This window comes from Psittacula echo, assembly GCF_963264785.1.
Source record: "Psittacula echo genome assembly, chromosome: 24".
Taxonomy (NCBI): Eukaryota; Metazoa; Chordata; class Aves; order Psittaciformes; family Psittacidae; genus Psittacula; species Psittacula echo.
This window is the reverse complement of record NC_137759.1, coordinates 1,369,057-1,598,685: the sequence shown is the minus strand read 5'-3', so window position 1 is coordinate 1,598,685 and position 229,629 is coordinate 1,369,057. Positions and strand designations below refer to the sequence as shown.

At 51.6% G+C, this 229,629-nt stretch overlaps 13 protein-coding genes across 37 annotated transcripts; 9 read left to right on the top strand and 4 right to left on the bottom strand.

Moving 5' to 3' along the window:
* Positions 1-4,902: 4,902 nt before the first annotated feature.
* Positions 4,903-8,338, top strand: MEF2B (myocyte enhancer factor 2B; the record flags this gene model as incomplete). Its single annotated transcript, XM_080633918.1, has 8 exons — positions 4,903-5,248; positions 5,444-5,647; positions 5,724-5,852; positions 5,928-6,090; positions 7,004-7,149; positions 7,310-7,406; positions 7,494-7,587; positions 8,032-8,338. Exons 1-8 carry the CDS (start codon positions 5,195-5,197, stop codon positions 8,336-8,338), a joined length of 1,194 nt encoding a protein of 397 aa, XP_080490044.1. The 5' UTR covers positions 4,903-5,194.
* A 36,843-nt stretch (positions 8,339-45,181) lies between these two features.
* Positions 45,182-48,511, top strand: TMEM161A (transmembrane protein 161A). The gene is made up of 12 exons (XM_080634172.1): positions 45,182-45,199; positions 45,384-45,487; positions 45,568-45,648; positions 45,882-45,979; positions 46,078-46,234; positions 46,546-46,697; positions 46,770-46,830; positions 46,954-47,097; positions 47,296-47,409; positions 47,614-47,788; positions 47,860-47,956; positions 48,172-48,511. The coding sequence occupies exons 1-12, from the start codon at positions 45,197-45,199 to the stop codon at positions 48,417-48,419; spliced, it is 1,434 nt and encodes a 477-aa protein (XP_080490298.1). The 5' UTR covers positions 45,182-45,196; the 3' UTR covers positions 48,420-48,511.
* Positions 48,512-51,046: 2,535 nt separating this feature from the next.
* Positions 51,047-71,077, bottom strand: SLC25A42 (solute carrier family 25 member 42). 4 transcript variants are annotated; one of them, XM_080633859.1, is made up of 10 exons: positions 70,940-70,988; positions 69,137-69,239; positions 62,285-62,407; positions 61,092-61,203; positions 58,754-58,779; positions 57,796-57,962; positions 57,050-57,166; positions 56,403-56,554; positions 55,570-55,891; positions 51,047-51,320 (listed from the first exon to the last, which is right to left on the bottom strand). In XM_080633859.1, the coding sequence occupies exons 3-10, from the start codon at positions 62,366-62,368 to the stop codon at positions 51,314-51,316; spliced, it is 987 nt and encodes a 328-aa protein (XP_080489985.1). In that variant the 5' UTR covers positions 62,369-62,407; positions 69,137-69,239; positions 70,940-70,988; the 3' UTR covers positions 51,047-51,313. The 4 variants fall into 4 exon arrangements, with proteins under 4 accessions (XP_080489985.1, XP_080489984.1, XP_080489986.1 ...); XM_080633858.1 differs by lacking the exon at positions 69,137-69,239 and having other exon boundaries at positions 70,940-71,077; XM_080633860.1 differs by lacking the exon at positions 69,137-69,239 and having other exon boundaries at positions 51,047-55,891; positions 70,940-71,077.
* Positions 71,078-72,262: 1,185 nt separating this feature from the next.
* ARMC6 (armadillo repeat containing 6) lies at positions 72,263-78,078 on the bottom strand. Of its 2 annotated transcripts, none has more exons than XM_080634110.1 (8): positions 78,026-78,078; positions 76,980-77,132; positions 76,446-76,528; positions 75,378-75,948; positions 74,759-74,904; positions 74,269-74,400; positions 73,635-73,772; positions 72,263-73,088 (listed from the first exon to the last, which is right to left on the bottom strand). In XM_080634110.1, exons 2-8 carry the CDS (start codon positions 77,098-77,100, stop codon positions 72,876-72,878), a joined length of 1,404 nt encoding a protein of 467 aa, XP_080490236.1. In that variant the 5' UTR covers positions 77,101-77,132; positions 78,026-78,078; the 3' UTR covers positions 72,263-72,875. The 2 variants fall into 2 exon arrangements, with proteins under 2 accessions (XP_080490236.1, XP_080490237.1); XM_080634111.1 differs by lacking the exon at positions 78,026-78,078 and adding an exon at positions 77,653-77,708.
* A 419-nt stretch (positions 78,079-78,497) lies between these two features.
* On the top strand, positions 78,498-94,390 carry SUGP2 (SURP and G-patch domain containing 2; the record flags this gene model as incomplete). 2 transcript variants are annotated; one of them, XM_080634100.1, is made up of 9 exons in its annotated part: positions 78,498-78,702; positions 79,796-81,463; positions 82,287-82,404; positions 83,078-83,586; positions 83,768-83,879; positions 85,488-86,008; positions 86,877-86,941; positions 87,615-87,751; positions 94,122-94,390. In XM_080634100.1, exons 1-9 carry the CDS (start codon positions 78,588-78,590, stop codon positions 94,171-94,173), a joined length of 3,297 nt encoding a protein of 1,098 aa, XP_080490226.1. In that variant the 5' UTR covers positions 78,498-78,587. The 2 variants fall into 2 exon arrangements, with proteins under 2 accessions (XP_080490226.1, XP_080490225.1); XM_080634099.1 differs by lacking the exon at positions 94,122-94,390 and adding an exon at positions 91,006-91,126.
* A 3,792-nt stretch (positions 94,391-98,182) lies between these two features.
* On the top strand, positions 98,183-107,901 carry LOC308229827 (semaphorin-4E-like; the record flags this gene model as incomplete). Its single annotated transcript, XM_080634135.1, has 16 exons — positions 98,183-98,285; positions 98,667-98,812; positions 99,147-99,206; positions 99,379-99,477; positions 99,645-99,744; positions 99,920-100,030; positions 100,374-100,525; positions 100,846-101,021; positions 102,397-102,553; positions 102,842-103,064; positions 103,514-103,629; positions 104,075-104,241; positions 104,433-104,485; positions 104,913-105,235; positions 106,932-107,051; positions 107,836-107,901. 16 exons carry the CDS (start codon positions 98,183-98,185, stop codon positions 107,899-107,901), a joined length of 2,172 nt encoding a protein of 723 aa, XP_080490261.1.
* Positions 107,902-108,290: 389 nt separating this feature from the next.
* Positions 108,291-131,671, top strand: HOMER3 (homer scaffold protein 3). 2 transcript variants are annotated; one of them, XM_080634316.1, is made up of 10 exons: positions 108,291-108,773; positions 120,851-120,911; positions 121,470-121,626; positions 122,494-122,625; positions 123,053-123,160; positions 126,327-126,448; positions 127,344-127,500; positions 128,774-128,884; positions 129,056-129,136; positions 129,983-131,671. In XM_080634316.1, exons 2-10 carry the CDS (start codon positions 120,868-120,870, stop codon positions 130,169-130,171), a joined length of 1,101 nt encoding a protein of 366 aa, XP_080490442.1. In that variant the 5' UTR covers positions 108,291-108,773; positions 120,851-120,867; the 3' UTR covers positions 130,172-131,671. The 2 variants fall into 2 exon arrangements, with proteins under 2 accessions (XP_080490442.1, XP_080490443.1); XM_080634317.1 differs by lacking the exon at positions 120,851-120,911 and having other exon boundaries at positions 108,292-108,773; positions 129,983-131,669.
* A 6,068-nt stretch (positions 131,672-137,739) lies between these two features.
* On the bottom strand, positions 137,740-143,312 carry DDX49 (DEAD-box helicase 49). Of its 7 annotated transcripts, none has more exons than XM_080634291.1 (13): positions 143,147-143,312; positions 142,942-143,065; positions 142,779-142,864; positions 141,906-142,027; positions 141,623-141,810; positions 141,364-141,504; positions 140,735-140,810; positions 140,576-140,652; positions 140,025-140,122; positions 139,614-139,688; positions 138,941-139,029; positions 138,497-138,568; positions 137,740-138,218 (listed from the first exon to the last, which is right to left on the bottom strand). In XM_080634291.1, exons 1-13 carry the CDS (start codon positions 143,259-143,261, stop codon positions 138,030-138,032), a joined length of 1,452 nt encoding a protein of 483 aa, XP_080490417.1. In that variant the 5' UTR covers positions 143,262-143,312; the 3' UTR covers positions 137,740-138,029. The 7 variants fall into 7 exon arrangements, 6 of the variants coding, with proteins under 6 accessions (XP_080490417.1, XP_080490416.1, XP_080490413.1 ...); XM_080634286.1 differs by adding an exon at positions 138,367-138,390 and having other exon boundaries at positions 138,080-138,218; positions 142,942-143,312; XM_080634290.1 differs by having other exon boundaries at positions 142,942-143,312.
* Positions 143,313-143,460: 148 nt separating this feature from the next.
* Positions 143,461-148,678, top strand: COPE (COPI coat complex subunit epsilon). 2 transcript variants are annotated; one of them, XM_080634170.1, is made up of 10 exons: positions 143,461-143,594; positions 143,812-143,874; positions 144,220-144,320; positions 144,509-144,661; positions 145,059-145,112; positions 145,508-145,589; positions 146,640-146,795; positions 147,063-147,131; positions 147,604-147,678; positions 148,168-148,674. In XM_080634170.1, exons 1-10 carry the CDS (start codon positions 143,478-143,480, stop codon positions 148,213-148,215), a joined length of 918 nt encoding a protein of 305 aa, XP_080490296.1. In that variant the 5' UTR covers positions 143,461-143,477; the 3' UTR covers positions 148,216-148,674. The 2 variants fall into 2 exon arrangements, with proteins under 2 accessions (XP_080490296.1, XP_080490297.1); XM_080634171.1 differs by lacking the exon at positions 147,604-147,678 and having other exon boundaries at positions 148,168-148,678.
* A 1,926-nt stretch (positions 148,679-150,604) lies between these two features.
* On the top strand, positions 150,605-162,061 carry CERS1 (ceramide synthase 1; the record flags this gene model as incomplete). Its single annotated transcript, XM_080634222.1, has 7 exons — positions 150,605-150,826; positions 158,508-158,667; positions 159,281-159,461; positions 159,757-159,918; positions 160,759-160,906; positions 161,449-161,597; positions 162,019-162,061. 7 exons carry the CDS (start codon positions 150,605-150,607, stop codon positions 162,059-162,061), a joined length of 1,065 nt encoding a protein of 354 aa, XP_080490348.1.
* Positions 162,062-163,373: 1,312 nt separating this feature from the next.
* Positions 163,374-165,897, top strand: GDF1 (growth differentiation factor 1). Its single transcript, XM_080634143.1, has 2 exons — positions 163,374-164,137; positions 165,033-165,897. Exons 1-2 carry the CDS (start codon positions 163,870-163,872, stop codon positions 165,854-165,856), a joined length of 1,092 nt encoding a protein of 363 aa, XP_080490269.1. The 5' UTR covers positions 163,374-163,869; the 3' UTR covers positions 165,857-165,897.
* Positions 165,898-167,795: 1,898 nt separating this feature from the next.
* UPF1 (UPF1 RNA helicase and ATPase) lies at positions 167,796-192,677 on the bottom strand. Of its 4 annotated transcripts, none has more exons than XM_080634303.1 (24): positions 191,930-192,677; positions 185,753-185,895; positions 185,225-185,314; positions 184,549-184,716; positions 183,482-183,662; positions 182,728-182,889; positions 181,979-182,063; positions 181,705-181,803; positions 181,396-181,513; positions 180,404-180,563; positions 180,188-180,306; positions 179,750-179,914; positions 179,418-179,532; positions 179,081-179,224; positions 177,306-177,519; positions 176,976-177,093; positions 175,196-175,352; positions 174,055-174,197; positions 173,178-173,352; positions 172,400-172,481; positions 171,663-171,824; positions 170,821-171,038; positions 170,288-170,410; positions 167,796-170,177 (listed from the first exon to the last, which is right to left on the bottom strand). In XM_080634303.1, the coding sequence occupies exons 1-23, from the start codon at positions 192,152-192,154 to the stop codon at positions 170,291-170,293; spliced, it is 3,363 nt and encodes a 1,120-aa protein (XP_080490429.1). In that variant the 5' UTR covers positions 192,155-192,677; the 3' UTR covers positions 167,796-170,177; positions 170,288-170,290. The 4 variants fall into 4 exon arrangements, with proteins under 4 accessions (XP_080490429.1, XP_080490431.1, XP_080490428.1 ...); XM_080634305.1 differs by having other exon boundaries at positions 181,396-181,504; XM_080634302.1 differs by having other exon boundaries at positions 183,482-183,672; positions 184,550-184,716.
* On the top strand, positions 192,011-228,797 carry COMP (cartilage oligomeric matrix protein). 9 transcript variants are annotated; one of them, XM_080634309.1, is made up of 25 exons: positions 192,018-192,113; positions 194,865-194,943; positions 197,184-197,300; positions 200,227-200,327; positions 207,693-207,899; positions 210,776-210,897; positions 212,622-212,860; positions 214,949-215,034; positions 217,101-217,152; positions 219,949-220,121; positions 221,361-221,498; positions 222,254-222,331; positions 222,477-222,635; positions 223,195-223,299; positions 223,439-223,546; positions 223,718-223,877; positions 225,059-225,177; positions 225,584-225,636; positions 225,998-226,191; positions 226,615-226,793; positions 226,993-227,041; positions 227,269-227,465; positions 227,592-227,764; positions 227,935-228,074; positions 228,248-228,797. In XM_080634309.1, the coding sequence occupies exons 7-25, from the start codon at positions 212,785-212,787 to the stop codon at positions 228,292-228,294; spliced, it is 2,286 nt and encodes a 761-aa protein (XP_080490435.1). In that variant the 5' UTR covers positions 192,018-192,113; positions 194,865-194,943; positions 197,184-197,300; positions 200,227-200,327; positions 207,693-207,899; positions 210,776-210,897; positions 212,622-212,784; the 3' UTR covers positions 228,295-228,797. The 9 variants fall into 9 exon arrangements, with proteins under 9 accessions (XP_080490433.1, XP_080490435.1, XP_080490437.1 ...); XM_080634311.1 differs by lacking the exons at positions 200,227-200,327; positions 207,693-207,899; XM_080634310.1 differs by lacking the exons at positions 192,018-192,113; positions 194,865-194,943; positions 197,184-197,300 and adding an exon at positions 206,301-206,446 and having other exon boundaries at positions 200,234-200,327; positions 212,626-212,860.
* Positions 228,798-229,629: the final 832 nt, after the last annotated feature.

Genomic DNA, 229,629 nt, shown 5'->3' with positions numbered 1-229,629 from the left:
GCTTGTTCCCTCTGTCCATGCACATCCCTTTGGACAGTGGGTACCAGCTGGGAAGGGAATGTCAGTGACTCAACCAGGGAGTGGGATCCTGGCCCTTTTCGATGCCTGGCTGCCAGCTGGACACATCACACATGGGTGATGTGTTGGGGAGCCCCATGGCAGCTTGGGGAGCAGGATTTGGGATGTAGATGCAGGTCGCAGGTTTGGTTTAGGATGTCAAACACCTGAGCATGGGTCGCTGATGGTATCGGGGTTCTGACACCAGGGGAGAGCATCCTAGCAGCGAGGAGGCCAGAGAGTCTGGTGTGCCATGCTGTCATGGGGATGCCCAGAAGGATAAAGGGGGGAATTAGTATATTTAAGACCCTTGGATTTCCCTTCTCTTCACAAGAATGACAGCAGGATTGTCAGGAGCAAACCAGGTTTGTAAGCCATGCAGCCCTAATACCAGCCATCAGCAACCTCTGGCTGCCCCCATCAAACCCTCCAGCGCCAAACAGGCATCATTTCCCGTACCAATGCCGAGCTGCAGCACGGGGCAGCCCAGCCCTGTGGGAACAGTGAGTTCCTCCCCTGGCTGCTGCGAGCAGCATTCCCAGCACCAGGCACAAAGGTGGTCTGAGCCTTGGACGGGGACTGTGTGTCCGTCCCTCTTTCCAAGGGCAAGAGCTGCCTCAGGTTTCGGGGTCATTTCTCTCCTTCCTCCTTCCACACAGCCATTTTGGAACCGAAAAGCCTCCACCCATCACCACGCTTCACCCGAGGGCAGTGGCCTATGGCTGCGCCGGGCATGGGGGCACTTTCGGTCTGTGTCACCCCGGGTGGGATGGATCCAGGGCTGGAGGGGGCCAGGTACCTGCAAACCCAACTGAAGCCTGGATTTGGCTTTGGAATTACTCAGGGCACTGCCATGGCCAGGCCACGTGCTGCGATGGGGGGAGATAAGAGAGTTATAGCTGGGGATGATGCTTGTGAGATGGGGGAAGGTGGTTACCCTTATCCTCAGCACCCTGAGGTGCCCTTGGGGCCTACAGCACCCTGTCCCCACTGAGCTCTCCTTTCCCCTGCTTCCCAGCAGGCTCCTCCTGCCTTGCCCGCTCCCCAGCTCTGGTTCGTACTGGTTTGCTGTTTAAACAACCTATAAAAAGCAGAAGGGCCTGTCTGCCCCCGGCAGAAACCCTGCTCAACTTTGACTTTTCCCTGCGCCGGGCTCGGGATGCTGCTTGCACCACGAGGCCCCAGCTCTGCCGTTCCCTGGGGACCGGTGAGAGCCGGAGCCATGTCCGCGGTTTGAAGCAGGACAGCACCAGGCAGGATGGATGCGGCTCACAATGGAGTGAGCTCCATGTGTCCATCCACAATGGATGGTCCTTAAAGCCCTGTTTCAAGCCTGTTGCCCTCCTGGTCCCAGCGATGCAGCATCTGGGCTGTCCTCCCCTGGGATTTCACTGTTCCTGGCTCAGATTTTCCCCTCCCAGCCAAGCTCACTTCTTCTCCCTGTAGAAGTTGGGATGGAAACTCTTTCTCCCACTTTAATGATTGTTTTTCTCAAAAAAACCCCACTTTCTGGAAGCTGCCAAATGCCAGCAGCAAGTACTTGCTGGCCTCTCTTTCCTGTCCCCATTCGTACCCACCCACCTCCAGCTTTCAGATTTGCAACAAAAATCCCCCTAATTTGATGAAAGCAGACCTTTTTTCCCCAGTTTGGGCACTTTGTCCCATGGAGATGGAGATGGGACTACGAAACTCTGGGAAGCCCAGAGCCCCTGGCCTGATGGTTATCAGGGGAGCACTCGGACCCCGGAGCAGCAGAAACACTTCACTAATAACCCACCCACTTTGACTTCAGGATAGACCTGGTGAAATTAACATTCCTGGGATCATGCAGGGATGGAAAGGGATGGAAAGGTGTTAAAGGCAGCACCAGGATCCCCCAGTACCGCTCTGAGCATCCTGCATCGTGCTGGAGCTGCAGCATACGGAAAAACACATTGCTCTCAAGCGGTTCACTTCGTCTCAGCCCATTAATGAGGAGCTGGGATTGGGAGTTCCCCCACTCCAGCAGGATGCAAATGACCCCTAAAGATGTGCAGCATCCGGGGGGTTCATTATAAACCCCGCTGCCGGGGGACACTGCGCTGTGGGTGCTGGCAAAGGGACGGTGGGGACGAGGGGCTGTGCTGGGTGTGGAAGTGAGCCTGGTGCGTGCGAGCGAGCAGAGCCCAGGCTAAAGATAAGCACACGTGGGAGGAAGAGGAGGCCGGCGGGAAGCCAGGCAGCACTGGAGCCTCTGCCCGGGCAGGGAAACGCATCTCCTCTCTGAAAGGCTTTGAGGGCTTGAGAGCTTTGCTGGTGCTGGGGTTTGTTTGCATTGCTTGGAATGATGATGCTGAAGGGTCCTTCATCCCTGCAGCTGGGCTGCGTTGTGGGTCCCCATCACTGCAAGGAGCTGTTTGTGGGAGGTGGGACCTGCTGGAGGTGAACGCAATGAGAGCCTGGGGGGTTTCTCCAGTGCAAGCGCCCCAATCCTGCTCCCTCCCACTCAGGGGGACAGCCATGAGGCCTCGCTGGATGCCAGCTCCTTATGGGAGCCAGGCTGCTCCATGAGGACAGGGCTGGAGGATGCCACCACGCTGGACCACAGGATGGAGGTGGCACCGCTGTACTCGTCACCACCAGCTGTGATAATCGCCTGCAGCCATAATGCTGCTGATCGCCTTATCGCCCGGCACAGCAATTAAAATCCAGAGTGAAATTTCCCCCTCCTCTCCCAGCCCTTAATACTTATCCATGGGGAGCCAAGCGCTGGTGCCCTGCCGCACTGCGGCGGCCAAAGCACCACAACCGACAAGGCCATAACCCCTAGAGCATCCCAACCCTGCCTGCATTCACTCCCAGCCCTGCACCTGCCTGGCAGGACCCCAGCACATGGCATGGTGCCGGTGGCAGCACTGGCCTGGCCACGCGTGTCCCCACGGGTCCCAGGAGCAGCGGTGCCGTAAGAAGCTGTGCAGGAAGCGGCTGATGAAACCATCCCACGTGTTGCACGGGCCTCAGATGGTTTCCCTGCTGTGAACGTGCTGCTGCTTCCTCCTGCCTCGCACCCCTGCCTGCTATTCTGGGCTGGGGAGCCTGCAGCATCACCCCGTGGGTGCTGGTACCCACCCAGAATCTTCACAGTATCACCCCAAGGGTCCTGGTACCCCTCTGCCCCAAGCACCCTGCCTGGGCAGATGTGGCTCCTCCAGAGCTCAGAGCCATGCTGGTACCTGGGGTGGCTGCTGTCCACTGTCCCCTGCCCTAGAGCAGCTCAGATGGGTGGACATGGCCAGGCTGGGGCCATGGAGGGACTTGCAAGGCCTGCCCCATTGCAGGGACCATCTACCTCTGCACTCCAGATACAGCTGGAAACCAGGGTGCTGGAGCAGGGCATTGGGGTGCTGCAGCATCCAAGGAGCTGAGGGTGCTGGGTCCAGCCAAAGAGGGGGTGTTTCATGGCACCACTGTAGCTGGGGGACTCACCCTTCTCTCCCCAGCACCCTGAAGCCTTTAAAGATGCCCCTTGGTTGAGGCTGTGCAGTGATGCAGGCGAGCATCCCTTGACCTGTCACAGGCCAAACTCAGCTGCAAGCTGGAGCTCCCCAGGGAGCAGCTCCTCTTTCTGCACCCCAAACTCCAGATCGTGGCAGAGGGGTCGGCAGACGAGAGCTGACCCCTGCTGGCATCCCCAGCCACACACCTGGGAGTGCCCTGACCCAGTGCTGCAGGTGCTGGTTCTGGGATGTTCGGAGCAGCCCTGGCCCTGCCCCAGCAGCAATCGTTGGGAAAACCTCTGCCTTTCCACTAGGGAATCGTTGGCTCTTTCCGGCGGGAGCGGGGTGGTCCCGACACCCCCTGTACCTTGGTGCTGTGCGTGGGCCCCGGGACACAGGGTGGCAGCGGGACCGTGGGAACGGCAGCACAATTTCCTTCCATAAATTAAAATTAGTTGTGATCAGCTAAATATAGAGGCTGAGCGAGATGGTAAATGGCAACGAGGGGGAAGCGGGACAAGCTGGGGCATGGCGGGAGCAAAGGGCTGGCTGGTCCCCAACCTGCATCCCTGGGGTGCATCCCTCTGATGGGGGAGCTGCTGGACAAGCTTAGGGGCCCTAGAGGTGCCTGAGGTCCCCAGGGAGCCACAGCACAGAGCTCCCAGCCCCACCAGCTTCCAGCTTGACTCTTGCCCCATGGCCACAGCTTAGGGGCAGTGGGGACCAAGCTGGACCAGGTCTGCACTTAATTGGGTGGGTCCCATTGGGAGCATCTTGATGCCACCCATAGCTCTATACCGAAGGCTGAGGTGGGCACCGGGGCATCCCTGAGGGGTTTTGGGGTGACTGGTGCTGGGGGACAACAAGAGGAGCAAGAACTGGGGTGCTGCAGCAGCAAGGGAGATGTTGGGGGGGGTGTCACAGCACAGTGCTGGGCTGCAATGGGTGCTGGCAGCCTGCAACCAGGGTGGGATGCAGGGTCCCCCAACCCCTCATCCTTCCCACTGCTGGCTCACGTGGCCTGAAGAGGTGGGTGGTTTCGCTTTGCTGTCTCCTCGTACAGCCACTTCCTGACCTGCGAATGGCGGAGGTCAAATTTAGTCTGAAAACCCCAAATTTGAGCCTAAAAACAGCCCTTTTGTTTTATAGACCCTCCCCACAGCCAGCCCGGCCTCCCTTATAACCGCCCTCCCCATCCCACGGCCCTGCCGTGAGCAACATCAGTGCATGGGGTGAGCGCGGAGCAGTCCCCACGGCTTCGGATGGGGGACTGGGGATGCAAAGGCTGATCCCATGCTCCCGGCAAGGGACTTGGCATCACAGCACCACAGCATTCCGGCTGGCATGGGCAGGTCCCTGGGGCCGGTGTGTGGGGAGATGGAGCAGGGGCAGTGGGACCGGCTGGGGAGAGCTACGGGGCTTTTCTTCCTTTTTCCTCACAGAATTTCCCACTTTTTTTTTTTTTTTTAATTTTTTAACATTTTCAGTTGTTGCTGCACAAGAAAAAAGCCAAAATTTCCTCTGAAAACTCATTTTTTTTCCAGCAAAACCCATTTTTGGTGGCTGGAGGGGTGAGGACACACGAGTGGCGGCCCCTGGCTGCTCAGGCTCAAGGGGCTTCTTGCTCTTTTCCAGCCCTCCCTGGCGTGCAGGAGGTGAAGATGGGCCGGAAAAAGATCCAGATCAGTCGGATATTGGATCAGCGGAACCGGCAGGTAGGACCTGCATGGGGACGAGTGGGGACGAGGGGGACGGGGAGCCACGGGGCCATGGAGGGGAGCAACGCCGCTCTGCTCCCATCAGGGATGGGTCCTCCAGAGGTGGAAGGGATTTGGGGAGCCAAGAGGAGGGTTTGGGGCTGCATCCAGCGGTCCTGAGGGCAGCATCCGGTCCCCTTCCCTGCTCCGCAGGTGACCTTCACCAAGCGGAAGTTCGGGCTGATGAAGAAGGCTTATGAGCTGAGCGTCCTGTGCGACTGCGAGATCGCCCTCATCATCTTCAACAGCACCAACCGCCTCTTCCAGTACGCCAGCACCGACATGGACAAGGTGCTGCTCAAGTACACGGAGTACAGCGAGCCCCACGAGAGCCGCACCAACAACGATATCCTCGAGGTAGCAGCAGGGGGCAGCCGGGAGAGCCGGGGGGGGGGGGATCCCAGGGCCCTGCTCACAGCCCCGCTCCCCGCAGACACTGAAGCGCAAAGGGCTGGGGCTGGAGAGCCACGAGCTGGAGGTGGACGAGGGGCCGGATCCCGAGGAGAAGGCACGAAGGCTGAGCGAGGGCATGGACCTGTCGGTGGCACGACCCAGGTTTTATGTGAGTCGCTGCTGTCCTCAGGGTCCCCGAGGTCCCCGTCCCCTCCCTGCCCCTGAGCTCTGCTTCGCCCTGCAGAGCCCAGCACCGCTGCCTGAGGCAGCCTATGGCAGCTCCCCACCGGCCACCACCACGGCCCTGAGCAGCACCAGCGCGTCCCCGCAGGGCCAGGGCCGCCCGCCTGCCTACAAACCAGCACCGCCGAAGCCACCAGGACGCTCCCCAGGGCCGTTGCCCCCAGGTAGGCTCAGATCCATCACCAGGGATGCTACAGGGAGAAAGACTTTGCCATGGGCACGCCGTCCCCACCATGGGCACTGTCCCCACCATGAGCACCCCTACCATGGGCACCCCGTCCCCACCATGGGCACCACATCCCCAACATGGGCACCACATCCCCAACATGGGCACCACATCCCCAACATGGGCACCCTGTCATTGCCGGCCCCACAGGGATTTTCCCATCCAGGCACCGCATGCAAAGCTCCTCTTACAACATCTCCCAGGGACTTACCAGGAGCGGGGCTGCGGTGGGTGTGTGGGCAGGGAGCCCTGCCTCCCTCCAGATGCTTCCTGCACCCTGCCAGCACCCTGCACCCTCCCGTGTGGTAGAGCTCAGAGTCAGCATGAGGGGCTCATCCTGCCCAGGGTATAGCACTGGACCACGTGGTGACAAGGACATGGGTGCCTCCAGAGCCATGCAGCAGAAAAGCAGCCAGAAAACGATGCTGGAGCTTGCCCAGCAGAACCCCCCGGGTGGGTGGAGGTGGTGTGAGGGCATCTGGGTGATGTTCTCAGCATGAAGCATCCCCATCTCCGTGGGGGCAGCGTGGTGGCCCTAGGCTGACATCCCCATGCTGGAGGTACCATTGTGGAGGCTGCTCTGTGGGGAGCTGGGTGCTCCCTGCAGCAGGGTCCAGCTGGGGATGTCTGCAGGCTGCTGTAGCCGCTGGGCTGGACCCAGCCACCGTTTCCACTCGCAGCGTGTGGCTACGGTGGTGCCGCTGCTCAGGAAGTGGATTTACCTGAGCGCAGCACCATGCAGGCACGCAAGGCACTGAGGGCACCAGGGCCACAGCCATGTGGATCCCCCCCCGGCACCCCTCATCCCTCGGGGTCACCCCCTGCATCGTCCTATCCCTCTGTCCATCCAGGTATCAGCTACCCCCTCTTCCCTTCTGGCAGCCTGAACCGGGCCCTGGCCACCAAGACGCCCCCCCCGCTGTACCTGGGGGCCGAGGGCCGGTGCGGGGAAGCCCACAGCAGCTTGGTGAGCAGCCGGAGCGGTGGCACCACCACGGTGAGTGCCATGGGGGGGACACCAGCTCTGTGGTACCTGCTGCCGCGTGGGCACAGTGTGGCCCCATCACTAGGAAGGAGGTTGAGGGGCGATGCTGCATTATAGGTTCCCCAAGGGGTTGGCAGCACGAAGCCTGATGAGGGCACCCGCTTTCCCACAGCGACCACTGTACCCTGCTCTGCAGACCCTGAGCCCTGTGCTCACCCCCGGCAGCTCCAGCATCACCAGTTTCCCCTTCCTCACCCCAGCCCAAGCCGGTAAGTCCTGACCCCTCAGCCCCAGGACAGCACAGCCCCCCCCCCTCCAGTATAACCCCCCCCGCTCACTCTTGGCCTCCTGCTCAGCAGAGTTTGGGGCTGGTGAAGCCCCACCACCCCCCGGCTTCCTGCAGCCTGGCCCCACAGCATGGCAGCACTCACGGGACATGGCAGCACTGGGGTAAGGATGGGAAGAGCCACAGGGTGGGAGACACGGGTTGGGGATGAATTTGTTCATGGGGAGCTGCTGCACCCGTGGGTACTACCTCCCAGCCATGGGTGATGCCAGCACCCAAGGCACAGCCCCTTCTCCCACCATGCTGGAGTCTGTCCAGCTTCACCTCTAAACTGGGGCAGATGGGGTCACCCCAGGAACCACCCCACCCACCGCTGCTGGCAGAGCCTATTTCCAAGTGGATTTTCCCAGGGGATGGGGTTCCCATGTCCCTCCCAGTCACACACTGGGCTCCCAGCAGTGCCTGGCTGGGCAGAGCCAGGTGAGGTGAGTTTAGGGGTGCTCAGCCCCTCGAGGGAGAACAGGGGGATGAGCTCGGCCTCTCCCCACCCCACGCACCTCGGCAGGGGCTGCAGGAGTCCCGGCCTCACTCCTGCTCCCCTTCCCCAGGGTCAGCAGCCGGATTGTCCCTGCTGAAGAGCCGGCCCCCGACGCCTCCCCGCAGCACCAAGCCATCAGCATCAAGTCGGAGCGGGTCTCCCCGGGGCTGGGCTGCCCCTCGGGCACCCCGCAGCCGCCCCCCGCCAGCCTGGCCTCCCTGAGCGAAGCCTCCCGGGGCCCCGGAGACCACCAGCCACGGGACGACTACGCCAAGGGGTACCCGTACCCCCTGGCCCTTCCGCGGCCGCTGCCCGAGGAGCAGCGGGTCCCCGTCCCCATGCGACGAGCGCAGGCCATGGACGCTTGGCAGAGATAGCGAGGCCGACGGGGTGCAGGGGGGTGGGATGACACTGGGGGGAGCCCCGCACTTCATCCCCATCCTCAGACCCCCAGGAAGCCCTTTGCAGTACTGCCTGGGGGTCAGCGGTGCCCCAGGGCTTCCCGTGGGGTTTCATTCACCACCTTGGGGCTGCAGCTCCCAGCAAATCCCTTCCCCACCCCGGTGCCCCCCACATTCCGCTGAGCCCCCCCTTCCTGCAGCTCTGACCCCCGCAGCCCCCTGCGAGGCCGGGACCCCAGGGGTGAGGAGCGCAGCTTCCATCCCCTGTTCGGTGCCGGACGCGGTGCGTCCCTCTCTGTCCGCCTGTGCCTGCGCCAGCGACTGGGAATGCCTGAGAAGTGCCACGGGGTGGCAGCAGGACTGAGAGCACCGGCAGCGGGTCCAGCCCTGCACCCCCCGGCCCAATCCTGCACCGGCTGATGGGAGCTGCTGGGGTCCCGCAGTGAGGCGGGATGGAGGCAGCCGGGGTGGTGGGTGCCGAACCCCAGCCCAGGGCCTCTCTTCTATTTATTATCTTCTCACCAATAAAGAACTGGGGGTGTCGGGGTGTCTGGTGTGAGCTTCTTGGGGCCAGGCAGCAGGCTAAGGCGGTGGCAGGTCATTAACGCCCCAAGGCAAGAGGTGCCCCATGCTCTGACCCACTTCAGCTGAGCGGTGCTGTCTCCTGTGTTCCACCACCACTTCTCCAGGGCCACCAACTAACAAGGCAGGTGACAGCCAGGTCACCCCCGGCTCTGGCCAGGTCCCTGGGGCCCAGCCATGCTGCTCCCATCCCTCAGCTCCCTGGGACACCCCAAAAAGCTGCTCTTAGGGTCTCAGTGCTGGCAGCGGGTGTGAGGAGGAGGAAAACCCCTTATGTGCCCTTAAGGTGGACATCAGTGAGGGGTTATGTGGAGAGGAGGGACCGGCCCCCCTGAGCTGTGTCTCATAGCTCAGGCCTGGGCTGAGGCACGGGTTTCGGGGTCCTCTGTGTAGGGGGAGCACCCCCTTGGGGCTGAGGTGCACTGGCCATGGTCATGGCCACGGCCACACTGCTGAGAGGAGGAGGAGGAGGGGACCAGGGTTTGGCAGTGCCCATCGTCCCCTGGTTTTGGGGGGAGGTGGGTCCACCCTCGAGCTGCGTAGGCACCCACAGGCTGGGATTGAGTGGTGATGGGGGGGTCCCTCTGCACCAGCCACTCGCCAGCGCTGAACTGGGCCCCTTCCTGCGGGGGGATTACTGGTGGCCAAGCCCTGAGATTAAAACACGGGCGGGAGATTAATCCTGGGAAGAGTTTGCCCCGTTTAATAGAGCGACATAAATACCAGCCAGGATTAGGGGCTGTGCGGAGCCCCGGCAGCCCAGGGCTGGATCCATCCTCGGCTCAGATCCCCCCCACAGCTGGCGGGTCCCCTCCTGGGCCACTCTTGGGGCTGGGAAGTGGCTTCTGCATGGAAAGAGGAGGTGAGACACCCGGTGAAAGTGTGGGGGCTGGGGTAAGAGACACTGATTGAATAGCAATGACTGCATGATTTATGGTTTGCATTATTGCATGGCTCATTTGAATATATGCTAATAAGGCTTTTCTCCTCGTTTTGTTTGTAAGATTTAGATTTGCTATGGCAACCCGCTGGCATGGAAGGAGCGCCAGGAAATGTCAGGGCGAGGTGAGCCCCGGACAGGGGTTGGGGCTGCCGGGGACATTCACTTCATCCCACCGCAGGGACAAGGGAACGGCCGGAGGGACCCGGAGGGCACCGGCGGGAGACGCGGGAGCCGACCGGAGACATTCACCCCCCAGCTGCCTGCAGGTCCGGTAGCACCCCATTGTGACAGATCCTCAACTGGGGTGGGGGGTCCCCTGCAGAGCCCCCCTCTCTTCTTTGCTCTTGCAGGGAAGTCCCTCTACCCCCGCCTCATCCCCTGTCTACCTGCGGAGCGTCCCCCCAGCGCAGCAGAGGTGGGGTGCCCCATTGCACTGCACCCAAAGCTGGCACCCAGCTTTGTTGTGGGGTGGGGACAGTGCTCGGGGTGACACTGGGAAGAGAGAGAGTGCTCGCTCTGTGTTGCCCACCCATGCATCTACGGGGTCCTGATCCAAGGTGGAGGGGTCCAGGCCATCTCCCCACCTCTGTGTCGCTGTGTCCCCTTCCCAGCTGGCCGGGGCTGCCCGGTAAAGCCCAATTACCTGCAGGCCTAGCATGGTGGGGAACTGTGCTGCTCCGGGAGGGTGCTGGACTCCAGCTCTCGGGGCTGCAGAGCCGGTGGGGCTTTGTCTCCTGGTCGGTGCTGGTACCACTCCCGGTGTCTGTGCTGTCGGGGGCTCTGCACCGCGATTTGGGGGCTGTGAACCTTGCAGTCAGGGTGCTCCCTTGCTGGGGAACAGGCGGATGGGTTGGTCTGGGGAGGGACCGTCCCCCTCCCCAGAGCCGTGGGGGAGCAGCGCCCTGTCATCAGCAGCCCGGAGAGGGTGAGAGCTGATGGTTCGTGATGCTACCGAGGGGACATCCCGGGTGGTGATGAGGTCCCACTGCTGTCCCCCTCCAGGCGGCCCCGGGACTGTCCCGGGATGCGGGAGCTGGGGTAGGTTCGTCCCCTCGGAGCCCCACGAAGCAGCCCCGGGAAGGGTGGGCAGGGCTGAGGCGGTTTCGGGCTGTGGCGGTGGCCCCGGGGCTGGGAGCTCCCACCTGCGGTCGATCTCCGCTCCCCGGATACCCGGAGCCGTTTCACACCTTGTAATGGGGCGGGAACGAGCCCCGGGATGGAGGCGAGCGAGCACAGCCCCGGCCCCGAGAGGACGGAGGTGCCCGACTCTTCCTCGCCTCCCAGCCGCAGTAAACTGGGGCCGAGCCGGGCACCGAGGGCTGTGCCTCCCGGTGTATCCTCCCCCAAACACCCACTTTGTTGTTTTGAAAAGCCCTGAAATATTCATAGAGCTGCGCCGATCGCCTCTTAATGAATTTTTGATCAAAACGGTATCAGGGAACCAAAATACCTCCGCCCCCCCAACCCCCGCCGTCGAGGGAGGGGGACCGACCTTGCCGATACCGGGAGTCTGAAGGAGCCGAGTCCCACCCCAGGGCCTTTTGCCGGGGGAGGCCCCGGCGGCGGGATCGGCAGCAGGATTTGGGGTGTCCAAAGTGCAGGCCCGGCCTCCTGCAGCACCCGGGGTCGGCAGGACCGGCCGGGCCACCGTGAAGCCCCGGTTGGACGGGACGGGCGATGGGCGGCCGAGGCAGAGCGTCCCGGCACCCCCCGGCCCCGCCGGGAGAAATATTCGTTGAGGGGGAAATGCATAAGCAAAGCTTGTTACGGGGGAGCACGGAGCCGGCGGCCTCCCCGGCAGCGGCGGGCCGGGTGCGGCCCATACCGGGCAGGCAGGGCTGGCGGGGGGAGCACCGGGGTGGTACCGGGCACAGGCTCTTTCGTTCCCGGTCCCGTTCCGCGGATCGGTATCTGCGGGGGTCCCCGTCCCCCCCGGGCCGGATTTGGGGAGCAAACCCCGCTCGAAGCCGCTTTTGCAGCCAGCGATTTTTAACGCGCTCCAAAAATCTCGTTGTAGCGGAGGAGGGAGGGTGATGGGGGCTCCGCTCCTTCGGGCCTTGGCGGTGTAAACACCCGAGGGGGAGGAATGTGGGATTTTGTGTTACATTTAAAAATTAACCGATTTCTGCTTAATTTCCATGGACTAATCCCGCACCGGCCGCGGAGCGGGTGACCGCCTGCCGCGGCCTCTGCCCCAGACCCGGGGGGTGGGAAAGGCAAGAGGAACCCCCTCAACCCCTTCGCCTCGGCTCCAGGTCTAGCCACGCTCCCCCTTCAAACCCTGTGGAGTACCCCGAGCCCTGACGGCCCCCGGGTGAAGTCCGGATCCGGCCCTGCCTCCCGCTGTCCGCGCGGGGCCGCATATGCCGGGTCACCGGGATTATTATTGTTATAATATATATTATATTCCTTTTTATATAATGAAAGCCCCGTTATTTTTAGGTTCTGCTGCCAGATCCGCCCCCGCCCCGCGCCCTCCCCCCTCCAGCCCGGTGCATTCCCCACAGCGCAGGGCTAACCTATCCTGCTCCCGACGCGAGGACGTCATTCCTTACGTAGGAAAATATGGAGAAAGCAAAGGAAAAAAAAAAAAAAAAGAAGAAGGAAAAAAAAAAAAACCCCAACCCCACATCGCATTTTCCCTCCTCTCTCCCATCTCCATTGCCAAAAGGGACAAAATGGATGTTTGGGCGGAATCCGCCTTTCCCCCTCCCAATGCCCGGCGGCCTCGAGTAGAGGCTGCCAGGGCCCGGTTGGGGGGCTCCCGGCGTTCAAGCCCCATACAGACGTTATCTGTTTAACCCCACGTAAAGGCAACGTGATCGCGGGGGGCTCCGCTTCCCCCAGCCCTGGCAGTCCTCTCCGGGAGCCGCAGCCCGGCTCCGCCGCGCTCCGCATCGCCTGGATGTCCCCGGGCTCCGCGTCCTGCCCGCTGCCGGTGCCGCGTTCCCCCAGCCCCCGCCCCGGAGGCTGCCGGTGTCCCGGTGGCTCCCGGCTCCCGCTGTCGCTAAGTCATTAATGGATGCAGATGTGCGGAGGGAGGTAAATAATCCCCCCCACTCCCCTCTTTTTGTCGCTGGTTTTCCCTTCCCCTGCCCCGCACTGAACTCCCCGGGCCGGGGCAGTGGGGACGAGCGGGCAGCAGCAGGCGGCTGCCCGTGCTGCCCGCAGGAGGGGCAGGGCTATGCGGGCACCGGCAGCAGCCCCACTTCCCCTCCCGCTTCTCCCAACTTGGAGGAAGTCTGCGAGGGGGGACCCCGCGCCTCCCCCCGGTATATTATTTTGGGGAGGTGTGTGCGCTTTTTACACACACACACACCCCCCCGCCTCCATCCTCCCCGGATTAGGGACTGCGGGTCCCGGCAGCCCGGTGCGAGTGTGGGATGGGGGGCGAGATGGCGGGGGGGGACGAGGCGTGGAAAGCTGCCCTCCCTCCGGCTCCCGCAGCGCAGGGAACAATGGCCACGGGCTCCGTGGGGACAATGCCCGGCGGAGCCGAGCTGCTTGGGTTGCAGGACACGTCCACCACCGCCTCGGCCACCCCGGGCCCCTGCCCCCCGCTCCCCCAGGGCAGGCACCTCCGCTCCCCCGAGGCTGTGGGAAAACGCGTGGCCAGGGCTGGGTTCGAGAACGGGGATGAGAGAGGTGAGGACGGGCACCAAACTTAGGGAAAGGTGTCCCCCACGCACCCCGGCGTCCGTCTCTGCCTCCTCCCGGCTTTGGGGCCCCCCCACCCCGTCAAGCCCGTCTGTTCCCTCTTGCCCGTCCCGGCTCTTGCCGCAAACTCCAATAGGGTGCTCCCGACCGGGGATCAACAGGTCGGTACCGCCCGGTCCCCAAGTGCGCGCTCCTCCTTCCCCCCCACCCCCCGGCCCCTCTTTTCCCAACCTTCCATCACTCTCTCCCCCCTTGTCCCCCCCCCCCCTCATTATTCCCGTTATCCCGGGGCAGCCTCCGTGCCCAAACGCCGGCATGTGCGAGGCAAACAGAGCGCGATTGTTCCGAGCCTGGGAACGCGCGGAGGGGGCGCGGGGGCCGCCGCCCGCCGCCCCCCGCCCGGCCCCCGCTCAGCCGCGATTGTGATGGAAATAGGCCTTTCCCCGCATGCTGTTGAACTTGATGTTGACTCCTTTTCTTTGGGGTTTCACATCTCCTCGGCCACTTGTTTTGTGGGAAAATTTTCTCCCGAGCTCCGGTGTGAAATTAATTAATCGGGGCCTCTAGATGGCAATGGGACACAAAAGGGGACAGCCCGGGGAAACTCCGGCAAACTCACAAAAGACACCCCCGGGGTTTAGAGCCCTGGGCCGGTCGGACCGACTGCCCTGCCCTGCCCGGTGCCCGAGGTAAGGGGCTGCCGGAGCCAAGTTTCGGGGTGTGCAGCTATTAGTATTATTATTATCAATAATGTTTTTAGGGGAGGGTTGGGGGGGGAGGAAGGGGGAATCCGGGGGTCTGGGGGTGCTGTGTCGTGCTGTGTGTTGTGTGGGCACCCCTTCCCATGCCCTCCCAGCCCTGCGCTGGTGCGAGGCTCTGGCCCAGGAGCCAAGAAATAAAAAGAAAAAGTAAATAACATTAAAATTAAAATTCCCCACCAAAGGGACGGGGCCGGACTCGGCATTTCGGGAGAATCTGGGGGGGTTTAAATATGTTTATTCTCTTGGTTTATTATTTGTTATTAAAAACTAACTGGGGTTGTTGCTGCGCTGAAGCGCTTGGTTCTGCCCGGGCGGGCACGGCGTGATTTCACGCCACGTCCTTTCCCGAGCAGGGCAATCTCTGCCGTGCGCGGGGGGAAACCGTTTCCCCCTGGTTTGAACGGGGAAAGCAGCGATTTGATTCCTAAACACACTCCTCGCCCTTCGTTTCGGCGGGTGCCGCGTCTGTCCGTGTTCTCCGACGGGTTTAACAGCGACCGAGGGGTGTGTATGCAAATTTAAACCCAGTTTTCCTTTGGAGGCACTTTGCAGGGCAGAATCTTTGGATCAGTCTTTGCAAGATTCCCCTTTGGAAAGATTTCTCTTTGGGGGAATATTTCTGCACGGGAACAGGCCAAAAATAAGGGCGTCAAATCCCCTCGTGCTCTTTGTTGCCACAACACCTTTGGGTGACAGCGGCTGCAGAAGGGAAATCGTTTAAATCTGTTATCTGTTAAATCTCTTGTTTTCGCCTACATCGATATTTCCAGCAGGGCAGGAATTCGGATGGATTTAGGCGGGGGTCTGGGGACTTCTTTTCCTCGGGGTAGCCCCCGTCTTCTCCAGTGTTGGTTGAATTGAGCTGTGAAGAGATGTGCAGGGTAACGAGTTGTTGTATTTTAAATGCAAATAATTCCCAGTGACAACGTTGGATCAAACGGGAGGGGGGGAGGAAAGAGGCTAAAAAAAAAAAAGGAAAAAAATGGGGCGGGAAAATTAGAAGAAAAAAAAATGGGAAATAATCTCTAAGGGAGAAAAAAAAAATAGCTAAAATATCCGCTTTCGAAGGGCTCCGGAGCGGGCGAGCGGCTTCGCTGCCCCGGGTGCCCTGTGCGAGGCTCCGATGCCCACGGTGAAGGGGAGCTGGGCCGTCCCCCACTCGGTAAAGCCAGCCAGCCAGATCGAGACAGACAGACAGACACTGCCGGTGGGGCTGCCTCTCCGCGGGGGTCTCCTCTATTTCCTCGGCAGCAGAGGCCGCGTCCCGGCTCGGGCCCGGCTAGGCTTCGGGTGGGTGCTGACCCTCCACAGTGGCTGAAAGGGATCGGCTTTGAGTTGCCCTGTGCCCTGCCCGTCGGCGGGACCGGCCCGGGTTGTCCGGTCAAGGGATCCACCCCCCTGCGGCCACCTGGACGGGAAAGTTGCTCCAAGTTGGATCGATGGCGGCTGCGGCTCCTCCTTGACGAATCTTGTTTCTCTTGCCTCCCCAGGTGGGCTCGGCCGAGCGGCGCCGCGGGGACCGGTACACCGGGCGAGGCGGAGGTAACGGCGGCTTCCCCCATCTTCTATTCCAAAGGCAGCCCCGGGATGCAGCCGGTTCTACCGGAGGGATGCGGAGCAGGTGCGCGACCTGCAGTTAGTGGCGTTACCGGTAACGGTGGGAAGTTACCGGGCTGGTTGGGAGCGGCACACCGCGGCATTCCTCTGGGCTATGGGAGAAAGGGGCCGGCATCGGCCGGGATACCCGGGCTGCGGTTCTCCGGTGGGAACCGGGGCTCCCGAGCCGAGCCCATCCGCGCTGCCTCCCGCCGAGGAGACCGGCGGTTCCTGCGGCGAGCGCCGTGCTCGCACCGGAGCCCAACATGGCTGCTGTAGTGAAGGTATTTGATTCACACGAGGGTGTAGGCGAAGGGGAGAAGGGGGGACGAGAGGTACCGGGACCTGAGGCAGCGCCCGCGGCCACCGGGGCGAGAGCTACCGCTGGGCGCCGACCCGGTAAGTGCCGGGGAGAAACGAGGCCGGGTGGGCCCCGTGGATCCCCCGCAGCGGACACGCGTGGGGAGGCCGCCTTTCCCGCGTCTGTGCTGCCAGGCCTCGGCCGCGGCCCCTCTGGGGCAGCGAGCAGCGGGAAGCGGGCACTGGCAACCGGCGGGGGTGAACCGGGTCGCTGCAGCCCGCCCGGGCCCTGTGCGGCTGTCACCGGTGCCCGGGAGCTGCGGGCAGCGGGGCCGGAGCGGATGCTGCGCCCCTGCCCCGCCGGTGCCCGAAGCGGCCCTTCCCCGAGCCGTGCCCTGGTCTCAGGGCGCTGCCGGGGCGGCGGCGAAGCTCCTTCGGTCTCGTTCGTTCCCTCCGCGGAGCTCTGGGGCCGCGGCCGTTGTTGCGGTTTTACCCTTCGGAGAAGGAACACGGCCGGGCCCGCCCAAGGAAAGAGCAGTTCGGTAACGGGACCCACCGGGGCTGCGGAGCGGGGCTGGGACCGGCGGGCCCCCGGACGGCAGCGGGGCAGAGCCTGCCGGGGCCGACGCCTCCCGGGGCCGGGCACGAGAGTCATTTGGGAGCCCGGCCACGGAGGTAACGGCACCGTTTCGGGCCACGCTTGATGCGGACTCCGGGAAGGGAGCGCGGTTGGCAGCTACCGAGTGTGTGCGGAGGGAACAATCCGTTAATTTGGCAACTGGCGGCTGCCTCGGTGTTCCCTCTCGGAACGGTTGACGGTGCCGCGGTGCACAGGAGCGACGGGACCGGCAGGGATGATAACGATAATAATGACTAGCGATAATAATAATTAATTAGTGGCAGCTTGGAAAGACAAGGACGGAAGAGGCACGACCCCGCGAGCGGCGGCGCTTCAGCACCACGGAGAGCGGCGGGGCCGGTGCCCGGTGCCCGGTTCCCGGTGCCCGATGCCGGTGGGAACGCGCTCGCCCTGCTCCTTGAGGCCACCGTTTGCGGCTGGGACTCCGGCCAAGGGCTCCCCAGACACGGGGACCCCTGGTAAGAGACAGAAAGCTCCCGGAGAGCCCCCGGTGCTTGTGGATTGGCATCTCTGCAAGCGCCGCCGTGCATCGCTCCCAGCACCTTCAAGGGCGGATATTTATATATGCATATGGTGCATATCACGTATTTTATATCTGTTTAGATGCTTACATATAAAAGGGCTGGTGTGAGCAGCGGGGGTTGGGGTGGACCCGTGCCTTGTTTCCGGAACCGAAGCTCTGTGAGCGGGAGCCGGGCCCCGCCGCCCACCCGGACCCGCTGCCCTCGGTCCTCTCTGGAAGCGGAGCCCGTCCGGAGCTGCCCACAGCCGGGGCACCGGCACGACGCTGTGCCCGGGGCCGGGGCCGCTGCTATGCTCGGGCCACCGTTTGGTTTCGTTTTCCACCGTTTCACCAGAGCGAGGTGCGACGAAGTGGCCCCGGGAGGGCTGCGGGGCCCGGCAGGCCGGGGCAAGGCTGGGGGTCTCGAGGGTGCGGAGGAAGCTGAGGAGAGCCCAGGGTGTCCTGCGCAGGGGTGCGTGTGCGCGGGTTCTTGTGAAGGGCCGTGAGGGCATCAGAACGAATGTGCCCATCAGTGTGAGCGCTCCTGCGGGTGCATCGGGGCTTGTGTTTGCACCTTCGTGTACCGGGGGTGTGCACCGGTAGCCGGGCTTCCCTGGGTGGGAGAGTGCACATTGGGTAACGGCTGTGCCTGCCGGTCTGCTCCCGGGGTGAGGCGGCTACGGATGCCGGGGAAAGTCCGGTGCCCCCAGCTCGTAGCCGATGCGGCCTCGCCGTTGCCGGGAGAGAGGAGCGGGTCTCCTGCACCGGACAGAGCCAGCCGGGCCCGGCACCGGGCGGCCGCACGGGGGGGACGTGGAGCCGGACCTCGGCACCGCGTCCCGAGCTCTTCCCCGCCGCCCTTCCGAGCGGCGGGCCCTCTTTGTCCCGGGCTCGAGGGTTCCCTCTCTGGCCGTGGGGCAGAGCCGAGGCCCGGTTGGTCGGGGGACTCTGGTACCGCCCGGGATGGGGAGGGGGGGTCGACCCCCGTTTTACACCCAAGCAGCCGCAAAAAGCTTAGCAAGTGGGGCCTGTGAGTGCAGATTCGACGGGAGGGTCCGGCAGCCCTCCCTCCGGCTGCTTCCCCACCTAGGACCACTTGGGTTTAACCCCTGCCTTTGCTGGGGGGGGGGGGGGCTGCGCCACAGCCTTACCCCAGCGGGGTTACCCCCGGGGCACCGCCGCCTTCCCGATGGGGCGGGCCGGCCGCTGCGGGAGGCTGGGTCGGGAGGGGGGGCGGCTCGGGGCGAGCAGACGGGCGGCCCCCGGGGACAGCGGCGGCCGTGGCGAATGGCGCTGCCCCCCCGGGGGGTGACCCCTGCCCCAGCCCCACGCCCGGCCTGTCCCAGCCCCGCCGCTCGGGCTTTGTCCCCGCCGGCCGCCCCGTCCCTCCTCCCGCCCTCCCCCGCCCTCCAGCCATCCCTCCGCCGACGGCTCTGCCTCAACTTTAGTGGCAGGTCCCGGAGGCGCCGGGGAGCGGGAGAGGGACCCGCACCGGCACTGGCACCGGGCGGGATCATCCAGCATCCATCCCGGCCCGAGCTTCCTCCCTACCCTGCCACAGCCCGGAAAGGATGCGGCGACCCGGAGCCGACGGCGACCGCTGGCAGCACCGGCCCCGGAGGGAAGAGCAGGTACCGCCTTCCCGGGTCCTTTCCCCGGCACCCCTTCTCCGGTAGCCTCCCCGGTTCCCCTTCCTGGGGTCCCTTGTCCTCTCCCCGTCTCCCGCTTGGGACCGGGGGCAGCCTCTCCGCCGAGTTTCCCTCCGAGCTGTAGCACGGCCGGAGCCCCCAGGCTTGGGCAGTTCCCCGGGAGCATCCCCCGCCGGTGCCCGGAGCCTCCCGGCCGGGGTGAAAGATCCCTATGGACAAGGACAGGTGAGGGGGGCCGCACGGGCGAGGGAAGTTGTCCCCCTCCCGAGGATATTCAGAGCCCGGGCCCCCAGGATGTGCGGGTCCTTCCAGAGTGTGCAGGGCCGGGCTGCAGGGTGCAGGAGAAATGGGAGGGAGAATTGGGGGGTGCAGTGGAAACCCCCGGGGGGGCCCTTTTGGCTGCGCCTGTCCCTTCCCCAGCCACTCTCATGACTCAGCAGTTCCGTGCCAGTAATTTACAGTAATTATAAAGTGGGAGTGGGCTCTGGGCTGGGTTTGGGGATGAATTTGGAGCTGGGAAGGAAGCAGGTCCCTGGCCCGCAGGTGATGGGGATGGGTGCTGTGGGAGTATCCTGCCCTGTGATGGTCCCCATGCCATGGGTGCTGCGTGGAGACTGCTTTGGGGTGCGGGTGCCCTTTAGTGAGCAGACATCAAGTTGGGGAGCTTTGGTGGGCATCGGGGAGCGCCGGGGTTGTGTGTTGCATCCCAAGGTGCCGCAGCAGATTCCTGCTCTCCCACCCAAACCACTGGGGTTTCTTCATCATTGAGGGGACGTGGATGCGGCCACCTTGGGGGGCTCCAGCATCGGAGCCAAACCACTCCCGGGTGCGTGGCATGGCCGAAGCCCATTTTGTAAAGACCTGGGTTGGTTTTTCTCTTTGGTTATCTAGCTGTATGAGTGTATGTGATATCATAAAGCTAGAGAACCGAATGTAAAAACCCACTCGCTGTTCTCCGGGAGAAGAGCCCTGCCCTCCCGGCAGGATTGGGGCTCGGCAGCTGCCTTTTGGCCTTCCCAAAGCACTGGCCCTGGTGCCTTGGTGAGGGGGAGAGCCGCTGGAAGCCGAACGTGGCTGTGGAGTAGAAATTTCAGCAGGGTTTTGTCTGTGATCATTTTTATTGAGGCCCAGAGCCACTGCCTGTGCTGGGGGCATTATTTGATTCCAACTTGGGGTTCCTCAGGCTACCTACAAACCCCGAACCTTGGTTTTATGGATTTTTAGGGGTGTTTTTTCCGCTGTGGTTTTAATTTCCACGTTGACAATTAAGCTCCTTGCGCCGGGTGTGTTGGAGAGAAATGAAACGGGGCCAGCTCGGAAATAACCCCTGGAGAAACCCTGTCTATAACCCAGTGGAAGGAAAGTTGCTTAAATATATTACCACATGCAAATTGTAATTTAGCACAAACCCGTATCCAGGGCCGATTTATCTACTGGGGAAGAGAAATAAATCATCATCACTCACTGGTTATTCTGCATCTGCAGAGAGATTGCAGCTTTGTTCTTTGGAGAGGGGGATTTGGGAGCATTGCTTTGAGGATACTCCAGTCTTGGCCTCCCCCTGGTCCCGCTGATGCTAGATTCAGCCGCAATGGCTGAGGCTGTAAGAGGTGACCCAATGGGCTGAGTGGTCCCCAGTTATTCCTGGGACGCACAGGGAAGATTCTCAGGTGCATGATTTGGGGTGCAGCTTGGAGCAGGCAGCAAGGAGGTCCCTCCATGACTGCACAGGCTGGCTCTGAGCTCTCAGGCATTTGGCAATGGTCAGTGGGGAGGCTTCGGAGATGGACCCAAGCATCCATGTGCTTAAACCATCACAGGTCCTGACCATGCCAGGCCACCCGCCGCTCTCCTGATGGAGGCAGGCACTGTGCAAGGTGCAGGGCACATCCTCTCCCCTATCACTTCTTGGCTCTTTGGTGCATTGATTCCCTGGCTGGTTTGGTGCCGAGAAATGAGAAGGGGAAGAGCATCAGCTCCAAATATTAAAAGCTGCTGATCCCTTGCTCCATCTGCACGTCCCAGCTTCTATGTGGGGTTGTGCTGCTTTTTTCACCGGATGTTGCTGGAGTCTGCAGCAGAGGAGGAATATGGGGTGTGAGGCAGGGGTGCCCCTCCTTCCTCTTGACCAGTCTTGCTTTGTTCAGGCATGAGAGAGGCAGGTTTCTTGTCCTGGATCTCTATGATTCCTGGCACTGATCCTCCACAGACACCTTGGGCTCACTCAGTTTGGGCCTTTTTCTGGTCAGGGGGGATGTGGGCCCTTGTATATATTGTGGGATAAAGCAGGAACAGCTCCAGTACATCTCAAAATATGGTGTGAGATAAAGAGGAGATCGTTCCTCGTACATCCTGTGCCCTGTGGAGCTTCTCAGCCTGCAGCCTGGGGATCAGAGCACGAGTGCTTCAGCTGTGGTGGTGCTGAGCTGGTGAGAGCCTTTGCTGCAGGGTCTGGAGGCAGCAGCTTGTCCTGTTGGTGGGGACACAGGTCCCGGGGGAACTTACGCTACTCTGAGCTCTGCTTGCAGGACTGGATGGATGGAGTGTTGTACCGGGAGGAAGGAAAACCTTCCCCAGCTCCTTGGTTATTTTCCCTGAGCATCTCCAAGGCACGTCAGGTTTCTCTCGGAGCAGGCTTTCCATGCCAGATCCACTTACGTCCCTTCAACCATCTCAGGCTCTCCACAGTCTGGACCAGCCATGAATCCCATAGATTTACATGCGGGTTTAGGCAGGGTTTGGGCTGCCTGCACCAACCTGCCCATGTTTCTGTAGCGTTGGAGGAAGCTGCTGGCTGGTAGGAGCAGTGCTGCAGCAGCAGCGAGGCCGTGTGGGGACAGCCGGGAGGATGCAAAGCGTCGCTGTGCAGCAGTGGGAGGGATGCAGAGCACACAGCGCAGGGAGCTGATGCCGTCCATCAGTCCTGCCCTCACCACTCATGGTCCCAGGCTGAAGTGTACCCCAAAACACATCACCACAGAGCCCAATATCCTGGCTGGGAGCAGCAGGAGGACCAGCGCAGGCTCTGCTGTGCTTGGGAAACCTTCTCCTCCCTCCTGACTACTTGTAAACCATTTAGCAAGGAATTTCTTAAAATAGGTTCCACTTTAAGGACTTATCTGCTGAATACCATTAATTTTCTGGGGTTCGTTAAAAGCAAACTTGGTATCATAGCAACTGAATCTATTCCAGGGAAGCAGCCAATTGCGCGCACGGTGTGTGCAACCGAAGGCGAGAGAAAGGAACCTTTCAGGTTTATTCTTGGGCTTGTGCCTTTGCAAGTGAAGTTTTAATTTCCAATGTTTTATTCCTTGCAGAATATTTTATCATTTCTCCCAGCAAATTTGCAGGGAAAGGAAAATCACCACACTGGCAAATATTTGCCCAATTGCCTTTGTGATGTGACGTCCGCAGGCAGAGGTGGTGGCAGAAGGATGTGGTGGGTGCTTGGGCTGGATCTGAGCTGACAATTTGGCCTTGTGTTTGGGACAGCCAGGTTCATCCCTCTGGGATTGTCCCAGTCTGGGATTGATGCTGCCATCCCCTATGTTACCCTTGGGAGCGATGCCGAGCGTGGGCATCTCTGGATCCGGGACCGTTCAGTGGGATTGGAGGCTGCTGGTAAAGAGGATGCTAATCCCTGTCTCATTTCCACAGCCTTGCTAAAGAAATAGTCATTATTTTCCTTTTAATCCCATCTCTCTCCACTTTTCCATTAGGGCCTAAGCTGCAATCTTGTTCCCGGGGGATGTTATGCTGAGGATAATCCCAGGCGCTGCTGGGGTGCTTGGTCCAGCTACTTTGGGGCTGCTGGGCGGGTTTGGGGCTGCTGCCAGTGAGTAAGGGCTGAGCCCAGCCAGCCCCCGGGGGCTCCAGTGCAGGTTCCTGGCACCAGGAGAGGAGCCAGGCTGAGCATTCCGGTGCCAGCACAGCAAAGCGAGTCAGAGGCAATGGGGTGCTCCCCAAACCCCTGATCCTGCTGTGGAGATGGGCATAGAGAGCTCCTGGCTGGCTTTGCTGCTGGGATGCGGGGATGGTGCTGCCATTGTGTTGGCCGTGTTGACTCCCGTGGTCAGGATCTGATCCTGGGCTTGGCAGGGGGGCAGAAGGAGCCCTTTGTGCCGTGGCTGGTGCAAGGGATGGAGGGAGCTGGGAGGATGCTGGGGTTTGGGGTGCCGAGAGGAGCTGGGAGGCTCCTTTCTCCCACCGTGAGCTGATGATTTCCCAACTTGATAGCAGGGAGGGGAAGAAAAAATGTCATTTATGATAAAAAGTATCACTTAAATAGACAGAAAGGGTAAAAAGCACAGACAAAAACATATCCCCGAGCAGGAGAAAATGAAAACCAGTGATGTGCTTCAGTTTAGGCCATTTAAAAATAACCATTGAACAGGCAACAGTAAATAACTATTCCTGCCCATCAGGTCCGTGTCACTGCGGCGGCAAAGCTCCCGTTTATTTGCCAGAGCTGGTGAAGGGTGGTCTGAATGGCTCCTCAGCTGCTCATTTCTATGGTTGTGAGGCTGGAGTCTCCAACCTGGACAAATTGGGTGCAAGTGGTGGTATCCCCCAGCCCCACACCATGCGCTGGAGCTTTGCTTTCTCTCTCTTTATTTATGCAAATATATATATTTTAAATAGAGAAATTATTATTTACAGTTTAATATGTTCATGTTTCTATGGAAACTCCATCCCTGCGCTGGGTGAGGAGACCAAATCAGCTGGGGAAATGGCAATGTTTGAAAGCGAGCGGATTGGGGTGGCTGTGCTGACCGCGGTAGGGCAGGATGCGGGGAGTCGTCATATGTTGGTGATGCTCAGGGTACCAAGGGCACGTCTTTGGTGGCTGCGCTTTGTCACCCCTGCCAAAGCCAAACCATTTGCCTAGGCTTCTTGGCAAATGGCTTTTCAGGATGCTCCAACCAAGCAGCATTCACCAAAGCCTTCCCCCTTCCCTATGCCAGGAAAGCCCCTCGAGGACTGATGGTGCTTCAGTGGGTGAGGAATGGCCAAGTGCCCTCGCTGCAGGCACACCTAGGCATCACCCACCCGGGGAACGTGCTACAGCCCCGAATGTAGGTCATGCACGTATGTGCATCATCATGTACATATGTTGACTTCAAAGAGCTGGGGCTCATCCTCACCGATAACAAACCCGCGTGTGGCTGTTCAACAGATTTGCATTCATAACTGGTGAACACTGGGGCACGTGTGTTATGTACTGGGGGGCTAAGGCGTACCCCCCGGCCTGGTGCTGGTGCTGGCACTCATGTGGAAAGAGCACGGTGGCGGCGGAGACCTTCTCCCCCTAATAGCTGGTGACAGGGACTTGCTAGTGGCGATGTCCCTGTGCCGGGCACAGAGCAAGGACGGAAGGTGTGCGGCGTCCCCGCTTTTGTCAGAAAGGATCTATCAGAGCAGCGGGGAAAGGTCAGCGGGAAAAGCAGGAGCAGGCCCCGAGGATGCTGTCCTGTCTGTCCTGCTGCAAACAGCAGCCAGTGATGACCCCCGCTCCAAGGATAGCTTAAAAGAGTAATAAGTGTGGGTTTGGCCGCCTTTGCCTCCCAGTTTTCCAGCCCTTGGGGGTGGTGTTTTCATGCTCCCTCCGCTGCCACCAGAAATGTGGTTATTTATTTTTAATGAAAAGCATGATCCTGGCGCTATTCCGGGGCTGGGCCTTGGCAAACAAGGGAAGATGGTGAGCATGGGGCTGGCGGGGGGAGGCGGAATGTGCCTGTGCCGCTGCCACCGGCTTCGAGGAGCAGCATCTTCCCCGCGGTGGGACCCTCGGCTCCGCTATCCCTGTGGTTCCCTCAGAGGCTGGGCCCAGACTTTCTCTGCCCTAATTCCCTGGGAAGCCAGGCGAGGGCTGATCCTTGTGCGGCTGTTTATTGCTTTCTATAGATGCTGGATTTCTGCAGAGCTTGGAGAGGAATTTTTTTGGCAACTCACAGGCTCAATGTCAGGGGAAAACAAGGTGCAATGTGCCCAAACTGCCCCATCCCTAGGCAATCCCATCACTTTGTATGTCACGGAGGGATTTAACGTGGAGTATTTGCTCCTGGAGCATCAAATGCTGGTTGTGAAACCTGGGCATGGCCAAGGCCATGTTTGGAGTGCTCAGGGTGGTGCTGGGGTGTTTGGGGTCCCCATTGATCCCCATGGCTGGGTTGTGGAGGGGGATACGGCTGCTGGCCATGTGTCCCCTCTGGGTTTGCAAATCAGAGGTGAGCGCTGGTACCTTTTGGCTCATTTCTTATATCAAAATCAAAGCACCCGGATAAAAAGGGAGAGACAGGAGGGGTCTGGGCTGGGGGCATTAACACCGCCTCGGCTTCCTGGGGCGTGCAAAACCTCCTCGGCTCCCCACATTTCTCCCCCCCATCTTCCAGAGCAAACTTGAGGGATGCAAACCCCGCAGCAGCAGCGGGGACGGGCACACGTGTGCTCCCGCACAGCGCCGGGCTTGCACACGCGTGTGCACGCGCAGGCGGGCCGGAGCTGGGGCCGGCTGCTCCGGGAGACGGGGTGCGAGTGGCATTTCAATGCGCTGCGGGCGGGAACAATGAGGTGTGTTTTTAAGGGGCTGTTGAAAGGGGGGTTTTTGCTGAAGGCCTGAAAGGGCGGCAGGGGGGGAGGAGGGAGCCGGGCAGCCCCTCCATTAGCTCAGTGCAGCAGCGAGAACAGCTGTGAAAAGAGCCCAGGCCTTTTTCCCACGCCCAGAGGAGCGGAGCGAGGGAAGGAGCCCTCCCAGCGAGGTCAGATCCCATCACTAATATATACACAGGCTGTGCCCTCATTCACGTCACCCCGGCGCAGGTTTGTTTAAGGCACACACACACTGACACTAATTTCTCCTCGCCCTCACTCCCCCGCCCGGCCCCATTCTGGTCCCCGCTGCATTAAACCCTCCCCGTGCCCCGACGGCGGCTGGTGGCACCGGGGGTTGGTTGGGGGGGGGTTTATCCCCCCCATTCCCAACACCTGACCGCAAGGTCAGGACGAGCCGCGGCGGCGGCGATGGGCTCAGGCCGGCAGCTGCTGCGCCGGGGCCGGCACACAGGAATGCACCGCGGTGGCCGGGTCCTGCAGATGGGACCTGGCGGGGGTTGGACACCCGGGACTCAGCTGGTGCAGGAGGATGGGGGATGCTGAGCTTGGTGGGGGGGTGGAATAACCCCCCCCATGCCGGCGCTGTGCATCCATGGGAGCGTGGCTGATTGATGCCAGCGGAAGTCTGGCCTTGCGGCTGCCTGTCAGGAGGATGGAGCTGTGGGTCTGTGCTGGCGCCACGGTCAAGTGTGGGTTCAACACCCCCCACTCCAGTCTGCACTTTCCAGAGTGATCCCCGTGCCCTGGTGCTGCCGCTGGGGTCATGCTGATCCCGGCACATGCCCCAGCAGCCACTGGTGCAGGGAATGGGTGATGCCCTCCTGCCTGTCCCAGTGTTGCCCCAACTCTCCTATGTAACAAACCTGGGTCCAGGCAGCTCTGCCCCTGCCCTCGCTGCCACCGTCCCTGTCCCCTGCATCCCCAGTGCTGGGAGGACATTGCATCAGGCTGCTGTGGGGTGCAGGATGCTTACAAGGGGATACACAGGAGGTGGTGGGGATGCTCCTCTCCTTCTTCCCATGCCAGGATGCCATGCAGCAGTTCCCTGTCCCCCCTCAACCCAACCAGGCATCTGCCAGAGACGGGCAGCAAATAAATCAGGTCTTGTTTGTTCTCGTGCCTGGGCTTGGTGTGTGGGTTCAGTTTAAAACATTCTGCCTTAAATTACAACCTAATAAATCAATACCCACTTTAGTGATGCAGTGTGCGCAAGGGATTCAAGTTGCCTTCATGGATCTTGGCTTCACGAAGGCCGAGGGAGTGAGTTCCAGCAGGATCCTGTCCTGGGACATGTGTGCACGGCCAGGACACTTGTGGGCATGGTTGGAACATGCATGCGCATGGCTGGGACATGTGTGTCACAGCTGTGCATGGCCCAGTCATGCATGTGTGTGGTTGTGCATGGCCAGGACACGTGTGTACATGGCAGTGCATGGCTGGGACATGCATGTGCATGACCAGAACACACGCGTGCATGGCAGGCATGGCAGGGATAGATGTTAGGGCAGGGGTGTGCTGTCAGCTGCCTCATGCAGTCTTGGGCAGCCACAGAGCTAATTCCAGCCCCCTCAGATCCTCCGACATGGGATGTGTTTGGATTCCCCCCCAAAAGGTGACAATAAGGTTCCCCCATCCAGGCTCTGCCTGGCTGCCCTCTCCCTGCTTGCTCTGCCCCTGCTAACGTCTTTCCCTGAGCATCCTCCTCCCCTTCACCCCTCCGCTCACACCTTTCACTTGTCTAATCCCCTTGTATTTGTCTGGGCTGCCTTCCAGGGCCACCCACCTCTTTATAGGGCCACTGCTAAGTAAACGCTGCCTTTGCTCTGCTAAATGGGGGCTCCTCCTCAGCACAGTTGGGGTTGGTGGGACCGGACCTTTCATGTGCCGCTCGCCTTTCTCCTCCCGCCGCAGCACCCTGCATCCTCATCCTCCCCCTTCCACAGGGATTCCGGGCTCTCGGGGCACCGCAGCCCTTGGTGCCATCGCTGCCTGCTCCTCCCAAAGCCACACTCAGTGATGCCCAAGGACCCTCGTCCTCATTCTTCCCCTTTGCTTGTGTCGAGGCCGGTTTTATCCCTCCCCCTCCTCGTCTCCCTTGCCAAGCCCTGACACTTGATGGCAGCCCATTCAAAATGCATGGGCTCCCCTTTCCAAGCGCCCCGGTCCTTTTGAACTAAAAGGATTTTCTCAGAGGCTAAGTTCAAATGTGTGCCCGTTATTTATTTATCAGCCCGCGATGTATTATTCATTTATTTAAAAATGTATGGCAGCTGGGAGCCCCGTGTTCCATCACCCCATGGGCAGCCAGGGCCAGGTGGAGACAGCCCCTTGCTCCAGCCATAACCTGGCGCGGTGGCTGCCACCAGCCCAACGGCCTCATGCCTGATTTACCATGAACCCCAACCCCAGGGTGGGCTCAGGGCTGGAGCTGGTGCTTCAATGAGATGCCAAGGACCTGCTGTGTGCCGGTGCTGCCCGTCGCTGGGGTTAGGTGCAGGGGGTTGGCATTGCTCTTCTCCCCAGCACTGCTGGCTGGGGTTGGGGACAGGGACGTGTCCCACTCACAGCCCCTCCGCCGGCCCTGGCTGCCGGTCCCCAGTGCAAGGATGAAGTGGCCAACGTGGTGCTGCTGTGTAGAAGGGGCTGGCATAAAGGTTACAAAGAAAAAGGGCAGAAAAAGGAGAAAAGTGGCTGTGCTTTGCTTTGCCCAGCACACGGGGAGCAGGGGACACGGCCAGCCCTGCTGGCATCTCCTTGTCCCAGCTTGATGCAGGGCTGAAGGACCGAGCCCCCTCACTGGAGGAGCACAAAGAGTTAAGGATGCTTCCCTTCCCCACTAAACCCCTCTTGTCCCCCCCCCCCAGGAGCCCCCACCACCCTGTTTCTCTGCTGGGACACTCCCTAATTGAGACAGCTTCAGCCCTTGCCTCCCTCCTCTCCCCCTGGGGCTGAGCTGCCTCTTCCCAGGGGGAGCACATTGTCTGCTCCAGCCGGTTGATGTAATCCCTAAGCCCGAACAATACTTCCCCACCCCGCTCCCGTTGAAAGGGTATTAGTTCCCAATGAGATAATTACTCCACAGGCCACCCTAATCATCCCATCCGCTCTCCCCATGAGTGCTGAGCTGCCTGGCTCAGCCCCACAGCACCCAAGATGCAAGTTCGGGGTCCCCTGGGGTGATGCTGATGGAGATACTCATCCTATGTGGGCACCCAGCCTCCAAACACCTGCAGCAAAATCAGCTGGGGAAGGAGACGTGCTGCTGAGATGCCACCTCCAGCCTCATGGCTGTTGTCACCTCCAAATGCCACCCATGTGTGGGGTGGGAGTGCCGGGATGCTGAGCCTGGGCTGGCAGTGACACTGCCACCGCGCTGATGAAGCACGGGTGGGATGAACCTGCCCCAGCCTAGGGAATAAAGGGAACAGATTCCTGACTTGGTTTAATGGGAAAGAATCCCAGTTTCAGCCTTGCTTTGCACAAGGTTTGCTGCTGCCAGAGGGACCTTGTGCCATGTGGCACAGGTGTGGTGTTAGCATGTAGCTGTGGGCACATGTGTGTACCCACACACACAATGCTGGCTGCTTGGCTGGGCTGAAATCCAGTGGTTTTCCCAGCTGGATGGTGCCAGGGCTGGTTTTCCCTTCCCAGAGCTGCTAGGATGTGGCTGTTGTCTGCAGAGCTCCAGTGTCCCTTGATTATCCAGTGTGCTGGAATTGGGGATGTCACAGGAAAAGGCACCTGTTCAGGACTGACAAAATTAAAGCCTAGCTCTTATTAATCCTGCTCTTTGTGGCTCTGGCTACGCTGAAGTCAGGGATTATCCCACTTGCCTTCCCGCACGCCGGTACAGCAGGATCGAGGCAGCAGGAGAATTAATCTCCTGTAGGTTTTGCTGATCCCATCCCCAGGAATGGTGGGGGGCCCGGAGCCAGGACACGGACCCTCTGCCACCACGGATTTGTGTTGGGTTTGGGGAGGCGGCGTTCAGCAGGATGCTCGCTGGGATGGATGCTCACTGCGATGCTCACCAGGATGCTTGCCAGGACCAGGGATGGGGTTGGAGCGACAGGTCCGGCAGTGCCACGGTCACCAGGCTGCATTACCCTGGGTTCCCAGCAAGGACATTTTTCCCCTTGGGAATAGGGCCGGCAGCACAGCGGCCGTGCAAGGCCAATGCTGCGCGAGGGCCACGGCCCCGCTCCAGCCACCGCTCCTCCCCGTCCCTTTCTTGGCCGATCTCTTCTGACAGACAAGCACCAGCTCTTTCTGCGCCACAAAGTCCTTGTCCAGCCAAGCACACAAAGCGGATCCATTATCCGATGGGGGACAGAAAGGAGGGGCTGGGGGGGGGTGGCCGCCGCACAATGCGCACAAGTGGCGCGCGGGGCCGCCCCTATTGTGTCTGGGCAGGAAGGGCCGGGACCCCCAGCGCGGCCCCCTCAATGGCAGCATTGTGTCTGAGCCCCCCATCCCCTCGGTGTGTCCCCTTGCTGGGTGCCCCCCCCAGCTCCCGCCGCTGTGGGCAGTGCTGTCAACCCACCCTGTGTCCAGTCCTCTCTTGCCCTCGGACACCCTTGGGAGTGCTGATGGGGTTGGAGGGGCTGAGTTTTTGGGAGCAAAGTGAATGGGAGCAAAAGGCCTCCCCCCAGGCAGGGCTGTGAACATGGGTGCTGGGGCCAGCAAGGGCTGAAGTCCTCACCTCCCCACCCCATGGTTTTGGGTGATAGAAAGGCTGATGTGGGACAGACCAAGGCATCCCGCACCCGCAGCAGGGGATGGGGATGGGGGTGATGGCCAAGGGCTCATCTGGAGGGGCTTTGCTCCATCACCCAACACAGAGCGGTTTCCCTCCCTACTGGCTCCCAGGAGGGTTCGGTTCCTTTCTCAGTGCCATCCTGCCTGCAAAACTGGATGTGGGATGCAGTCCAGGGTGGAACCCAAGAGGTGATGGAGCTGCTCAAACCTCTCTCTAGACCCTAATGGAGAGATCAAACAGAAACCTGTCCCTAAGCAGGGACCCGTGACGGTAAACAGAGCCCAGCAGTGGCCACTGGGAGTGCAGGGTTTGTACATAGATGCGGGTGTGGAAACCTTGAGGTCCTCTGTGCCAGGAGAAACCTTGAAAGCATCATCTTGGCCACACAGGCTGGAGAGGGTGGCTCAGCGATGGGCAGAGCAGGATGGGTTTGGAGTGACCGCTGTGTCTTTGGAGGTGACAATTGCCCATTTGATTCTCTTCCAGAGGAGAAATCCCTGTGTTGCTTTGACCTCCATGGTCCAGCGGCATCTCTCACCGGGAACAGGGATGGGGAGCAGCCAGGCCAGCATGGGCCAAGCCCTGCAGTACCCTCACCCCGGACAGCAAAGGATGGAGCCCTCTGGGGTGCCACTGGCTGGGCTTTTCTGCCTGTGGGAGCCACCAAGCCAGGCTGATGCTGCTCCCAGCTCCGGTTTGCAGCAGCAAAGATGTACGTGACTGTTGGAGATGGGTTGGTTTCACACATCCCTTCGCAGCCAGCACAGTGCCTGTGGAACCAGGCAAGGGAAGTGAGCTCCGCTGCCCCGAGGATGCTCGGCACCGCTTTCCCTCTCCTCCATGGGGTAAGTTTGGGCTTTTCTTGCTTTCCTCCCCTGGGTTTTCCCTGCAAAACCTGCTCCCAGGTCCTCTCCAGCCCGGGATTTGGGGAGGCTATGGAGCAGGGCACCCACGATGGCTCTGCGTGCAGCTGGCTGCCAGGCTGTGAGGTGCCACCTCGCACTGTTATGGGGGAAAAAAACCCCAAGTTTTCATCCCCATGATTGACTTTCCCCCCCTATTTTCCCTTTTAAATCTTTCCTCTGTGACTCAAAACCATCCTTTTCTATTTCTAAGGGGGAATGTTTGCCCCTCACCTCTCACTTTGCTCCCAACCTCCCCCCCCCCCCCAGATCCTCCTGCTCTGCCCATCCAAACCCCAGTTTTCCCGCTGGCAGACACTGGAGTTAGGTGCACAAGCACCTTCCAGCTCCTTGTGGGAGCCTGTTTTGGGGTGGTGGCTTCATCCCGGCCCTGCAGCCACAGCAGCAGCGTCACATCCCTGGGTGTCAGTGAAGGGAGGAAACCCACGTCCCCTGCGGCTCCTCGCTCCTCCAAGTTCCCCCCCTGGGATGCTGAAGCTGCATTAGGAAAAATCACTTCCACCTCTCCCCGAGTGAGCCTGGGCTGGGTGATGCCCAGCAGCAGCCCTCACGCTTACGGGTGGTTTTCCATCAGGGCTTTGGTTCACCCCCAGATGCATGAGGGGGAGATGAGGAACATAATCCCCATTTCCCACCCAAACACCTGTGCAGGAGCGGTTTGGGATATCTGCTTGTTGAGGCTGGATTTTCCTGCTGGTTTGGCTGCTGGCTGGCACCCCATAGGGAACATGGGGTGCATTCCCATGGGATCACCTTCTAGATACGGGTCTGGGACGCTCCTACCTCTGGGATAGGCACAGGGCCGTATCAGTGCTGCTTTTTAGAGCATCACCACTGCACCTCACTCCCCATCTGCAGCTCTCTCCTGCAAATACCTCCGGCGACACTGATCCCAACATTAACCCTCAATCTCCCTCCACATGGAGACCGGCACCATCCCATCTGGAGACCCCAGGATGCAGGGATGGAGTGGGGACCCCCAACCAAGGCGAGACCCACTAATACCCCCAAATCATGACACCGCATAGCTTTGAACTGCCTTTCCCCATCCATTTTTGCTTCATTCCTTCTTCTAAATGGCCTCTCCTTCCTCCAAGCGAAACGAATGATGGTCAATGGCGCTCATTGGTGCTGGCACCCGGCACATCCCGATGGGTGCCCTGAGCAGATGCTCGGCGCCGCGGGTGAAGCCGCCGTCCTCCTCCTCCTCCTCACTCTAAGATGGCCGGCGGCCCCAAAATGGTGCTGAGCATGAGACGCCATCTGCAAGGCTGGTCCCACGCCCGCCGTGGCCTTTTTATGCAAAGGGGAATTAATTAGATTTGAATATGGTAATGAAGCCATCGAGGTCCCTTCTTTTCTTCAGGCTTTCTTCTCACCCCTGTCTCTGCTGCCCCTTAACCCTTCCCCCTCCGCTTGTTGCACCCAAAGCACCGCTCCTGCATCCTAATGAAACTCCTGGCTCGGCAATGCCATCGCCACCCCCTTCCCCACGCCGGGTTCCATCCATCCTGGGGATGCCAACGGCCGCGGCTTTGCCCCCCAAAAGCCAGGTGCTCACAAAGGGATGAGGGCAACCACCTAAAAGGAGAAGTGGGGTTTTGGTGGGTGATGGCCGCAGCAAGACATCGGTCCCCAAGTAATTCCTCCAAAGCTGGGCTGGGTTTGAAGCTTCCCTGATCCTCATATTCCCAATATTGTCTTTTCTTTCTGCTATGGGCCACAGGGGACTTGTGTCCCCCAGGTGCTGCCCTCGGCTGCATGTGGATGGGTGAAGCTGCTTTGGGGGTATTTTGTCAGGAGAAGGAAAAGAATCAAGAATCGAAGGAATTTTCCATGTTCCCAGAAAAGGAATTTTTTTAAACTGGGAATTAAAGCTTTTGCCGTTCCCACGTTTCTTACATGCATCCATCCAGTCACCCCAACCCAAAAGTGCTGGGTCTCGATGCACTGAGCAGAGAGCAGAAAACTCCTGGAAAGAGGGATCTGTGCAGGGAAAAAAAATATATCCCTGGAATAGTTTTTATGCATCTATCTATATTTATAAGGAAACTCGGTCTCTTTTTCGCCACTTAGCTCATAAAGCAAAAGAAGGAAATTGGGAATAGCTGCAGGAGCTCATCAGAAAAGCCCCCAGGCACTTCGTGAGCAAGTTGCTGAGAATTGGAATTGGCTTCTTTAAAACATGGAGTGTTTGCAACGGGGTCATTCCTGGTAAAACTCTAATTGTACCAGCAAGCTGCTGCCATCTGAAATCAGGAAAAGGCCAAGATTAGATATATACAGACATATATGGGGTGTGTGTATATATATATGTACACATATGTATGTATATACACTGGGGACCAGTTCCCAGGCTCTGTCTCATCCCGAAGCTGGCTCAGGCTCTCTCCTGAGATGCTGGTGGCATCTCCTGGGCTCTATTTCCCAGCCCAACCTATGCTGGCAGGCAGGGACCCAGCTCCATGGGGATGCCAGGGCTCTCGTCCCCACTTCCATGGTCCTGCCGACCCCTTCTGGGATGGCAGAGGGGAGAGGAAATACCCTGGAGAGAGGGAAAAGGAGCAGGGGAAGAGAGAGGGTGAGGAAGAGGAGGGAAATCTATAGAGCAGGGGAGGAAAGAAACGAGTGAGAGGGAGAAATATAACAGAAATGATGAAAACCATGGAAGGGAAAGGGGCAGAGTGGAAGCAGGGGCAGATAACAGAGGGGCTGAGGGGCTGAGACACAAATCAGGGAGTGATGATAAAGCAGGAGATGGGCAGATAAGAGAGAGAGGAGCCCTGGCAGCGGAGCAGGAGGCAAAGTGTGGTGGCTGCAGAGCTGGTACCCGGGGGAGGATGCTCAAGGCTCTGTCTGGCTCACACCAGAGGCCAGACCACGGAGGTGGCAACGGAGGCAGTGGTGCCCCTGCCAAACTGGCAAGACCTAAAGGTCTGCAACCACATGAGCATCCCCAGATGTCTCATTAGGCAGAGGACCCAGCCTGGCGGGGCAGGCAGCAGCCCCCATAGCAGGCAATGGGGCTGTAAATCTCCCTGTTTCAGTTTGGGCGCTGCCAAAAGCCTCCAGCAGGATTTCTCTGCCCTTCCCGCTTTTCCTGCCTTCCTGCACCGCCACGTGGATCCTCCGCGGCAAGGGAAAACAAGCGAAGATGCTTCTTTTGTCTCTGCTGCCCGGCCGGCCCCGGCTCTCCAGCCCTAATCCACCTCCCTCCCGTCCGCAGCTTTCTTCCCATCTCCGCTGTGGAAGGAAAGGGACAAATCTTTTCCTTGTTTTAATTGGGAAATAAAGAACTCAGTGCTGGGAGGAAGGAGGGATGGAGACACCCCAAGAGTCCCACATAACCCCCATGGGTTTCACCTCCCCGAGCCCTTCCACGGCGCCCACCTCAGCTCACTGCTACTCGTTATTCCTGATCCCCCACAAGCCGTTCCTGCCCCTTCTGTGCAAAGTGAAATGATGAAACTAGAAGTGATGGATGCGCTGGTGAGAGCTTTGCACTGGGGGGGAGAGCGGGGAAAAGAGGGGGAAGGATGGAGAGAGCTTAAAAATTACAGTGGGAATTAGCAGGAGTCTAAGCTGTTGTTTGCGCTGCCCATTAGCAGCTGCCTATTTATCTGTCACCAGATCCTTGTGGCATCTATCCATCCATCTGGATCCTTGTCAGTCTGTCTGCCTATCTAATTATCCATTAGCATGGCAAAGCCTCCCTGACAGCGGGCCCTTCCAGGCAGACGTGAGCCCCCCATCAGCTGCCCTTCACCCTCACACCGATGCTTTTATGAGCATTCCTGACACAGGAGCAAAACCCCGCTCCCACACCTCACAAAGCAATGTGTTATGGACGGGCAGGGAATGCTCTGCGAGGCTGTGGGATGCAGATGCATCCAACGGCAATGCAGGAAAGCCAGGTTGGAGCAGGGAAATGCCGGGGCTTGCATGGAAGGGGTTGTCTGCAGGGTGTTCATTGTGTTGGGGTGCGTGTCCATGCCACGGGGTATGTGCATGCCACACGCTTCGGCTGCTCACAGATGCTCCATCTCACCCATGGGAAGCAATCCCGGAGGCCTCTCCGAGCGCGGGCACTGCCATGGGCAGCGCCGGTGCCGGCGGCTCTTTGTGCCCGCGCCGCTGCAATGGGGTTTCTTTGTTCGCGGAGCTGGGCAGGTTCCCCCTCCCCATGGCCATGGCCACCGAGGAGCAAATCAGCAGCGTTTGCATATTCAGAGCAGGTGGGGGCCCATATGCCCAAGATGCACCAGACAAAATTAGCCACCATAATCATAATCAAGTGTGCCGTTGTGCTGGGGGAAGGGCAGCCTGGCAGACAAGCCTGATAATTATGAAGCTCAGCATGTGCACAGCAGTTTTCCAACAATTATGCCTAGCTCAGCATGCCGGGAACGGTGCTTGTTACAGCCACCCTCCATTGCCCACCGGCAGCTCGCTCCCGGGGGGCTCTGCCAGCTTCGGCCCTTCTGAAGGGAAGGGAGCATGAGGCTGGCAGGGAGCCTTGTTCAGATCCCATCTCATTGCCCTTCCCCATGCATCCAGCCCTTCACAAGCAGGTTTGTGGCTTGGTGGCAGCCGTTGCTTGGGCATCTGCCTGTGTCCCAGCCACCTTCCCATGCCCTCCTCTTGCAGCTAATCCCTCATTTCCCGCTTGGACTAAACCTACGGCGCCCAAAGCATCTCAAGAAACCATGTCCCCCAAGCCCCATCTGCACCCTGCTTCTCTTGCGCGACCCCTTTGCATAAAGAAGTCCCGTGCTCCAGCTTCACCAAACATCTGCTTCCAGTTACCTCCCAGGATTTTCCCTTCCCCATCCTCCTCCGCTCACCCTGCTCTTTGCCGGGTGCGTCATCGGCTCTGCAGGCTGGGGATGAGGGTGGTGGCAGGAGGTGACGCTTCACATTCATCTCCAGCCACCAGAGCTCCAGGGCTGGTGTCATGCAGCATTTCCCTGCACAAGCCCTGGGGAAGCAGAATGGGATTGGGAAGAAGCCACATGCCCATGAGGCCGACGGGAGATGCTCCGCAGCACAGCGAGGACCAGCCTTGGTGCTGTGGCCTCGGGAAGTGGCAGCTCCGGGCTGCACAGTCACAGGATGCTCCATGGCACCCTCCAAACTGCACCCAGTGGAAGAGGAGGAAAATTGATTCCTTTCCTCTTTTAAATAGGCTGGAAGCTGCTCTGGCTCCAGCCAGGTTGGGAATGGTGCTGGGAGATGCCTGTGTTTCCCCAGGCTGCCCCACCGCAATGGGGACAAGGGAGATGAAGGCTGTAGCTGTTCCCCTGATGGATTGGTGATAAAGGAGCACGGCTCTGCTTTTCCCAGAATCCTTCCTACTCCTTCCTATTCAGTGTCTGGGGTCAGGATGGGCCAATCCCCTCCAAGCCCCATGGAAAACTCTGCTTGAAGCACAGCAGTACCCACAGCTCTGGGGTTAGGCAGCCCAAAGGGGATTTTCCATGCAGGGAGGTTTGTAGACATTCCTGGCAATCCCAGTTCCTTTCTGCCTGTTACCTCCCGGCTTGATTAACAGAAGGGAGAACCAAACCAGCACCAAAACACCCGTCGGCACTGCAGGATTGCTCCGCATTGCACCAGGATCAGCCGGATCGGCTCCAAACCAGAGGATTTATGAGAAGATGGTGGCAAAGCTCAGAAAGGAGCAGCTCGGTTCATTTATCCTGAGGCATCTCCCAAAGCCAAGTGAAACAGCCCCAAAATCCAGTTTCTGCAGGACAGGGCAGCACGTGCCTTTGGGGGTGGCACATGGAGCAGCTCCACATCGTTCAAGGGGAATTAGGGTGCCAAAAGATCCAGTTTGGATCCCTGCGTGTCCCCCCGAATGTGGGGGTTTTGCTGGATTCTTTCCAGCCTGGTCTTTTCCCCAGGAAGCAGGGAATGATGTGACCCTTGGCGATTCCCCATCACTCAGCATGGGGTCAATGCCGAGAGGGTCTCACTCTTATCCATGTGGGAATAGCATCCGATTAAACTGACCAATTCTCGTGCAGCTGGAGCATCTGGGAATCACCAAACCACCCTCCTTTTCCTTCCCCAGATGTGAAGGTTTTTCTCGTCAATCCCTTCCTGCATGAACACTTTTGCTTAAATCCTCTGCTTCGGAGCCTGGAATGCTGAGGGATGTTCCCAGGGACTCCAATGGATCGGACCCTGAATGCCTCCCAACCCTGGGGGTGCTGCTCCCATCCACAGGATGGATCTTAAAATACTCTTTGCTGGAGCTTTGGAAAGGAGCTTTCCTTGCTTTAATGGAGGAGGAGTTGGACAGAGAGCAGAATCACAGAATCATCAGCGGTGTGCTTCCGTTGCAACAGAGTGGTTCGGGAGCAGAGTAGCTTTGCTTGGGAAAACTTGGGAAAATCAAGAACCCCCCAGCCCCTGTTTGCTTTCGGACAGGCTTTGTGTTTGAAGGAAAAGCACTCAAGGCAAGCTCCAAAACCAAACCCGAAACGAAGTCGGGCCGCGTTGCTCACACCCCCCCGACCCCCCCGAGACGCAGGACCCGCTGCCCCTCACCCCGCGGGGCTCCAGAGCGGCACCTCCGCAGCCCATCAATCCCGGCTCCCGGCTGCTGCAGCGGGGCCGGGCCGGGGGGAAGGTGCCCGCCCGCCCCATAAATATCCCCGGGGGCGCCGGGGCTGCGCGGGGCCGGCGGGCGCAGACAAAGCCCCATTGAGCTGCCGGCGGAGGCGCGACGGAGCAGCTGCCGCGGGGCGCGGGACGGGTCAAGGGCAGAGGTGGCCCCCGCCGGGGTTGTTCCTCCCCCCCCGGCCCCTTTACTCATGGCCATAAGATCAATAAAGTTAACCAGGTACGTCCCTGCCCCTGGAGCGGGGGAGCAGCGGGTGCTGATGGGGGTGATGCGGGAGGGGAAACTGAGGCACGGCTCAGGAACCCAGCATCGCATCTGCTCCGAAGGGGCAGCGCTGGTGCCTTTATCCCTTGGGAACCCTTTTGTGCGTCTGTTTAATAACACACAGAAAGAGAAGCGGACTTGACAGCCTCAGCTCTGTGCTGGAGCGACCCCAGGACCATGCCGACGCAGCCAGGATTCCCGTGCTCACCCCAAATCATCCAGCACCCCTGCCCCATGCCAAGGGTTTCTCCATATGAATGCAGGACTAGAGCTTTTGGCGGCACATGGGAGCTGCAGCAAGGGCAGCCCCCAACAGCCCCATCCACCCCCAGGACTGGGGAGTTCAATCCTGCTGCCACCTAACTTAGGGGTTTAGAATATTTTACTCCCTATTAAGCAATCCCTTAGCAACGCTTGTTTCCATGGCAAAGAGCAGAAAACCTCCATGCTGATGCTGAGCCTTGCTTTCAACCAGAATTCAGCTCATTTGAGTTGGGTGCTGCCCCATAAGCCAATGCCCAGCACCCATGGGGGCTGCCCACCCTGGGGTGCACAATGAGTGCTTGTTCCAGGCTCCAGGCCAGGCTGGGGACACAAAGCAAGGGCAGCTTTCCTGGGAGCAGCAGGTGTGGAGTATGAAGAGCTGCTTCTGAAAGAAGGGGAACATGGAGTGTACCCCCCCCCCAAAAACCAGTCTCCATCCCCTACAACCCCAGCTCTGGAGCTCCTGGATGTAAAGGCAGAGCCCAGCCGCAGGGCAGCCCAGGCTTCCCATATTACACCAAGGAGCCTTTCCTTGCTTCCCTGCATCTCCAAGCCCTAAGGAACGCCAGCAAAGGAGATACGGGTTACTGAGATAGCACTGGGTGCTGGTGGGTGCTTCAGCACCAAACTGGATAGAGGGCGAGATGCTTTAGAGCCCGAATTACTGGGGACTGGCACCATACAGCCTCATGTTCCCAAAGGGACACATGAGTCCCTTAAAAATTGGGATTCCTGCAGGAAATCCAGATGGAAAGGATGTTTGTTTCAGTTTCCCCAAAAATTCCCAGTGATGTTCTGTGCTTCGCTAGGCATTTTCAAACAAATGGGCTTAGTTCTGCCATCTCCATCCTCAGTGGGAGGGTGCCATCCACTTCGGAGTGGCGGCAGGTTCCTGGGACAGATCTTCCACAGGGAAATTCCCTCCAGGAATCACTCAGGGTCCCTGTTTTCCACCCTGAAGTCCCAGATCTGCCTTTCTGGGGATGGGAGACCCTGGCAGACCTGGCACTGCTGGGTTTGCCCCCTCCATCTCCCTGGGAGGAGAAAAGAAACTGCTACAGTGGGAGTGAACCCTTGCCTTGAAGGAGCCTTAAAACCTCCCCATTTTGACAGCCCAGAATAGCCCATTTCTGCTTGTTTTCAAGTGTTCACCAGCCCTGATTTATTTACCCTGCTCGTTGGAATCCATCTCATGCCTTGAATCCCAAATCCTAAAGCAGAATGGAAGAAGATTTGCATCTCTTATTTAGATGCTCTTGCCCTTGTTTAATGGTGTGGGGGGGAATTGTTTCTCCTCACTGAAAGGGTGTCCCCTACACCAGTGATCCTAGGGAGGGCTGAAAACCATCGTGGCATTCTTGTAGCTGGGATTTCCAAGCATCCGGACTATGTGGCTGCTCCACATGGAGCACATCCCAGCCCTGGATATCCCTGTTTGAGGGGGAGGATGGCTGCGGGTGAGCAGAGCCGGAGGGGATCGGTGGGATGGGTTACTCAGCAGTGTGGGAGCGTTCGGCTGCAGTGTTGCTGGTGGCATTCCCATACTCCTCCCCACTCCCTGCCAATGCCGGAGCCCATCCCTGTGGATGGAGAATCCCCCAGAATATCCCTCCTGGTTTTGTTTTGTGCCCAGGGGAGCGCTGAAAACCAAACTGCAGCTCTTTAAGGTCCCTTCCAACCCAACCCGTCCTGAGATCCTGTGGGTTTTGGTGCAGAAGGACTCGGGTCAGGCATTCACAGGCATCTCCTGCTCGGGATCAACATCTCTGGCACCGAGCACCTGGAATGATGGGCCCCAAACCTTCCTGAAGCTGGAGATGATGGGATGAAGGGCAGCGAGGGTGGATGGGGCTGTGGGGGGAGGATGGTGCCCCCCATCCTCCTCCTCTCCCCAGCTCTCCCAAACCAGGCTCCGCTTTTCTCCTGTGCACACACACGTTTGCCTCCGCCACGCTGCTGGAGAAGGGGTGAAATGAATCCCTATGGAAATGTATGGGAAGGGATTCCCTGCCTGGACACTCGAGCTGTTGGGAGCCTGGTGGGAGAAGGGAGCGCGGGACCCCAGGCACCCGGATTCCTCCCTTACAGCCACATCTCATGGGGGTTATTCCCCCCAGCGGGGCCGAGCCCACACCTTGCACATGGTCACTTGTGGTCTTCCCCCATGTTGGAGCAGGGAGAAGACACCAGTGGCTCCTGCTGTGCCCCAGTGAAGGTGGGGATGAGCATCTGAACAGGATGCTTTTTGCCTCATACGCCACAGGCCTTGGTCAGATCATGGGGGAAAAGAGAGCAGAGCATTTTGATGAACAAGAAATCCTGGTTTTCCTGGCCCAAAGCACACCATAGTTTATTACATGTACACTGAGCGCAGCAGCAGGATGAAGCCCTTCCCATTCCTTTGGGATGGGGCAGAGATGTGGTATTGTCAGTGCAGGGAAAGGGTGTGGGAGATCCAGGGAAAGGGTTTGACGTGGGATTGTGGTGGGAAAGGTTGGGTTTACAGGGAGCCTGTCCATGCAGGGGACCCCTCTGGCAGCGTCCCCGAGGAAGAGCCCAGCCAGGACCTGGCAAAACCAGGCCATAGCAGGAGCTGGACCTGAACCGGGAGCTGACAGAGCCGCTGCAGGGAATCGGTGCTGAGTGAGCAGCAGAAGCAGGCACTTCAATGGGATTTATGCCATGCAGCACTTGTCAGTGCAGCTTTAGCACCCCATAAAGCAATGGCAAAGGCTGAACGTGAAGGGAGAACACAAGGATGCCCTGACTGGGCAAGTAATGAGAGAATTCGGGCTCAGGACCTGCAAAGCTCCATAAAGGAAAAGCTCAGGGGTGTGGGGGGGATGCAGCCATGGGGAGGTGTGGAAAATGCAGGAGGAGGCAGGGATGAGGGAAGGGGTGATGCTGTGATGTGCTGTGGTAGCGCCATGCAGGCACAGCTGACAACACCTATGTCCATCCACAGGCACCCCACAGATGGGGCATTGGGACCCCCCAAAAGCAACCAGCAACAGCAAGGACGTGAGTGAAGAGCAGCGACCCACGAGGGTCAGCGGGAGGCCTGGCACAAAGCGTGGCTCTTGGTGAGGGCGGTTTCAGGCATCCTGTGGGAATGGAGTGGGATGTGGGGACCCCGTGGGACCAGGAGCTGGCACGAGGGTGACGCCTGGGTCACAGCAGGCTGGGACTGGGCTCACACCAGTTTCTCCCATTAACAGGTGCTGTGAGTGGATGCTGTGGGGTCCGGGTGACCCAGAGAGGCTGCAGAAAGGCCAAGGCTCTGTTGGAAGCATGGGCAGGATCCATGCGGGTGCCCTTCCCATGCCCAGGGTGAGGGTTGGCTCCCTCCTTTCCCATATAACCAGCCCCAAGGCTGGAGCCGGATGTGCCCAGGGGGCCCCCTGCCCCACTGCCAGACGGGGGGCATGGACCGCAGGATGACACCCCAGGAAGGATACAGAGCTGCTGCCACCAAGCCCAAGGCATGGGGAGGACGAGGTCTGCAGCCCAAGGAAAGGAGGAAAAGCTCCTGTGCATTAAAGGTGTTGCAAGCCCCTGGCCTGGTCTCCCTCGTGCTGCTGGTGTTTGAGCAGAGCCTCGGACCCCCCAAATCCCTGCGAGACCCCAGTGTCTGGGGCTGTTCCCTTCTGCTTGTGTCTCACCAGCCCTCTCCTGCCCTGCGGCAGAAGGCGAGGGGTGCCCTGGGGGTCCCAGCCCTGGAGGGGACCATGTCCTGCCCCTGTTGGGCTGGGGGGAGGCAGGAGCTGGGGTTTGGCCAGTGTGGGAACAGGCACCTCTCACCTTACCCTCGCTCCTGCCTCTCCTCATTCCCACCCCACACCTGAGGACTGGGTCCAGCCCCGCTGTGCTGGTCCATGAGGCTCCCGGGGGGGCCCTGACGGGTGGGAAAAACATGGACCCGGGAGGCACAAAGGTGTTCCTGGGGAAGCAGACACCAGTTAAACAGTGTGGGTGCCGTGGGGCTGGGCCCATGGGTGCATGGGAAGGACCTCACCAAAGCCCTGCTCCGAACCCCCCGCACGTGCTCGCCTGCCCGCCACGGTCCCAGACACCCAAATATTGAGCCCTACATTAAATTCCCGGCGGGAAAAGGCTGGGAAGGAGCCGGAGCACGTTTTGGAGGGAGCGTGGCAGTTTGTTATGCTAACCGAGGGGGGCTCCGCTCAGGGGATGTGTCGGAGAGGTCTGAAGAGCAAGGAGTTCACAGGCCCTCTCCTTTTGTCATGCTAAAAGTGCAACACAGAAAATATATACAGGCAGCTGCTCAATGGAGCATGAAATACAAGTGATTTCTCCGGGAGCCCTGGGTAATGCGATGCAGCCCGGACAATGCCCGGCGCCTTTGTGCAGAATGGGAAACTCATGGGGGGGGAATGGGCACCGGCCGGCTCCTGGCATGCGGCTGCCTCCAGCAGCGCCCGGGAGGTGGCAAGTCCCCAAAAGCATCCTTGGCCGTGGTCCTCATGAGATGCCCTGGCTGCGGGAATGGCGGGATCGAGGTTGTTCCAGCTTGGTGGGTGCCACGTGGCTGCCAAGCCCCGGCCCTGGTGCATGTGGGGGCTGTGCTGGGCCCGGCACCCCCTCACCGGGTGTGGGACCGGGCGTCCCTGTTCATAGCACAGCTTTCCAGCAGCACCGACACCGCTGTGGCGGCAGCTCCCTTTGCTGATGCTAATTCGGGCATCGCGGCAGGAGCGGTGTAAAATCAGTCCTCAAAGGGGCTTTTGTGTCCTGGGGGAGGGCGGCCGGGCCGGGGGTGCTCCGAGCATCCATCTTCCACCTTTCCCTCCTTGTTTTGTGTCTGAAAGCCGACGCTGTGGGGGCTGCGAGGATCCTGGGGCCCTGAATTCGTTCCAGAGAGGCAGAGCCACCGGCTCATGCAGACTGCAGACCCACAGCAAGGACCAGGGGGGGTCTGAGGGTCCTGGGGGGCGACAGGACACAGGCAGTGGAGGTGATGGAGAGGGCTGCTTCCCTGATCCCGGCTTGGCAAGGAGCTGAGGACACCGGTCAGCCAGGACTGGGCAGCGCTCAGGGAACCGCAAGGGTTTTTCAGCATCACAGCCCGAGTTCAACCCCCCTTTGGCTCCTGGCTGGGGTTGGCATGAGAGACACACTGGGGGCTGCTTGCCCAGGCCGCGCTGAGGGTGCCTGGCAGCGGAAGGGACGTGGTACCCCAAGTCTGGGTACCCCAGCTCGGGGGGATGCTCGGGGCACGGGCGGAAGCGACATCTAGTGGGAAGCGCATCCCGTCACCCTGGAGATGGATATCCATGGCAACCTCTCGGGGCCACCAGCACCCTGCCTGGACCAGGGGCCCCCACCAGCACTCGCAGAGCCCCCCATCAGTGTGAGCTGCTCACAGGGCTGCCACAGCCCTAAATAGCCCCGAGCACAGCCAAAATGCCTGCAGCCCCCCGCAGTGATGTGGGTGACAGGATGAGCTGCACCCAGTGGGCTCTGCCCTGACCTGGTCCATCTCCAGCTCCTCCAGTGCTTGCAGGGAGATGCACTGATGGGGGGATACAAGTAGGAGAGAAGGTGGCTAATCTCACAAAGAAGATGTGGGCAAACGGACGTAGCAAGAGAGATAGCTACAGCCTGCCCCATGGCATCATGCAAGGGGATGGGCCTGGGTCAGCCGGTCCTGGGCCCAGGGTAGAGGAGGATGGGGAGGCCACAGGGATCGAGCTGCTGACACCCAAACCCCTGTGCTCTCCTTTGCCTCCAAAATGCAATGCCTGGGGGCTGCTGCAGGGATGGGTGCCATAGACCCTCAGCCCGAAGGGGCCCTTCAGATGCAAACCAACCCCACGTGTGTCCACATACACACAGAGGGGTTGTATTAAGGTTGGGGTAGTGGGGGGCTACAGGGGTGGCTTAAGATAGAGGCAATGCAGCCAGCTCCAAGAAGGACCTGTCACTGGCCAAGGCCGAGCCTAGCAGTGGTGGTGGTAGCACCTCTGGGATAATGCAGTTCAAATGAGGGAAGAAAACCTGCAATGGAAAACAAAAGTGAGAACGTGTGAGAGAAGCAGCCCTGTGGATGGGAGCAGAGGAGGAGTCTGAAGAGTCTTCACCTGAGGAGGAAGGAGCAGCACAGACAACCTGTGGTGAACTGATCACAAACCTTGTTCCCTGTCCCTCTGCATAGCTGCCAATAGAGACTTTGGGAGCGAAGTTGAGCCAGGGAAGTAGGGAAGGATGAGGGGAAGGTGTCTTAAGATTTGCTTTTGTTTCTCATTATCCTTCTCTGTAAATTAAACTGATTTCCCCGAGTCGAGTCTGTTTTACCCATGATGGTAACTGCTGAGTGATCTCCCTGCCCTTAGCTAGACCCAGGAGCCGAGCCTTGTGTTTTCTCTCCCCTGCCCGGCTAAGGAGGGGAGTCACACAGCGGGTTTGGAGGCGCTCAGGGCGTTTAGACCATACGATATATGTGATATCATGTGTATGATGCATAGCTATGATTTATGACAACACTCGACGGGGAGGCCCCGCTGGGGCAGCGCAGCCGGGACTCGAACCCGCAGTCTCGGAGCCGCGCGGGGACCACAGCTCCCAGGAGGCAGCGCCGGCGGAACCGGGCGCCGCGGAGTGCCCGCCCCCCTCCAGTGCTGCCTTCCCATTGGTCCATCAGCTGTCAATCAGAGAGAGGGCGGCCGCGGATTGGCAGGCGGGCGGCGGCGGCGGGCAGGCTTCCTGCGGCCGCCTTTGCACTGACCCCAGCATGGTGAGAGCGGGGCCGGGGGTGCGGAGCCGGGGGTGCGGAGGGTGCGTGTCCGGGGCCACAGCCGCTGTGTGCCGGGACTGTCCCATGGCAGGCACCGGGGCTGGGGGAAGCGGACTCGGGGGGGGGCTCCCCTGGCTCCGGGAGCCCCAGTGCCGGGTCAAGCCGTGCGGGTGTCCCCGGGCAGGCGGTGATGGGGGTGCAGGTGGTGGTGACCCTGCTGGCCGCCAGCCTCATGCAGAAGATGGCCCCGCACTGGTCCTTCGCTCGCTGGCTGCTCTGCAACGGCAGGTACGTGGCGTGCCCGTCCCATCCATCCCTCCCCGCTGGTCACCGTGGGGACACCCGCTGACACCGCTGCTCCCTTCCAGCCTGCACCGGTACAAGCACCCCTCGGATGAGGAGCTCTGCGCCCTGGCAGGGAAGCAGCGCCCCAAGGCCAAGCGGGACAGGTCAGTGCCGCGCCGGGCACAGGGACTCACAACAGCTCCTGTGGGTTGTGGTGACCATGGAAGTCACCCGGGTGCTGCAGGGGACCCCTGGCAGCGACAGCCTCATCTGGGCTTGGGGCTGGGGCTGGTGACAAGGAGCCCCAAGCTGGGGACGTGCCACCACGCAGCACCTTTCGGCACCGAGGGACGCAAGGGATAAGCCAGCTCCTTGATGGCCTGGGTTTCCCTTGCAGGAGGATGAACGGCATGATGGATGACAAACCCCTCTCCGTGCCCCGGGACATCGACCTCCGCCTGGACACCAGCCCCATCACTGCCGTGGATGCTCTTGGTAACTCTCCGTGCCCCCACTGCTCCCTCTGCATTGGCCTGGGCACGGGACCCCCTGTGTGTCCCCGCAGCGCGGTGACGTGTCCCTCTGTCACACAGTGCTGCGTTATTTCCTCGACTACCAGTGGTTTGTGGACTTTGCTGTGTACTCCACCGCCGTGTACGCCTTCACTGAGGGCTACTACTGCCTGGTGGACCCCCAGAAGGAGATGAACATCGGGGTGCTCTGGTCCCTGCTGACGGTTGTCTTCTCCGTGTATCCTTGTTGTGACTTTTGGGGTGTGATTGTCAGCACCCGCCAGCTCCAGGCTGCTGGTGGCAGGAGAGGGAACTCGCCAGCCTCAGCTTTTCCCCATTAAAAGCCCGCTGAGATGGAAAGCTTCAATTTATGGATTTACAAAGCGCTCAGTGATGAGCTGCAAAGGTGCCCAAAGAGAACCTGCCCGCAGAGAAGGTGGCACTGGCCTAACGATGCAGATGCTCTACGATGTGCTAATGAGCAGAGGGGTCCTGCTGGCGTTGGTCCTGAAGCTCCTGGTTTCCTTGACATCCTCCCCTCACGCGCAGCAAGGTCTTCTTCATGGTGATGCGCCATTACTTCCGCTCAGAGGAGGGGGGCGAGCGCTCCGTCTGCCTCACCTTCGCCTTCTTCTTCCTCCTCCTCGCCATGGTGGCCCTGGTCATCCGTGAGGACTACCTGGAGTTCGGCCTGGAGCCCGGTGGGTGAGGGGGGCCGGGGAGGGCAGGGGGGGCGCTGGGGGCACCCCACTCATGGGGGTCACTCCCTGCAGCGCTGGCTGGAGTCAGCACCAACCTGGAGAGCATCCTGAAGCAGCGGGGCTGGGAGTGGACGTGAGTTGCTGGGAAATGGGGATTCCAGGAGGTTATTTGGAGGTTCTGGGGTGGGAGCCCCTGCAGGGGTCACTGGGGATGGGGCCAACCCGTCCCCTCCTGCATTACCCCCTCCCTCTGCAGGCTGCCCATCGCCAAGCTGGCCTTCAAGGTGGGGCTGGTGGCCCTGTGCTCCTTCCTGGGCGCCTGCCTGACCTTCCCAGGGCTGCGCCTGGCCCAGACGCACCTCGACGCGCTCCGGATGGCGGCCGACAAGCCCCTGACCCAGTGGGTGAAAGCTGCGGGTGGGGAAGGAGCCGGGGGGGGTCAGCGCTGGGACCCCCCCAGCCCTGTGGCTGCAGAGCACGGAGGTTTGGTGGTGGGAGAGGGTGGAGGAGCCACGGCTGAGGACCGGTCCCTGTCTGCAAAGGGATGGAGGGAGCGGGGGGAGTGGCTGCGTGGGGGTCAGGGATGGCTTCACTGCAGGGTCCTGCTCCACGGGAGTTTCCTGGCGCCCGTCCTCGTGGTGGTGATGTGGATCAAGCCCATCTCACGGGACTTCCTGCTCCATGCGCCCATGGGCAAGCAGACAGTGCAGATGTAAGTGTGGCACCAGCAGCAGGGCCAGCCGTGCCCCAGCACCCTTGTGTTGAGGGGAAACTGAGGCTCGGGTGCCCAGGCCACCTCGTCCAACACCAATAACCCCCCATCCTCCCACTGCCACCTCTGCCATCAGACACCCTCTGGGGCGCAGGGAGGTTCTGGACCCCGCATCTCCCTGACAGCCCCTTGCTCTCGGCCCAGCATGTCGGACTCTGCCTACAACACCGCGCGCCTCTGGACCATCGTTGGCCTCTGCCTGCTGCGCTTGGCCGTCACCCGGCATCACCTCCAGGCGTACCTGGGCCTGGCCGAGCGCTGGGTGGAGCAGATGAGGAAGGAAGCCGGGCGCATCCCTGTCCTGGAGATCCAGCGCAAGGTCTGGATGTGGGAGTTGGGATGGGAGCGGGGTCCTGCCGCTGGCCTCCTGCTGATCCCCACTGCCCACAGATCACAAGGATTTACTGCTATGTCTCCGTGGTCAGCCTGCAGTACCTGGGACCCATCATCCTCACCTTCCACTGCACGCTGCTCCTCAAGACGCTGGGTAAGGAGATGGTGGGATGTGGGAACATGGGGGGGCTTAGGAGGGGCAGGATGAGACCTAGAAGTCATCCTCAAGCCATCAGCATCCCTAGGTTCTCAGATCATGGTTTGCAGCTGGCATGAACATAATGCATGCAGTGAGCGTGCTGGGGCTCAGCCACCAGCACATCTGTAGCACGAGGATGGGGCCGCAGCGCTGTCCCCTCTGTCACACAGGGCACCACTCGTGGGGGCTGTACCCGGAGCCCCCTCCCGTGCCTGCAGCAGTGGGGGTGGCCCCGCGGCGCCCCGGTGCTGAGGACGTGCGTGCCGCGGTGGAGCAGGTCACGGCCGTCCTGGGCGGCATCTTCACCCCCCTCTTCTTCCGCGGGCTCTTCGCCTTCCTCACGTGGTGGGTGGCCGCCTGCCAGGTCGTCACCAGCCTCTTCGGCCTCTACTTCCACCAGTACCTGGCAGCCTCCTGACTGGGGGAGCCCCGGGGGCACTGGCGGTGCCCGGCTGCTGGTCCCTTCGCTCCTGCCTCGGCTGGTTTCCCACGGCACACGTGGACACTCACGTTGGGGATGTTTCTGCTGCCAGCTCTTGGTGTGATGGGGTTTGTGCCTCGGGGCCAGCGTGAGCATCGCCTGCTCCTGCCGCCGATCACCACCGTGCCTGCTCTGGCCCCGCTGCCGCTCCGGGTCCCTCCAGCCCTTCTCCCCCTTCCTGGCCCCGGGTGGTGATGGAGGAGCCGAGCCCTGGAGCTGGGTTTGCTGCTGCCTGCTCTGACCTGCCATGGGGACAGTTCTGCTGCTGTGTTCTCCTTGACGCAGCGGTTCCTGCCAGCCCTGGGCATTACGCGTTGGGCAGAGGGCTCCATGGGCATCGCCTGTGCGTGGTGGAGCAGCAGCTTGTGCCGGGATGGACTTCGGTGTTTGCTCTGCTGCCCGTCTGCCTCCATCGGCTGGGAGTGAGCGTATTTGCAGGGTCACTGCTCTGGCCAGCAGGGCTGGAGCTCCTTGGGTCACCCCTCTGCTTCGTGTGAAAGCCTCAGGCTGGGTTAGAAATAAAGAAGTAACCCAGAGGCTTCTTTGCCAGTCTAAAATCTGCTGCTTTGTTGGCGCTTTGCAGCCCTGAGCCCCTCGAGCAGGGCAGGGGTCCCACGGTGCGAGGGCCGTTGGGTGGGTGAGCAGGAACACCCCAAATGTGTTATTGCAGCAAGGGGAAGAGGTCGAGGTCTTGACCAAACCGTGCAGCCAACCTCATCACACTCATCACAGCCCAGCTCCGTGCCTGCTCCGGCTTCCCCACTGCTCCGTGGGTGCAGGTCCAGCTGCATGAAAAAGGATTAACAGGTCTGGGCTGCTCAGAGAAAGGGAGAGGGGCTCTGATCCTATTTGATAGCCTTGTAATGGCCTTAATTCCCTTTTGCTAAGGGCTGGGATGAGAAGGCAGCCCTCTGCCCGGTGTTAACAGGACTAATCCCACCACCTCCTCTGCCTGGTTTCCAAGTTCCAAGCTGTAGACCCAGTAAAAGCCCTTTTTCGGCAAAAAAAAAAGATGGGGAAAATCCCCTTTTGCCACCAGCTGGAGCCCAGAGCAGCACCATTGAGGAGCACCACTGAGCAGCACCAGTGAGCCGCACGGCACCGGGAGGAATGTGGCTCCAGCAGCACTGTCAGCGAGCCACGGGTGGAAAGGGGCGAGGAAGAAGCGATGGCCCCAGGGCTGGGATGAAGGGGACTGGCTCCAGCCCGCGGTGTCCCATTAAAGCCAGCCCCGCTGCCTTGATGGCTCATTTATCTCCTCCTCCTTCAGCGTGTGGCAGGGCTGAGCGGGCAGAGCAGCAGGGCGGTTGCTAGGGCCTGGGGTTGTGCTGCGCGCAGACACGCAGACAGTTCCTCCCCAGAGCCCTGCCCAGACGTGACCCTCTCAGGCAGGGACAATGACTGATAGACTGGGCAAGAGCAGGAGGCAGAGCCACAGGCACTGCAATTGGGCCACATCAACCGCAGAGAAAGCCCCCCCCACATCTTCCCCTTCCCGGGATTATTTTCACTCCCAGCATCTTTGCTTTATTTAGAACCTGGGACAGGTTGGGCCCTGCAAACGGCCACGCTCCGGCTCCAGCAGAGCCACGACCACGGGGCTGTGCTGCTACAGAGGCTTTGCACCAGGACTGGGATGAGCCCCAGGGTTTCCTGTGGTGACCCGCACCCAGCCCCGCAGCGCCCTGGGGCATCTCCACCTCTGGCTCCTGCAGGTGATGAGAACCCCAGGGCTGGGAAAGCTCCCGGAACTCTTCCTTTGTGCCCAGGCAGGGAGGGAAGCAGTGAGACCTCCCCCTCAAAGGAGATGCCCCTGCGACCCTCACTGCCTGCATCCTGCAGAGCTCTTCCCGCTTGGAGCAGCAAGAAACATCCGGCTTTAAACTGACTTTAACCTGCCCGAGGGGAGACTGAGCTGAGCTCTTAGGCAGAAGCTCTTCCCTGTGAGGGTGCTGAGGCGCTGGCCCAGGGTGCCCAGAGAAGCTGTGGCTGCCCCATCCCTGGCAGTGTTCAAGGCCAGGTTGGACACAGGGGCTTGGAGCAAGCTGCTCCAGTGGAAGGGGTCCCTGCCCGTGGCAGGGATTGGAGCTGAAGGAGCTTTAAGGTCCCTTCAACCCAACCCAGGCTGGGATGTTGCAGTGCTCTGCCTTGGGAGCAGCCTGGGGCTGTGGGGACCTTCCAGCCCCGCAGCATCACATCCACACTGGACACGAAACGCAGCCGAGGGCACGGGAACCCCCAAGAGCCGAGCAGTAGCCAGGGGGGGGTCCCCAACTTGGGGGAAGGCACCGGGCCATGGCTGAGCCGACAGTGCCACCTGCTGCCACTGCACACCCGACCCATGCTGCAGGGAGAGCGCTGGAGCCACCTCCGGAGCTCCTGTCCGTGCCTCAAGCTCCACTTCCCAAAGCAGCGACGAGCTCCATGTGCTCCATGCGACACCCACAAGATGCACCCCTCTGTTCGCCCCAGACACCCCTCGCTTTAGTCCCTCAAATCCACTGGGATGTGCCAGCCCCACCTCTGGTACCAGCAGCACACAACAGGAGAGAGCCCCAGGAGCCTGCCGTCAATGATATATTTTTTATTAAATATACATCCTCTCTTGGCACAAATCTTCAAATATATAAACATCGTATAACAAAGTGTCTTCACTGCAATAAAATAGAACTCCAGATCCAAGAAAAAGCAGTCAAAAATCGACCCACACGCTCACACACACGCAGGGATGGCGACGAAAGGCAATCGAACAGTGTTTGTGCTGATATATGCATAGACCACACAGTGAGCAGCGCTGGGAAACCTGCCTCACATGGGGAGAACGGGAGGAATCAGCCCCTACAAGAAGAAATCAAGGCTGTTTTGTAGGAAGGCCACCTCCTCCTCCGGCCCAGGCCAGGTAAGGAGGGTCCATAACGTAGGTCCTGGCTCTCTGCAGGGCTCAAGGACCCAGCCAGGCACTGAGGAACCGATGTGGGAAGTATCCCATCACATTCCCCCCTCCTCCTGCCCACCCAAGGCTGACACCAGACTTGCCACAGTGCTCAAGCTTCGTTTCATGCCTCATCTGCTCCAGTGCTGAAGTCACTAAAGGGTGAACACTGCAGTCCTTCTAGGCAGAAGGTGGCAAGAAGTTCCCAAAGTACCACTGTCTTAACAGAGAGGCTATGAAACTGCTTTTGGAGAGCTCCCCAGAGTACCAAAGCTCCACCACACAACCCATGGCTCCCAGTGACTTGATGCCCCAGGAGGCTGCAATTCCTCTCTCCATCCTTCCACCACGCTCCTGCCAACCAGCAGCCAGCTCATGGGCAGCTTCCTGGGGCGCTGGCAGAGGTCTGCACAGGGTGAACAGGCTCACAAGGAGCCAGCTCAGATCCCACCTCTCACATACCCAAGTTCCCCAAGTGACCCTTGGAGCCTCCCAGAAGGACGAGCTCTCCCCAGGCCTCGTACCCAGCAAGCAGCCACTTCCACAGAGCACGTGAGCATCACCGGAGGTACCGAGAGAGGGAACATGAAGGAGCAGCAGCATTTCACAGCTCGTGAAGGGAAGGTGCTAAGGGAAAGTGAAGGCGCTGGGGCTGGACAAGGCGTTCAAGATCCTTTCAAACAAAACTTTCTGCCCTGTCACTTGGTGCCTTTAACTTCTTGTTCTGGGCCTTTTGGGCATCATTATCAAAGCTGCAATTTGTCATTTTGGATGCATTTCATTGGACCTGATTTTCTCGAAGTGCTAGTGCGGGACTCAAGGTGCAGAAGCAGGGAGGGAAGGAGAGCAGAGGGGGGACAATAAACGCACAAGTTAATGTTTGGCAGTAACACATTAAGGAACAAGGAGAAACATGACTTGGAAATAAAAAGCAAGGTACTCGAGAAGAATAAAATGAAACATTAGGGAATTTGTGGTAATAAAGAAGTTCTAAAGAGAACAACTAGAGAATATTCCTGTTAGCCTTCTCTCAGAGCTAAAGGCAATGGATCTTCTTGGCCAGCACACACCCCCCCTCCCTTTCCAAATCAGCATGCCCAAAACTCCTCGGGCACTCATTGAGCAGCAGAGAGATCTGGAACATGTCCCAATTCATGCAGGGATTAGGAGAGGGGAAGGGAACACTCTGTTTCTCCTTTCCTACATTCAAATCAAAGAGGGAACATAAAAGTAAAAACAAACCCAACGCTATTTGAAAGAACCCAATGCAATAACACACAGTTAACTCTGAACACTCCTCCCCAAGAAACAAAAGCACCAAACCCACCACAGACTGAATTCAGAGATGTGCCTCTGAACCACCACTCAGCCTGCAGAACTTGGGCAAACATGTTTGGCTAAGACTCCCCTGAATTAAAATCAGGGGCTTGTTCAGGAACAACTGAGCCCAACGCTTCCAGCCTGGCTGTGCTTCAGGTCTTGTTTCTCAGCTGAGAGTCCCCAGGCTCTCGATGAGCTGCCTGCACCACAGTGGGCGATGCTGGGCTCGGCAGAAGCTGCCTCCTCCACAAGCCCCTGTTCATTTCATGTACTCCTGACACAGCAGAAGGTACCTCGTGCAGATCTGCCCTCCTGTTCAGTCCCAAACAAGAGGCAAGTCATCCAGTGTAAATCCTTTCTCTGTCAGGACCCAGGAGGAATTAAGCCACCTCTGTTGCCACAGAGGTTCAGCAATGCTCATCATCTCCTACAACAAGCACTGTTGCACTTGCCTCTGAGATGCCCTACCATACTGTGGAGCAAAGGAGCTCACTCCAGCTTGGATGCCACAGTTCACCTTCCTCTTGTCTTCATATAGTACCCATCGGCTGGGCAGGAAGGACTGTGCTTTGAACCAGCAGCCTCCAAGCTGAGAGAGAGCTCGGCACGGATTGTGCACACACTCAGACACATACACACGCAGCGTCAACCGCTGGCACACCTGGTTGCTGGTCTGTACCTCCCTTTCGTGGTAGGATACAACTGCCTCAGGATTTCCTCACTGGGCCAGACAAGATAAACACAAGAGCAGAAGTAATTGGCTTCTCCATTGGAGAAAAGAAATCAGAGCTCTTGCATAGGCCTAAACAAAATTTCACCCAAAGAGAGCAGCTGATCATCTTCCCCTGGCAATGGGAGCAGAACTGTACAGAGCTCATGGCTATCGTCTCTGAAGACTCCAAAACCAGCAACACCTGACATTAATCACAACATAAATCAGCGACTGCAGTTTGACAATGGAAATCATCATTTGTGGGCTTGGAGGCAGAAATCACTGAGGTTAATACCCCACTTATCCATGAGCATTAAAGCATGATCGATCCCATGTGTTCTGGGAACACCACACATGCTAATACTCCAGTACACTGGTTCTCTGCCACGTCCACAAACTGAAAGTGTAGGTGCTCGATTCCTGGGGAAATATTTGGCATTAGAAGCAAGTTATGCTCCAAAGAACAAGTGCAAATGCAAAAGGAAAGAGAAAGCTACTTCTACCAATTGTGCAATTACCTCCAGTCCCATTAATAAAGACACAAGGCTCAAACTACAACAGCTAAAATACACCAGAAAAGGACAGCTTTTAAATGACACCTTAGTTTTCTTTAATACTTTATGGGCTATATCAGCTGGAAAGGGATTTTTAATCTTAGCTTATGTCATCTGATTCTCAGAGAAGTCTGAAGTTTGCTGTGACCTTTGTCACGCTCCGGATTTCAGCTAGGAATGGAACATAAACCAAAACCACCCCCAAAAATCTCTATTTCCCTGAAAACTCATCTCAAATAGAAACACTGGAAGGTTCTTTACCATTCATTTTCAGATTGCAGCTGGAAATGATTGGCACTAGGTTATCATTTCTGAAGGGTCAATACTGGCTTGGGTATCCCCGTTCTCCCAAGGACCCAGTTGGTCCAGAAGAACTCTAGGAATAAAACAAGTGGGCTTAGGTGGGGACTAATGAACAGAGGGGACACAACCTACACAGCAGGCACAGTAAGACAACAAAGTTGTTCAGAAGCAGGACCAGCAGCTCGAGCCATCTGCCAGGCCACGTTCACCGGACGTGAAGAGCCTCTCAGGATTGCTGGGTCTGCATCTCCCTGATGTTTGTTCTTGCATAAAGCAGCAACAATAATACTAGAGGATAAAACTGCTGAAAATCTCAAGTCTGTGATACTTCCTTTTCTAGTGCATCAACATTATGGTTTGCCAAATCCCTCAGAAAACGCTGCCTTTAAGACCATAACCACAACAGAAAGGTTTGGGGAGCCCAAAAGCACTACTGCAGGTCAATTCAATCCAGTCTGTGAATCCAGGCATAGCCCCTCCTCAACACTGACAACAAACATGAGGCTTTGATCTCCAAAACTGCTCAGAATTTTCCTCTCCTGCTGGCCTCCGTCTTTGGTAATCTCAGAGGGATGCTGGAGCAAGGGATATTTTATGCAACTCAACCCAGAAATGAGAACGTTTGAAAAAGGGTAGTGTTTCCAGCCAGAGCCCACATTCAACTTCTTATGTTTTGGAAGTGACCTGGACCTGTTAAATCCTGCTGTGTCCTGTTTTATGGAGACTCATGTTTACAGGTCAGAGGAATCTGGAATTCCCTACAGACGAACTGGAATATTGCACTTGGCAGACTGCCACCAGCTAACACATGTTCAATAACTAAGAACTGCCTACCGGGAATAGCAGTCACTTCCCAGATTCAGGGCTTCATTCCACCAGCACCGAGTCCTCTCTTTCATCATCCACCGCTTCATCTGGCCACAGAGACCCAGGTGAGGAGCCAGCAGCAGCACGGTTTTGTTTGAGAGGCTCCACTCCTGGTATCCCAGAGTAAACCAGAAGGGTGAGGCAGCTACTGCAGAGGACTCGGTTCTGCAGAATTCTAGGAAGAAGTTTGCTTAGGAAAGCATTAGTTTCAGGTTGAGGTTTCCAAGTAACTCAGAGGCTCATTAAAAAGAAGAAAATCCAACAACAGAAAATAACAAACAAGTAAAGGTGAGTTCTCAGCTGCAGGAGAGCAGGTACGAGGTCAGGGAAGGCTAGCATTGCTCTTTCTACACGTGTTGTACTTTTCCCCAGCAAGGGCTGTGGGGATTAAGCTACTACCTTTCAACATTAGAGCTGTGCTGTAATTTACGGAGAAGGATCTGCATCAGGTCAAAGGTTGTGAAGCTTATTCCCACTGCAATTGGACCTTTGACCCAGTTCATGCTGAGTCCTTTGTACAAGCCACGGATTAGTCCCTCTTCTCTTATAATCTCCTGCATGGTGAGAAGGATGGAACTGTATGTGTGTCCCATGACCCCCGCCGTCTGCATCCGCCGGCGAACCACGTCCAGGGGGTAAGATGCTGACTGGCCAATCAAACCTGCACAGGCACCAAACAAGAGGCGCTCCGGGGGGGATGGCTGCAACTTCCCACTGTGATCTGGGAAAGAGAAGGAAGCAGTGTTTAGAGAGCTTCTTAGAAGAAAACACATGGTTAGGGTCAAGTGGGTGGAGAGCCAAAGAGAGGACTAAGTGCCAGAGCTCCTGCGACTGGTTGTTAGATGACTTGGTATGGAACCAAGTCCTCCTGCACCCAGGACTTGCACTTTCTTGCTCCTCTGCAAGACAGATACTGCTCTTCTGCAAGACAGAGACTGCTTTTCTGCAGCTTGCCTTCTTCATAGTCTGGAATTGGAAAGATAGAGGCACAAGGCTCCATGAGCGCAGTTGTTCTGGGCAACCTGATCTAGTTGAAGATGTCCCTGCTCATTGCAGGGAGGCTGGACTAGATGACCTCTGAAGGTCCCTTCCAACCCAAACTATTCTATGATTCTAGAACTCTGCAATAGGCTTCAAGGCCAGGAAAAGGCCTTGTACCACAGAATTCAAACATCTCAAATTGGCCAAAAGCCTACAGCATTTCATTTGAAAGCAGAGCAAGTCGCCTTTACCTGCGTGTAGTTTCTTCAGCGTCTCGTAGGTGAAGAAGCTAAGCCCAGCATATGGAATCACTCCAATGATGGTTGGTGTAAATCCCCTGTACAATGTCTTCAATCCTTCCTCTCGGGATATTCGGATGAAGACGTGAACAATATTGCTGTACCTAGCACGTGGACACAGGAAAAGCAAATCTGCGCTGGTTAGTGACTGCACACACCAGGAATATTTCCAACAGGACTTTCTGAAGGATCAACAATTAATTAATTCTGGGCTCTGAGCTCATCCAGCAGCTCAGAAGGGATTTCAGAAGCTTGTCTGCAAATGGAGAAGCCTGTCACCAGCTCTCCCATTGCCCTATCACAACATGCTGTCCTGTCTTTTGGAGCTCTTCCGGAGGTATTGTGCCAGTTGGCCTCCTAAAGAACCCCCCCCACAGGTTTTACTTGTGAGGTCTTTTAGTATCGATCTCCTCCCAGTCCCTGGACTAACCAGGGCTCTGGTCATTTAATCAGTGCTCAGACCCCAGCAGTAAGAGGTTTATTACACCAAAGGCTCTGAGCAAGAAGTGACCCAGAAAATGGGAATAAAGTCATCTGACCTTAAAAGAAAGTGCTGCAATTGTTTGTGGTGCTTGTACTTGCTTTCGTTAGGCACTTACATCTCCTTCGGCGTGACAGCCATTCGAGCACGGACCATATCCAAAGGGTAGGTTAACATGGCAGCCGTTGTGCCTGCCAGAGAGCCAGCAATGAATCGAGGAAAGGGTGTCAGCGCTCTAAAGTAAGGTGAGAGAAGAGACCAAACAGATCACCTGGAGATGGAAATACTACATGGCTTTTGAGCAGGGCTCTACTCTACCTGCTACCGAATCCCTTCCCTGCCTGTTCACTGAAGAGAGTTGGGTGGGTTGGGGATGAAGCAGCTGGTTTGCCACAGACAGCAAGACAGAGGCTTAGAGAACATCTTTGTTGAGGACAAAAAGCCTGACTTGAGGTGTCTCAGACATTACATGCCCAAAAGCAAGAGATTCAGGCCACGCACATGGCTCAGCAGCGCAAGGCTGAATTCTTGTTGCTTCTCCTGCAAAGAAAAGCTCTTTTTGTTTTGCCTGCCCACTCCCAGCACAGGGAAGTGCTAACTCAATGTCTAGGCCACTTCTTGCTCATGCCTCTAGAAGATGGGGTCTTCTTCTCACAAAGATCTCCCCTGTGCAAGACTAGAAGCCCAACCCTTTGCTCAGGCCCCTCACACACACTCTGTTCTGCAAAGCCAACATGAGGGGGGCCAGCATAACTCTGTCCAGAGCTTTCAACTGAGCAACGTGCTCCCTCCCTCCCTCCAGTCTATGGTCCCACAGACTGCTCCATCCTCCTCAGCAAGGATCAAAGCCACACTGCATCTTACTTTCCCTGGAAGCCGTAGTAACTCCCCAGGAGCTGCTTGTACTCTTCGTGTGCACAGAACTGAATGGCAGCGTAAGGGATCACACGGACCATAGTGGCTGAGTTCCCCCTCCAGAGACTCCAGAGGCCTTCATTGAGGTAGGTGCGATAAATCAGCCTGTAGGCTTCCTGCAGGCAATGGATCAAAGGTCAGACAAGGGAGATCATGATAAGGAGGAGTCCAAACAATAGTGGAAGAAAAGGTGACCCTATAGCTTAACCTCTGCAAATCCTCCTTCCCACCCCAACCATGGTAAGCTGATATCAGCTGTTTGTGTTTGCAACTAAAACATCTTCTCTGGGGAGACTGCATCAGATACATCAAAGCAAAAAAGAACCAGTCATGAAGACAAGAGGTTCAGGTTCAAGACGTCTTCATTTTCTCTCCATAGGCAAGGCACAGAGCTGGAGTGCTGCTTGTGCAAACCTTTTCTCAACCCAAATTAATCTTCTCAGTAAAAGACAGAACCATTTGGATTACACATATGAGCACAGCACACATGGGACAGCTGGAACGTGCACGCCATGAAACATTCAGCAAGCCATGACAGCGATCAGCTCCTACATTCAAAGTCCCTCTACACTTGGCAACAACTCCAGTGGGGGCTGGGGGAAAGCGAGCAGCCACGAGAGGAGAAGGGCTGACAAAACAAAGGCACAGGTAGAACCTGGAGCATGAAGGAGGAACCAAGGCCCCTCTGTGCAAGGCACTGGACAAAACACAAACGTAAGAGATCCCTGGCCTCAGGACTATTACAAATACTGTTTCTAGTTTTTCCCTCTGTGCTCTTTCATTGTGAGTGCTGCTAATAAGACCCAAGCAAGAAAGGGAAACAAATACAAACAAAAGCTGCTGTTAGGGCTATTACTACCATTACTCAAACACTTCAGGTCAACAGGAGACAGACACATCACCTCACCTTGGCAGAAAATCTTTTTGAAGACACTAAAAAGAAAAAATGAGCATTAGGTCTTGCAATACATTTAGATGGATCAAATAAACCATACAGGAGTTTTATCTAAGGGATAAAAATAGAAGCAAAAGAATTAATGCAAGAGGAAATAGAGATTCTTTGTAATAAACAATGACTTTCCACTGGTAAGCACTCCCCAATTCTTTAGCACATCCATACATTTTTCCACCTACTGTTATGACAATGCTCAGTTTGTGCCACACTTCAAGCACTAAAAATAAATGAATACATCAAAAAATTAACACATAAAAATCAGAGCAGCATTGACCATTTCTTTTAGCTGAGCATTCCCATGCCCTGGTTCCAGACTAATGCCAGAATCCAGCAAAGAACTGGTCTGTTTAGGGAGGCTCCATGCAGAAATGGTTTCATCCCAGCAAAACTCAACACTGGGGTTCTTTTCTTGCCTCCATTCAAACTGACAGCATCTCTTTAGCCATGTAACACACCAGGCATTTGGAAGCAGGATTTCTTTGGCATCCAGCAGCTGTTTTGTAACACTCCTCCTGCAGGAAGGAAGCCCAGGCTAAAATGCGAGCAGCAGCACTAATGAAACATGGTTCCAATTAAGTGTCTATTGCAGTTGCTTTCAAACTCGTTTGAGACTTGTAACCTCTCAAGTGTATCAAGCATCACATGCAAATATGTTTTCACCACACTGCTCCCTTCTGCAATTCAATGTTTTTAATAACAACACCACCTCAATAACCAATCACAACTGGCCCCACAATGGAACAGAGTTGTTTTCCCTCTCCCACAGGGGAATTCTTCAGCCTCTAGTTCAAGGGACAACCTTCCTCCACTCACACGGCCCAAGATGCTTTCCCTCTTCACAGGCAGGGAAGAGGCCCCAGAATAAAATCCCTTAGGAAAGCAAGAAACAAAGAAACCCATTAGATACTAAGGAATTGGTCAGACAGGGCACATTTTAATCTTCTCCTTTGCAGCGAGGTTAACGGGCCAAACCAAACAGGTCTTTCTATAAATGCAGGCCCTGTGCAAATTAAAGGTGATTTATATGGACAGCTGTTGACTCACCCCAGTTCTGCAGTTTCCATCTCACCTCTGATCCATTTCCAACCTCAGATGAACTACAGTGTTTGTTCTGATGAGGAAGCACAGCACGTACTTGTTGCTGCCCAAGCATCTGGTCACAGATGCAATCCCAGCCTGCAGCCAGCCCAGGCTTTAGCTCCCTACAGCATCAACTCCCTGATCTCTATCCCTGCTATTCCAAACCTCAGCCCCTGCTACATGGAGGATGAAAACCATGTCAAATGAAAGTCAGTTCAAAATTAAATGTCATCCAGGGATTAGATTAAAACCTACCCAATTCATTTAATCTGGGATGTCAACCAGATTTAAAATTCTTGGCTTCACCAAGTGTCTACTGTATTAACAGTGTGCACTCTTCCCTTTGGGACAATTAGTGTGGCTGACAGATCCTGCACTGCACCAGGGAACTGAACAGAGCCCATGATGGGGCTGAATCCCAAATCCCACTAAACATGTGAGAATTTTCTATTCCAATTAGATGCATTTTATTTGCAGTGATGCACTTTGTGGGTTCCAGAAAGGGCTTTGTAACACAAAGCCAGGTATGCCAGCTTGAATGCCTGTGCAGTGTTTTTCCTCATTAACTTCACCTCTAACCAAAAGCAACTCAGCTGCAATCCAATGCACCTCTTACTATAAAAGCCTGCATACATTTGAGCAGGCAGAGCCTGGCATTCAGCCTTCAGCAAGGAACTCAAACAGCTCAATTACCTCCCTCCAGTGTCACTACATCTCCTTCTACCGCTCCTGCCCCCTCCCCACCTTATTTCTCCAAGCTGAACAGAGACACCCAGAGCCTTAGCAATCACCCCTCAAGCACTGACTTTACACTGTCTGTAAACTCTGTGCTCCAAAAGTCTCCCTGATGTAGGAGAACATGAGGCCAGCCAACATCCACGAGCCACTGGCACCATCACTAAGCAGCAGCGCGTGCATCTGTTACACTGAAAGAGCAAAACTCCTGCTGACTACCATGAGACTTGGATCCAGTAGGACGGGCCAGACACAGAGCTGACTGACACCTGCAATAATCCTACCAAGAACCAAGCAGTAGCTTTTTAGACTCAATTCACTGCGGCAATGTCACTATTCTGTCTGCATCCTGCCAGGTCTCTGCAGCCTGAAAGAGGGCGAAGCACCAGAGAATAGGCTGAGCGGGTCAGAGGAGCTCATTTGGATTCTGCCAAGAAGAAAGGAAGAGTGTTCTGCAAAAGCCATCAGGACTCACCTTGAAACATGATTTTTGTCCTGTCCAGTGGAGCTACTGCAGTTTTAGCAACAGCACCAGCCAACGCACCAGACATCAGGGAGTTGAGCACTTTCTTTTTCTCCCGGGTTTCCTGGAACAAAGCATTGCTCAGTGTGACACAGTCAAGCCTAAGCAAAAGCTGTACAATTTTACTTTAGCTGCAGCATTTACCCCCTCTCAAGGACTTGGGTCCAAACTCTCTTCAAAATTTCAAGCACGGTAAAGTCCTGGTCAGCTCATGAAGCACAAAGGCTGGACCTGTCTGCTGAGATGGAACATTCCAAGGGCTGTCACCTCTTACTTGTACTGTTGTCCTACAGCTGAAGCCAGGACATCCCTGTTGAGATCTCCAAAAGCTAAGCTGCTATCTCCTCATGATTTAGGCATGGAAAGAAGGAAAGCATCTTTCCAATCCTTCCACTAACACACAAGCCCACTTTGTTCTCAAGATCCTCAGAATAAACCAAGACAGGTTTCCTACTATGATAAATGGAATGGCAGCGGTTTGTTATTGACATTCCTGCCACAGTTCATACTTATAAAGCTGCTATCTTCTCCTAACACATGGGCAGCAAGCAAGTAAATGACTTGAAATCTAACACCGTGAAGGTTACAGACTGTAAGACAAGTTGAGACAAGGCTTAAGAATGTGAACTTGTGATACATTGTGTGCTTGGGTGGAGGAGTCCACAGTTTTCTTTCTTCAGAATGTTTCACAACTAGAAAGTTAATGTTTATTACCAAAAGAAGACGTGGTTCAGTTCAGTTTTCCCTTCCAAACTCTGCCTGTCTGGTGCTAAACACAAGGGTAGCCATGCAAAGGCATGTGTGAACTTCAGCCTGAGTTCTAGTCTAAATCAGAGCAAGGTTCAGCATCACCTTCTCTCCCAGTGTTTCTAGCAAGAGGCTTATGCCAGGCTTATGCCTCCCTTCCCAGCTCTGCCACTAAAGACGTAACAAAACATAACCTTGACCCATGAACACAGCCCTGCCTGCCAGCTCTTCCCAGAGGGCTGGAATTGCTTGGCTATGCTCAGAGAGAGCAAAAGTCACACTTTCGGTGGCTTGCATATACACTGCTACTCTTTCAGGACTCAAATCCCATTGAGATCCTCCCTTCAGACCACAGCCACGCAGCTCTTCTCTCATACCCAACAACCTCCTGCCCTTACCTCTGGGGGCAGATGGGTTGATGGAACCGGCTCCACATCCTGCCGCTGGAAATCCACTCGACCTTCTCTCACACCATTACCCATACCAGTTGCACTTACAAGTGGGCAGAAGAGCTACGGCTCCTACATTGAAAACAAGAACAGAGTTAGCGTCAAAATAGGAAATAAAATGCTTGTACAGGAAGGAGGAGCCATCTACTTCCAGAGCCATTTTCAGTAGGAGAAACCCTCTCCCAAGCTCCCAGATGAAGAGCATTTTCAGGATTTTAGTGCCATCTCCTTCCTTTAAGGCGCAAGTTTACGTGTGTGTGTGAACTTTCATGCTATGTAAGAACTCTTTTCAGCCACAGGCAACTCAGGTGCAAGTTACTTCAAAATATCCCTCGTTTCTGGAGAGAAGAATCAGATCCTGCTCTGTCCTTCTCCACTGCTTACAGTGAGGCTTTTGGCTGCTGCTCAGGCTCGCTGCTGAGCATCTAGATACTGGAGAAGTCAGGCAGAAACTTAAAACCCAGCCTTGGCAAATGGAAAGAACAGTGAGAGCAGCAGGTCCCGAGAGCCTGCCAGGAGCAACCGGAGCTTATTCTAGGGAAGAGGTCAATCCAATGCCTCACACGTGCCAGAAGGGCTATTTTGATGACGCCAGTGATTTGACGGAGAGCAGCACATCAGTGGTTCAGAAGTCCCTTTCCTCACAGCTGCACTGCACACATGCTTGTAGCTGGTGAATCAGGGCAGTCTGCACAGATGTTGCCTTTCACGAGGCAAGTGGGAACAGGTATCACAGCAAGAACCGTCAGCCTAACCTCGGCTGCAGAGGATACATGCAGAGATAATGCTTTAGAGACAGGCTGCCACTTCAGTGTCTGACTCCCCAACAGCTCTGCTTTCTGTGATGCAATTTGTCATCCTTAAATGACAGAAACGAAGAGCTGAAGTTCGACTAACTGGAGCTGGCACAGAAAGGTGCCCTCTCTGCATCCTCAACCTGCTCACAACTGGGGTGTGTAACTCCAACGAGCAGTTTTCCAAGCTACAAGCCTGCTCCCACAGCGGCGCTTCCCTTTGCTCAGTGTCCTTTCAAGGAACGCAGTGTTAGGAAATCTAAATTCCCAAACTGGTCCCCAGTTCTGCCACAGCCTTCTCGTGTCGTCCTGTTATCTCACCCTCCTCGGATGCCTGGGAAACCACAGGCACAACGGCTTGCTTACCTGGAAAGACTGTCTTCAGACTGGTTTTTCCCCTTTAACAATCTCTAGCTATTATATGCTTGTCAGCACCTTTCATTCTTGCTGACCTACTTCTTTCCCCCCACATCACCCTCAGAAATCAGTGCCAGACTTCACTCCCAAACCCCCGCAGCTGCAGCAGAGATACCGAGGCGGAACCTGAGCAGCTGTGGCTGTATTCGTGCATGACCAATTTGGGATGGGGAAGCTATGCGTGACCCATGCACGCTCAATCCAAAGCAGGACAAACACACCTGGGCATCTGTAATGCCAGGCCTCACTTGCTGGAGCTTTGGGAAGATGCTTGTCAATGTGTTTACCACTCCTGAGGGTGGTTTTGAAAAGAGGAGATATCAAGATGTTGCTCAGAGAGTAATAACTCAGTTTTAACCATGGAATGGATCAGGTTGAAGGGACCTTAAAGCTCCTCCAGCTCCAACCCCTGCCATGGGCAGGGACCCCTTCCACTGGAGCAGCTTGCTCCAAGCCCCTGTGTCCAACCTGGCCTTGAACACTGCCAGGGATGGGGCAGCCACAGCTTCTCTGGGCACCCTGGGCCAGCGCCTCAGCACCCTCACAGGGAAGAGCTTCTGCCTAAGAGCTCATCTCAGTCTCCCCTCTGGCAGGTTCAAGCCATTCCCCTTGGCCTGTCCCCACATGACATGTAGGGCTAATGAAATGAAACCCAGACCTAATGATAAGCAACATCTGATAGACCAAAGCATGACCTAAACAGCATCAATGTTTGCACTTGAAAAGTCTGGCAGCTTGGTCACATCAGACCACGTGTACAACAAATCCCGTACGGATCAAGAGCAAAGATGATTCATAGCGCCAGGAGCAGAGCACTTCATTAAATGATCCTGAAGAACACGAGAGTATTTCTAATTACTATCTGCACTTACTGCCTTCCCTTCTTATCTCATGTACCTGGAAAGTGTATTGTAAAACAAAGCCTTTCAGCAAAAGCATGAAAGAAATCACAGGTAGAGTTATTATTCCTCGCTGTCTCCAATCAGGAAATGTAGGTCACAATATCAGATTTCTCTCTACCAAAAATAACCCCACAGAAATAGAAGTCACGCTGAAGAGCTCAGGAATGCCATATGTAACTTTGGCTTGAAACCCGATTTGGAAAGATGATTGAGAAAGAGATGACTAAAAGGACATTTTTTAAACCAAACTCAAGTTCTTAAGCCTGGACTTATTTTAGAGCATGCACATGCATAACGATGATGTCCATTCACTCCACAATATTCCCTTTGATCCTCTGCAGACATGTTCTTTATTTTTAGTGCCCAGTGCCCTGATCTTACAACCACCTGTCTATATGCTCAGTTTTACACATGCAGACTGCCTGCATGCTCTACATACATACAGGCTCTACACTTGCCGAGGCTGACATGGAAAACCAGCAGCTCTTATTTCCATTCACATTTGCTCCCTGCAAAGCAATGCGGCTGGACTCTGATGTCAGGGAGTTATGAACTGAATTCTGGCTGCTGGGACCAAACCTGCCCTTTGGAAGCACAAAGAAAGCTTTGCTCTGAAGTTCCAATGTGAATTTGGCCATTAGAAGCCAAACATTATTTTGCATATATAGAACCTGACTCGCTCATTAAGGAATCCACTGAAACCCAACGCGGCGCAGTGGGACAGCCTTTAAATCCCTGTGTTTTGTGGAGCTCTGTACACAGTCATTACTGATGTTGACAAAGCCACAGGCAGCGAGAACGAAAATAGCTGTGGATTAGATTGATTTCTTTGTACACACTTCTGTGTTATTCATATCGTAGTTAACGCGAGTCCTTGTCACACATCTGGACCCAGGTTCCTCAGCACCACGTGCTGGAGAGCAAAGCGTTCCCCGAAGAGAATATATAATCAGAAAGCAAAGCTGCCGGCAAAGGCGAGTTCAAGAGTTAAAGAGGTTTAATGAGTAACATACACTGTGCTGTTACAACAAAAATCCCCAGAGCTTATTGAAAATACAAAGCACTTACTCCAGCATCCAGTTTCCAAGCCCATCAGAAAACACTGCCTTTAATGTAGCCACGCCAATTCAGTCATGGATTAAAGACTATTTACCAAGCTGTGAAGCAGGGAAGCTCAAGCCCTTTGTTTCTGGCAGTTTTATCTTAGACAAACTGATGACTATAGCTGCAATGGTCTGGTTTGTGATGGTCCTTTGAGCCCTGGGACTCTTTCTAGGTATCCGGCCTGGGTTCTAGCAATTGCAGAAACATCTGTGCACCAAAACAAGCTGCATTCCTCTCATGCCAGCAGATGCACAGAATACGCTCTGCACATTAAAAACTAGAGCTTTGTTAGTCTCTCCCTTCCATTCTCCCAGCTATCTCGAGCAGCACTTAATGCATATCTGAGCAAGTTCAATCAAGCTGTCAAATTGCCTCTCTGACAAGTCAGACATTCTGCTTTTCTTGGTGGGGATTTTGATTAAAAGGACAGGTGAGACAGAATCAAGTTATTCAGATGATAAAAGCAACCTACTACGAAGAACAGCTTCCAGGCAGGTGCCACTTCATTGCCCAAAGCAAGGTGGGGGTTTGGAGCAAAACCAGCTCTAGCTGTCCGAGCCACTCGTGAATCCAATCATGGTGCTGTTGTTTCAGCTACCTCATTTGAATGTATTGTAAATGGCAAAGTCTTAAGAGAATCAGTTCCTCCACAGAAGAGGCGAGGAGTTTCAGAGCCCAGCACCATGACAAAGAGAGAAGCACAAGTTCTGCAGCCAGGCTGTGCTCAGTTAGAAGCACACTGCTGAAGGAAAGGCTTGAGGGTTATTGCACATCTCCAGATTTCAAAATTAAACCACATTTAAAAGTTGGACTTGGCATCCCTGTGGCACAGCCTGCCTGAAAGCCTCCTTTGTGTTCTACCAGCTATGCACATGCTCCCCCACGGCAGATCAACACCACTGACTTCCAGGAGCAGCAGGAAGGAGAAGTGGGGTTTGCTCAACACACAGCTGATGGAGGCAGAAATCACACTGCCCATCTCTCCAGGCTTCACCAGCATCCTAACCACTCCCATTCGATCAAAGCCTGGCCAGACCCCAAACTACCCGGTAGCAGAAAAATACATTTACCACAAAAGCAGGCCCAGTCATTAGTTTTCATGTTCCTCCATAGTAAGAAAACAAATGTCTCCACCAAAAGGGCTGTCAAGCACTGGAATAGGCTGCCCAGGGAAGTGGTGGAGTCCCCATCCCTGCAGGGATTTAGAACACATGTAGATGGGGCACTCGGGGCCATGGTTTAGTGATGGACTTGGCAGTGCTAGGTTAACAATTGGACTCAAGGAGCCCAAGTGTATTTCTAACAGAGGCCCACAAGCCTTCCTTTCACACGGGTCTGGGGGAAGTCACGGTTCTCTGGGGCACAATTTCAACTTCATTCCGGTCCAGTCACTTGTTTCACTCCATTCAGCTCTGCCAGCTCCCCTCATTATAGCTACCCAGGCCCGAATTCCTCTCTTTCTCTGATGTTGCTAACATCACTAATGAAAGCGTATCATTCAATTAGGAAAAGAGAAAACCCAAAGAGTTCCTGCAGCAGTTTTCACCCATTTTCCCAGGCACGCTGAGGTGAAGCAGTACCCAGGGAAGTTGCTCCATTAAGTTTCCTTCAATTGTTATTGTTAACTGAGCAATTGAGCCTGACAGAGAAAGAGATGTGGCAAAAGCTGAGATTACTGCAGCCTTAAATTCACCCTTGGAGCAAAAGCATCACAGAAAAATCACAGGAAAAAGGGCTGAAACACTTATAACAGGGGGATGAACTGTAACTAGATGGCTTCTTGAGGTCCATCTTTGCACGCCAGTTTGATTAAACCATCCAAAATCAAAACCAGATATGCCCTGCAGACTCAACTCTCGTCAATCACATTCATCTTTCAATTGCATACAAATCTGATCCCAAATCATTAGCTGTGAATAGCCCATTGCAATTCTTACTTCAAAGGTCTTTAAAGAATCATTGACCGAAAGACTCACTACACGACAATATCTGGAAGAGTTTAACTTTTTTACATGCTTTCTTAGCTCCAAAGTACAAAATAAATGCTCCTCCCGTCTCACTCTGCCAGATAGAACTCAAGTCTGCCAATAAAACCGAGGATAAAGACACATTCTTTGCATGGATTTAGATTATCTGACTGAAGGCCATTCCTGAGCACTCAGAAATGGTTAAATCTCAAGCTCTGCAAGCAAAGCCAGCTGCATTATTCAGAGGAGTCCAGGGGAGTTTTGCACTAAGCCTGGAAGGAAGGCGAGAGCCACGCAACAGAGAAAGTCTTGGCACGCAAAAACAGAGCTTCATTCTTCAGTTGCTAAAAGCAGCCTGTTGCTGGGAACACCTCAGCTGTGTTTTCCACAGCCAAAACCCAAAGACTGGTTCTTATCTGCGAGACAGCTAACAGCTTTATCTGAGGGACGAGGGAGTGCTTAAACAGGGGCCCAGATCACAGGGGCCCTCTGCTGAACCTGCTCCACTTGTCAGACAGCAATCGCCTTGCTTTAGGAACAGACCCAAATAAGCCACTGCACCCACAGAATCCCCAGCATCCTCCCAGCCTGGATTCTCCCCTCAACAATTATTTTTCAGTGGTAATGTCACAAAGAAGCAGCAGCAGAACGCTAGCTAGGACCCCTCGGTCAGCAGGCCTCCTGCAGGCACATGCACACCTGAGCTGCCATCAATGGAGCCTAGAGGTAGTCACCTGAGTGTCACCACAGGCACACATGAGGTCCCAAAGGGACAGATCCCAGCACTGCTGAAGCTTCAGAAGTCAAACTGAGATGCTCTGGAACACAGGCAAGCCCCAGTCAACACAGGAGCAACCCTTGCCAGGAACTATTTCAACACAATAACAATCTCTGTGCTAAACCTCAGCCGTTTAAATTGCCTATAAAGAGGAAAATAAAGAACTCCAATCTTCCATCATTAAGCAGAACAACCCACAAGTGTGCCAAGAGGGTGTCATTTACTACGGACAATGCTTTCCACATTGACTATACTAGTCTCACTAGACCATGCGTTACACACCCCTCCGCCTGTTGTACCCACTCTAAGTTGTACAAAGCTTAAAGCAAAGTTAAGCAACAACTCTGCTTAGACAAAGCACTGCAGATTTTAATTAACTTGGTTACCTTAGTGTAACTTGGGCCTGGCAGCACTAACACATGACACAGACACACTATCATTCACTGCACAAGGGCAAGGAGAAGCAGATTTAAAGCACAACTAGAGAGCAAAGAGCTCCTCAAGCACTCATTTATTTTGTGGCCTAGAGTAAGCTGTTTGTGTTTTTGTTCACCTTTGCATACCACACAAAATGTGAGGTCCCTTTGTAGGCCTGCTACCAGGAATACTCACATACCACCTGGAAGACAGAGCAGCACTGCAGCGTGATGGATTGGTATCACTTAGCATCAGAAGGTACGAACCTGAGTATCTCTTTTCCTACAGTTAGCAGCAACCTAACTAGAAGAAAACTACTCCTGGTTCCTGAGCTTCTTTTCTAACAGCAAACCCATCTCACCCATACCCAGCCCATCTGCTTCAGCAGGTAACCACAGACTCGAGGCTGTGCTGGTGCTCACCTTAATGTTTTATGTAACCTCCTGAAGCCAAGCTGAACACGCCACATATGCCGGAAACATGCACTCACAGCAGGGACTGCCCAAATCGCTGCATTAGCTACAGCTGCGGGACAAGCAAAAAGAGATTATTGCAGCTTCTGACTCATACTGCCCTGCTATCAAGAGCTACAATTCCTCTGCCTGAAGCAATCATCTGGGCCGGAGAGTTCCTGCTGAAATCCAACACCAAGGACAGCCCCAGTCACCCCTGTCCCAGCAGCTCCCCTCCAGACCAAATGTGTAGTGGTGCTAAACAATGACTTTTGTCTTGCTGGGGGAAAGGATAGCAAGTGTTGAGTCTCCACAGCTCTAGAAGGATGCTCAGGGTTACCTGGAATCCAGCCCTGGTGTTTCAGGCTCCCAACCACAGGATTATTTTTAAACACATTCACCCACAGGTGGTTGATGTGATTATACCAACCCTCTGGTACCCTTATTACACAGCCTCACTTCTGTCAGCTGTTTCCCAACACCCACAGACATCTCTGCTGTTCCTTTACACACACCCTTCTCCCAAACCAGTCATTTTAAACCCAGAATGTTTCCCAAACACTCTAAATCCATCAAACCACAGACCCCCACCAGAGGAGCACCCAAACCCCAGGAAAAGCTTTGCAGTTCAGGCGACCGTGAAGCATTAAGAACCCACCACAAAAAGAGCCAGGAGACAGCAGGCTCCAAACCCTCTCCACGCAGTCTGCTGAATTAACAGCCAACAGGAAAGCCGCGTCAAGGAGCTCAAACACAACTTCAACTCCGCCAAACCTCCGGGAGCGGAGGCTTAAGGTCAACAAAGCAACTGCAGCAAGCGCTACACCTGCGGTACAGTGAGTTACACCCTTAGCGTGCAGCACAGAAGGTAGAACAGAGTTTATTAACCCTGCACATTCCCTTCCAGCGTTTTCCACGTGTCTTTTCCCCCTGCAATCTTAGCCCAATCCTGGCCACCTCTTGCATTCCCACGTTGGGAGGCAAAGCAGGAAAGTCACGGCCCTTCCACAACTTTGTGCTTACGCTGAAGTAGGACAGAGGCAGACGACACCCAGAGATCTGCATTTCATGGCTCCCACACCCTCTGCTATCTACCGGTCCGCAGAGAAACACAACCGTGCCGCCTCCTCGGGTCCACATCAGCTTCCAAAGCACACCAAACACTGCACCTAAGAGCGCATCCGAGCCCAGCTCTCGTCAAAACACTTGGAAGGGAAGAGGAGCTTGATGCGCTCGACAAACACCGGCCCCACACCTGAGAAGCTGGGCTGGGAGCAGGGAGAAGGCCAAGCTCAGGCAAGAGGAGTCGCCGGCCAGGCTGGCGCGGTGGCCAATGGCGCAGGCAGGGTGGCCAGCGGGAGGCCGGCCCCGAGGGCAGGCAATGGGGCGAGAGGGCTGCAGGCAGCCGGGCAGCGCGACCCGGGCCGCCGGCGCGGTGCCACAGCTCAGCGCGGAGCGCGGCCAAGGCCGGCGCGGCTCTCTCGCAGCGCGGGCTGGCTCCCGGCGTGGCTCCCCCCAACACCCGGGCGGACGGCGGAGGCGGCGAAGCCCGCTCGGAGCAGCCCGAGCCCCGCCGGCTCTGGCCGGACCGCTGGGACAGCGCGGAGGGAGGCGGGGGGCGAAGGCGCGGTGACCCCGCGGAAGGCCGCGGCAATGTCACCCGGCCCCGTACACCGCGACACGGCCCGGGGCTGCCCGGTGATAGGCACCCAGGGCCGTGTCAGCGCCCGCCGCGGAGCGGAGGAGCCCGGGGCCGGCCCAACCCGCACTCACCGGATCGGCTCCGCTCCGAGCCGCCTCAGTCACCGTCTGCCCGCCGCCGTCAGGCCTCCCCCTCCTCAGCAGCGCCCGCGGGAGGCGGGGCCCGCCCTGCGGAGCAGCCAATCGCCGCTGCAGGGGCAGCACCGTGCTCGGGGAGTGGCTGCGCAGCCGCAGACAGGCAGTGGCGGCAGCCAACCAGTGCCGGGGAAGGGCGGGCCGCGCGGCAGGGGGCGGAGCGGGGCGGGAGGCAGGGCGAGCCCAGCGGCGGGGCGCGGAGGAGCCCTCCCTGTCCCGCACCGTCGGGCCCGGCCCCGGGGCAGCAGAGGGGAGCGTGTGATGCCGGGCCTGCAGCTGCGTCCCCTCGCCCCGCAGCCGCGCTTCCCGCTCTCCGGCAGGGGTTCAGACCCAGCAGGTGCAGGTGGGCTCAGCACCAACGCGTGTTCACGGTGAGGGAGTAGTCCAAGCGTTCCTGCCGCCGTGGGGAACGTCGCGTTCGGTTCTCTGCGTGAAGCCGTGGTGCTCCCGCTCACCCGAGGCGAAGCCCGAGACCTCAGCTGCATCGGTGCGACCGAGCGAGCACTCTTCCCCCCACCCTCGCAGGGCACCTCAGGGTCTCTTCATCAGCTGTTCCTGCATGCTCTGCCCTGAAGGAGCAGGGCCCCTTCACTGGAGGACCTCTGCCAGGAGGTGAGGGCAGGGCACAGATCCCCCCGCGAGGCTTTCATGTGGCTGGAGCAAGGAGCCCCAGGCAGCCTCCCCCCAACCAAACACGGGCAGACCTCGAAGCCTTTGAAGACCACCACGACCTTTGCAATCTGCTGGCAGATAGGACTGCCGGAGGCTTGACTTCCAAACACAGCACCTTTCTTTTCCCACCTCAAGAAACCTCCAAAGAAGATCCAATCACCCTTGTACAGTTTTACGGTTTATATAGTCAACATTTCTACAGAGAATCTCACATTAGAAAACATCTGCTTAGGTACAGCAGGAGCAGTGCAGGAGGAAGGTTCAGCGCCAGAGCAGGACTGGTAACACCACAGCCAGAAATAGGGGCATACATGCCTTTAGCTGAGCTTTCAGAGCCTCTCTGGATGTTTCAGCCCCTTTTTTGCCCCCCAAGCCTGCAGCAGAAGTATTTCTAATTCACTACTATTTCAACACTCCTGGATTCAGGGAAGTGCTGCCCTGCCAAGAGGGAGCCAAAGCCCAGGTTCCCCAGCACTGGCTTCGTGCTGCTTGGTACCACGTTGCCCCTGTTTTGAAACCAGTGCCCCCACCACCATCCCCAGTGTGTTCATTTCACTGACAGAAACCACAAACTTTCCTCCTGGTTGCAAATGGTACCATCACAAAGTAGGTTGCTTTGGGCCACACTATCCAAAATCCTTTGCTTTTGTTTGAAACGGTACGTTGGCTGAAAAATCCAAACCAAAGCAGCAATGCAGTATGGTCAGCAGTAAAATAATAGTACAACAGGACAGAACACATTCACAAATGATGGGAGTCCTCCTCATCCATGTCATTATCCCAGATGGAGCTGCCAGCCTCAACCAGCAGAGAGCAGAGGAAAAACCAGCACTGGCTACCACAGTACACACCAAACTCCTATTGGTCAAGAGCTGCTTTTGCTCTCTCTGTACAGATCAGAGCATGTGGGAATGGCCTCATTCTGGCCACAAAGAACATACATAAGGGGGAGCAGGTCATCTTCAGGCATGAGGTGATTCAGGGAATGGTTACTACACAGAGTTGCTTTGCAGCCTGTGAATGTGTGAAGCCATTTCAGCTGTAGCTCCCAATAAAAAGATCACTGCAGCCTCACAAGCCAGGCATTTGCGCAGATATTCCAGTTGTGTAACTGCAAATTAATCCATGCCATTTTGTTTCCCCCCCATAGGCTTCATGTACGTAGACGTCTTGAAGCATCTCTGCTCAGCGGAGCGAGGATTCACTGAGCCAGGCCTCCCTTCTGACCGGTCCACAGCTCACGGAGCTCCACTTTGCAGCCCAGATCCCTTAGCGCTGCTTTGGCCACATCATCGCAGTCCCTGTGTGTTGCACGAGCTTCTGTTATGAGGTTCTCAGCTCCCATCTCTAAGATGGGCTGAGAAAAGTCCCGGCTCCGGGAGACCAGGTTGCGGATCAGCATGCAAGCCTGTTTCTGAGGAGAGGAAAAACACTAATATTAGCAATAGTTTTTGTAGGAAATATCATCCTTTCCTTTTGTAAGGAAATATATATATATATAGCTGGGTGCAGGCACACATAAAGCCAGAGTCTAACTTCATAGAACAGAATCATGGAATGCCTTGGGTTGGAAAAGACCTTAAAGCTCATGCAGTTCCAACCCCCTGCCACAGGCAGGGACACCTTCCACTAGGCCAGGTTGCTCAAAGCTTTGTCCAGCCTGGCCTTTAAAGAACCTATCCTCATCCTCCTCCTTCCAGGAGGAAGAGTGATGCCTGCAAGAGAAGGGTGGCATTCCACAATTGCTTGAACCTGAATTCAGGTGGATTTGAAACCCAAACTCCATTTTGCTCTTATCACATCAGGATGACAGATGTGGGAAGGCCAGCATTTAGCTGCTGCTTCTCATCACACTCAGAACCTTCTGGTATTTGTCAAGTAAAGAATAAAACCCCAAGGAAGCTGTGAACAGAGCCAGCACCAGTCCTGAACCAATACCCAAGTGCTCTGAGGCACGTACCTGTACAGCCACCTCTCGGGGGTGTGCTTTCATGGCCTGAAGGGCCGCCAGTGCCCCGCCACCCTCCATGATGATGGAACAGTTCTCGGGCTTGCGCAGAGCCAACATGCACAAGGCTGCACAACCCTGCTCACAGATCTGCAACACAGAGGGAAGAGATACTGCCTGGAAATGGTGCTTTAAGGGAAAGAAAGTGTTTGGAGCTTGTTTCCTTGTCTGGCAATTCTTTTAAAATGTATTTTGCCACTGAAACATGCTGCTCCTCTGGCACGTAAACCAAGTTTGACATTTGGCATAAAACACTGTATCCAGTATCCATCTGATTCAAGAACAAGAAAAACCCCCTCATGTGAAGTGGACATACCTTTACATTTACCCAAATACCTGCCAAAGCATGCCCTTACCCACTCAACAACAACTGGATGTTAAAGTTTTCACACGTTGCTTAGTTACAGTCATTTAACAACTGCACATACAAAGCAGGTGCTCTCAGTACAAGCTGTTTATCACAAGTCAGAGCAACGCTGTGGCTTGCTCTCCTCCACAGGACAGGTTACCCTGTTCCATTACACAGCCCAAACTCCACCTCCATTCCCAACCCTGGTGGGACTTCATCAACCACATCCCTGTGTACCTGAGGGTTGGCGAGGTGATGGCTTATTGCGAGGACAATGAGGTCTGTCGCCCCAGCGCTCACGATGGCATCTTTAACATCGTCGTTCCCTGCGACCGCTCGGATGGCGCTGAGCACCTGCTTCACCACGTCCTGTTTCCAGCCACACAAATGGGTTAGAAAGCTGCAGAGAGAGTTCTGGAGCCTTCTGACAGCCAACCAGAGCATCCCCAGCAACTGGATTCACACAGTTGTAATTCTCAGCTACAAAGAGCAACACTAGTCTGAGTCACACTTTCTTGCTAGTCAGTAATAATAGAACTGGATGATCTTTAAGGTCCCCTTCCAACCCAAACCATTCCACGATCCTGTAAGGCTGTAAATTAGGATCAATCGCTGGGTTTCAACCCTAACCACACCTAAAATAATGCATAGTCTAGCCAGGACTCTAAACTGAAAAGCATGCCCTGCTGCATTACTTCCATTCCCAAGTACGCCTTATATCACTCACTGGATGGTCGATGCAGTCAGCCAGGAGAGACACCATAAAATTTAAGCCTCCAAGATCTACAATTTCTTGACAGAATTCATTCCTGACAGAGAGGCGAGAGAGGGTGGCACACAGCTCACTGAGAACACCGGAGTTATCTGTGAAGGCTGCAGGGGAGAGACCATGAACAGAGTAACTGTGAGTGAGAAGGGGAGCTGCAGGATCAAGGTGTTTCACTTTGCTTATTACAGTTAAAAAAAGAAGCAGGAAAAAATGTATTTCACCTTCTATATTGAACCAGCACAGATGACATCCTGGTCACTCTGCATCTAGACTATGACAGTATCTTTTCTTGGCCAGAATGCAGCACCTTAGCAGGGATAATGTGCCTGTAAACCCACACTGGGCTGTAAAATACCTCGTAGATAGACTGACAAATAGCTCCATTAACTGCCACCTTAGTGCCTCTGGAACACTCATTTTTCTCTCTCAGAGCACATTTCATCAAAAGAATTAAACATCGTTCGAGTGGCAAATATCTGAATCATCTCTGGGGAGCTCCAAGTTACACCAAACCACTGCTCTGAGATAAGAAAACCCAGATGATTCAAAGCGAGGATCAACATGAAGTGAATTTTACCTTTTGCAGCTTCAATGAGGACTCTTAACCCATCATTTTCCAACACAATCATTTTAGCATGATCATGAGCATGGCCAAAGGGCACGCGGATGTCATCATCAAACGTCATGATCCTGAGGGCCGAGGCGGCCGTGCGGACGACATCAGCGCTGTGTCTGTGCTGGACTATGGCTCCGGTCAGGAGAGGCAGAATCCCACCTTTCACAAAGTCCTGACGGTTCTGCTCATGCTTCAGACAGGCGTGGCGAATGCATCGGATCCCAGCCAGCACCATGTCCGCATCCTCCCTGTATTCCTGCACAGTTTGGAGCAGCAGATCCTGGCCAGCGGAGTCAAGCAGGTCTGGCTGCCCATCCAAGAGGGCAGACAAAGTATAAAAGGCTTTCAGCATTAGATTCCTGTCTCCTGAAGCCACCTGGCAGGCAGAGACCACCACAGGATAGGCACCATTCTGCCCAGCCAGGCAGCGGAATGCCAGCTGCTCTTTGCACTGGGCAGTGAAGACCACGAGCTGCTCAGCCACCTCAGCAAGGTCAGAGTCAGCAACAGCTTTCCCAAGGGCATCTAAAGTCTAAGAGAACAAGAGTTAATTTTAGACCTGGACTGGGAAGGAATGAGAAGAGTTCTTTAGAGTCAGTCACATTTGTTCATTTATAATCATTGTCTACTTTTATGTTTAAAATTACTTTGACATGTTTGAGAAATGGCTGTCTGAAAGAGCAGCATGTTGTCCCCACACACAGAACCCTTGGAGGAACAGCAGCATCTCTGCACTTCTGCCGTCACAGCAGACAGTCTGACCAGTAGTGGGTGAACTATCAGCGGTGTGCACCACTATTTTTATATTCTTGCTGGTGAGGATCTCTTCCAACCCAAACCATTCCATGATTCTATGAACTTTTGTATTATTCGTAGCCTGCACAACAGATGGGATGAACTGCTTATCGAAGAGCTCACAGAGAAATGAGACAGAGGCAGAAGCACAAGGTTTGTCTCATTATGCTTAATCTATTACTTAAACTCATATAACCCTGATCCTTAGAAACCAACATGAATACGGGTTCTTACCAGCAAAATCTCATGCTTTTGTTTCTGCCCATTTTCAGAGGCTGGCGGCCGCACAGCTTTCACAATATTGCTTAGGTCAACACCTGAAAGGAAAAACAAAACCCAGATTCATTTTAGTGACAGCCCCTTGGGTAAAATTTGTCAAGGTAGCCACAGTGAACAAGGATTAACTGACTGTAAAGTGTGGATCAATGCAGGAAGATGCTGCAATGATGCTAACGCCCTGTCTGACTATAATGGTCAAATAACATCCTGGCACAAAGCATCAACTCTAATGGCTAAATGTTAACTGGGAAAGAAAAAAACCAACCATTGACCAAACCGCAGGTTCACTCAGAGCAGTTTTTCAGTCATAGCTGGCCCCATGAAACTAGGTTAGTATTAATTGTGTCAATGTTCCACTTCACAAAGGCTCTTTTCAATACCAGAGGATGGATCAATGGATCTTTGCATGCAGGCTCTCTTAAAGTTTAAGATATGGAAAACCTCAGTCTGTAATAACCCGAACTGCAAAAGCATACAAATTTACACTACCTTGGGACTCAAACTGCTGCACAGCTTCTCTCACAGCCTCTTCTGGGTCCATCTCAAACTCTGTGATGTTTTCTTGCACTGCATCATCAAATGTTTCCTGTGTGATCTGTTTTGATCCCATTTTACTCAAACAGGATGAATCACCTCCTTGTCCTGTCAGTAAGATAGCCCACAACTAGTTTTGGTACAAAACCTTCTAATGTTAATCAGAAACAAAGGACGTGACTTGCTCTTTTTCAAAAGAAAAGCATAGAACTAAAACCCAAAAATCTATGGCTAAAGAGATGACTCGGTTTTTTTAATGGGCAGAAACATACAGCAAAGAGGTAAGAAGGCATTTCAGAGGCCCTGGATTTGGATGGGGAAGCTGCTGCTGCCCTGCTGCAGGTGGGTGTTACCGTAACATGGCTCCCTGCACCTCTCCTGCTGCAGGGCACACACACAGCCCCGAGACACTTCATCCTCGAGGGCTCCCACAGCCTGGAGCCCCTCGGCCCTTCTCTCCCCGCTTCCACAGCAGGGCCCGGTTCATCCCCATCCCCTCCGCAGACCCGGCCTGGCCGAGTATACCCTGTCCCTCAGTGTTTCAGCGAGGCCTGCCCTGGAGCAGACACAAGAACAGGGCGCAGGTACTAGAGGGCCGCCAAAGGCCTCGGTTCTCCTCATGACCCACCTCGGTTCCCCGCCGCCCGCAGCGCCGCTCCCTCACGGGCTCCTCCCGCCGGCTGAGAGGACCAACCCCACCCGGCCACCGTATGCAGGCGGCAGGCGCGCCCAGCGCGCATGCGCCAGTGCTAAACCTCACACCCCTCCCTCACCCAGGACAAAACTACCGCGCGAAAAAGCTCCCGCGCTGCGCCAGTACGCATGCGCCCTCCCCACCGCGCCGCAGACACAGGTGGCCACCACCTACGCATGCGCAGTATGCGGTAGCCCACTGAAGCGGCCGGGCAGCGGGGCCCTACCGGAGCAGCGGGAGGCTGCGGGCGCTCTCCGCCAGCTCGCCCGCTCCTCCCCGCGCAGTCCGGCCCGCGCCGCGCCCTCACCGTTAGTACCGACCCGCTCTGAGGCAGCGCTGCCGCGGAACCGCCTGCCTTGACGGGATGAGGCGGCCGCGCACTGCGCAGGCGCGGCGGCGAGAAGGGGCGGGAGAGCGGGGTCCCGCGGGGGCTGCTGGGAGATTCCCGTGAGGCGGCGGCGGGCCGAGCGCGGGGGGCGCCGCCTCGGTGAGGGCAGGGCAGGGTCCCGGCGGGGCGGGACGTGGGGCGGGGCAGGACGGAGCGGGGCGGGACGGGACGGTGCCCCTTCTCCTGCCGGTGTCCGCACCAGTGGCAGCGTGGAGTGGTGGGCAGGAGCCTGCAAGGGTCGCCCAGTGAGGAGCGGGAAGGCGACTCCTCCTCACGCTGCGATTTACCTCAAGCTGCGCCGCCCCGCGCGGGCAACGGGGGCCGGGAGGTGCCTGCTCCCTCCCACCGCGCTGACGAGAATCCACCAGGTTGAGCCCACTGAGGGGGGGGTCCGGGGTAACGGGGAGGCAGAGGCAGGACCTTCCCCATCGGCCGTGCCCCGGCCAGGGGCGGCATTGTGCTGTTTTGCTACAGGATAAAAATGGCCTCTCGGCGGATCACACGGGAGACGTTTGATGCTGTAGTGCAGGACAAAGTTAAAAGGTATCGCATGGACCGAGGTGATGCTATAGAAGATACAATCCATCGTTTTAAAGGTAATGAAACGCGGGCGTGACGGGCCCTGGATCACACTGGGTTACTTCTCTTGCCTTCCATTTATGTGTATTTGCCTTTAATATGGACTTGTGCTGGTGGTTTTCCACATCCATTTTCATTTAAGAGGCTAATAGCTTGCTATGACTGACACTATTTCGATGTGGAATGCAAATTCCAGGCAATAAAACCGAATTTCAGACAAAGGAATTCTGTTCAGGCTCCATCGGAGGGTCGGTCCAATTTCAGGAGGTCTCCAGGGACATCTCTGCAGGGTGGAATTCTGTTGATGTCTGACAAGTTAAATAAATGTAGGAGCGCATTGGAAGCCTTTGGATCATTTATTTAATGTTAGTTTTGGAGGAGAAGCTAAAAGCAGGACATTAATCTCCTGAACATGCACAAAACATCATCTGCAGATTCTTTCATTTTCTAAATTTGAAACCTGAAATGTCTAAAAAAATTAACTTCTTACAGTCATAGGAAATAAAGAGTTTTAATCTCTTAAAGCTGTATAAGCTCTAAAGAAATAATTTATTTTAAATAATTTGAGCAGGTATTATTTCTGAATTTAACTCCTGGGAATAGGGAAGCTTGGATACTTTAGAGGAGATTCTGGTGTATCTGACTTTAATGGTATCTTGGATAATTGTCTGTGGGTTTGTAGTAGATCTGATCTGGTGAAGCTCCATAATCGAGTGTGGAAACAGAAAGTGCAGGCTTTGATGGTCTTAAATCTGTAAAATCAGTAGAAACCTTATGAGCACAACGTGAGCATCTTCCAAGGCTGAGGAAGTTATGAGTAAGTGGAAAATGGGGTATAAACCATGTAACTAAACCACATAACCAAACTGTAAAGTAGAGCTGGTGTTTGAATGAACACAGAAGTTTTAATAACTGTTTTGACTGTGTGTTTAGGTGGTGTTTAATGTGTGGCTTTTTGCTTATTTCAGTTATTCCATGTACATAAAGAAGCAAATGGGAATATCCTGATGTTAGATATGTTACTGCTCTTCAGGAGCTTTGATCCGTTGACTCTTCTAAGTTTGGCAGTACCTGCAGGGCATTGGTGTCTCTGTGCTTTTGTCGTTACAGCTCGTTCGAGGCCAGTCCCAAGACCAAGATACGACAACAGCTTTCATGATGATGGAAGATATGCTCACGACAACGCTCAGCACCATCCACATGATGACTGGAGTGAAGACCCCAGGGATGACTACCCAGGACCTTCCTATAGGACTGCCAATCCTCTTGTAAGGAAAGACAGCTACTACCATGAACAGTTCGGCCACCCGGCATCCCGTGACCGGGAATTTGGCCACCCGGCATCCCGTGACCGGGAATTTGGCCACCCGGCTTCACACAATCGGGAATACCGGCATCCAGCTGCACACAAACGGGAGTTTGGGCGCCAAGCATCTCGTGACCAGGAGTACAGGCGCCCGGCTTCCCATGACCAGGAGTATGGGCACCCAGCTTCCCATGACCGGGAGTATGTGGGCCTGGCTTCTCATGACCAGGACTACTGCCCTCCTGACTCTTGGGAATCCAGTGGACCACATGAAACTGATTTTAGTTCTTCGGATATTTTAGGTGATTTTAGATCACCAGGACTCATGGAAGATGAATATGGCAACATGGAAAATCAGGAGTATGATGTAGACTTTGGAATTCAATCTGACGGCGAGTTCCGACCTCCGATTTGCAGGGGCAACAGTGGCAGGGGAAGAGTTCTGCGAGGAAAGCGTATCGCAAGGGGTGTTGTTAAAACTAAAGTATTCAAAGGAGAGATCAAAGCTCCCCACAAGAAGTGGAACACTAAAAAGCTGCAGCCAGGCCTTGATCAGACACTAGCTGAGCAACCTGAGCCAGAAGCTGCTGAGCGACCCAGCCAGAGGCTAGGGCCCATCCAGCACCCCAGTCAAAAGTTGCCTCCACAACCTAAGAGGCCAGCTATAACAACCCAGAGACCTATTCTCAGGCTCCCAAAGCCTGCACATGTTTTCAGAAACCTCAATTTTGACCTTGTGGACAAATCAGACATTTTTTCAACATTTGGAATAGAAATTATCAAGTGGGCTGGGTTTCACGCGATAAAAACTGATGCAGAGTTTTCCCGGCTCTTCGGAGCTCTCTTTGAGCTGGAGACAGAAACCTGTGCAAAAATGCTTGCCTCCTTTAAGTGCTCCTTGAAGCCAGAACACAGAGATTATTGTTTCTTTACTATCAAGAGTTTACAACATGCTGCTCTCAAAACTCCCAAAGTGGACAATGAGTTTTTAAACATGCTGTTGGACAAAGGTGCTGTGAAAACAAAGAATTGCTTCTTTGAGATAATCAAGCCTTTTGATAAATACATAATGAGGCTCCAGGACCGCCTCCTGAAAGGTGTCACTCCGCTGCTGATGGCCTGCAATGCCTATGAGCTGAGCATCAAGACGAGTGGGTTTGGGAATCCCAGAGAAATGGCAAGTGCTTTTGAGACCACTGTTTCTCTCTGTCGTAAGTCTTTAGCACTTCTGGGGCAGACCTTCGCCTTAGCATCTGTTTTCAGGCAAGAGAAAATACTTGAGGCTGTAGGGCTCCAGGAAATGGCTCCAGCACCAACGTTGTTCCCAAACTTTGATGATTCAACGTTGTTTGGAAGGGAGTACATTGAAAACTTGAAGGCTTGGTTGGAAAAGAGTGGATATCCCATTCAGATGAAAAAAACTGAGCAGGAGTCCACAGAACCGCTTATAAAACCCTCTCCTGACCCAAAAGGTAACAGGGGGTAAACTGTTGTAAGATACTTGGCAGGATATAATGTCTTTATTTGTCACTAACATTTTATTGTCATTTTAATGGTTTAATTAGGTCAGATTTCCCAGTTCTGGGAATTCCATGTGAATCTTTGCACGTGCTTATATTGAAATGTAGGATTTCCACCTCGTGCCCTGGACCTCTTCAGCTGCCCCCTAGTGCCACCCCTGGAGGGAGGCCATGCCTGCAGCTGCAACTGCCTGCATTAGAGGGAGTATTTGCACCTAAGCAAAGCTGCAGGTGTTACCATCAGTGCTTTTAGCAGATGCAGATGTCTTGGAAGTTGTTTCTATACTGCCATCTATAGGAATAGATCTCCTCTACTCTATTAGACCAGCTAGTTCATCTTCTAAAGCATTCTTACTCACTCCTACACTCATCTGGTTTTCCTAATTGAACCTCATCTGCTTTCTCAGGGAGGTCTTGCAGCACTGACAGTGAATGATTTGAAGCTCCTCCCTTCCCAGTTGTGCTCACATATACTTATTTTGCACAAATTCCCTTTGGTGCAATCTATAATTGCCTTTCAAAAGATGGCTTCACTTGCCCAGGATGGCCAAGGGTGAGCTTCTTAAACCACAGCCACTGCTCAGAATAAACTGTTCTAGAATCTAAGTTGAGAAAAGAGAAAGTTTGAGGTTTCCTTCACTTATATATTAAGTGCAGCCTTTTTATTTATTAATGTTGAAAAATTGCAAATGTCAGTGTGTCAAAGAATAAAGATGCCACATTGATACTCTGTGGATGAGCAGAATGCAGTGACTGCTTTTCTCTGTCCCCACAGTCCCACAGCGAGCTGATCGGAAGGTTGTACAGACGATTGAAGAGTTGGTGACCAGCATCGTGTCAGGAACCTTGTCTGCCAAAGAGAGGACTGCTCAGAAGAACTGCCCTGAGTATTGGTAGGTGTGTTTGAACAGTGTGTTGTAACGCTGCTTGCTGGCAAAGATCTGTGGAATAAATTTAATTAAATATAATATTCATTGGATGGGTGTAAGATCAAAGCCTATTGTATATTTCATCAGACTTTCTGAGCTCATTACATCTCCTGATACCCCTGGAAAATGTCCTGTTGCTTCTGTTTTGTCTTGTAGCTCATGATGCTTTTGATCTGTCAGTAATGGCTGCACCTCAATCCAAATGCAGGGCGTTGAAAGCAATTTGCATGCACAAGATGAGAATAGGAAGCAAATGTAGTTGGTATAAACACACAGTGAGGTGACAGACTTACTGATCTTATGTTCTAAATAATGCTGGAAAAGGAAAGCTGAGACAGTTCTAAGTGTGATGATCTTTTAATCTGACAGTATCTCTTAATGTGTGAATTACAGCATAGCTGCTTAATTACTAACCAAATGATTTATGTCAAACCCCTCCATCATTTGCTTCCTTGGCATGCTTTACTGACTGCTATCCAAGTGGAGTTGGGTGTTATTCTGAGGCCAGTGTTAGTCTAGCAACTTGTGTACACCCCTGGAAAAAAGGGTCAATTGCTGCAGACATTCTGCTCTGAGAATCTGAGCTCAGTTGTGCTTTCAGCTCAGGCTTTCATTTTGTTGATGTGATGTTATTTAGGTTCTTGTCTGATGAAGATAGTCTGGAATACAAGTATTACAGACTCAAGTTAGCAGAGATGCAAAGGCGGATGTCACCTGGCACGGAAGTGGGTGTGGAGGGCAGAACACTGGAAGGCTCTGCAGCAGAAGCCGTGCGGGCCATGCTCTATGCCAGGAAGGTGGCGAGTATTAAGAGAAGGCTGTTTAAAAGGAAAAGGCTTGGGATCAGCACAAAGCGCACGGCTCGAGGAAGGAAAGGGAAGAGAGCATCCACAGGGACACAGACTGTGCTTTCAGCTGGGACAGTGCTGAAGCACCAGGACAAGCATCTTCAAGGTTCAGTCCAGACAAAGCCTTCTGCCTCAGAACCCAGCCTGGGTGAGAAGAGCTCTTCTCTGGATGCCACCTCACCCTCACAGTGTGCCGCCGGTTCAGAGGTGTCTCCGCCAGCAGAAGAAAGGGCAGATTCTGAGGGTTTCTCAGCACCACCTGACCTCCTCCCGCCGTTGCCCTCTCAGTTTCCTGATGGTATGTGAAGCTGCAAGATCAGATTTTCAACTCTTAAGTTATATGAGAAAAATATTTGCATTGAATGTTATGGAAATACCAAAATCACTTATTTTGCTAAAGTAGTTCTCAACTGTGCTGAGCTTCCAGTTGTGCAGGTTTTGGATGAAGCAGTACATAACCAGCTTTCTGTTTCTTGCAGTGGACGCTAAAACAATGGAAACTGCTGAGAAACTCGCCAAGTTTGTTGCTCAGGTAGGACCAGAGATTGAGCAGTTCAGCATCGACAACAGCACGGACAACCCAGACCTTTGGTGAGTGAGGCACATGCTCAGCTGTGGGAATGGGCTCACAAGGAAAATCTGAATGCATTGAGGCAGTTACTAAGGAGATATTTCCTTTTCTGGTATGTTGAATGTATGCTTTTATTCAATGTGTTTGGCAACAGAGGAATTCTGAGCAATACTCCTCCCTGTTGTCCTGCTCAGCACCTCCAGTAATGGCAAATACCTGAAACACTGCTTCTCCCAAATGTCTACATGCACTGATAGATGTATTTTATTTTTGATATCCTAAGTAATCAGCTTGCATCTTGAAACAGTTTCTGCCAAAGTAGTATCAATCTTGTTCATTTTTGAAGCAAGGCTCTGATTACAGCGAGACCTGGACTGGCTGGAGAGTTGGGCTGTGAAAAATGTGATGAAATATAACAAGGAGAAGTGTAGAGTGTTACATCTGGGTAGGAACAACCCCACGTTCCAGTACAGGTCGGAGAATAATCTATTAGAGAGCAGTGAAGGGGAAAGGGACCTGGGAGTCCTGGTTGATAGGAGGATGACCATGAGCCAGCACTGTGCCCTTGTGACCAGGATGGCCAATGGCATCCTGGGGTGTATTAGAAGGGGGGTGGTCAGTAGGTCAAGAGAGGTTCTCCTTCCTCTCTACTCTGCCCTGGTGAGACCACATCTGGAATATTGTGTCCAGTTCTGGGCCCCTCAGTTCAAGAAGGACAGGGACCTGCTGGAGAGAGTCCAGCGCAGGACAACTAAGATGATTAAGGGAGTGGAGCATCTCTCTTATGAGGAGAGGCTGAGGGAGCTGGGTCTCTTTAGTTTGGAAAAGAGGAGACTGAGGGGTGACCTCATTAATGTTTATAAATATATAAAGGGTGAATGTCACGAGGGTGGAGCCAGGCTCTTCTCGGTGACAATCAATGGTAAGACAAGGGGTAGTGGGCTCAAACTGGAACACAAGAGATTCCACTTAAACTTGAGAAGAAACTTCTTCTCAGTGAGGGTGACGGAACACTGGAACAGGCTGCCCAGGGAGGTTGTGGAGTCTCCTTCTCTGGAGACATTCAAAACTCGCCTGGACGCCTTCCTGTGTAACCTCATCTAGGTGTTCCTGCTCCGGCAGGGGGATTGGACTATATGATCTTTTGAGGTCCCTTACAATTCCTAATATTCTGTGATTCTGTGATACAGTAACCCAAGTGCTCTGCTGTAAATTAGCACAGGTTTTCTCTTGTAGTCATACTGTACTAGTAAAAAGGGAGCCCTGTTGTCTCTTCTGTCTCTCAGAATCAATACCCGTATTGCCACATAGGCCACATGACTGACATTCATAAGACCTAGATTCTCTTGTGGGGTCTGCTGTTTGCCTTCTGGGTCATTCCAAACTGGCATCTTATCATAGTGTCTCCAACTATATAATGCAGCTATAATTGTACTGAATTCTTTACAGCACATGTTGAGATGTGCTGCTGCAAACTCAGTCTGTGAGAACTGAGGAGAACCATTGCTGTTGCTGGGGAATCCTACAGTTCTACAAAATATGACTAAGAGCTTTATTTCTGTTGTCTCACTTCATGGTAGCTAAAGACAATCGCTTTCTGGTATTATTTCGCTTTATTTTTTGCTCAGGTTTCTGCAGGATCGAAACAGTTCAGCCTTCAAATTTTACCGAATGAAAGTCTATGAGTTGTGCCCATCCATTAACTTCAGTGCTGTGTCAGAAGCAACTGATGGTGGGGAGAGTGCTAAACCTGAAGAGGCAAATCTGGATATTTTGGAAGAGGAAGAGGATGAAGAAGAAGAGGAGGAAGAAGATAACGAGGAGGAAGCTGAGTTTGAGGACGATATCTCCCAGTCTTTGGAAGGAATGGATATGGAGCAAGCAGAGGAGGGAGAAGAGGATGACATGTCAGCAGGTAGAAGTGTGGAAAACCTAGCTGAAGAGATGATTTCCAAACCAGGAGAGGAAATGTCCACAGGTGAAGTGCAGCTAGCCACATCATCTGATGGTGCTGTACCCAATCTGTCGACACAGGCGTCCACTCCTGCTCCTGGAACCCCATTTCCTCGCAAACGAATCAGCAGCAAGTCTCTGAAAGTGGGTATGATTCCAGCATCCAAAAGGATTTGCCTCATAGAAGAACCAAAAGGTAAGTATTACTTAAGGGATATTTTGTAGGTATCAGTAAAGAATTCCCGGGTTTTATGTACTTTGTTGCTGACTGCTGTTGGCTAAAAGAATTAATTCAGCTGACAAAGGAGAACGTGAATAAACTGTGTAAGTTTTTGTATTGTGGTGCAATAGCGAAGTTCATGTCATCATTCCTCAAATAGTCCCTAAGTAGATGTGAATGTTATCCACTCTCTGCTGCTTAAAAACCTCCCAGTAGTAGTTTTATGGGATTTATTTGGCCAGTGTACATAGGGTTTAACAGACTTAAGGAGAGTACTGAACAGACTTTGAGCGTTTGACTAAATGTGTTCCAACTGTGGATTGGCCTGTCAAATGATGTCCGTATGGCCACAGGAAGGGTGGGTCAAAATAGTCCAAGACTTGAGAGATAAGTAGCTTAAAACTGATTCTATGTGCTCTGCAGCTGCTTTAACAAATGGCTTTTCTTTGCATAATGATTTTTATTGGTGAAGGTTATCCTTTGTGAGATGAAAATTGTATACAATAACCTCATTTAAGTCCAGGCTGAATTTTCTATGAGTATTACAGAAGCTCAGGGAAATGAAAGATCTAAAGTCCTTAATCGTGTATCATCCATCAGTGCATTGCTGGCAGAATATGTCCAAAACTAAATACATGCATGTACTAATTACCTTATTTGTGGTGGAGGTGGGGGAAAAAGTTCTTACCATTTCTCTTTGTCTTGGTTTTATTCTGATCTTTCTTGTTGGTTCTGATTTTAGGCCAAGGCACTGAGTTGAGTCCTTCTTGAGATGTACTTGGGGAGTTCTGCATGAAAGTTGTTTTTCTTTACAGCTGAATTTTGTCTTTGATTTGACTTGCAGTGCACGAACCTGTCAGAATTGCTTATGATAGGCCTCGTGGTTGCCCAGTTACAAAGAAGAAGAAGGTAAAGAACTCTTCTGGTTTGTTATTGCACTCTGAGAACCCACTGGCTTTACAAGAGACCCCCTCTGAAAATGTGTCATTGCCATAAAATCAACTTAAAACCTGAAGAGCCTGATCCTGAAAGCCAGGACTAAACCTCAGGGCAGCCATGGCTCCTGTTGTCTTGTAACTACCTGTGTCAACAGGCAACATTTAATGATTACAGCACTATTGAAAAGATGTGCATTATCCTTGTGTTCTATTAAAATACAAAAGCTAAAAAGGAAGAAAGGAATCAGTGCATTGCTGTCTGGAAAACAGGCTGTAATTTCCCACAACTGGGAAGATGTTCTGTATTTGTAATGGAGGTTCAATCGTTAGATCATTCAATAGTTGATATTAAATAACAGAACTACCTTTAAAACATGATTCTTTGCTATTTTAATAATGTAATTAAACAGTTTGAGAGCCTGAAAAATAAATATATATATTTAACTGGCAAGTCAGGTATCTTCTCTTTGATAGACTTCCTCTGTGTGGCCAGGGAAGTGCTGCTTAGAAGATACTCCTGTATATCCAGAAATTCAGACACAGTTTGGGGAGCAGGTGGGGATTTGAGGGATTTTTAATCCATGGTCTCCCTGTATAACAAAAAAACTTTGTTTTTTCTGTGGTTTTTTCTTTCCTCTCCACAGAAACCAAAAGATTTGGAATTTTCACACAAGAAGCTGACAAACAGGAATGTGGGTTTCCAGATGCTTCAGAAGATGGGCTGGCAGGAAGGACATGGCCTTGGTTCACGAGGAAAAGGAATCCGAGAGCCTGTAAAAGTGTATGTAATGGGAACACAGTGCAGAGATCTGCCACCTCTGGAAAAGGCTGGGATTCTCCCGGTCACCAGGTCTCTCTAAGCACCTAGGTGGGCCAGTTCAGTGGTTTGTTTCCTTCTTCGTGTTGGCCTCAGCATTCAGCTATGCTGAGGCCAGAGGCTTCACATGTCTCTGGCCACGCAGGGCAAAGCCTGGTCTGAATGGAGGGTAGCTGTTTCATGCCATCCGATTTGATATCCCTGAAGGCTGCAGCATGAATGCTGCAGTGTGTGGACACTCCCTAGAGGTACAGAGGTGCCCCATTCTTCAGGAGGTGGGTTTTGTTGTTTGCTGGATTTAGGTTTGGGGTTTTTAACATGTAGTATTATCCTAGGGATTTCCTTGCTGCCGCACCAGCTACAGAACATATAAATAGGCTTTAGGAATGTCATACACTGTACTCCTAGGTGTAGCCAACACATTTATTCTCACTCTAATTACATGATTCATTCCAGTGCACACTGAAAGAGGTAAGTGCATCTGCCAGAAGGTAAGTGTGTTTTTTCCTTTAAAACATCAATTTGGTTTTGGATCTTCATTTTGTCTTTTAAAGTTGCTGTATCCAGTGTCCACTGCTGCCAGCACAGGGAACAGATAATATCAGCTCCCTGACTGAATAAGGATGTGAAAACTATTTGTTTCTCTCTGAACTCATACAACAAGCTTTCTCATCCACATATGCAATCTGTGGTTTAACAGTTTTCCTTCTCCAGGGGTTTCTGTGTTCTCTTTGTGCCTTGGACCCTCCTGATCATTTTAGCTGGTGAGATACTTCTGGTGGTTTCTTTCTTTTTTCCTTAGTGCTCTCTGTGGTCCAGTGGCCATCACTAGATTTTCTGTATTTCCTTTTCCAGCAGCAGATGGACAATGTGACAGCACTTTATTTCCCCTGCAGCTCTCACATTCACTACTTTGGCTCTTAACCTCAAAACTCCTTGGGACCAAATCTGAGTAACTTTTGTTTCTGTAGCTCTTGCACAAGTTTGGCTGCACAGTTAGTCATGAGTGATTCAGTTGTGTCTGGTCTCCCAGCTCCCCACATTCTCAGTGTTTCTGCCCATCTTTAACTGCAGTTTTAATACGTGAAAATACTGTTTTTCCAGCTTGAATCCATGGCTGTGTCACTCTTGTAAAGCCACCTGCAAAGAGCAGTGCAGAACTGCTTCCTGTACCTCTAATAAGAATGTGTTGGCTTTTTCTGTAACATAGCGAGAACTCCATGGTTTTGATTATCTCCCTGGTGTGCACCTCTCTCTCCTGTCCGATCCAAGCCATTCTTTGGACAATACACTGGGACGGTCTCAGTGAGGATGAAACCAGTGCAATTTAAACCTTTGCTTTCTCCTGTTAGTTGCTTTGATGCAGTGCAGTTGGTTAGTTTGTCTTTCATTTAGTAACCTGCAGCCTCTCTCCTCCCTTTTGAAAACCACCAGCTCTTCTACTGATGAATTGTTTGAAACTGCACATGCTGCCTAATTTCATTCTCTGAGAAAGGGGATGGATTAATAATTGGAGAGACTCCAGCTGCAGTATAGATCATGCCCTGGTCATTGTATAATACTGGTATCTAAACCCAATGTATTCAGGCACATCATTTGTTACACAAAGAAACTTGAGGCCCTGTTTTGTTAGGAAAGCTTAAAGCTTGTCTTTGGCTGTGGCAGCAAGTTGTATTTGCAGGCTTGAAGAGATTTTGATATATGTTACTGTAGGAGATCCATGCTGCATGGTGACTCCTCATGGAAATGTTGCCTCCAGAGATTTTAAATGGAATTTCAAGTTAGTCTTGAGAGCTGTTCCCTGTCTTGAGCTGTGGGTCTGACCAGGTCTAAGGTTCAAGAGATGTTTAAAAACCCCCAAACAACCAGCCTGCACTCAAAGGGAGAGCATTTCTATGGGACAGACCCTGCTCTGAGTGATTATCTCATGTCTTTAACGAGGTTTTTTAGTCTGGAAGTAATCTGAAAGGGAGCTGTGGTGTAAATAGGAACCAAGCCAACCAAAATCATCTGTTCTTTCTGGTTGGAAGCATGAAGCAGCCATTGTGTAATGGGAGAGTCTGCTTCAAACAGGTTGTACTGCAAAAGAGCAAAAATAGCCATGTTTTGGGAGGTCTTTTAGGTGATGTCACTTTTAACCACAATAGAAAACACAACTGAACTTGATGATACAGCTGCCAAGTCACACTGTCCCATTTGGGACAAGAAAAACAGCACCCGGATTTCTGCTGTGGGCTGTAAAATTGAATTTGCTTTTTAGAGTCTGAATATTCTCTCAGAATTGCACAATCTACTTGGCTGACATGGATCCATTATGACAGAAATTGGATAAGAATAAGTTTTTTTTTTACTTCAAGTCCTCAGATTTTACCCTGAGAGCACAGTAAACCTGATTTGAGCACATGGGGCAATCTAAAAAGGTTTTCCTACTTTAGTATTATCTAAAGATTTTGCTACATAGTCTCTGCTGTGGAGAATAAAACTAGCACAGAGGATCATTCCTGTGGCAGAGGTTTCAATCGTCTTGGCTTTGTAATGTCTCTGTTCTATGCACACAGCCTGGAGAAAGAGATGGGGTTGCATTATGTGTACCTCTGTATTCTTGTGGGTCACCTACTTCCAGGGTAGAAAGTAGGTTTAATGTTGCTAAGGCCTGTCTGCTCCTGTTGGCATGTTTGGGTGAAGAGAGGAGTTAATGACTCATTTCCTTTGTGGAAGGGCAGGACTTGTCTGTGGTGTGTGTCTTGCTTTGGGAGCTAGACATTTTAAGGAGCATTATGATCCTTTGGTAAAATTGTCATCTCTTATGCAGTTACATGATGTTTCCTTCAAGTCTCTGACTTCTGTCATTTTTGAGATGTCAAAAATGGCTTTGTTTCTTACATCTTTTCAACAGAGGACCTTGTATACCATGAATAAAGTGGTTAAAGTTCATGCAAGAATTTGATCTGTTGGATGACTCTGTCTTCACTGCTCCCTTAATAGGCTAGGAGCATTTTCTTCTGGTGGGTATTTGCATGTGCAATGGGAGGTGGGATTGTTTTATGGTTGATCTTGTGTGCCAGGTACGAAGCCTCCACTCCCCCTCTCCCCCCAGTGAAGCAGAATTGCTTTCCACTTGAATTGTGTCTATGTTGGAAGCTATTGTTTAGATCTCTTCTGCACATTGTCAAATGTAACAGAAACAGAGTGTTCTAACTATTCATTTTACTCCCTAGGGGTGCTACCTCTGCAGGGGAGGGCTTGGGTGTTGCAGGGGAAGAAAATAAAGAAGATGCATTTGATGTTTTCCGTCAAAGAATGATACAAATGTACAGGCAGAAAAGAGCCAGTAAATAGGTATGTGCAATGGACACGTCTGCTTTCTGAATTCCTGCAAACATTAACGTACCAGGGCTTTTTAAGTCTTCCTTTCCCAAGAAAATATTACTATTTCCATGAGTATATCTGGCTTCTTACCATTTCATGAGAATCCAGAGCCACGTTGAACTGCTTTGAACTGCTGAATTACCCCCAATCTTACTTTCTAGGTTTGACATAAAGACTCGCTCGCTAGAAAGCGCACGGATATGCAAAGGCTGCTTGTGAAAGCTCCTCGGCAGAGCATGCCAGTATGAAGAACACTTTGTTCTATAGTAGTGGACTTGAATACTAATGTATTAAAACATTTTCCAAGATTCAAGTTAGTCTTGTGTTTAATTGTGCAAGCTAACGACTTGGATGTCATCTTCTGAGGAAGAAACAACTGATTTTGTTCTCGGAAGTGCCTGCTCACCTCTTTCTTTGGCCAAGTATTCCTGTTTTGTGATGAGATGGCTTACCAAAAAAAGCCCAGAATAAGCAGCATGAAAAATATGACTTAGCCTGCTTTGGCTCTGATCCTTTCTGAAACCAAGAATCTTCTCAAGTTCAGATCTTGCAAGGCAGGTCAGATTTTATTACACTACATTTTGTTGATGGTCTGATCTTCTCATCTACTTCTGGAGTCTGCATAAAGCAGTTTCCTTTCCTGCACATGCCAGTCTTAAGAAGAGTCTCTACCTGTGTGCTTACTTCATATAGGAATCTAGACTTTAAAAGTAGGATGAATAAGAGTTCATCTGAGTCTGAGAACACTAAACTGTTCCTTGAAGGCCTTGGTTGCTGAGGTCTCTCACTGTAACCAACAAGTAATATATATTTTTAAGTGCACTTTTTGGGTTTACACGAATCTGCAGCTCTTCTCCAGCAAATTCTTGACTAATTTCTTTCCTTCTCAGAGCATTTTAATCCATGAGCAGGTGCAGTTCATGTGGCTGCAGAAGATCCTGAAGAAAACACTTGGAAGTCAGCTATTCAGAAGTCATCTGGGAGTGGATGATCAGTTTTATAAGACCATCAATTTAGAGAGTCATTTTTTTCTTTTAAACATTTGTTTTGCAGAAGTTCTGTTATTGAAAAATCCCATGATGTAAGACAAAAAAAAGCTTGTACTTTTAAGGGACTATTCCACAACTTCCTGAAAGTGAAGACTGGATTAATCTACTGTGCTTCAGCAAAAAACATTACCTGACTGCTTGGTGAAGCAGCTCTGAAGATGAGGAAGATTTCACAGTGTTACCACAAATAAAGATTCAAGGTCTGATCATTCATCTTTATCTGACTTGCGCATCAATAAGGGATCTGTGACTGGACTACTGAGAGAATTTAATAGTGCACTTGTAGTGTATTCATTCCCCATCATTAGGCAAAACTCTTCACTTGAATGTTATAGTACCAAAACCTACTTTGCTGAAGTTTTCTTGAAGAGAGTTGATCTTGAGCTGATGCATGTCTTGCTTACTAGCAGTGGGTGTTTGTCTTGCTGATGTTCCCATCCCACACCATGCTTCTTACAGAGCACAGAGCTTTTGGTCCACCACTAATAGCACCCCCTGGTCCCGTGGCAGCACCTCGCATTCCTCCCTGACATATATGCAAGAAACTCTGTTCTTCAGTTACCAGCTTGCCTGTGCCTGCTGTTTAAGGAACAAAATCATACTCTTTCCCCATTAAAACCCCTTTTGGTTGAAAGGGAGTGTCTTCATTTTCATTCAATAGCAACAAGGTTTTCCTTGTAAAAACCAGTTTTAGTTTATGAATGCAAGTTTGGGGTTTTTTCTCTTTCTGGGTCTTTGAAACCATAAGAAACAATTGTGTTGCAGTGTAATTTTCTGATCGCTCTGGTTTTGTTGCCTTGAAGCACATCATCACTGAATAAAACCACACTGGCTGGTACAGAACAATACACTGGTGGTTCTGTTTTTCCATGAATACCACACATGGCTTTACCCTTTATGTTACAAGAAGTTGAAGCATGAAGGATATAAAAAATGAATTTATCTGCTTGTCAGACTTGATTAAGGACTTTTGATAGCCCAGCCATTTCTCATAGGCTTTACTTGGATATGTTTAAAATCCTTAATTGTTTTGGAGCACAGGCTACTTGAAAGGTCTCAGTTACAGTCCTTGGCAATGTATACTTACCTGTTACGTTCCTATTTGGGTGTTCTTTGCTGCCCCTCTTTCTTTCCTGTGCCTAATACATGGTAAAACTTGAGCCTTTCAAAAAGGAGATCATCAGTCACAGCCTGGTTTAGAATGGCACTCAAACCACTGGCGTTGGCCTCTGATTTATTTCTCAGACCCACTCAAAAGACTTCAGCTTTTCTTTCCGTGTCACTGATGAGGCTGCCAGTGTTGCCAATTTTATTTCCCTGCCAACTTCCAGTTCGGCTCTTCTTTCGCATTTCCATTTTGGAAGGATTCTTGATGCTCGTTCTGCTGTTTGCAGCAAGGCACGAGGTGGAGGTTCGCAGCAGGTTTCAACCTCTTGGGGCCAGGTCAGCATTCTGCACTGCTCTGGTGTTAACCCACATTGGTGGGCAGAGGTTGGGGTGCATTTGTGAAATGCCTCCCCCAAGCTGGGAAACGGTGCTGTCCTTTCTGAGGGCAGTTCAATTTACTATAATGCTGTCTTGAGAATAAAGGTGAACACTGGGAAAATCTGAATCTGCTGCCCTGGATGACTGTTGTAAGGGCTGTCTTTCTTGTGCCAAACTTGAATTTTGGACAAGATACCAGCAGAGAGTACTGGTGCTGAGATTCCAGTGTTGCTCTCAAGGGGGTTACCCTTTGCCACTTTTATCTTGTTTTCCCAAGACCTTACACTCCTTTTGCCAAAGGAATTCCCTTTTATTTTGACCTGCTTTTGCAGGCTGATTAGCAAATTTGAAATACTTGTACATGTGAAACATTTGTTATGCAGATGCGTTGCCTTGTTTCAAGTTTACTAGCTTCTTTTCTGTTATTTTAGTTCCAGGCTCTCTTCCATGAAGACTGCAAGCTTCAGTGAACATTTTAACTAACTTCAGTGGTGTGTCTACTGTCTTTTGGTTGGGTTTTTTGCCATTAATCTTGTAGAGCAATTTGCTAGTTTCTGTTCCGTGCAAGTTGGCAGTAGTGCTAAGCTAGTAACAACTAGATATTTATGTTACTGGATAACTGACATTTCTTCCTAGTGTAAGTAAACATGTTAGCATTGTTAATCTTTTAATATCTGCAATAAATGTAGAACTAAACAATTACTGGTTTAAATGTTTTGCTTGTGAATTTGGCCATTTGTAAGAGATATGCATCACTTTGGCACTAACAAGTGGAATTGAGATTATGCAGTGTTATGTTAGTGTAAAGCAGGATTTTATAGTGTATGAGGGAAGGAAGGTCCCTCTGGTTCTGTGCTGCTAAATGTCTCTGTGGAGAATACCCACTAAATCATTTCTCAGTTGTTTTTTCATGTGGCTTCTAGGGCATTAAATCCATCCTTGCCAGTGTTACTCCCCACGTGAGCACCCAAATGGTCGTGTCCCAGTCAGAATGTGAGAGTTTTACCCTTCATTCCCATGTCCCAGGAATTAGTTGTGTCTCTGGTTTCCTTGGTGAACTGACTTTCAAAGAGCAGAGCTTTCTCTTGACATACGTGTGGTTTACTGTTGCCTTTAAATTCAAATTCCTTTCTTAGACAGGATATGAGGGGGAAAATTGCACCGAGCTGAAATGTAACACTTGTGCAGCCAGCCGCCTTCTGTCGAGAGGTGAAGCAAGAGCGGGCGCTTGGGAAAGACACCAGCCAGGTCTCCTGTCCCTTGCTTTTATACTGACAGCTAGGAAAGGCTTTACGGAGGCAAGTTCCACCTCTGGCTACTCCTTTTTCCTCTTTTTCCTTCAAAAAGTGGTTATATGTGAGGGCCTGGTTCTAGAGGAAAGGACGTTTGCTCTCGCTGGAGAGAAGTGAGATCCCCATTCTGGGGAGGTGCCCTAACAGTAGAACTACAGTCAGTAATACGCTGTTTGGAGTAATTGTGATGGATTAATTGAGCTGTTTTCTCTTTTTTTTTGCCTTCAAAGCTTTTTTTTTTTTTTTTTGCTGTAATACCAGGGATGTTTTCCTGTTTATTTGGGGGATTATTTTGAAGAAGACAACTCCAGCATCCTTAGTGTGAACACTTAATCTGTGCTGAGGTGACTGTTCTCTAAATCAATGTACAGTATATTTTCTATTGATATCCCATTCTGCTTTAAAGTGAATCCTGATGTATCGTGCCCAAAGCGAGTCTGGACTTAGAAATTCAAATGTTATTTGAGATGGTTTCTATCCTACAAGCAGGTATATTTTCTAATTAAGAAGGAAGTCCTGAAAGTCCTGTATCATCTTTAATCCTGCATATCTCGTGACTGAGTGGCCAATCACAACCAGACTGTAGATTTGAGCAATAATAAACACCTTAAATGAGAATATGCTCAAAGAACAAGAGGGTACTTCTAAAAAGAAACAGTTTTCTGTGAACCTTGTCAAGTAGGAAACTTGCTGGATTGCAGCAAGGCTTGAATCTGTTTGCATTATCTGTGGGCAATAAAGTTACTGCTGTTTAAGAAAGTGCTGGCACACGGTGTGTTCTCTTCAGCTTTTTTGTGCTGGATTGCCGTTGGTCGAAGGTTGTGCTGATTTCCTTGACAATTCGTTCCTAGCCAAGACTTTGAAGGGGGAGGTTGTGTTTTGTTATCCCCTCACGAGGTAAAAAAGCAATAGCAAAGCAGCAAACCCAGATGTGAGTTTTAAGCAGAGGTTCATTAGGGGCTTCTTGATTCACGGGGTTAACAAAGGCTTTATCTTGGAACAGTTGACAAGACCTGTTTTCAGCAACCGGAACTATTGTTGGATGGGAAATGGGAATTTAGAGAAACCGCCTAAAAGGAGAGCTCATGAGGAGGCCACCATACAGAAATGAAGAGAGAATCTCTAAGTTCTGGCTTTATTTGATGCCGTAGCCGTTCCTGCGGGTCATTTCCCCGGGCCAGAGGGAGTTGTGGTTGCACATGCTGAGCACAGGAACATCCACACTGTTTTACTGTGTGATCCTGGTCATTAAACACCAGTCTTTAAGAGGCTGTAGATAGTTTCCATCCATAGACTTCTGTCATTCGTGAACGTAACTCCTTGAGACGCCGAGTTCTGGAGGGGTGATTGGACATGGAGAACTCCAGTGTTTCTGTCGAGCAGCAGCTGCTGCAGGGGTCCAGCGTGCAGGCAGCCAGCAGGTGACACGGGCTTTGCCGTGCCGCGAGGACAGCATTCCCGCTCCGCTTCCCAGCACGTCCCGGCACAGCGCTGCCCGTGGCAGGCCGGAGCCGCATCCCACATCCGCCGCTTCCCACCTCCGGCTGCTCCGTCCCCAGCCCCGTGTGCGGCGCCGGCCCTGGCCATGGGGCGGGGGCGTGTGTCACGTGACCAACGGTCGCCCCTGAGGAGGTGGGAGGTGAGGGAGGTGCGGCCATCTTGGGGCTGTGTGTGCTGAGGGGAGCGGGGTTCGTGTCCAGCCTCGGCGCGGGGTGTGTGGGGTTCCCCGAGCACCAGGGAGGCTCCATGGGGTGGTGCAGGGTTGGAGTGTTGTGGGGGGTGCCATGAGCGCTCTGTACCTCTTGGCCTTTCAGGCGTGTGTCAGCTCTGAACGTGGTGCGGTGCAGAAACGGCTCTCGGGGAAGGGATTGAAGCGAAACGTGCTGGGAGGTGGGGGGTCAGAGTTAGGGTTGGAACAGATGCGAGGGGACAGCGTGGCTGTTCTCACTGCCAGGAGCAGGGAAGCGTAAAACAAGGGTGGGAAGAGTCTGCTGCCAGACACCGGTCACGGAGGAGATGGGTGCTGCTGGCCCATGGACCGACTCTGAGCAGGCTCACGCCAGCGGCTCACGGAGTTTTCTGCAGTCTCCAACCTGTTTGACTGATTCGACACTATTCTAACCCAAACCTGGCTTCTGATGCAAACCCTCTCCTCAGCTGCGGGTTCTGACCTCCAGATGGAAGTGCAGGAAGAGCAGAGTTTCCCTTCCTTAGGAAAGCAGATCTGCAATGGGGGTTTGTGGTTTCTGTAATTGCAGATGCATCAATGCTGCTGGTGGGGGTGTGCATGTAACTGCGTTGCCAAAATTCCAGGCATCAGGAGTCCCAGATTCTAATGAATAATAGAGGAATTCCTTCTTAATAACACAAGGTTGATTTGCTACCTAGAGATGTAATTTTCATCTAACATATCTATAAGCCCTGCTGGATTAGTGGAAATAAACCCCGTTTAGTGATGATTTTTCTTCTGTATTTCAAATAGCTGATTGCTGCAAAATGTTCCCACTTGTTCCTGCTGTTTGTGAAATAACACGGAGTTACCCCACAGGAAATCGCAACCATTGAGCTTGGAAATGAGAGTGACAGACTTGGCACAAAGCTCGGTTTGCTGGGAATAGCTTGGGATTGCCATCAGAGCAGCGCCTGCTTCTGGTTTGTATAACTACAGGTCATAGAATCATGGAATGGTTTGGGTTGGAAAGGACCTTAAGATCATCCAGTTCCAACCCCCTGCCATGGGCAGGGACACCTCACACTAAACCAGGGCACCCACGGCTCTGTCCAACCTGACCTCGAACACTGCCATGGATGGGGCATTTACCACGTCCTTGGGCAACCCATTCCGCCACCCTCACAGTAAAGAGCTTCTTCCTTATATCTAACCTGAGCTGCCCGCGTTTCAGTTTGAACCCATATACATAGCTCTGTAATAGCTACTAAATCCTGTAAAAGGGCTCCGACAAGAATGAATTCACGTATTACAGTGAACTTCAGCTGCTTTTCATTTTAGGATGTCTGGAAGGCGTTAACAACAAATGTAAGAGGTTTTGACAAGTTTCAGGAAGTATTGGAAGACTGCAGCCACTTCAGAGCACTGCCACAGGCCGTTTCCAAGAAGCATGAAGCCATTGCTGCCTGCAGTTATTTAATGACAAGGAATAACAATGGGGAAGAGCTTTCTTCTAGTTGAATCTCTGAAAATGGGTGGCACTGCTCTTGTCCTTTATCTTGTTTTGCAATTAATTCATGAGACAAAAGCTTCTGTTGGGAATTGCATTCCCAGAAAAACCGTAAAATACCAAAGTAAGTGAAACCCAGGCATTTCACAAGCAGAAAGAAACGTAGCACAGTGTTGGGAGTTTATTATTTATTAGGCATAAAAAGGAATGCTATGGGCTATTGCAGATGCACTCATCCAAATGACAGGAATGCCTGAACAGTAGTTGTTGTAGCTGGAGGTTCTGGCTTACAGGTAATTATAACAGTGTTGTTTATGTTCCTGTAAGAAATTAGGAAGAGAATATCTCTGCATTTAGTTAAATACTTTCCTAGCATTTAGGAAATGTCCTGGAAAAGCGGACAAGCTTTTCCCTTTGTTCTGTTACAATTTGATTTCAATCTGGACTTTTCATTACGTTGTCATTCTAGTGCTAAATAAAATAACTTCTCTTCTGTGTTTTGCAGCAGGAAATCTCACCACCTTTAGGGAAGAAGGCTTAGCCAATGTTTCCACTCTGCTTGTGGACAAAGAAACCAATACCCTGTTTGTTGGAGGCAGAGATGCAGTGTTTGCTCTTGACTTGAATGATATTTCTAGAGAAATAGCCAGGGTAAATGAAAGATCTTTTTTTTTCATACCTTCATTGAAAAGAAATACTTTCCTTGTGGATTTCTTCAGGCGAACATGATGTTCTGAGTTTAAGTGACTACAAGTATTACTATTTCAAGGCTTGACACTTTATCACAGGATCTTTATTATAATCAGGTATCTATTATCATCAGGTTTTTTATTATGCCTTGCCTGCTGGAGAGGTGTAGAAAAATGCTTCTTTACCCCATAAGGTCAAAGTCAGGATTATTTAGGGATATTTTACACATAATGTTGTGGGGGAAGAACACCAGGTAATTGCAACACAGCACCTCACAAGTGTTTCTGACTTTTAGGAACACTGGTTTGCTACACAGGAAAGGCAGCTGGAATGTATTCGTAGAGGAAAGGACAAGGTAGGAACTTCTGTTGTTATTAACTGAAATAAAAATGGTGACAGGATCAAGCTTCTTTGCACCAAAGTTCCTGTCAGTGTGTTGGGTTTGTTTGCTTGCTGCTAAGACACGGGGAGATTGTCAGATGCAGTCCACTCCACTATACAGCTTTTCTGTTGATTTTCTATTTTAGATACGATGCCAGAACTACATCCTCTTCCTCCATAAGATAAATGCCTCTTACTTGTATGTCTGTGGAACCAACGCCTATCACCCAACTTGTGATTACATGGTAATTAGGTTTGAATAGAGGACTTCCTGCAGATACTTGAGCAGTGTGGCAGATCTTTAAACACTTTGCTCAAAATATTCCTGTTGAAAACTTTCCTAATTCTTTTATAGCAGTATGAAAGACCAGAAAGTGACTTCTCATCCTGTTTAAATGGTCGTTTGCCATAGGTTATCCATGGGCCAAACATCAGCTTGCAAGGAATTGCTGAGGAGAGCAGAGGAAAGTGCCCCTTTGAACCAACTCAGAAGTATGCGTCTGTTTTTGTAGGTGTGTTTAGACTGACAGGAAACCTGAAATGAGTTTCCTCCTCCAAACTAAGCTATGGGATACCGTTACCCTAATTCTGGTTTTGCTTCTCAACCCTAATTTGTTCCTTACCGGATGGCTTTGCATTTGAAAAAGAAGCACTTTATACTTATTTGTTTCTTCCGAATCTTTCCAGATGGGGAATTCTACTCAGCTACTTCAAATAATTTCTTGGGAACAGAGCCTATAATACTTCGCAGCATGAGAAATCCTGTAAGGACAGAGTTTAAAACGTCATGGCTAAATGGTAAGAAGCTTTTTTATATCTTTCAGTCTCTTGAACTTCAGTTTGGTGTATGAATTCTCTCTGGACTGCAGCAGGATGTGATGGATTGGTTTTGTAATGTGAGCTTTTGAATTAAGGACAGAATGTAAAAGACATTTGTGAGCATGGACTGCACTGATGAGATGAGCCACAGCCCTTTGCCATTTATGAAAGCACAGTTCCTTCTCATAACGTTGGATAGATTCATAAATACTTTTCAGCCTTTTCACTAGTCCACAAAACAGTTCAATTTGGCTTAATTTTAAAAGAATATTTGGAATTTGTGTTTTACTTGGAATAAACTTCAGTGTTTTGTGTGTTTCAGAACCAAGCTTTGTCAGCATGGAAATAGTGCAGGAAAGTGAATCTAATCCTAACGGAGATGATGATAAAATTTATGTCTTCTTCACCGAAACAGCTGTTGAATTTGAATTCTACGACAAGCTGCTGGTGTCCAGAATTGCCCGTGTCTGCAGGGTTAGTGTCTGTGGTATAAAGGTTTTGATTAGTGTATTACAGATGAAGTTTCATACTTGAGTGATTGACACTGACATCCACACTGCCTGACCAAACAGAACTCTCTTGTGTACTGTTATTTCTCAAGTACCTGCCACTTCCTTGCTAGAACACAACCAGCTATTCAGGTTGCATTTCACATTTCAACCTTTTTGTCTTTGCCTTTGAACTGAGACTTCTATTGAAGGGCCAACTATATTTTTCTACACATCAATGCTGTTATGAAAGTGACACTTTTTTCCTGATGCATCCTAAAGTGCCTATGTTATTCCTTCATTTAGGGAGATCTTGGTGGAAAACGTGTCTTGCAGAGAAGATGGACATCGTTTCTAAAGTCCCACCTTTCCTGTTCCATTCCAGAATTAAACTTCCATTTCAATATTGTCCAGGACATCTTTTTACTTAGGAGAAGGAGGTGGCAGGACAGCATATTTTATGGAATTTTTTCCCAGCAGTGGTGAGATAGAGGGCTGTCTTCATACTGGAGTTTGGAATGAATAGAGGGAAGGGTTCTCACTGCAGTGGGACTAGCCTGGGTACAGCCATTTGGCTTTAACCCAGAGCCAGAAGCTACCAGCTACTTGCATTGCATGTTTTAATGGAGTACATTCGGTTTTCTTACAGCTTGATCCAACTGAGCAAACATTATCATCTGAAACAAAACGGGTTTGGTCCCTGGGCCAAAGCCTTCAATTAAAGACTAACCCAAAACTTCTCCTAAGCCAAGTTTTGAGAGTTACGTTTTCTCTAGTTGGATGGTGGGGCAATTAAAATTCATTACATTGAAAGTTACATAATTAGATGCACAAAGCCCTGGATTCTTCTGGTCCTTATGACACTAAAAGAAATAGCTGACATTTCACGGTGCAGAATTATTCTCCTGCTCCAAAAGTAGTGTGTGTCATGGTCTGCTTGTCCAATGTCATGTTCTGTGGAAATGAAAACAGAACTCCAAACAAAAAACCATCCAAGTTTTAGGGTTCAGTAGCTTTTTCTTAATGCTCTGACTCATGAAGAAAAACAAGGACAAAGTGGATCAAAACTTTGCATGTCCAAAAATACCGAAGGAGCCATGAGTAGGTAACTCTCATGTTTCATAAAAGCACCAGAGTTACCAGAATGCAGCACAGTCAGCACTGTGCAGCTTAACCTGCTGCCACCTATTTACTTATCACTTTATAACCACTAGAGCTTTGGTGGGTGTCCATGACAGTGGGTTTTATTCCTGGTTCTGGCAGGTTGGGTTCCGTGTGTCCTAAGACATTAATCTGTAGAACATTTATTCCTTTGGCTGTATCACTCCCTGAGAGACCTGAAATCACATCAGTGTCTGATCCAGACACTCCTAAAAGGCTCCCTCTGTTTTCAGGCATTATCTTGGGGCACATTGTAATTGGAGGCAAAGAGGGAATTGTGGTTTTCAGGAAGATGAGTTAAAGGGATTAGAAGAAGAATTAATGGTTTGTGTCAGAAGTGAGGAGCCAAAGGGGGGAGAATCCTGTCAGAATATTGATAACCATATACTTGGGCCCATCTGCCTGTCCACAAGAGAGGTTGTCAGAGGTTCTCATTCTCTATATTTCAGTTTATTTGAGGGTGGTTACTTGAGTTTTAACAAATATTTAATACCATCTTTACTGGTGGTTTTGGTTTATTCTCAGTGGATCATGAAAACTGGAACAGAGAAGGATTTTTAGTGTTAGGCGTCTTTTGACTAATCCTTAGAAAGATCAGTGTGCACTGCAGAGAGTGGGGGGTTTTACACTATTTCTTTCTTTATAACAAAAATAAAACCTGCTTTTGTTTTGTGTGTTGTTCTGTTTTCTTCCAAGGGGACGATTAGACATATCAGCTGTTTGTGCCTACAGTATGAAAACTATTCAGGATGTCTTCTCCAAAGGAAGCTACAAAGGACCAGTAACTGTGGAACATGCCTCTGTTAAGTGGATGGTTTACAGGGGAGAAGTGCCAGTTCCACGTCCTGGTGCTGTAAATATGAATTTACCTGTTCTACTTAAAAATCAGCCTCTGGAATGTCTTTTCTTACCACTAAAAATGCAGTGTGTACAATCAGCTTTCCCCTTCCATCACACCAAAGTTCCTAGAAGAGCCTTCTTGCCACAAGCTGTGGGGTTACTGGCTAGTTCATACAGGAAAAGAATGTGTTTTGAAGATAAGTAGAAATAACTGAATGTTTAGAGGAAAATGCACCTTTTCTCTATACCTCAATGAAATGAAAACCCAAGTGTCCTCATGCGTGTTGTGTTTTGTTCCTAGTGCATAGATAACTCTGCCCGGAGGATGGGGTATAACACTTCTACTGACTTGCCTAACAAAGTCCTGCAGTTTGTTAGAGATCACCCTCTAATGGATGATTCTGTAGATCCAATTGGTGACAGCCCAGTGCTGCTGAGGAGAGGCTCAAACTACACCAGGATCGTGGTAGACAGAGTCACTGGCCTCGATCAACAGATGTACGATGTTATGTTTCTGGGAACAGGTAAGAGCTGTTACTGTAGGAAAAGAGACTCTCCATTGTGCTGTATTTTGTGCCAGATTTTTTTTGAGACTTCAAAAAACAGCAATTCCTCATCAGCTCTGTTTGAAGTTTTGCATTCAGAAGCTGTCTTGCTAGTTTAATATTTTCATCCCACTTAGATTAAATGTGTTTTTCTTGTTGCACATTAAAAGGCTTTCTTTAGCAACTTTCCATATCAAAGGAGGCTTCACATCGTATTTGCAAATTCAGGGATTGTTTGAGGTCTGGAAAAAAAAAATCATTACTCCTCTCATTGAAAGGAAAAATGAGAATTGCTTTGAAGACTTTCAGAAATTCCCTGTGCCCAGGAATGTCTGCTAAAACTCCCATTTCAACATGAATGACCAGACTAAAATGTTATGCTATGCTTAAGCAAGCTTCTCTTTAGAAATACATTTCATTTGCTGTAGGTGATGGATATTTGCATAAGGCTCTCAATTGTGATGGGGAAATGCTCATTGTGGAAGAGCTGCAGCTGTTTCTGGCTCCGGAGCCTGTACAATCTCTCCAGTTGTCTTCTGAAAAGGTAGAGCTTCCATCCCTGTGTGTGGAAGGGGGCTGCTGTAATAGCTTGTCTTGGGCCTCGCTCTTCTGTGGTGTTCTCCTGGCTTTTAAATAACCTGTAAATGTCTCTGTCTAGATAGATAATTCTGCTTCTATTATGTATTTGTCAATAACAGAAGCACGAAACATTTTTCTGGAGAAGAATTTGTGGGTGTCAGCGTATAACTGAAAGAAGCCTTTCTGTTCATGAAAAAGTTAGGGACGGAACTCTTGTCATTTTAGTGTGGAAACAGGGACTGGTTTCCATGCTGTGGAAAACTGAGGGGGTTTCTCGTATCCCCATCTCTGCTGACAACATCTTTAGTTTACTGATACTTTTAATAAACACCAGAAAACCTGACAATCCATATTAGGAAATAACAGCTGAAAATCTCCCTACTGCAAAGAACTCCCTCCCCCATTTCCAGGGAATGCTCTACGGAGGGTCCCAGTCTCAAGTGGTGCAGCTTCCAGTCTGCCAGTGCCACCGCTACAGGTACTGCATGGATTGCATCCTGGCAAGGGATCCCTACTGCGCCTGGGCTCCAGCTGCTCACAGATGTGTCTCACTGGCAGAGCAGACTGCTCATTCAATGTAAGTAGAGAGCTGGTTTCCAGCTGCAGGCTTCATGGGAGATTGTTTTATCGGTGCACTCTTAACATCTGTAGCACAAGACTTGGGTGATCCCTAGAACTGGAGTGGTACATCTGCAACACTTCTGGGCTGTGTTTGCATCTCTTTGGGTTTTGGTGGGTTTTGTTGTTTTCTTGTTTTGTTTTTTTCAGGCATTTAATTCAAAGTGTGAAAGCCGGGGATGCCTCCAGCTGCGTTAGTGGAGGTATGTGAACATCTGGGTTAAGAAACAACAGTTGAACTTTATGTGATCAAAATGCTTATGCAGTTTATGCTTTCTAGAATTCCTCACTAGAGCAGCTTGCTCCAAGCCCCTGTGTCCAACCTGGCCTTGAGCACTGCCAGGGATGGGGCAGCCACAGCTTCTCTGGGCACCCTGTGCCAGCGCCTCAGCACCCTCACAGGGAAAAACTGCCAAAAAGCTTATCTCAATCTCTCCTCTAATAATAAGGCCAGAAAGATGTCACTGTCAGACCTGTGAGCAATGGGATCTCTTTGTCTTTACCCCTTGGCTGTTCATTGCCTATTGGCAAGACTGGTGAATTAGATTTTACCTTTATTGAAATACGTGGTTATGTAAATGAAATGAAACCCCAGTGTTCTGACTTAAAAAAATGTCTTCATCATTTCAGAAAACAGAGTGAGGAAAATTCCCTTTACCCTTGGAAACAATGTTCATCTTCAATGTGCTCCCCTGTCCAATCTGGCAAGTGTAGTGTGGAAGTTTAATGGGAGCAGGATTCAGGCCAAGGCCTCGAGATACCTCCTCTATGATGGAGGAATGGCAATACTTAATGTGACAGCAGACGTGGCCGGGTTCTATGATTGCCTCTCTGTAGAGAAATCCAAAGGGAAAGAGTTCCTTGTCACAGTGGCCCGCTATGCCCTTTATGCCCGACAAAAGCCAGAGGAGGCAAATATTGCCACAGCAAATAAGCATAAGGAAACAGAAGCTGTAGGGTTTCAGTCTTCAGTACCAGCTCCTTCACTGAAGGAGGCAGCAAAGCAGGAATCTGCAGACAGCCAGAGACTGAAGCTCATTTTAAAACTGGGGGCTGGGCTTGCTCCTCTCATCTTTATCTTGTTGGTTTTGAGCTTCCACAAGAGTCATTTATATCTGTCTTGGAAGAGCAGAGAAACCAGCCCAAACCCCGCTAGTAGAGCTGGCTCAGGAAGCCCAGTACTGGCTGCAGAGGGGCTGGGCTGTGAAAGGAAATGTTCAGACACACAAACGGGCAGGCCATGAAGCCCTGCTCAGGAGCTTGCTGTGAGGAGCACAGCACCAGCACACAGCTTCACCCAGAGCTCTGGGAGCTTGTGGCCCACAGAGCTCTTTGGTGAAGGGGACATGATGTTTCCTGTTAAGGAATGTGGAATATCAATTTAGGTGGGAGGCAGAAACTGAGTTGAAGACAAGCTGTGTTGTGTATTACATAGATGTGTCACCAGTTACTGCTTTTAAAAGCAAGTTTCCTTGTTTGGGTACCTTTTTGACATGATAGAACCATAAGAATAAATTTCTTTCAAAACTTGATCCTGATCCACTTTTCTGTAACGGGGGGGTTGCCCAGTTCCAGAGGCTGCTGCTTCAGGAGCTATTCATAGTTGGCATTTAATGTTTCACCTTCAGACTTTCTGTTTAATCTACAAATAGCAACTAATTAAGTTTCCCCGTGCCCCAAGAGGTTGCTACTATCCTCATTTCACATGTGAGGTTAAATTACTTGTCACTGACCACAGTGAATATTGGTGTCAGATCTGGTGCTTTGTTAGAACTTCCTGAGTCATCTTCTTGTATATTTTCTTTCTCTATTTTCCTCCCCTCTCCCTTTATTTAGGCTTTCAAAACACATTCCACGCTTTTTTTTCTGTGTTTTTAGTGACCTTTATGATACATCTTCCTCTGTCCCAAAATGTCATGAATCAACTTACATACGGCATCCTTGTTCAGAACTGAGTTCCGAGGTGTGGTCAGGATTGTAGCTCCTTTTGTACGAGCCTACTGAAAGCCAAGCACCTGAGACCCTTTCTTCTTCATTCTCTAATAAATGGTCTCTTAAATCTGTAAAATAAGATGGGTTCTGGACAAAGGCAATGCTGCCTCTTGCTGTCAGACACGCATCAAGTGCAAGGTGGATGCTCTTCTAGACACGGACAGCTCATTTCTCTCTAGTTTTCACATAGCTGTGAGAGGAGAAACCTCCTTGGAAATGATTCTCCCGTGTGGAAGTGTGTACCAGGTGTAGAAAGACACCTACTCTCAAGTTAAACAGGAATGCTCAGAAATGAAGACGATGTGTATGGATACCTGTTTAGGGAGAGAGACAGACAAGCGGCTGTGTAGTGTTCTTTCTCCCTTAAAACGTGAATAGTTGAAGCTTCTCTCCACTGGAGCAAAGCCCCAGTCTCTTCTTTTAGGATGCCTGCTTTCTCCCAGGATCAAATTATTCTTCTGTTACGCTTCATAACAACAGGTTCTTGTTGTATTATCTTGTGTATTACCTGGCAATACCACAGAAGGAAGGTGAGGCCAGTTGTTGAACTTGCAGGAAGCAAATTCCTGGATCGCTGTGGCTGTTGACACCGCTACTTACAGCAGTGTTTGTGCCTCCCATGGGAGGATGTAACGGGAACACCACCAGCCTTTCTAGCAAGGTGAAGCCATGGGCACGACGTGTGGACAAGAGAACTATCTCCAATGGACAGCTGAAAATCAGAAGACTGGAGACTTGCTGGCAAACTGCTATGCCAAGATCTGCCTGGAGGTGACCGTACCAGAGCGATGCAGAAACCAGTCTCACAGCTTGAAAGAGAGTATACTTCCTTGCAGGGTTCCTTTACCTATATTCCAACTCCCTACATGCAAAGGGCTATGTGGAAATTAAGGATGCAGACCAGGTAGTGCTATGGAACTAATCACATAGGAAATCAAAATTGCCATTCTCATCTTTGGGGACACTTCCTCTCTTCCCAGAGTGGAAGGAAGTGCAGATGGAATATAAAACCCCATTTCAGAAAATCCTCACAAGACCACCAGCATTTGGGTTTAGCTCAATTCCTGCTGATCTAATTACCCTAATTTAGACACGTAAAATAATTAGCTTCCAAGAGAAGTTCGTAGGTAAGTTCCAGTTAACAGGTCGATACGAAAGACACTGCGCTCTACTTTCAGGAGTTAGTTTTGGTGCCGTTTTAGTCCTTTTGTCCTTGGTTGCTGCATGGCATGGGGGGAGACAGTGGATGTGGGGCAAGAGGCCTGGTGTGGCAGAGCTGGGATGGCCTCTGAGCTGCAGGGGTTCCTGGGGGCAGAGGTTCCTCTCGAGCTCCATGCTGGTTATCACAGATGAGGGCTGCTTGAGCTGCTCTGGCCGCAGCAGCACACTGGAAGGGGCTGATTGCCCATTACCCACCCAGCTTCCCATCGCCTGTTCAGCCTCCTTATTCCCAGGGTATTTTCCCATTTCATAAAATTTATTCATGGTTTATGTTAATTTTCCACTTGTATAAATGACTTTGTAAGAGCCTGAACCACAGTGAGTGCCCTGTTGCTGATAGCAGATGTCTAGACTCAGAAGAGAGAACAGCATTTGTGTTTTCATGACCAGCCAGTGCCCATTATGATCCCAGTGCAGTGGTGGGATCCAGCCCGGGGAGTTGGAGAGCCGGGGATCCAGGGGTTTGGGGGTCTGGGGCTCAGGGATCTGGGAATCCGGGGGCTTGGGGATCTGGGGGTCCAGGGGATAAGGGGTCTGGGGGCTTGAGGATCTGAAGGCCTGGGGGGTCCAGATGCTCGAGGATCCAGGGGTCCGCGGCCTGGAGGACCTGTGGCCCCGAGGCTCGGGGTTCCGGGGCCGGCTCTCCCCGGTTGTGCCCGGCAGGTGGTGCCGCCGAGCCGGCCCCGGCCCCGGGAATAAAGTCGGGAGAAGGAGCGGAGAAATGTGACCGAGCCGGGGCAGTTGGCGGCGGGAGGAAGCGGATAGGGAAGAGAGGAAAGAAAGGAGAGGGGGGAGAAGGAGCAAAGCCATCTCCGTCCAGGAGGCGGCCGCGCCGCTCGGGAGGGACCCGCGGGGCGGGCGCTTTGTCTGCAGGGGCTGCCGAAACCGCCGCGTAGTGCCGGTGCAACCCCCGCCCCGTGCCGGGGGAAGGAGGGTCCCGGGAGGCCGGGGCTGCTGCCGCGGGCTGCAGCGGCCGGTACCGCCCGGTGCTGCCCGGCACCGCCCGGCTCTGCCCGGAGCTGGAGGCGCGGCCGCGGGCCGGGGGGATCCGCGCGGCTCCTGCCCTCGCTGCCCCGCACGCTCCGGGATCGCGGCGGGTTGGAGCCGGGAGCAGAACTATCAAGGTTTCCAAGTGAAATTCCGGAGGAAATTTAGAGAGCATCCGGATCCGGAGAAAGAGAGAAAGAGGAAGGGAGAAATAAATCAAAACGTGGAGAGGAGCCCAGGCGGTTGGAGAAAGGACGGGCGAGAAAGAAGCTGACACCCGGCAGAGATGGGGTGAGACTGGCACTTTCTTATTGTTTCATTGCTTTTATTATTCATTGCTGCTATGCTGTTTTTAAGGTAATGGCAAAAAGAACTGAAGGGCTGAAATTGCATTCTTCCCCCCCCCCCCCCCCCCCCCATTGCAAGCTTTAAAGTTTAGACTTGCCGTGTGTTTTATGGGTTTGAAAGGAGGTAATTGCAAATCTCTGCAAGCTCTTTAAATAAACTCGCATGTAAGGGAGTTCCCGAGTGATCTGTATGTTGTATGAGATCCAAAATGAGAGACTGAGGGGAGGACTGCAGTCGAGTTGTGTTCCCAAACTTTTCCAGAAGTTAGAAATCAGGGATTTAGTTTGGCGGTTGTGACTTTGGCATTCAGTAAAATGGATCCTGTTTGCATTTCTAAATGGATAAATAGCTCTTGAAAATCCCTGATGATGTAGTTCGTGATCCCTCTCAGATTTTCCAGGAGTGCAATAATGCTGCATGGCTGTGCTGTGGCTTTTGGCATAGCAACAGCAGCTTAGCCTGGCATTTAATTTATGTCCTAGTTGTGCGTCTCAGCCGTGTAACTTTAAGGACTTGACGTGTTGTGAGTTTCCCCAGCAGTCAAGTCGTGGTAGCTGTTTGAAGGCACAGTGGAGCTGGAGGAAGCCTGTCTGACTCCCTCTGAGCGTGTGGGTTTGACAATGCCAGAGAAATAAAGAACATTCTTAGGGGCTTGTTTGCCTTCTGCTCATTTTCCTCCTGAACTGCCTACATGAAATGATGGCACAGTCAAATACAGATTCAAGAGGCAGGAGAGGTGAAGAATCAAAAGTGACACAAGTGTGATTCTGGCAGAGATCCTTTGAAGCTGGCAGAGTATGTGCTGAGCCAGGTGAAATCAGAAAGTTGAGGGTGGTGAGGCACTGGAATGGGTTGCCCAGGGAGGTTGTGAATGCTCCATCCCTGGTGGTGTTCAAGGCCAGGTTGGATGAGGCCTTGGGTGCCATGGTTTAGTGTGGGGTGTCCCTGCCCATGGCAGGGGGGTTGGAACTGGATGATCTTAAGGCCCTTTCCAACCCGAACTATTCTATGATTCTATTCCCTGTAACTTTTCCTCTGATCCATAAAGTTACTGTAAAACTTGTGGAGCTGCCAGGAAGGGTTTAACAAGCAGATTCCTTGGACCAGCACTTTGTCAGAGGCAGTGGTGGAATCCTTCCTGGACCTATTGCAGGGACACCAGCAGCTCCCATGGAAGTGCTGGGATAGTGCCCCCGTCTCAGCCTGCTTCCACTTCACTGGGTAATTGTAGTGGTGTAATAGCAAAATTGGTGTTGAGCCAGAGATGACGTTTTCACCCAAAATTCCTTATTTCCACTTAACTCCTGAGATGAAAGTGTCTTTTTGCTTGTCCATTGCTCACATGGGGATGTTGAGTAGCTTTCAGCAGCATTTAGGTTACTCTGGGTACAAAAGAGATTAAAAGCATATCACCTTTTACAGCACATCCTGGCAGCTGATTTTAGTTAACTTAGTTCTAAAGCAGAGATTCTGGTTTCATTCCTCTGTTAGATTTCTTTGTAACATCATGTTCTAGTTCTCTTGGATAAATTCTCTGTGGACTCCTGTGTATCTGCTGTATTAACGTGGGATTAGCTCTTCCTCTCAGTTGTAAATAACATGCAATCCTGAGGGAGGTGAATTTAAGTCCTAGCTGCGGCTTCAACTGCCACTTACATATCCCTGACTGCTGATGTCAAATAGAAATACAGGTGGAGGCAACTTAATGCCTTCTGATTTGGGCAGTACAGAGTTTGCCCGCCTGTCACATACAGCAGGCAAATGCAGGCACACACTCTGACCTCTGCTGAGCAGGCAATTTGAACTGGCCTTGTCAAAGAGGCTGCTGCTGCTTCTGGAGCTCTGGCAAGGGCAGGCTGGAAATAGCAGCAGATCTTGGGGCCTTTCTAGTGAATCCGAGCAGGCGGCTGTGCCTGAAGTACTGCGAGCGCTGCAGCTTCGGTTGAAGAGGCACCATGTGTTGGAGGCATGGAGCATTTTGAAACGTGCTTCTCTCTCCACTCCTCTGCTTCTAATTATCACTGGACATATTTTCTGGAGTGTGTAAAGAATGACTTAGCTGCAGGCGGGCTCTGCTGGTGCTGAACTGCTGTGCAGGCTTCCAGCAAGGGGCTGTGTTTCACAGGAGCGAGCTGCTGGAGCAGGAGTGATGATTGTCCCAGAGAGGTGAGTGGCCAGGTTGTGCTGTAGCCACCCAGCAGCACAGCTTTCAGATGCTCTCTACATGGAGACTGGTTTCCAAAAGCAAAACATCTCTCTCGGCTGTGTTGTGTCTTTAAACACCCTCCATCCCCTGTCTCTGTGCCTGACCTTGCGTGCTTGTGGCTGTTCCCCACGCTGCTCCAACAGGAGCATGTTCAGCCAGGGTTCCTCTGCTGCCCTTTATCTGCAGGCAGGCTGTGTGAGGCAGCTGCTTTTCATTCCTGTGCTAAGCCCTGCTGGGAGCTGGGGGGTGGCGGAAGGGAAAGCAGCCCCATGGCAGCCCCCAGTGCTGCACCTTCCCTTTGTGGCTGGGAGTTGGTCTGGCCTCCTTCTATCCCATCTGGACACTAGCAGCAACTGTGCATTTTCGCCAAGGTCACATTATGCAGCACAGAATGAAAGCAAAGCTGCAGCTAAGAGGGTTTGAAAACCTGCCTGGTGGTTAGAACAAAGGGCTGGGAATCACTCCTCCCAAACTTGGTTCCCAAAGCAGTTTTGCAGTTCAGTGTCCTGAGGCTAATGCCCAAATCCTGGGTAAGCAGTATCAAAGCACGCTCCCTGCACCCACTGGCAGTGAAGTACTAGAGTGCATTGGCTGTGGAGGGAGTTACACCCAGTCCCTGGCTCACAGGAAGGGTGAGACTTTGGGGAGAAATGCAAAGGGGAAGAGATGAGGTTTGACTCTCATTAACCCACGCTTCTTCCCCAAACATCAAGTGACAGTGTGAAATGCTCTGGAACATACCTAAGCATGGTGCTTAGGGACATGGCTTAGTGGTGGGCTTGGTAGTGTTAGGTTTGCAGCTGGACTTACTATCTTCAGGGTCTTTTCCAGCCTAACTGATTCTGTGATGCTGTGACATACAGTCAGCAGCTGTTCAAGCTGCTGGGAAGATAAAAGGAAACAAAGACAGCAGTGGAGGAGGAGAGCTCGGTTCTGAGACCCCCTCCGTGCTCCACTTCTGCCTTTCGCAACTCGGGGCCCTGTCTGTCTGCAACACACACACATACACCACACATACACCACACGCACGCACACACGCACACACACGCACACATACATCACACACACCCCCATACACATAACACACGCACGCACACACGCACACACACATACATCACACACACCCCCATACACATCACACACGCACACACACACACACGCATACGCATGCACACACACACATACACACACGCATACACACAGGCACACATGCGCACACACATCACACATACATCACACACACCCCCATACACATCACACACACGCGCACACACATCACACATACATCACACACACCCCCATACACACGCACACACACACACACACACGCACACACACACACACGCACACACACACACGCACACACACACACACATACACACACGCACACACACACACATACACACACGCGCACACACACACACATACACACACGCACACACACACACATACACACACGCGCGCACACACACACACATACACACACGCACACACACACACATACACACACGCGCACACACACACACATACACACACGCACACACACACACACATACACACACACACACATACACACACGCACACACACACACACATACACACACGCGCACACACACACACATACACACACGCACACACACACATACACACACGCATACACACAGGCACACATGCGCACACACATCACACATACATCACACACACCCCCATACACATCACACACACGCGCACACACATCACACATACATCACACACACCCCCATACACACGCACACACACACACACACACGCACACACACACACACGCACACACACACACGCACACACACACACATACACACACGCGCGCACACACACACACATACACACACGCACACACACACACATACACACACGCGCACACACACACACATACACACACGCACACACACACACATACACACACGCGCACACACACACACATACACACACGCACACACACACACACATACACACACGCACACACACACACACATACACACACGCGCACACACACACACATACACACACGCACACACACACACATACACACACGCACACACACGCACACACACACACACATACACACACGCACACACATACACACACGCGCACACACACACACATACACACACGCGCACACACACACACATACACACACGCGCACACACACACACATACACACACGCGCACACACACACACATACACACACACACCACACATACACACACGCGCACACACACACACATACACACACGCGCACACACACACATACACACACACCCCACACATACACCCCATTCCCGGCCACCCCCTCCCTCACACCCCTGGCCCGTGCTGCTCTGCAGGGCTCACAGTGCTCTGCCTGGTGGTGGGGCAGAGGAGAGCCCTGCCACACCAGCACAGCCTCCCTGCTGACTCAGCATGGCCACGGGCTGCCAGCACAGCACTCCGTGCTCACATGCTCTGTGAGCACCCACGCTGGAAACCAGCCCTTGCACAGGGAAAGGACTTCAGGGCAGATTGCAGGGAGAATTGAGAAATTCCCAGCACAGCAGCTGGGAGATCCTGAGCTCCTGCTGGGGCTGGCAATGGCCTTTAGCAGAAGACTCTTTGCGGGGCTCGCTCGTTGTGGCTGCACATTGAGCCCAGGCACAGGGCAAAAATACATTCCTCAGTCTGTGCAGGTCCTGCTGTCAGCGGGAGCATCACACCCCAAAGCCCTTCCCTGCCCGGGTGGCTCAGAACTGTTCTGCCCGTGAGCCCCAGAACCAAATGATTCTGCTGCTTTGATTCTGGTCTGATTTCTTGCAGGGCCTTTTGGGCTTGGTTTGTAGATGAAGGGGGACCAGGCAGTGCCTGTGTGCAGAGCACAGTGTTTGGAGTGACTGTCCTCTCTGCATCCGAGTGCAGAGAGGCTCCTTTCTCTGACAAGTAAATGAATATCTCTGCAACGAGACGCTGCAGGGTGTGAGGAGGCGCAGGCTGGGGAGCAGCACGTGGGCTTCCCAGGGATGCCATTGCCTGAACCCCATTTGGGAGCACAGAGGCACATGCAGACCGAGCTCAGCCTCCCCAGCACATTCCAGCTGCTGCCTGAAGTGGCTCAAAGACTTTATTCTAAACCTCAGACCTATTCACTGTTTGTGTCCCTGGGGTGCCTTGAACTCGGGCTCAGCCACCAAATCTCTCTCTTACAACTCTACACTTGTGTCTAGGTTTGAATCCTGCTCTTTTGTCACACACTGTGCTTAGGAACTGAAAACAGGACAGCAACATTAACATCAGTTTGGGGAATGGTCACTGTAAAAGCTTCCCTCTCCACAGCAAATGGGTTTCCTCTCCCTGGTCATGCAGCAAAGGGTTGGGGCAGGTGAGCAGGATGCGGTAAGGAATTCAGGTAATGAAAGGGGCATCTCGCAGGCAGGCAGGATCCTGAGAACAAAAGAAATATGAGGATGTCAGTGGGAAAAATCTTCCGCATTGCACAGCAAATCTTAAGAACAAGGACAAAGCAAGTGTGCAGCCAGGAGGAGCCCGCTCCCCACACCCTGTGTAGAAGCCATCGCTGGGGGCAAACAGTAAACCCCTGGTTTCTTCCCCTCCCTGTTGCGGAGCTCTGGCAGCAGGGCTGGGGTTTAGCAGTTCCCCGTAGGTTTAAGAGCCTGCTGGAGAGAGAGTGAACCTGGAACTGTGAAACAGGATTTTCCCAAAGAGATGCTGTTTGCATTGGAGATACCTTGGCAAAGGAAGAGTGGTAGAACACAGTTTCTCTGAGGAGTAAAGACCCCAAGGGGCAGCTCATGTTGGGGTGGGTCAAGGAGTGAGCCTGCAGTGAAACACACTGGAGCTGCCATGGTGCTAGTTCAGACAGAGAGAAATGCTTTGCTGACAGCACTTTCAAAGACTCACTGTCCCTTCCTCTGCCCTGCGCTGTTCCTTACAGCAGGATACATTCCTTTGTAGGACTGTGGCAGCAGGCTGGAGGGTGCAGTGGGAGCACCATTCCCAGCTCTGCCTTTGCCTCCTGCAGCTTCAGCCAAAAACCCCTTCACCTTTTCACTTCTGTTCTGCTATTAGACTTGTTTGCAGGCTTGAGAGTATGTTTCTGGTGAGGATTAAAGGGGGACTGTCTGAAATCCTCCTGTTAAAGAGGGATTGAAGGGGGTTTGCTCAGTGTGTTGATGTATGTGTGTGTGCAGGACGGGCTCTGCGGCACGGCGGGCGAGCTGCTGTGCCTATACCTGTGCATATACCTGTGTATATACTGATCCAGACAATCCAGGTGTGTGATGGGACAATGCTGGTGCTGTCTCCTAAGCCGGAGATGTGCAGGCCCTCTCTGGGTGGTGGCTGCTCTCTGTTCCTGCTGCATTCTTCCCATTGCGTGAGCAGCAGTGGGTTCATTTAGAAGATCCCACTTAGGAAGAGGTCCATGTGCCTGTAAAGAGGAGGGCAGAGCCCACATCCCCACAGGGCACTCGAGGACAGTCCATGCCTCCGGTGACATATGTGTTCAGATTACACAGCACAGAGGGGGCAGTGCTGGGTTGGGTCTTCTCCAGACCCTGGCACTTTTATGCCTGCTGTTCGCCTGCCAGGTAAAATGTGCTGCTGGTGCAGGGCTGAATTGATGCCATCTGTAGCTCCTTGGCACAGGGCATTGCTTGCAGGGTGTGCTTCTCCTTCAGGATCTTGGCAGGGTCTCGGTGTGTCCTAACCTAACAGGATCCCTCCTCCAGCCTTGGTGAACTCAGTCCCTTTGGACTGCTCAATTCCTTGCTGCTCCCCTGAGACCATCCATTAAGAGGACAAACAATGATTTGCTTTCCTGGCAAAGGGGAAATAAGCAGCTATTTATTAAGAAATCCATTTGGATGCTGTAGAGAGGGAAATAATACAAGAACCAAGATGGAACAGACCAGCGTGCAGTTTTACACGCTGTCTTAATGACCACTGAGCAGAGACTTCAGAGAGAGCAAATGGGAAGCGACTGGTCCATACCCTGTATTCATGTGTCCTCCCCAGGCACACTGTGACCTTCTTCCAGCTTCTCTGTCAGGAGAAGCAGCAAGAGGAGACATCTGGGCCTTTACTCAGGCAGCATCCTGGAGCCAGGTGCTTCGCTGCCTTGAAGAACGCATTGGACTGGTTAGATCATCTCTGCTTTTCAGTTTTAGCTGCTTGGTTCTGCTGGTAGCTGGCAGCCTGCACAGGGACATTCACTGGGGACAGGTCATTTTTAAGCCATCAGCAGGCCATGGGATATTGAATGTTGCCTTTCCCCCTTGGGCTGGAGCAGATGCTGGCAGCGATGGGACCTGGATCCTTTCCAGTTGCCAGCAGGCACTTGCTGAACACGTCTGTCTCTCAGCCAGATCTTTGTCCTTTCAGTTATTTGCTTTGGTTTTTCTCAATTCTCTGCCAAGGGCAGCCCTGGGGGATGTGAGTGGCTTTATTTACACATGCCCTTTTCACTACGATGTCGGTATGGTCGTGGGGACTCCCAGCTGGGAGCAGGACAAGAAGCGGCAGCATTCAGGGATGTGTGGTGTTTCCAGCATATACACTTACAACGCAGGGGGAAAGGGAGAGGGAACACAACAGTCTGAGCCCTGGGCACTGTCAGGGCTATTTTTATATGCTTTGTAGTGGTTTTGGGAACAAGAGGTCAGCAGCTTGGCCTGAACCAAGCTCAGCCGTGGCTCTGCCCATGCATCTTTGCCCTGGCTGGCAGTACCTGAGCTTTCCCTGCACGTCCAGCAGTGCCCTGTGGTCCTGCCTGTGTCCCTCCTTGCTGAGCCACTCCTGGGCTGTGGCAACCCCTGCTGCTGGAGGAGGCATTTTCCATTCAATAACCGCGAGTGCCCTCTCAAAGATGTGCCTCTGGATCTGCAGACTTTCTTGCTGTGCATTGCTGCCTGCTCTTTCTCTCTGGTTTTTGTTGTGCTCCAACACAACACAGGAGAGCTTTTGTTTTGCAGCTTTGCTTTAACCTTGTCAGACAAGTGAGTACTGAAAGGCAGGTTTCCAGGCTGGCCAGTGTCCTCCACAATGACATTCTTGTACTTGCTGGATACAGTTTGTGCCATTCGATGGATTTAAAACAAAGACCTTTTCCCCCCCTGCACAAGCACTGCAAAAGGAACATCAACGCCTCTGTGGTGGTCCCAGGCAGAGCAGGAAGCTCTCCTGAGCATCACCTGCAGAGCTTCAGCCACTGCTTCCTAGAAAGCCCTGTCCCGGGGCCAGGCTGGTGCGTGGCTGCGGTAGCTGCGAGGAGGCTGCGTAAAGCAGTCACCGTTAGGAGGGCCAGGCAGGCTGGCAGCAGCGCTTCCAGCTGCAGTGAGGAGAGGGGAAACAGGAGCAACCATTTCAGGAGGCTCTGCGCGTTCTCCTTCCCTCGGAGGGAGGCGGCTGCGGGATTCCCTCCCTGGCACAGGCAGGTGAAGCTGCTGCTAAGCCCTGGCTCTGGGAGCGCCGGTTTGCTCTCTGTTGGGAGCACAGCACATCTGGTGGAGCTGGCGGCAGGCCCGTGGGAGGCTTGTGTGTTTGTAAGGGGAAGGGATGGACCTGGCACAGCCAGCGGGAAGCGGTGTTGCTCCAGGGAACACCGTAAGGGACAAACAGAGGTGTGAGGAGTGTCGTGGCACAGTGATGATGTGAAGGCACAAGAAGCAGAGCACCCTTCCCATCAGCACCATCACAGGGGCATCCCGCGGCGTTCCTGAGACTGGGAAAAGAACATGCGTGCCCAGGGGCTGTGTGCTGGCAGCAGAGCAGCCAAGTCGGCTTCATGGGAGCAGAAAAGGCATAAGCTAACCCGGTGAAGGCTTTTCTCCTCTCTGACAGGGCTTCCAGTGGCAGTTTGCTTTCCACTCCTGGTGCTCAGAAGGAAAGGAACACTGGCTTTTGTGATGGATGGCCTCCTGAGCCTCTCCTGGCTTGCAGTCATCGGTGGGAAGGCAGTGGGGGTTTCCAGGTATTGAGGTACTCCCAGCTGACCTGCTTGGAGGCAGACCTGCCAAAGAGGCTGGAGATCTGGGCTCTCTGTCCCTTCTTACAGGCATCTTTCATCGTGCACGTTCTCTTACACTTCTTTTTGAGATATCCCCTCTCAGCTGACATGGGAGAGAGCAGGGTGGGGACCATTTACTGCAGAGCCTCATTTACAAAGCAAATGATGGCACTGCTCTCGCATGTCATGGGGAGACAGCACAGGGCAGCCACAGGGGTTCCTCTGTGCTGCAGCCTGGGATCATGCCCGGCTCTATGGAGAGAGAGTCTGTGGCTGCAGACCCCATCCCTGCGGGCAGAGGAGGCTGATGTCGGGGGTGTCAGAGCTCAGGGTGCATGGAGGGGGCTGTGTGGGACATCACTTGGTCTGGAAACAGCTGCCGTCAGCAGGAGGCTTTCCACTGGCGCTGGGTGCAGGCTGAGCACAGGAATAGCTCCGTGCGGGCGAGGGCTGATCTCTGAGGAGGGGTTTCCATCCTGCAGCCGCATCACGTGCGCATGACTGGAAAGACGAGAGCCTTCCAGGCTCCTCTGTGGCCCTCTCCCAACAGCCAGCGCCTGCTGCCAAGGGGATTTACTCCAGTTACACAGTGCACCCGCTTATCCCCCAGGACAGGGAAGAAAACTTGTTCAGCAATGAGAAATCAGTGCAAACTACAAGCTTGGGCCAAAGGGAGCCCCTGAATGCTGCCTGGTTGAATGCCCTGTGCTCTGTGTGGGGAATAACAGCTGAAAGGAATCCCTGTGGAGGCAAAACCAAGAGGGAGCCTCACTCCAGCTAGGAGACCTGAGGAGGAAGCTGCCGGAGGAGACACGTCCTGACTCCATTGGCCTCTAGTCTTACCCTTCCTAACAAATGTCACCAACTAGGTAATGTCCTTCCTCTGTTCTTTCCAACACTAGCCGGGATTTGGGGGTTACGGTGCAGAAGCATTAGTTTTTCCCTGCTCTGTAGCTGCTGTGTCTCAAAGGGTAAGTTGTGATCCATGTGCAAGTTCATGTCTGTCACTGGAGCCTGGAAAACATGAATCTCATCCCCAAACCAGACTGTGGCTGAGTAAAACCAAGCAGGGAAGCTGCGAAGAGAGGCTGGCATAGACCCTGCTGGAGTCACCGGAGATCTGAGTCAGGGCTGTAACCTGGGAACCAAGGCGTGAAACTGGGAGCCAGCAGGGAGGATTTGGTTTCCTTCCTAAGCTTTGGGATGTGTTCAGTGAGCACCAGGTACATTTGTCTGTGGATTGATAGGGAAGGCTGCTCATGGCAGCTGTGAGGACTTGGAACGGGCAGGAAATACAAGTGTGTGGATGTGGGGAGCTTGCACAGAGCAGGGTTGTGCCTGTGCCCTGTGTGCAGCTGCCATGGGGGGGTGTTCCCGGTCACATCGCATTTCACTGGGTTTGGGTAATGGCCAGTGCCTTGGGTTTAACCAGAGCCAAGCACAGACCCCAGTGCACCTGATTTTATGTCATGGGAACATTCCTTCCTGCTCCTGAAACGCTCGAGTTACATCCTGATGCCTCAGGCTCAACTCCTTAGTTCAGCTCAGATCTTACTGCTTACAGAGCCCAGGCAGTGCGTGGTTCAGAGCTTTCCTGCAGCAGCTGCACGTTGTGTGGTGAAGTGTTTCCTTTCATTCATTGTGAAGTGACTTGCTTTGAGCCCTGCAGTGTGACCTCTTGCTGCAGGATGCGCTTCCCAAGCATGAGTCAAGGGAGGAAGAGCTGTGCTGAGAGGAAAGCGCTGCTTGTGCTCACATCCTAGACACACATCCTCCGTCCCTCCGTCCCTCCGTCCCTCCGTCCCTCCATCCCTCCGTCCCTCCGTCCCTCCATCCCTCCGTCCCTCCATCCCTCCGTCCCTCCGTCCCTCCATCCGTCCCTCCGTCCCTCCATCCGTCCATCCCTCCATCCCTCCGTCCCTCCGTCCCTCCATCCGTCCATCCCTCCGTCCCTCCATCCATCCATCCCTCCATCCGTCCATCCCTCCATCCGTCCATCCCTCCGTCCCTCCGTCCCTCCGTCCGTCCATCCCTCCGTCCCTCCGTCCGTCCATCCCTCCGTCCATCCATCCATCCCTCCATCCCTCCATCCCTCCGTCCCTCCGTCCCTCCGTCCCTCCATCCGTCCATCCCTCCATCCGTCCATCCCTCCGTCCCTCCGTCCCTCCATCCCTCCATCCGTCCCTCCATCCGTCCATCCCTCCATCCGTCCATCCCTCCATCCGTCCATCCCTCCATCCCTCCATCCGTCCGTCCCTCCGTCCCTCCGTCCCTCCATCCCTCCGTCCCTCCGTCCCTCCATCCCTCCATCCCTCCATCCCTCCATTTCCCTCGAACACCAGCTTGGAGATACGAAGTACAAATAATACAGCATCCAGAGAATCCTGTACCTGGTGCAGTTGCCATGAACTGCCCGCTAAGGTGCTGAGGGATGGTGCAAGAAAGCTTCAAGATGAGCTAAAGAGACTGTAACCCCTAAGCGTTAGCATGACTCTGCCACACTGGGTGTGTTGTGAAGGGCTGTCAGGTACACTGCAAACACAGAATCATGGAATCATAGAACAGTTAGGGTTGGAAAGGACCTTAAGATCAGTTCCAACCCCCCTGCCATGGGCAAGGACACCTCCCACTAAACCGTGCCACCCAAGGCTCTGTCCAACCTGGCTGTGATGTCCTATTTGTGCTCCTGCTTCCAAGTTTCTTGCCTATCCTTGGGTGAACATGCATATATGATCTACTAACCTGAGGGCATAACCTGTTATTGCTGGAATAACCAGGTTTTTGGCCTTTGGAAATGGCTGAAGACTGCAGAGGAGGACAGAGAATCTCTAGAGGAAGGTAAAAACCTGTACCTATAGTTAAACACCCTTGGTAGCTTCGTTATTGTGCCAAGGGTATCTTCATAGCCCAAGGTCACTCGTGTGCACTGAAAGCTGCTGTCATTGTGCTACCTGGATGGTGGTCAAATGGGGGCATAAACAGCCATGGGCTTTTACTTTGCAGGGGCATCAATCAGCAGTCCCCCAGCTTCTAAACTGGGCTTTGGGAGGGTGCCCAGGATGTGGAGAGCTCAGAGAAGCCCAGAGATCTTGGAAAAGCAACTCCCAGGAATGCTGGAGAACTTGGGTCATGACTCTCCTGACAAGGAGAGACACCAGATGATCCCAGCCCAGCCTGGGGGTATCTGCTGCTCCCTGCACAGAGGCTCAGTGAAGGGCTGCTGGGGGAGAGATGCTGTGTCCTTGGGGGCTGCCCTGCCTGGCACCCAGTGCCTCAGAGAAGGCAGGCAGCAGAAGTGCTGCTGGTGGTGCCTCATTCAGCGCCAGTGCCAGGAGGTCGATGCTCTTTCCCTGTTGCTCAGCTCCCTGTGCCCTGACAGCCCTGTTTCTCTTGCAGGGAGCAGCCAATCTTCAGCACCAGGGCCCACGTCTTCCAGATTGACCCTGCCACCAAACGGAACTGGATCCCGGCCAGCAAACACGCTCTCACCGTCTCCTACTTCTTCGATGCCACTCGCAACGTGTACCGGATCATCAGCGTGGGGGGCACCAAGGTGGGGGCAGCACTGCACAGCGTCGCAGCTGGCTCTTCTCCAGCCTGCTCTGGTGATGTTGTGGTGCTGAGTTGGTCAGTTCTCAGTGTAGGCCCTTGAGGATCTCCATTGCAGGGCATGGAAGGTTAAACACTGCTGCCATGCTCAAGTGTATTTAGTGTTAGACACTGGAATCTGTGCTGATGGGTCGGGTGTTGTCTCTCCCAGCTCCAGTCTCTTCTCAGCCCTGGCATGTGCAAAGTACAAGCTTTTCCTGAGACCCATTTAGATCCTGTGCTAAACCCAACCCCTTTAAAAACAAGGAAATGGCAGACAGAGGCTGAGGGCATCTCAGGAGCCGTCTGCGCAGTCACTGCCACAGAACATGAGTAATTCTCCATAAACTCGTCTTGATAGGCATTTTCCTGACTTCCTCCTGCAGACCTGCAATGGCAGAGTCTCAGCAATCTGCCCAGACAGCTTATTTTGGTGCTGCCCTAACCAGCAGAGTGTTCCCTAACAGCCAGTCCTGGCTGCTGTGGAAGCCTTTTGTTTTACTTGCCATGCAAATGGAGAGCATCAGTTGTTGAGTCCCCAGGGACACCCTGTCTCTTACCTTCCTTTCCAGCAATGGAGGAAGCTGATGGCACTGAGACTTGTTTTTCCTTTCTCTAGATGAGATGGCTGAGGTTTGTCCATGTCACGTAGCCAGACTAGAAAGACTTTTGGTCACCAAAAGCCCGAACTATTGTCTTATAGAGTAAAAGCCAGAGCTTTCTCCCTGTCGTTCCTAGAGCACACAGGGATGACAGTGATCAGTCTCACCCCACCACCTCAGCGCAGCAGGCTGGACTTTTCTCTGACTCTCGTTGTTGCTTCTCTCTCCAGGCAATCATCAACAGCACCATCACCCCCAACATGACCTTCACGAAGACATCCCAGAAATTTGGGCAGTGGGCAGACAGCCGAGCCAACACCGTGTACGGGTTGGGCTTTGCTTCCGAGCAGCATCTCTCCCAGGTAATGCTGCAGGTGCTGCAGGAACCTGATGCCAGCAGGGGAATGCCCCTGAAACCCTGACGGGGAGATAAGCCTCTGGAGAGCAGACTTTAGGAACCTGATGTAATGCTGTTCCTAGCATCTTTACATCTCCCGTCAGCTTTTAGCACAGTGGGAAGAGCTTTAAAGTAAAATTTGCACAGTGGTTTTGAACATCACCAACCAAATTAGGACTTGAGGCTCCATTTCTGTCACTGCTGTTTAACTAAGCCCACTGAGTGCCAGAACCATGGCCAGGAAAGGGCTGTTCACTGAATTGTATTGTTAGTTGAAGAGAAGTGTAAAAGCATGTTGGATGGAGCTGCAAAGGGAGGAGGACCCAAGCCTCGGTTCTGGTGAGTTCCACGTGTTGGCAGAGCACTGGAGTGACTCTTCTGCTCCCCTCTAGTTTGCAGAGAAGTTCCAGGAAGTGAAGGAAGCAGCTCGTTTGGCGAGGGAGAAATCCCAGGATAAAACAGAGCTGACCAACCCTGCCCTGAACATCACATCTCACCAGGTAATGCTGGGTGATGGCAGCCGGGGGAAACGGCCACTGTGCTCCTCTCCTCTAGTAACTTCTGCCTTCCACCCCTTTCTGAGAGCCTCCTTGCCATGCACTGAGGGTGGAGCTTCACGCTTTGATGGCATCTATGGCCCTGAGGTCACTGCTGGAGCTCATGAAGCACAGTAACAAAGGAGTGCTTAAATGGAGCTCCTGGGCAGGTTCACCCCCCTCCCTCTTTGGTAGTTAAACTGTGGAAGCCATTTGATATCTATTGAAGCCATGCTGGGGTGGGGGGGGTCCTGCTGTGCTGGCTGGGAGTCCTTACTTTGGTGGCTCTTGTTGTGGTTATCTTTGCTTTGGAGCTGCTGGCTCTGCCTGGGCTCAGGGTGACAGCCACAGGCAAGTGGCATGCGGGAGTGCATGTTGCCTGCTTGAAGATCATAGAAAGGAAGACGTGTGGCAGGGGGTTCTCCTCCAAGTGTCTCTGACAGGAGAGGGGGCTGCCCATGGGGGTGCATGGAAAGACAAAGGGATTTCTTGGAGCTGGTGACTGAGGAGTGCTGGCCAGACTTCTCTTTCTGTTTCCACTGTGGAGCAGAAGCTGTGCTGTGAGAGCAGGAATCACACTCCTCTTGGGAGCTCTCCCCTAAGGTAGCACTGCTGTCTGACAGCCGCTCATTCCAGTTTCTTTTCCCCAGGAGACCAAGCCAGAAAGCTTAAGCCCATCACAGATGGTTTTCACATGCATTGCACTTGCACTTATTACCTTTCTCCCTCTGTAGCTAAACCAGCTCCAGCAGCAGTGGGATGGAGGGAGAGGATAGGCTGTGGAGAGCTCCACATCCTGCTTTTTCCCATGGTGAAGCAGTGCGGCGCTGATGGTGAACTTGCCCTCCCAAATAGTTCCCTCCAGAGGTGATTCTGCATTTCCCAGCACTGCTGGCAGTAGGAGAGGAGCTGTAGGCTGGAGGACATTGTGTTCTCTGGGTTGAATACAGATGGAGCGGCAGCAGAGGAGGAGGAGGGAGTGTGAACAGTACCTTGGCCTGCAGGGAAGGGAGGGGGAAGTGGAGGTGGTGGCTCTGCAGAGACTGGAAATGTCATGTGGGGGGCAAAAATGGGGAAAATATGCCCAGATTTTGGCTCCTGTAACTCAAAGCCCCATCCTAATGGGTGGTAAATGGCAAAGGGAGTAGAGTAGAGCATGCGTGGCACAATCAGTTAGGTAAAGGACTCTGCTCAGAGTCCTGATGCAGATCCCTGGCCGGCTGCAGTGTCATCTCCCAGCTCCCCTGGCCAGGAGGTGGAGGCTGGGAGCAGAGATACTCCCTCTGAAACAGTTTACACCAGCAGAGCTCATCAGGTGCCACAACAGGACGCGTTCATCTCCCCTGCGCTGCAATGGCAGCTTGCAGCAGAAGGGCTGAGGAGGTCAGAAGGTGAAGGTGACCTTCACCTCACTCTTCCCATTCGGCCTCTCATGTCTCAGTGGCCAGCATGCTGAGCCAGTGGCACATGCAGTGTCCCCTGCCATGGGAGCATGCAGATCTTGTCCTGCAATTCCTGCTTCCTCCAGCCTGTACATAAATCAGCCCCTCACCCCTTCTCCAGCTGTCCCACTGCTTCCCAGTCTGTGCATTAGCAGAGCTTCAAATCTGACTTTCATCCTTGAATAATTGATTGTGTTTCTGTTTGCAAGTGAGCAGAGAGCAGATCTGTCTCCTGAAATTAAATCAGGGCTTCCTCCTTTTCTGCATCTGCGCTAGTTTACTCAGGCTTTAGATTTCCAGAGCTGGGCAAATCCCAGGATAGAAGCTCTCTTATGTCCTCTAGTAGCTTTTAGGCCAATCCCCATCCCATTTAGCGTCCGCAGCACAGAGTATGTCACTGTGGATAATGTAAGCAACAAAACAGTGTGCAGCACCTCCAGTTGGACTCCCAGGGGTGAGAAAAAGAAACTTCTGCCCCTTCCCTGCCTCAGTTTCCCCACCTTGTGTAAAGGTGAGGCAGGGCTGTGTTCTGCAGGTCTCACATCTCAGTCCCTCTCTGGAAGGCCTCATGAAGCTGGTGTTTAATACATCATGGCCATGTCTGGCTCTATTTATAGGTGTCAGCCGACCCCAAAGCAGGTGCCTGTCCCTCCCACAGGCATTTGAGGGCTGCCTATGAACTCCAGCAGCAGCCTGGGCTCACAGCTCCCTGCTTAGGAGCCCAGAGACTCGTTGCTCAGAGAGTCTCTTTATAGCTCAGTTTGCCCTGTCAGTGCCAAGCTGCTTCCCTGCTGTGAGAGGAGATGATGTAGGAAGGGTCTTCTGGAGGGGCTGGAGGCTTCTGCATGTTCATCTCTGCTCTGCTGTTGGTTGGTTGTCTCTCCTAGCTCTGATGTATGCAGGAATCTGGAGCCATAGACAAGGAGATACTTTGGTGCAGAGACTGTGAGTTTCTTCTCCCACACCTCTGGAAAATGGGTGCCACAGTCACCTGAGCAATAGCAGAGTTTCCTTCCCTTGAGCCTGAGGCACACATTCCCAATGGCACCTCAAGGTCCAGAAGCTGGGCTTGACTGAACCCAGGTCTGGCAGCTCTGTGTTTGGTTTGAGTCTTTCCACTGCTCTGAGAACCAGCAAGAAAATCCTCTTAAGAATTCAGCAAAGCCCCAGGACAGGCACTTGGGCAGCTCCAGTGTGTGCAGGGCCACGGGGCTGGGCTCCAGCCGGTGACACCCTGGCATTGCCAAGGGGAAGCTGAGGGCCAGAGAATTCAGTCCCTCAGGTTGGGAGGAGGAAGAGCTGGTGCCTGCAGGCTGTGAGCCCTCCTGCTCAGCGCGTCTGTGCACTGGGATCCCTGCCCCGGCGTGGCGTGGGCCCAGGGAAAGGGAGGACGCGGCAGCAGGGCAGCTGCTGGGGGAGCAGAGCACTGACCTCCCTATGCAAGAGAGTGCCCACGTTGCTGTGCTGTTGCTGTGCCCACTGGTGCTGCTGAGCCATACCTGAGGATCTTTGCCACCCCTTGTCATGTAGACAAGCACAGCACTACCTGAGAGTTAGGACTGAAAGGCAGTGCTCCTCACAGGAGTGCAGGGGCTAAGAACTAGCCCTGTGAACCTGGGCTGGGAGTGAGTTTGCAGCGACCTTGTGGGTCTCACTGCTGTGTGGTAACCGCTCTTCTTCATCCCCAGGTACTTCCCAGCCCCATCATCAGCTCCAATGGGCCAGGAGAAGATAAATTATTCCGAAGCCAAAGTGCCGACGTGGAGGTAACAACGGAGAAGGAGCGGCTGAAGAAGATGCTCTCTGAAGGGTGAGGCTGCCGCAAGTGCTCTCTGCTCCTCACTCCTGAACTGTCTGGTCTGGCAGGATTTGGTGCATGTCCCTGTCATCCCCAATGCTTTTGAGCCAATGCTGCTACTTCAGGTAGCTGGGTAATGCCCCGTGTCCGCTGCTGCTCTAACCCTCCACTGTACCGATTTCCCCTCTTCTCCAGTAGGAAGTTGTTCCAGGTGGAGGTGAAATCCGCTGTTCAGGCAGCGTGGGAAGAATGCTTTGTGCCCGCAGCAGGGCTGAGTTGATGCCAGTTAGATCAGGTCCGTAGTCTGTGATACCAGAAGATGCTCACACTTTTCCAGCTGGCCCGGGGCTACACTTGTGTTAATTCCCCTGATGATACCAGCAAAGTCTCCGCTGCTTCCGCTCTTTGTCTCTTCAAAGACTCTGGCTGGATTCGGCCCTGTGGCTCCCCTTTAGCTCCCAGCTGAACACTTAGAGTATTTTTAAATCAAAAGCAAGTGTTCTTTGCTACCTTCTCCTGAGCCGGCGCTGGGAGGGCTTTAGTCAAAGCAAACTCAGATGTGACAAGGCTTTAAAACCCAGACTCACAGTCCCACATTATGAAGCTCCTTTATAAGAGCTGTACCACCCCCCCCTTAATCTCACAGTGTGGATTCTGCAGTTTCCAGCCAGCACACAGGGCCTCAAATACAAACATTATCCAGTGGTAAAGAGATGCAGATTCAGGGCGGGAAGAAGCATTTACATTTGGGAAGTGGCATGAAAACTGAATAGAAAACTGGAGGAGCCGGGAGCTGCCCTGCGCTTCCAGAAGCTTTGTTTCAGTGCATGTGAGCACGGGGGGAAGAACCCTTCATGCTGAGACTCGCCTATGCTCTCCTAAACCCTTGCCCTGTTCTCTCACACAGTTCTGTGAGTGAGGTCCAGTGGGAGGCCGAGTTCTTCAGCCTCCAGGACAACAACAACAAGCTCGTGGCTGCTCTGCACGAAGCCAACGCCAACGTGGACCAGTGGAAGAAGCAGTTGGCTGCTTACCAGGAGGAGACGGAAACGCTGCGGCAGCGGGTGAGCACCAGAGGGGCTTTGCAGAGCAGGTCAGAGGAAGCCCCGTCCCAGAGCCAGATGGTGCCCTTGACCCCATTCTCTTTTCAGTTTCCATGGGTGTCAGCAGGAGATGGGATGGAAATCCAGGATGCTGCATGAGCCTGGCAGGGAAAACATGTCAAGGAATAAGGCCACGTAACTAGGGAGTTCTCACAAGAGCTCCTGTTTTCTGCAGAGCAGGTTGGGATAGTGCTGGGTCCCCATGGTTAGAAGGAGGAAACCAGGGCACAAACTCAAAGCAAACCAGCTTTCCTTCCCATTTCCAGGGGGTGGCTCCCAGCTGCCAGCAATACTGAGAGAGGTCCATGCCCCCCTTAGCTGGGCATCAGTACAATCTTCTGGCTTTTGACAGGAAGGATGAAGGTTCCTCTGTCTGCTATAATTAGCTCACATCCAAGCTGCAACCTCATGAAACTCGGGTTGTGCACTACAAACAAGCCCTTGTTCGCTTGGAATAATAGGATCTTTTGACCTACATAATGTCAGAGAGGTCCCAGATCAACTGAGGAGGCCTGTGTGCATCCGGGCAGAGGAGTGACAGTCACATGGCTGGGTTTGTTGGGAAAAACTGTGGAGAACTTGGGAAACGCTTTTAGAACAGTTGGGCTTTGGGAGCTGTTTCCACTCGACGGCTGTTGTGTGGCCAGTCCCCAGGAAACAGCCATCCCTCCGGGTTCACTGTGCCCACCGGTGCTTCTCAGTCTTGGAGTCCCACGGTCGAAGAGCTGCACACAGCAACCGTTCTGCTCTGCGGCAGGGGCCTGCCTGAGGTGTAGCAGAGCCCTTGGTTGTGTGTGTGTGCCTTTTAAACATGAATCATCCCAGCTGCTGGGCTGAATTTTTCAGGAATGGGGCAAATCCTTCCTCCAGCTTTGCCAGGGTTGAGCTGCGGCCTTGCCCTTGGCAAGCTCTGCCCAGGGATGTAAATGGTGTAGCCATCACTTTGGGCTGTAGGCTCATATGCTCGATGTCAGCCGGCTGAACGTCGCTGGAAGTGCAAAGCTGCAGCAGAAAGCGGGGTCTCTAGGCTGGGCTTCGCCACAGAGGGTTTCTGAGTGTGATCTGGGCAGAGCAGAAGAGAAGTTTTTCCAGTGCAGGGTGGGAGCTGCTTCCCTGTTGTAACCTGGTTGGGTTTGCAAGGAAGCCAAACCCTGGCAGAGTGACTGAGGGTGAGGAGGTGTCAGGACATTCCTGTATCTCTGAGCATGCTTCCCCTGTGCTTGCCTCCATGTAGGTAGCAGAACTGGAGTCACAAGGCACTCAGGATTCCTCCAGTGAGAACAACAAGGAAGAGCTGAGCCAAACCCTGGAGGAGCTGGAGCTACTGATCAAGGCTAAAGATGAGGTGATGCCCCACAAAGCAGAGCAAAGCCTCAAGCTGGGAGTCACCAGCACCCTGTTTGTCATTACAGCTTGAATGAGAGGGGAGGGAGGGAAGGGACTTGGCTGGGGTAAGTGCTGGGAGCTGGCCCCACTGGGACTGGCGTGGATCTGACAGCTCTTCCTTGTGGTTTAGGAGATCCAGATGCTAAAGAGCCAGAAGTGTGGCCGATGGGAAACAGAGGGCGAGCGTGAGGAAACACTGCAGAAGCTGCAGGTAGGGATGGCAGATCTGGGACACCTCTGCACTCGTGGCAGTGATCCGTCCCCATTTCTCTGCTGAGCCAAAGAGTGAATGCTGTAGAGCTGCTGTGCCTATGGTCTGCCTCTGGATGCTGCGACTGGGTCCTTGCCAGTGTCTCTGCCTTCTGCCACCCTCTGTGCCCCTCAGAGATACGACATGGGGCACACTGAGCAGGCAATACCAAGCCCAGCCTTCACCTACTCTCCTTTCAGCTCTTGCAGTAGCCCCTGACATGGGACTGGAGCAGAATCTGTGACGCTCTGTGACCCTCCATCCCTCTGAAGTCCTGCTTAGCTTGCTGGATGGCCAGAGATGGCTGGGGAGCAGGGCTCTGGCTCAGTCTGGCTGGCAGGAGGGATGCAAGCTGCTCTGCACCTCAGGGCAAGGACACAGATGGAAGCCCGATCTGTTGCGTGCTCTCTGGGGGCACTGCCTGCCTGTGTTCACCTCTGACCAAGGGGATCAGCTGCGGGGCCCAGCCCCTTACACAGGCACTGGTTTCCATGGCAGAATAGTGTCTCCAGACATCCAATGCCATCAGCCCTGGAGATGACAGGCGTGTGAGATCTGCTTTGCAAACTGTGGGCACACGCCTGGGTTTGGGGAACACGTGCCCACATGTATGTGTCTGCCACGTGCTGTGGCCCAGGACAGGAGATCCCTTGGTGAAAGAACTGGTGGGACCCCAGGCTTCTGGGTGTGGGAAGCCTGGTGCTGGGGCGGCAGCAGGGCTGCTTGGTGCAGATAAGGGTGGTGGTGTGTGAGCGGCGTGTATCAGCACCAGCGCAGCCCCCTCACTGCACTCGTGTCCCCGGGCAGGAGCTGGAGACCCGCAATGCAGAGCTGGAGCAGCGCCTTCACCTGGCTGAGCAGACCCTGGCAGAGACCCTGGCCGAGAGGGAGAAGATCCAGAACGAGGTCACCAAGGTGGCAGAGATCATGGATGTGAAGATATTTGAGCTCAGTGAGGTCCGGCAGGGACTGGCCAAGCTGGTAGAGAGCAATTGAGCAGCAGCTCCCTCAGAGGAGGGGAGCCTGAGCTGGGACAGCCACAGAACATCGAGCTCTGTTGGGGCAGGACAAGCCAACGTGCCAGCAGCTGCCTGGACACTGTGGAGACCAGCCACAGCCACGGACTGCCCACGGAACACCCAGGCAGAGGGCAGAGAGCGCCTGAGCTCCTGAATCGTCCTCAGGGAGCATCGACAAGTCCCAGCCAGACCTCTCTGGACCCTGCCATGGCTGTGGCATGGTCCAGAGGCAGTGGCTGTCCCCGCGCTGCCCTCCCAGCCGCCTCCTGCCGCACTGTGCCTGCCACAGTTGTGAGGTTCCTGGGGGAAGGGGCTGAGCAGCCAGGGGCAGGTTTTCAGCAGTTTGGTTTTTAGGAAACCACTTGGCCTTTTGCAAACAAGCTGCCTGGTTCCCCCCCGCGCGGGGAGGAGCGCCTGGAGCACACCAAGAGCAAGAGCTGCTCCTTTTCCTCTCCCCCAGCCCTAACTACATCAGGTCTTTTCAGCAGGACCCAGTAACACCTCCAGAGGTAGCAGTGTCCCCACTGCAGAGGAGTGTGTCTGACCATGCGTCCTCCTCCACTGTGTTCGGCCGCATCCTCCAGAGGGGAAGGAGCTGCAGGGTTTAAAGCTCTCTGTAGTTCACCCCAGTGGGATTTAATGACTTGTTAAAACGTTCAGCTGAGAAGAGCAGAGGCTTGGTTGGGAAAGGGGCATTTGAGAAATGGGACATGCCTGAGGGATGGCCAACAAACTGCTCCGTTGGCATCAATCCCGGCCTCTGAGGGCTGCACTCCATTGAAATTAAATGGAGCAAGTCACAGTTGCTCTTGGCTTCTATTTTTTTCCTTCTTTTTCATTGGGGAACAGTCCCCAGGGTCAGCCCCAGTGCTCCCTGTGAAGGGGCTGGGTCCCTGCCCCATGTCAGCCCCAGTGCTCCCTGTGAAGGGGCTGGGTCCCTGCCCCATGTCAGCCCCAGTGCTCCCTGTGAAGGGGCTGGGTCCCTGCCCCATGTCAGCCCCAGTGCTCCCTGTGAAGGGGCTGGGTCCCTGCCCCATGTCAGCCCCAGTGCTCCCTGTGAAGGGTCCGGGTGCCAGTTTGCCACACTTGGCCACACGGAAGGAGACCAGGAGGTGTTTGGAGCATTCTGGGACCAGTGCCCTGAGGGGCCCCGTGGGCAGTGTGTGAGTTACCACGGATGTTGTCTGATCATAGGGAATTGAGCAGGAAAGAGTTGTGCCCCCCATGGCACCTGCTGTGCCCCCCCAGTTCCCCAGGAGCACGTTAGCCCTGTGCTGAACGATGAAGGAGCAGCAACCTCCCAGAGTGCTGATGGATTTGGGTTCTGTTGTTGGGGTTTTTGCCCTCTTTGCTGCTATAAGTTAGGCCAAGGCAGAGTAATCCTGGGAATGGCTGCAGGAACACTGGGACTGGCCAGCGCTGCCTCTCCCCTGTAACCCCCATGGAACCTCAGCAGAGCTCGGGGCCTGCTGCTCCCTTCACTCACCTGTGAGCAGGAGAGGAACCCAGAGCTCCCCCGCACTGCCTGCAAGTCAGGGCAGGGTTTGGGTCCGGCACCTTGGGAATCCCCTGCCGTGGAGAGCTGCTGGTGACTGCGCTGGATTGCGTCCAGCAAAGCCCTTCCCTTTCCCAGGGGTGATGAGGAAACGGTGAGGTTCCAGACCTGCACAGCCAGGGAAAGGCTTTTCTGCTCTGGGATTGGGCTTTTTTCGTTGGCTTCCCCTTGATTTGGATGATTTTTGTTTGCATGAGGTGTTCGCAACTGGAGCTCCCGTAGCGATGCTCGGTTCAGGGTATTTCAGAAGGGAAGGAAGTAACTGGGTGGCAAAAGACTCCAGGGGCTTGTTTCCTCCCCATGCCAGTGTTCATCTGCTGTTCCTACGGGAGCAGCCTTCTTCTGAAATAGAGCTCAGCTCCAAGGAAGGTGTGTTTGGTTTCACTGGTCCCTGGGCTGTGGAAGGAGGAGGGTGGCATTTGGGAGAAAGGAAGCTGAGCAGGAGTTCCTTGTGTTCTCTGCTTTACTGCCCTCTCACGCTCCTCTCCTGTGGCTGTGCCCCACAAGCTGGAGCTGGGCATGGATCCTCCGTGCTGGCAGTGCCTGTGTGATGGGTGAGTCAGCTCTCCCGAGGCCATCCCAGACCAGTCCCAGGCAGTGAGAACCTGAGTCAAGGCACTGCACATCCCAGTGGGACTCCCTGCGAGTGGGGGAGCGGCAGACACAAACTGCTCTTACGCTATTGACGCCTCTGCTTGTCCCTTATGCATTGAAATGTCCTCAAAGCAGAGCCTGGCATCGCTGGGGAGCTGCACCTCAGCCTCCAGCAAAGGCAGCTGGGGAGGGGAGCGCAGGAAGGCGTGCAACACGTCCCACATAGGAGGCATCTGGAGCCGACCTTCCACTGCCATCCTGCGGGACGCGCTCCTGGTTTCAGTGTGTTGGGAACACTGACTCCATTTAAAGGATGCCATGGATAAACCAGACCAACCAGGCCATGGAAGAGCTCAGGAAACCCCGGGGTGTGCACACAGGGAGCCTGTGGGAGCGGTCCTGCGGTCCTACCCCCCCCCCCGGTCCATCTCCTGATGGTAAAACCAGCACTGAGAGTGGTGCTGAGCTCAGACAGGGGAGGGTGTCTGAGTGCCAACGAGGCAGGGCTTGGGCAGGATCCTGCTCTGGAGCCTCCTCTTGCTATCCCAAGGTGTAACCCCCTGGAAGGGGAGCTTCTGTCTGCGGGGGGAAGTGTTACACCCAGGCACCTGCGGTGCAATCAGCAGTGCAGGAGCAGAGCATTGAAGGTGCTGAGCTGCCCATTCAGTGCACACCAAGGTGCTGCCAGCCCAGGGGACTTTGCCACTGGAGCTGGCCTGGCCCTGCCAGGGTGCTCAGGGCTGTTCCCTGCGCTCTCTGCACCCTGAGGCCGGCGGTGCTTTGCCTGCGTTGGCATCAGCTCATCATGGTCCTGGCTGCGCTCCTTTGCTCTTCCATTGTCAGGAGCCAGGAACAGAGGCAATTCTCCTTCACGCTCTGCCCCACAAGGCCCAGGTGCAATTCTTTCCCTTGCCAGAATAAGCTGAAAAGTGGCTTTTTGGTGAGATCTGTCCTGTGCTGAGCATTTGTCCCAAGTCTCTTACAGAGGCATGGCCGTGGCTGGGCAGTGTGATGGATGGCTCCAGGAGGCACTTCCCCTTGCAGGCTTCCCCTCATCTAAACTAATGAAAACCAATTCATCACCAGCTCTTTCCACAGCTGCCCTAAACCTGCAGTTAGCAATGAGACCGCGCAGCAGCAAAGCACTAATTCCACTGCCCCACTCCAGTGAGCCTTTCAAAAGGGCTTCAGCTGTGTTCCAGCACAGCAGCACTCCAACGCATCCCCACCGGGAGCTTTCCAACCCCCCTCCTTCCCTGCATGCTTCTCTTGCTTCAAAAGGAGAAACCCCTGCGTCGCAGAGGCCAGCGCTGAGTGGCAAGGCTGCAGTTTGCTTCAGTCTCGCAGTAACAGTTATTGTCAGCAGCTAAATAGCAGCAGCTTCCTTGCTGGAGGAGAAACACTGATTGCAGGTGCTTTGAGAGACCTAATTCTTGTGGCAAATTAGGATCTTAATTATTCATAGAAACCCAGACAGAACATTAATAAGGAGAACACAGGGAAATGGCTCACATGTGGGAGCAGGATGAGCAAAGCAAGAAATCTTTCAACCTTCCCTTCTTTGTACCACGTTCCAATGAACAGCAGCAAGGTGAGATGCTCTGCCCCGGCCCCAGCCCCAGGGCAAGGTCCTTCTGACCAGCTCAGCAAGAGGAAATGAAGCTGTGCTGTTACAGGACGTGCCAATAATAGAGCCTCAGAAAAGGGATGTGCCCGATGCAAACGCCATCTGCCAGATGCCAACAGAGCCTGCATGGGAACGCAGACCCCCAGCGCCGGCTCTGCCACAGCTCGCTGCAGCCTCCTCACCCCGCCAGGCTCTGGTTCCTCCTCCTGCTCCATGGAGCACACAATTACCCTCCCTGGAGGACTGCTACACTCCAATTCCTTCCATCTACAAGTGCCTGGAGAGCCAAGCGAGGAAGAGGTTAGCACAGGCCAGGCTGGTAATGCCCTAAGTGCTGAGCAGGCTTTAACCAAGAGGTAAAAATCCTTCTGTTCCCCAGAAGCCACTGCAGAGCCCTGGTAAGGTGTGCTGGGTCCTTCGGCAGCCTCACATCGAGGTTACTGAACAGAATGTCTCTGCTATCTGTGCTTTTGGGAGGACACCCTCGTGCTAAGGGGAAAGCAACCAGCACTTGGTTTTCAACCTCCAAAGGATGGAGCTTGGGGGGAACTCGTCATTACCGAGCACCATTAGTGAGAAGGAGGGGAGCTCACCCCTGGGAGGGGTTATCTTCAGTGCAGACATGGGCTGGCTCCAGTCGGCAGCACAGGCTGGGAGCGGGACCCCCCCCTGCACACACTGAGCACCACCGAAGGCAATTAGCCCTGTGCTGTGGGAAATGCCCATGAACACGGCATAAAGTCCCCAATCCCAGCGAGGTTCCCAGCTCCCTTTCCCCGAGTGATTCCTGAGGATTATCGCTACCAGAGCGTGCTGTGTGAAGGCAGCTTCTGCTCCGGGGGAAAAGAACACGAGCCCCAGCACTCATCAGCTCTGCACCGGGTCCTGCCTCCTCCGGCAGCTCCCTCCACCCTAGCAAGCAAGCAGCAGCTGGAATAATCCTGGAAATGAGACCCTTGTGTTAAGAGGAAGCGACATTCCGGACACAAGAGATGTATCAGCGCCAGCAACAGGTGATCCAAAGGGGTGACACTTGCACACTCATCAGCTCACACCATTTGCTTCCCCCTGGCTCCCTGGGCTCTGTTGAGCATCAGCCTGGGAAGGGAGAATCCAAGGGACCAAATTCCATTTCCTCGGCTGCTGCTGTCAGCTGCAGGGGTGGGAAGTTGCCAGGTGGAAAGGGCCGGAGGCTGCCACCACCGCTGTCCATGGCATCATCCCTATCCCCGTGCTGTGCAGGGAGGGGGTCTGTGGTCTGCAGCAGCAGCCAGTCCAGGGCACGCGGCGCCTTTGTGGTTCACGGGGCTTGTGTAGGCTGCCACAGGTGTGAATTGTCACCCATTACTCACGTAGCCCATCCTGCAGCCTGTGCACGTGTGACACTGCTCCAGGGAGAGCAGGGCAGCTCCTCACCCTGCTGCTGGCTTGTTTGCCCCAGGACCTGGTAGCGCAACAAGGCAGGATGCTCTACATAGCCTCTGCCTGGTGCTGCGCTAACAGGGCTGCAGATCCCAGCAGGCAGCTCACAGCTCACATTTCACTGCAGCCTTACAGAGATATGGATGTCCAGACCTTGTTAGGAGTAGATGAAAACAGTGCCTGAGCCTAGAGATTGATGGCACGAGTGCCAGCTCCCCTGTGGTCTCAGTGTGGGAGCAGCACCGCCTGTGATGTTTGGCCTTGGGAATACAAGGATGATACTGGGAAGGGCTGCGCAGAGATGAAGGGATGGGGATGAGCCACTGCCGCGGGCTGGTGCTGCGCTCACAGCTTCCCTTTGCCAAGGCAGAGCAGAGGCTGCTGCTCCTTGACAACTGCTCTCCCTCCCAGAGGTGACAGGAAGCCAAAGCGAGTCCTGCAGGATGTGTTCCCAGGAGACAGAGCTGCTGCAGGGAGTGCATTCAACAGAGCGCCCAGGGAGGTTTCCTTAGCACACAGAAGGAATCCAGGTAATTCCTTCCCTCCGTCCCATTTCTGGACTCCTGTTGCTGGCAGGGAGGATCCAGGAGTTAAGTGTCAGGGATGTCATTCCCAGCGTGCAGACACAAGCCCGGGCAGCTGCAGGCAAGCCCTACACGAGGGTGTGCCACAGCCAAGGAGCTTCAGCAGCAGGGAAGAGCTCCGGGAAGGTGAAGGTTCCGTAGCAAAACAGCCACCGGGAGCTGGGAGGAGAGCCCTGGATCCGGTGCCTGCTCAGGGCACCAGCAGAGCCACAGGCTCCAAGCCAGGCGGAGACGGGAAGGGAATCCTTCCATTCCCAGAGGATCCCACAGGTCTGTGACAATGCCTGGAAACCCCACAGTGCAACATCCTACCTGGGGCAGGTACGGAAACGTCCCCAATGGCCTTTGGCCCTGGGAACGATGGGAATTCCTCATCTGGGAATTTCAGGCAGTTTGCCACATCCCAGCTCCTGCAGCAGCCGCTTTTTCTACTTGGTCTCTCCCAGAACAGCTTCTCTGAAGGCAGAAGGGCTCAGCAGCGCTACACAAAGCTCTCTCCAGCACCTCGCAGAGAAGGCTGCTCCCAGACACGAGGGGTGATAAAAGCTTCAGGACAGGAGCCGTGATCAAAGCCCCTGTGTCACACGTGGAGGGAGACAGAGAAACCCCCGCAGGAGGAAGCAAAGGCTCCAGCCAGCCGGTTAAGGGGTGTCTGCAAGAGGGAGGGCAACAACGGCTGCCCTGGGCAGGAGGGCAGGAGCAGCCTGGCCCACGGAGGGTCTTTGTTAACCTGCAGCTGCCAGGCTTGCCCCTCACTTCAGCGTGCACGTGGCTGTGGCAGCCTTTTGTATGCACAGAGCATCAGCCTGACACAAACCTATTTGCTGCTGCAGCAGCAGCTGCCGCTGGTGACAGGGAGCGGTGCTCCAAGCAAGAGCTTCTCCTTCCCAGAGGGCACCCAGGAGGATGAAGGAACCCCGGCAGCACCACCTCCACCCTGCCTGCTGCCCATCACGTAGATGGACCCCCATGGACCCCAGCACCACTCCCTGCATGGCCTGAAGGCACCAGGAGACCCTGCAGTGCCTGGCTGCAGGAGCTTCCCCAGGGAAACACCAGCTTTCCTCGGCAAGGCCTCACTGTGCTCATGCTGCAGCCAGGCAAAGGGACTGCACGCTCCAGGAAAGGAGCTGCTCTCAGGCTGCATGAAGGGACTGAAGGATGCAACCCCCTCAGGAAGCTCAACCCTTCCCCAGCTCATCTCTTGCCATAAACCCCATGTTATCTCCACGCTGTTTGCCCACGCCAGGGCTGCTGCCCACCCCTGAGGTCCCACAGCTCCCCTCTGTGTTTGGGAAGTCAACCAGCGCTCACTTGTATTTATTTGGGCACTGAGCATAGGAACTATTTCTGTAAGCCAGAGCCAGAAATAGCAGATCCTCAGTCTCAAGTCAGGGGAAGCTCTAAATGTTAAAGGCGGCACCAAGGATCAAACCTGACATCAGAACAGGGCTGGGCTGAGCTGCTCTGAGATTGCAAGTTCTGTCTCCTTAGGGAATCACAACCGTTTCTTAGGAGAGCTCTGCCCCCTCCAGCCCAACCAAGCTCCTGTTCCAAACATGATGCAAATGACACAGGGAAACCTACCCAGCAGAGCAGAAAAAGGGCCTCAAAGATGCTCTGCAGGAGGGAGCCAGACTGAGAGAGCTCATTTTGTCGCAGTATTTTTAGATACTGGCTCAGAGGAGAATCTGTTGACACAAACACTGTGAGCAGCAAGCACCAGCCCTTGGAAGGGAAAGAGCTGGGACTGAATGCAGGGGAAGAGACAGAGGAGCTTTATTTCCCTGCACATCACCAAGAGCTCAGGTCTGGCCTCACCTCTGGCGGAGGAAGGAAACAGGCTCTTGACAGACACTTCCAGGAGACAGAGCCAGCCTGCCAGGGAGGCCTTGTGCAGGAAGGGGAACCAATGAGCTGGTTTATGGAAGCTTCTCTTCTCCCCTCTCCCACCTTCCCACCAACGTCAGGTCAGAAGTGTCCACATTAAAACACATTAGGTCCCAGCATTCCCAAAGCAGCAGCAACATCAGGGCAGTCCAAGCCAAGCAAGTCAGGCCGAGGGCTGTTCTTCCTCTTCCTTCACGTGCCTGTTCCGCCTCTCCATCTTCTTCTGCAGTTTCCTCTTCAGCTGCAGCTGCTTCCTCTTCTGCAGGACCTGCTGCACCTTCTCACGGCACTGCTTGTTCTTCTTCTTGATCTTGGCTAGCTCTGCCTTCCTTTTGGCCTCCAGATCTGGATCCTGCAATGGCAAATGCCAGGACACAGTGACATACCCAGGGTCAGTGGCTCTCTTAGAAGAGAGCCTTTTTTGCCTCTCCTAGAAGCCCATGACCAAGTAGGCTGCACAAGTCAGACATGACTCCAGTGCACTTCTTAGTATCAGTCACCTTTTAAGATAAAGCTTCACCACCCTGAAGGGGAGTGAGGCAGAGACAGCACAGCAGTGAGTGAGGCACTCCCATTGATAGCAGCATCCCAGCTACTGATCACAGCAGTTTATCCAGCAGCAACTCTCACCTTCCCCTCAAGGATCATTTGTTTCCGCTTATTTATCTCTTTCTTCTCATCAAAATCCATTCCCTCCAGTTCCTGTCAAAGCACAGATACAGGAGGGCAATCAGTAACCAAGCACCAAACCTGTCATGGAGCTGTACAGGGTGAGCAGCACCTTCCTGGTGTGTACACATCTGGCAGCCCCCAGAGCACCAGCCTCAACACTCAGCAGCACAAAAATGCTGCAAGAATGTACAATAATAGACCAAACTTAGGGAAAATCACTAGAACAACCCCCCACGTGCACACAGCCAAGTGCTTCCACTCGAACAATGAACAGCAACTCTTAGTTATGTGCTCAAGAGCAAAGCTGCACAGCCAGAGCCACACGTTAGGCTGTGATGAACCTCCCAGCTGCCCAAGTTCTCCAGTCCTCTGAACACAGGGGCTTCACGTTTGCACACTTACTATTTCACATTCCCTCCTGGTGACGTTCACCTGGGTGAGGATGTCAAGCACAAGCTTCTCCTCCACAGAGAACTCCTGCAGCTTCAGCTCTGAATCAGGGTGAGACATTCACAGAGCAGGGTTGGGTACAAAATCTCAACTGGTCAAAACCCCACTCAGCTCACTGATTAGTGGTGGGATTGTTGACACGCACTGTGATCACTCCTTCAGCCTTACAACAAAGATCAAATCCTCCCCTCTGCCTACAATTCCCCATAGCACAAGGTGCTGCATTTATTAGGTCTCCTTCCTCAAAAACTACGAAGCCTGAAGCTATGCAAAGCATGGGTCCTTTCTGTCCACATCAGCACTCACAGTAGCAAGGGAGTAAGGAAGAAGCTGGCTGCTTTAATAACAAGGTTACAGAGAGAGCCCAGCCACTGGTTTTCCTCCAGTAGGAATAGCAGGAAGATGAACCCATTCATGCCTGACGCACTCAAGAGCAGAATCAAAGCTGATGCTTTGCTGATGCTCCTGCTCTTTTCCAAGCCTTAGCCACACAGGGAAGGGAAACCATTCTCACACTGATGCTCTGGATCATTCTTCACAGATGAAATCAGCACTGCAAGCACCATGAGCACAAAGGAACACAGACAATCCCACATTTTAGGAGCGTTAATGGTGCTCTACTTACTGATTTCTTCCTCAATAGCATGCACGAGATGGATGTCGTACTGTGTCACCAGTGTGATGGCCATTCCTTTCCGACCTGCAGGGTGAAAACACACCGAGATGTGAATGCTGCTGAGCAGAGGGAGATGAAGCCTAGCCCATGCCAAACTCCATCATCCCCATGAGTCTGCCCTGCCACAGTCTGCTCACTGGGCACTCAGAAGGGTCTCTGCTCACTACCAGCGCAGAGCAGCCACCAGGCAGCACTGCAGCCTTAAGGCAGGATGCTGAGCCAGGTCTCAGCAGCTCTGGCACTGCCTGACCAGACTGCACTGCTACTGCACTGCCGCCTCCTCGCCCCTGCGCCAGGCTCAGCCCAGCACTGGGATCCCAGTTTCAGGCAGCAAAGGGCACTCAAGCTTTCCCTGCTCACCCGCACGCGCTGTCCGGCCAACACGGTGAATGTAGATCTTGGGCAGGCCGGGAGTGTTGTGGTTGATGACAACCTGGACTGCAGGAATGTCCAAACCTCTGCAGCACAGCAGAGGAGAACAGAAGTGGGGAAACGCCGTTTTAATACAGGCAGTTTGAATTCCTGCCCTCTGCTTTCTCCCCAAGCCCCATATTCTCATTGATGTCATCTTTACTGGCTGGTTCTAGGACAAATTCCTCACGCAGCTTTCCAAGTCACAGAACACAGCATCACCTCACAGCCCACTGTTCCCTCCTTGACCCAGAGATCACAAAAATCATTCTCCTGCTAGAACACATCCCCCCAGCTGCAGCAGAACAAGCCAGGATCAGAGCTATACTGCATGAGTGAGCTCCAAAACACAGCTCAGAGATGTTCTACAACCCCGTAAACCAAAGTGGGGGATTATAAAGCTCTCCACTTGCTAACCCCAGCCAAATCACCACAGTAGTTCTGGCACTTAAAAAGCAGGCTTAAGACCTCTGGCAACAGAGACTGTGGTTTTCCCTTACCTGGCAGCAACATCAGTGGCAATGAGAATCTTGAAGATGCTAGACTTGAACTTTGCTAAAGCTGCAAATCGCTGTCGCTGTCAAGAGAAAAGCCTGTATGAGGGACACTGTGACCCAGGAGGACTTGAACATCCCTCTCCCAGGTCTGTCCATACCCACCTGTTTCATCATGGAATGCAGAGCTACAGAAGGAAAGTTGTATTTCCTGAGCATCATGTTCAGGACCTGGCAGTCCCTTGAAGGAAAAACCAATACACGAATCAGAATGCCCCAGGGAAACAGGGAGCTGCTGGAGCAGGACAGAGCTGGGCTCCTCCAGAAGCCCTCACACAAATTACCACCACATCTGGATGCTGCAGTGCTGTGACAGAGGCAGGGAACAGGACCCCCACTCCGCACCTGCTCACCCCAGGCAGTGTGACCCATTTCCCCTTGCACTCAGGGGAATGTCACAAGCTCCAGGGCTCCATCTCAGTCACCTGAACCACCCAAAGGAAGGGAGCAGCAGCACTGGGATGCAGACAGGGCTATGTGCCCCATCCCTTTCCCAGTATCCATCAGCAGGAGGAAAAGAAGATGCAGAGAGGTAAAGCAGCTTGACCTCCTGGCATGCTACTTGTCTTGGATGGCCCTTCAGCCCCAAACTGCTTAAAGGAAAATGTGTTTCTCTACCAAACAGCCTATGGAAGCAAACACCATCCCAGCCTAACACCCGACACAGCACAGGCTTGGAATCTCAAGTAGAAATGTCTGCGTTAAGAGTGCTCACAAGGAACAAGGCCACTCACTTGCAGGTTTTAGTAAAGATAATGATGGACCAGTCCTCGTGCTCGTCCTGGAAGGTCTGGACTAAGTGGACAAGATACGCGTCCTTCACCGCCTCGGGTACCAGCAAGTACCGCTGGTCCAGCTCCTCCACTGTCCGCACCCTGGAGGGGAAGCACCAGCAGCAGCGGTGGGGCAAGTGAAGATGGAACATGAGGGACAGTGAGGAGGCAAGAAACCAGAGAGGAAACAGGGTTCTGTGTAGCGAGGGTGAACACTGACTCAGACACAGCCTCCCAGAAGAAGGGTCTGTTGGCAGCCAGGCTCTTCAGCTCCTTCAGCGTGTCAGTCAGCGTGGCACTGAACAGCAAGGTCTGTCTGCGCGCTGGAACAGCCTCCAGAATCACCTCCAGGTCTGCAGTGAAGTCAGCACAGCCCTGCTCCAGCAGCCGGTCAGCTTCATCCATAATCTAGGCAGAACCAAAACCCCCGAGCTCATGCACACGTACAGCTGAGAAGGTAAGAGTCTGAAAAGCACAAAAACCCAGCTGAAGAAGTGCCTTACCAAGAACTTGAGCTTTTTAAGGCTGAAGGTGTTGGAGCTGCGGAGGTGATCTGCCAGCCTGCCGGGCGTAGCGATGACAACGTGGGGCTTGCGGGAGAGCTCCAGAGCTTGTGCCACCATGTCTGCAAAGAGACCCACAGAGGGGACCATGGAACATGCACTCTTACTTGCAGCACTGTGTACAGTTCTGGTGTCCTCAACACAAAAAGGACATGGAACTGTTGGAACAAGTCCAGATGAGCACCACGAGGATGATCAGGGGCTGGAGCACCTCCTGTATGAAGACAGGCTGAGAAAGTTGGGGCTGTTCAGCCTGGAGAAGAGAAGCTGCGTGGAGACCTCAGAGCAGCTTCCAGTATCTGAAGGGGGCCTATAAGGATGCTGGGGATGGACTCTTCATCAGGGACTGCAGTGACAGGACAAGGGGTAACGGGTTCAAACTGAAACAGGGGAAGTTTAGATTGGATCTAAGGAAGAAATTCTTTACTGTTAAGGGTGGTGAGGCACTGGAATGGGTTGCCCAGGGAGGTTGTGAATGCTCCATCCTTGGTGGTGTTCAAGGCCAGGTTGGACAGAGCCTTGGGTGCCATGGTTTAGTGTGAGGTGTCCCTGCCCATGGCAGGGGGGTTGGAACTGGATGATCTCAAGGTTCTTTCCAACCCAAACCATTCCGTGATTCTATGATTCCCTCTGTAAAGCTGGAAAACTTCACTCTCCTCATCCCCCCCCAGCCTCTGCTGCCCTGGGTGCTGGATCACAGCCCCTCAGCACGTGTGGAAGGAGAAACTCCAGAGGACTCTGCTCGTTAACGACGAGCCCACGCCGGGGCCGGAGGGGAAGGGCAGCGGCTCCGCCCCGCGCAGCAGCACTCACCCAGGCCGCCCACCACCACGCAGTCCTTCAGGCCGAGGGGCTTCCCCAGGACGCGGAACTGCTCGGCGATCTGGTACGCCAGCTCCCTGCCGGGGAGGAGCGCGGTGAGGCGGGGCCTCCCCGGGGCTGGGTCCCGTGGGGGCCGGGTGCCTGGAGCACGTACCTGGTGGGGGTCAGCACCAGGCAGAAGATGCCGTAGGGGTCCTCGGAGAGCGCCTGCAGCACGGGCAGCACGAAGGCCGCCGTTTTCCCGCTGCCGGTCTTGGCGCAGCCCAGGCAGTCGCGGCCTGCGGGGAGGGAAGGAAGGAGCCTGTGAGCGGGCGGTGCTGGCGGCGGAGTGCGCGGGGCCGGGGTGGGTCCGGGCTCACCCTGCAGCGCGGGCGGGATGCAGGCGGCCTGCACGGGCGTGGGCCTCGTCAGCCCCACCTGCCGCGCCTGCTCCGCCAGCCACGGCGCCAGCCCCAGCGCACGGAACTCCGCCATGACACCGCCGCCACCGGCGCTGCGTCAGCGCGCACGCCCGCCGCTCATTGGCTGCTCGTCCCACTCAGCTCACCTAACTCAGAGCCGCTTCCGGCGCTCTGGTGACGTTGCAAGCTCCTGGCTTGTCTATTGGCTGGCGCGGGGATTGCCATGGAGACCGCGGCTCCCGGCAGCCTCCGCGGCGTAGCTGCTTCCGGAGACGTGTCTGAGGGGGCAATGGCGGCCGCGGGCTCCGCCGGGCAGGGCGGGGATGGGGACGAGCTCTTCGACGTGAAGAACAGCTTCTACATCGGGGCCTACCAGGCCGCCATTAACGAGGCGCAGCGCGTCAAGGTACGGGTGAGGCGGGGCGGTGCCTGCCCCTGGACCTTCCGCCCCGGCGGATAAAGGTGCCGACCTGAGGCTCCTCGAGAGCCTTTCGTCCCTGGCTGTGTTCGGTGCTCCTGCGGTGCCCCGACCGGGTGCGTGTGGATGGGGCTGTCTCCTGTGGGGTCGGGTTATGGCTGTGCAGGTCTTTGAGAGTGTTTCTTGTTTCCTGTCATCCCTTCAGCCGTCCAGCCCGGAGAAGGAAGTGGAGAGGGATGTGTTCTTGTTCCGAGCCTACATTGCCCAGGTGAGGCTGGGAATGCTGCGTTTGCCTTGGGATAACCTGGCTGGAGCTTGTGACCCCGAGTTCAGCCTTGGCCAGTTTGGGAGCAGTTTTTCCTTCAGCTCTGGAAATAACGCATTCCCTGACACTGGTACAGCCGTGAATGCAGTGCGATGTGTGCAGGCTCAGCGTGACCCCGTGGGGCCTCTTTGGGTGGTCAGGGCTATGGAATTTGGCTGCGTTTGTAGAGTCTGATGTGAGCCGTAAAGCAGAAATTGTCAGTTCCTGGTTGTTCTCACTGAGGTTGTAGGTTAACAGGTCTGTCCTGTGCTCTCAGAGTCACGGCTTTGTCTTTGCTGCCTTTCACAGAGGAAATACGGTGTCGTCCTGGATGAAATTAAAGCCAGCGCTAGTCCTGAGCTCCAGGCAGTGAGGATGTTTGCAGAGTATCTTTCAAACGAGAGTCAAAGGTAAGCCTGATAAGAAGTTGGGCCTCGAGCGCTGTCCTGCAAGGAATATGCTTCCATGTGGAAAATTTCTTGCCGAAGTGTGGTCTTTATTGGGATTTTTAGGAGATTTTCCAGTCAGTCTCAAGCTCAGAGTTGTCAGGGTGCTTAGTGATGAGATACTCCAAAATTCTCACCCTTGTTCTTCATAGGGATGCAATTGTTGCTGATTTGGACAGGAAAATGGCAAAAAGCGTTGATGTGGCCAATACCACCTTCTTGCTGATGGCTGCCTCCATCTATTTCCATGACAAGAACCCAGACGCGGCTCTGCGCACTCTGCACCAAGGGGAGAGCCTGGAGTGGTAGGTGGAACTCACCCGGCATCACGGAGCCTCTCTCGTGGCTTGGAAGAGGTGCCCCATGAATGGCTGAGGTCTCGTTTTCTCTAAAAAGCCTTGAAACCATTGAGAAGCTCCTTTGAGGTTTGCCTTTTGGAATAGGAAGTGATTTGGTGCTTGTCCTCCCATATCAAATCTATTGCTCCCTTGTGAAACTTAAGAACCTGCTTTATTGATTTAAGGGTGTTCAGAATTGCTGAGCTGAGCATTGTGTCAGTGCAGCGAGGGAGCATGGAGCCAGCTGCCCTGCTCCAGGCCCTGCTCCCAGAGCTGGTGCCCCACAGCAGGGAGGTTTGTCCCAAGGCACTGGGAGAGGTAAAGCCTGCAGTTGTGAAAATCATTCTGCTCTTCTTCCTTGCAGCATGGCCATGATGATACAGATTCTTCTGAAGCTTGACAGGCTTGATCTGGCTCGGTAAGTTTGTGTCTGGTTGCTTCTTAATGGTGCTGGGGTGGGCTGTGATAAGAGAATTTTCAGCACCCAGCCTCCCCCAGGGGTGCAGTATTTTAACACCTGCCATGGGGAGAACAACTTGTGTGTAGGTGTGGATGTGCTGCAAAAGAGATAATAAAGCTCGATACAGCTGAAGGAGGAGATGGACCCCCAGGTTTAATCCTCCCTTCAGCAGAATGTGGTTTGAATCCCAAGTCCTGGGTTTTTGGCTTCCCATAAGGAAGAAGAACAGGGAAGTCTTTCATGGATTGCTTCAGTGAAATATTAAGAGGTGTTTGTGGCATTATACAGAAGAACTGAGAGAAGAAAGCAGAGCCTTTTTTGCCTTGTGTGAACTCCCACTTTTCCTTCTGCAGCAAGGAACTTAAAAAGATGCAGGAGCAAGATGAGGATGCAACTCTGACTCAGCTGGCAACTGCCTGGGTGAACCTGGCCATCGTGAGTGTCTGAAATGGGGATCCTTAGCCTACAACATGGAGAAACACCACTCCACAGGTTGCAGCTGCTTGCTCTTTGCACATCATACTTTCAGAAGAGCATGCAGAGGGTTTGCTGGGTGGGTTGGTTGGTTTCCCCCTTCCTTCAAGTACACAGAAAATGCTGGCAGCTGGCTTCACAAAGTGCCTGGGTTGATTGCCAGTCTTTCAGCTGCACTCCTTGGCCTTCAGCTCACACAGGGAAGGGCTAAACCACACTTAAATAATTCACAAAGCATTATAATATAAAATGGCAAGTGCAGCAGTACCAGCATCCAGACCTTGCAATTAAATTCCAAGAAAGAAGTGTTATTCTTTGCTTAGAGCAGACTGTCTTTAAGGATGTTTGTGAATCAAACAAAGCCAAACACAGCCCAGATCATCGGGTGACTGAAAATTAGTCTCCTCAAGTTCAGTGAAGTTCAAGGTTACGCAGGACCCAACCTGCTGTACCATTCAGATTTCTTTCTAGTGTTCACTTGGCTTTGTTAGGAAATCTCTCATGCAGAACCCTTGCCTTGCCATAGTGCACAGCTGATTTTCCTTAAGGTCTCAGTTTCCTCAAGCGATCCCCCCTCTAACTGGTGGGCACCTCTGCCTGTAGGACTTGTCTGGAGCTTTTTTGGAAAGCCAGGTAGCCACACCTGTGTTTAATTATAAAAATTTCATTTCATAATCTAATCCCATGAATCCATCCGACACCTGAAGTGGTTCTTCTGAAGTGGTTGGCTTTTTCTGTTTGAATGGGAGCCTGGCTCTTTTGATCCTTTAAGTAGTTCTTAATATTCTATATTTTTGCATTTCTTTCATCTGTGTTCTGCAGTGATGTGTTGTGGTACAGGAGCCCACCTGAATGCCAGCTGCTGCCAGCATTGGTTCTGACACGCTCCATGCCTGTGCTTTATAACCCTAGGAGTGAACTTTATGCCTGGTCCTTCAACCATGGCTGGAGCATACAGGCTTCTTAGCAACATGGAGTGAAACTGTGGGTGTTTGTCTCTTCCCTTCACAGGGTGGTGAGAAGTTACAAGATGCTTATTACATCTTCCAAGAGATGGCAGACAAATGCTCCTCCACCCTCCTGCTGCTTAACGGGCAAGCAGCCTGCTACATGGCCCAGGGCAAGTGGGACGATGCAGAGGGAGTGCTTCAGGAGGCACTGGACAAGGTACTTCTGGTTTTGCCAGGCAGATTTGCTCTCTGGGAGTCACAGAGTAAAGCGGCATGGCCTTCACTGTTAAACTTCATGAACATTGCAACACATTGGTAGATATGGCTACGGTGGTTGCTCTCACTACCGCCCTTTGCTTCTACTCTGCCTTTCCAGTGAAGTGAGCTGTAGGTTGGGCACAACTGGTTCTTGCAGAACTCTGCTGGTTGGTACTGTTTGTTGCTGTGGAGGTAAATTGGATCAAATGGTTGCTCTTGTTTGCAGGACAGTGGCCATCCTGAGACCCTGATCAACTTTGTGGTCCTGTCGCAGCACTTGGGCAAACCCCCGGAGGTGAGGCCTGTTTTACTGTGCTCACCAAGCAGATACTGTCGACCTGCTCGTGCTGCTGTGGGCAGGGTCTGTGCTCTGAGGGCTTGTAACTTTGCTTGGGCTTTGCAGTTCTTATCAGGATCAGCACTAACAAAGCAGAACAGTTCTGGGGTGTGGGGAGCTCCCACAAGTGTTTGTGGAAATACAGGTGCTGCAGACAGAGGGATGGACTTGAGAGGAAGACCTGGGTGGAAAAGAAATGGCTTGAATTCCAAGTTCACTCCTCACTGACTATTCCCTTGAACCCACTATTTAAGGTTTAATTTTTAAGCACAGGGTATTCCCAGTTCTCACTGGTTTTAACTGGGGCTGCTAATGTTTGAGACACTGAGAAAATCGGGTCTGGACTCACTGTAAATAACCACATTGAAGTGTGATGTTTGCCACTTGGCTTCTCCTCCTGTTAATATTGAAACTTCTCCCATCCCATCAGGTTACAAATCGCTATTTGTCTCAGCTGAAAGATGCACATAAGAATCATCCATTCATAAAGGAGTATCAGGCAAAGGTACAAGTTCCTCTCTAATATAAAATGGAATTTATCACCAGTCTCTGGTGGGGCGAGTGGATTCTTTACCAGCAAATCTGACTGCAGGGGGAAGGTCACTGCTCCTTCTCTGGTACATCACTTATCACAGTGAATTTCCTAGCCCTTGTGGGAGATGTTGGGAGCCACAAGCCAGATGTTAAACAAAGGAGCCAAATGGTCATAGCTTGAAAGAATCTCTGACATCTGGGTTCTTAATCTTGTTACGTGAGATTTTGTGCTTAAATAGAGGAAGCATCCTTCTGGAGAGGGAATCTGGGGAGGGAAAAAGAGGGATTAAGGTGATGGCAAAGGGAAAATGAAACAAATTGAAAACAATTGAGAACTGAGACAGGTGATCTTGCTGCTTAGAATTCCTGTTGCCTTAGTGAGCTGTGCTAGTGGTGTTCTCTTCAGCTCCTCCAGTAAAGTTCAAGGTTTGTTCATTCTATTCCTGTTTCTGGTTTGAAGGAGAATGACTTTGACCGGCTGGCCGTGCAGTACGCCCCCAGTGCCTGAGGAGAGGGAAAGGAGGCTGCAGACCTGCTCTCTGGTACCTTGGGAACTGGGGTTGATGTTCAAAAAACTCCCTGGTAACACAGAAAAATGCTCTCTGCAAGTTGTCTGGCTTCTCTCCCCGTGGGGAGGGTCTCGCAGTCCAGTGAGATGCTGTTAAACCTGTATATAACATGTAGCTACTTGAATTTGGTAGCTGCAAACTCTGAGTCCTGAACTCTGTTTAAACTACAGTGCGAATCAAGAGTGTGCAACACTGTACCTTAAACATTCCTAATAAAGCCTTTTCTGGGTCCTTAATTTCTGGAATTCAACTAATTCCACCCTAGGACCGAGCCCTGTCATCTGGACTGATGTGGGAAGAGTATGAAGGTTAAACACCTGCATTCAGTACATGGATGAATCCTGAATTATGGATCTTCCAGGCTGACTGATGACTCCTCCTTTAACTTTTCCACTGGAAGAAGCACACTCTGCTGCTGGGGTTACTGCTGGCGAGAGAGAAACCTTCCCCAGAATAAAGCTAATCCCATTGTAATAGGCTCAGCCTTAATCTTACATTGGTGAAATGCAGCAGCTCATATGTGGAGCCAGGGAGTACCTCCTGTGGTACACGTGGAGGTCACTGCTCACTTCTGCAGGTGTGGTGGCTGTGGAACATAATGTGACTCTGTTTGCTGTGGCTCCTGCCTGCTGTTCACAGGACAGTGCTGCTGTAGCCATGATGCAGAGCACAGAGCCTGAGCAGAACCCTGGGCGGGGACCTCCTGACCTCTGATGTTTGAATTATCTTCTGAATTACCATTTGGGTTGCCTTTGGGGAGGGGGAGAAGAGGGGTTTGTGCTACATTGAATGTGGCTGACCATGTTTCCTTTGTGCCCACCTCGCCTGCTTGCTCTGAAAGGGCTCATTGTCTCTCCTCGGCGCGTTTAGCCAGCAGCTATTTTCAGTGAGGGGTTATTCCTGCTCTGGGCCTGGATGAATGTTTCCTTTGTAGAGCTGTCTGAGGGAGCTGTGAAAGGGGCTTCTGTGTCCGGGGCAGCCATTATCCACTTGATGGGCCATGATAAATTGACTTAAAAACATAAACAATAAAAGCAGGGGGCAGCAGGAGCCAGCGCTGTCACTGGCAGGAGGGGAACATGGTGTTCGGGCCCCTGAGAGGAACGAGTTGGTGTTTTCTCACTGCTGCCCAGCTTGAGAGGTTCCAGGGAACTCGAGGGCACAATGGCTGTGGTCAGAGGAATGGCTTTCAGTGAGATGAAGCTCATTGCTATTTTGTCTTTTTCTCTCCCTATCAAGCTGGTTCATGTCACAGTTCATGGGGGCCTGTGCTGCTGCTGGTCATTCTCCTTTTTTTATAGTACAGATCCCCCAGCTGCAATTTAGCTGATGGTTCTGGGACAGATGGACACAGCTGACCACCATTCAGTCCTCCACAGCTGAAACCAAACCCTGCAGAGCTGCTCCAGGTCCTGTTATGCCTTGCCAGGAGCCAATTCAAGTATTGGTATTTTAGGAGACTCTTCATCTTAAACTCGGGTTTCTTTCAGTGAGCCCAGTGTGGGCTGTCTGTGTGACTGGATGGATCACTTTGAACACATCCACAGTAAGATTCCCCTTCTCTGAAGCAGCAGCTGGTTGGGGTGGAAGCTGCCTGCCTGCTGCAGGAGGCACTGGAGCAAGTCTTCCAGTGGGGGACCTTTTGGGAGGGAGTGTCTGCAGCTTTCAGGTGCATCTCACTATTACAGACCCCCTGCAGCTGCAGCAGGTGCCCAAGTGGAGCTGTTGTAGGGGTGGGAACTCCCAGTTGTTGTGCGAGGAAGGGACAAATCTGCTGCTGGTTGCAGGCTGTTGCAAAGAGGTACGGAAAAAAGAGCTGCAGAAACGTTTCTGTTTGCATCTCATTTAAGGGTGAAGATTGAGTCGGGGGTTTGGCTATTGGGGACTGCAGGAGCTCTGTGTTGTGCACTGCGGGGAACTTCCAGCCCCTGTGGCTGCCCGAAGGGTGCCCCTTGGCAGCGGAGCTGCTTCCCCGGTCTGTCATCAACTGTCATCTCTCCGCACTGAACTCCTCGTGTTTGTCTCGGGTTCTTGCTGCTGGAGGGACTCCAACCTCGCGCCACGGCCCCGTCCTGCGGCGGTGCCGCGGGGCAGTGCAACTTCATTCAGCCCTTCCGCGACTGTCCGTGCTCATTAACGGGCTCTAATGGGCCGCTGCCCCGCCCCGTGCTCATTAACGGGCCGCTAATGAGCTCCGGCTGCGCGGAGCGGAGCCCGAAGGGGCGGCTCTTAGGGCCCGGTAACGGCGCGGGGCGGGGGGAGTCCCGGTCCCGTCCCGCCCCGCGGAGCGTGCGCGGAGCCGGCGGGCAGCGCGGCGGCGGGAGCGCCATGCGGGCCCCCGAGCCCATGCCCGGCTACGGGCTGCTGCTGCGCCGGGGCTACCGCAGCCTGGCGGCGGCCGCGCGGGGCTGCACCGACTGCGGCTGGGAGCTGGCGCTCCGGACCTGGGCCGAGAGCGCGCAGCTGGGCTGGGGCGAGGTTCTCCTCTGCGCGCTCGGAGCGCTGGGCTGGACCGCGCTGCGCCGCGCCGCCGCACGGAGCCTCTTTCGGGTCAGTCCCGGGGAGCGGGGGTGCGGGAGGGTTCGTTGTGTGCGGGAGCTGCGGGCGGGGGTGAGGCCCCCCCCCCCTTCCTCCGCGGCCGCATCCCGGTGCGGAGCCCCCCTCCTCCGCGCTGTGTGCCCGGAGTGCCGGGCTCCGGCGCTGGCGCTGCCTCCCTCCCGCGTTCCTGCGTCTCATCCGTGGGCTGCAGGAAAATGTCCGTCCCCGGTGCGGCGGTGACGAGCGCGGCGAGGGGCTGGAGGGATGCGCTGCGGCGCCGGGCTGACCTTCCTGCGGGCGCGGGGGTGCCGCGGTGGGAGCCCCCGCACGGCTCTGCTGGCCGTGGTCCTCTCCCTGCTGCCGCGGGGCTGTGTGAGGGGCAGGGGGAGCAGGATGTGCCCCAGGGCGGGGAACGGCTCTGTTCGATTTCGCACCGTGAAAAGTGTGTGTCATGAGCAGAGACCTCCCCTCTCTGATGGCTCAGTCCCAGCTGAGCCGATCTCCTCTAGGCTGTTTCCCTGGAGAGGTGCTGGCTGCTTTGCTCCACGATTATCCTGGCCTTGGTAGGACTCGAGGGGCAGAAGCAGGGGAGATGCACTGTTCTGGGTCAGGGGATTGCTGTTTTTGACGCAGGGACAACCGTTTTCTCACCCATCCATGACTACGGTGGCCCGAGGCCTTGAGCATAGAATCAACCACGTTGGAAAAGACCTTTAAGATCATCAGGTCCAACCTGATGGTCCAACCTCCCAGGGCTGCAAAGGCCACCACTAAACCGTGGCTCTGAGAGCCTCGTCTGCATGCATCCAAGATGATTCCCTGCGGCTCCATGGGACAGGCCCTGTCCCCTGGGTGAACTGCTTCCCTGGAGGTCATTTCCTTTGTGCTCCGGTTCCTCCTTGTGCTGGGCTCACCTTTACAGAGCCAGTGGTGATCAGAGAAGGGGAAGAGGAGCTCTTGGTGGTGTGGAGCCTGCTCAGTGCTCTCCGAGGACACTTGGCAGCTTGTCCCAGTGCTGAGCTGTCGTTCCCTCGGAGAAATGGGTCACTTGTAACTGCAGAAGGGGGGAGGATTTGAGCTGGTTTCTTGTGGCTTCATCAGCATCTGCGTGTGTCACGGTGATGTGCTGCGGTGCACGGTGAACTGCCACAGCATGGGTTTTCTCCCAGCAGATAGGTGGCAGGGGAGCAGCAGGGAGGGACGAGGCTCTCCATATAGATGAATGCGTATATCCCAAGGGTTGAAGGGACCTTAAAGCTCCTCCAGCTCCAACCCCTGCCATGGGGACCCCTTCCACTGGAGCAGCTTGCTCCAAGCCCCTGTGTCCAACCTGGCCTTGAACACTGCCAGGGTTGGGGCAGCCACAGCCTCTCTGGGCACCCTGGGCCAGCGCCTCAGCACCCTCACAGGGAAGAGCTTCTGCCTAAGAGCTCAGCTCAGTCTCCCCTCTGGCAGGTTCAAGCCATTCCCCTTGGCCTGTCCCTACAGGCCCTTGTCCCAAGCCCCTCTCCAGGTTTCCTGCAGCCCCTTTAGGCACTGGAGCTGCTCTAAGGTCTCCCCTTCAGGAGCCTTCTCTTCTCCAGGCTGACCCAGCCTGGCTCCAGAGCAGAGCTGCTCCAGCCCTTGAACTCACTTGCCCAGGTCCACAACCCTCTTGTGTTGGGGGCCCGGTTCTGTTGTATTATATGGTCCCTTTATGGCAGCAGTAGAATGGGGTTATTCAGAAGGAAAGTCAGGGAGAAGAAAGACCAGTTTAACCCTGGGAGGAAACTTCTCCCCTGCACAGGGCATCGCTTCCCAGTTCAGGCTCTGTCCTCACCTTGAACCTCTTCATGTTCCCTGCAAGAACTGAAACCCTCCCGGTTACCAAAGTGCCCTCAGAGCATGGAGCTGCCTTCCTGCACGTCAGCTATAAATAATGAACCTCACCATGGGGACTGTGGTTCCCTGCATCTGAGGAGGAAGTGACTCTCACCACAAGCCCTTGATGCTCTGCACTGAAATTGCACCTTACTTAGCTTTGGCCATGACCACTCTGCTGAGAAACAAGTGTGTTAAAGCCACGTTCCTCTTCCTGTGCTGGCTGTGTGGCCCCATTCTCATCAGTGGGATCGAGAGAAGGGCAGGCAGGCTCCTTGCTCTCTTCTAGCGCCATAGCAGCATTGAACCTGCACCATCTTTGTCACAAGAGAAGTGGCAGAGGTTGTGCCTGATGGAGGGTTTGGTTCGGATTTGGAAGTGTGGGCTGGTTACAGCAGCTGGGGCCTGTGTTAGAGGTGGTTCTCCCACCATCCTTAGGGCACAGATGGATTTTGGCCTGTTGTCCCTGAACACCACTGTCCTTGGTGTGACCCTGTGTGGAAAGAGCTGCTGCAGGCTCAGGGGAGCCTGATTAGAAAGCAGCAACCTGAGCATCTCTGTTAATGAAACCCCCTGGAGGCAGCTGAGCCTGGCAGTGCCGAAGCCAAGCACCGCTGCAATGGCACCAGGCAGCTCCACTTGGGAAAGGCTTGGTGAAGCGCCTGGAGCTCGGCTTGCTGTGCCGGCAGCCTGCCCTGCCAGGCAGGTCCTCAGGGTGCAGTGCACTCAAACCCAGGTGTGCTCTTAGTTTTCATGCACCAAGGTGACCTGGAATAGCTGCGGCAATGCTGGGCAGACACCTGCAGCCCTAAACTCCCTTGAGTTATCTTTGTTGCTCAAAGCTGAAGTCCCCAGAATCTGTAAGTGAGAAAAATCCACTCTGTACAATGTTATTTGGGGGCTTTGGACAAGGGCCTGCAGGGACAGGCCAAGGGAATGGCTTTAACCTGCCCGAGGGGAGACTGAGCTGAGCTCTTAGGCAGAAGCTCTTCCCTGTGAGGGTGCTGAGGCGCTGGCCCAGGGTGCCCAGAGAAGCTGTGGCTGCCCCATCCCTGGCAGTGTTCAAGGCCAGGTTGGACACAGGGGCTTGGAGCAAGCTGCTCCAGTGGAAGGGGTCCCTGCCCGTGGCAGGGGTTGGAGCTGGAGGAGCTTTAAGGTCCCTTCAACCCAAACCAGGCTGGGATTCCATAAACAGCCACCTCTGAACCTGGTGGTGCTGGTCAGGTATCACTTCCATCCTTGCCGGCTCTCTGCCTTTTCTCTGCAGTGGGTAAATGCTCCCTGTTTTTGGGCACACACCAGCGAGCTTGCTCTCTTAGTGGGGTCAAGATGTGTAGGACATTGCAGTGTCCTCTGCAAGGAAAAGTGTTGTCTAGATGAAAAACTAGGCTCTGGAAAGCAGGGTTTCCATGCGAGCAATACAGCACTGCCCCGGGGAGGACGTGGAAGCTGGAAAGCCACGGTCCCCATTATCCCTGTCCGAGCTTTATGCAACTTTCCTCCACCCGACGGGATTGTCCAGGCTGGTTCTTCTGAGCCCCAGCACTGGATGCGTGGCTTGAGGGGGGAATTATCACTGCCCCCAGCCCGGCCACCCAGCACTGCCTCTGCTTCGAGCAAAGGACCCCATGGAGCCTGGGTGCTGCTGCCATGGCTCATCCCGCTGTGCTCTGCCTGTTGGAAGCACAACCCCTGGACCCCGAGGGGGGGAAGCCACAACAGTGGGTCCTTTCTTCACCCCGTGGGGCAAAGCTGCTGGGAGCGAGGGCTGCGCTCCCTGTGTCAGCAGTGGGGAATGAGGAGGTTGTGCAGCCCCCGCAGCACCCTGTGGGTGCTGTGGCTTTTCTCTCTCAGGGGCACGGCTTGCAGAGGGGCTGAGCAAGGAATGACATCTGCTGCCTTGCTGCTGCTGTCCCAGCGCCGCCTTCTTCATGTTTATCTAACACAGCGCCCTGGTGCCTTCACCACCGTGCAGGCAGGGAAGCTGAGGCACCGAGTGCCTCGCTGCATGGTGCTGGAGCTCAGTGCATTCCCCTTTCACGGTGGGCTTGGGTCTGCAGGCTCCAGGAGACTCATTTATCACAGAATCCCAGCCTGGTTTGGGCTGAAGGGACCTTAAAGCTCCTCCAGCTCCAACCCCTGCCACGGGCAGGGACCCCTTCCACTGGAGCAGCTTGCTCCAAGCCCCTGTGTCCAGCCTGGCCTTGAACACTGCCAGGGATGGGGCAGCCACAGCTTCTCTGGGCACCCTGTGCCAGCGCCTCAGCACCCTCACAGGGAAGAGCTTCTGCCTAAGAGCTCATCTCAGTCTCCCCTCTGGCAGGTTCAAGCCGTTCCCCTTGGCTTGTCCCTGCAGGCCCTTGTCCAAAGCCCCTCTCTGGGTTTGCTGTAGGCAAGGGTTTTCTTCAGCTTTACAGAACAGTGATGTTTTCCTGCCTCTTCCCTTCTGTAGGCCCTGTGCCCCATCCCTGCTGTGGCGGGGGGTGGCAGCCAGACCAGGCTGGGTATGGAGGGGACAGAGCCCGCTGGGGTGGAAAAGCACCACTGCAGCTTGGAGCAGCCCCAGGCCATGCTGCGGGGAGCTGAGCCGCTGCCCTGGAAGGGGCAGGAGCTGTTGGTTTCGGCCAGGGTTTGAATTGGAGCTCTGCTTGCTCATCATTATCATCTGCATTGAGTAAAAGCTGATGTCAAGCTGCCAGTTCCCGGCTGAGGGTGCTCCGTGCCAGCCATTCCTTTGTGTTCCTCTGGGGAACGCGTTGTGCCCAGGAGCCAGACAAGCTTGGCTGGGACTTGGCCGGGTGCTGGTCCCCGGGCCGGGGGGGGGCAGCGGCGATGGGGTGGGCTGGCGGGTACAGTGCTTCTGTGACAAGCCTCAATTCATAACCCATCCCTGCGGCCGGCCAGGTCGCTGCAGGGACTCGTGCCCTGTTGCTGTGGCTGGGTGTCGATATGAGGGGACCGGCTGCTTTCCTCTCGTGCTGGAGGCTGTGAAAAGGGAGAGAAAAGGAGTTGTTCTTTTTCTGACACTCAGCAGAGCTGTGGGCAGCGACAGCTTCCATTCGGTTTCTCTTTGCAGCTCCAAACCGCTCTCGGTGTGCTCTCACCCACTGCTTCGCTCCTTTCCTCCCCCTGCCTGCTGTGGGGCGATGCTGTGGGGGAACAGGCACGGCCCCCAGCGTGGGCAGTTGTGCAGGTGAATCAGAAGCTGCCTGTGAAGGTTTGCGTGGGGGTAACGGGGAGGAGGAGGAGGGAGGAAGAGCGGATTGCCCTTCAAGCAAAGCCCTGCACATTGCTTGCCAAGAGCCTTGGGCTCTTTCAGCCGGAGCCAGATCCGCTGCTCCCACCGCAGCACCCGTCACCCCTAGCAACAGGCATCACTGCTGCGTTGCCATGGGAACAGCAGCCGGGTGATGGGAGGACATCTCCCACCTTGCACATCTCCCACCTCCTGCATGGCGTGGGCTGGTCTGGGCCTCTCCTTGGTTTGTGCTTCCCCGTGCAAGGGGTCCAGGTTTTGATGGGGGGCTCACCAGGGACATTACTTTGTGCCCCCCAGCCCCCTGGGTGATGCTGCTTCTCTTCAGTTCCTTTGTGTCTGCTCTAGAGCTAAGTCCCATTTCCATAGTGCTCGGGGCACAGCCTCAGATGCCCCATGGCTGCTGAAGGGAGGAAGAGGAGGGTCTCTGCAGGGCTTGTCATTAACCATCAGGGTTGAAGCCTCTCTTGAGCATCAGCCAGCACAAGCTGGAGCAGGATCACCCTTCCCTAGGCTTTGCTTTTGCTCCGGCCTGGGAGCTGCTGCTGTGCCGGCAGTGGGCTGTTCATGCGGGTGGTATGTGCCTGCCCCACAGGTGATGATCCTTGTCTGTGCCCACCCAGGGTGGGAACAAGTGGTGTTCTTCCCCCTTTGCAAGTAAGGAGGTGCAGAGAAGCAGGGACATGACTTGGCTGGTGATGGGCAGCAAAGCTGCAGCAGGGATTTGAGGCTGAGCTCAGCATCCTAAATTGAGCCCAGCTGAGGAGGGCAGGGGCCCTGCAGCTTGCTGTGTGGCATGGTGAGCTGTCCCCATACGTGAGCTGCTCCTGTGCTCCGCTGTATGGAGACACAAATAATTCATGCTTTCTGGGCTCAGGGCTTTCTGGCTCTGCATTATTCATTCCCCCTTCAAGCTTCCTCCTCTTTTTCCTCCTGTGGCTCCTGTTGGAAGAAGCCTTGGCAGCAGCGTGCTCCTGGTCGCAGGGATGGCCATGCTGTGAATGCGAGATGCATGTGGGAGGCCAGGGCTGGAGGGCACGGCTTGGCAGAGCTTTGTGGGGCTGGTGCTTCCAGGGCTGACCAGTGCTGGGAAATTCAGAGCTTAGAACAAAGCACTTTGAGGCTGGGATAATGCTGGGAGTGGAGTCCTTTGAAAATCTGATGCGGAGAGGGGCTAAAAGCCAGAGCAGCCGCTGCCTGGGGACAGCTGGGGCCTTAATATAGCCTTTGAGCATCCAGGAGCCAGGAAGTGCTGACCTGGGGCAGGGTACAGAGGGTTTGCAGGCATTTCGTTGCCATCTGGAGCGTATCTGGTCTCTCTCTCGGGCGTTATCTGCATTTCAGGCAGGGATGGTTCCCTCTGGACCCTGAGCTGGCTCCGGCCGCGGCTGACACGGCTCTGTCACTGGTGTGATGGGAAGCAGGAATGGTGCCTGGTGTTGCTCAGCTGCCACGGGGGGCCCGGAGCTGAGGGCAGGCTCCAGCACCACTCGCTGCCCGGCACACGGGCCGAGGTGGAGGATGGAGCCTCTCCAGGTCACCCCTATGGAGCTGAGGCTCCTTAATGCTGGGGCTTTGCTTTTGCACTCATTTCCAAGCTGTCCCTGGCCCGGTGGCCCCGCTCTGCTGCAGGCAGCCCCGTGGTGCTTCTCAGCCTTGGGGCATGGGGTGAGGAGCTCTTGTTCCGATGAGCAGAGCAAGCGGGAGCTGCGCATCCTCCCCGCCCGCGCTGTGCCCGTGTCTGGGGAGATTTCCTCCTGTTCCCCAGCCCTGATGGGTGGGAGGGGAGCTGCCAAGCGTTTCATAGAGTCCCAAAGGGGTTGGGTTGAAGGGACCTTAAAGCTCCTCCAGCTCCAACCCCTGCCATGGGGACCCCTTCCACTGGAGCAGCTTGCTCCAAGCCCCTGTGTCCAACCTGGCCTTGAACACTGCCAGGGATGGGGCAGCCACAGCTTCTCTGGGCACCCTGGGCCAGCGCCTCAGCACCCTCACAGGGAAGAGCTTCTGCCTAAGAGCTCAGCTCAGTCTCCTCTCAGGCAGGTTAAAGCCATTCCCTTGTTCTGTCCCTGCAGGCCCTTGTGTCAGTGCTGGTCAGCACAAAAAGCTGCTTGGGAACGTGAGCGACACAAGAGGTGCTGGTGCCCCAGCCTGTTCTGCCCCATCACCTGCAAAGCTGCCTCCTCCACCGTTGCCTGCCCGTGCAGGGTCTTTGCTGGGGAGCAGCATGTGGTGAGGGCCCTGCAAAGCCTTTGCTTCCTCAGCTGAAGGCTGTGTTCCAGGCTGGCAGCGCTGCGGGCTCCGGATGCACGGGGCAGTTGGGGGTTCCTCCTCTGGGTTTCCTTGGGCTGGATTTTGATGTTCTGAGCGATTGTGTTGTGCAGAGCCAGCCCTGCTCCTGAAGCCAAGGGCATGGAGCTGTGCCCAGGCCGTGGGACACAGGCTCCTGCCTTCCCTGCAAGGCTTCGCTTTCAGCCGAGGCTGAGTGGAAGGATCTTCAGCCTCTGTCCAGAGCCTCTTTGACCTCCTTGTTCCTGTCTCTTTGCCCTGTGTGATGATGTTTCTCTCCTCTCCTTGCAGCCCTTTGGGGAGTGGTGCAACTTGCGGCCGAAAGATGCTGCCAAGATGCCAGAGAGTGCCTGGAAGCTGCTTTTCTACACGATATCCTGGTCGTATGGCATCTACCTGCTCTTCTTCACTGAGTACCCCTTCTTCTATGACCCACCGTCTGTCTTTTATGGTACAGTAAGAGCCTGGGAGAAATGGGGATGGATTAAGATGTCCAGGTTCATAGAATGTCTGGGTTGACCGAGGGAATGGGAGTTGGGGTGAGCAAAAGAGAAGACCAAACCCCTAAATTGCCTTTCCTATGATGCTGTGGGTGTCATGGAAAGGGCAGAGCAGGCTCTGTTCATTTCGTTAGAGAGTCACCTAGTGGCTATGGCAGGGGCTGGGATGTGTCAGGGGAAGGCGATCGAGTAGCTAAAGCAGGAGAGAAGTAAATCATTGAATCCCAGACTGCTTTGGGTTGGAAGGGGCCTGAAAGCTCATCTAACTCCAAGCCCTGCCACGGGCAGGGACACCTTCCACAAGCCTTGTCCAGCCTGGCCTTGAACAATTCCACAGCTTCTCTCTTAGATCTAGGATTGAGAATGGGTCCCATGCCAAAGCAGCCTTTGGGAGCCAGGATACCCGGGTTCCTTTACAGCCTTTGCCTCCTTTGTGTCTGGGATGACCTGAGTGGGGCCCTGAGCACAGCGAAGTGCTGGGGCTGCCTGGGACAGCTCTGGCTGTCCTGTCTCTGCTGTGGGCAGAGGCTCTGTGCTCACCGCGGTGTCTCTGTCCCACCCTAGACTGGCAGCAGGGCATGGACGTGCCCACGGACATCGCCATCGCCTACCTGATGCAGTGCAGCTTCTACGGGCACTCCATCTACGCCACCGCCTACATGGACACGTGGCGCAAGGACTCGGTGGTGATGCTTCTCCACCACGTGGTCGCGCTGACCCTCATAGCCTGCTCCTACGCCTTCAGGTGAGGTCCTGGCTGTGACCCTGCCCTGGGCCAGCAGAAGCTGTGGCTGCCTCTGCTCACCTGCATCTTGTGGCTCCTGTTAGGCTCTGCCCTCCCTCCTTACCCCGCCTGCGTGTACCACAGCACTTGAGAGCCCTTGCACGATGCAGCACGTTGCTGTGCTGCGCCCTGCCAGGTCTGGGTGTCCAGGTTCTTTAGGGACTCCATCTTCTCCCAATGTACTGGGCTGTGGGTGCTGGGTGCTAACCTGAACCCATTGCCCCATGCATCTCCCTGCTCCTCTTCGTTCCTGCAGGTACCACAACGTGGGCATCCTCGTGCTCTTCCTGCACGACGTCAATGATATCCAGCTGGAGTTCACCAAGCTCAATGTCTACTTCAAGCACCGGGGGGGTGTCTACCATCGCCTCAATGATGTCCTCTCCAACATCGGCTGCCTCACCTTCACCATCAGCTGGTGGGTTTGGCTCATCCCGCTCCCCACCTTCCTCACCAGCTTTTGCAGTCCGCCGGTGCCTCGGGGTACGGGGCTGGGTTTGTGTGCATGGGAACCAGCCCTTCCAAGAACTGGTTGGGAAGAGGTTCCCGCAGAGCCTGACCCCATGCTGGGCTTGGAATCCTTCTGTAGTCTCTTTGCCGTCTGTCACCACAGAAGTGCCTGTGAAATCTGGCTTGCAGCATGACAAATGACCCCAGGGGAGCAGGAGCTGTTGCCATTGTCCCACTTGCTTGGTGTGAGCAGTAAGAAGGAAACAGGACTTGGGGCTGTCCCAGGTTCCAGCCTTGCTGTTCCTCCTGGGGCAAGGCAGGAGGGAAAAAAGGGTGAAGAACAGAGAGGGGTAACATGCAGGTTGTCTCCTCCTTTGTCTCCTTCCTCCCTCTTTGAGGGGTGGCAGGAAGAGCCCTCAGTTAGAGGCAAGGAGAGCAGCAGGGGTTTGTAGTGATTCACTAGGGATGCACAGGGCTAAGAAAACCTTCCCGCTCCAGTTGAGGTGATTTGCAGTGAGGACCTGCCTCTGCCCTGGGAAAGCTCTTCCTCCAGCCAGCCTCTGATGCCAGACCTTTCCTGCCCCCAGAAATTGTGTTCTCCCTTCAGTAGCTGCCCTTCCACAGGGTCTCTCTGAGGTCCTGTCTGGAGCCAGCCCTGGAAACCCAAGGCAGATGCCAAAAGCAGGGACTGCGGGTGCAAGGGGAGTGGGTGAGGGCTGCCTGCAGGCAGGAGGTGGTGCTGGGGACCTCCCCTCCCTTGGGATCCCTGCGGGATGTTGAACCCACCCTGCTCCCTCTGCCCTGGCAGGTTCTGGTTCCGTCTCTACTGGTTCCCCCTCAAGGTGCTCTACGCCACTTGCTACTCCAGCCTCCAGTTGGTCCCTAATATCCCCTTCTACTTCTTCTTCAATGCTCTGCTCCTTGTCCTCACTCTGATGAACATCTACTGGTTTCTGGTGAGTGGGGGAGCTCAGCAGCCCCTGCACTGGCTTCTCCCTCCTCTGCTGCTCCTGCATGGCGCCTGCTGCCTCTCGGGAGCAGCTCAGGGGACTGCAGGGGGGAGGAGGGAAACTCAGGGCAGTGCCTGGGGGGCTTCTCCGTGCTGGAATTCAGAGCGTGATCCACGGGGAGGGGGTGATAACAGCGTTATCACTGCTAGGCTGGAACTGGATATGGGTGTAAATGCTCTGGTGTCCCCTGGGGCCTGGGGCGGGGGGCGTGCAGAAAGGGTGGACTTGGAGGTCTGGTGTCATCCAGCACAGCCCTGGGCACAGCAGGGTACATCCGAGGTCATCATCCGGTGGGAATGAAGCAGGTTAAGGGCAGTTGCAGGAGCGCTGCTTCCCGCTGCTGCAGCTCATCCCAGAGGGATCTGCCTGGCCCTTCATGGGCTTAAGGACAGCAGAGCAAGGTCCCACTTAGCAAATGGGAGGGAGCAGGTTGGGAGCAGCAGCTCTGAGCCTTGGCGTTTGTGGCTGATGGTGCCTCTCCCCCACAGTACATCGTCCTGTTTGTGGCCAAGGTGCTGATGGGGCAGATGCAAGAGGTGAACGATGTGCGTGAGTACGACGTGGAAGACAGCAAGAAACCCACAACGGCCAAGAAGAGGGAGGCTGGGCTCCAGCTGCCCAATGCTCTGAAAGAAGGGTATGTGGCAGGGGTGACGTGAACAGCATCTGTGGGGAGGGGATGCTGGCAGAGACCCAGGAGCCGCTGTCAGGGGGATCATTGCTGGGCATGAGGACAGAAGATCTCTTGACGCAGAGTATAGGACATTGCTGCAGGTATCAGGAAGGGCTCTGTATCTCCATGCCAGGCACTGCGGGGTGTCTGTTTGTCCTTCTGTCCCGTGGATGCTCACCCAGCCCTTCCCCTGCTCGCTGTGCAGGGCTGGCTCTGTGCTTGAGGCTGCCGGCTCTGAGCAGCATCTCTGCTTCATGTGGTGGGCAGAGCCTGGCAGGGCAGGTGATGGGGGGCAGGAAGGGGGGGGCAGGTCTGACCTCAGCAGTGATGGGGGGCAGGAAGGGGGGGGCAGGTCGGTGCTCACGGCCCCTCTGCTCTCCCACAGGATGCACCTCAAGAACGGACTCGTGAAGGACAAGCGGTTGTGAGGGACACGAGGCCGGAGCTGGGGCTGACCCAGGGCTCAAACCCAGCACGAGGAGAACTTCATCCCTGCCACCCCTTCACCCCCTGCCCGGAGCCGGGGAAGAGGCGCCACCGACAGGATCAGGCCCCTCCTGGGGCTTGGCTGTGACCAGGCTTCACCTGATGCTCATGTGCTTTCTGTAGCCAGCCCGTGCTGGTTCAGCTGAGGCTGGTGGCTTTGCTGGTCCAGGTAGGATTTGGAGCTGGCTTTAGGTCCCCTGGTGTTTCTTCTGTCGCTCCATCCCTTGCCTCTTCTCAGTCCCTTTGTGATATTCCCTGTCTTTGCTGTTGGACCCTCCCACCAGCCCTTCCTCAGCAGCTCCTGAAGGCTCCTCTGCCCCAGCATCGAGCTGGGGAGGGAAACGTCCTCTCCTGCATGGGCAGCACCGTCCCAGGCCAGGGGAGCCTGAAGCCAGCTCTTCTCTGGCTGCTGAGCAGGGACTAGAGGTGATGTGGGGCACCTCTGAGCCCTCCTCCTCAGGAGGGGTCACTAATGCAGAGCTGCCCGCATCTGCCTGGAGGCACAGCACAGCTTCTATGAGCCAGTCTGCCTGGAAACCCAGCCCTGGAGCGTCAGTGCAGCCTCCTGGCCTGTCAGATGAGGGCCGGGAGCTTGAGTTTGCTTATAAAGCCGATGTAGATCTTAGAGTTGCTCAAAAAGCCAGTCCCAGCCCTGCAGGGTCCCCTGCTGAGGGGTCTCCAGACCCTCACCCAGCAACATCTGCTCGCTCGAGTAAAGCACAGTTCCTGCTCCTCGTGTTGGCTTTCCAGGCAGGGCTGGCCTGAGCCTTGTCCCGAGGCTGTGTCTGTGCTGGGCAGCCCCATCGCTCTCCCCTTGCAGGGCCAGGGCTGCTCCTGTGTCTGTGCTGGGATGTGCAGCTCCCTCCCAGCATGAGGGGGGGATTCAGGGCGTTAATCCCAGTTCCGTGTGGTTTTATCCCGTGTTTGGGCGCTGCACTGAGTCAGCTCCAGGCTCCTGTGAGCCCTGGGGAAAGCTCCTTGGGAAACAGCAAAAGGTGACTTGGGCTGATGGAGCCTGGCCCAGGCTCTGGGATCCAGCCCCTCTTCACCCGCCGCCGTCTCTGCTTTAGTTCCTTGGCTTTCAAGTGGGATTTGCAGGAAGGAAGAAACGAAGGGAACTGAGATCCAGGTGATGCCTTGTCTCGTGTGTGGAGAAACGGGACTTTACAGCACTGGCCTCAGCATTCAGCTGGTAACTCCATCCGTGTGTGTGTGACAGCAGGTTTGCTGCCTGCAGCCCTGCTGGCACGGAGAGAAAGGGGCAGGGACCTGGCTGGGGATGGGTGCTGAAGGTGGGTGCTGATGGCTTCCTGTGCCGCCCTGGGGCTGTGCTTGTGGGCAGGGAGCTGAAGGAAGAAAGGTGCTGGAAGTTGATGGCCTGAAGAGAGAAGAGTTGGATGCTGTGATTGAGAAAACAATGCGGGAGCAGGAGGAGACCGGCTCCGTGTCTGGATCTGGATGGGATGTGTGGGGAAGAGCAGCCCCTTCCCCGTCAGCAAGGACTTTTGTCGGACCCGGCTGGGGTGGAGATAAGGGAGATTGCAGGAGCTCTGCGGGAGGAGCAGCAGCCTCAAAGGGTTAAAGAGATCCGCGGGAGCCTGGAGGGATGCTCCCACCTCTGCCCAATCCCGGGAATCCCTCGTGCTAATTGAGCACTCACCGGATCAAAGGCTTCAATCGGGCCATCGACACCCCCTGGCTTCAGGTCCGCAGCCCCAGCTGCTCTTTGTCTGCAGGAAGGAGCGGAGCAATGTGGCTTCTCCCCTGCTTTCAGGCCTGGGCTCTCCTCGGCGCGGCGCTGGGCTCCCAGTTAAGGGTGCAGGAAAGTTTGCTGTTAAAATCCCTGGGTTTGAGCACCAAACCCAGCCCCAGAACCCACGCTCCTGTTCCCTCGGTGCTGTGGCGGATCTTCCAGAGCAGGAAAACGCTGCCCTCCACCAGCAGCGACCTGGGAGCTGCCTGTAGGGTGGAGGAGTTGAATGTCCCCGGGAACATCATCCGTGTCTTCGCTGACCAAGGTACAGAAACGCCCTGGTTTGGGTCCTGTCTTTTGGAAGCTCTTCTCTGGGTTGAGGTCTTGGCTTCTGCCCTTCCTTGGCTGTCTCTTGGGTGCACGTAGGAGAGGCTGGGGGAGGACAGGGCAGTGCCCAGGCACTGCGGGGTCAGCTCTGGGCCCTCTGGATGCTGCAGGTGATGATTTACAGCTGGAAATGGTCCATGGGTGAGGGTGTGGAGCTGTGCAAGGCTCTGTCCTGGAGCCACCTCCAGCAGCCCAATGGTGCTGGTTTCATCCCAGCTGACCTGGCCCACAGGGCTCATGGTGGTGACGTGGCCCCTCCATCTGCTGGGATGTGGGTGCAGCAGCACCCAGCATGGGGCAGGGACAGGTTGTGGCCATTTGCCTCTGTCCCTCCTCCTGTTTGTCCTCCTGAGGCCCCTCTGAGCTGTTCCCCCTTACCCAGTTGTCCTCCGGGTCTCTCGCGCTTCCAGGTTTCCAGTGAAAAGCTCAGGTTGGCTAAACCAGGCAGGTTCCCAGCTCCTAAAGTTTGCTGCTGTTTGCTCTCCTGTCCCCTCCATCCCAAACACCCCCCCCGGCCTGGGGAAGAGTTAGAGCTGGGGAACAACATACACCAAGATGTTCAGTAGCATCCAGAGGAGGTGCTGGAACGGCTCTATAGCATCCTGGTGCTACAGCCCAGGCCAGCGTTGGTGCCTCCAGCCCTTTCCAAAGGCCGTGCCATGGGGCTGCCAGCCCTTCCTGCAGCTTCATCACCTCCAGCCAATGCATTTGGCTGCCCACTCCTGTCAGCCCCATCTTCCTCTTGCTCTGCAGCCAAGAGCTCGAACTGGAGCTGCTCCTGCTCAGAGGAGCAGGGTTCAACCCTCTCCTATCTCTTTCTCCTTCTTTGTCAGGCCACTTCATTCACCACGGGCAGCCCCCGGGGCTGCTGTGCCTGCAGAAGCGCCTGTACTTTAACCTCTCCGTGCTGGAGGAGGGCGAGCGCTTGACCATGGCTCAACTGGAGATCAAATTCAGCCACAACTCCTACCCCAGCCCCAGCCAGCGGCAGGGCTTGGACCTCAGGCTCTACCGCAGCTCCGTGCTGCCGCTGCGGGGGACGCCGGCCCCCGAGCAGGGCCAGAAGCTGCTGGTGGAGCGTTCCTTTGAGCAGCTGCACAAGTCTCTTGTGTTTGACCTGAGCGGGGTGGCGAGGGACTGGAGAAGGCACAGCAGGAACCTGGGCTTGATCCTGGAGATCGCGGGGAGCAGCGGCGATGGTGCCGCAGCCCTGGGGAGCGGCGGCTGCGCCAGCATCAACTCCTTCCTGGACACGTCCCTCCTGGTGGTGACCCTCAGCCAGCAGCAGTGCAGAGCTTCCAGGAGGAGGAGGAGTGCTCAGTCCCCCCCCGTCACCCCCAGCAGCCTCTGCAAGCCCCGGCGGCTCTACATCAGCTTCAGCGACGTTGGCTGGGAGAACTGGATCATCGCCCCCCAGGGCTACCTGGCCAACTACTGCCTGGGTGAGTGCCCCTTCCCGCTGACCGCCGAGCTCAACAGCACCAACCACGCCATCCTGCAGACCATGGTGCACTCGCTGGACCCCGAGGGGACCCCCCAGCCCTGCTGTGTCCCCGTCAGGCTCTCCCCCATCTCCATCCTCTACTACGATAACAGCGACAACGTGGTGCTGAGGCACTACGAGGACATGGTGGTGGATGAGTGCGGCTGCAGATAGCGGCGTGTGCGCCGCGGGGCCCAGCTGGAGCCGCGGATGGGTGCTGGAATAAATCCAAGTGTGTTAAATCCCCCCTGTGCTGGTATTGAGGGAGTTTCCCATTGGTGCAGCCCTTCCGTTGATGCAATCTCCCAGTGGAGGTGCCCTTCTCCATGTGCAGTTGGGGGGGTTCTGCACTAAGGGGTAGGTGCTGGAGGTGGGATTTAGTAGGAGCTGGTGCAGCTCCACCGCGCCTCCTGCGGGGTTATGATCAGCTCTGGTGCTGGTTCCATGCCCTGTTCTCCACGGGTGATGGCAGCATCAGGCTGGGAATCCCGGACCCCTCGTGCTTGGGCTGAGCTGCTGCTGGTGCCAGCTTTTTGGCTGAATGCTGTAGATCAGTGCAAACAGAAAGGACCGGTTTTAGTGAACTGGTGCTGCCCCCGGGGCCGTGCTGCAGGGAGGGGATGCGGCAGCTCCAGCCCTGCTGCGGGAAGAGGTAATGTTGTCACTGCAGGAGCTGCGGCTCCGGGTGACTGAATCCCTTCCTGCAGGGCAGAGCTTGGAGCGAGGAGCGCTGGGTTCTCTTGCTGGGGGAACTGGGGTGGCCATGGGAGCCCCAGGCTTGGCTGAGGATGGGGTTGAAGCAGTGGGAGGTGATGCTCTGGTGCAGAGCTGAGGTGGGGGGGGAGTTGCTCCCTCCCAGCCTGCTGCAAGTCCGGGTTTAACTCGCGTTGTGTGAAGTGATGAGACAGGGGGTGCGTGTGTCCCTGTGCTGGGGGCTGAGACCTGCCTGAACCTTGGCTGGAGCCCAAGAGCAACCACGCCGCAGCCCCGCTCTGTCAGGCCCCATTGTAGGTTATCTGTGGTTCAGTTTTCATTTGGTGCCTGGGGGGAACAGAAGCAGAAGCCACGTTAGACTTGAATTCGTTGTCTTTAAATGTGAACCTGAGCCCAGAGCCCAGCTCCTGGTTGGTTTGTTCGTGTGTTGCCTCCCTGCTCTGCTGCAGCATTCCCTTCCCCGCGGGGAGGCACTACAGGTTTAACCACTGTTGGGGCTGCTGAGGAAGGGGGATGCTGTCCCCTGCGAGGGTGTTTCTGTCACCACCCTGACACGAGGAGCAGAAGCCCAAACCAGGAGTAGCTCAAGGACTGTAGTTGTGTAGCTTACCAATGTTTTCATGTCCCACTATTTCTGGAGTAGCAGGAACGACCAGAGCTCCACTCTGCTTTACTCCAGTGGATGAACAAGAACTATGCTGAAGCCCATTTCAAGCACCCAAATGGTTTAAGGGCTTAGAGTAGGACTTGACCAAGGCAAAGGCAAGCAGGAGCCCTTTCTTTCAAGTTTAGGATGGGCAGGATTAAGAAAACCTGTTAGTAAGTATTGTACCTGTGCTGGGGCAGACTCGGCCTGAAGGACTCAGCTTACTTAACACGTAATAATGCCACCTCCTTACCTGGTTCTACAACCTGATGGATGGCAACTGTCCAGCTCCATCAGAGACATAAGGAGGTGGGTTACAAGAACCAGACAGGGAGATGGCCCAGAGTAGCTGCACTGAGCTCACACACAGGGCAAAGCCCAAACACTGAAGCTGCTCCCAGGCCTGGGTAAAAGCCATTCCCACATGTACTGGAGGGAGGAGACGTTCCAGGCAGGACTGGTCCCCTCTGGAACCAGCCTCAGCCTTTGGTAACACCTGTGGCTCCCCCTGCACCTCACACACAGTCATGGACCACCCCAGGGCTCACAGTAGCCCTCTTGAGCCAGAGGAGGGGAGGGGAGAGGGCATTTAACAGGAGTGGTCACAGTTCATTGCCTACCCGTGTTTGCTCTGCACATCCCCACTTTTGTACTAGTCTGTGTTAAAAACGAGTAATAAACTTGAGGTTTATACAATCAGACTAAGTTTTAATGAACGTTGCATGATTTCGTCATTGAGAGTTAGGGGCCACCTCGAATGCAAGAGCTGTTTATTAATATTTTTATTGATGACAAACAGGTTTAAAACAAACTGAGACAAAATCAAAAGAGTTAACACCGTGCTAGCACTGATGTCTGGATTTATAAAACTCAGAGTAACTGCTACAAAGGAAAAACCAGCACAAAGCAGAGGCAAGCATTCCCGTCAGTGAAATAAAGGGGGTGAGGGGAGAGGAAGGGGGACGGTACTCAATGGATTGCATTGCACAGAGGGTACAGCTTCAACCTATCGGAAACGTCTACGCAGCTACGCAGCCTACAGAGGAAGAAAATTAAAAAGCCCTTCGGCAATGTTAATAAATAAAAGAGTCCATCTCACAGGAGGAAGGTGGCCTCTGGCTCCGGGCTCACGTTGAGTCTAAACTCTGGAGGCTTTTGATGAGAAAAGAATGGGTTTCACTTCTGAAAAGTTTCTTTTGCAGTTCTCGCTGCAGGACTGAACAAAACCCCCCTGAACACCTGCTCCATGGTTATGTGCTCGCTACTCACGGGTTGTGGGGATGCTACACCAGGTCTGCACTGGGGAGAGACACTCCTGAAAAACTACAGCAAATACAGGTTATGAAAGCAGGTCAACGATCTACAGAAAGGACAGTAATGAAAGGGCTTCCCCCCAGCTACAAAAAGTGGGTTTTTACGTCATTTAAGTACATTCAGATGAGAGGTATCTTGAGTTCCCCCTCCCCGTCCCGTCCCCCCCCCCCAAAAAAAAAAGACTAGAAACACTCGGAGCCCTTTGAGTATAAAGCTAACTTAATTCAGACTTTAAAAACACCCAGGTTAGTGAATCCCACACTACTGTTGGTTGCCAATTGGGAGGTAGAGGCTTGGCTCATTTGGGGATTGGATAAAAATGGGGCTGGGGGTTATTGTCAATTCTCTGCCCTGTTTTGTAAAAAGGTTTAGACAGAACTAAAATGCTCCCAGTGTTCCCATAGGACTTGTTTAAGACATGGGTACAACTCTGAAATTGGATGGCTTCTCTTAAGTGCTGTTTTCAGTTCTGACTTCCAGCTACTCCTCAAGCCAGCATCGATGGCACAGCCATGGCCACGGCTCTGGGTTTGGTTCTCACACTTGAACCTGTCAGCGACCTGCGTTCCGCACCAAAGAAGCCCCTCAAAAAGCCTGACCCAGTATCTCTAATGCCACCCAGCTCTCAGAGGCCACCTTCCAACAGCCGCCCGCTTTGTCCATTTTCTCAACCTGCTTCATTAACATTGTAGAATCTTTACTTCAAAACCAATATAATCCCCAGTTTCCACTACCTCTTCCCCAGGTCTGAGAGAGCGAGTCAAGCAGGCCCGTTAGCATCTTTTCCTCCAGGCCGAAGGGCACAGGAACCCATCCCCTTTCAAGCGCAAAATTCATCTTACAGAAAGGCTGTTTTTCACAGAGTAGAGTCCAGACAGTTGCCAATTGAAGCATACAGAAAACTTTGAAACCCTCCTCCCGCTTGAGCGCGCAGGCTCCTGTCACTCTAACTGCTATCCAATGTAGGAAGAAGAGGCTGATTGCTGCAACTTTAAATCACACTGAAAAGTTCTCAAGGTTGGTGCTCTAATTTAAGTTTTGGTTTAAACTTTTTGTAAGCTTCTCAGAACAAGCATCTCCCCAGGTCCACCACTAAGAATTCAGAGACAAACTTCTAAAAATTCAGTGCTCCTTTGAAAGTATCTCTTTAAAACCACCTTGTCACGAAAGACCCGTTCAGAACGTGGGCGACACGATGACACTAAGGATTTCAGAGCCAGTGTTGGACAACAAAACCTGCATCTCAGAGTTGAGCATCAGCCATGTTCCGCTGGATTCTGCTTGGCTTGCTGTCACTGAGTCAGGAACTCTCTCTCTTTCTCTCTCAGATACTCTGCTTCTAAAATGTAAACAGTTACTGCTAAAGTAGTACCCCTTTAAAACGAGAACAACTCTGAGATGAGGGTTTTCCTCTCCCCATCTGCTCTGAAAAGTAATGCCCTGCTCGCAAAGAGAAGTATGGAATGAAGTGAAACCTGCTTAAGGCCCTTCTCTCGAGCTTGTTGACTGGGGGAGCAGGGACTCGGCTGACCACTCATTTCAGGGGAGTTGCTTCCCAGTGAGGCGCCAGCCAGTCCTTCAGTGCGCTCTCTCCTCTCCGGTCAGGCTCCTGGTCTCAGTGAGCTTAGCAGTGGGCTCTCTCGCGCGCTCCTTTCTCTCTCTCCTCTCCGTTGGTTGGTTTCTTTCTCCTGTTGCTCTCACACAGTGGTGCTTCAGTTTTAGCAGTGGAAAACAGGTATCCATTTTATTTTATTTTTTTATTACCCAGAATAAAATGCTGATGAACTAAGCTCCACACAAGCTTAGCTCTTCTTCCTCAACCTGAAAGCAACAAAGCAAAAGCTGCGTTAGGGACGTCACTAAGACAAACACTGCATTCATGAACTTTAACAGGGAGGAAGAAGCAGAGGAATGATCCTCGGGTGCCTTACACTCTAATACTGTGACAGTCCCGTCACTCCACCATGTTGATATGCACGTTCACCCTGGTAAGTAGAGTCCTGTGACAGCGCCACGTCAATCTGAGATTTAAACTCATCACCAAGGTAACTGTCCTGAAAACAGAAGCATGTGTTAAACCTCTACCTCCTCACCCAGCCCAAGTGCTCCCTCAGCAAGCAGAGGACCCAGCAGCCCAGAGGTTTGGGGTTGGGGGGGATTCTTGTTTGGTTGCATTGGGTTTCTTTTAAATCTACACTGTTTTGCTGCAGAATTCGCATAAATACAAAGGGGTTTGCAATAGCCAGAGGCTGAACAGGCAAGTGGGGCAAAGTTAAGGCTTGAGATGAAGTCTAGACATGCAGCATTGCACTTTATGCCCAAGAGTATGTAAAGTTCACCAAGAGGAGGAGCATGAGTTGCTGAAAACAGTTTCAATTTCCATTTTCCTCAGTGCTAGGAAACCAGGATGTGCATGCACAGGAATCATCAACATAAACCCCACTACCCATCAAATCCTGCTTACCTGTGATAATTCGGGTTGGGAGAGCCCAGGCTGACTCATCTGTGACGGCTGACTCATGGAGATATACCCCTGAGTCAGTGGACCCTGGGAGAAGGGCTGGGAAACCACATCTTGGCTCGCTTGACTATTTGGAAGGTTTGACTGACTAGTTCCAGGAATCCCAAAACGATTTTTCTGGCGCCCACCACGACCAGTCTTCCCTTTTGGTGCCCCACGTCCTGGAAAAGCATTAATCCCAACCAGCAGTGAGAAGCCTCAGACATGCAAACATGAGAATTAACTATTTCTCTGAAGACTTGATCACTCACAAGAGGCAACATTTTGTATGTACTCAACATAGTGGTGCAGAGAAGTCATGGAATGGTTCAGGTTGGGAAGGACCTTAAAGCTCATCCAGTTCCAACCCCTGCCACGGGCAGGGACCCCTTCCACTGGAGCAGCTTGCTCCAAGCCCCTGTGTCCAACCTGGCCTTGAACACTGCCAGGGATGGGGCAGCCACAGCTTCTCTGGGCACCCTGTGCCAGCGCCTCAGCACCCTCACAGGGAAGAGCTTCTGCCTAAGAGCTCAGCTCAATCTCCCCTCTGGCAGGGTAAAGCCATTTCCCCTTGACTTTTGCCCTTGTCAGAACTCTCTCTACAGATTTCCTGTAGGCCCCTTCAGGTACTGGAACCATCAGCATAGACACAGCAAAGGGACACTCACTGAGGCTGCAGTGCTGCTGTGTTTGTACTCCATACAACCAACAGAAGCGCATCATCTCCTCTCATAGGAGGAGCAAAAGCCATTCTCTGACTTCAGAGCTACCCCATAGGGTCTGTCCCAGCTCCCTTCAGCCTGTACCTGCAGCTGGTCCGTTTGCTTGGCCGAAGTACCCGGGCGGTGGCATCGGCGGCATCACCAGGTTGAAGGGGATGGGAATGTTCATGGCAGTGACGTGGCTGGGGCCGGCACTGATCATCCCGATCTGGTCGTGGGTCTGGAAGTACATGTTGGATGGGCGGCCTGGGGAGGGGAGGAAAAGCCACAGTGATTCCAGGCATTTCAAAAGCAATTCATATTCCTGCTTTTGACAGGAATCAAGGTACCTGGGGAGCAGAATTTGAAAGGACAAACCTACCCCTGCCAGGGACCACCAGTGTTCCCCGTTCATCATTTACTCCACATTTAATTTCAGATACTCATCTAACATGCTCATTCGTACACAGTTACTCCTTTACAGCACCAGCTAAGACTGTGGGAGGTGTCCCTGCCCATGGCATTGGGGTTGGAGCTAGATGATCTTAAGGTCCTTTCCAACCCTAGCTATTCTATGATTGTATGACTCCCAAAATACACACACACACACTCTCCCCCTTTCCCCTCATTTTTCACTTGCTCTGCAGACACCAGAGCTCCTATATACAGACAGCGAAATCCAGGCACATCATAAACATTTTCAGCTCTTGAATTCCTCATTTTTCTGTAGTGGCTCTTCAACCATTTAGCAGCTTGAAGTTTGTCAAATACCAGCCCCTATGGGCTTGTTGGGAGGAAAAATTTAAACCTATGAAGATACTGATTTTGATAGTTTCCTTTACCTTGACTGCTCCGGTCATAGACAGATCCCGGAATAATAGCCTCCCGTGCATCATACATGGCAGTAGTCATGAAACGGGCACCCTGGAAGCATTAGAGGAGTTAGACAAAGCCTTTGCACAGAAACCTTTGCACTGCAACTGCAGTATAAGCTATTTTGGGTAAAAAAAAAATCCAGTAAAACACCATGGATCACGCATACTTTACAAGTGCTGAGTAAAGTAATTGTTCTACATGGAAAGCATCCAACTATCCTTTCAACTACATCATGACAAGAAAAAGAAAAGATTCTACAGCCCATCTCACACTGTGAAACATTTGATGAATTTTCAGGTTCTGATGATAGTTCTTCCCTTGCTCTATTCCTGCCACCATCCTGTGATGGCTGCTGAGCTGCCCCCTCCCCCAAATGCTACTTATGCTAAAGGACTAAGTATAAAACTTGTAGGTTGAGGATTAAAGTACAATGGTGTAAGAAAACGTGCCTCATGAGCTTGCTATTTCTACACAAACCAGTTCTTTTATGCTTCATTCACCTCAGAATTTATCCCCTCATAAAATTTTGCAGTAAATAGCTACAAAAAAGCACCAAAAAGGATTTTCTACAAGCGCTTAACTTACAAACAGCTGAAGCAGCAACTTACTTGGGTCGCACTTCATTAACCAGGCAACAAAAATGGGAAGTTACAGGGCTGTGAGGCTATGGGGATAACTGTTTATTCCATCCATTTATAATTATCAAATCCCAATTATTTCATGCCACAACCATGTGAGACTTACCGGGTTGATGGTGTTGACGAGCTTCCGGGGCTTGCTGAACTGCATAAGGCTTTCCCGGAGGTTGTTCAGTGGTCCCTCCACCAGCACCTTCTGCTCCTTGTAGTAATTCAGCAGGTGATTCCAGAGTGGTTGTTTAGACAGAGCTTTTGGGTTCCCAACAATAATTACTCCATACCTGTAGCAACAGCAGACAGCGAAGGTAAAATTAACTTTTGACTACAACTAAAGCCATGTTACTAAAACTAAAGCAATGACTAAATATCAGAACAGCCTCAAAGTCTACCGCTTCCACAGCACATCAGGGCACCCAACAGCAGCCCATGGTAGGTATAACAAACCCTGATGCAATTGTTCTGTTTACTGCAGATGATTCCTGTACTGTGACAAAACACTTGAAAGAAGATTGCAGTAGCCAGTTGCTCAATATCACAAGCTTCCTTATGCAGGTTTGCCAAACACACCAGCGTGCTCCACCAACCACCACCCTGGACTGGCTGGAAAGCCTGCAGAACCCAAGGAAGCCAACCAAAAGTGTTGATTCCAGATTACCCTTCTCAGTAATCAAACCCGTTGAGAGAAGCAAAATGATAAGAAATGGTTGCTGGAAGGGCTAAAGCAGCAGATGAAGGGTACAAAGGGGAGCAACATGGCAGCTTCTACAAACTACTGATGCCAAGTGGAAACGTTCATTAGGTTGAGATTGCTTCCGGAAGTTGTAGGGAATGTGGAAATCACTCAAGGTTCCCCCTTAAACCAGGTGGGGAAAAGGCCCACGACACACAAAACACAGACCTTCTGTTCGTGGGTCTGTACCCGTGCTTCAGCAGACTGAAGTATATCTCCAGAATAGATTAGAGTTTGCCCAATTTTACTTTACCTTGCTCTTGTAAGAGCTACATTAAGACGCCGGGGGTCATTCAGAAACCCTATCCCTTGGTGTTCATTGGCCCTCACACAAGAAAGGATAATAAAGTCCTTTTCTCGTCCCTGGAAGGCATCCACACTTGCAATTTCCACTTCCTGAAACAGAAGAAAACATGTAAATCACAGAAGCACAGTGCAAAACAGCTCTGCTACCAACAGGCATTACAACATGCCTTGGCCATGTAGTCCCCATCAGTTGATGAAAATGTTATTTTTGTAATGACAAATGATTTGGTAATTCCACTGCTCACTAAATAGTTTCCCTAAAGGAGAACAGACAGTCTCAGTTTAGGACAAATTACTTTTATGTTCACTGCTTTATGGTTCTCACATTTCCCCAAACCTGGCATTTGCACTATGGAAAGCATCTCTTTCCTAGCTATTTTGCCAAAAAGACTTCTGACTATTCCAAAACCTCGTAGTAGAACAGGTCCAAATTAGCACTGCTGCTCTCAGCCTCCGAGAATCCTGAATCAGACGGACAGATCATTCCTGGCAGAAGTAAAAGGATTTCCACCAAACTTTCCTTCAATGAAAACACTGACCAAGTCCTCACTATTGCAAAACAGACTATATCAAACATACAACAGTCTTGTTTGTAGCAACAAATCTGAATGTTTGGTAGAGGAGTTCCACTGATGGGAGGATGTGTTCCCAAGCAAATAAATAGTACATCCATCAGAATTTATGGTGCTTGGTTTCCTTCATGTCTCCTGGCATGATGCTTTTATTTAAGACACAAGCTGACTGAGGCTTTTCCACAGCTGAAGCACTAATGACCTCTCCTTTCTGTACCTCAAGGAGTCCTCAGAGGATGGACTCACTGAGCATTCCTTTCAGAGTCCATAACAAGGCACTCTCCTTTATGTGGCCAACTGCTCCCCTGACATTTATTGGCATTTGATACCTCCTAAACTTTTCCCCCAATCTATTTTAACCACAATCACTAAATCCCCCCCCCAAATTACTAAAGAATAAACAGACTGATGCCTAAGAAGCCAGACTGCAGATGAAAATATTGTGAAGTTTCACAATATCTGACTTTTCTAGCTTCTCTGCATCCAAGTGTTCCCATGTGCACAAGCACTCCGTACCTGGTAGAGCTTTGTATGCAAGGAGCCACTGAACTGCATGTACTGCACCAGATAGGATCGCTGCCCTTCGTAAGGAGTTATAATGCCAATCTGATCTGGTTTGGCACCAGCTTTCAATAGCTTTGTAGTTATCTTCTCCACATTGGCAGCTTCCGTTCTGGAAAAAAGAGATTTGTTTATCAGAGGAAAATCAAGGCATTAGGTTGAACTTCTTGCAAGTTAATGGGTCTGAAAAACTTGGAACACAAATGCTGAGCTGGCCTTTGCCAAGCAAGGCTGCTTCAAGAAAAAGACAATTCTGTGCTGCTTGAGCACTCTGATTAATCCAGCTTCAGCTTTGCAGGAACATTCACCACTATCAGCTCTTGACTTAGGCCATGCACAGATGTTCTCAGCCAGAGGAATATGGGAAAAAGGACCATCTCAAAAAAAACAAAGCCTCAGAATGACACAAATTTCTCCTTAACATATAAATCCACCTCCTCAGAGCAACACAACCAGACTTCCTGGCCACCATTCCAAAATGGAACTTCTTAGTAGAGTTCAATGTATACATGTACTTTCATGAGCGAGATCATTAAAAACATTCCCTGTCTGCTGTGCAAACAGATCCTTCACTTGCTTTATCTTCAAAGTTTTATATATATAATGTTTTTAATGCCAATCCTCATGTCAGCCAACTGCTGTGGTGTGTGTTTGTGCACAATCCGGGTGGCTGCATTCAGTCTTGCACATGCTGCTCATCAAACACGGATTATAAATAACCCAGCAGATATATTTGATGATTTGGTCTGGTTTTCCTTCCAGGCACATGAGCATCTGACCAAAAGGAGCAAAGTGTTTTAAGCTCGCTCTTTAAAAAAAAAGTTGGAATGTACAGAAAAAAACCAAAACAAAACAAAAATCCCCACAAAAAACCAGAATAGACAAAAGAAAATTAAATTCTCATCCCTTACACACCCCTGCCAAAATTAAAGACTCTGCTTCAGGAGCTACTGGAATTCTGGCCTCAAAATGCAACTTGATCAGCATTTCCTGCTGCAACTGCAGACAGTTTACTTGCTGGCCCAAATTCACTCCACACATTAGGCACTTAATTGTCCTATGCTCCTTATGCTACCAGTGAAAGAAAACACACCTCCACAGAACAATTCCAGCCCACTTAATATCTGAACTGCTCCCACTGGAAACGCCTTTTTCTCTTCATTAACTAGGAAGAGAGCTTAGGGCAAACCAGCTCCAGGATGCAGCTCAGCTTGTGTCATCCTTGCTAGTAGCTTTGATTATACAAAGCACATCAACAACTTCCATCAACAGCTGTTAATAGCTAATAACATTTTATTCATTTAGAAGAATTACTGCAGAGCATAAGGATCAACAGCGCTGAACACTGTACCCAACACATGATACAGTTGACGGCTGTGGGCTGGCTCATTTGAATACCATCTTCACAGAAACAGAAAGTAACTCTTCTTGGAAATCACAAACCTTTAGTTAGCTGTTAATGCCTTTATTCAGGGCAAGGCCACCACAAGTCATGGAGAATAAGGAATACTACGAATTTTGTTGCAGAAATTCTACATAAAGAAATTCTTAGATATTTGGTCTGCAGTGGGAACCACATACTGCTCTTTCTCTTGACTTCAGTACTTGTGATTGTCTCCAAGGGATGCGGTAAGATTAGTAACAGATTCATTTAACAATCTCCCTTACAATATGAGATACACTGGGATGATGTATTTTTAAGTAAGCTTATATCTCGGTGCTGAATTTTCTTTACCTGTTTAAGTAAGAGGTGCCTGAGCTGGCAATTTCTTCCTGTCCTTGTGTAACGTAGAAAAACATTGGCTTATCTGGCTGTGGCCACTGGAAATCAAACCCTTTCTTCACACGGTCCGCTGAAGGGTACAAAGAAAGTAAAACAATTGTCAGCACTGTTTTACTAGCAAGCACATGCTACTTTCATATCATAGCACCTTAAAGACTCAAAATAATTGCAGTGGCAAGTCTCATTAAATGAATGTATTAATACACTCATCTAGACGAAGGATGAAAGGAAGGATTCTTTAAGGAATGGAAAGAAATTTGCAGGACTACTGTTCTTGCTTACCTGCAGTGACACCATTCTGGAGTGAACCCTCATAGAAGATGTTGGATGGGAAAGCACTAAGTGCAGGATGCATGCGGTACTGCACCTGCAGGCGGATCGGCCGGATCCCCAGCACCACCAGCCTTTCGAAGAGGCTCTGAGACAGCCCAGCCTTAGCAGCTTTCTTACACATCACAACAGGACCAAGCTGGCAGTGGTCACCCACAAGAATAAGCTGTGGAAAAGGAAGTTGGTAGATCTCTAAGTTTCTATTTTCTGAAACTTGCCCAGTAGCTAGAAACAACAGCAATATCCTGCTATAAAATACATTAGGAACTAACCAGTCTGACTTGTAATAAGCTTCAGATCTAATCTCAGGTTTATAAATCTTTTAGTGTCAACTAGCTTTTCAGCTCACCATTTTCAAGTAAAATCTTATTCAGTCTCTAGTGTTCGACACTGTCCCATACGACATCCTCGTCTCTAAATTGGAGAGACATCAATTTGATGGGTGGACCACTCAGTGGATAAAGAACTGGCTGGATGGCCGCACGCAAAGAGTTGTGGTCAATGGCTCAATGTCCAGCTGGAGACTGGTAACGAGTGGTGTCCCTCAGGGATCAGTGCTGGGACCCGTCTAGTTCAACATCTTTGTTGGTGACATGGACAGTGGGATTGAGTGCGCCCTCAGCAAGTTTACCAATGCCACCAAGCTGTGTGGTTCAGTTGATACGCTGGAGGGAAGGAATGCCATCCAGAGGGACCCTGACACGCTTGTGAGGTGGGCTGATATCAGCCTTATGAAGTTTAACCATGATAAGTGCAAGGTCCTGCACCTGGGTCAGAGCAACCCCAGGCACAGCTACAGGTTGGGCAGAGAAGAGATTCAGAGCAGCCCTGCAGAGAAGGACTTTGGGGTGCTGGTCGATGAGAAACTTAACATGAGCTGGCTTCAGTGTGCGCTCACAGCCCAGAAACCAACTGTATCCTGGGCTGCATCAAAAGGAGCACGACCAGCAGGTTGAAGGAGGTGATCCTGCCCCTCTGCTCTTGTGAGACCTTGCTTGCAGCAGTGTGTACAGTTCTGGTGTCCTCAACACAAAAAGGACATGGAACTGTTGGAACAAGTCCAAAAGAGCACCACAAGAATGATCAGGGGGCTGCAGCACCTCCCATATGAAGACAGGCTGAGAAAGTTGGGGCTGTTCAGCCTGGAGAAGAGAAGGCTGCATGGAGACCTCAGAGCAGCCTTCCAGTATCTGAAGGGGGCCTACAAGGATGCTGGGGAGGGACTCTTCATCAGGGACTGTAGTGACAGGACAAGGGGTAACGGGTTCAAACTGAAACAGGGGAAGTTTAGATTGGATCTAAGGAAGAAATTCTTTACTGTGAGGGTGGTGAGGCACTGGAATGGGTTGCCCAAGGAAGTTGTGAATGCTCCATCTCTGCCGGTGTTCAAGGCCAGGTTGGACAGAGCCTTGGGTGACATGGTTTAGTGTGAGATGTCCCTGTCCACGGCAGAGGAGCTGGAACTAGATGATCTTAAGGTCCTTTCCAACCCTAACTATTCTATGATTGTTCCAACAGTACCGACATGTTCTAAGCAACGACTATGCATGGAAACGGAAAACTAACAGGACTAAAACAAAGATGCTTCTATCTGTAGCATGGAAGCATCTTCCACAACATCTTTTATTTTTCTGTATGCCCACACTGTGAATGTTGCTGATTGCTGCTACTTCCTCTATTCGTAAACTTTAATGAGATTTTCTTTAATTAAGTCCAACAGCTCCTACCTGCTTTGCTCCCAGCACCACTGGCACCATGCACTCTGGCTCAGTGGCCTGTGTGCTTTCATCGATCAGAATGGAGCGGAACTGCATCTTTGCAAGCCTTGGGTCACCAGCTCCCACACATGTGCAACAGATCACATCTGCGTTCTGAGACAGAAATACAAATAAGATTCATCAAGCAGGGTATCAACAGCCAGTATTTCTACATGGAGGAGTATCCAACACCATTCCAACAATCTCCCCAAGGTTAAATTGTACTCTCATCTTCACCAGCAAATTGCAGCCACACCTCCAGTGGAGGAAGCCAATTACTTAAGCTACTAGAACCAATGCACCTTACCATAAGCAACTCCCGCTCTGCTGTTCGTTTCAGTGCCCGGTAACGTTTCTCATCAGCAGATGACAGTTCTCCAGTTTCATCTTTAAGCTGCTGCAGTTTCTGAAGTTCTGGCATGCTGCAAAAAAAAGAAATTTACTTTATGGCCTGATTAACAACTTTGCAGGATTCCAGTGGAACTCATTCATAAAACTAAACAGGACACAAGTAGAGAACAAAGAAGTTATCACCAAGCAAACACATATTGTCACCATGACATAGTTCAACACTGGTGTCCATCACAACACTTCAGTTGGTTTTTTTTTGTTCCCCTGCTCCTTTCAAGCATTTCTTACCTATCCATGTTCCTGATCTGGTTATGCAATGCCAAGAAGGAGACAGGAGAGTCAATTGCCTCACGACTTTTAGCACACAGACGAACCACTTTCAGTCCAGTTTGATGGATCTTCTCAGTCAACTGATCCACAGCGATGTTACTTGGAGCACAGACTAACACAGGCCTTGGGAAAATATGAAGCAAAAAGTCTCAATGAGCTGTAAGCTTGTTTCTATTAGACTTGCAATAAAATCCTGTGCTCCAACACAGGTCTCTAGAAAATATGCTGGGGAAGAACATTTTCTGAAATAAGCACAAGTCTTCCCAGAAAAATATACTCGTAAAAAGCCTTTCTAGTTCAGCAATACAAATTCTTTTGATTTTAAAATGAAGCTATTTCTTTGACCATTAATAAAATAACCTCATACATACAGGATTCAGTGAGAACAGTTCTTACCCGTTGCCCTGTCTAGCCAGATGATAGACAATAGTGGCTGATGTCACTGTCTTTCCGGTACCAGGAGGACCCTGAATAAGGCTCAGAGGACGCTGCAGGACAGTCTTCACAGCATAAACCTATTCAGTATTCAATGCACAGGAAGTTACAAAGTCGTTCAAGCTCTATTCATAAATCCTTTCTCTTTTGTGTATAGTAAAAAGGAGATGAGCTTACCTGAGAATGGTTGAGATCAGGAAGTCCTTGTGCTGTAAAGCGCTTTGGCAACTGGCATTTAATAATTACATCTTCCACCTCATGACCTAACAGCTTGTGATAGATGTACCCAGACACTGAGGTCTCATCCACAGCGAATGTTTTTAAAGCACTTTGCATTCTGAAATGAAGGAAGGACAGAAAACACCCCAGAATCAGTATGACCTCAATTACAACTATACACAAATGCCCTACACAAAGGTTAATCAGACATCAGATGAAAAATATACCTTGGGAAAAAAAGCAATGTAGAAGACTTACTAACAGAATTTAGAGATAGAAATCAGACTTGTGAGAACACAGATTTTTTTCTCATATTACAAAGTATTATAACCAGAAAAATCTGTAGTGAAACATCAGACAGAATCTGTAGCAGTAATTTTAGGTCTAAGATTTGATGAAAAATTGTATTTGGTGTATCTTAGGATTACAAACCAACTCCTATGTTATAAAATGCAGTACAGACATCTCTGAAGTCTACTGACCCAACAGCCAACTCAAATGCCTTGAAATTTCAGCTAGTTAAAGCAATTCACAGTCTAGGAATGCCAATTAAAATCAGAGGGTATTTCATGATGGAGCAGTGTTCAGGAAGCTGAAGACAGGTTTTTTTTACATCCCAAGTATTACTGAACATAAGGTAAATTCCACACCCCACACCCAATCCGATGTATTTGCAACATACCTTAAGCATGCCTTCAAAAATGAAAAAAATTGGCAGTCTGATGGCATTCAGGTTAATGTACTTTCTAGTGAAAGTCAGGCTTGCTGCTCTGTAAGCTAAGTATCAAGTTCACAGACTCAATACCTTGGGCACACTCAGATTCCTGACTCCTAGTCTTACCAAACAATACAACTTTTCCTGTTCAAGGATTCCCTCTGAAGGTAAAGGAAAACACACACACACCAACTGCACCCATTATGTGCTCAATTCTGAAATGCTTTCTCAATACCTGTCAAATGAAGTCGACTTCCACACAAAATCCACTTGGAAGTTATGAGTGACTTCCACAGGCGCTCCCACGCTGCTCCTCAGCTCGATGGCTATCTCATCACCATAATCTGTAGAACCTCGTTAAGTAGTAATCTGCAGCAAACTTCTCCATTGTATTTTTCCCAATTTTGGTATTATTTTAGCAACCCCCCCCCATGGCAAATTGAAAATTAGCTCAAAATTACTTTTGGACACGTTTACTGATTTCTCAGAGAATGGCTTCAACCTTCCACTAAGCCTTTCTGAAGGCTCACGAAGTAAAGGATACTATCAGGAACTTTGATAACATGACCAATTCCTTTCCACAAAGGGGCCAGGTCTCCTTTATACCTCAGACAGATCTCATCTCCTTGCATAAGACGCATATCTACAAAGGAAGGAAACATGTTCTCAGAATATTCACCAAACAACCACCTCCCAAATCAAAACCAACACAATACTATCTTATATCCCAGGCCAGATCAGAAGAGTTCTCTGAACACTGATGTTATTCACCAGGCACAAAACAACCCAAACAAAACATACAATTAAAGTGTCATTACCCGAATCAGTCTTTGGCAAAGTGAAATAGGCAATTCTTTTCTTGTTCAAGCCCAGGTCCCATCTGACTGTGATGTTATCTTGGGTCTAATAGTAAAGACAAGACATTCATTAGGTTCTTAAAAAGCTGCTTGCTAACTCATACAATCCTCACTGTCCTCTACTCCAAAACAGTGGAGAAATTAAAACTTGCTGTTCCAGTGTCACAGCAGAGACAAATATTGGTATTTATTCCTATGGCCTGAGATCACACCATCTGCAGAAGATAACTCTGCTCTACAACAGCTACTTAGTTAATGAGAACAAAGTCCTAATCAGCACCTGCATTATTCTCTCCTCTCCAACTTTTGAAACATTTATGAAGTGCTTGCACACAGTTCAGATGTGACTGGAAGCTCTGACAAAGGTAACAGCAGATTATATGGATAACAACATAAGGTGGCCAAGTTGGAGTTTTACAATAAAATATGGCTCTTGGAAAGATGAAACTTTCAACATGGAAAATATAGAAGTTTCCAAGTGTTTCAAGCTGGCTTTTAAAGCCTCAGTTTGAGAATTTTCTCCTTTCATCTCCCTGCTATCAGACATCACTATTACTACTATAGTTACTGTGATGTAATAGTATTGTAATAAAGACATCTATTTCATTTGAATTTCACATTTATTTCTATGCTGTTAACAACAACCATACGTTTGACACCAGAGAATTGGTCAGAAGCCCCCTCAAACAGGCATATTTCAAGTGTATTACCTGAGACTCCTTGAGTTTCTTGTCATAATCTGCCTCAAGCTTGACCAGAGGACCAAAGATATTTTGGTATTGATAAGCATCTTCATATCTAAGCAGGACATGCTGTGGTTCTTCATCAACACCAGGCTTTTCCAAGTCCTCAAGGGTTGCAGATGGATTTTCCTAGAATTTGAAGCCCAAGTGGTTTCTTTCAAAGTTTTAAATATAAACAAGTGACAAGTATTCACTGTGCAACATGACTGATAACACTGTGTTCTACTACTACAGGAAGTTAGATCAAGTTAGAAGCACATCATGGCATTAACACTACACCCAGACATTGTATGTCATATTCACATCCAGTCAGTTTTGTTATGCTTTAAAGAACGTACAGAAAAACCTCTCAGAAAACAACAGCTGAATACTAAGCATGAATGAAGAGTTCCCTACTCAGCTAGTCACCACATAAAGCAGAAGCAAGTGAAAGACGTAATATGGGGAAGGAAAGTTGTTTTTTCAGACTGCCTGACAGTGCAACTTGAACAGAGCTGAAGAACCCAAAGGCGAAACTTTCCTACTTTGATAAACAGTTTCCTGAATGCTTTTATCAATTCCCAGTTGCACTGTTTGTCAAACCTGCAGCATTTAAACCCTCATGTGATTTAAGCATGTTCTCTGCCTTATACAGTTGCTAAAACAATCCTGTCCTTCCTTCATAAAAACAAAAAGTTAGCACTTGGTAAAATATAGCGAGTATTTGAAAAGCACCACATACCTTCCAAAGTTCTTCCAGTTTGTTAATCTGCTGAGCTGTAATCTGACGGGCTCTCAGCTGCTCCTGTTCAGATGGAATCTTCACCAGCCATGAAAGGAAACAACGATCTTGGATAAGAGGCTGCCACTGTGAACTGTCCCAGTTAATATCCTTTAAACTGCTCTGGCTGGCACATGGCTGCCTGCACAACCAAAACATTGGAAAAATTGTTAAATTAGACATGTGTAAGAAAAAGTTTGTCATGTGAAGTGTAAAACTAGGTTTACCATGCTCCTCAAACAACTCAAATATCTCAGTCAAAAGGAGAAAACAATCCCACCCTATAACCTGCTGGGCCAATTCATCTTTTGGTTCCTTTTTCCGCTATTTCAACACTGGGAAGGCTCAGGACTTTAAACAGTGTTGAGTGTTTCTAGAACTGAAAATTGTAACATCTAAAGTATTAAATGAGACACTCACCTATGAAAGTGTTACAGTCCATTAATATCATGCACATATATATCAGAAAACACTTGGGATTACTTCACATCTGTTGTTTAGACAAATAGAAGAACTCATTCCATGGAAACACACCTTCTATTGTCAAATACATGGTGACAGCATTTAATTAAAATACGTAAAATTACAATAATGATTTCTGATAGAACCTATCAGAAAATTATTTCCAATTTACTGTTGTCATCAAATGATTCTATGAGCTGACAGAAAAAACATATTGTGTAATAGTCACTGCTCCAGTAGGGCTCCAGAGTCTGCTCCTGAACTGATCTGTTACTCTTCCAAGTCTGAAAATCACAGTTTCAGAAAAGGGGAAAACCACCTTTCTTCCATTAAGGACTGCTTCACTTCAGATAACTACTTTTCTCTGGAACCAAGACAATTGCCCAGTGTAACAGAATGCTCCTTTAGTGATTATCTACTTGCATACAATCCATCTGAAGGAAAAAATGGTGTCAAATTAGAGCATAAAATATATTTTGGTACAAAATAAAACCAAGCATCACCATTTAGAAAACAGCTTATGGATCAAACTTGACACAAACATGCCAACAAAGGCATTCTCTCACCTGCACAGCAAAACCACCACAGAGTCTGCCTTAGCTGGAATAAAGCCCAGGAGAAACACATTACGACATCCACAGTTGTAACATTCCAAGACGGTCTCTCCTAGAGGCCCATCCTTATGGAGGGTCACCTCCTTGCACTTCGCTCTCACAAGATGATTAACAATGTGGCTGAAATCAAAGAGGACATACATTTGTACCCATTCAATAGGAAAATCATATTTACTCCTAACTTAATATATCAGCTCGGTTATTAAAAGACACAAACAAAAATCAATTTATGCTGTGGCAGACATTTGTAAGATACAAGCACAGATACTAAAACAGTTTCAGTGGTTTTTCAGTGCATTAATGCTTTAAGGTACACGAGTATGAAAGAATAGGAAACGTGTAAAACTTTCTTTCATATTCCTGGTAATTGAAAGAAGGCTCCCAAAGCTCTGTAGGTCAAGAGGTGCTTAGCAGGAAGACACGATGGGGGAAGCAGCAGCAAGCTCACTTCACAGAAGTGATTCAAGTGAGATTGAGGTCTAAGCTGGTAACAGCAGCAAGCTACAGAGGCAGCTGGAGGTTCAAACTGAAGTCACCAGATTTTGATTGTCATCAAAATCTAAGTCACAGCCACCACATCACTTCAGAACAAACTGATTCTGGAAGCAATATTGTCATTGTTATTTACCTGCCAGATGTATTTCCACGCCCATTACAGAACCACTTTTTGCTGGTGTTGCAGTAAACCACACAAGCAGGGTCATGGATGCCACAGTAACTGGAATTACAAGTGAAAAAACAGGGAGTGATTGGGTACTTGCTTATAGGAAAACTCAAATACAACATTTAAACTGTGTGGCACTGTCCAAAATCACAGGGAAGTGAAAATTAGGGAACATGAGTGTTGGTAAAAGCATCAGACACAAGCTAAACTTCTGTTCTGAGTCACAGGCATTTCAACCCTTCCCATCATTGCCATCCTTAGGTTGGCTTAACTTTCTACTTACTCCTCAAGGGAAGTCCAAAACCTGCTGGACAAGGCAGCCCTAAGTATCCAACAGAGCTCACCAGAGGGCACCATTCTCCTACCACTACATGGCTGCCTCCAAAGAAGTTGCTCTCAAAACCCAAAATCCTCTAAGCATACACCTTTCACTGCCACAAAGTGCTGCTGCCTTCTGGAAATAACAAGCGTGGGGCAAAGCTCAGGTCTTACCTGCAAGCATGCACAGGAAGGTCCTTTGTGTAATAAGTATCTTCTTCATCTTCTTCAAAATTCAACTCTGCCAGAAGCTGGCTGGTTTTAGCCACATTATCATCCACAGCTCCATTCTGGAGAATACCATCAGGTCCATTCACCTGAAATACAAGGTCGGTGCTGAAGTTATACAATCAAAATACAGTCCACAACATGAAGGCAAGGACAATATCCCCACTCCTCACAGCAAAAATTTGGGTTTCATTTGGCAAATCTCAAAAGGAAAGTGCTGAAAGGAGCTGAAACACATCCCAGTTATAGCATCAGTATCCGCTTCACTAGCTCCTATTTTACAGGACTATTTAAACTCCAACTGGTAAGTAGAAAAAAGTTAACAAAGGATATTGCTCTTCTGCACTGACATTTTTGCATCTTACACAACACACCAAATTCCATTTAAACAATTCCAGCAGTATCAAAAGTTGGGATTTTTTCATCCCTCATTTTATTCCAGAAATCCATCTGAAACCAGGATTTTTATTGTATAGGACATTCCTCACCTATTTCTGCTGTTGTCTATCCACTAAATCAATTTTGTTCCCACCCCCAAGATATCAGAAGTACAACTTCATGACACTTGGACAAGAGAGAGCAAGAAATCAAGAAGCTTGTTCTCATATACACCTAATTTCACAAAACTGTGTGACTATCAGTTTGGTTTAGGTATGACACAATTTCCTAAACTGCAGAAGTGCAAACCCTGTAATGCAGCTCCAGTTTCAGAGCACCATGCCTCAGAGATGGAGGTGCTAATGCAGCACATACAGACCAGGTGCTCTTTCCACTGAGGATACACTGCCAGAACCATGAAGTTTTGCACCATTTGGTGCTGCGTCAGCAGCTTTTACACACCAAGCACCTCTCCTGTTAAGAATAACTGCATTTTGGCAATTCTGAGCAGAGAGCGTTCACCACCAGGAAGGAGCATTAAGAAGTGGGAATGTCACAGAGTAGACCTGGGCACAGCATTGCCCCCTGGGCCTCCCTCCCAAAAAACTTTGTTCATTCAGTCACTTGATCCTTTGGCTCTCACTAAAACCTGAGAAGAGGGAAGTATCCCACAATCCATGTTAACTTTGAGTGGAAAAAGGTGGGAAAGGGACCACCAGAGTGCCTGCAATGGTTAACATAATGCTGACAAAGCGTTCAAGAGGAGTGCTCTGAGGTAGTTTCCCTACCACATGTATTAAACCCCCCTCAATGTTTTTAGAGGTATTGGGTTAGGATGAGATTTATTTCTGAAAGTTTAACTATCTAATAAATGGGAGCATAAGAATCACTCAAGGCTTTTGTCTACTGATACAGTATTTAATAACTCTCTTGCACTTAGACATTTAATGCAATTTATCTGGTATCTGTAAGTTAATTCTCTGCAGGAGATGAGAAAGCTGCCCCCAGTGAGAAGAATGCTACATCTTTATTAAAAGAAATTTGATAAAAATAGTTGCTGTAGCATTTTAAAGCCAGAACTCAGCAGCAAATCCAAACAAGCTTACTTCTCTGAGAGCCTCATTCAGGTTCTGTGCCAGCCAGTGTCAGTACTGCACATTAAAATTTAACAGCCATTTGCAAGAGTTAAAATTAAAATAAGTGGAAGCCACTTCACATTTGCCCTCAGCAGTAAGAGCTGGACTCAATGACAGCAGCTTTGTTTCATTATCTCCAAATGAAATGAGCTGCATTTGCAAAACACAGTCTAAATGGTTTGACTTTCTATGGATGTTACCTCCAAGTACTGGCTTTTAATAGAAAGAATCAGCTAAGAGGAACCATCAGCACAGAGTGTGCTCAGAGCCTGCAAAAGCAGCAGAGGAAAAAAGGAACTGCAGCAGCATGTAACGACCCATGAGTATGATGACCCCAAACCCAACCAGCTCACTGTGTAATAGCACCTCCACAGATGTTTGAAGATAAAAATTCATTTTAAACAGTGCCATTTTACAAAGTATGAAGATAACTTACTAACTGAACATGGAATAGGTGGAATTCCAAAGTCTTAAGTTAATCTGTCTTAGAGGCACAAACACCAAGCATTCACAGGTGCACCTCTATCAGGCTGTTCCAAAGAGCCATAACACACATTATATATAAAATTATTATACACAGCAGCTGATAGCTTTAATAAATTTTTTTTTGTGTGCTCATAAAAAAATGGATTGCTGAGCAGTAATAAAACTGCAAAGTTTTTTAAGCAGAAACTCAAAAAACTACAACTGCAAGTTATTTGTACTCCTGCACCAGGTGACTGTGTTAGTTACACCTCAGGGAGCTCCAACCCTTCCCAAGTTAGGCAGAACGATGTCACCTGTGACTGTGGAAATACTCAGCCTTGGCAGGCAGACAATGAGGAAGTGAGCAACTATTGTTCTGAACCTACTGTGATGTTAGCCTATATGCATGTCATTAACCATCTGGCACCATCAACTGTTGTACAAGCTTGGGGGGTGTCTTATTTATTTTAAAAGTGTTGACTGAAACTTCCAGCACAGCAAGTTCAACAGCTACAGCAATGTGAGGAACACCGAGCTGCTCTGAAACCAAGGTACTGCTCCCTCCACTGCTCCCTTTTTGGCCTCTAGAATACTGGTCAAGGGACAACAGTAAAGGCCCAGAGAACTGAGTAACAGAATAGTAAACCAGACTATGTAGTGGCTTCCTCCAACTGTGTGTAAGCAAGGCCCCAAATCACTAGTAACAGAATACAACCCTCTCAGTTTCTCCCGCTGCTTCTGACTAACACAGCCCACCTGCATCAGGAGCTCACCCCCAGGTGTGATAAACACAGAAATGTATTGGCTTTCGCAAATCATAGGTGTGGTTATGTAGATATAACTGTATGAGTTTACAGTAACAGAAACAAAGCTCACTTAAAGACACAAGATTAGACAACAAGTTAAAGAAGGGCCGGAACTCAAGCAAAACGGAGTCACATATCAAAAGAATTTGTAAAGGTAAAAGAAAGGGGGGGGCTTGATATAAGAAAAGCTAGCGCACTCCAGTTGAACACAGCTACATCCACTTGATATAGTTCTGCTCTAAAGTGGTGCATTCAAGCTGGAACAAGAAAACTAACTGCAGTTAAGTAGGTATTTTGCTAGAAGAATACTCTTGCTCCAGGACTGCAATGCCCTCTGACATGGCACAGTCACTACAGTACACCCTGTCACACTGGCCCAATTCAGGTCCTTTCCCTCTCGTGCTTGAGGAAAAAGAAAAACCACACTTCTGGACTTGCACAAATAACCCAACTATCTGTTATCTGTAGAACCTTTATATTGAAGCTAGAGACTATTTACTGTACCTTATTATAATCTCCTATACTGTTTGCTTTCCCTTTCAAAATAAGGAAGTGGCTACTATGGAGAACACTCCAACAGCACCTCCAAAACAGTGAGGAGTAAGCTGTATTTCCAGATGGGACCTGAGCAACAGGGAGAAGGTTATTTTGCCAAGACAAAAAGTCTTCGTTAGAACTGAAGTTAAATCCAGCCCCATAGTCTAGACCGCAATTCTAATAGCTGCCCCAGCCTCCTTCAACCACTGCTGCAACAGCTTAACTAACACATCAACACCATGTGTCTTGTTCAGCACTGACCCACTGAGTATATGACTGCTTTTGAGCATCATCCCTAAGTGGTTGCCTGGGAAGAGTGAAAAAGATTAGGCAGAAATCAGAACCGACCTTAAAATATTCAGAAAAATCAATTCTCAGGTTTGATTTTAATCATATGTAAACAATGGAGATTGAGTTTCCTGAAGAGAACACAGTGGACATGGCTCTCTGCTCCCGACTGCTCGCTCTTGTCAGTCAGACACTAATCAATTGTAACAACATCCTCTTAAACTATCAGTTAAATGTACATTGGGAATGGGAGCTCTTATAGACTGACTGAATTAATCACTTTATTCAAGAAACTGGGTGCTCTGAATTGCTCAACTCATCTTTTTAAACTCTAGGACACTAAAAATGATACCAGAGTATGGAACAGCAATGTTCACCAGCTTCAAATACACATTATTTACTCAAACAGCTTTATTTATAATCACAGTGACAACACATGAATGTGATCAATTTTAGGGCCTTAGAAGTTATTATTTAGCACATCCCCTGCCAAAAGCCATAACAAGTTTAAATTATTTGTTGAAGGCAGCAAAATTTCCCCCAGAATCTTTAAAAAACCACTTAATTTCTGATCTTATCACTCCTGAGACCGTTGCAAGGTACAAGTCTGAACAGCTCCAGGGAGCTGGGGTTTGCTGTGCTTCAACTCAGGAGGATATTACATTTCTCACACTTCAGAGATCTGCTCTCTCCCAACCCTCCCCAAAACTTAGGTTTCTAGTCAAAAGGGGGATCAGGCTGACCACAAGAGTTTGTGTTAATATAAAAACACTCAGCTTTAAAAATGTAATAAATATGCCCCTTCTTGCCAGGCTGGATGGGTACAAACACACCAGTACCTGAATGTACTCTCCAGCTACTTTTTTTTTTGTTCCCCTTTTTACTTCAAAGCTTTTTCAAACATGTTTAGACAAAAGGACAAACTAATCCTCTTGTCTGGACTTCTAGGTTATGAGGCTTATTTTAGGGCGGTTTTTCTTCTTCTTCTGGCCACATGTTGTCTATTGTGAGATCTGGAATGATCACAACCCATTAAAACTTAAAAAAAATAAAGGATTTAATTAAAACTGCCTTTTTAATCAATTAATGTGTAGTCTAACTGTACACAGGCAAGGTTTTACTAATACTATTAAGTAATCCTGATATCCCAATGCTCAAACTGGATAAAGTCTACCAAAGCCAAATGCAGAAGCTGTAAATAAACAGAAATTAAACAGTCCATGGGATCCCGTCACTGAGTTTGTCTTATACACACACTAACCCGGAGCAAGCCACACCACAGCAGCTATGCCCAGGCTGTGTGCTGAGTACAAGAAAGTCCTTCAGTTCATCCTGGGATAAATCCAATACAGCCAGGACGGGATAATACCACCTGCAGGCTCTCAGCACCTGCACACACTGGCCTCTGCTATTTGCTTACTTCTCTATCCACAACTGGGTTATTCACACACCCTGATACATCAGCTTGTGCAAGGAAAAGGAAAATCAAGCCTGCTCAAACTGTGTTTGGCTCAGGATTCAAAACTTACCTAAAGCATTTCAACTCACCCTTTAAAACGTGGATAAAATGCATTTAATTGTTAATAACAGGACCACATGAGGATGTGAAGAAACTTAGAATACTCCATGGTCTTTAAACGAGAAACAGATCGACTTTTTAAAAAACATGAAGGAATTCTTCAGGGTTTTGGTTTTTACTGCAGTCACGAAGCAGCAGTGACAGGTATCGTCTTCATGTGCAGCATTTACTACTTTCACTTTTGTGAATTGTTAAATAAATACATGTATGTAGCAAATATCAACAGGGTATATTTAAAAAAATCAAAAATCACCTCTTTTTAAGCTATGAGGAGCCAGACCTCATTAAATCTCACTTAAATCTCAGACAGTATCGACTGTCACTCCCTTGCAAATCCAAACACACCAGACCAGCAACCATGCAGCAGCAAAGCACAATAAAAATAACAGTAATACTAAAAACTTAAATGCACATTTTGCTTTCAGTCACAGAAATAAAGAAATTAAAGGAAGTAATGCTGAATTTCCTCAGCACCCAACTTTTGGTAACCAAACGCAACCTATCGCTGCGCTTGTTTTAAGAGGAAAAGAATCTGAAGCAACATCCCGAAGCGTTTTCAACTTCAACATCACACCGAAGAGCAACACAACTGTCACGACACAGCCACGGAGTTCGCCGGCTTTACCAGCGTACAACCGGTTGCCTCAGGGCGCTGTCCCCGCACTCCTGGGGCCAGGCCCGTTCCCGGCCGCGCTGTGCCGGCAGCGGGCCGTCAGCCTCCGGCGGGGCAAGCTCGCAGCCACACGCGGCTTCCACTTCCCCGTCCGGCGCTGCCGGGGGCAGAGAGCCCAACCCCGCAACCCGCCCAGGGCTTCCCCTCGCCGGCCCCACGGTCGGGCCCGCCCGCCCCTTCCGGACTCCCCCCTACACGCCCGGTGGCGGAGCCGCCCTGACCCCCCCCGCCCCAGCGACACACCCCCGACCCCGGGCTCACCTGCGCTTCGATCGGTACTGGCGGTCCCTGCCCCGCTCCGGGGGGCCCTTGGCCCTGTCCCGGCCCCGCCTGCCCGGGCCCGGGCGGGGTTTGGGTCTGGCTGGGGAGAGTGAAGTCGGTGAACTCGAACTCGGATCCCTGCGTGTCGGCTCCGAGCAGCTCGGCCTCCTCGGTGTCCAGGAAGGTGAGGGTCTGCGAGCTGGGGCCATACGCCTCCACGCTCATGGCGGCGGCGGTGAGGAGAAGCGGTTCTTCCCCACCCGCCCGCCCCCCCTTTCTCTTCGCCCGAGCCTCACCTCAGGGAGTCCGGGCGCCGCGCTACGCGAGCGGCAGGATCCGCTGCGCGCACCAGGCCGCGCGCCCGAGAGCCGGCCAACAACGAGCCCGCCGCCGCACACACCCCCCCCCTCGCCCCGGCTCGGGCGGTCCCTCGCGACCGGAGCCAACGGCGGAGAGAAGCGGCCGAAGCGGCGGGGCGGGCGCCGAGGGAGGAGCGAGTCCCGAGGCGCTGCGAGCGGGACGGTCCGGCCGCTGCCGCCGCGCGCCAGGCCAGGAGCGGTGACGCGGAGCGCACGGAGGACGACGGCGGCGACGCCAGCACGCCCCGTGCGCGTGGGAGGGGTGACGTAACACGTACACACCTGGGGAGGGCAGGCGAAAGGGGAGGAGCTCCGGCGGAAAAGGCGCGAAGGGGCTCGCGCCGCGGGCGGGAGGGGGAGGTCCTGTGCCCCCCCCCCACAGAGGCCCCCCCCGGCGGGCAGGGGGCGGGGCCTGCCTCTGATTGACGGCTCTGACAGCCAATGGGTGCTCGAGGAGGGGAGGGAGGGTGGGTCGCGGGGTCGCAGGCGGCTGAGGGGGCGGCTCGGCCCCGAGGGGGCGGCTGCAGGGGGGGTCGCGTGTGGTAGCGGGGGGCGAGGGCTGGAGCTGGGGTGGTGGGAGCCCCGTGTGGGGCCATGGAGGGCTGCGGGCTGTGGTTGTGGTTGTGGTTGTGGTTGTGGTTGTGGTGGTGGTTGTGGTGGCGGTGGAGGTGGATGGGCCTGGGGCTGCTGTGGTGCTGGCGGGAGCCCTGTGGTGATATCAGGTCCGTGTGAGGGGAGGCATGGTGGTGGTTACCTCTGTGGAGACAGCATGGGGCTCTGTATCCCCCTGTGCCCGCTGGTTTTGTGACCTGCCTGCCTTGTGTTCCTGTTTGAAATGAGTGTTTAGGGTCTGGGCTAACAGTGACATAGTCTGGGTAAGGGAGCTATGCCTGGGCTGGAAGTGTTTTGAGGCAGACATGGTGATTAAGGAGGATCTGGTATTATAGTAATACCTGCTCTAGCTGTAATACCTATTCTCTCTGTAATACCTGATATAACTGTGTGGTAGTCATAAAGCTGAGTTGCTGTGAGGTGAGGGTAGCTGAGTTGGCCACAGGAATCCTCTGAGGTCAGGGCAGAAAGGGTGAGCAGCACATGTTCCTGTCCAGATATACACAAAGTGTTGGGTTTGGATGCCCTCGTTTCAACATCCTTTTATCAGCACGAAACAAACGTCTTTAATGATTACTTTGTGTGTTGTGAAAAACAGATATGAAAGGCTCAATATTCAGTCCCTCTTCCCTACTAAAGCCTTCAACTATAAGATGCAAATATGTGCCTTCTTTTATAAGTAACGTTAATTTTATTCTTGCCTTTGGTGTAGTATAAAGCCTGGATCTGAAACAGCATGTACCAGATTTGCAGCTGTTAGGCTGAAAAGATCTAGATGAAGATTGAGAAGCATCCTTGTTTTAGGAATTCTGTGCACCAAACACAGGAGAGGAAAGACCAAGTAAAGAGAACACAGGAATCATCACTTCTGCATACAGACTGTCTGAATTAATCTTTAGCTTTAAGCCTCGAGGAAGAATAGGCTGTACCAGTAGTTTTATTAAATGTATCCTAATTCAGGCTTCAGGTTAAAGTAGGTTAATCCAACAAGCCGCTAAAATCAAAAGCACAGTGGAAATTTGATGAGTTAGGACTGTCACATCAGCTCCAGTGTAACATGGTGACATCAAGATAACTCAGTGTATAAGTTCATCAGTGTTACAAGGCAGTTTGATTCCCAAAGCAACTGAATTAAAATCCTCCGACAGTTTGACTGGAAAGCAGGCATGGATGAACTAAACTGGTTTGCTTTAAGCAAACTGGAAATTAACTGGTTTGTAGTTCAGAGAAGAGCATAACTGTGAGAAAATATGAAATCCTACTTGAGGATGAAAGCGGAATTGAAGAAGACAGTTCTAAAGCCAGGTAGGCTGCTTGGTATGAACACTTATTTATTAATAAACACAACATGCTTGCAGCATTTGACTGGTCTACAGAACCCTCAAAAGCCCTGGAAACCCATCAAGGTTTTGACGTGCTGCTGGGTTTCTTTCCCTGTCCCCTGCATAATCCAGAAAATACCAATGCTTTTAAAGAGAGGCTGCTTGGAAAATTTGCTGAGAACTGCAGGTCCATACTTCACTCTGCTGTCAGGAGGGGAATTTGAGGTCCTGAGGCCCGGTGGCTGCGCTGGGGACATGGTGGTGCTGCTGTCTGAGGTGCTGAAGCTGGAGGGCTGCGAGGGATCCCCCCACATGGGGTGGCAAAAGCAGGAGCAGGGAGTTCATGTGGGAATCCTGCAGTTGGTTTTGATCTGTTTTGATGAGGGATCAGACCAGCAATTAGTTGTGGCCGTTGTGTTTAAACTGGAGACTGAAATAGTCTTTATATCAATACAAAAGGAGGGTACGTTTGAATTTCAGGATATTATTGCTTAATTGTAGTTCACTGCATGCTGGAAGCTCTGTGGACCACTTTGGGGCCTTTAAAGGTAAACATGGAGGCACATATGCAGGCTACATTAGAAAGCCCCATGACAGTGTTTTTTGTGTAAGCTGTGTTTCATGAAGGTTTTCTCTCTTCAGGCTGGGCTGCTGCAGAGATGACACTCTGCTCTGACTCATTGGGCTCTACTGCTGTGCAGCCAATATGAAATTTAAAAAGGTAACACTTCAGGAAACTGGAACACATTCTGTTGCTGCTTTACCATTTTTATGCATAATTAGATGCTAGATTTGCAGGACAGGCTTAGCTGCAAGAAGCTATCCAAGAGAAAAAATGTGGGTGAATTTCATTTTGAAAAAGGATGCTTTCTGCTTGCTTGAGAGCTAAAAAGTTTCAGGTGGTTATCTTGAAGAGGTGATGATAAAGGTTCTTGAAGGTTGTCAGTGTAAAACTGGTGCATACAGCAGTTAGGTGTTGATAGAAATAACACAGTACTGACTCAAAATAATTTGCTTTTGCCACAGAACTATCCTTGAAACTCATTTCAATTCCAAGGCACACTGCATTGGGATTCGATAGCATCCTCCACTCAGGACTGCACAGGAGAGGGCTGAAAACAAGCTCTTACCAAAGGGAATGAACTGATTGGTCTGTGAAAACTCCAAGCCATGGAGATAGTGCTGGGAAGTGTCATCATGACGTGCGGGGTTCCGAGCCAATCACACCCAGTGTGAGGAGTCTTTGCAAAGCTGCTACTTCAAATGAGTGTTGGATAAGGAAAAAAAAGAATGTATTTTTTATCCTGGGATAAAAGAATTCAGTTTAGGAGAAAATGAGAATGAAACAGAGATGAGATGTTCTTGACAAGAATGCTTCAGGAATACTCACTCCTTGCACATCCCATGGTGATGTGTTTGTCTAGGAGCGCTGTGATTAGCAGTGTGTTACTATAGCACAAAACAGTGCAGTTACCGTGCAGGTCACTTTCTTATCTGCTCTGTCACTTCACATCTCTATTTCTTCTTTTGTTGGAGGGTCAGCTTAGTTCATAGTGCTTTTAAATTCTTCATTTCCTGTCTGTCTCTGGTTTTCCTTTTGCCTCTTCCCCGAAACAAATCTTCAAGTGAAAATTCCATGCAATTGTACCTCACCTGAGGACTAGCCAATGGAAGACCAAAAAATACCTGTTGTTGTTTGGTTTTGCTTTAAAGGAAAACTCTCCCCCTCTACACTGAAAATATCTAAAAAAAAAAAAAAAAAAAAAAAAAAAAGAGAGACTTTTTTTAAAATAAAAACTAATGCACCAAAACCACAGCAACAAAGCAGAAACGTTTGCAGGCTGTGAATTATTCCACTGCAGCTGGTACAGTTCTTCCCAGTGACCACAAGAGGGACATAGAGGGAAAGCTAATGCGGCGCTGGGAAAGGATGCCAGCAGAGCAGCTTGACGCAGGTTCACAGCAACATGCGTTTTCCTTTTGTTTAGGAAGATCTTCTGGGATCATAACGTTTCTATAGCTTCTTTCATCCCACAGAATCCTTGAAAAGCTTTATAGACATTATAAAAAGTGATAATAAGCATTAATAGCTGTAATGGCGCTTTTCCCAGAACTTCGTGTCTTCCCTCAGCATTTTCCTATTTTAATGTGTGTAGTAGTGCTGGGACAGGGAGAGGGTGGGCTGGCTGTATTTTGGTTCCATCTCTAAGACTGGACCAACCAACCTTGCGGCATTCAGCAGGCATGTGCAGGAGAGAGGTATGGAGCTGGGTTTGTATGTTTAGTTTTCACAAATGAATGGCTGATGATGCAGATGTAAGATCAGAGCTCATCTAAATGCCTCCATGAAACAAAAGCACCATGAAATCCCCTTAAGTAAACATTGAAGGGTTTATTGGGCTCTTGTGGAATTAAAAAGCATGGTCTCAATATGCACTAGATTGGAAGTAATGCAGCATGTGTGTTTAAGGATATGCAGTTGATTAATCCCTAATGTCAGTAAAGCTTTGTTTCCAGCCGTGGTGAGACAGAGGCATTGCTACTTGAGCATGCTGCTGTTTGGGATCCGAACAATAATACTGGGAGAAGGGCTGTTGTGAGTAAGATGGGAAAAATGCCTTCTTTTGAAATAACTTTATGGACTTCAGTCTTGCCACATTTCTGTGCCAGGTACTTGAACTGCATTCAAAGTTCTTGGTAAGTGCTATTAGATTGAACGGTCATTTTTGAAAGCCCAGTTTAATGCACAGAGTGTTTTCACAAAAAAAAGGCATATCAGAAAAAAGTAAGGATTTCTCCAAGGTGCAGAAGTGTGTGTGCAGCAGTGAATGCAGCCAGCTTTGACTTCAGAAGTAATGTAGTATAGAAAATTCACAGCAAAGGGCTATTGCTCATTATCAGGGGAATCTCAATGCTTTTATCCTTCAAATTGTGTTTCTGTTTCAACTGCCTTCCCTGCAGGTTCAATTGTGGCTATAAAAAGTATTACTGAAGCAAGTCATGGATTGGGAACTTAAAACAGTGAAGGAAAATGAGGAAAAGATCTTGACATTTCTTCAGTGATCCTGAATGAAGAAGGTACTTAGATATTATGGTGGTGAGTGACATAAACTGATAAGAGATGAAAGCCAGTAAATGAAACTACCTATAAACTCTATGCTATAAACCAGTTTTCTTTCACTGTCTAAGTTAAGTGGATACTAAAAGGCTAATAAACTGTGAAAAGGTAATTTAATATTAAAATACTAATTAAAACTAATTTATTTCAGTATTAAATTTGAAATCCTTCCTTCCAAAATGTATTAAAATCCTTTCTAACACCCACTCCTTGAAAATAGCTGAAGTGTGTGTTCATCCTAAACAATGCCACGTTAGCACAGACTCAATTCAAGGAACTCATGTAGGGGAAAAGTCTTTTTATGAACAAAGCTTCTGGCTTTCTGAAGGTTTCTAGTTGCAAAAGTGCTATGTGAAGCGATCTCTTTAACTGGCCACAGAAGTTAAAAGCAAACCATGCTAGCAAAAAGGCATGGTTTCTAAACTCCAAGAAATAAAATTGCTGGAATTGATGGATACATTCAAGAACATATTTAAGAGTATCTGTTACCTATTAAATCCGTCTTGGGTAGGAGTTCTGTAAGGAGCAGACTTGTTAAAAGTCCTCAGTTTCGAAAGGGGCATCAAAGTTTCTTTAAACTGGGCTTCTTCAAAACAGATGTCATTGTATCTGAGCGTAAAACCAGCTATTGAAGCCCTTGATTGACTACAAAGAGTGTACATGTTCCTTTGTTTAAATTTCTGGCAGTTCTCCTGGGCAGATGGAGAAGCACTGAGGTTATTTCAGTGTAATGTAAAATCCAGTGCTTCACAAAGGGTTTGATGTGTGTTTGGATCTCATGAAGTGGTGTTCCTCCCTCTGGTTTAGTGGGGAAAATAGGAGAGTGGTGAGCTTTCAGGTTGTCCCTGGAGGCTCATTTAAATTTATAAATACTTTAAAGTTTTAGCAACACAACTTCTGATGTGGTAGAAGCTTGCTTTCTTCTCAAAGCATTCCTGCTTTACAGACATGTTTTTAACCTTGGGGGAAGGTGGCACGCACAGGGTTAAATAGGAGGTTGTTTTCGTAATGAGTATCTTAAGAGAACAAATCACTTGAAAACCAGTATTTTTGGGGTCCCACCCTGCCTTTTTCTTTACTTTTTCTTTAAGTGAATAACGTACTTGCATTCTCTACATAGAATGTGAATCCTTCCAAGTAATTCCTTGTTCCTGCTGTGGGAGAGGTCTGTTTGCTTGGCACTTGTTTAAAAATGGAATAATGCAAGCCATCCCATAACGAGGTGTATTGCCGTTTGGGTTTTGCTGGGGGGTATCTAAACACACATGTAAGAATGGGTGTTCAGCCATATAATGTGGCTACATAACTTGCAGAAGTGGTTCAGACTCCTGCTGGGCTAAACACCTGCATCCAGGTCCTTGTCCTGGAACATGAACCATTTGATTTTCAGGTCTCCAGCTCTCCAGAATTATTCCCTCTGGCTTTTTCATGGACATCTCAGGTCCTTTTGATGTGAAATGCAGCATTTGGCAGTGAGGCCTTCTCCTTTCATTGCAGATATTAAAGGTTCAGAAAACAGTAAGTGTAAGCACTTTCATAGTGGCAGCTATAGGTAAGGTTAGTAATATTAACAATTGCTTCTCCTTTATTTCTTGCCTGAAGAAAAACCAGATCTAGAATTGAGGAGACCAAATGTATTAGGTGTTGTGGTTGTTTTGCTGTCATGGAAGCCCTCCCATTAGAAAGTCTCTGTTTCTGATGTCTGGGGTGAGTGCAGGGCAGGAAGAGCTTGGGTGCCTGAACCAGACTGGTTTCAGGATGGAGAAGCTTGCTTGAAGTGGAAAGAATGTTTTCTTTGCAGAATGTTGTGGATTTGAAGAGGAACCAAGCCAGTACTGAGCGCAGGTCATCAATGGTTACAGAGCAGCTTTGTAATGCCTTCCCAGAAATCAGGAGTTCCTTGGAAATGTACCCAGGCCACTGGTGGAGTTTCATCAAATGGCATATGAAAAGATTTGGACAGTGTACTCCTGAGAGTGGAGATTTCTGTTAATTATACCTACCTTCTAAACACTGTGGGCCTAAAATACAGTGGATTTGCCCCTACTTGCATAAAATGAAGTTTCCCACTATTGAGTTGTTGTTAAGGAGTGTTTCATGGAGTTCCTTTGCTGAGGGTTATTGATTTCCCTGTCACTGTGTGGTTTCATTGCCTGCTCCTCAGCTGCTAAGCCAGGGCAAAGGTGGAGTGATTCTCCCACCCCAGCCTGGTAGTGCTGGTTACTGACACTTCCTCAGACTGGATTATTTAGGACCCACTGAGCTCCCTTCGTAGCAGCAGCTACCAAGGTAACATGGTAACCTTCTCTGGGTCCGATCTACCAGGCTTTCATCAGCACTCCCAAATTAACTGCCCAGCGAGCCTTTGCTTTTGGCTTTCCATGCTCTTTGTGAGGAGGCAGAGTTCTCACTGGGGAAGGCAGCCAGTGTGACAGCCAGTAAATAAATGGAAGGGTGCTGGAAGAGCTATGAAGAGATGGAGGGATAAGGAGTCCTTCCAGGCTGTTCCCTCCGGAGTCATGCAGACCAGCAATTATCAAATGGTGCCATTGGAGAATCACGTTGCAGAAGCTGCTACAGGTGCTGTGATGAAAGTGGAGTCTCTGCGAATTCCTGGCCCCTGAGCAAGACTCACGGCAACACTATGGACCCATCATGGAGGCTGGAAACTCTGAGCTGGGGCTGGTTTTACTGAAAAGGAAATTATTGGGCTTGATTTATGATCAAACAGAAGTTTTCAAACAGCTTTTCAGTTCTGGCCCAGAAATCCATGAGGCTTATGTCATGTGGAGGAAACTCAGAACACAGACAATTTTTATGTAGCTGTTAGCAAATGTTATTAAGAAAATGAAATGTTAAACTAGATCCTACGGCCTTTTTTTTCAGCTAGAGTATGAAGACAGAGCAAAGGTCTAATGAGAAGCAAGTAAGTGGCATTCCAGTCTCAGACAAGATACTGACAGATGAGACCACCACCCTGGCAGCAGGTTAGTATGTGACTTTGCTGGAAGAGGTGATTGCAAAAGGATAGGAAGAAGGTCTGGAGAGCAATAATTCGAAATAGCACTTTAGTAATGATGTCATTTAAACAAAAAAGCAACATTAAACATTGGGCAATGAACTTCTTTGGATCAAGAGCAATGCAGGGCTACTGGCCAAGGTGCAGAAGAACTTCTACAGCAGGAGGAATTGCACAGTGCAATAAAGAGCTTGAGAAAAGCCCAAAGCATGCAAGGTCATGATGGAAAAGCCATATTAGAATAATCCTGAGGAGTGGCAGGATAAATAACCCAATGTTTTTTGTGAGCATGAGGGCTTACTAGGGAATGAAGGGGAGGAAGGTATTAGAACTGTAGTAAGTAGTATATACACTCACAATCAGTCCATGTGTCTTGAAGTCAGAAGATCTTGGGCTAACTGGAGCACTGGAACAGCCGGAATGGTTGCTATGATCCCAGCCTGATCCTGAGCTCTTCTCTTGGGGCTCAAAACAAATCCAGTTACAACCTGCATCCACCTCCTTGACTGAGGAAGCCAAAGGGCTGAAACAAGACAAGGGAGGTTATTCTTGTGGGCTTGATCAACATTGGGAAACATCAAAAATGGCATTTAAAAGGTGTATTGTTGGAGGTTTTTTCTTTAGAGGATGGCCCATCCTGGTGCTGCAAGTGGTCCGGATTAGTGGCTCAGGGTATGGAGATCAACCCTTTCCTGGCAGGTATGGGTAATTTAAAACAAACTTCCACTGAATTTAGTGATTAACAGCCAAAGGTCTGGTCAGCTTGGTGGGAGGCTGCACATGCCATGCTCCTTTTTCCCTTTTATACTACTTGTTCCATATCCCACTAGAGGCCACCAGAAACCTCATCTGGCAAAAACCCCCAAAAACAACAGAAAGGAAGGGAGGGGGCACCTGCAGTGCTAAATGGCAGAAGCTCCTGGTTTATAGGGAGGTTTAAAAGTGGAACTTGGATATCCCTAGAAACAACTTCTCTTCCCACTGTGGTAGGAGTAACTCCCAGATGTGACTTGAAGCCAGCAAATGATCTCAGGCTGTGAGATCAGATTTTGCTGAGTGTACAGGGTTGGACACATTCATTACTCTTTCCAGAAGATCTCCTGTCCAAACCATGCATCGATATTTGATTTCCTTGGGAAATATTGGCCTTCATGAATGCCTTTACTGCATCTGTGTATAGAGACTCAAAGTTTCAACATTGGCTCCTGCCTTGCCAGTAGAAAGTTGCTTTTGTCATTGCTATTTATTCACCTGAGGCGTGGGGTTCCTGGAATTGTGTGTGCTTTCCTGGAAGAAGTGATGAAGGGTGGAATGGCTTGTGCAGGAAGCATTCAAAGCCTGAAAAGATGTCAAGGAGAGACAAGGCAGCTGCAGCTTAGGGAGAGCTTTTGAATTCCACTCTCATGGTAGGTATTTCTTTGGCAGTCATTGTCTCAGGAGCTCAGTGTTTCTTACACCAGAGTGCTTTGGCTTGAGGAAAGGTTAATGGAAGAAATTGCCTCTGTGCTAGCCAAGAGCAATTGGCCTTTAGTGAAGGAAGCATTGCAGAAACACAGGGGATCAAACTTCGAGTTTCCATGTGGAATTAAAATCAGAGCAATGCTGTGACTGTCACAATTCAGCTGATATGTGCCCTTGCAAGCTTCGGATGGAAAGAGCCATGTAGATGAAGCAGGGACTGACTCTGACTGTTTATACAGATCGTGATACTGAAAAAATTGTGTGGAAAAGATCTACTTTTGTGGCTGTTTTTCAGCTTTGGGTGGGGTCAGGAGAAGGAATTGCCAGAATTCTCCAGAGCCAGCTCATTCCTGTGAGATTTCTGGTCTGATATTTTCTTGAAAACTCCAGAGGTTTGGACCAGTCTCCAGGCTGGATCTTGCTGGAGAACTTCCCCCGGCTCCTCAGCCTGTATGTGCCATGTTTCCATCTCTAGGGGTGAAAAACCCAACAGCTCAGAGTCTGCATGATGTCGGATTTTCCTCTGAGTTTCTAAATGCTGTACAAAGAAGCCGAATTTTTGGATGAAGCCAATAATCCAGAAGGTCTCAAGGCTTAGGAAAAGAAAACGTTCTGTGAAAAGAGATGTATGGTGAGACGGGCTGACAGTGTGAGCAGCAGGGAAAGCACGTGGCTCCTTTGCTTCCATAATCCTTGAGGCTGGTGAAACAATCAGTTTCACAAATGCAACTGTTTACCTTAAGGCTCATAGGCCTCTTGAATGGGTTCTTTTGACTTGCACTGGTTAGTAACTTCCTGGTAGTCAGGATGAGGCAGCAGAGTTCCCTTTAGCATTGTGGAAGCTGCCACTTGGGTAACGTTTTTGAGTCATAGCTGTGTGCTTTGCACCCAAGTGGGGAGATCCTTCTGCAGGAGAGAATAGCTGAGTACTTCACTTGTTACTTAACCAGACGTGAGTGAGGGCTCAGCTGCCTGGCTCTGTGCTGTTATTTCTGTTTGACAAGTCATCTTCATATTGGATGAGATCTCTCTTTTGAGAGAGACAAAGTGCTGCTGCTTCTGAGGACGATACCTGTCCTTCCCACCCCCAGAGCGTGGGCCCTGCGAATATCTTTGTCTCTTCATTCCTGTGACAGCCATAATTGTCTGACAGAAAAGCCTGTGCAGCGCCTCAGGCAGGCGCTGAAGGGGGACAGCACTGTGGAGGATACACTGCCTTGTGCTACAATGGGCTCTGCCTACAAGGTACTGAGTTGACCATTCTCTGCTCAGGCCTGAGGAACTGGCATCCTTTTGTGGTCAAGGTTTTGAGAACAATTAATGAAGACTTAAAGGACAGTTTCCAAGAAGAGGATTCATTCTTGTTTGCTTAAAATCTGACCAAAGTTCTTAATCAGTTGAAGTGGGGTATAAGCAATAAAGATCGACACAATGTTCTGCTCTGCCACCATCACAAGAGGAAGAAGGATTTCTGTGCTGTACTAAGGCTCTGCTGTAATAATAACCCCATTTTCTTTTTTCATATTCAAGATTCTGTTTTTACAAGTGGATAATAAGACCACTTTAGAGAACAGCTTTGACAGGCTTCTGGTCCTTCCTATATCCCTCTGTTCTTTGTGCCCTCGGTGAGTCTCCCATTCATCCTGATTCCAGTGGTTGAAGAAAGAACCTACATTTGAAGAATTTTCATTGTAATTCCTAAAGGCTTTCCCTGCCATTTCCCTTGTATGCAAGTGTTAAACTACTCATAACCAAAACTAAAGTGTGTGAGGCATAGGAGTGTTGCATATAGTGACTTCTTTTCCTCCTTTCTCATTCTCACTGGGTATTTTGAAGAGTTGAGTTTGGAGAAGGCAATGGCCAGACTTCTGACCTAATGCTTTCAGCATCCCCATAGCTGGGGAAGACGTGAGGGGGGGATTAATACAGAATGATCTATCCTCTCTTCTTCTTGTTACAAGTTAACTCTAATTTTTACCACTGAAAAGCTTTATGGCTCCTGCAAGCAGCTGACTGCAAAGCACATTTCTACAGAGTACCTCAACAGTGGTCCTTTGATCACTGGTGTCCTGAGAAGACCTGATTGCTTGGTGCTGGTTTTGCTTCTTTCCAGCTGTTAAATCACACCAGAGATCTTCCTTCTGGTTTCTGGTGTGTTTTCTTTTTTAAATGTAAGCAGGAGAGGTAATTGCTATGGAGCAGTTGTGTGAAAAAGAGCAAATGGGAAGAAAAGAACCAGCCCCTGTTGCAGTCGGTGAGAGAGGAAGTGTCAGAAGAACTATCATTAATCTTGAATCAACACTTATTAAAAAGCTACAGCTTTTTGCTGCATGTATCCAAGAGACCTGAACAGGTTTGCTTAATATAACATCTGGCATGGAAAATTGCTTCATGTTCCCTTGAGATGGCCACAGAAAGGGCAGCTTTGTGGTCTGTCAGAGCATGGTTATTAAAACTACTGATCCAGCTTGTTGGGAAAGGTAGCTTACCACTTCATACTTCTGAGCAGAGTAAACGGTGAGGTTCAGGTTTTCTCTGTGGGTCTTTGGGCTGTGACCATAGCAAGAACAGACCTGCCTCCTGTGAATGGCTGCTAACCATTCCTTGGCTTGCTCTACACAGAGCAAGGTTTTCTCTGGAGTCCCAAGCCAAATGTTTCCCTTTTTTCCTGCTGTTCTGCACTCTGTTATGTATTTGGCTGTGCTCTCTGTCCCAGAGGTGTCTATGTTCTGGTGGTATTAGGTATGAAGAGATTGTCAGGTTCCCTGGGATCTTCCTTGCTGAAAGGAACGATGGAAATGATCTTTTTTTCTCTGAAGCTGTCTGTCAGAAGACTGATGCCATGTGCCAGCTTGTGGCTAGAAGGTAGTAATTTGAGGCCAGCAAATACTCACCTATGTAATGCTTGTATATATGATACAGAAATAGTATTATTCATATACAGTGTGTGCATTTGTGTGTAGCTACTGAACTAATCGGGTGCAGACAGCTCCAGCAGGATCCGAGCACATCTCCAGTCTCCCCTGGGTTCAGTGTTCTGCCTCCGAAAGGGTCAATGCCAAATGTTTCCTTTGAATTAAAAACTCTTGGTACATGCTCAAAACCCAGTCAATGCTCCCTAAGAGAGTCCCTAGGCTATTAAAAAGTAGTCTGCCCACCTACATATGTGATCTCAGAGCACTGAGCACTTCCAGTCCCTTCTGCAATGACACAATTCCTGTTTACACTCTTGCTGAAGACCCCTGGATTACTCAATAAGAAGGTTTGACCACAGAGATGAATTATATACATCATTTAGGGGAAAAGAAAAACCAGTCTGCTTAGAAAAATGTTAGTTTGTAAGGTTTGCAGTCCTGAAGAGTTTTGGGAAGTGACTTAGTGCATCCTGAGCAATCAAAAAACTGTGTTATTGTCATTATGGCCCTGGGAGGTGTCTTTTAGTAGCAAAAACCAAAAAGAGAGACCACGGCCAAAGCAGTTGTACTGACAAAACCTGCATACTCTGAGCATTAATGATACTCCCAACAATAATTCCCAGCAAGACATGATGGCTTAACCATCACACCAGCTTGCAGCTCTCTTGGTCAAAACAGCCTCCAGTCTTCTCCTTTTTTCCAGCACAATTCAGTTAATTATTCCCAGGTCTCCCGACAAGTCTGAGCTCCTGCTGGCTGCTGGAGCAATAGGAGCCTATTGTTGCAAATTTGCTTAATCCAGTGTTAGAACTCTTTATTGTCCAGAACAGAAAATGGCATGAATAGTAAAGGAAAAAATGTGAGCTGTTTCCTGTAGGGTTTTAACAACCCTCTGGGGGTGTGATTACAACATATGCTGGGGAACAGTGCTGAGCAGGGTGGCGGTGGGGAGAAGAGGCTCTGGCAGCATTGACCACCCCATCTGTAAGGCTCGTTACAGTGAGCTGCTGGGGAGGAAGGGGAGGATGGGAGAGCTTTTTCATCCCAACGTGCCACTGTTTTTCAGCCCCTTGGCCTTCCAATCTGTCACAGTTTGTCTTTGCAGGCTTAAGTGAGAGGTAAAGCAAAACTGACTGAGGGCTGATACAATTGCGGGCCCTTTGCTTGGCCTCCTGCCCTCATGTAAAAAGCATTTTAGTTCCAGGTGTCTTAGTTCTCCTCAGACAGGATCATGTTGACACAAGGTCTCAGGCATCTTGGAAGGGGTGGGATTATCCATGTAGGACCTGGGAGTGTGGAACATTTGACAGTCCTGCGACCTTTCTAGAGATACAGATCAGCTTGTCAAAACTCAGGAAGCCACTGGGAAGTTCTGGACTGTATTTGAAATGAAGGACAGTTTAGGGTGATCTTGTAGCCCTGTCTCTGGAGAGACCTTGGACCTATATTGTGGCTTTGTCACCAGCGTGTTAACTGGCCTCATCTCTTGCTGTTCCTTTCACATCTGTAGTGAAACTGAACTGTGATGTTCTTACTGTGCACTTAGACCCTCTTCTTTGTTGCAGGACTATAGTTGTTGGATAATTTATTCTCTTGTAAAAGTCCAGCTTTTCTTGCTGATGCTCCTCAAGAGTTCCTACAACATCGTGTGCTGTTCTCTCAGCCAGCGTGGGCAGGATATGGCACTTCCAGGAAGATCCTTGCAGTGGTGGTAAGGCTGCCCAGACAATATGTAGTATCACTTAGTTTAGATGAATATGCATGTGCTGTTCCCTGCCAGTGCCTGTCAGGGAAGGTTCCCCTTCTTCAGAGAAGCAAGATGGTTTAGTTATTACAGTGCTGGCAGGAGCTTTGGGCTTCCAGGTTCAATTTGCTTGCATGGTGTGACCAAGCGGAAGCTGCTGAGCTTCTGAATGACTCAGTTCCATGTCTGTGGAGAGGATTCTTTCTTCCTCAGGAGTAGTGTGGCAATGACAAGTCAGGCCATTCAGCTCTCTCCTGGCTTCTCCAAGTGGTTTGTCTTGTTGAGAGTCTCATTAGAAAGACCAAGAAACAAAAGCCTTGTGGGCGAGGAGCTGCTTCTGATTCTTATTGAGAGCTTCCTAGGACAGGTCCAGAGGCACAGAGAATCTGTCCTGGTGATACACCGACACTTTCAGACTTGCACCTTTCTTTTCCCCTGCCCCAGTAGTCACTAAATTACATGGAAGAAAGAAGAAAGCCAAAGGAGGTAGTAAAGGCATCAGGTGGCAATTCCTTGTGATGTGTTTGTTACAAATGTCTCCTACTTACTAAATGTGTTGTGTTGGCTGTTCAACAGCAAAAATGTTGGAAAAACCCTCCTCAGCTCACGCTGGTTCTCATTACTTTTTGGTTGAGGGTTAGGAGCTCAGGATGAAACGAAGAGTTTGAATGTGTTCTTGGCTCCTCTGTCTTTCTGTAGGATTCCTCCCCCAGAATCTGGAAGGCAGCTCCATGCCTTGTTTGAGAAACCATTTTGCAGCTATTTTTGTATATTAACGTGATGGTGTTTGTGTTCTGCTCTGTTCAAAGCTCTAAGAAAATGTTCAGGGTGAAAACTGATGTTCCCTCAAAAGCCAACTTCTCACATGTGGTAAATATGAAAGTCATCACATTCCTAATAGTGGTGGAGGAGTGAGCAGGAAAGTTTACCCTTTTGAGATTCTCATCTTCCTTCCAGGAAGGCCCCACTTGCTGTGGTGGAAGACAGGAGCTTCCTCCCAGGAGATGTCCTTGTTACAATGTGCCTTTTGCTGTGACAGCATGGCCATGGCCCAGTGTTGTCACTCTGCCTGTTGCCACAGTGAGTCGTGTGACATTTTTTTAGCTCATATAAATGGCTTTGCTGACATGAGTTAAATGCCATCAGCAGGACAGGGAACACCAAGAGTGAAGTTAGCATAAGGCACAATGGAACCATTCCATTTGTTTTGCAGGCTCCATTCTCTGTCACTGCAGTTTGCCACTGACTAAATGAAAACCCCTTTAGAAGCACTGATAAAAGGTCTCCTCCGCCCTCCAGTTCTTACTTTCCTGAGGAATTCAAAGTTAGAGACATAAACCAGACTGCAGCAAGCCGTAACTCTTCAAACACGTAAGAAACCACAACCTGGAATGAATTATTCCATCTTGCAATGACTGAGGTGAATGGGGGTGTTCTTACCTGTTTTGGGCTGCTGGGTTATATGTGTAACATCTTCATTGCTCTTAGTGTCCATGCCAAATAATGAACCCGCTTCCATAAAACATTGGTGCTGTTCTTTATGTTATTTAGTTAGTATCTAAACTTTGTTACTTCAGGACTACAAATAGCTCTAAGCAGATCCTTTAGGAATCCTGTTTGTTGAGGCTGTGTTTTAGCAACGGATGAATTTGTACATAATCAAGCCATAAAATCATGATTTGCAAACTTTTGAAAGTAGGTTTTTGTTTCATCTGGAAGCATATAATAGAAAGGCAGGAGGAGGCTGAAGCTGGGCCTCACGCTTCATTGCCTGTCCTCACAGTGTGTACCTTTGGAGTTTGTAAATGTTAGACAATAGCATTCAAAATAATGCTGCTGATGTATTTGGGCTTCTCACTGATTCACTCGGGGTGAAATGTGTCGGGTTGGTCCAACTCCAGTTGTAATCCAGCAGTTCACACAACAGACAATGCATCTTCTGAGTCATGGATAGTTTACACATGGTGACAGTTAACAAAAATACTGACTGATGAAGATTCAGTTGAGACTTCAAGGGTGCAATGACTATGATCTTTTTTCATCTTCACCTTTCTGTATTGCTGCAGACATCACCAGGCTCTTTTGCACAAGTATGGAATTGAAATGCAAGTTTTCAGATATCTAGTGCTTGTTCAAAGAAGGGACTAATCTGCTCTTTGAGTCCGGGGGGAATAAGATAAGCAGTAGGCTTAAATAATACCCCTTGGAAACATTTTCACAGTGGGGATATAGAGCATTGGAAGGCTGCCTGGGGTGACTGTGGAGTCTCTGTCACTGGAAGTGTTTTAGAAGAGGGTAGAGATGTCTTTGTGAGGAGTGCATTGGTACTATTGATCTGTATTGGAAGCAAAAGGAGGAGATGCTTCTTGAAACCATCTTTTGTATAATTTGGTTTCTTATGACCATAAATATATAAGAAACACTGTAAACTACTCAGCATACCATTGAGGAGGGTGTAGATGTTTTTCACTTATTTTTAGCAGTTGACCTTACAAGACTGAAAAATAACTTTTTCCTTCTGACTTTTGTCCTCTGCTTGGCAAAGATTAGTTAAAAACACAGAGATGGAAAATACTTAAACTTTAAACTAGGATGAGCTTTTCTTTTTGTTGGTTGTTTGTGTGCTGGTTTCATTTGTGATGTCAACTCCAGTCAGGAAAAAAAGGTGTAACTAACCTTGGCACTGCACAGTTCTAAAGCGCTTCCACACTGACACCCAAACAAACACTATCTGCTGCTCACTTCTTTTTTAATCAGTAATGCTTAAGATGTTATAGACAAACGCGAAAGCTGTTTCCCCATCAGATAATAAGAAATTCAAATACATCAGCTCCTTTTGAATTTGTCTTTTTTTAAACAGAAACAGGCACCCAGAAATAACCAAGCCACTACCAAACACTTTCTGATCTGCTACTACGTGTTTAAGCTGTGTCAAAGTGGTGATTTACAAGGATTTCTAGCCCTCAGATCTGAATACAGAAAGGTATAAAATGAGTCCAAGGAAAATAAAGGTAGGAATGACCTCAGCCTGTGGAGACACCATGTCTTGCTCAGCTCAAGGAAGCTCTGGAGAAACAAGATACATTTATTTGTAGTTATTTTGCTACTGTCAATGAATAGAAATGATCCCAGAAGCTGTTGCAGACTGAAGAGAAATGGCTTTGGGTTTCTAGAAGAATGCCAAGACATATTGATCACTGCCTTAGTATGCAGACAGCTTACTTGTTCAAATATTTAAAGTTGGCGTAATGCAGATTTAATATGCTGTGCTTTGTTTCATTTAGAATAAGTGAGCAACAACAAGCACTGTTGTGTCACTGTGCTGTTCTACACTAATTGTTGCTGAGGGCAATGAAGGTCATTTCTCAGCATGGAACATGCCTGACTTTACTCTTCTAAGTACATTCTCACTAAGTACATCTTCTAAGTACATACTCACAGTTTTCCATTTGGGCTGGAACACCCCAGCTAACTGCAGAGTTACTTACAAGTAACACGTGCTCCTTGTGAGCCAGGTCGGTATAGTCTCCAGCCTTGCCAGTAAGTTCATTATTAGTGACTCTCTTGCAGAGGATAACAGAGGTGGGAATGGCCTTGCAGGATATCCACATTGTCCAAGTTCTCTTTTTCTCTTCCCTGTGAAGAGATCCAGGTTCTCTGCTGGTAGCCCTGAATATTCCAAATACTTTGGTGACTTGCAGCTTGTCCACACAAGGTGTTCTTCACAAGAGAGGGGGTCACTCTGTTTCTTTTGTCCTTTGCAGTGACTGCAGGAGCTTGGAAGATTTCTTCTTTATAATGTCAATTATTTGAGTTTCTTCAGTCCATACTAAAACCCAAGAAAATTATCTAACATCTCTATAATATGCTTTTGATGAGTTAATCTGGATCTGAAATGATAGACATATTAGAAAATACAGTGAATTTTACATATAACATGATCACCATGTTTAGTATTATAAAAGGGCATGTTCTGGGCAGCTGAAAGTGTTCAGAAGAATGTGGAGCTCTGCACAGAGGAAGCAGGACTTTTCCTAATAGTCTTCAAGAGATCTTCCTGGATCACTTGCTAGATCCCTTCCTGGATCCCTTGCTGGCTGGGGTCACGCTGCTTTACAAGCCAATGTCACACACTCTCAGAAATTACTTTAAAGGTTTTTTTCATGTGTCTTTGTTTGGTTTATGTCCTGCTATCACTGGGTAATACTTTGCATAGATAGCAGAAAATGTCATTATTGCTCATACCTATTTTATTTGCCTTGTACTGAATAGTTCATTTTTTATTTCTTTTTGTAGCACCAGGACTTTGATTGTCTCATCATTCTACATACACATTTATTTCTCCATACAAAGCAAATCTGACGTCAGCTGGTTCCGAGGTGATCTCACAAGTGACCCTTGTCCAGTCTTCATTCCATGTGAGTTACATCTCTTTCTTTCTGGAGTTTTATGACTTCTCCCCAGCTGAAAAACACAGATTTTTTTCTGAATAGTTGGCTAGAACCTGCCTCTATTAATGACCCATCAGTCTTCTGTTGAAGTAATGTGTTTTTCCCTTAAAACTCTCCACTACCATAACAGGTCCTAACAGGCTTCCCTGCTTGCCATCTAGCAGGGTCCTGGAGTGAGCAGCCTGCAGAGGCTGATGCCTCTCACCTCTGGACAGCAGCATCCTCAGACATGAGCTGGACAGACAGCGACTAACAGTGTTTCAGGGGAGAGACTGTCTCTGTGGGATGTGTGATGGGGCATTTTCGTTCACTCCCCACTTGTTGCTATAAAATAAAACTGTAAATAATTCCCAGACCATCGCTGGGAAAATGAGTAGATTTTATCTTTATAATCAGTTGCCATGGTTTGAATTTGTCCAGAAGCACCCAGAAATGCTAAATCCTGGGAAACTCCGTGGATCAGAGTTCCTGTTGAGCCACTTCAGCTCACCACAAGTATCAAAGCCTCAAAGCTGATTTACCTGTGGGTTGACAGCAGAATGTCACTTGCTGTGTGTGACATGAGATGGCACATGTGCCAGACAAGCAGAATCATACCAGTGCCACCAAGGCAACACATGCAAATCAACTTTATTTTCAGTATAAATTGGCTTGGTGCAAGAAATGTAAAATCTGTCAGCTGCAGCATTCCTGTAATACAAACCTAATAACATTTAATTTGCTTACTTTAGTGACCATCCACACCCCCAGTGCCTGCAAGGCTGCTCCCAAGTTACCTTCAGCAACTGTGCACAGCTGCAGGGATGGGAAGCTTTTCCTGAACATGGGAGGTCTGAGGTCTAACTGAGAAAACAAATCTGTATGTAAATAGCCACGATCCTGCTGCTGTAGCACTTGAGAGACTGAGCTACTGTTTCCTGGGGCTTTCCTGACTGTGTCCCCAAGGGTGTTGTGTGATCAACGTACTGACAGATCTCACAGTCAAGCAGTGGGAATGTGTGATCAGGAATTTCACTGCTTTTCAGACCAACCTTTTCTACAGGTCACAGTTTTAACGTGTGATTTCCTTGAGGTAGTAGCTTCAAGATTTTTTGGGGGCAGATTTTCTTTGGCTGCTGTAGATGGATTTCTCAATCTGCTCTGTGTCCTCTGATGGAAAATGCTGGATTGAGGCTCCTTGCTTTACTGACATGAAACAGCAAAGTCTACCTTCCTTTCATACCATCACTTCTGCATTGCATCCTTCTTTTAGGTGGGGGCAATAAGAACATCAGCCTTCCAGGGCTAGTACATTTGCCCAGTCCCTCTCCAAAATAGGATGTGATAGCTCCTCTTTGGAGTTGGAAGATGACTCAATAGTCCTATCCTAAGTGTGAGTGGTGAAACTGTCTTTTGGGAGATAAAAGAGCCTTTTCTGAAGCTATAGTGAAGTCCAGATGTCTCATAGCTGTTGTGATCTTGCGAGCAGTTTTAGGAGGAAAGTTTGTGAGGGATACAGCTATGAATCATCTGTCTATCCTGTGTCCCATGAAGAAGAAATAAAAACCTCAATCCAAAAAGAATCCATTTAATTCTGGAATTTTCTGACCTATTTTGGTGCAAGCTGGGCTTAAAAAAAAACCCCCTCAAGCTCCTGTGCTGATGAGTTTCTCATATTGTTTACTCCTGTAACATTCCCCGTGCACTGCCAGCCAGGAATGACGTCCACCCCTCGTCCAGCATCACAGAATAAGAACTTCAGAGGAAGGAATGCAACTTCATAAATAGCAAACCACAGACACTAATGGGGAGCAGAGGCAAACCTGCAGGTTAAAATTCCTTGCCCATAGATCCACACTGCCTGGAGATTCAGAGATGATTTCAGCTCTAGCCTTCGTTTTCCTCCTCTGCATCTCCTGCCCTTTTTCATCATGTCAGCAGCGAAGGGCTGGTAAGTCATTTTCATGATTTCTGTATTTTCTGGACTCATATGTTTTCTGGACTCCCATGAAAAGTATGTTTTGCAGAAGGGAATGAGGAAAAAGGTAACATTCAACTGCATCCACTGAAGCCTGAAAAAGATGTTTAGGGATTTCGTAGTTTCGTATGAAACTTGAAGCTGAACTGTGTAAATGTTCAGTCTCCGATTTTTCCCCCGTTCCCCTCCAGAGCAGGGAAGTTGGTTTTTAAGAAAAACATTTATTCGAGGGCAGCTGGAAATTTTGGTGTGTTTTGTCATGACCTAAAAAAGGCACTTTCTATTAATCTGCATTTTACATGTGATTTAAGTTAAAAATCAGGTCATACAGAATGTCCTATAGCAGGATCCTTAGATATCCTCTCTGCTTATGCACACAGACCTCAGGGAAGCCCTGACTTCCAGGAATGTAGTTCATTACAATAGGGGGATGCTCAGCTCAAAGAGGATATGTGAGATCTGGCAGACTCAGGCTGTGTACCAGAGATTCAGATGTGTGCTTGTGGAGACAGAATGAGTCCATGGAGAAGGATGCATAACAATGGGAATATCTGCAAGTGCCTAGATTTCCTTTGGGATTTGCTCCTGGGCAGTTGAATCATTATTGTGAATTTGGATATTAAAAAAAACCCAAACTTTTCTTTTAAATTACATCTTGCTACAAGGGATGGAAAATTCTGCCCAGGAATAACGGCAGCTGCCTGCAGGCTTCCTGCAGAGCTTATTCAAAACCTCTGGAGTTAGAAATGATGGGCAAGCTCCTTGTTTTCAATAAAATAAGAAACATGACTTGAATTCAGTCCTTCTGTCTTAGAATGTCACATTTGTGGTACTTTAAATTTAGTTCCCAAACCAAACTGTATTGGAGAGGTTGCAAATACAGAATCCTCTTGGTTCTTTGTGGGGTAGACCCGTGAGGCTTCCAGGCTTGTTTGTCACAGAGAATGCCAGAGTTGTTGTGCTAAACACGGGCTCACACCCTGCCTGTGGCACTGGCAAACTCCTCATGCTGAAGGAGGCAGCCCCCAAATCCAGCTGATTTTCCCCTGAACATGCAGTGGAAGATGCTGCTGTTTGTCTCTTAATGGTTTGCTTATGCTGTAGGCAAGGTGTGACTTCTGTTAAAGGATTCGTTCATCTAGAAAAGCCAAAATGAGGTTGTGCTTTCTTGTGATAGCAGAGGGAATAGCAGAGTTGACCTTTGTGTCCACTTGGTTTCAAATGGTTCAAGTTTTCTTAAAACTGACATAGTTTTAGAAGCAATGAGCTGCTTCCATTCATTCCTCTTGAGCGAAGAGAGAGTATGGACTAGATACTGAGCATGTCCCAAAGGACTGGGCAAGTGTAGAATCTAGCAGATGGGAGAGAAAAGTCATGTTAATCTGCCCTAAATGACCTTGTAAAATGATTTCTATCCTGTTCAGCATAGCTTAAACAGGATTTTGCAGTGTTGGATGAGCAGATGGATCCTCTATGTCCCAAACCCACTACTGAGCAATTTGAAACTGCCGCTACCCAAAAAGAGCCTGTCTCCAGGAAGGAAAAGTCTGTCCCTTGAGAACAGGAGAGGCAAGGGCTGACGTGCTGGTTTTCCACGTTCAGTGCTTGGCAGCACGTTTGGGATAGACTCAGCAAAGAGCCTTACTTCAGTGGTGCCCTTCATAGCAGCTTCCACAGCACTGAATTATTAATCTGCTGCTTTTGGCAGCAAAGCCTTTCTATGTGTGAACTGCAGAGCCCGTGCCAGATAAGCAGCTACCACAACTGCCAGGCTGCCAGGCCGCCAGGCCAAGCTGTTTGCTGAGGGGTAGCTGTTTCCTACCTGCCAGGAATGGCTGATTATCACTGTTTGCCCCATCCAGAGCAAACTCTACCCTGTGTGCAGGTCTCTGTTAATTCCAACAAGCTTCTAGTTGGGAACTGCCAGAGACTGGTATGGAGGAGTCTGTATCTCCTCATATCGTAATGATATCTTGTATCTTAAGCTGAAGTTAATAATACCGTTGATTTGGGCTGCTAAGGGCTCTTCTGTGTTTTTCCCAACCACTGTGGTATTTTTAGGAGGTGAAGTTGGGCCAGAAATGCTGGAAGAGATGAGAGAAACTAACCGTGTGCTAATGGAAGTTCGAGACTTGCTGAAACAGCAGGTAGGTGAGAAAGGGACCTGATCCCTCATGTTCAGAGAGATCTCTGAATCCTCTGCCTTACGTGCTGAGTTCTGCAGCTGGGGGGGCTGCTTCTTGTGTGAAGTGAAATGAGCAATAGAATTATTGCACTGCAAACCGGAATTAAGAGGTGGTCTCACAATCAGATCAGTAACTGAGATAAAGTGGATTCATGTGAATTCCAAATTCTGCTGCTTAGAACCCTGTCTGCTGAGAACAGAAAGAACTCAAAAAAAACCCCAAAGCCACGCACACACAGTGGGTATGTATTTAACTGGAAAAGCAAGTCACTTTTTCCTTGGTTTTGTGGGCTCATGAAATCAGTTAGAGTCCAAACTTGGAAGATGGAAGAGAGCTTTCAGCCATCTATTAGGGTCCTGGAAAGGGAAGTCATATGGAGTCTAAACAAGCACTGTATTCACTCTTTCCTCTTGTTGTTTTAATCCTAAGCTTTTCTGGCTCTGGTAGTTTCTTAGGGAATTTGGAACTTCTTGGGTGCTTAGATCTTTTCCCATTTTAGCGAGGGGATGGTGGTTTGCCTGGTCAACTCCCTTTTAAGCATAGAAAAAGGTTCCATTCTCCGTTTCCCCACTGTGGGAGCTGAGGGCAGCAGCCTCTGCTTGCCAGAGGACTGGAATGGCAGACACGTCCCTGTGCCAGTGCAAACTGGGCGGCCTCTGATCTGCAAAACCATCTGTTGCGTCGAGCTCCCCTCACATCTCAGGCTGCTGCATAAATAGCCAGTGTTTACTAGGAACCAGGTCAGACATGGTTCCTGGCAGCCTCGAGCAATGATTTCCAGTGTTCCCTTCCAGCTCAGCCCTCCTCCCCATACAGGTTTTCTGTTTGTTCTTTCTCTCACTCTGCCACCTACTTGGGTTCTTTTTCATCCATGGCTTTTCCCAACAGTGCTTTCAAGAAAGCTTCACAAGCAAAATTTGCAAATACAGCTGAAAAGCCAAGGGGGCAGTTCATCATTGCTTAATCTGTGCAAGGATTTTCTATAGCTTACTTTTCCTTGATTCAGCATTTTGGGGTGTTGGCAATGAGGATGGCAAGAGGCCTGACAATGAAAGGTCAGATCTACTCTCCTGAGCCAAAGGCTGAAGTATTTTTGACACAAATGAGCCACTGATACTCATTAGTAGTGCTCCGAATCCCCCACTCTGCTCTGTCACCCTCTTCTAATGGGAGATGTTCTGGAGATTTGGGTTAGATCTCTCTCTTCATCAACTATTCAAAATACAGGACCCCAGGCCATGTTGGAGGGAAGAGAGCATCTAGCGTAGGATGAAAGTTGCTCTTACAGCTGAGAGTTGGCAGAGACATGGGCTTTTGTCAGAGTGAAATAATGTCCACAGGGTGTGAAAGGTTGGTCCTGAGCATTGGTTGCAGACAGTCAGTGAGGCTTTGCAGGAGTAAAGTCTGTTGGAATTGCTCTCTGAGATGCTGGAGCATCTATAAACATTAGCTTGGGACTGACATGCTTACTTCTGCCTCTCCGTATCCCAGGTGAGGAAGCCTGGAGGGAGGAGCTTTCATGAACAGATTATAAACATCCTCATGGCAAGGGCATTAGGGACAAAGAATGGCAAAACCAATGTCAGAGATTATTCAGATATCTGCAAAGATGGCTCATGGGAGCCTCCCTCTGAGCTTTCCTTACACAGTCTGGGCTGCAGATCAAGCAGACCTCTCTTGGACTCTAGTTCAGCATCTTTTACAGTAGAAGACCCAAATAAAGTAGATTTCTCTTCCTCTATGACACTTGTTTGTGTGTATTCAAGTCAAGTGTCTCCTTCATCTGTGATAGAGTAGTATTACCAAGTTAGCCTGGAGAAACACTGCAGCAGGGAGTCCCTTGCAGCAGGGAGCATGAGCCACCTCAGGTTCCAGAAAGTCTACAACATAGACTTTGGGTACCCAGGGTTACTTTGTCAGTAGCTGTGCAGTCTCAGAGACACCCTGGGTTTAGCAGTGGGGCTTACGAGTTTGTGTGGGAGCAAAACTCACCCCTTGGCTAAGTGATGGTTCTTGTTTTCTTCTAGATTAAGGAGATAACATTCCTGAAGAATACAGTCATGGAGTGTGATGCCTGCGGTGAGTTAGTGAGCTGAGTCCTATGTTCAACTATCTCCTCAGTCCTTCATAGCTTTGTGTGCAAACAAGTACTAAAAAGCTACCTGTGACTGTGTCCCCAAAGGAAATGGCTTGTTTCACAATTACCTGAGTATCAAAGGGTAACACTCAATATTAGTGATGCTTTTTTCCCCCCACAACATTCTACACACATGGACCAGTGTTCCATGCTGCTCTCATGTTCCATGGCAGCTGAAGCTATTACCGCTTTCCTGAGCAGAAGTAGCCTTAAAAAGCTGAATCTTTCCTTCCAGCAACCCCCCAGCATTTGCTTACTTGCACTGTTTCTGAAATCAGCTTTATTGGTGGGTTTGTGACACACCACGCTGGACTTCTCAGGGTAGCTACATGCTGTGCAGAAAGTTGCCCAACCACATCTCCTCATAACCCAACCCATGGCGCATGTTTGAATTGCCTGGGAATGCACACTGGGTATCCTGTGGGATACAGCTGGCTACTCCTGAGCTGCAAGTGGAAGAGAACATCACCCCCAAGAGGTACTGCTTTGCTATTCCTTCCATCCTAGTGCTGCCACCATCCAAGCAGAGGTTGTTTACACAGAGTTCAGGAAAAAGGGTCATATTTTTTTCCCATATAGATCTTGTCCTCTGCTCCCCAGTAAATGTTGTAGGGTTTTATTTGTAAACTGGAACTTACTTCCAGTATATCTGGCTTGCAGAAAGCATACTTCTTGGAGATGCTCTGTTATTTGCCACTACACTCAAAGGGTGCAGCAGGAACCATGTCTGTATTTGGAGAGACTGTCCTTCTGCTGGAATAGAGATTAGCCAAAGTTCCTGGGGCCTGCAGTACAGAACTGCATTCATCCACAGCAATTGTTTTAATAATTTGCTCATAAAACTGTCCTGAACTGTCAGAGTTACTTGATTTCTGCCTTCCCCACTTGCTAGTCTGCTTTATATGTGTTCTACTCCTGTACTCCTTACTGTAAAATTTGAGCCTCTTTTAGTCATGCATTGAACAACGTGACTCCCAGCAGTCGTGTGCTTCACATTATTGCTCAGAAAGAGAAACATGAAGAGAAGAAGCCTTGGGTTTAGTGAAGATTTTGCTGCTGGCAGTGGTAGAGTGTTGGCTTTTGTTCTGTTTCAGGTTTTTCATGTTAGGCTTTTAAGCTGGAGAAAGTGGGAGCAAAAAGTGTTCTGCTTGTGTCATAGCCTACTTGGAGTAGCACTACTACTTGGAGTAGTGGCTATGGGAGACTTGTGACAATTCTGGAAGGCTTATTCACAGTCCTGAACTGGCCTTCAGTGAAGTTCTGTGTCCCATACAGACTGATTCTGCAACTCCCCTAGTGCTGTGGGGCAGGTCATGAGGATAGAGACAAAAACCTGGCATTTGGCCTCAAACTTTAAGGGAAGCTGGTGTGAGCAGTGTGGCACAGGCTGGATTTGTTCACAGTGCTTCGGAATAGGACTGCAGGAACATTTATATGGGTTAGAATTTCCTTCCCATCAAGCACAGTATGTCATGCTTAGATGGACCATATTGCTGTATTCCAGCCCAGAAGTGATAAATGGCTGAATAACAGATTGATTTCCCATCTGCCAGGATGAAGGGAGGTTTCTTGCCTTGTGGAGACAACAGGTAGCATGTTATGCATAACAGAATGGCACAAAGCCTTATTGAGCCTGATGTGAGTATTTTCCTGCTACAGACCAAGCTGACCTGTTTAACATGCCTGCTTCTACAGCAGAGACTTTGGCTGACAGCCCTCCACAGTGCTTCCCAGAATTAAGCCTGTGTGGGTTCTGCTTTAGGCAGGTGCCTGAGTCCATAGCACCAGTGAGGAGTAGTTATGAAGGAACCAAAGATAGAACTGATCTCTGTGAAATCATAGAATCATAGAATGGTTAGGGTTGGAAAGGACCTTAAGATCATCCAGTTCCAACCCCCCTGCCATGGGCAGGGACTCCTCACACTAAACCATGTCACCCGAGGCTCTGTCCAACCTGACCTTGAACACCGCCAGGGATGGAGCATTCACAACCTCCCTGGGCAACCCATTCCAGTGCCTCACCACCCTTACAGTAAAGAACTTCTTCCTTAGATCCAATCTAAACTTCCCCTGTTTAAGTTTTAACCCATTACGCCTTGTCCTGTCACTACACTTGTCCAGTCCCTAATGAAGAGTCCCTCCCCAGCATCCTTATAGGCCCCCTTCAGATACTGGAAGGCTGCTCTGAGGTCTCCACGCAGCCTTCTCTTCTCCAGGCTGAACAGCCTGAACTTGAGAAACGGGAGGTGCTCCAGTCCCCAACTCTTCATACAGGAGGTGCTCCAGTCCCTGTTCATCCTCGTGGCCTCCTCTGGACTTGTTCCAACAGTTCCATGTCCTTTTTATGTGGAGGACACCAGAACTGCACACAATGCTCCAAGTGAGGTCTCACGAGAGCAGAGTAGAGGGGCAGGATCACCTCCTTCGACCTGCTGGTCACGCTCCTTTTGATGCAGCCCAAAGCAAGGGCATTACACCAACAACAAGAGATTTGGGCTGGAGCTAAGGCTTCTGGGGTTTCTTATTTTTTGTCTGCTCTGACTCAGGAATTTGTCAAACTGCTGCTTCTGGCTTCATTTTTTTCCATTTACAAAACAGCTACAACTGCTCGACCTTAGAAAGGATGTGAAGAATTGTCCTGTGTGTGAAGCACACTGATCCCTTCTGGGACAGTGGGACCACCTGATGCTAGTCCCTGGTGGTGACAGCTCTGTTCTAACATTCCTCTTGTCCTTCAGGCATGCACACCGAGGCCACAGGCCCTGTCATCACCGTGACACAGTTTAACAGATGCCTTCCAAACTCCTGCTTCCCTGGCGTGGCCTGCACCGAGACTGGCACTGGCTTCCGCTGCGGACCCTGTCCCCTGGGTTATTCAGGCAATGGCACCCACTGCACAGACATCAATGAGGTAAAAACCCCAAGTGGGACAGGCTGGAGGGTATAAACCTGACTCACTTGGCTTGGAGCGCTGCAGGTTTGGTTTGTGGTTTATAAAGAAAAGTTTTGCAAATCCCCTTGGAGCTGCAGTTCAACAGAAATATCATTTCATGGGAAGGAAGTCTGTATCTCACCCTCCCTTGAGCTCTGTTCCATGGTGGGTTTATATCCAGCTAGGGATTTCTTTCTAAAAGATACATAGACTCCAACAAAATAAATCTTTTGGTTTGTACCACACAGGAGGGTGAGTTTGGAAGCCTGGAACAGTCCCTTTTGGTCTTACGATCTTTTGAGCTAATGGCTGATGAGTTGTTAGAGATAAGATTTATTATGTGTGGAATAGAATCAAACGCTTCCCAAATAGTCCTTTCTACAATAAATCTTACCACACTACTCTTAATGCTGTACTTCTGCCTTTAAATCAAACCTTGCTGGGCAGATACTGTTTGTTTTTTTAGGAAGTGTGACATTCCATCAAGTTTTCTCTCCATGTCTGTGCAGAGCTTCACTCAACCGTTAATTTTGTGTGTACATAAGACTCCTTAGTTTTGTGGTTCCCAAATCCCAATCCTACACTCTCTGATTAGGCCACCAAGCAATTGCAAGTGTCTGGCAAAACTCTATCACCTTTATAGTGTTTCGGTTTAAAACCTGCTGAAACGGGTCAATGAGAGTGATGATAATCTGTCTGTCACAAAACCGTGGGAACCACTCTGTTAATGTGTCTACCAGTACAGAGCACAAGAATTCAGTGAAAATAACAAAGTGTTGGAGAAAATGAAGCATTAATAGCAATTTTGGAAGACAGTTGCTTCCCAGGGTAGTAAACAAACAACTGTTCTTGTCTGTCAAAACCAGTGTAAGAAATTATCCAGTTCTCTGGATTCAGAGACTGCCAGGAAGGAAAGTGTGAAGTGAAGCCAGCCCTTTGCCTGGGCAATTGATGTCACCAAAGAAGAATTAGTCCTGAAAGTTGATTTGTTTTACTTGTCTGCACATTACTGGAACTTGGGGGAACAACAGAGCTGGGGAAGCTGCATTTTCCTCTTGCAAGGAAAGCCAGGAACTTCTATGCATTTTTGGTTTAAATAAAAGTACAATAGGTGGCTCTCAGCCAGCGAGGCCTGTTTTGAGAGCTGGCTTCACAGCTGGCTCTGAGGGAGAGCTATGGGCCTGCCTCACAGCTCTGCACCACCTCTCTTGTTCGCAGTGCAATGCAAACCCCTGCTTCCCAAAGGTCCAGTGCATTAACACCAGCCCTGGCTTCCGCTGTGATCCCTGCCCTCCTGGCTTCACCGGCCAGATGGTCGAAGGGGTTGGACTAGCCTATGCAAGAGCCAACAAACAGGTAAGGTCCAGAAACGTTTCTGTCTCCCTCAGAAGTCATTAACTCTTTCCCCTCTGTAACTGTAATTCAAAAGTCTTGGAGCCTTCAAAGAAATGGGAGGGACATGCAAGGTGGCTGCATTGTGTTGGTAGAAAGACTGATGCAGTGAGAGGAGAGACCTGACAAGGCTATCCTGGCACATCAGCAGTGAAGCAACCTCCACTCCAAGACCTTACTTCTGCTCAATCTATGCTGGACAGAATGTTATGTCTCTGACACCTCTGGGACTGTGAAGCCAGCCCGGGGAATCCTTCATGCTAGGACACAAAGAGCTCATGCAGCTACTCCCCCTCTGCTTCCCCAACAACTATAGACAGGCAAAAGTAAAAACAACAACAAAACCTTATGGTTTATAAGCAGGAACGGCATGTGGCTTGTGTTATTTAGAGAGCTGCTAGCTGGTCACAGGATGCAGCCTTTGACCTTGTTCCTTTGACCCGCTTCTATCCTTTTACAGTAAGGAGATACTCTGCCAGCTCAGCTCAGAGCTAAGCTGTTTTGCCAGGCTAAAATCTCTGGTGACTGTAGAGGGTGAGCAGCTCCCCTGGGGTCAGGAATATTGCTGGGATCTGCCTCCAGTTTGGAGGAAAACTTAGAGCTGTGGGTCCTAGTAAGGCGTGTCAGAGGCTTTGCTTCTGCATCTAGTGAGGCGCTAATTCTGTAATCTGATGGGGGATCTGCTCAAGAATGAAGTCTGTTTTGTTCTTCCTGGGCAGGTTTGTACTGACATCAATGAATGTGAGACAGGCGCTGCCAGGAACTGTGTCCCCAACTCCATCTGCATCAACACACGGGTCAGTACTACCGAAAGTGAAAGCCTCATGTGGGTCTCTTCCCCAGGCTCTGGGGCCTCTGTTAGCTGTGGAAATCAGCTGCCGAGAAAGCAAAGGCTTGCCAGGCCTCATGTGGTTGTTAACTCCTTATTGCTCTTCCTTGCAGGGATCCTACAAGTGCGGGGCTTGTAAGCCTGGCTTTGTTGGGGACCAAGTGAGCGGCTGCAAGAGCCAGTCAGTGAGACGCTGCCCTAATGGAGAGATCAGCCCGTGCCACGAGAAAGCAGAATGCATCGTGGAGCGTGACGGGTCCCTCTCCTGCGCGGTGAGATTCAAACCTCCCTGCGAGCAGCGTCTGCTCATTCCGCCTTCCCTTGCACTGTGCTTGCTCTGCTGGGTCTGCCACTGCCCTCTCCTGGAGAGCCTTCCCGACACTGACCTGCTCTCCTGTAACACCTGAGCTGCTGCAGTGTCGCTTCCAGTGCTCCCTGGAGACGTGGACTGCTCCTGGCACCTCAGGTCCACTCTTGTGTGTTTGAGGCTTTGCTTTTTGTCTTTGCCTGAAGTGCTGCAGGTTTGTCAGTCATGGAACATTACACACAGCTGAGCAGGGAGAGGCACCCTGCAGCAACCTGCAGGAGCCAAGATGCTGCTGCATCTGTCTTTGTAATCTCGGGCACAAGCTGAGAGCTTGTATCTGAGCTATGTAAAGTGCTGTTTACAGCATAAATGCTTATTCCAGACAATATTTTTCCCGTAGAGCACTGTGTACGTAGATTTGCAATGTTGCCTGCTGGTTCTCATGCGAAGCCTTCCATTTTGGAGACATATGGCCGTCAGGGGACTTGCTGCCAGCCTCATTTTGTTCATGTGCTGTCTTCCAGTGCCTCGTGGGGTGGGCAGGGAATGGCTACGTGTGCGGGAAGGACACAGACATTGATGGAGTCCCTGATGAGAAGCAACGCTGCTCAGACAAAAAGTGCCGCAAGGTACGATGCAATTGTCTTGTGTAGCTGATAACAGGACACCAGAGGAATGCCTGACCAGAACTGGGCCATTCTGATGTGAGACCCTGCTCATCCTTCAGAACTCGGATTCCTAACAAGCCCTTTGTTGCTTTCCTTGCAGGATAACTGCATGACTGTCCCCAACTCTGGCCAAGAGGATGCTGACAGGGATGGAATTGGAGATGCTTGTGATGATGATGCCGATGGAGATGGGATATTAAATGCTGAGGTTTGAATCCTAATGCTTAGACTCTGCCATACCTAAGTGTACCCAAAGCTCTTGCATAGCCATTGCCTTCACTTCTCTCTCTCTCTCTCACTTGGCCAAGTGTCTGTGTGACTCCTTAGGAGCATGCTCAGAGCCACACGTTCCCCTTCAGCCCATCCCTGTCTCCCGCAGGACAACTGTGTGTACACGCGCAACGCAGACCAGCGCAACATGGACAAGGACAACTTCGGTGACGCCTGTGACAACTGTCGCCAAGTGAAGAACAACGATCAGAAGGACATTGATGGTGATGGGAAGGGAGATGAGTGTGATGATGACATGGATGGAGATGGTAAGAACAGCAGGAGAGCATCCTCAGAGAGGTGCATATGTACTGATCTAAGGCCCAGAAAGCTGTGCAGCACACAGCTAGAAAGCCTCAGGGCAAGTGCCAGCCTTCAGAGGCTTGAGATCTACAGGAGCAGAACTAACTTCCGGTAGGATGAAGCATAGCTCAGTTTTTTAGCTGTCAAGTCAAGCCAACATCCTTCACAGTTCAGCTCTCACAGGGTTTAACTATCTCTCATCAGGATGGTGCTAACAACTTTTTATTAGCACTCTCATCGTGCACAATCATATCAAACTTAGGCAAGACTTGGGCAAGAAAGATGATCTCAGGCCAGACAAGGGCACTACTTGGTGATGTAATTTAAATGTAAGAAGAAGTGCGGGAATAGCCAGGTTGTTGGCAGCTACCAGCTCAAGGCAGTTTGTATCAGGGCTGTCTTCTGGGCTGAAAAAACATTAAATGACTTTAGAAGCAGTGTGTGTACTGATGCTGCTGTATTTGCACAAAGCCTGCTTTCAAAAGCCAGAAATCACAACTGCCCTGGCCTGAGGCACACATTCTTATTTGCAGAGTATTTCTGCATCTAGCACTGTTTGGGTCTGGCTGCATCCTGCTGGCATGATTTGCTGCTGTAGTAGGTAGATGCAGAGAAGTGAGAAGTGAAGTCATTCAAGTTGCAATTAGATTGTTCCTGTCCTTCAAAAGGCCCTGTCTCAACCTTCCAGGTCAAATGGCCAAGATTAACCTTAACTTATTTTCCAATTACACAGACGTGCTTTAGAGGGAAAGCCTCTGTCATGGTCTAGGGGACCACAGACAGCTTCAACTTCATCCTCTTGGCCCCTCACTCCTGTACAGATGTGATGCTGGTTTTGAGCCACATTCTTCAGTTCTTTAGCTTCCTCTAAGGAACACAGTTTGGGACATTTCCTCTCAGGTCCATGTGCAGCAGCATGCTCAGACATCCAGCATGATGCAGGCTGGAGTGTTTTAAGATCAGTTGCTGCCCATCTCTTCATCCTCCAGAGCTGCCAGGATGTAACTGAAATTGTGTAAAACAGTTGCTTTATTACATGACTTCAGCTGTCCTCAATTTTTGCCATCTCTTGCATCCAAAAGAGATCTTGCTGCATAGAGCCTGACAGGCCTCTTGCCTTGATGGGTCCACTTTGCTTGTTTTACAGGGATCAAAAACCCCATGGACAACTGCGAAAGAGTTCCTAACCCTGATCAGAAAGACACCGATGGTGATGGAGTAGGAGACATGTGTGACAGCTGCCCCACAGTCAGTAACCCAGACCAGGTAAGGCAGTACTCCCCATTCTGCAGTCCTGTGACGGTGCTGGCATCACCTGCCTGAGGTGCACAAACCTGGGAACTCACCGAGCATCACTTGCAAATCCCACAGTACCAAAGTGCAGCCCCTCGAGGTCAAATGTCCTGGTGTGTGGAAGAGGAAGTCAGAGAGGAAACGCTGCACTCTGGCCTCCTCTCTTCTTACCCTCTTTATCTGTGGTTAGAAACAGCACTGCTTGAATCCATCAGGGCCACATGGAAATCCTGCAGCAGGAACTCTCCCACTGTTGTCAGCTCTGTTTTCAATCAGAACAGCCGTGGCACTGAGCTGACCCCTCTCTTTGGTCTCTTTATTACCTAATCCACCTCTTGATCTATAGAAAGTTTCACTTATTATTGCTTTATTTTACTAGAAAGATACCGACCATGATCTGGTGGGAGACGTCTGCGACACCAACCAGGACAGGTGAGAGCTTGCTGCAAAGGTTATACTGGGGTTGCATGAAAACTTGGGGATGGAGGGAGAAAAAGGCAATTCCCTGTCAGCCTGGCTTGGCCTTATCTGAGAAAAAGAGGTTAAGGGAGGTGGAGTTCTCTTCACACCTCAAAAGAACGTGTCAGGGCAAGCATGGCCCATGCTGGCCATTACCTACCAGCGCCAGACCTGTTCGGACACTCCAGCAGGGACATTTCTGCTCTGTTGTTAGTGTAGCTAAAAGGCCGAACTCACCAACTTGTGCTGTTCTTGTTGAGGACCCCAGCTCCTAGGAAGGTGTTACCTGCTTCTTTTAAAATGGATGAGCTTTACCTGTGATTTTCTCCACCAGCGATGGAGATGGCCACCAAGACTCACGAGATAACTGCCCATCAGTGCCCAACAGCTCCCAGGTGGACACAGACAATGATGGGCTGGGAGATGAATGTGATGATGATGATGATGATGACGGGATTCCAGATGAGAAACCTCCAGGCCCTGACAACTGTCGGCTTGTCCCTAACCCTGGCCAAGAAGACTCAGATGGTAAGGGGAAATGGATGCACCTAAGCCCTGCTTGGGCCCTTCTGTTCTGGTGGCTAATGCCTACCAGTTTGGTCTCTAGAGATAGCCAGGAATTAAGATCTCAGGAGTGACTTGGGACAGTCCTATCTCATTTTCAGATCTCCCAAAACCCTGACATCAGGATCATATCTGGCACAAGTTCTCTTCCAGAAGTGACAACAATTTGAGGTGTCTCTTCTGCTCACAGCGTCTCTGCAAGCAAGAGAAGCCTCGGGGTTTCTTTGCAACTGACTTAAAGTGTAGCAGTGCTCTGAACTCCTCTTAACCTTGCACATGGCTACCTTAAACTGCACTGTCCAACAGCTATTGGAGTAAAACTTGGGTGTAAGGGGTAGGAGAGATTAATGAACGCTTGTTACTCCTTTTCTTCTCTCGTGCTCTCAGGTGATGGTGTGGGAAACCTCTGTGAAGATGACTTCGACAGGGACATGGTGATTGACAGGATTGATGTGTGCCCAGAGAACGCAGAGGTGACCCTAACAGACTTCAGGGCTTTCCAGACGGTTGTATTGGACCCTGAGGGTGATGCTCAGATTGACCCCAACTGGATTGTCCTCAACCAGGTAGGCACTGCTCCAGAACAGGCTGGCGGGGGGGACAGGCCTGTACCAAACTGGGTGCAGTTTTCCTTAGAAGACTCTGCAGGCTTCACATCCTAGTCCTGGAGCCTCACCCCGGGGGTATCTTTCCTCTGAGCACTGAACCAGGGTCAAGCTGGTGCATTTGAAACTGTTCTCATGAGTCAACATTCCTCTTTTTCAGGGCATGGAAATTGTCCAGACCATGAACAGTGATCCTGGCCTGGCCGTAGGTGAGGCTCTTCCTTTTGTCCTAGCGGGAAAGTTACTGCTCAGTAACTGCCTGCTCCTAGTGCAGCTTTACAAGTACCTAAGGCTCCATCCACCTCCTGGGGCAATACTTCCTGCAGTAGCAAAAGCTTCAGCTTAGCAAAATCCACCTCTCCCACCGGATCTGGAATCAAATGGATCTCCGTTTTGTCTTAGAACACAGAATCTTTTGTTTCCTCACCAATTCCAGGTTACACGGCATTCAATGGAGTGGACTTTGAGGGCACATTCCATGTCAACACTGCCACAGATGATGATTATGCTGGTTTCATATTTGGCTACCAGGACAGTTCCAGCTTTTATGTGGTCATGTGGAAGCAGATGGAACAGACATACTGGCAGGCAAACCCCTTCCGAGCAGTGGCAGAACCTGGAATTCAACTGAAGGTAAAGCAGCCATTGATAAAGAATTCCCTAGTGGATTTGTGGCCTTTTTCTTAGCCGTGCTGCCGGGACACACGCAGTCAATCAGTTCTTTATCCCCACCTCTTACCAGTCTCTTCTCGGTCTCAGGCAGTGAAGTCTAAGACAGGCCCAGGGGAGTATCTCCGCAATTCCCTGTGGCACACGGGAGACACCACAGACCAGGTCAAGCTGCTGTGGAAGGACCCTCGCAACTCCGGCTGGAAGGACAAGACCTCCTACCGCTGGTTCCTGCAACACCGGCCCCAGGTCGGATACATCAGGTGCGGGTTTACAACTGCCTCTGCACGCCTGACGAGCACTTTAACACACAGAAGCTGCATCTCCAGTGCAGTGTGGAGGGAAAGAGGAGGAAGCGTCTGCTTGAGGAACAGTCTGTATGTGGGTGCCTCAGTCTCATGTTAGTGTCCTACACATGCTTGTTCTCTCCTAGAGCTCGTTTCTATGAAGGACCTGAAGTAGTAGCAGACACTGGAGTTGTCCTTGACACAACCATGCGAGGAGGCCGCCTGGGAGTCTTCTGCTTCTCCCAAGAGAACATCATTTGGTCAAACCTGCGTTACCGCTGCAATGGTGAGTTTCAAAGAGCAAATACAGGGATTTCTGCCATTTTACTTTCAGGACACTCGTTTGCTCTGGGGTAACCCATCCCTACGCCTCAGCGGGAGGGCCCACAGCACCCGAGTCCATTTTTCACTCCTGGTTCTACTTCTAATCTGTATTTGCTTCGATCTCCTCCTCCTCAGACACCATCCCAGAAGACTATGAAACATTCCGAGTTCAGCAAGACTAAGCCCTGATGTCAAGATGTGTCCAGCCAGGCTTGCTTTCGGCCCCTGCTCAGCTGCCCCACTATGGCTCCTGTAGCCCCTATGAGGAACTGTAAGTAACGTACCACTGCGGCATCACCCAATATCTCTCCTCCCACAGCAGCTGTCTTACACGCTCCAAACCCTGCCGGCACGGCCGTGGCGTAGACAGCGAGTGTGAACAGAGCCCGAGCTGCTGTAAACACGAGCTCTCGGCACACCGTGGATGTGCTGCGAAGCTGCTTGCTGTAGCTGGAATTGAGTCAGTCTCGTGTGGATGATTCCCAGGGATATTTTCCCTACTAAAAGGCTCTCGAGTGTGAATGTTTGTTTTCCTTTCCAAGCAAACCCAGCACTAGTCTGAAAAGGACACAGGGAGCAGCCCATGTACAAGTTGCTCACAAAACATTAAAAAAAAGCACTTTAAGGAGAGTGTCTTTGTTCCGGAATGTTGGATAATAAATACTGGGAATGTTGGATAATAAATACTGGGAATGTTGGACAATAAATCCTAGACTTCTTCTTTGTCATGTGCATGTTGCTTTTTCCTCCTCTGAAACTATTCTAATCCAGATGTGTAAGAGAGACCCTCAGCCGCTGAGTTATCAGGGGTTAGTACATGCACGGGGCCATGTTCTCCTGCGAGACCCTCCCTCTGCTCGGGCTGCCCTGCCTGGGCCTTAGGGGTGAGGGTTAGCTTTAAATGAAAGCTTTAGGTGGGATCACCAGGCCGGGACTCCCACAGCTGAACAGCCAAGGACCAGGGAGTGCTGCAGCCGCTGGTGTCATGGGTGCTCGTTTGAGCTGGGAACGGCAGACCCAGGGTTTCCTGAGCTGCCACCCAGGGAAGGCTTCAGTCCTGCACTAGTGTAATCCCGTGTATGTCCTGGGTAACCAGGAGCAGCATTCCAGGCTGCCTCAAGAGCCAATAAAAGCACATCAGGTCAGGGATTCACGTTAGTTACACTGACACTTGCTCCTCGTTCCTGTGCAACACTCGGCAGTGCAGTTCTGCAAGCTTGGTACAAGTTCCACTCTAGAGCAAGGCTGAAGTATCCATCCTGTACAGTGGGCACGCTGCTCCCGTTACAAGTTCCCCAACAAGCAGGGTGTGAACACGCCTCCCCTCTCCTCGAAAGGGCTCTCAGATCGGAAGGGACATTGTGTGAGCTTCTAAGAAACCGATTCCCAAGCGGATCTGGCCAGAGATGGTTCCAAGCCAGGCGCAGGAATGAACAACCCCTCCCTGACGCTGGTCCCAGCAGCGTCCCGCGCACTCGCTCCAGTTCCGCTTCACACAAAGAGCCGGTTCTCCAGCA

What these genes read in the sequence shown, in the direction of transcription:
- ARMC6 (XM_080634110.1), bottom strand. Translation starts at nt 77,100, where the DNA reads ATGGGATCAAAACAGATCACACAGGAAACATTTGATGATGCAGTGCAA. An exon ending in AAAAGCATGAGATTTTGCTG is followed by an intron (nt 75,949 to 76,445) that starts GTAAGAACCCGT and finishes TTGTTCTCTTAG; the next exon opens with ACTTTAGATGCCCTTGGGAA. An exon ending in ATCACCTCGCCAACCCTCAG is followed by an intron (nt 73,773 to 74,268) that starts GTACACAGGGAT and finishes TCTGTGTTGCAG; the next exon opens with ATCTGTGAGCAGGGTTGTGC.
- DDX49 (XM_080634290.1), bottom strand. Translation starts at nt 143,261, where the DNA reads ATGGCGGAGTTCCGTGCGCTGGGGCTGGCGCCGTGGCTGGCGGAGCAG. An exon ending in CGTGGTGGTGGGCGGCCTGG is followed by an intron (nt 142,028 to 142,778) that starts GTGAGTGCTGCT and finishes GTCTCTTTGCAG; the next exon opens with ACATGGTGGCACAAGCTCTG. An exon ending in TGCATTCCATGATGAAACAG is followed by an intron (nt 140,653 to 140,734) that starts GTGGGTATGGAC and finishes TTCTCTTGACAG; the next exon opens with CGACAGCGATTTGCAGCTTT.
- UPF1 (XM_080634302.1), bottom strand. Translation starts at nt 192,154, where the DNA reads ATGAGCGTGGAGGCGTATGGCCCCAGCTCGCAGACCCTCACCTTCCTG. An exon ending in GGCACCTCTTACTTAAACAG is followed by an intron (nt 175,353 to 176,975) that starts GTAAAGAAAATT and finishes TCTTTTTTCCAG; the next exon opens with AACGGAAGCTGCCAATGTGG. An exon ending in CTATGACCGGAGCAGTCAAG is followed by an intron (nt 171,825 to 172,399) that starts GTAAAGGAAACT and finishes TCCCCTCCCCAG; the next exon opens with GCCGCCCATCCAACATGTAC.
- GDF1 (XM_080634143.1), top strand. Translation starts at nt 163,870, where the DNA reads ATGTGGCTTCTCCCCTGCTTTCAGGCCTGGGCTCTCCTCGGCGCGGCG. An exon ending in CCGTGTCTTCGCTGACCAAG is followed by an intron (nt 164,138 to 165,032) that starts GTACAGAAACGC and finishes CTTCTTTGTCAG; the next exon opens with GCCACTTCATTCACCACGGG.
- COPE (XM_080634170.1), top strand. Translation starts at nt 143,478, where the DNA reads ATGGCGGCCGCGGGCTCCGCCGGGCAGGGCGGGGATGGGGACGAGCTC. An exon ending in TCCGAGCCTACATTGCCCAG is followed by an intron (nt 143,875 to 144,219) that starts GTGAGGCTGGGA and finishes TGCCTTTCACAG; the next exon opens with AGGAAATACGGTGTCGTCCT. An exon ending in ACTTGGGCAAACCCCCGGAG is followed by an intron (nt 147,132 to 147,603) that starts GTGAGGCCTGTT and finishes CCATCCCATCAG; the next exon opens with GTTACAAATCGCTATTTGTC.
- COMP (XM_080634307.1), top strand. Translation starts at nt 200,234, where the DNA reads ATGAAGACAGAGCAAAGGTCTAATGAGAAGCAAGTAAGTGGCATTCCA. An exon ending in TGCGACACCAACCAGGACAG is followed by an intron (nt 225,637 to 225,997) that starts GTGAGAGCTTGC and finishes TTTCTCCACCAG; the next exon opens with CGATGGAGATGGCCACCAAG. An exon ending in CCTGCGTTACCGCTGCAATG is followed by an intron (nt 228,075 to 228,247) that starts GTGAGTTTCAAA and finishes CCTCCTCCTCAG; the next exon opens with ACACCATCCCAGAAGACTAT.
- SLC25A42 (XM_080633858.1), bottom strand. Translation starts at nt 62,368, where the DNA reads ATGGGTAATGGTGTGAGAGAAGGTCGAGTGGATTTCCAGCGGCAGGAT. An exon ending in GACAAAAATCATGTTTCAAG is followed by an intron (nt 58,780 to 61,091) that starts GTGAGTCCTGAT and finishes TTTTCTTTTTAG; the next exon opens with TGTCTTCAAAAAGATTTTCT. An exon ending in CAAAAAGATTTTCTGCCAAG is followed by an intron (nt 57,963 to 58,753) that starts GTGAGGTGATGT and finishes CATTGCCTGCAG; the next exon opens with GAAGCCTACAGGCTGATTTA.
- TMEM161A (XM_080634172.1), top strand. An exon ending in TGGCTGCTCTGCAACGGCAG is followed by an intron (nt 45,488 to 45,567) that starts GTACGTGGCGTG and finishes GCTCCCTTCCAG; the next exon opens with CCTGCACCGGTACAAGCACC. An exon ending in CTGACGGTTGTCTTCTCCGT is followed by an intron (nt 46,235 to 46,545) that starts GTATCCTTGTTG and finishes CCTCACGCGCAG; the next exon opens with CAAGGTCTTCTTCATGGTGA.
- HOMER3 (XM_080634316.1), top strand. Translation starts at nt 120,868, where the DNA reads ATGGCTGAAGACTGCAGAGGAGGACAGAGAATCTCTAGAGGAAG. An exon ending in CAGAGAATCTCTAGAGGAAG is followed by an intron (nt 120,912 to 121,469) that starts GTAAAAACCTGT and finishes TTTCTCTTGCAG; the next exon opens with GGAGCAGCCAATCTTCAGCA. An exon ending in TGAACATCACATCTCACCAG is followed by an intron (nt 123,161 to 126,326) that starts GTAATGCTGGGT and finishes CTTCATCCCCAG; the next exon opens with GTACTTCCCAGCCCCATCAT.